Consider the following 287,512-nt stretch of genomic DNA (forward strand, 5'->3'; position numbering starts at 1 on the left):
GGCTCATTGCATCAGAGAAACAAGTTCTCCATACTAAAAACAAAAACAATTATCATCTTCATTGTCACAAACCCACAGTTGAGGGTGACACTTTTGTAAAGATGTAAAATGGCTCAAAAATAATACAAAACAGAGAAAGAAAAATCCCCCCCCCCCAAAAAAAATTTAAAATGAATGTGCAATTAAAAAATTGCACATTAACTGTACCTAGAGATGGACTTTTAAAGGACACATTAATGTTATTTGGTTAATCACTCATCCTTGAAGTTATATTAAGAATCAAATAATAAATTGTCTGAAATATTAAACTGGTGTATCCTATTATCCCTGCTGTGTGAGAATAAGCTATTTAATGATTGGATTTTGTGTAATAATTTGGAGGCCAAAAGCTTTTCTCCGTTCCTCTAATGGACTGGATATATTGGAAAAATCCAAAATAACAAATTGGTACCAAAAGTGTAAATTTAACAATTTCTTTTGGAGTTTTTTACTTCTGAATGAAGCAATAGTAAAAACAAACAAACAGACAAACAAACATCCAAGCCTCCTTATGGTCTCAATGCCAGTTGCAACCTGTAAGGATTCTGGCCTTTCCCAGATGGCTTTCCGACTCCCAAACACTCTTATCTCCCTCCTTTCATCCTGTGCACTTACAAAAACGTTCTATTCCCACTTCTCTTCCCCTATTTTCTTTGCCACTCAAGTTTTACATTCTATTATCCATCTCAGAGCAAGATATTACTGAATTGAAACATCTCACTCCTATAGATCTTTCTTATTCCTAAACATAGCTTTATCTTTCTCGTCCTTAGTTCATCTCTCAAATCTTCAGTCAACATTCTTTTACTTTCTTTGGCAAATCCTTTGCCCTCACATCCATACATACAACATACATCAAATGGCAGGCGTATATCGCCTCTAGTCTAGTTTTTGTATTATTTTTGTCTTTCCTCTGTCAGTCAATCGGTTTTCTTTCAGTCTCAGTCAGTTTTTTCTGTGTCTCAGTCAGTCGTTTCCCTCTCTGTCTCAGTCAGCAAGCTGACCTTGACTCTTTTTCCTCTCCTCCTCTCTCGTTTTCACAGACACACTTTTTCATTCACACTAGTTCTTTCAGAAAGAACTCCCTATATTATATAATCAATATTAATTTATAATTATTATATTAGTAATTCTTTCCCTTTTAGTACCGACAGCCTATGTGTTATTGGGGGAATTGTGTGTTGTTTTTTTTTTAAATGACTGGGATCATCCATCCCTGTTTAATCCACCTGTGTAATTTTCTCTGTTCCTCTTTTCTGGCTTTGTCACGATCCACAGAGTGTTCTATGGCTTTTAAAATGACCGCCTCTATTTTATTACGGCAGGTCGACATTTTATTTTCTTTCAAAAGGGCCAAATGAATCACCTCCTGGAATGTTGCATTAGTAGTCGTCATTTTGTTTGTTTCTTTAACTACTTTTTTCACAATTTTTATCAAATACTGTTGGCAGAACTTAGATGTGGAGGACGCATTGCCATGTATACTTGGTCAGAACAGGAAGCTTCTACTACAGAAATATTTTCAGTAGCGCCCGTTCTCTGGGTGTTTAACACAACCAAAATACACACTTTTCCACAATCTATTAATATTCAGCCAATATCTATTCCAACCCTCAATACCCTTTCAGAACTGTGACTCAAAACACTCTTTGTGTTCGTAATTACCTTGATGTCACAGGAAACCACCCCACACTTTTCCCCTTTAGTCCCAGACTAGGAAATCCCTGATTCCCTTTTTCACTTCATATCCGACTCCGGACACAGATATGAGTGTGGCCCCAGGCCGTAGGATCCCAGATCCTTTAATGGTTCCAAACCATAGGGTCCCAGACCCTTTAAATTATAGTGCGTGCTCCAAGCACCACTTTTTCAGTGTTCCAAACACTTCTCAGTCCCAGACTGTAAAATGATTTATAGTGCGTGCTCCAAGCACCACTTTTCAGTGTTCCAAACACTTCTTAGTCCCAGACTCTAAAATTATCTGTATCTATAGTGCGTGCTCCAAGCACCACTTTTTCAGTGTTCCAAACACTTCTTAGTCCCAGACTCTTACAATTTCCTTCACTTCACTCTTATATACTTACATCTCGTATTTCTCTTTGTTCACAGTTAATTTAGTTATTTTTCCAATCACAGCCGTTTTAGTTATAAGAAGGTCGCTGCTCGCCTGTTTTAGGTTGACCGGTCTTTTCACTGTGAACAACGAGATCCTCGAGATGTAATTTTATCGTCAATACGATCTGTCCTTTTTTCCTTCACTGGATCACGTCGGGGTCACCAATTTTGTCGTCGCCAGGCACTAAACTTGACCTCGCCTCCGGCGATTTGACAAACGTGTTTGTTGATCCAGGATTTGAGAAGGAATAATTAGACACTTATACATGAAGTTCTGGAAATTGAACATTTATTGTAAAATAATGAAATACTTAAAGAGAGTCTCTGGGGTTCTGCCGGACACGTCACCAGATTCACTGGATCATGTTGAGAAGAAGCCCCGTTCAATCCTAAGTCCACAGTATATATAATCAGACACAGGGTGGGCACAGAGGCGGTTCAAAATGTTCATAGGATATAGGTAAAATATAATCACAAGATACAGAGAAACATAAATATCTCAACAATATCAATGTTTTCCCAGACTTAAAAGTCTTGCACATTTGCTTTTGTTATTCTGCCGAAGTCAAGTGAGGACAAATTGTTCAACTGTGTTTATTTATAGGAGTGGTATTAGCATATTGTAGAGAGAGATCTGAGAAGCTCTCCAACTACAACTTTATCAGCTTGAGTTAAAACATATGCAGTCCAGAATCTAAACATCGAAAGAGATAAAGTACAGTAGATGTCCTAAATTTGAATGGGATCAGGGAGGACAAAATACTGAAGATAGTAACAAATAAAACTTTCCAACTTATCCTCAAATGAACCGTAAAAAAAAAAGAGAAAATCCAGTTGTGAAAACAATCATTTCTGTCACTTCTGGTTCTTCAGGCTCCACAACAGTGTACAAGAGGATTCAAAGGGGGGGAAAAGCCTTTCTGGCAAAAGGGGGCAATTAACTGACAGAAAAAGCGCCTCAAGGAATTTCAGACATCTTTTCAGAAACCTTTGAAAAAGCCAGATGTGGAAAATGTGGAAAATGTTCACCTATAATGTTATCAGCTGTTTGTATATCGCATACAAATATGCTAGGAATTTGTCTCCTGCTTCAATGTTGTTTGCAACACTGAGTTAGGGTTGTGTTGAAAGCTTTCAACCACTATCATCTGTGTTTTTTTGTTGGTTTTTATTTTAAATAAGTGACTTTAAAATTGATATATAAAGCAATCCTTATCACTCCAACCATTTTTCAACCCAAAACCTTTATTCTTTACTTAAACATCACAGAAGGTCTGTGGCCATGCAGCAGCTTTGTGAGGCTGGGATCAAGGCTCAGCTGTGTTTTGACAAAAGAATGTATATGGTTTCAGCTCAGGCAAATCCGACTCCGACATCTGGTGGACAGCCCAAGGCGAACCACAGCCACCCCTGACATCACAACTGCAGCCATTAAGGAAGCTCAGTCAGACAGAAGTGGATTTGACAGAAGGAAAGTCAATGCCATTCATGGTAGAATATGTGAGCAGGCGTATTGTATATCAAGCAGTCTTGTTGTGATCACTTGTTGTGATCGGCTTCCTCCATGATCAAGATCCACTATCACAATCTCCCGTATTCAGTGTTAGGATCAAACTTGGTCCGACCATGTGAAGAGTGTTGCAGTTGTTACTGAGAAAACTTTAATTTTAATGAGTTGAGCTATAGAGAGCGAATTGGTTAACAATCTGACACCTCGAAGAAAGCTGGCAACATTCAGGAAATAAGACAAGACGTCAGGACAAGAGGAAACCAGCTGCGACATCACCCACGTGTTTGTGAGCTGCTGCTGCTTCTAAGACTTGAGTTTGGAAGTTAATCAGCAGCATCTTGGCTTTTTAAACAAGAAATAACCATATTGTTGGAGCCTGACTGAGAACTCCAGGTCACTGCACACCCACCCACACCTGCAAACTACCTGAAACTTGAGATTCTAAAGTCCCAGGGAACCTTTTTACTTTGTATTAAAGTTTTCATATAGACTTCAATACAAATTTACTTATTTTTCCAACCAAAGGAGTCGCCCTCTGCTGGTCTATTGAGATAATACAGGTCTCAGGCACTCCCGTATTGGCATCACTTTCTAAACAGGCTATGATTCCAAAGTATCAGCTATAGGGTTTATATTGTCCTTACATCCAGATTGACCCTCTCAATAACAGAACCTCCTGCTGTCTTGACACCTGCAGGGTTTTCCAAAGATATCATCAAATGCATGGAATCAGATTTTCAAGCAAATATTTGACACTTATCAAAGCTTTTTACCACTTACCCTGAAGCAGCAATTATTAAACATCTATGGTGTCCTTCATAAGGTTGTTTGTCAACAGCCTAACATCTTCTAGCCCCTAAACATCTGTTTTTGATGTTTTCTAGACAAGATTTCAACCACGTCACAGAACAAGTCTTTACTGTAGATTAAGTCTTGAATGACATTCCACCTCCACAGTGGAAAAGTTCTGCAGTGAACGATTGTATGAACATGTTAACACAATTACAAAACCAAGCTTTACCTCAATGAACACAATAGGAATCGGAGAACTGGAATGATGTCTCTATTATGACATCATTCCAGTTCTCCGATTTTTAAACTGGCTTCCTGTGTGTTTAAATACATTTTCTTGTCATGATGTTTCCATTCCTCTCAGACCATCTGGGACACGTCTGCTTCCTGTTCCGAAGCTACAGTAAACATGGAGAAGCAGCACTCAATTTGTATCTATCATATATCTGGGACGAATTCCAAGAAAACTTTTGCTCCTCTACAAATCCCATTTTGTTTTAATCAAAGTGTAAAACATCACAATCAATTCACTTTATAGCTACTCACAAGGTGCTTCTGAATGTCAAATGATGTTTGATCATAAACAAAAGTATTAGAGAAATTAAAAATAAGATTTGAAAGTTTTTTAATCTATATTTGGTGGCTTAATCCCACAAACAGAGTTCGCTCTCCCTGCTGGAAACACATGACCCAGATGTCAGCGTATCTTGTCGACTCAATTTACCGGAGAAAAACTCCTCTGCGAGAACATGACTAACGCACTTGTCATAACGATACATATCCTGTTTTATACCTTGTTTGCTTTAGTTATGCTCAGAGGCTGTTGGGAAAATTAAGAAGGGCTGTAACTCTTTTTGTAAATATAAAAGCAAACTATTAATAACCAGGCTAGGGGTCATCAAAAGTGAATATCATCAGGTGACTACATGATGAAAACAAGTGGAAAAGTAGTGGATATAGATATTTCAGTTCGGGCAAAATCATATAGTAACATAAGGAATATCTGAATATAGAACTCAGTAGTCAGGGAGGACGTTCAGCTTCAGCACATGTGAGTGGAGATGAGAACATGTGTACAACAGACCTGCTTCCTGTTTGAAGTCGCTCCAACTCCCTGAGCAGCGTTTGACCAGAGAGAGGAAACATAATCAAAGTGTGAGTTATTATCCGAGTCTGACATCACCGACGTTAATATCTCATCAATATACTCTGTCAAAAACTGTACTTGCTCCCATTTGAACTCTTAACACCCACATATTATCTTTTACTTCTGATCAGTCTTCTTTCATTTGAATACAGCAGGAGGGAAAGTTGTTGGTTGGGACTAATACAAATGAGTTCTAAATCCTATTTGTATGTTCAGCTCTTATGTAATGTGTTAAACCTATGCACATGAAATCATTGGCGACATTGACAACCTGTTATAAGAGGGAACATCCAATTGTGAAAAGAGACATCAATAGAAATGAATCACTTGAGTTGAGTGTGTATTTGTGTGAGAAGAGAGAGTCGGAGCTGCTGAAGTTTAAACTGGTGCAACTGAAACAACAAATAGAAAGGAAGGTTTGTTTGTCCCAGATCGAGCAAATGTTTTTTTTAAGTGAACACTGGGAACACTTGCATTTTGCCTCACTTGGTATTTGTAATGAAACACTTAATTAAACACAATCATTTTAAAGATTTTACTGTTTTCTTGAAGAATGCTTTTATTCTCTACGTAACAGGGGATCATATCAATTATATTTTAGTTCATCAACGTGGAAGAGGGTAAAGGCAAAGACTTTGAAAAGCAAAGTGAAATGATAAAATGTTTAATTAAATATTTATAGATATCAAGAATATTTAATATGTGGAAAAATCTTTTGCAGTCTGTGACTGTTTGAAGTGTTGGACCCTCAGACATCAGCAGACTCTCCTTGAATGTTCCCTGGTGATTATCTTCCACTAGAGCCTCATTCAGCTCTTCACATTGTTCTGCTCTCCACCAACTCCAACACAAAGCTGCATAGAGATCAGGTGAGTGATTCGGCCAATGGAAGATGACGCCAGCCCATAGTGCTGCCAGGTCCAGACAGTACAGTTATCGAACCCTTTAAAATCTCTACCACCACATCTGTATCTCTGTCACATGATAAAAAGGGAGGACTTGTGTAAAACATGACAAACCTGCAGGGCACACACACTCTGAGACACTAAGGCCATGTGAATAGAGAAGTGAGAGCTAAGTTTCAGTTGGAAATCCTGCAAAGTGGCTATTGATACCTCACCTGAGAGATGGTTCTCTGGAATAACATGTCATGGGTGGAAATAAATGTACTAAGAGGCACAAGTCATCCTGAGGAACTTTTTTTTCCTTATGCACAGATCATCGGAGGTTATTAAAGGTGACTGGATGTTTTCCACTCTTTGGTGCCTCCCAGGAAACTGAGTGGGGTTAGTGCTACTGGTTTCCTGCCAAGTCACAGAGCTACAGGCAGTGTCCTCTTCAGATCATCTCACCCTGAGCCTGCGTGTCAGTGGTGATTTGCCTGTGCTCTGTTAGACTTATGTTGAGTGTTTATTCACACACATTCACACGTGGATCTGAATGGTTTGTGTTCAAATGTAGCTGTTAAAAGAAGTTTAAAAAGTGGATTCAAGCAAACATTGTGACCTCTGGTTTAAGTTTCCCCTGAACACCTGTCTGGAATCAGAGATTAGAGGAGCAGACGATCAAAGAGATCAGTGACAATCTTGGAAAGCAAGTGTGGAGATGTCTGAGAATGATTCTCCACCGAGACTCTTCTGGAGCAGAAGAAGCAAGATCCGTCTCAGCTCTGTCACCACAACACAGAGAAATTCTCCTCAAAGACTCATCTAGGATCATTTAATAAAAGTCTTGTAGAGAAAAATATTTAAAGGTTCACAGCTTTTCTAAAATTAAGACCAAATATTGGAAAATGTAAAAAGAAGGAATCGTGGGATCTTCTCGAGGAACAGAATGTTGGCTTCTTGAAATTGTTGTCACATCAAGCAGCTGAAGACGTTCTTATACTTCCATGTTTGCTTTTCTTTCACCTTCTGTCCATTTCACCTCAAACCAGCTTCATCAGGTTTAAGTTCGTAGACCAGGGGTGTCCAAACTACGGCCCGCGGGCCATCTGCGGCCCCCCATCCATTTTAAATTGGCCCGCCTTAAAAAAAAAAAAATAAATAATAATAATAAATTAAAAAAATTAAAAAATTAAATTTTTTTTTTTAAACTAGCAATTTAGTAACACTTAAATGAAACTTAATTATAGCACTATGTAGTTTTGCTTCATTTTTGAAGAAATTGTACTTTCTTGATTCTTGTTGTTCGGGGTTTGTTCCCTCGGGTACCCTTGAATGCATTGATTGTGAATCGCTTTGGATTAAAGCGTCAGCTAAATGAATTGTAATGTAATGGACTATTGCCCACTGTATTGTACTTCTCAGTTTAGACACTAGGTGGCGCGCATCTCACCCCTGACCTGCCAGCTGTCCCTCAGAACACCGCCACGCCCCCCGCACTGAGCGATGCAATTGAGGGGCACTGTCAACGGTCCGCTCCAGGGCATGGGGGCGGGGCGGCGTAAGTGGCCAGAAAGGTAATTGGCTATCACCAATACCACTCGTAGACACTCGGTCTGCGTGGCATGGCTCCCTCATGCTCCAGCTCCTCCCGGGCTGGACTCTCCAGCAGCTCCTTCGAACTGGTTCCCCAGGTCAACGGATCAGGCTGAGACAAAGCAGGCGCATTGTGCAGCAGATTGTAGAGGCGATTCCTACGGTTCCTGTTCTTATTGCCTCTCCTGCGTGGGGGACGAATAAACAAAGAGTCAGGAAGGATGGCAGTGTAAATGAGAAACTCTGAATATCAAGCTTTTCCACCAATTTGGAACCTACTACAAAATTATTATCACTGACCTAAACAGAAGCAAAACTTAAATGTATTTTTAAATTAATGGATTCTAGTTAATCAAAGTTCAAAATATCCTGCTAGCAGAAAAGATTAATATCAAAATCACAGAGACACTCTTCTCAACTTTCTGAGAGACCTAACACCAACAGGATCCTTCAAATCAGACAGCGTTGTCATCTCATACCTTCCGTCGAAGTCTGCCTTCTCTTGAGGAGGGGTGGAGGGTTGTGGTGAGGGGCTGGACTGCAGCGCTGAGAAGCAGTTGAGCCCTGCAGAGATGAAACGTTAAAAGAGAGAAAAGTGAAAAATAACGATTGTGGGTGATCAGAGTCAAGGTCCAGTCATTAAGAGGAAGATGCTTCACCTGACTCTGTGTACAGGATATGCTGTAAGTTACTGTTTTATATCAGGGTTTCATCTAGTTCAATTTAAAACCTTTTTAAGAACATAATGAAGGAAATTCTGGTAAAATGTAATAGATATGAAAGACTATCAGACTCCCAGATTTCTAACAAGCTTCATATCTTAGATGAATCAGTGACAACTACAGCTAAACAGAGCGGAGCAGCCGAAACATTGTGAAGTGAGTGACACCCTTCCATCGTTAAGTGTTGTAGTATGAACTCCAAACAGGGACACGACTCCTGATCAGCAGGTCATGAAGTGTGAACTGCACAGTGATCTGATAGGTTTGAAAGTCATGTGGTGTGACCTCACCTGAGTCACCGGCCTTGGCTCCTCCACCACTGCCCTTCACCAATGGGACTTGAGCCCAGGGGCCCTGCTGGATCTTCTCGTCCACTTTTCTCTGATCCTCCTTCTCTTTAATTGCCTCCTTGTGGACAATGGTTAGCGGACCCTGCTCGGGTCCTCTGGACACCCAGTTGTTCTGAAAAAAAATAAATGTACATTTTCAAAGTAATTTAAATGTTTGAAGTCTGTAGCCAATCCTCCAAATTTTACCCGGCCGTCACGTCTGACACCGATTTAAGTTTCCATGGAACATGACCAGTTACCACATGGTAATTGTTTGTCATTGTTTTTGTGATTCCAATGTAGAAATATGAGCAAATCAACTATTAGGGACAGAGAGTAAATAGCAGCTTCACGTCTCCTGTATGCAGTGCATTTGTACAATCCTCACAGTAGAAGGTTTGAAAAACGTAGAATGGTAAGATCTGTGTCAAAGCCTCAGACAGCTCATCTCACCTTGGAGACCTTTGGGATATTCTTGGAGTCTCTGGTCCTTCTTTTGGTCCTATTAGGCACAGTGGTCCAGGGCTCCTCCTTCTTCACAAGCTGATCTCTCTGCTCACTTGGATCTGTGGAGACACACCCACACACAAAACAAAAAAAACGAACAGGGAAATATAGGTTTAAGATTAGTTCACAGGAAATACAGTGCAGTCAGACGGCTATGAAAGTGGCAGACAGAGTGACATTTCTGACAGTTTCTGTGGCATGCTGCGTTACAAGATGAAATATTATAGCTCAGCTAGCAGATGGGAGGGAGTGAGGGGGCTTCCTGTCTGCTGTTGGGCCTGAAAGCATCTCTGCAGGTTATATGGACAGGAAGTCTACAGACTGGTTTCCTGAGTCACTATAGCTGTGTCGATGTGATTCTAAACCTTAAAGAGGATTTAGACTGCAGGACTGACCTGGCTGTCTCTTGGTGTCATTGGAGAGCAGTTGTTGTTGCACTTTCGGACCCTGCTCGGGTCCTCTGGACACCCAGTTGTGCTGAAGAAAAAAAAATGTTCAGAACCACAATGACTTCAAACCTGAATCAGTGTTAAACAGATTTCATTGCTCTTTATCTTTGACAGATCAGAGAATTTAGGAGCATGTGTGGGTTTTATCACACAGTCCTAGATACATTTTGGCATAAACAGAGGACTCACCAATCTCAGGTCTATAATAGCCTGCAACATTAATCGTATTTGAGATGAAGTTTTCCCCTCTTCGACGATCTTTTCAATCTGGATAAAATACTCATCCATCTGAGGCTGGTGAGAAACAGAGGGAGAGTGGTTAATTTGAGACATGAAGTTCATGTTCAGCATGTCTCCATTCAATCTACCAGACACTGCTGACAAAAAGTTCACATCACATCTTCATCCCTGCAAACAACGCATTTCTCTTAATATTTAGTTTTGGAAAGGGAAACCAGCCGCATATTATCCTCTAGATTATATTCGAAGCTTTCAATCTGTAGCCCTTCAGACCTTTTCTAAGACCGTAATAAAATAAATTTAGGATTTATGTCAAATGTACTACTTCCAGCTCACCTTGGCCTCCTCTAAGTCAAGGACCTTGCCCATGGTGGTGAGCAGGTCACACAGACACTCTACAGACTCTTTGTCTCGGTGGTTCAGCAGCCTGACCACGCAGTCATGAATGATGGCCGCCGTTTGCATCTTGAGCTTGAAGATTTCGCTGTCCTCGGCCTTCTGCAGATTTATCACAAGTCGGTGACGATCCGTCTAATGGGACCAAGGAAACAAACATATGGAAAGAGTTGAAACCAAAACTAAAAGACGTTTCGGGAAAGATCCGGCGTCACACTTAAGTCAGGTAAATCAGGCTTGAAACAATCATTGAAACATTTAGTGTAACCAATGACACTGACACGATATGCAGATCAAGTTGCATTCAGTCATATGAGAACTGAAATGTCTGTGTCAGTTGCTACGGACACTGTCTGGAACTTTTCCAACCGGTTCCTGATGAAAATGTGCAGAAATGTTGATAACATGAAAAACATATACACAAGTCAGGATGCAAAAGAGATGTAATAGACGTGGCAGACGCCATTAAAGGCATCAGGGCCAAAGCCTGTGCTGTGTCCTTTCTTGATGTATCACTCAGCCCTTGGACTTAAGTGGACAAAGATCATAGCCAAAGTTTGCAAATAGAACAGGGAGCTAGGCAATAAAACGATATCAATAAGTATCGTTATATAATTCTCATCAATAGCTGAATAAATAAAGTCAGTCTCTTATATCTTTATCTTCTAACACTGGGAAAATGTACGGTTACACAGACAAAGGGGTGGATCCAGGGAGTTTTTTTGTCACTGTCTTTTGACATTGTGGGATAGGATTTTTTTTAAAGTTTTACCAATAACCAGGGAATAATTCGTGAATCAGGGCTTCAAATCAGAGACTTTAGGCCCCTGGTGAAGCCTTTTTTGCAAGCAGGTACCAGCAAACTATTATGATGATGATGGTGGAAGAGGAGAAGCAGGAGGGACATACAGTTTGGTAAATTACCTGATGATGCGTCTGTCTCGGCTCCGTAGCAAACTTGTGGGTTTTGAGGAGATGTCCAGCAAGGTAAGAGAGGAGGGATGACAACTAAAGGTCAAGAACTTCAAAGCACATTATAGGAACGGAGCATCACTCATTTTGATAAAGGCATTAAATCTGCCTTTAAACGATTGGGCAACATCCTGTGAAAAACTGCAGTTCACTGGATGGCCACTAGTGGCCAGCTCCATGTTAAAAAGCCTGAATTAATATTCAAGGTGATAATCTCCCACAGAGCTGTTGATAACAGTCCACATCATGTCTCTTCACTTCTCTGTGAAAACATAATTATATAATGAATAATAATAATAATGATAAATACACCTGTGTATTGATTTTTGTGAAGATTGGTCAATGTGAACACGTTCCGGGGTGTAGACAGTGCTGCTCCTCCATCAGTTGGAGTCTCTGCCTGGTTCCGTTCTGTTCTACTTTTTTTGAGGGTTCTCTAAAACCTTTTCACCAATTGTGTACAACATGGCAAAAGTGCATTACATTGGGTAATATATGTTTATTATGAAAATGTATGAGCTGGTGAATGCTATATTGTGACGTTCCAAGCACCAGTGGCAATAATCATAGACTTGTCATCACTTTTGATCAAATACCACACTCTAGTGGTATTGTCTGTGTACTTCAACAATTCCCTGATGCAATTCAAACATGCTCTGTGAATGTGAGCGTCAGCACCATGAGCGGAGAGCGAGCAGAGGTTAAAAATACTGAAGAGTGCGTGCTGCTTATTTCTAAGGAATCAGTATATAGTATCAGGGATAGGTCACCCTCCTTCTCTACTCACCATTATGCCGATGGAGGAGTGGGTGTAGTGTTTCAGTCCACAAATCACTTCTGGAGTTTCAGGGGTAAACTTTGTTGCAGCAGAATTCAATCCAATAGAAGTCAAAGGTGAGTCATTATTCAGACGTAATCAAACAACAGAAAAAACACAACATGCCTCCATGTGTCCGGAAGCCCCGACATTCATATTCAACTCAAACAGGGTCATGTACATTGTGTTTTGTTTGTTTGAATGTTTACAATTCCATTCAGGTTGTCTGACTAGTAGACTGAAATGTTGAAATACAATTTTTTTGTAAAGTATCAAGAGATATTAATAATATTCAACATTGTGTGTAGTCAGTGAAAGGTGTTTGACCCACAGCTATCAGCCAACTCTTTGAATGTCCCCTGGTGATCCAGCTTCACTGCAGCTTCCCTCAGCTCCTCCGCTTGCTGCCTCTCAGCCGCCAGTCTGCTCTTCATCAGGTGGAACGTGGCTCAGTCGAGTTGAGAACATGTGACTGATAGCTGCGGACGCACAACTTGCTGGCACAGTGTAGAGAAATACGGAGGAAAACAAACTCGTCCACTCAGAACACCATTATCAGTCAAGTGGAGTCAGGCAATGAGACAGAAGGCTTAATGCCTCCACTCTGCCAGTTTCTAATGTGTGTCTGTCTCCAGCAGAAGAATCCCACTATGAGGCCCATCACCTCTATCATTGAAATCTTAATTACTGCTGATAAAATCAAATGAAGATTCGACGCAAAATCAGTATTGTGGAGGAGTCAGGGCAAATAAAACTACAGTGGTCTGCAAATAAAGAGAATATACGTCTCTGAGATTATGTAAAGTGGATGAAGGCCACATGAAAAACTGACCAACAAAATGAACATAGACAGTGAAAGCAGAGACAATAAACACATGGAGTCTTGATTCGAATGTCACCCTCTAGTGGTATTTTATAAAACAACCTCACACATAGATTTACTGTGTCCACGACATTGCTGGCCGGTGTTGAAAGTGTGAGAGGTGTCGGACTCAGGCCTCCTCTGGTTTACAGGCCAGCAGGTAGTAATACTTCACAGCCACCACCACCTCTGCCTCTGCTGAGGTCACCTGCATCACAGACTTCAGCCTGGACAGAGAGGAGCATGGGAAATAAAGTGTTATCAGTCATTCAGAGAGTAAAGTCAGGGGCAACATCCTGTCCCTGTGGCAGATCTTATCTCTCAGCGTGTCATATAACAACTAGAATGGTGCAAACCTCCGCCTAAGTCTCAACAGTCTCCTTAAATTCAATGAAGCTGCACCAGATGTCACACACTCATAGATATGTGTCCTTTAAATATTCATTTCTCCCTGAGTAAAAACTAAATTCGAGATTCGGATCATCACTTAAATTCAATAGGTTCTTCAATGACAAATCTCTCCAGCAAGTTTCTTTCTCACAAACAAATAAAGATACAAACCAACAAACCAACAAACAACCAGACAGGGCAGAAATATGAAATCCTTGGCACAGGTAATTTCCTAATAATACTAATAATATCATCATATGAGTCATTTTTCTTCATTTTCACGGACATGTGTGTTATTTGCATGCGTGTGCATAGTGTGGTGCATCAGTATTTACTTTTGACAGATGTCCTGGGAGAGTTGCTCGGCCTTCTGCGGGTCGGCTCTCAGCAGAATCTGATAGCTGGAGAAAGACTCCACCATCCCCATGTAGCCGGACAGAGGCATGGCCTTTCTCACTCTCACACACTCTTGCCTTTATGAACACACACACACACACACACACACACACACACACAAAAATCATACTACTGTACTGACCGAAGTGACAAAGATTGGAAATTAATATTTAGAATTGAGAGAGAGGAATGTGTTCACTCACCACTCCTTGTCTGGGTAAGGGATGGATTCATACGCCGCCCGGTACAACTCAATAGTGCTGGGACCAATGTGAGGGTCGCGGTAGAGTTTTAAAGCTGCATAAAACTGATCAAATCATCAGAAGAGTCCGTCAACTCACTGATGTCATTACACACAACATGAGTCAGGTGTTTTACCCACTGATGGGCTTTGCACAATAATAACCACTAGATGGCGATGTTGTGCGATGTGATTTGCTTGTGTTGTTTGTATTTGCTCTGATGATATTTGCCTGTTTAGTTTGTGTCAGTGGGATGAATCCTGTCTGAACACGTGCAATCTTACATATTAAAGGTAACATGCTGTCCTCATACTCACAGCCCACTGATTTCTAGTCTCCTCAAGGTAAATGGACACATTTGCTTGTGATTGGATTTTGATCTTTCAATATGCAGATATATGAACAGGTCATGATTATGAATGGTTCCCTGAAGTACCCGTGTAAGCAGGATTGATCCCTATTATTATTATTATGCTGCTACATATGCTTTTCATTTACTATGTGTCCTGACATGTTAGTATATCTATAACAGGAAAAGCATTTGAAATCTGTATTCATGTGCACATTCACAGTAACCTCTCTCACTCTGCGTGTACCTCTGTGCAGACTTGGTTGAGTGCTTGCGAGCAGCAGCCGTCGTAGCTGAGCTCCATGTCCATGGTGTAGCTGAGCAGAGCCAGGCAGCCGCGGGGCTTCAGGACTCTGTGGGCCTCCAGGAGAAAGCGTGGCCTGTCGAACCAGTGGAACGCAGTCATAACCGTCAGCAGGTCCACTGAGCTGTCAGCCAACGGCAGCTCCTCAGCCGCACACTCTCTGAAGATGGGAAGGTAGCAGGAACTGAATCAAACTCCACACACACACACACACCAGGTGAAACCACGTTTGGGCCTTTCCACATTCTACAACTAATGAATCCTTACATACAAAAATCAAGTCAGATTAAACAATTAATTTCTGAGTTTTAATGGTGCACCAAATGCAATACATGATTAACTCCACCTTGTATCCATCCAGGTTTTACTGATATTAATGTAGATATTTTAAAATATCTCAAATACTGGGAATAAATACTCCATTGATACTGGGTTTATTAAATCAATGTGCTCCATGCTTTGCATATTAATTTTGTTAACTATTTGTGTTGTATATATTATATTTCAAACAATACATAGGGGATTATTATTCAGTTGACTGTATGTTGGTTCTGCAGTGTGGGCCTCACAGCATGACCGACTTTCACCAGACAAGGTTCCCATTGTTCTCTCTTGTCGCCAAGTTGCTCAACAGAGCAGTAAATAAAAACATGTTGGTGTTATCTTGATATCTTGCCATGCATTTTTTGAATGGTTGGCTTGATTCCTCCCTCTGTAGCCAGGTAAACATGGAACAGACAAACTAAAAAGAGACCCATGAAGCTTGAATTAGCCTTTGACCTACGGTCTCATGTAAAAACCTAAAAATATGAATCCTGACTGCAGGTTAGTCCATGCTCACCTATATGTGATGTTTGCCTCCAGGGCATACTGGACAGCCAAATCCAGCTGGGCAGGACTCACATCTGTCCCCACCACGGAAGCAAAGTGTTGGGCCAGCAGCTGAGTGCCCTGTCCCGAGCCACAACCCACATCCACTGCCAGCTCAAAGGGACGAGCTTTCTGTCAAAATAACATCGCTGTGCAGTTAGTTTCAACATTTCTCCTCCAGTACTTAATATTCCAGAGGCTGCCATCCTCTTTCTACTAGCACTTACCCGTTTTTCCAGGAATCCAAGGACCTGTTGTATTAGATGTTCTGATGGGGAGACCCTGTACTTTAAGTAAGAAGCTGCATGCTTCTTGCCCTCAAACAGACGGTGAGCCATTGTTAACTGATGCCTCCGTGAACAGCTGATTTATCATAAGCTTCATAAAGAGCCTAAAGCAATCGATGTAACCTTCTATTTCGTCTGCAGGCAGGCAGTCAGAACCACACACACACACACACACACACACACACACACACACACAAAAAACACTTGCATGGACACACACACACAAGAGGGAAACAACGGGGTGCAAGGGAACTGGGAGGCTCCATTATCTCTGCTGGTATGTGGTGTGTTTCATAATGAGGGTGTTTAAAGGGACAGCTCCCTCTCTGTGTGCAACAATGCTGAGTGACCTGAATGTAATAATAAAAATAACACATTTAGGCAAAGCTCACAGGCATGTGTCGGTTCAAGGGTCATGTCAGAACAAGCTGGTGAGGACGATGTGGCCGAGGTCCGATTTGTATGTGTGTAATTATAATATTGCAAAGACGTGTTGTGTGCAGCTGTGTGTGCGTCTGTTGGCTTCTAAATGTCATGGTACTCTTTAACTAAGGTTGTTAATTATTAACAGTCACTGCTTATACACCTCTACAGCTGCTGGTCAGCAGACTTTAGTTCAGTCCATTTCCTGCAAGGGCTGTGAGGACATGTCAACTCTGACTTCATAGGATTAATAATAAACTGCTCATATAATAATTATTGGTATTTTAAACTTGACTCTGCAATGTATCAGTTATATCTGGTTGTCAATTAAATATAAGAAGTACTTAGTCTTTTTTGTTGTATTATTGGCGTCTTCAGAAAGTACTTTTAATGGCAATGCAGTATGATGTCACTAGTGTCATTACACTACACATATTTTCATGTTGCACAAAGTAGAAGTGACAAGTTACCTTCAACAGAATGAAAAATAGCACAAAATAAAGAAGTCACACTGAAGCAGTTACAACAAATAAGTCTGTGAAGGTTCAGCTGCTTTTGGAAATGTTTTGAATTGTAGTTTTTGTGCCAAAACACAGTGTGTTAAGGATTAGATTGGAAAGCTTTTCATACAGAGTTTACATTACATACAAAAGGTCAGTAAGAGTTTGACTGGGGAAAAACACAGAAATGTCCAAATTCAATATGCACACTCTTTAATACATCAGAGGCTTTAACATCCCAGAATCAGTTTATTCTTTTTCTTTTTCTGTATTGTTGATCATTTTGGTTTAGATGCCAGGACACAGAAATATTCCATCGTCCACTCTGTTTCAGTGTCCGGAGACGTGACTCCCATTTCATCCAGAAACCTGTGAAGCAGTGAGAAACAGACTCTGATTATATAACTTGTAGAGCACCAAGAAGACATTCAGTAAATTATTTAAAAAAACATCAAAAAATGGATACCTGGAGAAATGCTGGTGTGTGTGTGTGTGTGTGTGTTTTACCTCTTCTCAGTGTTGAGCAGCAGGTCGTTAGCCGCCTGAGGGTCTTTCTCCTTGTAGGTTTGGAACATGGACAGGGTCTCAATAAATCCCACCAGGTTTTTCAAAGTGATGAAAGATTTCACTTCTGTTTCGATCCTGTTGTTTCAATAAAGTAGATCAATTTTTTTTATTCAAGACAAAAATGAGAAATAGAAATAATAAATTTATCTGAGTCGTAACTTTGTTTATAACTTGTCTTTTAATTCATTTTATTGAGCATTTTATATGGCACTTGTATTTGTATACTAATTTATTTTACCTGTTTCTTCTAAACCTGATGATTTAATAAAGATTATTGTTATTTTATTAAAACCACATTTGAATTTACTTTATCGAGTCTTTTATTTTGGTCTTGCACAAACTCATGAATAACGTTCCCCTAAATAGGACACAGATGTTCTTTAAAGGACCAAAACTTATTCTCTGAGAAACCAAACAAAATGTTTAAACACTTTTGTTATCCGTATTTTAAAGGCTAGGATATATAATGAGGCCTATTTTGTCAGCCGACAGTTAATTCTAGGTATTACAGAGGTGTACTTGGCATTGGTCAGTTAAGTGTCTGTGTTGTAATTACCGTTCTTTGTCTGGAAAAGGGATGGCAGAGTATAACTCCTCCAGTTTACTGTTACACTGAGCTTCTGGGATGTTGCTGGTGTATGGCATCAGCAGCTGTTTCACCTGGAAGTGAATAAAGATAAAAACATGAATCCCTTACTCTATGCACTGACTTTTGTTGTGTGTCTGTATGTATGTTTAAATAATATATAATGTAAGTAATATAAACTAACATTGAAAACAAATTTAACAGTAAAAACTGCAGTTTTATAAATCTGTATGTTTGCTGTTGTTATTAATGATGGTAGTGGCAGGAGCTAGAGAGCAGCTCCAGGAGAACCTGGGGGAGTTGATTGGCTGATTAGTTGGACAATTAACTCTCCCTTGATTCAAAAGAGCGGCCACAGGGGAAGAGACACAAAAGAGACACGAAAGAGACACGAAGGAGACACATGAGGAGAAACTCATGAGAGTCACAGAGACAGACAAAGAGACAGATGACGGAGCTGAGCTGCTACGTCGTGAGAAACTGCTTGTCAATGTATGTTTAGTGATTTGGAATCTATGTTTGGTGCAGTTTAATTAATTAAAAAAGAGGCTTAAAAGCAACAGGTTCACCTCTGGCAGTGGTGGGGGAGACCCCGGTGGCATCGACATGAGTCACAGTAGCATTATCTCCACTTTACTGGATACCTTTGGAAGTTGTGGTGTTCTCTTATTTTCACATTTGACTAAAACAAGGATTTTAGTTATTACACCCACCTCTTCATAGAGGCTGTTAAGTTGTTCTCCACAGTTCTGGTAGGAAAGACTGTTGTTCTGATTGGTGTAACTCAGCAGAGCAATGCAGCCCCGGGGCTTCAGAACCCGATTGGCCTCAGCCAGGAACCTGGAGTGGTCAAACCAGTGGGCTGCTGCTGATGCCGTCACCAAGTCTACAGAGCCGTCAGAGAATGGAAGCTCCTCTGCTCTCCCTTTCCTGCAGGTGCAACGGACAGAACATCCTGTGAGTCCAGATAAATAGCACAGAGAGAGACAACTGGACACTGTTCACTAACACAACCATTACCACTGGTTATATGAACGCTTCTCTTGGAAGTGATTTTGCCCAAGAATAAACCACTACAGGTAGGTATCTGGGTACCATAGAAACATAACTCAACCTCACAGTTAAGTCTCCTTCAGGGGCTTATCTAGAAGGATTTCACACTTCATACATGAGAATAGCCTCACTGACACCTCAGAAAAGGTGCCTAGTATTTCTGGGATTCCCGGGTGCCTGTAACACATTGGAGTTGTCGCCAAGCTGATCAGAGAGGTACACTAAGGGAAGGGGGGCCTAGTTGTGTATTGACATGACCCCATGAAGGCATTTGGCTCAATACCCAATGGTTGAGATTACTCTTACATAGGAAATTGAAGGCAGAGGCCCTCAGTCCAAGTGCTAGAGCCGTTTTGGACAAATTCGCTGTCACCAAATCATCACTGTCTAGAGATAGGGGTGGATCCTAGTAAAGCTAATTTCTGCAGCCTAGGCAGAGCACTTTATGAGAGGAACAATAAACTCCATATCACAATCAGGAGCCTCGAAGAATATTTATACAAATTAACAAACACTATTTTACACTATTTAGGTTGTTTCCAGGTTAGCGTAACACCGCCTCCAGATGTCTTACCTGTACTCGATGTTGGAGAACCCGGGCACAGCTCTGGCCTCCTCCAGCTGACACTCACTGATGTCAATTCCCACGACTTCTTTAAAGTGCGGCGCCAACAGACGAGTGGTCTGGCCTGTCCCACATCCCAGATCTACTGCCAGCACATGTGGCTGTCCCTTCTGAGGATGTCAACATTGATGTTGTTGTTGTTGTTGTTGGTGGTGGTGGTGGTGCTGGTTTTGTTGATGTTGTTATTGTTATTATTATTATTATTATTATTATTATTATTATTATTAGGTTGCTAGAATCGCTCTAACATAACAGTTAGGAAGAAGTACCACATGCACACTCGCATTTGTACACACACACACACACACACACACAAACACACTTACTATGGTTATTTTTGGATAAATTCATCTAATTCATTTCCAGGAGACTTATCATAACTAAGCATATTCATAACCACTACTTGCTTACAATAACCCTAACCCAACATTGACCTTGACGCTAACTTTAACCTCAACCACTGACCCACAAATTTAAAGGATGGTTGGCTGGCAGACACACACACAAACACACACACACACTCTCTCTCTCTCTCTCCTTCTCTCTCTCTCTCTCTCTTTGGATTTGATTTGATTTGATCTCATCAACCAGACCTGTGTGCTTTGCTGTGACTATAAATGACTGGAACCTCAGATAAAGAAAGTTATTTTCTGACTTCCATAACTGAGGCATTCTCTACAGAATGTAATGTGCCCATTCTACTTCAGATCCATTGGATCATTGTTTGTTTATGTTGCTTAAAGAAGAGCATTCACTGCTTTAATGTAATCAGCATCTTATCTGCCAATATCATGGTGTAGAAGTGCAAGGAAATACCATTATGTTATGATCAATGTCATTTATTGTGCACAAACATTATATTAAGGCATCTGCTGGAAATGATATGATCAACAATTCTCATGCAAAAAATACTTTAAAAACTACACAAATAGTGTTTTGGAGAGGGGGGTTTCAGAGGGAGGGGGCAGCTCTGGAGAAAGGTCTGTCACTCCAGGTCTGCTGCTTGGTGTGATGGAGACATGAGGTTAGCATCAGGAGCGGAGGCTGCAGGAGGGACCGTGGAGCTGAGGCACACCTGTACTGCTTCTCTTGAGAAGAACTGAAGGACACAAACAAACCATAGTGTTAAATTATGAAGATGGTTCCCTCTGATTTTTTTTTAACATAAACGTCAGACAGGCCACTAAAAACTAAAAATGCTGAAGCTAACAGCTACCACACAGCAAGCTAATGCCTTCCTAAGGCTGCCAGGGAGTAGCATGAGTAGCATTGTAGCAAGAGAGTGTAGCTAATCACAGCCCTCACAGTTCTTCATCAGTGGAGAAGTACCTCGCCATGTTTTCATCTTCAGAGGAGTCATCCAAAGACTGTGCTGCTGTTCCAGAATATGTCAGGCCCGCTGCAGCCTGCTGGGCTTGAACTCTGAGCACGCAGAGTAGGCCCTCACGTCCCCTCTCAGTAAATGCATCAGTACTGCCTGAGAATATATGATAAAAGACAAAAACGTCTCAATTGTGCATTTGTGAGTATGTATACATACACACATACAAGGCTTTCTTTTCTACAGAAATATTTTTCCTGAGTTGATGACTCTGCTTATTGCCATCTAGAATGTGAAACCAAATATATTTTTTGGTGTACCCATACAAGATGTCCAATGTAACACCAATAAAATCCAATCTACTACACTACGGTTTTAATGCCTCTGCAATAGCGAGTCGCCGGAGGCATAACTGCATGTTTTCGGATTGTTTAACTTTGTATTTGTCTTAAAGTAAAAAGGTCAAGGCCACACTGACCTCATCTTATGGTTTCAGTTGTCAAGAGATACAGTGTCATTTTATATGAGAGAAAATATGTAGAAATATGTAGACGGACACTGCTCTGGTTAGCGGAGTCATACAACGCAGTGTGGTAATTCTAGTGTAGTTTTTTTGTAATAAATGGGTTATCTATTTTTACAATCTACAAAAAGTTATCTATACATTTGGTCACAGAATGTTACACAAATAAATTGGCATTAAAGTTGGCATCTTGCTGTCTGGCCAGTCTGACGATGCAGCTGAAGCGTCCATCAAGGGTGTTCTGCAGGTAATTTTGATTGTTTGTTTCTTTTGACGAGGAGAATAACATGAATTCGTACCGATATCAGTTTACAATCAAACCTTTTTGTGTTGACCTTGTTTAAACAGAGTCAAAGGACATTGTACAACAATGACACACATATTTTCCCACAGTACCTGTCGTTCACTACTGAACTTCTGACACCCATTACTGGACTGTGTCTTCCTGTAGAGTGGTGATGTTCTCAACGTTCTTTTCACAGTCTGTCAAAACAAAATTAGAGTTACAAATGTTAATGCCCCACAACCCATTGCAGATACGGTTGTATTTGCACACCACATCGGATCAAAACAAAACTGCAGTCTGTGAAACAAGCAGTTTTGGTAGATATAAGGGAAATGCTAATATTTCTACATGAAACATATTCAGTCCCTTAAGCAAAATAACAATGATGGCAGGCCGCAACCTCGATGCCTTCGTCTACTTTGCTTACAGACTAGTTTGCGGAGTTTCGTGCTGCCGCCCACTGACCGATACATCATCGCTCTTTTCTGAAACTAATGAAGGCAAATTCACACATGTAGACAGAAATAATCAGTATAAATTAAAAGGTGTAAAGATTGCTAACATTATGTTTGATGGGGGTCATCATTATACATAACAGAGGAAAACTTTGCACATGTATTCCTTAAATTTACTTGCCTTCCTGTGGAAAAAGTTGTTTTCCTAGTTAAACAATCACAGCAGGGAAGCATGATTGATCAAAATTCTTTCAGTGTGATATTAACTTGTATTTCAGCAAGTGTACTTTGGGGATTTAATAAAAATGTATATTTGGCAAAGTATATAAAATGTTTTTTCTGGTATGTAACTTAAAAGTACCTCTTTAATGGTAGGATCATTTCTCTCCCTCATCTTCCTCGTGGTACATGGATGATGGTAGTGGGCTCAACCCGGCTTCTCTTTCTCTCCAGGCTGCCCTTCCTGCTCTTCATCAAGCAAAACAAACCGTTCGGTCCAAGTTGTTGACGTTAATGAAACTCCTGTAGCTTCACTTTGATCCTCCTTGATTAAAAAACAGAACATAGCAATTGTTTCATAAAATGAATCGCAACTCCATAACATGGAAACATTATTGTCATATTGCATACTATACATTAAACCAAATAGACCTGATATTGTGGAGTAATGGTAGACAAATACACTCCTTATTAATCTAAAGCATTCATAAATCAAATTCATGTTTATATTTATATTGTAGCGTCCCTCAATGATGAGCTAAGCGTCTTGAACTGCTTTCAACAACCATGTATTCACCTCCCAGGTAGCACAGGCTACCGTGGGCTGAAGCATGTGGCTAACAATGGCGTATAAGCTGATGAACAGCGTCCATAGTGTGGATTGACGGACTCTCTCCGCACTCGGACTGTAAACCTAGATCGTAACGATCTTTAAAAACAATAAACTACTTACCTGACAGAAGGAAGATGACATCGTGGTCTTCCAAGCGCTCCGTGTTTATAACGCAGCCCCGAGTTAAAGGGCTGGTTGTTTACAAATAGGGTTTTTACGACAGCCACACGTCATGTCCGCTCGCGCACTCGGTCCGGTCGCGCACTCGGGCCGGCCTCGGTATGAACAGACTCGCAGGTACCTTCTCATTAGAGATGTAATCTAGCCTCAAATATTACTATTATATAACATGAATAACCTTCACGATCACTGAAGGACACCACGCAGGGACTGTGATTTAAACACCAAGCTGCGCCGTGGTGGCATGGCAACCGTCATAGCAACGATAAAAACATGCGTGATAACTATTAAAATATTTATCATAAGCACAAACTGGCTGAAGACTGTGGAAGCAAAGAGCCCATTTCTCGCTAGAAATGGTGTCAGAATGTATTTTTATGCCCAAACTAAGTTACAAAATTATATTTTTATCTGAAAAAACAGGGAATCTCCGCAATGTTTTCCTCTCCGCAGACGGGAGCTTGAGAGTCACGTGACGTGAGAACACGCCAATGCAAAACAAAGGGAGGACTAAATGTTACCATCTCACAATCTGGCCTCTCAGATTGTGAGATGGTAACGTCGTTCCAAATGGACCAACGTTGCCATTGAACGTTTTCTGATGAGACTGGGTTGGTGTATAAGAGGATTCAAAGGGGGGAAAAAGCCTTTCTGGCAAAAGGGGGCAATTAACTGACAGAAAAAGCGCCTCAAGGAATTTCAGACATCTTTTCAGAAACCTTTGAAAAAGCCCGATGTGGAAAATGTGGAAAATGTTCACCTATAATGTTATCTGCTGTTTGTATATCGCATACAAATATGCTAGGAATTTGTCTCCTGCTTCAATGTTGTTTGCAACACTGAGTTAGGGTTGTGTTGAAAGCTTTCAACCACTATCATCTGTGTTTTTTTGTTGGTTTTTATTTTAAATAAGTGACTTTAAAATTGATATATAAAGCAATCCTTATCACTCCAACCATTTTTCAACCCAAAACCTTTATTCTTTACTTAAACATCACAGAAGGTCTGTGGCCATGCAGCAGCTTTGTGAGGCTGGGATCAAGGCTCAGCTGTGTTTTGACAAAAGAATGTATATGGTTTCAGCTCAGGCAAATCCGACACCGGACATCTGGTGGACAGCCCAAGGCAAACCACAGCCACCCCTGACATCATAACTGCAGCCATTAAGGAAGCTCAGTCAGACAGAAGTGGATTTGACAGAAGGAAAGTCAATGCCATTCATGGTAGAATATGTGAGCAGGCGTATTGTATATCAAGCAGTCTTGTTGTGATCACTTGTTGTGATCGGCTTCCTCCATGATCAAGATCCACTATCACAATCTCCCGTATTCAGTGTTAGGATCAAACTTGGTCCGACCGTGTGGAGAGTGTTGCAGTTGTTACTGAGAAAACTTTAATTTTAATGAGTTGAGCTATAGAGAGCGAATTGGTTAACAATCTGACACCTCGAAGAAAGCTGGCAACATTCAGGAAATAAGACAAGACGTCAGGACAAGAGGAAACCAGCTGCGACATCACCCACGTGTTTGTGAGCTGCTGCTGCTTCTAAGACTTGAGTTTGGAATTTTAATCAGCAGCATCTTGGCTTTCTTTAAATAAGAAATAACCATATTATTGGAGCCTGACAGAGAACTCCAGGGCACTGCACACCCACCCACACCTGCAAACTACCGGAAACTTGAGATTCTAAAGTCCCAGGGAACCTTTTTACTTTGTATTGAAGTTTTCATATAGACTTCAATACAAATTTAATTATTTTTCCAACCAAAGGAGTCGCCCTCTGCTGGTCTATTGAGATAATACAGGTCTCAGGCACTCCCGTATTGGCATCACTTTCTAAACAGGCTATGATTCCAACGTATCAGCTATAGGGTTTATATTGTCCTTACATCCAGATTGATCCTCTCAATAACAGAACCTCCTGCTGTCTTGACACCTGCAGGGTTCTCCAAAGATATCATCAAATGCATGGAATCAGATTTTCAAGCAAATATTTGACACTTATCAAAGCTTTTTACCACTTAGCCTGAAGCAGCAATTATTAAACCTCTATGGTGTCCTTCATAAGGTTGTTTGTCAACAGCCTAACATCTTATAGCCCCTAAACATCTGTTTTTGATGTTTTCTAGACAAGATTTCAACCACGTCACAGAACAAGTCTTTACTGTAGATTAAGTCTTGAATGACATTCCACCTCCACAGTGGAAAAGTTCTGCAGTGAACGATTGTATGAACATGTTAACACAATTACAAAACCAAGCTTTACCTCAATGAACACAATAGGAATCGGAGAACTGGAATGATGTCTCTATTATGACATCATTCCAGTTCTCCGATTTTTAAACTGGCTTCCTGTCTGTTTAAATACATTTTCTTGTTATGATGTTTCCATTCCTCTCAGACCATCTGGGACACGTCTGCTTCCTGTTCCGAAGCTACAGTAAACATGGAGAAGCAGCACTCAATTTGTATCTATCATATATCTGGGACGAATTCCAAGAAAACTTTTGTTCCTCTACAAATCCCATTTTGTTTTAATCAAAGTGTAAAACATCACAATCAATTCACTTTATAGCTACTCACAAGGTGCTTCTGAATGTCAAATGATGTTTGATCATAAACAAAAGTATTAGAGAAATTTAAAATAAGATTTGAAAGTTTTTTAATCTATATTTGGTGGCTTAATCCCACAAACAATTGGAGAATCGTGTCTTTCACTTACAACACTTACACCACTACTTACTGTGTGTGTCACATGTGGCTGTCAGTTCACATCCAGCTGTGACTGTGACAGCAGCAGTGACATCAGCCCCACCGGACTTGAGTCTTAATCTTGCAGAAAGCGAGCCTGACACCGGGGGGGGGGGGGGGGGGTTCGCTCTCCCTGCTGGAAACACATGACCCAGATGTCAGCGTATCTTGTCGACTCAATTTACCGGAGAAAAACTCCTCTGCGAGAACATGACTAACGCACTTGTCATAACGATACATATCCTGTTTTATACCTTGTTTGCTTTAGTTATGCTCAGAGGCTGTTGGGAAAATTAAGAAGGGCTGTAACTCTTTTTGTAAATATAAAAGCAAACTATTAATAACCAGGCTAGGGGTCATCGAAAGAGAATATCATCAGGTGACTACATGATGAAAACAAGTGGAAAAGTAGTGGATATAGATATTTCAGCTCTGGCAAAATCATATAGTAACATAAGGAATATCTGAATATAGAACTCAGTAGTCAGGGAGGACGTTCAGCTTCAGCACATGTGAGTGGAGATGAGAACATGTGTACAGCAGACCTGCTTCCTGTTTGAAGTCGCTCCAACTCCCTGAGCAGCGTTTGACCAGAGACAGGAAACATAATCAAAGTGTGAGTTATTATCCGAGTCTGACATCACCGACGTTAATATCTCATCAATATACTCTGTCAAAAACCGTACTTGCTCCCATTTGAACTCTTAACACCCACATATTATCTTTTACTTCTGATCAGTCTTCTTTCATTTGAATACAGCAGGAGGGAAAGTTGTTGGTTGGGACTAATACAAATGAGTTCTAAATCCTATTTGTATGTTCAGCTCTTATGTAATGTGTTAAATCTATGCACATGAAATCATTGGCGACATTGACAACCTGTTATAAGAGGGAACATCCAATTGTGAAAAGAGACATCAATAGAAATGAATCACTTGAGTTGAGTGTGTATTTTTGTGAGAAGAGAGAGTCTGAGCTGCTGAAGTTTAAACTGGTGCAACTGAAACAACAAATAGAAAGGAAGGTTTGTTTGGCCCAGATCGAGCAAATGTTTTTTTTAAGTGAACACTGGGAACACTTGCATTTTGCCTCACTTGGTATTTGTAATGAAACACTTAATTAAACACAATCATTTTAAAGATTTTACTGTTTTCTTGAAGAATGCTTTTATTCTCTACGTAACAGGGGATTATATCAATTATATTTTAGTTCATCAACGTGGAAGAGGGTAAAGGCAAAGACTTTGAAAAGCAAAGTGAAATGATAAAATGTTTAATTAAATATTTATAGATATCAAGAATATTTAATATGTGGAAAAATCTTTTGCAGTCTGTGACTGTTTGAAGTGTTGGACCCTCAGACATCAGCAGACTCTCCTTGAATGTTCCCTGGTGATTATCTTCCACTAGAGCCTCATTCAGCTCTTCACATTGTTCTGCTCTCCACCAACTCCAACACAAAGCTGCACTGAGATCAGGTGAGTGATTCGGCCAATGGAAGATGACGCCAGCCCATAGTGCTGCCAGGTCCAGACAGTACAGTTATGGAACCCTCTAAAATCTCTACCACCACATCTGTATCTCTGTCACATGATAAAAAGGGAGGACTTGTGTAAAACATGACAAACCTGCAGGGCACACACACTCTGAGACACTAAGGCCATGTGAATAGAGAAGTGAGAGCTAAGTTTTAGTTGGAAATCCTGCAAAGTGGCTATTGATACCTCACCTGAGAGATGGTTCTCTGGAATAACATGTCATGGGTGGAAATAAATGTACCAAGAGGCACAAGTCATCCTGAGGAACATTTTTTTCCTTATGCACAGATCATCGGAGGTTATTAAAGGTGACTGGATGTTTTCCACTCTTTGGTGCCTCCCAGGAAACTGAGTGGGGTTAGTGCTACTGGTTTCCTGCCAAGTCACAGAGCTACAGGCAGTGTCCTCTTCAGATCATCTCACCCTGAGCCTGCGTGTCAGTGGTGATTTGCCTGTGCTCTGTTAGACTTATGTTGAGTGTTTATTCACACACATTCACACGTGGATCTGAATGGTTTGTGTTCAAATGTAGCTGTTAAAAGAAGTTTAAAAAGTGGATTCAAGCAAACATTGTGACCTCTGGTTTAAGTTTCCCCTGAACACCTGTCTGGAATCAGAGATTAGAGGAGCAGACGATCAAAGAGATCAGTGACAATCTTGGAAAGCAAGTGTGGAGATGTCTGAGAATGATTCTCCACCGAGACTCTTCTGGAGCAGAAGAAGCAAGATCCGTCTCAGCTCTGTCACCACAACACAGAGAAATTCTCCTCAAAGACTCATCTAGGATCATTTAATAAAAGTCTTGTAGAGAAAAATATTTAAAGGTTCACAGCTTTTCTAAAATTAAGACCAAATATTGGAAAATGTAAAAAGAAGGAATCGTGGGATCTTCTCGAGGAACAGAATGTTGGCTTCTTGAAATTGTTGTCACATCAAGCAGCTGAAGACGTTCTTATACTTCCATGTTTGCTTTTCTTTCACCTTCTGTCCATTTCACCTCAAACCAGCTTCATCAGGTTTAAGTTCGTAGACCAGGGGTGTCCAAACTACGGCCCGCGGGCCATCTGCGGCCCCCCATCCATTTTAAATTGGCCCGCCTCAAAAAAAATAAAATAATAATAAATTAAAAAAATTAAAAAATTAAATATATTTTTTTAAACTAGCAATTTAGTAACACTTAAATGAAACTTAATTATAGCACTATGTAGTTTTGCTCCATTTTTGAAGAAATTGTACTTTCTTGATTCTTGTTGTTCGGGGTTTGTTCCCTCGGGTACCCTTGAATGCATTGATTGTAAATCACTTTGGATTAAAGCGTCAGCTAAATGAATTGTAATGTAATGGATTATTGCCCACTGTATTGTACTTCTCAGTTTAGACACTAGGTGGCGCCCATCTCACCCCTGACCTGCCAGCTGTCCCTCAGAACACCGCCACGCCCCCCGCCCTGAGCGATGCAATTGAGGGGCATTGTCAACGGTCCGCTCCAGGGCATGGGGGCGGGGCGGCGTAAGTGGCCAGAAAGGTAATTGGCTATCACCAATACCACTCGTAGACACTCGGTCTGCGTGGCATGGCTCCCTCATGCTCCAGCTCCTCCCGGGCTGGACTCTCCAGCAGCTCCTTCGAACTGGTTCCCCTGGTCAACGGATCAGGCTGAGACAAAGCAGGCGCATTGTGCAGCAGATTGTAGAGGCGATTCCTACGGTTCCTGTTCTTATTGCCTCTTCTGCGTGGGGGACGAATAAACAAAGAGTCAGGAAGGATGGCAGTGTAAATGAGAAACTCTGAATATCAAGCTTTTCCACCAATTTGGAACCTACTACAAAATTATTATCACTGACCTAAACAGAAGCAAAACAAAACCCTAATAACTGATTTATTTTTAAATTAATGGATTCTAGTTAATCAAAGTTAAAAATATCCTGCTAGCAGAAAAGATAAATATCAAAATCACAGAGACACTCTCCTCAAGTTTCAGAGAAACCTAACACCAACAGGATCCTTCAAATCAGACAGCGTTGTCATCTCATACCTTCCGTCGAAGTCTGCCTTCTCTTGAGGAGGGGTGGAGGGTTGTGGTGAGGGGCTGGACTGCAGCGCTGAGAAGCAGTTGAGCCCTGCAGAGATGAAACGTTAAAAGAGAGAAAAGTGAAAAATAACGATTGTGGGTGATCAGAGTCAAGGTCCAGTCATTAAGAGGAAGATGCTTCACCTGACTCCATGTACAGGATATGCTGTAAGTTACTGTTTTATATCAGGGTTTCATCAAGTTCAATTTAAAACCTTTTTAAGAACATAATGAAGGAAATTCTGGTAAAATGTAATAGATATGAAAGACTATCAGACCCCCAGATTTCTAACAAGCTTCATATCTTAGATGAATCAGTGACAACTACAGCTAAACAGAGCGGAGCAGCCGAAACATTGTGAAGTGAGTGACACCCTTCCATCGTTAAGTGTTGTAGTATGAACTCCAAACAGGGACACGACTCCTGATCAGCACTTTCAAACCTATCAGTGATCTGATAGGTTTGAAAGTCATGTGGTGTGACCTCACCTGAGTCACCGGCCTTGGCTCCTCCACCACTCCCCTTCACCAATGGGACTTGAGCCCAGGGGCCCTGCTGGATCTTCTCGTCCACTTTTCTCGGTTCCTCCTTCTCTTTAATTGCCTCCTTGTGGACAATGGTTAGCGGACCCTGCTCGGGTCCTCTGGACACCCAGTTGTTCTGAAAAAAAATAAATGTACATTTTCAAAGTAATTTAAATGTTTGAAGTCTGTAGCCAATCCTCCAGATTTTACCCGGCCGTCACGTCTGACACTGATTTAAGTTTCCATGGAACATGACCAGTTACCACATGGTAATTGTTTGTCATTGTTTTTGTGATTCCAATGTAGAAATATGAGCAAATCAACTATTAGGGACAGAGAGTAAATAGCAGCTTCACGTCTCCTGTATGCAGTGCATTTGTACAATCCTCACAGTAGAAGGTTTGAAAAACGTAGAATGGTAAGATCTGTGTCAAAGCCTCGGACAGCTCATCTCACCTTGGAGACCTTTGGGATATTCCTGGAGTCTCTGGTCCTTTTTTTGGTCCTATTAGGCACAGTGGTCCAGGGCTCCTCGTTCTTCACAAGCTGATCTCTCTGCTCACTTGGATCTGTGGAGACACACCCACACAAAAAACAAAAAAAACGAACAGGGAAATATAGGTTTAAGATTAGTTCACAGGAAATACAGTGCAGTCAGACGGCTGTGAAAGTGGCAGACAGAGTGACATTTCTGACAGTTTCTGTGGCATGCTGCGTTACAAGATGAAATATTATAGCTCAGCTAGCAGATGGGAGGGAGTGAGGGGGCTTCCTGTCTGCTGTTGGGCCTGAAAGCATCTCTGCAGGTTATATGGACAGGAAGTCTACAGACTGGTTTCCTGAGTCACTATAGCTGTGTCGATGTGATTCTAAACCTTAAAGAGGATTTAGACTGCAGGACTGACCTGGCTGTCTCTTGGTGTCATTGGAGAGCAGTTGTTGTTGCACTTCTCTTGGCTCCTCCTGCTCGTCAATGGTGTTCAGACCCTGCTCGGGTCCTCCGGACACCCAGTTGTGCTGAAGAAAAAAAAATGTTCAGAACCACAATGACTTCAAACCTGAATCAGTGTTAAACAGATTTCATTGCTCTTTATCTTTGACAGATCAGATAATTTAGGAGCATGTGTGGGTTTTATCACACAGTCCTAGATACATTTTGGCATAAACAGAGGACTCACCAATCTCAGGTCTATAATAGCCTGCAACATTAATCGTATTTGAGATGGAGTTTTCCCCTCTTCGACGATCTTTTCAATCTGGATAAAATACTCATCCATCTGAGGCTGGTGAGACACAGAGGGAGAGTGGTTAATTTGAGACATGAAGTTCATGTTCAGCATGTCTCCATTCAATCTACCAGACACTGCTGACAAAAAGTTCACATCACATCTTCATCCCTGCAAACAACGCATTTCTCTTAATATTTAGTTTTGGAAAGGGAAACCAGCCGCATATTATCCTCTAGATTATATTCGAAGCTTTCAATCTGTAGCCCTTCAGACCTTTTCTAAGACCGTAATAAAATAAATTTAGGATTTATGTCAAATGTACTACTTCCAGCTCACCTTGGCCTCCTCTAAGTCAAGGACCTTGCCCATGGTGGTGAGCAGGTCACACAGACACTCTACAGACTCTTTGTCTCGGTGGTTCAGCAGCCTGACCACGCAGTCATGAATGATGGCCGCCGTTTGCATCTTGAGCTTGAAGATTTCGCTGTCCTCGGCCTTCTGCAGATTTATCACAAGTCGGTGACGATCCGTCTAATGGGACCAAGGAAACAAACATATGGAAAGAGTTGAAACCAAAACTAAAAGACGTTTCGGGAAAGATCCGGCGTCACACTTAAGTCAGGTAAATCAGGCTTGAAACAATCATTGAAACATTTAGTGTAACCAATGACACTGACACGATATGCAGATCTAGTTGCTTTCAGACATATGAGAACTGAAATGTCTGTGTCAGTTGCTACAGACACTGTCTGGAACTTTTCCAACCGGTTCCTGAGGGAAATGTGCAGAAATGTTCATAACATGAAAAACATATATACAAGTCAGGATGCAAAAGAGATGTAATAGACGTGGCAGACGCCATTAAAGACATCAGGGCCAAAGCCTGTGCTGTGTCCTTTCTTGATGTATCACTCAGCCCTTGGACTTAAGTGGACAAAGATCATAGCCAAAGTTTGCAAATAGAACAGGGAGCTAGGCAATAAAACGATATCAATAAGTATCGTTATATAATTCTCATCAATAGCTGAATAAATAAAGTCAGTCCCTTATATCTTTATCTTCTAACACTGGGAAATTGTACGGTTACACAGACAAAGGGGTGAATCCAGGGAGTTATTTTGTCACTGTCTTTTGACATTGTGGGATAGGATTTTTTTTAAGTTTTACCAATAACCAGGGAATAATTCGTGGATCAGGGCTTCAAATCAGAGACTTTAGGCCCCTGGTGAAGCCTTTTTTGCAAGCAGGTACCAGCAAACTATTATGATGATGATGGTGGAAGAAGAGAAGCATGAGGGAACATACAGTTGGGTAAATTACCTGATGATGCGTCTGTCTCGGCTCCGTAGCAAACTTATGGGTTTTGAGGAGATGTCCAGCAAGGTAAGAGAGGAGGGATGACAACTAAAGGTCAAGAACTTCAAAGCACATTATAGGACCGGAGCATCACTCATTTTGATAAAGGCATTAAATCTGCCTTTAAACGATTGGGCAACATCCTGTGAAAAACTGCAGTTCACTGGATGGCCACTAGTGGCCAGCTCCATGTTAAAAAGCCTGAATTAATATTCAAGGTGATAATCTCCCACAGAGCTGTTGATAACAGTCTACATCATGTCTCTTCACTTCTCTGTGAAAACATAATTATATAATGAATAATAATAATTATAATAAATACACCTGTGTATTGATTTTTGTGAAGATCGGTCAATGTGAACACGTTCCGGGGTGTAGACAGTGCTGCTCCTCCATCAGTTGGAGTCTCTGCCTGGTTCCGTTCTGTTCTACTTTTTTTGAGGGTTCTCTAAAACCTTTTCACCAATTGTGTACAACATGGCAAAAGTGCATTACATTGGGTCATATATGTTTATTATGAAAATGTATGAGCTGGTGAATGCTATATTGTGACGTTCCAAGCACCAGTGGCAATAATCATAGACTTGTCATCACTTTTGATCAAATACCACCCTCTAGTGGTATTGTCTGTGTACTTCAACAAATCCCTGATGCAATTCAAACATGCTCTGTGAATGTGAGCGTCAGCACCATGAGCGGAGAGCGAGCAGAGGTTAAAAATACTGAAGAGTGCGTGCTGCTTATTTCTAAGGAATCAGTATATAGTATCAGGGATAGGTCACCCTCCTTCTCTACTCACCATTATGCCGATGGAGGAGTGGGTGTAGTGTTTGAGTCCACAAATCACTTCTGGAGTTTCAGGGGTAAACTTTGTTGCAGCAGAATTCAATCCAATAGAAGTCAAAGGTGAGTCATTATTCAGACGTAATCAAACAACAGAAAAAACACAACATGCCTCCATGTGTCCGGAAGCCCCGACATTCATATTCAACTCAAACAGGGTCATGTACATTGTGTTTTGTTTGTTTGAATGTTTAAAATTCCATTCAGGTTGTCTGACTAGTAGACTGAAATGTTGAAATACAATTTTTTTGTAAAGTATCAAGAGATATTAATAATATTCAACATTGTGTGTAGTCAGTGAAAGGTGTTTGACCCACAGCTATCAGCCGACTCTTTGCCAGTTTCTAATGTGTGTCTGTCTCCAGCAGAAGAATCCCACTATGAGGCCCATCACCTCTATCATTGAAATCTTAATTACTGCTGATAAAATCAAATGAAGATTCGACGCAAAATCAGTATTGTGGAGGAGTCAGGGCAAATAAAACTACAGTGGTCTGCAAATAAAGAGAATATACATCTCTGAGATTATGTAAAGTGGATGAATGCCACATGAAAAACTGCCCAACAAAATGAACATAGACAGTGAAAGCAGAGACAATAAACACATGGAGTCTTGATTCAAGTGTCACCCTCTAGTGGTATTTTATAAAACAACCTCACACATAGATCTCCTGTGTCCACGACATTGCTGGCCGGTGTTGAAAGTGTGAGAGGTGTCGGACTCAGGCCTCCTCTGGTTTACAGGCCAGCAGGTAGTAATACTTCACAGCCACCACCACCTCTGCGTCTGCTGAGGTCACCTGCATCACGGACTTCAGCCTGGACAGAGAGGAGCATGGGAAATAAAGTGTTATGAGTCATTCAGAGAGTAAAGTCAGGGACAATATCCTGTTCCTGTGGCAGATCTTATCTCTCAGCGTGTCATATAACAACTAGAATGGTGCAAACCTCCCCCTAAGTCTCAACAGTCTCCTTAAATTCAATGAAGCTGCACCAGATGTCACACACTCATAGATATGTGTCCCTTAAATATTCATTTCTCCCTGAGTAAAAACTAAATTCGAGATTCGGATCATCACTTAAATTCAATAGGTTCTTCAATGACAAATCTCTCCAGCAAGTTTCTTTCTCACAAACAAATAAAGATACAAACCAACAAACCAACAAACAACCAGACAGGGGAGAAATGTTAAATCCTTGGTAGAGATAATGTCATCAGATCAGTACTTTTTTACATTTTCACAAACACATGTGTGATGTGCATGCGTGTGTATAGTGTGGTGAATAAGTATTTACTTTTGACAGATGTCCCGGGAGAGTTGCTCGGCCTTCTGCGGGTCGGCTCTCAGCAGAATCTGATAGCTGGAGAAAGACTCCATCATCCCCATGTAGCCGGACAGAGGCATGGCCTTTCTCACTCTCACACACTCTTGCCTTTAGGAACACACACAAACACACACATCTGACTACTGTACTGCCCGAAGTGATAAAATATTGGAAAACTAATATTTAGAATTTGGCAGAGAGGAATGTGTTCACTCACCACTCCTTGTCTGGGTAAGGGATGGATTCATACGCCGCCCGGTACAACTCAATAGTGCTGGGACCAATGTGAGGGTAGCGGTAGAGTTTTAAAGCTGCATGAAACTGATCAAATCATCAGAAGAGTCCGTCAACTCACTGATGTCATTATACACAACTTGAGTCAGGTGTTTTACCCACTGATGGGCTTTGCACAATAATAACCACTAGATGACGATGTTGTGCAATGTGATTTGCTTGTGTTGTTTGTATTTGCCCTGATGATATTTGCCTGTTTGGTTTGTGTCAGTGGGATGAATCCTGTCTGAACACGTGCAATCTTAAATCTTAAAGGAAAAATGCTGTCCTCATACTCACAGACCACAGTCCTCATGGTAAATAAACACAATTGCTTGTGGTGGGACTCTGATCTTTCAATATGCAGATATACATGAACAGTTCATGACTATTAATGGATCCCTACTATTATTATTATGCTGCTACAGATGCTTTTCATTTACTTTATCATGTGTCCTGACACGTAAGTATTTCTATAACAAGAAAAGCATTTGAAAACTGTATTCATGTGCACATTCACAGTAACCTCTCTCACTCTGCGTGTACCTCTTTGCAGACTTGGTTGAGTGCTTGCGAGCAGCAGCCGTCGTAGCTGAGCTCCATGTCCATGGTGTAGCTGAGCAGAGCCAAGCAGCCGCGGGGCTTCAGGACTCTGTGGGCCTCCAGGAGAAAGCGTGGCCTGTCGAACCAGTGGAACGCAGTCATAACCGTCAGCAGGTCCACTGAGCTGTCAGCCAACGGCAGCTCCTCAGCCGCACACTCTCTGAAGATGGGAAGGTAGCAGGAACTGAATCAAACTCCACACACACACACACACACCAGGTGAAACCACGTTTGGGCCTTTCCACATTCTACAACTAATGAATCCTTACATACAAAAATCAAGTCAGATTAAACAATTAATTTCTGAGTTTTAATGGTGCACCAAATGCAATACATGATTAACTCCACCTTGTATCCATCCAGGTTTTACTGATATTAATGTAGATATTCTAAAATATCTCAAATACTGGGAGTAAATACTCCATTGATACTGGGTTTATTAAATCAATGTGCTCCATGCTTTGCATATTAATTTTGTTAACTATTTGTGTTGTATATATTATATTTCAAACAATACATAGGGGATTATTATTCAGTTGACTCAGGGCCGGGTCTAGACAGGCATGTATGAGGGGGCAGCCACAAATCTTGAGGGGGCATTGTGCCTAACCCTAACCCTAACCCTGTTTAGTTTGAGGGGGCACAACATTTATTTGAGGGGGCCAGGCCCCCTCTTGCCCCTGCCTAGACCCGGCCCTGGTTGACTGTATGTTGGTTCTGCAGTGTGGGCCTCACAGCATGACCGACTTTAACCAGACAAGGTTCCCATTGTTCTCTCTTGTCGCCAAGTTGCTCAACAGAGCAGTAAATAAAAACATGTTGGTGTTATCTTGATATCTGCTATGCATTTTTTGAATGGTTGGCTTGATTCCTCCCTCTGTAGCCAGGCAAACATGGAACAAACAAACTAAAAAGAGACCCATGAAGCTTGAATTAGCCTTTGACCTACAGTCTCATGTAAAAACCTAAAAATATGAATCCTGACTGCAGGTTGGTCCATGCTCACCTATATGTGATGTTTGCCTCCAGGGCATACTGGACAGCCAAATCCAGCTGGGCAGGACTCACATCTGTACCAACCACGGAAGCAAAGTGTTGGGCCAGCAGCCGAGTGCCCTGTCCCGAGCCACAACCCACATCCACTGCCAGCTCAAAGGGACGAGCTTTCTGTCAAAATAACATCGCTGTGCAGTTAGTTTTAACATTTCTCCTCCAGTAGTTATATTTCAGAGGCTGTCATCCTCTTCCTACTTGCACTTACCCGTTTTTCCAGGAATCCAAGGACCTGTTGTATAAGATGTTCTGATGGAGAGACCCTGTACTTTAAGTAAGAAGCTGCATGCTTCTTGCCCTCAAACAGACGGTGAGCCATTGTTAACTGATGCCTCCGTGAACAGCTGATTTATCATAAGCTTCATAAAGAGCTAAAAAAAAATTGACTTTACCTTCTATTTCGTCTGCAGGCAGGCATTCAGAACCACACACACACACATACACACATGCATAGACACACACACACAAGAGGGAAACAACGGGGTGCAAGGGAAATGGGAGGCTCCTTTATCTCTGCTGGTATGTGGTGTGTTTCATAATGAGGGTGTTTAAAGGGACAGCTCCCTCTCTGTGTGCAACAATGCTGAGTGACCTGAATGTAATAATAAAAATAACACATTTAGGCAAAGCTCACAGGTCTGGGTCGGTTCATGGGTGATGTCAGAACAAGCTGGTGAGGATTGATGTGGCTGAGGTATGATACGTAAGTGTGTAACTATAGTATTGCAATGACGTGTTGTGTGCAACTAAGTATGTGCGTCTGTTGGCTTCTAAATCTCATGGTACTCTTTAACTAAGGTTGTTAATTATTAACAGTCACTGCTTATATACCTCTACAGCTGCTGGTCAGCAGAATTTAGTTCAGTCCATTTCCTGGGCTGTGAGGAAATTAATAATAAACTGCTCATATAATAATCATTGGAATTTTAATCTTGATTCTGCAATTTATCAGTTATATCTGGTTGTCAATTAAATATAAGAAGTACTTAGTCTTTTTTGTTGTATTATTGGCGTCTTCAGAAAGTACTTTTAATGGCAATGCAGTATGATGTCACTAGTGTCATTACACTACACATATTTTCATGTTGCACAAAGTAGAAGTGACAAGTTACCTTCAACAGAATGAAAAATAGCACAAAATAAAGAAGTCACACTGAAGCAGTTACAACAAATAAGTCTGTGAAGGTTCAGCTGCTTTTGGAAATGTTTTGAATTGTAGTTTTTGTGCCAAAACACAGTGTGTTAAGGATTAGATTGGAAAGCTTTTCATACAGAGTTTACATTACATACAAAAGGTCAGTAAGAGTTTGACTGGGGAAAAACACAGAAATGTCCAAATTCAATATGCACACTCTTTAATACATCAGAGGCTTTAACATCCCAGAATCAGTTTATTCTTTTTCTTTTTCTGTATTGTTGATCATTTTGGTTTAGATGCCAGGACACAGAAATATTCCATCGTCCACTCTATTTCAGTGTCCGGAGACGTGACTCCCATTTCATCCAGAAACCTGTGAAGCAGTGAGAAACAGAGTCTGATTATATAACTTGTAGAGCACCAAGAAGACATTCAGTAAATTATTTAAAAAAAATCAAAAAATGGATACCTGGAGAAATGCTGGTGTGTGTGTGTGTGTGTGTGTGTGTGTGTGTGTGTGTGTGTGTGTGTGTGTGTGTGTGTGTGTGTGTGTGTGTGTGTGTGTGTGCGTGTGTGTGTGTGTGTGTTTTACCTCTTCTCAGTGTTGAGCAGCAGGTCGTTAGCCGCCTGAGGGTCTTTCTCCTTGTAGGTTTGGAACATGGACAGGGTCTCAATAAATCCCACCAGGTTTTTCAAAGTGATGAAAGATTTCACTTCTGTTTCGATCCTGTGGTTTCAATAAAGTAGATCAATTTTTTTTATTCAAGACAAAAATGAGAAATAGAAATAATAAATTTATCTGAGTCGTAACTTTCTTTATAACTTGTCTTTTAATTTATTTTATTGAGCATTTTATATGGCACTTGTATTTGTATACTAATTTATTTTACCTGTTTCTTCTAAACCTGATGATTTAATAAAGATTATTGTTATTTTATTAAAACCACATTTGAATTTACTTTATCGAGTCTTTTATTTTGGTCTTGCACAAACTCATGAATAACGTTCCCCTGAATAGGACACAGATGTTCTTTAAAGGACCAAAACTTATTCTCTGAGAAACCAAACAAAATGTTTAAACAATTTTGTTATCCGTATTTTAAAGGCTAGGATATATAATGAGGCCTAATTTGTCAGCCGACAGTTAATTCTAGGTATTACAGAGGTGTACTTGGCATTGGTCAGTTAAGTTTCTGTGTTGTAATTACCGTTCTTTGTCTGGAAAAGGGATGGCAGAGTATAACTCCTCCAGTTTACTGTTACACTGAGCTTCTGGGATGTTGCTGGTGTATGGCATCAGCAGCTGTTTCACCTGGAAGTGAATAAAGATAAAAACATGAATCCTTTACTCTATGCACTGACTTTTGTTGTGTGTCTGTATGTATGTTTAAATAATATATAATGTAAGTAATATAAACTAACATTGAAAACAAATTTAACAGTAAAAACTGCAGTTTTATAAATCTGTATGTTTGCTGTTGTTATTAATGATGGTAGTGGCAGGAGCTAGAGAGCAGCTCCAGGAGAACCTGGGGGAGTTGATTGGCTGATTAGTTGGACAATTAACTCTCCCTTGATTCAAAAGAGCGGCCACAGGGGAAGAGACACAAAAGAGACACGAAAGAGACACGAAGGAGACACATGAGGAGAAACTCATGAGAGTCACAGAGACAGACAAAGAGACAGATGACGGAGCTGAGCTGCTACGTCGTGAGAAACTGCTTGTCAATGTATGTTTAGTGATTTGGAATCTATGTTTGGTGCAGTTTAATTAATAAAAAAGAGGCTTAAAAGCAACAGGTTCACCTCTGGCAGTGGTGGGGGAGACCCCGGTGGCATCGACATGAGTCACAGTAGCATTATCTCCACTTTACTGGATACCTTTGGAAGTTGTGGTGTTCTCTTATTTTCACATTTGACTAAAACAAGGATTTTAGTTATTACACCCACCTCTTCATAGAGGCTGTTAAGTTGTTCTCCACAGTTCTGGTAGGAAAGACTGTTTTTCTGATTGGTGTAACTCAGCAGAGCAATGCAGCCCCGGGGCTTCAGAACCCGATTGGCCTCAGCCAGGAACCTGGAGTGGTCAAACCAGTGGGCTGCTGCTGATGCCGTCACCAAGTCTACAGAGCCGTCAGAGAATGGAAGCTCCTCTGCTCTCCCTTTCCTACAGGTGCAATGGACAGAACATCCTGTGAGTCCAGATAAATAGCACAGAGAGAGACAACTGGACACTGTTCACTAACACAACCATTACCACTGGTTATATGAACGCTTCTCTTGGAAGTGATTTTGCCCAAGAATAAACCACTACAGGTAGGTATCTGGGTACCATAGAAACATAACTCAACCTCACAGTTAAGTCTCCTTCAGGGGCTTATCTAGAAGGATTTCACACTTCATACATGAGAATACCCTCACTGACACCTCAGAAAAGGTGCGTAGTATTTCTGGGATTCCCGGGTGCCTGTAACACATTGGAGTTGTCGCCAAGCTGATCAGAGAGGTACACTAAGGGAAGGGGGGCCTTGTGTATTGACATGACCCCATTAAGGCATTTGGCTCAATACCCAATGGTTGAGATTACTCTTACATAGGAAATTGAAGGCAGAGGCCCTCAGTCCAAGTGCTAAGGCGTTTTGGACAAATTCGCTGTCACCAAATCATCACTGTCTAGAGATAGGGGTGGATCCTAGTAAAGCTAATTTCTGCAGCCTAGGCAGAGCACTTTATGAGAGGAACAATAAACTCCATATCACAATCAGGAGCCTCGAAGAATATTTGTACAAATTAACAAACACTATTTTACACTATTTAGGTTGTTTCCAGGTTAGCGTAACACCGCCTCCAGATGTCTTACCTGTACTCGATGTTGGAGAACCCGGGCACAGCTCTGGCCTCCTCCAGCTGACACTCACTGATGTCAATTCCCACGACTTCTTTAAAGTGCGGCGCCAACAGACGAGTGGTCTGGCCTGTCCCACATCCCAGATTTACTGCCAGCACATGTGGCTGTACCTTCTGAGGATGTCAACATTGATGTTGTTGTTGTTGTTGGTGGTGGTGGTGGTGGTGGTGCTGGTTTTGTTGATGTTGTTATTGTTATTATTATTATTATTATTATTATTATTATTATTATTATTATTATTAGGTTGCTAGAATCGCTCTAACATAACAGTTAGGAAGAAGTACCACATGCACACTCGCATTTGTACACACACACACACACACACACACACAAACACACTTACTATGGTTATTTTTGGATAAATTCATCTAATTTATTTCCAGGAGACTTATCATAACTAAGCATAATCATAACCACTACTTGCTTACAATAACCCTAACCCAACATTGACCTTGACGCTAACTTTAACCTCAACCACTGACCCACAAATTTAAAGGATGGTTGGCTGGCAGACACACACACAAACACACACACACACTCTCTCTCTCTCTCTCCTTCTCTCTCTCTCTCTCTCTCTCTCTTTGGATTTGATTTGATTTGATCTCATCTGTTTGGACAGGTGTTGGCCATAAGGCTTCCTGCGATGCTGATACACCAAAGGATTTGCCCCCGTGATAATGGTATGTATGTTCACTCCTCCTCTCAGGGTGCGCTTCACAGTTTGCTTTTGTTATTCTGCCGAAGTCAAGTGAGGACAAATTGTTCAACTGTGTTTATTTATAGGATTGGTATTAGCATGTTGTAGAGAGAGATCGGAGAAGCTCTCCAACTACAACTTCATCAGCTTGAGTTAAAACATATGCAGTCCAGAATCTAAACATCGAAAGAGATAAAGTACAGTAGATGTCCTAAATTTGAATGGGATCAGGGAGGACAATATACTGAAGATAGTAACAAATAATACTTTCCAACTTATCCTCAAATGAACCGTAAAAAAAAAAGAGAAAATCCAGTTGTGAAAACAGTCATTTCTGTCACTTCTGGTTTTTCAGGCTCCACAACAGTGTATAAGAGGATTCAAAGGGGGGAAAAAGCCTTTCTGGCAAAAGGGGGCAATTAACTGACAGAAAAAGCGCCTCAAGGAATTTCAGACATCTTTTCAGAAACCTTTGAAAAAGCCCGATATGGAAAATGTGGAAAATGTTCACCTATAATGTTATCTGCTGTTTGTATATCGCATACAAATATGCTAGGAATTTGTCTCCTGCTTCAATGTTGTTTGCAACACTGAGTTAGGGTTGTGTTGAAAGCTTTCAACCACTATCATCTGTGTTTTTTTGTTGGTTTTTATTTTAAATAAGTGACTTTAAAATTGATATATAAAGCAATCCTTATCACTCCAACCATTTTTCAACCCAAAACCTTTATTCTTTACTTAAACATCACAGAAGGTATGTGGCCATGCAGCAGCTTTGTGAGGCTGGGATCAAGGCTCAGCTGTGTTTTGACAAAAGAATGTATATGGTTTCAGCTCAGGCAAATCCGACACCGGACATCTGGTGGACAGCCCAAGGCGAACCACAGCCACCCCTGACATCACAACTGCAGCCATTAAGGAAGCTCAGTCAGACAGAAGTGGATTTGACAGAAGGAAAGTCAATGCCATTCGTGGTAGAATATGTGAGCAGGCGTATTGTATATCAAACAGTCTTGTTGTGATCACTTGTTGTGATCGGCTTCCTCCATGATCAAGATCCACTATCACAATCTCCCGTATTCAGTGTTAGGATCAAACTTGGTCCGACCGTGTGAAGAGTGTTGCAGTTGTTACTGAGAAAACTTTAATTTTAATGAGTTGAGCTATAGAGAGCGAATTGGTTAACAATCTGACACCTCGAAGAAAGCTGGCAACATTCAGGAAATAAGACAAGACGTCAGGACAAGAGGAAACCAGCTGCGACATCACCCACGTGTTTGTGAGCTGCTGCTGCTTTTAAGACTTGAGTTTGGAATTTTAATCAGCAGCATCTTGGCTTTTTAAACAAGAAATAACCATATTGTTGGAGCCTGACTGAGAACTCCAGGTCACTGCACACCCACCCACACCTGCAAACTACCGGAAACTTGAGATTCTAAAGTCCCAGGGAACCTTTTTACTTTGTATTGAAGTTTTCATATAGACTTCAATACAAATTTACTTATTTTTCCAACCAAAGGAGTCGCCCTCTGCTGGTCTATTGAGATAATACAGGTCTCAGGCACTCCCGTATTGGCATCACTTTTTAAACAGGCTATGATTCCAACGTATCAGCTATAGGGTTTATATTGTCCTTACATCCAGATTGACCCTCTCAATAACAGAACCTCCTGCTGTCTTGACACCTGCAGGGTTTTCCAAAGATATCATCAAATGCATGGAATCAGATTTTCAAGCAAATATTTGACACTTATCAAAGCTTTTTACCACTTACCCTGAAGCAGCAATTATTAAACCTCTATGGTGTCCTTCATAAGGTTGTTTGTCAACAGCCTAACATCTTATAGCCCCTAAACATCTGTTTTTGATGTTTTCTAGACAAGATTTCAACCACGTCACAGAACAAGTCTTTACTGTAGATTAAGTCTTGAATGACATTCCACCTCCACAGTGGAAAAGTTCTGCAGTGAACGATTGTATGAACATGTTAACACAATTACAAAACCAAGCTTTACCTCAATGAACACAATAGGAATCGGAGAACTGGAATGATGTCTCTATTATGACATCATTCCAGTTCTCCGATTTTTAAACTGACTTCCTGTGTGTTTAAATACATTTTCTTGTTATGATGTTTCCATTCCTCTCAGACCATCTGGGACACGTCTGCTTCCTGTTCCGAAGCTACAGTAAACATGGAGAAGCAGCACTCAATTTGTATCTATCATATATCTGGGACGAATTCCAAGAAAACTTTTGCTCCTCTACAAATCCCATTTTGTTTTAATCAAAGTGTAAAACATCACAATCAATTCACTTTATAGCTACTCACAAGGTGCTTCTGAATGTCAAATGATGTTTGATCATAAACAAAAGTATTAGAGAAATTAAAAATAAGATTTGAAAGTTTTTTAATCTATATTTGATGGCTTAATCCCACAAACAATTGGAGAATCGTGTCTTTCACTTACAACACTTACACCACTACTTACTGTGTGTGTCACATGTGGCTGTCAGTTCACATCCAGCTGTGACTGTGACAGCAGCAGTGACATCAGCCCCACCGGCCTTGAGTCTTAATCTTGCAGAAAGCGAGTCTGACACTGGGGGGGGGGGGGAGTTCGCTCTCCCTGCTGGAAACACATGACCCAGATGTCAGCGTATCTTGTCAACTCAATTTACCGGAGAAAAACACCTCTGCGAGAACATGACTAACGCACTTGTCACAACGATACATATCCTGTTTTATACCTTGTTTGCTTTAGTTATGCTCAGAGGCTGTTGGGAAAATTAAGAAGGGCTATGCTATTTTTGTAAATATAAAAGCAAACTATTAATAAGCAGGGTAGGGGTCATCAAAAGTGAATATCATCAGGTGACTACATGATGAAAACAAGTGGAAAAGTAGTGGATATAGATATTTCAGTTCGGGCAAAATCATATAGTAACATAAGGAATATCTGAATATAGAACTCAGTAGTCAGGGAGGACGTTCAGCTTCAGCACATGTGAGTGGAGATGAGAACATGTGTACAGCAGATCTGCTTCTTGTTTGAAGTCGCTCCAACTCCCTGAGCAGTGTTTGACCAGAGACAGGAAACATAATCAAAGTGTGAGTTATTATCCGAGTCTGACATCACCGACGTTAATATCTCGTCAATATACTCTGTCAAAAACTGTACTTGCTCCCATTTGAACTCTTAACACCCACATATTATCTTTTACTTCTGATCAGTCTTCTTTCATTTGAATACAGCAGGAGGGAAAGTTGTTGGTTGGGACTAATACAAATGAGTTCTAAATCCTATTTGTATGTTCAGCTCTTATGTAATGTGTTAAATCTATGCACATGAAATCATTGGCGACATTGACAACCTGTTATAAGAGGGAACATCCAATTGTGAAAAGAGACATCAATAGAAATGAATCACTTGAGTTGAGTGTGTATTTGTGTGAGAAGAGAGAGTCGGAGCTGCTGAAGTTTAAACTGGTGCAACTGAAACAACAAATAGAAAGGAAGGTTTGTTTGTCCCAGATCGAGCAAATGTTTTTTTTAAGTGAACACTGGGAACACTTGCATTTTGCCTCACTTGGTATTTGTAATGAAACACTTAATTAAACACAATCATTTTAAAGATTTTACTGTTTTCTTGGAGAATGCTTTTATTCTCTACGTAACAGGGGATCATATCAATTATATTTTAGTTCATCAACGTGGAAGAGGGTAAAGGCAAAGACTTTGAAAAGCAAAGTGAAATGATAAAATGTTTAATTAAATATTTATAGATATCAAGAATATTTAATGTGTGGAAAAATCTTTTGCAGTCTGTGACTGTTTGAAGTGTTGGACCCTCAGACATCAGCAGACTCTCCTTGAATGTTCCCTGGTGATTATCTTCCACTAGAGCCTCATTCAGCTCTTCACATTGTTCTGCTCTCCACCAACTCCAACACAAAGCTGCACTGAGATCAGGTGAGTGATTCGGCCAATGGAAGATGTCGCCAGCCCATAGTGCTGCCAGGTCCAGACAGTACAGTTATCGAACCCTTTAAAATCTCTACCACCACATCTGTATCTCTGTCACATGATAAAAAGGGAGGACTTGTGTAAAACATGACAAACCTGCAGGGCACACACACTCTGAGACACTAAGGCCATGTGAATAGAGAAGTGAGAGCTAAGTTTCAGTTGGAAATCCTGCAAAGTGGCTATTGATACCTCACCTGAGAGATGGTTCTCTGGAATAACATGTCATGGGTGGAAATAAATGTATTAAGAGGCACAAGTCATCCTGAGGAACTTTTTTTCCCTTATGCACAGATCATCGGAGGTTATTAAAGGTGACTGGATGTTTTCCACTCTTTGGTGCCTCCCAGGAAACTGAGTGGGGTTAGTGCTACTGGTTTCCTGCCAAGTCACAGAGCTACAGGCAGTGTCCTCTTCAGATCATCTCACCCTGAGCCTGCGTGTCAGTGGTGATTTGCCTGTGCTCTGTTAGACTTATGTTGAGTGTTTATTCGCACACATTCACACGTGGATCTGAATGGTTTGTGTTCAAATGTAGCTGTTAAAAGAAGTTTAAAAAGTGGATTCAAGCAAACATTGTGACCTCTGGTTTAACTTTCCCCTGAACACCTGTCTGGAATCAGAGATTAGAGGAGCAGACGATCAAAGAGATCAGTGACAATCTTGGAAAGCAAGTGTGGAGATGTCTGAGAATGATTCTCCACCGAGACTCTTCTGGAGCAGAAGAAGCAAGATCCGTCTCAGCTCTGTCACCACAACACAGAGAAATTCTCCTCAAAGACACATCTAGGATCATTTAATAAAAGTCTTGTAGAGAAAAATATTTAAAGGTTCACAGCTTTTCTAAAATTAAGACCAGATATTGGAAAATGTAAAAAGAAGGAATCGTGGGATCTTCTCGAGGAACAGAATGTTGGCTTCTTGAAATTGTTGTCACATCAAGCAGCTGAAGACGTTCTTATACTTCCATGTTTGCTTTTCTTTCACCTTCTGTCCATTTCACCTCAAACCAGCTTCATCAGGTTTAAGTTCGTAGACCAGGGGTGTCCAAACTACGGCCCGCGGGCCATCTGCGGCCCCCCATCCATTTTAAATTGGCCCGCCTCAAAAAAAATAAAATAATAATAAATTAAAAAAATTAAAAAATTAAATATTTTTTTTTAAACTAGCAATTTAGTAACACTTAAATGAAACTTAATTATAGCACTATGTAGTTTTGCTCCATTTTTGAAGAAATTGTACTTTCTTGATTCTTGTTGTTCGGGGTTTGTTCCCTCGGGTACCCTTGAATGCATTGATTGTGAATCGCTTTGGATTAAAGCGTCAGCTAAATGAATTGTAATGTAATGGACTATTGCCCACTGTATTGTACTTCTCAGTTTAGACACTAGGTGGCGCCCATCTCACCCCTGACCTGCCAGCTGTCCCTCAGAACACCGCCACGCCCCCCGCCCTGAGCGATGCAATTGAGGGGCATTGTCAACGGTCCGCTCCAGGGCATGGGGGCGGGGCGGCGTAAGTGGCCAGAAAGGTAATTGGCTATCACCAATACCACTCGTAGACACTCGGTCTGCGTGGCATGGCTCCCTCATGCTCCAGCTCCTCCCGGGCTGGACTCTCCAGCAGCTCCTTCGAACTGGTTCCCCAGGTCAACGGATCAGGCTGAGACAAAGCAGGCGCATTGTGCAGCAGATTGTAGAGGCGATTCCTACGGTTCCTGTTCTTATTGCCTCTTCTGCGTGGGGGACGAATAAACAAAGAGTCAGGAAGGATGGCAGTGTAAATGAGAAACTCTGAATATCAAGCTTTTCCACCAATTTGGAACCTACTACAAAATTATTATCACTGACCTAAACAGAAGCAAAACAAAACCCTAATAACTGATTTATTTTTAAATTAATGGATTCTAGTTAATCAAAGTTAAAAATATCCTGCTAGCAGAAAAGATAAATATCAAAATCACAGAGACACTCTCCTCAAGTTTCAGAGAAACCTAACACCAACAGGATCCTTCAAATCAGACAGCGTTGTCATCTCATACCTTCCGTCGAAGTCTGCCTTCTCTTGAGGAGGGGTGGAGGGTTGTGGTGAGGGGCTGGACTGCAGCGCTGAGAAGCAGTTGAGCCCTGCAGAGATGAAACGTTAAAAGAGAGAAAAGTGAAAAATAACGATTGTGGGTGATCAGAGTCAAGGTCCAGTCATTAAGAGGAAGATGCTTCACCTGACTCCATGTACAGGATATGCTGTAAGTTACTGTTTTATATCAGGGTTTCATCAAGTTCAATTTAAAACCTTTTTAAGAACATAATGAAGGAAATTCTGGTAAAATGTAATAGATATGAAAGACTATCAGACTCCCAGATTTCTAACAAGCTTCATATCTTAGATGAATCAGTGACAACTACAGCTAAACAGAGCGGAGCAGCCGAAACATTGTGAAGTGAGTGACACCCTTCCATCGTTAAGTGTTGTAGTATGAACTCCAAACAGGGACACGACTCCTGATCAGCAGGTCATGAAGTGTGAACTGCACAGTGATCTGATAGGTTTGAAAGTCATGTGGTGTGACCTCACCTGAGTCACCGGCCTTGGCTCCTCCACCACTGCCCTTCACCAATGGGACTTGAGCCCAGGGGCCCTGCTGGATCTTCTCGTCCACTTTTCTTGGTTCCTCCTTCTCTTTAATTGCCTCCTTGTGGACAATGGTTAGCGGACCCTGCCTGGGTCCTCTGGACACCCAGTTGTTCTGAAAAAAAATAAATGTACATTTTCAAAGTAATTTAAATGTTTGAAGTCTGTAGCCAATCCTCCAGATTTTACCCGGCCGTCACGTCTGACACCGATTTAAGTTTCCATGGAACATGACCAGTTACCACATGGTAATTGTTTGTCATTGTTTTTGTGATTCCAATGTAGAAATATGAGCAAATCAACTATTAGGGACAGAGAGTAAATAGCAGCTTCACGTCTCCTGTATGCAGTGCATTTGTACAATCCTCACAGTAGAAGGTTTGAAAAACGTAGAATGGTAAGATCTGTGTCAAAGCCTCAGACAGCTCATCTCACCTTGGAGACCTTTGGGATATTCTTGGAGTCTCTGGTCCTTCTTTTGGTCCTATTAGGCACAGTGGTCCAGGGCTCCTCCTTCTTCACAAGCTGATCTCTCTGCTCACTTGGATCTGTGGAGACACACCCACACACAAAACAAAAAAAACGAACAGGGAAATATAGGTTTAAGATTAGTTCACAGGAAATACAGTGCAGTCAGACGGCTGTGAAAGTGGCAGACAGAGTGACATTTCTGACAGTTTCTGTGGCATGCTGCGTTACAAGATGAAATATTATAGCTCAGCTAGCAGATGGGAGGGAGTGAGGGGGCTTCCTGTCTGCTGTTGGGCCTGAAAGCATCTCTGCAGGTTATATGGACAGGAAGTCTACAGACTGGTTTCCTGAGTCACTATAGCTGTGTCGATGTGATTCTAAACCTTAAAGAGGATTTAGACTGCAGGACTGACCTGGCTGTCTCTTGGTGTCATTGGAGAGCAGTTGTTGTTGCACTTTCGGACCCTGCTCGGGTCCTCTGGACACCCAGTTGTGCTGAAGAAAAAAAAATGTTCAGAACCACAATGACTTCAAACCTGAATCAGTGTTAAACAGATTTCATTGCTCTTTATCTTTGACAGATCAGAGAATTTAGGAGCATGTGTGGGTTTTATCACACAGTCCTAGATACATTTTGGCATAAACAGAGGACTCACCAATCTCAGGTCTATAATAGCCTGCAACATTAATCGTATTTGAGATGAAGTTTTCCCCTCTTCGACGATCTTTTCAATCTGGATAAAATACTCATCCATCTGAGGCTGGTGAGAAACAGAGGGAGAGTGGTTAATTTGAGACATGAAGTTCATGTTCAGCATGTCTCCATTCAATCTACCAGACACTGCTGACAAAAAGTTCACATCACATCTTCATCCCTGCAAACAACGCATTTCTCTTAATATTTAGTTTTGGAAAGGGAAACCAGCCGCATATTATCCTCTAGATTATATTCGAAGCTTTCAATCTGTAGCCCTTCAGACCTTTTCTAAGACCGTAATAAAATAAATTTAGGATTTATGTCAAATGTACTACTTCCAGCTCACCTTGGCCTCCTCTAAGTCAAGGACCTTGCCCATGGTGGTGAGCAGGTCACACAGACACTCTACAGACTCTTTGTCTCGGTGGTTCAGCAGCCTGACCACGCAGTCATGAATGATGGCCGCCGTTTGCATCTTGAGCTTGAAGATTTCGCTGTCCTCGGCCTTCTGCAGATTTATCACAAGTCGGTGACGATCCGTCTAATGGGACCAAGGAAACAAACATATGGAAAGAGTTGAAACCAAAACTAAAAGATGTTTCGGGAAAGATCCGGCGTCACACTTAAGTCAGGTAAATCAGGCTTGAAACAATCATTGAAACATTTAGTGTAACCAATGACACTGACACGATATGCAGATCTAGTTGCATTCAGACATATGAGAACTGAAATGTCTGTGTCAGTTGCTACAGACACTGTCTGGAACTTTTCCAACCGGTTCCTGATGAAAATGTGCAGAAATGTTGATAACATGAAAAACATATATACAAGTCAGGATGCAAAAGAGATGTAATAGACGTGGCAGACGCCATTAAAGGCATCAGGGCCAAAGCCTGTGCTGTGTCCTTTCTTGATGTATCACTCAGCCCTTGGACTTAAGTGGACAAAGATCATAGCCAAAGTTTGCAAATAGAACAGGGAGCTAGGCAATAAAACGATATCAATAAGTATCGTTATATAATTCTCATCAATAGCTGAATAAATAAAGTCAGTCTCTTATATCTTTATCTTCTAACACTGGGAAATTGTACGGTTACACAGACAAAGGGGTGAATCCAGGGAGTTATTTTGTCACTGTCTTTTGACATTGTGGGATAGGATTTTTTTAAAAGTTTTACCAATAACCAGGGAATAATTTGTGGATCAGGGCTTCAAATCAGAGACTTTAGGCCCCTGGTGAAGCCTTTTTTGCAAGCAGGTACCAGCAAACTATTATGATGATGATGGTGGAAGAAGAGAAGCAGGAGGGAACATACAGTTGGGTAAATTACCTGATGATGCGTCTGTCTCGGCTCCGTAGCAAACTTATGGGTTTTGAGGAGATGTCCAGCAAGGTAAGAGAGGAGGGATGACAACTAAAGGTCAAGAACTTCAAAGCACATTATAGGACCGGAGCATCACTCATTTTGATAAAGGCATTAAATCTGCCTTTAAACGATTGGGCAACATCCTGTGAAAAACTGCAGTTCACTGGATGGCCACTAGTGGCCAGCTCCATGTTAAAAAGCCTGAATTAATATTCAAGGTGATAATCTCCCACAGAGCTGTTGATAACAGTCCACATCATGTCTCTTCACTTCTCTGTGAAAACATAATTATATAATGAATAATAATAATAATAATAAATACACCTGTGTATTGATTTTTGTGAAGATCGGTCAATGTGAACACGTTCCGGGGTGTAGACAGTGCTGCTCCTCCATCAGTTGGAGTCTCTGCCTGGTTCCGTTCTGTTCTACTTTTTTTGAGGGTTCTCTAAAACCTTTTCACCAATTGTGTACAACATGGCAAAAGTGCATTACATTGGGTCATATATGTTTATTATGAAAATGTATGAGCTGGTGAATGCTATATTGTGACGTTCCAAGCACCAGTGGCAATAATCATAGACTTGTCATCACTTTTGATCAAATACCACCCTCTAGTGGTATTGTCTGTGTACTTCAACAAATCCCTGATGCAATTCAAACATGCTCTGTGAATGTGAGCGTCAGCACCATGAGCGGAGAGCGAGCAGAGGTTAAAAATACTGAAGAGTGCGTGCTGCTTATTTCTAAGGAATCAGTATATAGTATCAGGGATAGGTCACCCTCCTTCTCTACTCACCATTATGCCGATGGAGGAGTGGGTGAAGTGTTTGAGTCCACAAATCACTTCTGGAGTTTCAGGGGTAAACTTTGTTGCAGCAGAATTCAATCCAATAGAAGTCAAAGGTGAGTCATTATTCAGACGTAATCAAACAACAGAAAAAACACAACATGCCTCCATGTGTCCGGAAGCCCCGACATTCATATTCAACTCAAACAGGGTCATGTACATTGTGTTTTGTTTGTTTGAATGTTTAAAATTCCATTCAGGTTGTCTGACTAGTAGACTGAAATGTTGAAATACAATTTTTTTGTAAAGTATCAAGAGATATTAATAATATTCAACATTGTGTGTAGTCAGTGAAAGGTGTTTGACCCACAGCTATCAGCCGACTCTTTGCCAGTTTCTAATGTGTGTCTGTCTCCAGCAGAAGAATCCCACTATGAGGCCCATCACCTCTATCATTGAAATCTTAATTACTGCTGATAAAATCAAATGAAGATTCGACGCAAAATCAGTATTGTGGAGGAGTCAGGGCAAATAAAACTACAGTGGTCTGCAAATAAAGAGAATATACGTCTCTGAGATTATGTAAAGTGGATGAAGGCCACATGAAAAACTGCCCAACAAAATGAACATAGACAGTGAAAGCAGAGACAATAAACACATGGAGTCTTGATTCAAGTGTCACCCTCTAGTGGTATTTTATAAAACAACCTCACACATAGATCTCCTGTGTCCACGACATTGCTGGCCGGTGTTGAAAGTGTGAGAGGTGGTCGGACTCAGGCCTCCTCTGGTTTACAGGCCAGCAGGTAGTAATACTTCACAGCCACCACCACCTCTGCCTCTGCTGAGGTCACCTGCATCACGGACATCAGCCTGGACAGAGAGGAGCATGGGAAATAAAGTGTTATGAGTCATTCAGAGAGTAAAGTCAGGGGCAACATCCTGTCCCTGTGGCAGATCTTATCTCTCAGCGTGTCATATAACAACTAGAATGGTGCAAACCTCCGCCTAAGTCTCAACAGTCTCCTTAAATTCAATGAAGCTGCACCAGATGTCACACACTCATAGATATCTGTCCCTTAAATATTCATTTCTCCCTGAGTAAAAACTAAATTCGAGATTCGGATCATCACTTAAATTTAATAGGTTCTTCAATGAATCTCTCCAGAAAGTTTCTATCTCACAAACAAATAAAGATACAAACCAACAAACCAACAAACAACCAGACAGGGGAGAAATATGAAATCCTTGGCACAGGTAATTTCCTAATAATACTAATAATATCATCATATGAGTCATTTTTCTTCATTTTCACGGACATGTGTGTTATTTGCATGCGTGTGCATAGTGTGGTGCATCAGTATTTACTTTTGACAGATGTCCTGGGAGAGTTGCTCGGCCTTCTGCGGGTCGGCTCTCAGCAGAATCTGATAGCTGGAGAAAGACTCCACCATCCCCATGTAGCCGGACAGAGGCATGGCCTTTCTCACTCTCACACACTCTTGCCTTTATGAACACACACACACACACACACACACACACACACACACACACACACACACACACACACACACACAATCATACTACTGTACTGACCGAAGTGACAAAGATTGGAAATTAATATTTAGAATTGAGAGAGAGGAATGTGTTCACTCACCACTCCTTGTCTGGGTAAGGGATGGATTCATACGCCGCCCGGTACAACTCAATAGTGCTGGGACCAATGTGAGGGTCGCGGTAGAGTTTTAAAGCTGCATAAAACTGATCAAATCATCAGAAGAGTCCATCAACTCACTGATGTCATTATACACAACTTGAGTCAGGTGTTTTACCCACTGATGGGCTTAACACAATAATAACCACTAGATGGCGATGTTGTGCGATGTGATTTGCTTGTGTTGTTTGTATTTGCTCTGATGATATTTGCCTGTTTGGTTTGTGTCAGTGGGATGAATCCTGTCTGAACACGTGCAATCTTACATATTAAAGGAAAAATGCTGTCCTCAAACTCACAGACCACAGTCCTCATGGGACTCTGGTCTTTCAATATGCAGATATACGAACAGGTCATGACTATGAATGGTTCCCTGAAGCAGGATTGATCCCTGCTATCTTTATTATTCGGGTACACATGCTTTTCATTTACCTTATCATGTGTCCTGACATGTAAGTATTTCTATAACAGGAAAAAACATTTGAAATCTGTATTCATGTGCACATTCACAGTAACCTCTCTCACTCTGCGTGTACCTCTGTGCAGACTTGGTTGAGTGCTTGCGAGCAGCAGCCGTCGTAGCTGAGCTCCATGTCCATGGTGTAGCTGAGCAGAGCCAGGCAGCCGCGGGGCTTCAGGACTCTGTGGGCCTCCAGGAGAAAGCGTGGCCTGTCGAACCAGTGGAACGCAGTCATAACCGTCAGCAGGTCCACTGAGCTGTCAGCCAACGGCAGCTCCTCAGCCGCACACTCTCTGAAGATGGGAAGGTAGCAGGAACTGAATCAAACTCCACACACACACCAGGTGAAATGCAATATGGGCCTTTCCACATTGTACAACTAATGGATTTTTAAGTACAAAAATCACTAAATCAGATTAAACTATTCATTTCTGAGTTTTAATGTTGCACCAATGCAATACATGATTAAGTCCACCATGTAACCATCTAGGTTTTACTGATACTAATATAGATATTCTAAAATATCTCAAACATTGGGAATAAATACTCCATTGATACTGGGTTTATTAAATCAATGTTCTCCATGCTTTGCGTATTCATTTTTTAAATATTTGTGTTCTTTATATTATATTGCCAAACAATACATAGGGGATTATTATTCAGTTGACTGTATGTTGGTTCTGCAGTGTGGGCCTCACAGCATGACCGACTTTCACCAGACAAGGTTCCCATTGTTCTCTCTTGTCGCCAAGTGGCTCAACAGAGCAGTAAATATAAAATATTGGTGTTATCTTGATATCTCGCCATGCATTTTTGGAATGGTTGGCTTGATTTCTCCCTCTGTAGCCAGGCAAACATGGAACAAACAAACTAACAACTGTTAAGTTCAAGAATAAAAATATGAATCCTGACTGCAGGTTGGTCCATGCTCACCTATATGTGATGTTTGCCTCCAGGGCATACTGGACAGCCAAATCCAGCTGGGCAGGACTCACATCTGTCCCCACCACGGAAGCAAAGTGTTGGGCCAGCAGCCGAGTGCCCTGTCCCGAGCCACAACCCACATCCACTGCCAGCTCAAAGGGACGAGCTTTCTGTCAAAATAACATCGCTGTGCAGTTAGTTTCAACATTTGTCCTCCAGTACTTAATATTCCAGAGGCTGCCATCCTCTTCCTACTTGCACTTACCCGTTTTTCCAGGAATCCAAGGACCTGTTGTATAAGATGTTCTGATGGAGAGACCCTGTACTTTAAGTAAGAAGATGCATGCTTCTTGCCCTCAAACAGACGGTGAGCCATTGTTAACTGATGCCTCCGTGAACAGCTGATTTATCATAAGCTTCATAAAGAGCCTAAAGCAATCGATGTAACCTTCTATTTCGTCTGCAGGCAGGCAGTCAGAACCACACACACACACACACACACACACACACACACAAAAAACACTTGCATGGACGCACACACACAAGAGGGAAACAACGGGGTGCAAGGGAACTGGGAGGCTCCATTATCTCTGCTGGTATGTGGTGTGTTTCATAATGAGGGTGTTTAAAGGGACAGCTCCCTCTCTGTGTGCAACAATGCTGAGTGACCTGAATTTAATAATAAAAATAACAAATTTAGGCAAAGCTCACAGGCATGTGTCGGTTCAAGGGTCATGTCAGAACAAGCTGGTGAGGATTGATGTGGCTGAGGTATGATACGTAAGTGTGTAACTATAGTATTGCAAAGACGTGTTGTGTGCAACTAAGTGTGTGCGTCTGTTGGCTTCTAAATCTCATGGTACTCTTTAACTAAGGTTGTTAATTATTAACAGTCACTGCTTATACACCTCTACAGCTGCTGGTCAGCAGAGTTTAGTTCAGTCCATTTCCTGCAAGGGCTGTGAGGACATGTCAACTCTGACTTCATAGGATTAATAATAAACTGCTCATATAATAATTATTGGTATTTTAAACTTGACTCTGCAATGTATCAGTTATATCTGGTTGTCAATTAAATATAAGAAGTACTTAGTCTTTTTTGTTGTATTATTGGCGTCTTCAGAAAGTACTTTTAATGGCAATGCAGTATGATGTCACTAGTGTCATTACACTACACATATTTTCATGTTGCACAAAGTAGAAGTGACAAGTTACCTTCAACAGAATGAAAAATAGCACAAAATAAAGAAGTCACACTGAAGCAGTTACAACAAATAAGTCTGTGAAGGTTCAGCTGCTTTTGGAAATGTTTTGAATTGTAGTTTTTGTGCCAAAACACAGTGTGTTAAGGATTAGATTGTAAAGCTTTTCATACAGAGTTTACATTACATACAAAAGGTCAGTAAGAGTTTGACTGGGGAAAAACACAGAAATGTCCAAATTCAATATGCACACTCTTTAATACATCAGAGGCTTTAACATCCCAGAATCAGTTTATTCTTTTTCTTTTTCTGTATTGTTGATCATTTTGGTTTAGATGCCAGGACACAGAAATATTCCATCGTCCACTCTATTTCAGTGTCCGGAGACGTGACTCCCATTTCATCCAGAAACCTGTGAAGCAGTGAGAAACAGAGTCTGATTATATAACTTGTAGAGCGCCAGGAAGACATTCAGTAAATTATTTAAAAAAAAATCAAAAAATGGATACCTGGAGAAATGCTGGTGTGTGTGTGTGTGTGTGTGTGTGTGTGTGTGTGTGTGTGTGTGTGTGTGTGTGTGTGTGTGTGTGTGTGTGTGTGTGTGTTTTACCTCTTCTCAGTGTTGAGCAGCAGGTCGTTAGCCGCCTGAGGGTCTTTCTCCTTGTAGGTTTGGAACATGGACAGGGTCTCAATAAATCCCACCAGGTTTTTCAAAGTGATGAAAGATTTCACTTCTGTTTCGATCCTGTGGTTTCAATAAAGTAGATCAATTTTTTTTATTCAAGACAAAAATGAGAAATAGAAATAATAAATTTATCTGAGTCGTAACTTTCTTTATAACTTGTCTTTTAATTTATTTTATTGAGCATTTTATATGGCACTTGTATTTGTATACTAATTTATTTTACCTGTTTCTTCTAAACCTGATGATTTAATAAAGATTATTGTTATTTTATTAAAACCACATTTGAATTTACTTTATCGAGTCTTTTATTTTGGTCTTGCACAAACTCATGAATAACGTTCCCCTAAATAGGACACAGATGTTCTTTAAAGGACCAAAACTTATTCTCTGAGAAACCAAACAAAATGTTTAAACACTTTTGTTATCCGTATTTTAAAGGCTAGGATATATAATGAGGCCTAATATGTCAGCCGACTGTTAATTCTAGGTATTACAGAGGTGTACTTGGCATTGGTCAGTTAAGTGTCTGTGTTGTAATTACCGTTCTTTTTCTGGAAAAGGGATGGCAGTGTATAACTCCTCCAGTTTACTGTTACACTGAGCTTGGATGTTGCTGGTGTATGGCATCAGCAGCTGTTTCACCTGGAAGTGAATAAAGATAAAAACATGAATCCTTTACTCTATGCACTGACTTTTGTTGTGTGTCTGTATGTATGTTTAAATAATATATAATGTAAGTAATATAAACTAACATTGAAAACAAATTTAACAGTAAAAACTGCAGTTTTATAAATCTGTATGTTTGCTGTTGTTATTAATGATGGTAGTGGCAGGAGCTAGAGAGCAGCTCCAGGAGAACCTGGGGGAGTTGATTGGCTGATTAGTTGGACAATTAACTCTCCCTTGATTCAAAAGAGCGGCCACAGGGGAAGAGACACGAAAGAGACACGAAAGAGACACGAAGGAGACACATGAGGAGAAACTCATGAGAGTCACAGAGACAGACAAAGAGACAGATGACGGAGCTGAGCTGCTACGTCGTGAGAAACTGCTTGTCAATGTATGTTTAGTGATTTGGAATCTATGATTGGTGCAGTTTAATTAATAAAAAAGAGGCTTAAAAGCAACAGGTTCACCTCTGGCAGTGGTGGGGGGGACCCCGGTGGCATCGACATGAGTCACAGTAGCATTATCTCCACTTTACTGGATACCTTTGGAAGTTGTGGTGTTCTCTTATTTTCACATTTGACTAAAACAATGATTTTAGTTATTACACCCACCTCTTCATAGAGGCTGTTAAGTTGTTCTCCACAGTTCTGGTAGGAAAGACTGTTGTTCTGATTGGTGTAACTCAGCAGAGCAATGCAGCCCCGGGGCTTCAGAACCCGATTGGCCTCAGCCAGGAACCTGGAGTGGTCAAACCAGTGGGCTGCTGCTGATGCCGTCACCAAGTCTACAGAGCCGTCAGAGAATGGAAGCTCCTCTGCTCTCCCTTTCCTGCAGGTGCAACGGACAGAACATCCTGTGAGTCCAGATAAATAGCACAGAGAGAGACAACTGGACACTGTTCACTAACACAACCATTACCACTGGTTATATGAACGCTTCTCTTGGAAGTGATTTTGCCCAAGAATAAACCACTACAGGTAGGTATCTGGGTACCATAGAAACATAACTCAACCTCACAGTTAAGTCTCCTTCAGGGGCTTATCTAGAAGGATTTCACACTTCATACATGAGAATACCCTCACTGACACCTCAGAAAAGGTGCCTAGTATTTCTGGGATTCCCGGGTGCCTGTAACACATTGGAGTTGTCGCCAAGCTGATCAGAGAGGTACACTAAGGGAAGGGGGGCCTAGTTGTGTATTGACATGACCCCATTAAGGCATTTGGCTCAATACCCAATGGTTGAGATTACTCTTACATAGGAAATTGAAGGCAGAGGCCCTCTGTCCAAGTGCTAGAGCCGTTTTGGACAAATTCGCTGTCACCAAATCATCACTGTCTAGAGATAGGGGTGGATCCTAGTAAAGCTAATTTCTGCAGCCTAGGCAGAGCACTTTATGAGAGGAACAATAAACTCCATATCACAATCAGGCGCCTCGAAGAATATTTGTACAAATTAACAAAAACTATTTTACACAATTTAGGTTGTTTCCAGGTTAGCGTAACACCGCCTCCAGATGTCTTACCTGTACTCGATGTTGGAGAACCCGGGCACAGCTCTGGCCTCCTCCAGCTGACACTCACTGATGTCAATTCCCACGACTTCTTTAAAGTGCGGCGCCAACAGACGAGTGGTCTGGCCTGTCCCACATCCCAGATCTACTGCCAGCACATGTGGCTGTACCTTCTGAGGATGTCAACATTGATGTAGTATTTGCTGTCAATATGATGAATGTTGCAGGTTCACCAACAACTCTCAGTTTTTACAACAAATAAGCAGAAGACCCTATTCCAGAGCTCGTCATGCACTTTGCTAAGTGAGTGCATTGTATCTTCATAGCACTGACCACCTCTTACCTTTTCATCTAAGTATCGCAGAAGAATATCTTTGACTTCATCTGGAGGCGCAAAGCGATACTTTTGGTAGATGGAGGCATGATCCTTCCCCTCAAAGAACCGGTGTGTCATGGTGGTGTTTCTTTTAGTCTTGTCTATCTGATCGGTTGTCAGCTGTGCCTTCTCTGTCGTTTGTTCCAGAAATCCACCTTTTTAAGAAAAGCTCCTCCTTATTTTGTTTTTCAGTCTCTTCTCAGCATTTGTTATGTACCCTTTAGATTAAGCCGTTTCCAGGACAATCTTCACACTTCACCCAATTCCAACAGGGTAGTTAAGTCTTCTTTTTAATACCTAACGCGCTGGAAAATAATCACTGTGTTCAACAGAGTTAAGTTACTAAGTAAATCCAGCTGCAGTGTCAAACAATGGAGAACGCAGACATTTAACGCCTTGCAGGAAGAGCTCTTTTGTGAATAGAATTTTTTTTCTACTTGTTTAATGTGAAATGAAGAAACTCAAGTTTACTGAGCTGCAGACATGTTGACAGTGAGTCACAGGGAAACTGCCTCTGGCTTCTCCCGTCATTGCCGAATCATTTTAGCAGAGGGTGTTTAACAACTGCATACTTACAAAAGAATGAATTAATCGTTTCGTGTCGAATATGGATGTATGGGGTTGTTGATACTTTGATGACACCACACGAGCAGTATGGAGACATGCTACCTTTTTTTACTGTTGTTTTTTTAACATCTGAAGATTAGTCCCTAATATCTAAAGACATATTGGATTCGGCTGCTACACTGTTTACCCCTGAAACTCCAGCAGTGTTTTGTGGACTCAAAACACTTCGCCCATTCCTCCATCGGCATAGTGGGGAGTAGATAATGAGTTAAATATTATTTTTGGGTGAACTATTTCCTGTTTTATACCAGATGTTTCTACCCCTACATAAATAAAGTAATTTGTCTTAATCATTGCGTTTCTGGCAGTCGTTTGCAATGAGTTTGTGGAATAAGTTCATATATGTGTAAACACAATCGCTATTAGTCAGATCTACCAGAGCTTTGAGATTGTTAATTCATTTTTGCTCACCTCTATCTTTGTCTCTTTCAACCCTCTCACTTGTCACCAGTGGACATCTGAACAGACGTTACTTTTTTCGAAAGTTGAAACCAGGACCGCCACCTACAAGTGCATGACCCATTCACATGTCAGAAGAGGCTGCTCCTTGAATCCAAAGATCATAGAGATTCACTATAACGGCAGCTGTAGTGAACTTGCAAGGGCCCCTTCAATTTTGCATGTTGCTTCAATCTAAGTTTATTGTTCATACTCTTGACCAACACTGAAAAACATCTTTGTTTTGTCTTGATTGCCGAGGATGGGCCTCCAGGGTGGCCAAGTGTGTTTAATTGCTCTTGAGGGATGAAGGAGATAATGACCTGTTGACCACTTCCAAATGAGTTACTTAGTATTTATAACCTTTGAAAAACAAAGCATGCCGTGTTCTGCCCCATGGGCTCTCATTAAAGTCTTGACATCATTAACCCTTATGTTGATGGAAACCAAACCCATATCTATCCTTTAAAGTAGCATTTCATGTTTATTTGTTTCTTTCAATGAAAAAACTAAGAAAAAGTAATACTAATTGCCCCGGTTCCTTAGCACCTGGTGAAATACTCAAGGGATCTCAGTGTTGGGCATTGAAGAGGGACCTGGGACTAACACAAGTCATTGCAGTTGCCTTACATCACTCTGGGAATATGGCCAGCTCTTTTGAAACTTTTGAAAATTGTATTAGGGTCATAAAGTTTTAGAGATTTACACAATCTTTAAACATAGAGTTGAGTAGCAAAAGTTGTTGTTGCGCACTTGGTACCAGCATCGTACTATAAAGTCTTTAGGTCTAAGCAGTTATCTCTGTATTGGACATCATGCCAAAAGGTTTTAGATTTGTGCTTTTGTTTCCTAAACACATTTATCTGGTGACTAGAGTATCATTCAATAAGAGTCAAAAGTCACATTCTACAGGTACAACCATACTGTATTGGACGATGAGGGTAGTGATATTTGATATATACCTTACTGCCAGTAAGTCCAATGAAAACGCTGTAACTAACAATAAACTGAAAAGTACTAACTAGTAATGTTTATGTACCCAAGACACATGCTGGGGTGTTGGGCTCGGTGTAGAGCCAATGTTCGGGTGACCAACGACTGAATGGAGCTACAAAAAAAAATCGACAGTAGCTCAGACTCTTCACAACTGCAGTGAGCAGAAAACAATCTAAGAATGAACAACAGGTCCAGTCTTGAGGTGGTTTGGCTATAACAGTAGAACAGACTCACCAACACTGGACAGTCAAAGGCTGGAAAGATGTAAATCTGAATTTCTGCTGAGGCTGCAGATGACAAGCTCAGAATCTGGCATCGATAGCACGTAAACCAACCTGCTTCGTGTCAACAGTCCAGGCTACTGGGGACCTTAATACCAATCAATCATGCTCTGAATTCAACAGTCTGTCTGAGTGTTATGCAGACCATGTTCATCCCTTGAAGGCCACGGTGTACTGTCTTCTACCAACTATTTTGAGCATGGTAATGCACTTTGTCACAAAGCATAAATCTTCTCTCTTGTTTCATTAACATGAACAATAAGAGACCAGCAGCATACGTGAATGCTGAGGGGATATAACGCCATGCCACGATTTCCCCCGCCATCAGAGGAAAATGTTTTATCGACCTCCTCATTTAGAAGTGAACAAGAGGCAAAGGTTCACAGCTGATGAATTTTGCATGTATGCCTGACAGTGCCCTGCATGTTCAACTGACAAATTACCTGATGCAGTCATGTCAACATGGAGCAGGAACTTTTCTAACATTGTGTCGAACAAATGCTGTTAATATTTGAGGTAATTTAGAGAACACAGGGAGGCCCCACCCAGGATTAGTATGGTGTTCCTAACAGAGGAGTTTTTGAGTGTATATACTGCCAGTGCTCAAAATCAGACATACTTGATCTATCCCTGATCTTTTGAAGTAGATTGTGCTGACACTATGTTTTAAGACACAACTCCACATTGAAGCTGAGGTGACAAGATACCATCACCGTCAGCTTTGTCTTGATATGCCAGTAAAGTTGGTTGGATATTTGTGCAGAGGTAGGCCCAAGAGTAATTTGTTTTCTACATGTTTATTATTATGAACAGTAAAAGGGTTTTAATCTTGAAGTGATTTTTACATGTTCATGACCAGTTTCCCAACGGAGTGATGCCTGTGATGATGTAATAACAGTGTGTGTGTGACAAGATAAAGAGACTCTCAGCTGCTTTGGTGAAACAAGTGGTAACCTTCCCTGCCACAGACCACACAGAGCCAGCTTGAGGATCATTCAGGATCAGAGGCACCTCAAAGACTTTATTCTGATTAACTTTCTTAATTATTGATGATATTTATTTCTGTATATTGACAAACGTGTATACCTCTAACTCATAATTGTATTGTATCATTTATCACAGTAACTGCCTCAGTTAGTGATTACACAGGTCAAAGGGAGGGACAGCTGCACTGTAGCTATTGAAGATGAGACTGTTGAGTTTTCTCATCACTGAACCACCTCTGTCTCTGTCTATGAGGTAAATGGAAAACCATACTGATCCCCCTTATTTTATCCTCACCATGTTTGTTAACTTAGGCAGCTACCGCTACCCGACATTCGTCTTGTGTTTCTTGCTGTATGCATTTATTGTCTCAGCTAATCTGGTCATAATACTGGCAATATCACAAGAGAAGAAATTACATGAGCCCATGTATATTTTCATCATGTGCCTCTCTATTAACTCTATGTACGGCTCTGCTGGCTTCTTCCTCAGATTTCTCAGAGACCTTTTGTCTGATACTCATATGATCTCACGGATGGCATGTTACATTCAGGTCTACATCATTTACTCCTATGCATCCTATGAGCTCACCATTTTAGGCATCATGGCATATGATCGATATGTCGCTGTGTGTCAGCCTTTGCACTACCACAACAAAATAACCTTGAAGGTGGTGTCTAAGCTGATTTTGGCATCCTGGGTTTTTCCGTCCATTGGTGTTGCAGTTTGTGCGTATCTGTCCTTCAGGCTTCCTTTGTGTGGCAATAAGATACCAAAGGTGTTTTGTGCAAACTGGCCTCTTGTAAAACTGTCATGTGTTGCTACTCTGATCAATAACCTTGTAGGAATGCTTTGGACTTCATGCACAATATTCCTTCCCCTGGCTTTTGTGCTGTTTACATATGTAAAAATATTTTTGGTTTGTAGAAAACGTGATCTAAAATTCAAGGGCAAAGTACTACAAAGCTGTGTGCCACACATTGTTACATTTGTCAGTTATTCCATCACTGTGTTTTGCGACATTTCCCTGAGCAGAATTAATGTTGAAGAGCTGAATCCATTTCTAGGTGTAATTCTGTCACTTGAGTTTGTTGTGATTCCTCCGATTCTGAATCCTCTTGTGTATGGCCTGAAGTTACCAGAAATTAGAAAAACGATATCCAGAATGCTCTCCTGCTCAAAACATGACGAAAAAGCTAAACCTTAGAAATAAGAGTGATATAATGTCCTTGTGCTGATGTGACCTTCTTTCATCATTATCTTACTAATTATTTGACTTAACTCATTAGTAGTAAGTCATATGAATGTTGTGAATACTAAGTATTTTTTCCTTTGAATCAATTAACCAAACAAAATACAAACATGTAAAAATGAATAAAACATGAATTGCTGATTGATGGACAAAGAGTCTGTGTATCATTTGTAAAAGAGGCACAGTCATACTGGAGTAAAGATGACCTGCAGTCAACTCAAATCATACTCCATAACTAGAATTTCATCAATAAATGTATTTTGGTTGTTTTGACAAGGAAGAAGATGAGGTCAAATTTCAAAATACACTGCACTTTTAAAATCTATCTTTGATGCTTGGTTGTCTTTGTTGATATTATACATTTTATGATTATTATTCATAGAACGAATTACTATAGGTTTATAATTATTTAGACAATAAATTCTTTAATGAGATGTGTTAACATAATGTGACTGAATAAAATAGATTGTTCAATCACTTGAATACAAATATGAATCTAGATGTGTAACGGAGCAAACTGACCAGGTGTATATGTAAAGTATATGATAACTTGTGTTTAATATGAATAGAGTAATTGCAAGTGAGGTTCCAATCCTGCAGTATCACATGCCCATTGTGATTATTGTGATGTATACGTATATTATATAATTAATAAGTAAATGAGTAGGTCTAATAGTAATAAGAAGGAGATAGATAAACAAGAAATAACCAGTTTTTGTAACATAAACCTTGTTATTAGGTAAAACCTGTTCATTGAGACATCGAGGCTCCTGCTGCATACAGGTGGATGGGTTCTCATTGTGCCTGGAAACCTAAAGCAAAGGCTCAGAGACCAGCTGCTACATCAGGTCCTCAATGGTTGACCTTCTGGAGAGTTACACCACCTGTTTGAGAAAGATATCTGAGGCTTGACCACAAAGTGTCTGAACCTCTCTGGCCTCCTGTGGCATTGACAAGATGGCCACTGCTGCATGAACAGAGAGTATTTTCACACTGTGGGGCGCAGATTAGATATGTGGCGGGGGGGGGGGGGGCACTGTTCCTCCGGTTTTAAAACAAGTCGGATGTTTACAATTGATTGCTGCCTTAAGCCAAGCAGGTCTCTCACATCTTGTCCTTGGTGACTTGTTGTTGACTCAGTAGTCCAAGAAATATAAAAAATATATAAAAAAAAGGTTGCTATAATATTTAGACGTTGAAATGACTGATGGCACAATTTAGGGGCCTCTCAGTATCTTATAAGGTCATTTTAAGTGACCTCAGTTCCAGACTGACAGGTTAAGGAGCAAAGTTAGACTCAAAAAGGTCACAAATGTGTAAAACATGATCTAGAAATAAAAGATAAGATGAAAATGAATAAGATAAGATAAGAAAATGCTTTATTCGTCCAAATACAGAGACATTTGCTGCAGATGAATATATGATAATATATGAAGATGAACCATCCTCACGGGTCCCCGAACAACAGAGGTGACAACAAACATTCTTTAAACCAATATAATTATAATAATAATAATAACTCAAATATAACCACATTAATGCTGTCACCCTATATTAGGAGTGCCGCATTAACATTCATTTGATTTCATGTTAAAATGGCACATGGTATGAATAATTATTAACAGCGATCTATCTTTAAAAAAAGTTTAATATGATCAGTAAATGCTTTTAATCTTAGACAGCAATCAGATTTTTACACGTTCATGTCCAGTTTCCCAACGGGGTGATGCCTGTGATGATGTAATAACAGTGTGTGTGTGACAAGATAAAGAGACTCTCAGCTGCTTTGGTGAAACCAGTGGTAACCTTCCCTGCCACAGACCACACAGAGCCAGCTTGAGGATCATTCAGGAGCAGAGGGACCTCAAAGACTTTATTCTGATTAACTTTCTTACTTATTGATGATATTTACCTCTTTTAAATGACAAACGTGTATACCTCTAACTCATAATTGTATTGTATCATTTATCACAGTAACTGCCTCAGTTAGTGATTACACAGGTCAAAGGGAGGGACAGCTGCACTGTAGCTATTGAAGATGAGACTGTAGAGTTTTCTCATCACTGAACCACCTCTGTCTCTGTCTATGAGGTAAATGGAAAACCATACTAATCCCCCTTATTTTATCCTCACCATGTTTGTGAACTTAGGCAGCTACCGCTACCCGACATTCGTCTTGTGTTTCTTGCTGTATGCGTTTATTGTCTCAGCTAATCTGGTCATAATACTGGCAATATCACAGGAGAAGAAATTACATGAGCCCATGTATATTTTCATCATGTGCCTCTCTATTAACTCTATGTACGGCTCTGCTGGCTTCTTCCTCAGATTTCTCAGAGATCTTTTGTCTGATACTCATATGATCTCACGGTCGGCATGTTTCACTCAGGTCTACATCATTTACTCCTATGCATCCTATGAGCTCACCATTTTAGGCATCATGGCATATGATCGATATGTCGCTGTATGTCAACCTTTGCACTACCACAACAAAATAACCTTGAAGGTGGTGTCTAAGCTGATTGTGGTAGCGTGGGTGATTCCTTCCATTTCAATTGCAGTTTGTGTTTTTCTGTCCTCCAAGCTTCCTTTGTGTGGAAATAAGATACCTAAGGTGTTTTGTGCAAACTGGCCTGTTGTAAAACTGTCATGTGTTGCTACTCTGATCAATAACCTTGTTGGAATGCTTGTTTCCACAAGCACAGTTTTTCTTCCCCTGGCTTTTGTCCTGTTTACATATGTACGAATCTTTTTGGTGTGTAGAAAACGCAGTTTAAAATTCAAGGGCAAAGTACTACAAAGCTGTGTGCCACACATTGTTACATTTGTCAATTATTCGATCACTGTGTTTTGTGACGTTGCCCTGAGCAGAATTAATGTTGAAGAGCTCAATCGATTTCTAGGTGTAATTCTGTCACTTGAGTTTGTTGTGATTCCTCCGATTCTGAATCCTCTTGTGTATGGCCTGAAGTTACCAGAAATTAGAAAAACGATATCCAGAATGCTCTCCTGCTCAAAACATGACGAAAAAGCTAAACCTTAGAAATAAGAGTGATATAATGTCCTTGTGCTAATGTGAACTTTTATCATCATTAACTTACTAATTATTTGACTTTAATAATTAGTAGTAAGTCATATGAATGTTAAGAATACTTGTCTTAATTTTTGTGGCGATTGATATATAGGTATTTTTCCCTTTTGATCAGTTAACCAAACAAAATACAAAAATGTAAATAATGAATAAAACATGAATTGCTGATTGATAAACAAAGAGTCTGTGTATCATTTGTAAAAGAGCCACAGTGATACTGGAGTAAAGATGACCTGCAGTAAACTCAAATAATACTTCTTAACAAGAATTTCATCAATATAAATGTATTTTTGTTATTGTGACAAGGAACAAGATGAAGTCACATTACAAAATACACTGCAATTTTAAAATCTATCTTTGATGCTTGGTTGTCTTTGCTGATATTATACATTTCATGATTATTATTTAAACAACGTTTTACTATAAGTTTATAAATATTTAGACAATAAATGATTCAATAAGATGTGTTTACATATTGTTACTGAATACAATTGATTGCTGCCTTAAGCCAAGCAGTTCTCCCACTTCCTGTCCTTGGTGACTTGTTGTTTTCCTCAGTTGACCAACAAATGTACAAAAATATAAAAGAGGTTCTACAATATTTAGAAGTTAAAATGACTGATGGCACAATTTAGGGGCCTCTCAGTATCTTATAAGGTCATTTTAAGTGACCTCCGTTCCAGACTGACAGGTTAAGGAGCAAAGTTAGACTCAAAAATGTCACAAATGTGTTAAACTTGATCTAGAAATGAAAGATAAGATGAAAATGAATAAGATAAGATGAGAAAATGGTTTATTTGTCCAAATATGGAGACATTTGCTGCAGATGAATATATGATAATATATGAAGATGAACCATCCTCACGGGTCCCCGGACAACTGAGGTGACCACAAACATTCTTTAAACCAATATAATTATAATAATAATAATAACTAAAATATAACCACATTAATGCTGTCACCCTATATTAGGCGTGCCGCATTAACATTCATTTGATTTCATGTTAAAATGGCACATAGTATGAATCATTATTAACAGCGATCTATCTTTAAAAAAAGTTTAATATGATCAGTAAATGCTTTTAATCTTAGACAGCAATCAGATTTTTACATGTTCATGTCCAGTTTCCCAATGGGGTGATGCCTGTGATGATGTAATAACAGTGTGTGTGTGACAAGATAAAGAGACTCTCAGCTGCTTTGGTGAAACCAGTGGTAACCTTCCCTGCCACAGACCACACAGAGCCAGCTTGAGGATCATTCAGGAGCAGAGGGACCTCAAAGACTTTATTCTGATTAACTTTCTTACTTATTGATGATATTCACTTCTGCATATTGACAAACGTGTATACCTCTAACTCATAATTGTATTGTATCATTTATCACAGTAACTGCCTCAGTTAGTGACTAAACAGGTCAAAGGGAGGGGCAGCTGCACTGTAGCTATTGAAGATGAGACTGTAGAGTTTTCTCATCACTGAACCACCTCTGTCTCAGTCTATGAGGTAAATGGAAAACCATACTGATCCCCCTTATTTTAACCTCACCATGTTTGTGAACTTAGGCAGCTACCGCTACCCGACATTCGTCTTGTGTTTCTTGCTGTATGCGTTTATTGTCTCAGCTAATCTGGTCATAATACTGGCAATATCACAGGAGAAGAAATTACATGAGCCCATGTATATTTTCATCATGTGCCTCTCTATTAACTCTATGTACGGCTCTGCTGGCTTCTTCCTCAGATTTCTCAGAGATCTTTTGTCTGATACTCATATGATCTCACGGTTGGCATGTTTCACTCAGGTCTACATCATTTACTCCTATGCATCCTATGAGCTCACCATTTTAGGCATCATGGCATATGATCGATATGTCGCTGTATGTCAACCTTTGCACTACCACAACAAAATAACCTTGAAGGTGGTGTCTAAGTTGATTGTGGTATCCTGGGTTTTTCCGTCCATTTCTGTTGCAGTTTGTGTTTTTCTGTCCTCCAAGCTTCCTTTGTGTGGCAATAAGATACCTAAGGTGTTTTGTGCAAACTGGCCTCTTGTAAAATTGTCATGTGTTGCTACTCTGATCAATAACTTTGTTGGAATGCTTTTGTCTTCAAGCACAGTTTTTGTTCCCCTGGCTTTTGTCCTGTTTACATATGTACGAATCTTTTTGGTGTGTAGAAAACGCAGTCTAAAATTCAAGGGCAAAGTACTACAAAGCTGTGTGCCACACATTGTTACATTTGTCAGTTATTCCATCACTGTGTTTTGTGACGTTGCCCTGAGCAGAATTAATGTTGAAGAGCTCAATCGATTTCTAGGTGTAATTCTGTCACTTGAGTTTGTTGTGATTCCTCCGATTCTGAATCCTCTTGTGTATGGCCTGAAGTTACCAGAAATTAGAAAAACGATATCCAGAATGCTCTCCTGCTCAAAACATGACGAAAAAGCTAGACCTTAGAAATAAGAGTGATATAATGTCCTTGTGCTGATGTGAACTTCTATCATCATTAACTTACTAATTATTTGACTTTAATAATTAGTAGTAAGTCTTATGAATGTAAAGAATACTTGTCTTAATTTTTGTGGCGATTGATATATAGGTATTTTTCCCTTTTGATCAGTTAACCAAACAAAATACAAAAATGTAAATAATGAATAAAACATGAATTGCTGATTGATGAACAAAGAGTCTGTGTATCATTTGTAAAAGAGCCACAGTGATACTGGAGTAAAGATGACCTGCAGTAAACTCAAATAATACTTCTTAACAAGAATTTCATCAATATAAATGTATTTTTGTTATTGTGACAAGGAACAAGATGAAGTCACATTACAAAATACACTGCAATTTTAAAATCTATCTTTGATGCCTTGTTGTCTTTGCTGATATTATACATTTCATGATTATTATTTAAACAACGTTTTACTATAAGTTTATAAGTATTTAGACAATAAATGATTCAATAAGATGTGTTTACATATTGTTACTGAATACAATTGATTGCTGCCTTAAGCCAAGCAGGTCTCCCACTTCCTGTCCTTGGTGACTTGTGGTTTTCCTCAGTTGACCAACAAATGTACAAAAATATAAAAGAGGTTCTACAATATTTAGAAGTTAAAATGACTGATGGCACAATTTAGGGGCCTCTCAGTATCTTATAAGGTCATTTTAAGTGTACTCCGTTCCAGACTGACAGGTTAAGGAGCAAAGTTAGACTCAAAAAGGTCACAAATGTGTAAAACGTGATCTAGAAACGAAAGATAAGATGAAAATGAATAAGATATGATGAGAAAATGGTTTATTTGTCCAAATATGGAGACATTTGCTGCAGATGAATATATGATAATATATGAAGATGAACCATCCTCACGGGTCCCCGGACAACTGAGGTGATCACAAACATTCTTTAAACCAATATAATTATAATAATAATAATAACTCAAATATAACCACATTAATGTTGTCAACCTAAATTAGGGGTTCCACGTTAACATTTATTTGATTTCATGTTAAAATAGCACATGGTATGAATAATTTTTAACAGCGATCTATCTTTAAATTTTTTTTAATATGATCAGTAAATGCTTTAAATCTCAGACAGCAAACAGATTTTTACACGTTCATGTCCAGTTTCCCAATGGGGTGATGCCTGTGATGATGTAATAACAGTGTGTGTGTGACAAGATAAAGAGACTCTCAGCTGCTTTGGTGAAACAAGTGGTAACCTTCCCTGCCACAGACCACACAGAGCCAGCTTGAGGATCATTCAGGAGCAGAGGGACCTCAAAGACTTTATTCTGATTAACTTTCTTACTTATTGATGATATTTACTTCTTTTAAATGACAAACGTGTATACCTATAACTCATAATTGTATTGTATCATTTATCACAGTAACTGCCTCAGTTAGTGATTACACAGGTCAAAGGGAGGGGCAGCTGCACTGTAGCTATTGAAGATGAGACTGTAGAGTTTTCTCATCACTGAACCACCTCTGTCTCTGTCTATGAGGTAAATGGAAAACCATACTAATCCCCCTTATTTTATCCTCACCATGTTTGTGAACTTAGGCAGCTACCGCTACCCGACATTCGTCTTGTGTTTCTTGCTGTATGCGTTTATTGTCTCAGCTAATCTGGTCATAATACTGGCAATATCACAGGAGAAGAAATTACATGAGCCCATGTATATTTTCATCATGTGCCTCTCTATTAACTCTATGTACGGCTCTGCTGGCTTCTTCCTCAGATTTCTCAGAGATCTTTTGTCTGATACTCATATGATCTCACGGTCGGCATGTTTCACTCAGGTCTACATCATTTACTCCTATGCATCCTATGAGCTCACCATTTTAGGCATCATGGCATATGATCGATATGTCGCTGTGTGTCAACCTTTGCACTATCACAACAAAATAACATTGAAGGTGGTGTCTAAGCTGATTGTGGTAGCGTGGGTGATTCCTTCCATTTCAGTTGCAGTTTGTGTTTTTCTGTCCTCCAAGCTTCCTTTGTGTGGCAATAAGATACCTAAGGTGTTTTGTGCAAACTGGCCTATCGTAAAACTGTCATGTGTTGCTACTCTGATCAATAACCTTGTTGGAATGCTTGTTTCCACAAGCACAGTTTTTCTTCCCCTGGCTTTTGTCCTGTTTACATATGTACGAATCTTTTTGGTGTGTAGAAAACGCAGTTTAAAATTCAAGGGCAAAGTACTACAAAGCTGTGTGCCACACATTGTTACATTTGTCAGTTATTCCATCACTGTGTTTTGTGACGTTGCCCTGAGCAGAATTAATGTTGAAGAGCTCAATCGATTTCTGGGTGTAATTCTGTCACTTGAGTTTGTTGTGATTCCTCCGATTCTGAATCCTCTTGTGTATGGCCTGAAGTTACCAGAAATTAGAAAAACGATATCCAGAATGCTCTCCTGCTCAAAACATGACGAAAAAGCTAAACCTTAGAAATAAGAGTGATATAATGTCCTTGTGCTGATGTGAACTTCTATCATCATTAACTTACTAATTATTTGACTTTAATAATTAGTAGTAAGTCTTATGAATGTTAAGAATACTTGTCTTAATTTTTGTGACGATTGATATATAGGTATTTTTCCCTTTTGATCAGTTAACCAAACAAAATACAAATATATAAATAATGAATAAAACATGAATTGCTGATTGATGGACAAAGAGTCTGACGAAAAAGCTAAACCTTAGAAATAAGAGTGACATAATGTCCTTGTGCTGATGTGAACTTCTATCATCATTAACTTACTAATTATTTGACTTAACTAATTAGTAGTAAGTCATATGAATGTTGTGAATACTAAGTATTTTTTCCTTTGGATCAATTAACCAAACAAAATATAAACATGTAAAAATGAATAAAACATGAATTGCTGATTGATGGACAAAGAGTCTGTGTATCATTTGTAAAATAGGCACAGTCATACTGGAGTAAAGATGACCTGCAGTCAACTCAAATCATACTCCATAACTAGAATTTCATCAATAAATGTATTTTGGTTGTTTTGACAAGGAAGAAGATGAGGTCAAATTTCAAAAATACACTGCACTTTTAAAATCTATCTTTGATACTTGGTTGTCTTTGTTGATATTATACATTTTATGATTATTATTCATAGAACCTATTACTATAGGTTTATAATTATTTAGACAATAAATTCTTTAATGAGATGTGTTAACATAATGTGACTGAATAAAATAGATTGTTCAATCACTTGAATACAAATATGAATCTAGATGTGTAACGGAGCAAACTGACCAGGTGTATATGTAAAGTATATGATAAATATACTAATAGTAATAAATATTCTCTTATTCTGTCTTCACGTGTTACAATATGGTGCATGTTTCAAAAAATGTCTGTCAAGCATTTAAACTGTTCTGATATTGAGTAAATATTTGTAATTGTCCAATGATCATAGATAGCTATAAACTAAAATAACTGCATGTTAAAGAAATCACGTTCTATCCAATAAATGATCCACAACTAAATCTTTGTTTACATTTATCATGTTTGGCTGTTTCACTGTCAACAGGTCTGATACTCCATATGTCAACATAACACATACAGTCAGATGTGTTGACATGCCAATGCTTTTTTTATCTCCATATTTTTTATGCAGTTCTTAAATGAGATGTGTTAACATAATGTGACTGAATAAAATAGATTGTTCAATCACTTGAATACAAATATGAATCTAGATGTGTAACGGAGCAAACTGACCAGGTGTATATGTAAAGTATATGATAACTTGTGTTTAATATGAATAGAGTAATTGCAAGTGAGGTTCCAATTCCGCAGTATCACATGCCCATTGTGATTATTGTGATGTATACGTATATTGTATAATTAATAAGTAAATGAGTAGGTCTAATAGTAATAAGAAGGAGATAGATAAACAAGAAATAACCAGTTTTTGTAACATAAACCTTGTTATAAGGTAAAACCTGTTCATTGAGACATCGGGGCTCCTGCTGCATACAGGTGGATGGGTTCTCATTGTGCCTGGAAACCTAAAGCAAAGGCTCAGAGACCAGCTGCTACATCAGGTCCTCAATGGTTGACCTTCTGGAGAGTTACACCACCTGTTTGAGAAAGATATCTGAGGCTTGACCACAAAGTGTCTGAACCTCTCTGGCCTCCTGTGGCATTGACAAGATGGCCACTGCTGCATGAACAGAGAGTATTTTCACACTGTGGGGCGCAGATTAGATATGTGGGGGGGGCACTGTTCCTCCGGTTTTAAAACAAGTCGGATGTTTACAATTGATTGCTGCCTTAAGCCAAGCAGGTCTCTCACATCTTGTCCTTGGTGACTTGTTGTTGACTCAGTAGTCCAAAAAATTAAAAAAATATATAAAAAAGGTTGCTATAATATTTAGACGTTAAAATGACTGATGGCACAATTTAGGGGCCTCTCAGTATCTTATAAGGTCATTTTAAGTGACCTCAGTTCCAGACTGACAGGTTAAGGAGCAAAGTTAGACTCAAAAAGGTCACAAATGTGTAAAACATGATCTAGAAATAAAAGATAAGATGAAAATTAATAAGATAAGATAAGAAAATGGTTTATTTGTCCAAATACAGAGACATTTGCTGCAGATGAATATATGATAATATATGAAGATGAACCATCCTCACGGGTCCCCGAACAACTGAGGTGACCACAAACATTCTTTAAACCAATATAATTATAATAATAATAATAACTCAAATATAACCACATTAATGCTGTCACCCTATATTAGGAGTGCCGCATTAACATTCATTTGATTTCATGTTAAAATAGCACATGGTATGAATCATTTTTAACAGCGATCTATCTTTAAAAAAAGTTTAATATGATCAGTAAATGCTTTTAATCTTAGACAGCAATCAGATTTTTACACGTTCATGTCCAGTTTCCCAACGGGGTGATGCCTGTGATGATGCAATAACAGTGTGTGTGTGACAAGATAAAGAGACTCTCAGCTGCTTTGGTGAAACCAGTGGTAACCTTCCCTGCCACAGACCACACAGAGCCAGCTTGAGGATCATTCAGGAGCAGAGGGACCTCAAAGACTTTATTCTGATTAACTTTCTTACTTATTGATGATATTTACCTCTTTTAAATGACAAACGTGTATACCTCTAACTCATAATTGTATTGTATCATTTATCACAGTAACTGCCTCAGTTAGTGATTACACAGGTCAAAGGGAGGGGCAGCTGCACTGTAGCTATTGAAGATGAGACTGTAGAGTTTTCTCATCACTGAACCACCTCTGTCTCTGTCTATGAGGTAAATGGAAAACCATACTAATCCCCCTTATTTCAACCTCACCATGTTTGTTAACTTAGGCAGCTACCGCTACCCGACATTCGTCTTGTGTTTCTTGCTGTATGCGTTTATTGTCTCAGCTAATCTGGTCATAATACTGGCAATATCACAGGAGAAGAAATTACATGAGCCCATGTATATTTTCATCATGTGCCTCTCTATTAACTCTATGTACGGCTCTGCTGGCTTCTTCCTCAGATTTCTCAGAGACCTTTTGTCTGATACTCATATGATCTCACGGTTGGCATGTTTCACTCAGGTCTACATCATTTACTCCTATGCATCCTATGAGCTCACCATTTTAGGCATCATGGCATATGATCGATATGTCGCTGTATGTCAACCTTTGCACTACCACAACAAAATAACCTTGAAGGTGGTGTCTAAGCTGATTGTGGTAGCGTGGATCTATCCGTCCATTGCTGTTGCAGTTTGTCTTTATCTGTCCTTCAGGCTTCCTTTGTGTGGCATTAAGATACCAAAGGTGTTTTGTGCAAACTGGCCTATCGTAAAACTGTCATGTGTTGCTACTCTGATCAATAACCTTATTGGAATGCTTTTGACTACATGCACAATATTCCTTCCCCTGGCTTTTGTCCTGTTTACATATGTACGGATCTTTTTGGTGTGTAGAAAACGTAGTTTAAAATTCAAGGGCAAAGTACTACAAAGCTGTGTGCCACACATTGTTACATTTGTCAGTTATTCCATCACTATGTTTTGTGACATTTCCCTGAGCAGAATTAATGTTGAAGAGCTGAATCCATTTCTAGGTGTAATTCTGTCACTTGAGGTTGTTGTGGTTCCTCCGATTCTGAATCCTCTTGTGTATGGCCTGAAGTTACCAGAAATTAGAAAAACGATATCCAGAATGCTCTCCTGCTCAAAACATGACAAAAAAGCTAAACCTTCGAAATAAGAGTGATATAATGTCCTTGTGCTGATGTGACCTTCTTTCATCATTAACATACTAATTATTTGACATTACTAAACAGTAGTAAGTAATATGAATGTAATGAATACTTGTCTTAATTTTTGTGGAGATTGATACAGAGGTATTTTTCCTTATGATCAATTAACCAAACAAAATACAAATATATAAATAATGAATAAAACATGAATTGCTGATTGATGGACAAAGAGTCTGTGTATCATTTGTAAAAGAGCCACAGTGATACTTGAGTAAAGATGACCTGCAGTAAACTCAACAAGAAATTCATCAATATATGTTTGATTGTTATTGAGACAAGGAACAAGATGAAGTCAAATTTCAAAATACACTGCAATTTTAAAATATATCTTAGATGCTTGGTTGTCTTTGTTGATATTATACATTTTATGATTATTATTCATACAACGTATTACTATACGTTCATACGTATTTAGACAATAAATTATTTAATGAGATGGGTTTACATAATGCTACTGTATAAATCACATTGTTCCATCTCTTGCATGCAAACATGAATCTAGATGTATAACAGAGCAAACTGACCAGGTGTATATGTAAAGTATATGAAAACCTCTATTTAATATGAATAGAGTAATTTCAATTCTGCACTATTGTGATTATTGGATATATAAGTAAATTATATGATTCATAAGAAAATGAGTAGTTCTAATAGTAATAGGAAGGAGAGAGATAAATAGGAAATAACCAGATTTTTGTAACATAAACCTTGTTATTACATAAAACCATTGAGCCATCGGGGCTCCTGCTGCATACAGGTGGATGGGTTCTCACCGTGTCTGGAAACCTAAAGCAAAAGGCTCAGAGACCAGATGCTACATCAGTATCTCAATGTTTGATCTTCTGGAGAGTTCCACCACCTGTATGAGAAAGGTATCTAAGGCTCGACCACAAAGTGTCTGAGCCTCTCTGGCCTCCTGTGGCATTGACAAGACGGCCACAGACCACTGCTGCATGAACAGAGAGTATTTTAAACTGGTTCCTCCGGTTTAAAAAAAAGTCGGATGTTTACAATTGATTGCTGCCTTAAGCCAAGCAGGTCTCCCGCTTCCTGTCCTTGGTGACATTTCGTTGACTAGTCCAACAAATATAAAACAGGCTTTACAATATTTGGACATTAAATTGAATGATGGCACAATTTAGAGGTCTATCAATATCTTATACGGTCATTTTAAGTGACCGTCGTTCATGACTGACACGTTAAAATGTTAGTTTTAACAAAAAATGAAAATGGAGTCATTATCTACTCCCCACTGTGCTGATGGAGGGCTGGGTGAAGGGTTTTAGTCCACATAACACGTTTGAAGTCTCAGGGGTAAACGGTGTTGCATCCAAATCCAATTCAAGTCAACTAACAGGTGTTATTATTATCTAATGTAAAAAAAACAAAAGAAAAGCAACATAAACTTCCTCCTTATTTTTAGATTCTGACTTCGGGATAAAGAGAAGAGGAAATGTTACAACGACAGGTAAGAAACCTTAAGCCAAAGTTCACTCGGTGATGGCGTTTCACTTCCAGGGTCTTATATTTAGAGGTTATTGGCTGAGACTGAGATTTTACATAAATTCTAAGAGTCTGCATCTTCTACTTGGGAGCTAACGCTAGCTAGCACCAGGCTAATGCTAACTAACGCTAGCTTGGAGCAGAAGAGGAAGTGTATTATTTATGTCAATGTGACGAAAAGAGTGAGTGGGAGTTACGTCAGAATGGTTTATAGTATCTCTACTGTAATGTAGGTTCATTTAAATAGGTTGTACAAATGTTTGTCAGCCAGGAAACCTGGGGGGGGGGGGGGGGGGAAGCTAGCTAAGAAAGCTAGCTAGATTATCCTGACAATGATGAGTCAGCAGTGTCATTTAGTTCATTGTTCTGCTGATGCTAATAAATGTGTGTAAGTCTCAACAGATGAGAGGGAAGTGACAAAGCCCACTTGTTAGTTAAATTCATTATTATCAATGTATTTGATCCATAATGTTATTATACTATTTGTTTGTGCCTTTTGAATGCAGTCTGATGGGTTGTATAACATGAAGGGTCAAAGTCGCTCGCCAAAGGTGTGTGTGTGTGTGTGTGAGCAGATTAAGGTGAAGAATTAAGTAAAATTTTATCAGAATAGGTATCACATTATTTGAACCATATTAATTAAATATTACTATTGACCAGCATTTTGTAGAGAGCCGTTTTCAGCAAGCTCTTGGGAAATTGGCAAGGCCCCTACACCACCACCCGACAGATGGGACCTGTCACATGGAAGTTCACCACCTAGAAAAAAAGATTAAACTCTTGTATCGTTTGAACCTACTCAAGTAGAAGTAGAAGGCTCCAGGGAAAGTTCTGTTGGTAATAGAGATGGACATAGAGGAGGAAGAGGAGACACGACCAGAAGTCCAAACTGGTACTACCACGCTGGCACATCTTTCAGGAGAGCAGGCTTCACAGCCCCCTCCAGGGTTTCAAGGAAGCTGCCCTTTCTGCTGCTAGTCAAGGAAGAACCACCCTGGTCGAGCATGTCATTCGCCCAAAGGATGGACGACAAATATTGAAAATGAATGCAACCTATCTGACATTTTGGAGATTGAAAGTTTTGCAAATTGGTGAGAACAACCACTTTGTTTTGAAAATCAAGACACAGGAGGGACATGGTGTTTGTCCCTCCTACCATGGCTTCAACAGTCCACTGATTGGTCTGGTTGATTCCCAAATCGCTGTTGTTGTTCTCAGATAACGTGTTAAATGTGAGAGGCAGTCACTGGACTCACTCACTTCACATGGTTACGCAGAGAGGTTCTCCACGCTGGTACTTAGGTAACATGTTCTGTTTGGTCAAAGGGATTCTGCATGTTTTAAAATGACGGAAAATGCTTCAGTTGTCACACTGTTAACTCTTACAGGTTTAGATTTTGCATTGAAGTATAAAATTACTCTCTTCTTGTTAACTTTACTGTGGTACTTCATTATTCTGTTGGGAAACATTAGTATCATTGTTGCCATTGTTGTGGATAAAAACCTCCATGAGCCGATGTATATCTTTTTGTGTAATAACTGCATCAATGCTTTGTACGGGACGCTTGGTTTTTACCCCAAATTCCTTTTGGATCTTTTGTCATCTCATGTCATTTCTTATGCTGGATGCATGCTGCAGGGTTTTGTGATACATTCATCGATTTGCTGTGATTTTTCTATCTTGACCCTGATGGCATATGACAGATATTTGGCCATATGTCAACCTTTAACCTACCACTCATTCATGACAAAACAGAGAGTCACAGTGTTTGTGTTTTTCTCGTGGCTCATACCTCTTTTTTGTATGTTTATGAACACAGTAACATTATTAGGATTGAGTTTATGTGGCTCACACGTGAAGAAGATCTACTGTGTGAACTGGATGATATTTACTCTTACCTGCTCGCCACCCGCAGCAAACATTGGAGTCACATATTTTAATCTTCTGTTTTATTTAGCGCATTTTTGGTTTATTATCTGGACTTATGTGTATTTGATAAGAACATGCTTAAGATCCACAGAAAACTGGGGGAGGTTTATGCAAACATGTTTGCCGCATTTGATCTCTCTTGCCACTTTTACCATATCTGTCCTTTTAGATATACTGTACATGAGATTTGGGTCACCGAGTTTATCTCAGGATCTCAGTAATTTTATGGCAATGGAGTTTCTTCTTATTCCTCCAGCTTTGAATCCATTTGTGTATGGATTCAAACTTACCAAGATTCGCAACAAATTTGTGAATTTAGTTTATATTAAAAGGAAAGTTTCAAAGTGTCAACCCATGGATTTTCACATTAAAAGTGAGCTCTCTGAAACTGTGACATAAACATGGAAAAGAAGTCACTGCCTTTATGTCAAAAAAGGGCAATTATGTGGAAAATAGATTTAATCCTGAACTTTTTTTTTTCTTCTATTCTTTTTTTTGTTAGTTGATAGTGTTTAACAGAATGTTGGTGATGTCGAATATATCAGTGATTCTGGGACAGTCTGTTCCTTTTAAAACTGTACAAATATTCTCAGCAGTAATAAATGTTCTCTTATTCTGTCTTCACGTGTTACAATATGGTGCATGTTTCAAAAAATTTCTGTCAAGCATTTAAACTGTTCTGATATTGAGTAAATATTTGTAATTGTCCAATGATCATAGATAGCTATAAACTAAAATAACTGCATGTTAAAGAAATCACGTTCTATCCAATAAATGATCCACAACTAAATCTTTGTTTGCATTTATCATGTTTATCAACAGGTCTGATACTCCATATGTCAACATAACACATACAGTCAGATGTGTTGACATGCCAATGCTTTTTTTATCTCCATATTTTTTATGCAGTTCTTAAATTTCAGATATAGGAAGTTTAAATATGTAACATATTCAAAACATGGAAAGTGAAGGTGAAGGTGAATGATCATTTTCATTCTCTTATTTTGTTGTGAACCATGCCCAGCACAGAGAAAATAGACCGGACTCCTGCTCTCTACAGCTGCTTTCAGACATGCAATGACATGCCCCATGAGGCCTTGAGCCATCACCTGTAATCTGTCAAAGTATGAAATGTTCTCTCTAGCTCCTGTCACTCAGCTGTGTCACTTTTATGCAGGTTAGACCGATCAAGCAGACACAGACTTGACTGAAACCACAAAGTCCGGCTTGCGTAAGCTGCTGGCGGGCTCGAGACTTTGCAAGGCAGGCAGACTGGTAAACTGCACAGACAGAAATGATGTTTTAAACAAGATTCAGAATTAGCTGGCTTAGATGAGTTGGTCGGACAAGACGAGATTTCACTGTTACAACAAACAGTTATACAGAGAGTTGATCCGGCAGGGGCTGAAGATCAGTGAAGAGCAGATATACTGGAAACCATGGGAGCTTGATCCCTGAGGTCGAGCAGGCAGAATAGACGGAGCTGACAGAATGGAGGGGTGTCAGGAAACACAGACAGTCTGACAGGCTCTCACAGATGGCATTGAGACAAGCTGTCAGAAATGTCCTGGGATCAATGGGTGACAGCCCTATACCACTTCCACTTTAGATATACTTGTTCATCTCCCATCCACCATCCAACCAGAAGCCCTATATAGACTTTGCACTCCAACCCTCATCAACACCATAGCGTCCTCTCTGGGGATAAGTCCCCTAATTCATAGGACTGCTCCCATTGTGTTCTCCCTCCAATGGGAGTCAAACGACAAAGACTATTCCGCTTGTTTAAAAATAAATGTGATTTCCTTCATTCATTCTCATTTTGCAAGCTGGGCCCCCCCAAAACTGGTAAGGGGTTGTTGGGCCCCCCCCCCCGCGCCGCCCGCCACCACCGCCCTCAACTACACCACAATATATAGATAGAAAGCTTGGAGACAGTGCTATGCTTGGAGATGGTGGATTGTTGTTGCTGGAGGCCATCACGTTTACCTTTTAAAGAAGTCAACTGGCTTCTCTTTCAAGTCGGGGTGTTTGGTGTCGAGGTGCCTTTTTAATTTGCATGGCTTCATGCTGTCAATCGCCAGCACCTCAGCACACAAAACACTGAGGACGTTGCTCAGTCGTGCCAGTGAGGGTGAAAACAAACTGCAAATAGCTCTCCTCATATTTGCGAAGCTTTGGCTTCTTCGCAACTGCCGCATCGGTTGCCTGACTTTTACGAATCAGAAACTTGTCCATAGTTGTGTTTGTTTGCTGATACAGTGTGTGATGTTAATAAAGTTCTAATTGCAACGTCGTGGTCTTGTGAGTGTGTTTGTATGTGTGGCTTTGAGCGACTTGCACACGAATAATGAATAAGTCAAAACGAACAGTACACAATGTAGACAGGGACAGCACAGAATATTATTCAAGTGCTGGTGTTTTATTTGTTGCAACACGGTGGATGGTTGAAGATGTAAAGGTAGGTGTAAAGGAGAAAAGGGCTAGCTGCAGTTAGAAGACGTTAGCTAGCTAGAAGGCTAGCTCTTGGGGCTATGAGCTTTCTAAAAAAGACTGGAGCAAATTACTCCTTAGATTAGGCTACGAATAGGCCTGCTGCAAGTGCAGGAAGGTATTACTAAGGAAGGATTGAATCTTTAAAAAGACTGTTTATAAAGCAATGAATATCTGAATTATAGAGGAAACAAGAGCAATCGCACAAACTCTGCAGGGTTTCGTCTCAGTGAGGGTGAGTGCTGACCATGCCTGCAGTTACTTTTAAACTCAGAAGCGTACGTGCAACTCACGTTCAAATTATAACACTCCTCTTTTGATTGGTGGATCAGGAACGAAACAGTATTTGATTTGTTTGTGTCAGTCCAGCCCCTAGAATTTCGCCACTGAGGGAGCTTCTTTTTTTTTTTTTTGGTCTGTGACATTGCGCCCCCCCTGGAGAGTGTCCGCGCCCCCCACTTTGAGAACCACTGATCTATGCGTCTCTCCTGATTGAAAAAACTTTCAGGAAGGATTGCTTTAGTCTTTAGTGTCCTGTCGCGATCAGTTGTAAATCTGGATACTGACCAATCATCATAGGGCAAGGAGATGGGGAAAATCAGCCCCCAGTAGGAAAACCTTAAAAAAGATACGGACCTCTTTGTCTAGAGACAAGTGTCAAAGGTTTTTCGCTTGTTAAACTCCATTCGCTCCAGTTAATTGAGAACTACCTCGCAACTGCACTCTAGGTGATTTGCAGCTATTTTTGGTGAAACGGGATAAACAGGAAGTGGACAGCAGGCTCTCCATAGAGGCTCTCCATAGATGGCCTCTGGTATTACCTTGGTAATTGCTGTGTTCACAGATTGATGATTAGTGATGAAGGGTTTCCAGACCATTGATTGGTTGGTTTTAATTCCCAGTTTGTACGCGACTGACTTCAGAGAAGACACAAAGTGAGACGACTGGACAGACTCTGTGTTAATCTTGCAGATATACTACAAAAGGAGCAAAGTCAAGTTTTCTTTCTATCTATGATGGCTAATGTCTCTGTGATAACAATATTCTATCTTTCAGGTTTAAATGACAAAGCCAACAGCAGGTTTATTCTCTTCTTTCTCAGTTTGTTATGTTACTGTTTCATTTTGCTTGTAAATATAACTCTTATTGTGACCATCATCTTGGATAAAAACCTCCATGAACCAATGTATATTCTGCTGTGTGCATTTTGCATGAATGGACTTTATGGAACAACAGGTTTCTTCCCCAAGTTTCTGTGGGATCTGCTCGCTCCTGTTCATGTCATCTCTTACTCTGGATGTCTTCTTCAGGCTCAAGTACTGTACTCGTTTGCCTGCAGTGATCTCTTCATTCTTGCAGTAATGGCCTATGACAGATATGTGGCTATATGTCGACCACTGCAGTATCACTCTATCATGTCAAAGCAAAGACTCATGAAGTTAGTGTGTTTCTCGTGGTTTACACCTTTCTGCATTATAGGCGCGAATATTTGTTTAACGTCAAGACTGAAGTTATGCAGCCCGTATATTGCCAGACTGTTCTGCGTGAATTGGCTCATTGTTGCACTTGCTTGTTTCCAAGCTGAAACTATGGTTAACAGCATAGTTGCATATATTACAATACTCATTTATGTATTTCATGGTGTATTTATAGTTTGGTCGTATATATATATTATTAGAACATGTGTAAATTCTATAGAAAACAGGGCAAAGTTCATGCAAACATGTGTGCCACATTTATTCTCTTTGATCACTTTTGTTTTCGCAATACTTTTTGATATTATGAATATCCGATTTGATTTGAAAAAATTACCTCAACCCTTTAAAAACTTTATTGCAATAGAATTTCTTGTCATACCTCCACTCATGAATCCTCTCATTTATGGTTTCAAATTGACCAAAATTCGGAATAGACTTCGCGAAATTGTTACTTTAAAAAACAAGTTAAGTCTTGGTGTACATTAAGGAAACTTAAAACTAGTTTTTATTGCACATATTTTAAATATGCACTGCCGAACCAGCTGTTATTTTGAAGTTAGTTATATATCTACCTTTTTATTTTCAGTTGAAATTGGTATTGATGTGTTAGAATATTCTTTATGCTCAAGGTTTACGTGGATGAATCCTCTGCCTGTTTTATTTAGTACTCTTATAATATAATTTTCTATTACCATTTTGTATTTTTGTATTTTCAAAATTACCATTAATTTGAATATGTATTTAAATGTACTAAAGTTCTTTGTTGAGAAATGATGTGAATTTTTCAGTAAATAATAATTGATCTGTTCATTTTGTGGTGGGGGATTAAGATATTTTTGCACAAAAAATGTATTATTGAAGAAACCAGATTTGCTAAAGGAGAGAGATGGAAGTAGTCAATGTTCAATGAGTATTCAGGCCTAATATACAGTAACACAATGGTAAAAAAAAGCTGTCACAATATCAGTAACAGACAAAACCAACGTTTTTACTCCCCACGTTGATTATTCCCTGAGATTTAAACAAGGGGATGGAAATAAAACGTAATTTGAAAGCCAGATAAAGTGAGATGTGTTATTTCATTGCAGCTTATATTCACTGTTCAATTCTACCAAGTCGTTGTGATTGTTAAAATGGAAAACCATGGTGATGTTTGTATAATTCCATTTCAATCATTTTAATAATCTGAATAATCTCAGAAATCTGTTGAATAAAGCACATGTTGCCTCTTTGAATACATCCTATAATAACATACATATTCTGTATGAAAGACAGATTACATATACAGTGAAGATCAATAAGCTTTGATTATAGTTTTCAAGCCGTTAGAGCCAGAATAATGTCAACATGAACATGTGTAAATCATTGTTAATCAGGAAATCAAATGCTTCAACCATCACATTTAAATTATCAACACTATGTCTGACACTGAAAAGGACAGTAGACAAATGATAAAGATGCATATGAAACTACATTAACTGGGTTTAACTTTGTTACCAGCAGGACAATATATCAAAGCTGACTTTGTTTGTTCTCAGCATATAAAAAAAATAAAGTCAACTCAGATGTTATTGAATTAAAAGAAAAACATAGATAAAGGGGCTTTCAGATACAATTTAAAATTGTATTTAAAAGCCAGGAACAGACCAACACTATTTCCCTACAGCTTGACACTTCCTTCCCTCTGTTAAATCACATGGAATAAATCTTGGTCTTGGTTTTGGAGTTGATTTAAGACTGAAGATTGGCAAACATATTAATAAGATACTATATTTACAACCCTTGCAGAGAGTTCGCAGACCAGTCTCTCTTGCATCAAGGTGGCTGGATCAGGAGAGGTGAGCCGCGGGTGGGGTTAGCGCTACCTGGACACAAGCCAGGGCTTGGGTGAGGGTGTCTGATCGTTGAAAGACCCGAAACACCAAATTATCTCAGGTAACATCACTGACGATGTGTCCAGGTGTATCACAAGGTGATGTATTTCAAAAGCTTTTGTCTGTAACAACCAGTGACTACTAATAACAGACTGCTGAAAGATGGAGAGACAGTGAACAGCCTGGAGAGATGGCCAGGGGCATTTAGGTTTAGCAGGCCGACCTGCATCTTCTGAGAGGGAGAACCCACAGCAAGCTACAGATCAAACTAGGGACAAATATCCAAAGGGATGCCCGGAGGGGGGGGGGGGGGGGGGGTCATATGGACCAATGGACACAGACAGATGGCAAAGGAAATACAACGTCGAGTACGGACTGTATTTGCAGTAAGGTGTATAAGAACCTGCATGACCTGAAGATCCATCAAGCCAGGATGAAATGTGTGCAGATGGTGCAAGTGGCACAGTGCTCAGGAATTACCCCTGGTGAGACACAGGAGGAGCTAATTCTGGAGTCAACCCACAGTGCCCAGAGCCTCCAGGTGTCACTAACCCTAGATCCACGCAGAGTAATAGAACATCAGCGGGTCAAGTAGACCCAAGCTAACAGGGAGAAGGAGTGGCTCCAGTTCGACGAATACGCAGATTCCATCCTAGAAGCAACGGCCAACTGTGAAGCAGACCGGTGCATCCAGTCAATGAGAACCATCATTGTCAGCCTAGCAGCTGAGAGGTCTGGGCTGGAGGAGAAGAGAGCAGCGAAACTCCCATACACCATAAACAACAGAGCGAATAAGATCCACCAGCTCAGGCAGGAGCTGAAGAGTTTAGGGTGGCCGTTCAAGGAGGCAAAGGAGGAGGAGAAGGGACCTCTCACCGAGCTGTGTGGCATCCTCCACAAGAAGCTCACAACCTTGAGGAGGGCCGAGTGGCATAGATGGGGGAGGAAAGAGAGGGCCAGGAAGCGAACTGCCTTTCTAGCAAAACCATTTGAGTTTACAAAACAGCTGCTCGGGTAGAACCTGCTCCAAAGCTGAGATCGACCTCCACCCCAGAGATACCTTCAGTGATGAATCTAGGGAGCAAGATCTGGGCCACTTTAAGTCCTTGATTAATCCACCTGCACCAACTATGGACATCGACGGGAAGGAGCCCAGCTGGAAGGGGGTCAAGAAGGCAAGAGCAAGCTCAGCTCCAGGACAGAGTGGGGTACTTTACAAGGTATACAAGAACTACCCAAGGTTACTCTTCAGGCTCTGAAGGATCCTAAAGGTGATCTGGAGGAGAGGCAAGGTAGCTCATCAGTGGAGGCATACAGACGGCATGTGGATTCCAAAGGAGGCAGAGTCGAAGATCCTTATCCTTCGACCAGCTTGTGGGATCCATATCCCACAAGCAAGACTGAAGATTGGCAAACATATTTATAAGATACTATATTTACAATAAACACTGCTATGCATACGTTCCAAGCTCAAATAAATTCTCTCTATTTCGGTCACTCAGGAAAGAATTTCCTGTTTTCATATCCTCCCACGTTGATCACTGCAATTTGTTTGGTAGGCACTCGTTCTTGGTCATTTAACTCCAACTTGTAATAGATGTGAAAACTCCCATTCTTGCCTTCAGCCTCATACACATGTAATATTGTCTCTAGAGAAGAAATAGTAAGAAAATAAACGTCCGTCTCAAGTTGGGTTCAAAATTGACAATATTAGGAAGGTTTAGTTTATACTGGGCATGAAAGGTTCAGGTATGAGTTGGTGGACAAATATTTAGAAAAATAAGGTGGGGGTGAATCTCCAGGTGCTTTCAGGTATTACCTTGTTTATTTTGTATCCAGTGGTGATTAAACACATTAATGTTTGATGATGAAAGCTCTCTTCCAGTCCACTGATTGGTTGGTTTAAATCCCCAGCTCATGCACTGCCGTTTCCAGTCAAGATACTAATAACAGTGAGATGAGGGTTCACTGAACAGAAAACAGACGAAATAACTATATATCATTTAAAGCTTCTATTCATAATGGATAATGTCTCTGTGATAACAATATTCTATCTTTCAGGTTTAACTGAATCAAAGAACAACAGGTATATTCTCTTCTCTCTCAGTTTGCTATGTTACTGTCTCATTTTGCTGGCGAATATAACTCTTATTGTGACCATCATCTTGGATAAAAACCTCCAGGAACCAATGTATATTCTGCTGTGTGCATTTTGCATGAATGGACTTTATGGAACAACAGGTTTCTTCCCCAAGTTTCTGTGGGATCTGCTCTCTCCTGTTCATGTCATCTCTTACTCTGGATGTCTTCTTCAGGCTCAAGTACTGTACTCGTTTGCCTGCAGTGATGTCTCCATTCTTGCAGTAATGGCCTATGACAGATATTTGGCTATATGTCGACCACTGCAGTATCACTCTATCATGTCAAAGCAAAGTGTCATGAAGTTAGTGTGTTTCTCCTGGTTTACACCTTTCTGCATTCAAGGTGTGAATATTTGTCTAACATCAAGACTGAAGTTATGCAGCCCTTATATTGCCAGACTGTTTTGTGTGAATTGGATTATTGTTGCACTTGCTTGTTTCCCAGTTGAAACTATGGTTAACAGCATAGTTGCATATATAACAATTCTCATTTATGTATTTCATGGTGTATTTATAGTTTGGTCGTACATATATATCATTAGAACATGTGTAAATTCTATAGAAAACAGGGCAAAGTTCATGCAAACATGTGTGCCACATTTATTCTCTTTGATCACTTTTCTTTTCGCAATACTTTTTGATATCATGAATATACGTTTTGGTTTGAAAAAATTACCTCAACCCTTTAAAAACTTTGTTGCAATAGAATTTCTTGTCATACCTCCACTCATGAATCCTCTCATTTATGGTTTCAAATTGACAAAAATTCGGAACAGACTTCGAGAAATTGTTACTTTAAAAAAAATTAAGTCTTGATGTACGTTAAGAAAACTTAAAACCTTGTTTGTATTGCACATACTTTAAATATGCACCGCTGAACCATCTGTTAGTTTGAAGTTAGTTATATTTCTACCTTTTTATTTTCAGTTGAAATGGTATTGATGCTTGTATAATATTCTTTATCCTGAAGGTTTACGGTGATGAATCTTGTGCCTGTTTTATTAAGTACTATTATTAAATCATTTTGAATTCCCATTTTCTGTATGTGTATTTTAATGATTCACATTCATTTATATATGAATATAAATGTACCAAAGTTCTTCGTTGAGAAATGATGTTCCCTTTTCAGTAAATTTGTTATAAGGTAATTTTCTGTTCTTTTTTTTTGTTGAGAGAGATGAAAGTAGTCAATGTTCAAACTTTTCATTTAACACAGAGGTACCTGGTTAACCTTTCCGGTGAAAATGTTTGGATTGTGGGCAAAAAGCTCCATTCTTGAGTTTGTCCTGGCCTTCACCACGATACAGACAATTACAATAGAGTATTCATGCCTAATATACAGTAACACAATGGTAATAAAAGCTGTAACAATATCAGTTACATACAAATCCAAAGATTTTACTCCCAACGTTGATTATTCCCTGGGATTTAAAAACGGGGATGGAAATAAATCATAATTTGAAAGCCAGATGAAGTAAGATGTGATATTTCATTGCAACTTAAATTCACTGTTCACTGTTCTGTTCTCCTAAGTCATTGTGATGGCTGCTAAGCATAACCATGGTGATGTTTATATAATTCCATTTTAATGACTTTAATAATCTGAATAATCAGAGAAATCTGTTGAATAAAGCACATGTTGCTCTTTGAATACATCCTATAACATTATACATATTCTGTATGAAAAACAGAATACATGTTCAGTGAAGATCATAAACTTTATTTATAGTTTTCATGCCGTTAGAGCCAGAATAATTTCAACAATAACATGTGTAAAACATTGTTGATCAGGAAATCAGATGCATTCACCATCATATTTAAATAAACACTATGGGGCTATAATCTCAGTTATTGAAGCTATCTGTCTGACACTGTAAAGGAGGGTAGACAAAGGATAAAGATGCATATTAAACTACATTAACTGGATTATCTCTGCTCTTTTGTTAATAACAGGACATTTTATCAAAGCTGACTTAGTTTTTTGTCATCATATCAATAAAATAAAGTCAACTTAGATGTTATTGAATTAAAAGTCAGCATATATAAAGGGGCATTCAGGTACAATTTACATTTTTATTTAAAACCCAGGAACAGACCAACACTTTTTCCTGCAGCTTGACACTTTTGCCCTTTGTTAAATCACATGGAATCTATCTTGGTCTTGGTCTTGGCGTTGATTTAAGTCTGAAGATTGGCAAACATATTTATAAGATACTATATTTACAATAAACACTGCTATGCATACGTTCCAAGCTCAAATAAATTCTCTCTATTTCGGTCATTCGGGAAAGAATTTCCTGTTTTCATATCCTCCCACGTTGATCACTGCAATTTGTTTGGTAGGCACTCGTTCTTGGTCATTTAACTCCAACTTGTAATAGATGTGAAAACTCCCATTCTTGCCTTCAGCCTCATACACATATAATATTGTCTCTACAGAAGAAATAGCAAAAAAATAAACGTCCGTCTCAAGTTGGGTTAAAAATTGACAATATTAGGAAGGTTTAGTTTATACTGGGCATGAAAGGTTCAGGTATGAGTTGGTGGACAAATATTTAGAAAAATAAGGTGGGGGTGAATCTCCAGGTGCTTTCAGGTGTTACCTTGTCTATTTTGTATCCAGTGGTGCTTACAGATTGACCACTGATTGGTTGGATTTAATTCCCAGCTTTAACCACAGATTTTTTTCCTTTCTCACTCACTTGACTGTGTTATTGTTTCATTAAGCCGACAAATATTTCTCTTATTCTTTTATCATCTTGGATAAAAATCTCCATGAACCAATGTATATTTTGTTGTGTGCATTTTGCATGATTGAAAAATACATTTCCTTTCACAGTTATCTGGGTGATACAGGGATATGTCTCCCCCTGGAGGTGTATAAATACAGCACACTCACTAACCTCGAGATCTATTTTCCAGACGTCAAATCTTGAATGACTGCAAACTGAAATCCAGGTTTTCTTTGGAGCAGAGGAACAGACCAACATTATTTCTGACAATCCTTGGCCCTCACGGTCTGCTGTGTTGAAGTACATGCAGAAACTTGTGTCATCAGTGTATTCATATTTAAAGATTTGCAACATTTTGTTCAGAAACTTCAGTTTAGCTATACTCAGCTGTGTTTAATTCACCAAAAAGAACATCATTTTTCTCTAAATATTTTCACAACCAACAACAAGGACAAAGTGGAGAAGGCCACACATGGGATTAACCTGAAAATAAGTTTATTTAAGAAAAGTTAGTTTCAAGTCTCAAAGGTGTCATTTAGATGTGTATGACACCAGTGGCACAACATAAGGAAAATAAGGTATCCATGCTTTGGGCTTAACTATCCAATAGGATGTGAACACCTACATGTAACAGAGAGAGTGATATGTAATTCTAGCCAATCATGGATATCCTGTTGGAATAGGTGACGCAAGTAGAGGGAGATAAATGTTGATGCTGTGGGAGACATCTTCAGACTTGGGGGGGGCTGACAATTGCTCATGATACACTGTTTGTATATTGTTTCATCCTCTGGTCTCCTCGATGCATCAAGTCTACATTAGAGTCTTCTGCGTGTCAGCTGCTGCCTGAGTTCTCCTTTCACCAGCTTCCAGAAAACTTCCATCACAGTGCACTGCTGACTTCAGACAAGTTCTAATAACAGTGAGATAAGGGGACAGATCCTGTGTTAATGATGCAGGTATACAACCTGAGGATAAAAATAAATATTGCACTTCTACTCATGATGGATAATGTCTCTGTGATAAAAGTGTTCTATCTTTCAGGTTTAAGTGAATCAATGAACTACAGGTTTGTTCTCTTCTCTCTCACTTTGCTATGTTACTGTCTCATTTTGCTGGCGAATATAACTCTTATTGTGACCATCATCTTGGATAAAAACCTCCATGAACCAATGTATATTCTGCTTTGTTCATTTTGCATGAATGGACTTTATGGATCAACAGGTTTCTTCCCCAAGTTTCTGTGGGATCTGCTCTCTTCTGTTCATGTCATCTCTTACTCTGGATGTCTTCTTCAGGTTCAAGTACTGTACTCGTTTGCAGGCAGTGATCTCTCCATTCTTGCAGTAATGGCCTATGACAGATATGTGGCTATATGTCGACCACTGCAGTATCACTCTATCATGTCAAAAAAGAACATCATGAAGTTAATGTGTTTCTCCTGGTTTACACCTTTCTGCCTCATGGCCATAAATAATAGTCTAACATCAAGACTGAAGTTATGCAGCCCGTATATTGCCAGACTCTTTTGTGTGAATTGGATTATTGTTACACTTGCATGTTTCCCAGCTGAAACTATGGTTAACAGCATATTTGCAAATATTACTATAATCGTATATATATCTCATGGTGTATTTATTGTTTGGTCGTACATATATATCATTAGAACATGTGTAAATCATATAGAAAAAAGACCAAAGTTCATGCAAACATGTGTGCCACATTTACTCTCTTTGATTACTTTACTATTGACTTTATTTTTTGACTTTATAAATTTGCGATTTGGTTCAAAATATTTACCCCAGCACCTTAAAAACTTTGCTGAAATTGAATTTCTTGTCATACCTCCCCTTATGAATCCTATCATTTATGGTTTCAAATTGACCAAAATTCGAAAGAGATTTCTGGATGTTTTTACTTTTAAAACAAGTTAACTTTAGGTTTTGTGCTGCTGAACCAGTAGTTTTTCTGAGGTTAGTTACCTGTCATATCCTCAGACTTACAAATTGAGGTTTTGCTGTTACTTCAAATGTACGTGTGATAAGATTGGATTGTCTTTTTAGAAGAAAGTTTACACTTTTTGAATTAAAAATTGTGTGTACATAATGTTCTTTATTCTTTAGATGATTAACTGTGTGTCTCAGTTTTATCTAGTGGTACTATAAAAGATGATAGAAAACACTGAATTTAACATTTGTCTTTTGTATTTACGACATTTCCATTCATCCGATGGTCCGTAGTTATTCACTTTGTTTAAAAAAGATTTATGTACATGTTAATTCATATAAATGTATTTTGGACTGTCATAAATTACTTATCTTTCCTGATATCTGTGCCACTGAGCTAAGTGACATGAAGATGTAACAAAAACACTCCAAATATGACTTGCAAAAAGGCTAAGAACTAATTCATTAAAAACTAAATGTTAAAACGTTACAGTTTCTGTTACTTAAGAGATACCCAGATGTTCCGGAAACTGATTAAGTATAGACCTTTATTGACTTTATAATAGAAGTGATTTGCTGAGACTGTAGCTAAATACTTGTTAGTATTAGTCTGTTATTTGCATTTGATCATTTCATAGAATAAATATTGAACTGACTTTATTCCAAATCTGTCTGAGCATCTTCATTATCTGCACTTGTCTGCAATCTCCTTTTATTTTGTCCTTATCATTTTAAAGACAGATTGTGTCAGTACTGCCTTATTAATGCAGCTGTGTAATTTTGCTGGTAAATATAACTCTTATTGTGACCATCATCCTGGATAAAAACCTCCATGAACCAATGTATATTCTGCTGTGTGCATTTTGTATGAATGGACTTTATGGATCAACAGGGGATGGAAATAAATAATTAAATCAACAAATTGATCAGGAACTATATTAAAGCTAAACTAAGCTCTGTTTAATTTTCCAGAAAGAACACTAATTCTCTCTATATATCTGAGGTCACAACTCGACTCAAGTACAAAGGGGGGAAGGCCACATATGAGATTAACCTGATATTAAGTTTATTTAAAAAAAAAAAATGAAAAGGAAATGTAAGTGTAGAAATCAAAGTGGTCACGGATTGCAATTCTTTCCATTTTCAAAACAGTTATTCTTGTTTATCTGAATTCATTAATAAGAATGGCAACGGCAAGAGCAAAAAGAGGAAGAACCCATTACTGCCTCCACTATCATAAAAAAGCTTTCTCAAAAGTAGAAATAGCAAATATGTATCTTGTGTCTAAAGTTGGGTTCAAGTCTCAAAGGTGTAATTTAGATGTGTATGACACCAGTGGCACAACATAAGGAAAATAAGGTATCCATGCTTTAGGCTAAACTATCCAATAGGATGTGAACACCTACATGTAACATAGAGAGTGACAGCAATTCTAGCCAATCATGGATTTGCTGTTGGAATGGGTGACGCAAGTAGAGGGAGATAAATTGTGATGCTGTGGGAGACATCTTCAGACTTGGTGGGGGGGGGGGGGGGGGGGGGCTGACAATTGCTCATGATACTCTGTTTGTATATTGTTTCATCCTCTGGTCTCCTTGATGCATCAAGTCTACATTAGAGTCTTCTGCGTGTCAGCTGCTGCTTGAGTTCTCCTTTCACCAGCTTCCAGAAAACTTCCATCACAGTGCACTGCTGACTTCAGACAAGTTCTAATAACAGTGAGATAATGGGACAGATCCTGTGTTAATTATGCAGGTATACAACCCGAGGATAAAAATTGCATTTGTACTCACAATGGATAATGTCTCTGTGATAACAATATTCTATCTTTCCGGTTTAACTGAATCAAAGAACAACAGGTATATTCTCTTCTTTCTCAGTTTGTTATGTTACTGTCTCATTTTGCTGGCGAATATAACTCTTATTGTGACCATCATGTTGGATAAAAACCTCCATGAACCAATGTATATTCTTCTGTGTGCATTTTGCATGAATGGACTTTATGGAACAACAGGTTTCTTCCCCAAGTTTCTGTGGGATCTGCTCTCTCCTGTTCATGTCATCTCTTATTCTGGATGTCTTGTTCAGGGTTTAGTAATTCACTCTTTTGTCAGCAGTGACCTCTCTTTTCTTGCAGTAATGGCATATGACAGATATGTGGCTATATGTCGACCACTGCAGTATCACTCTATCATGTCAAAGCAAAGACTCATGAAGTTAGTGTGTTTCTCCTGGTTAACACCTTTCTGCATTGTAGGCACAAATATTTGTCTAACATCAAGACTGAAGTTATGCAACCCTTATATTGCCAGACTGTTCTGTGTGAATTGGATTATTGTTACACTTGCTTGTTTCCCAGATGAAACTATGGTTAACAACATTGTTGCATATATTTCAATACTCTTTTATGTATTTCATGGTGTATTCATAGTTTGGTCATACATATATATCATTAGAAAATGTGTAAATTCTATAGAAAACAGGGCAAAGTTCATGCAAACATGTGTGCCACATTTATTCTCTTTGATCACTTTTCTTTTCACAGTACTTTTTGATATCATGAATATACGATTTGGTTCAAAGAGATTACCTCAAACCTTTAAAAACTTTATTGCAGTAGAATTTCTTGTCATACCTCCACTCATGAATCCTCTCATTTATGGTTTCAAAATGACAAAAATTCGGAACAGACTTCACAAACTGTTACTTTAAAAACAGGTTGAAATTGGTCTTGTGTGTAGAATATTTTTTATGCCACTTTTAATTTACTACTATTATTAAATCATAAATTGTCTGCATGTATATTAACATGACTCCCATTCATTTTAATATGTATGTTAATGTACTATAGTTCTTTGTTGAGAATTGATGTACTCATTTCAGTAAATAATAACTGTTCTGTTAATTTTGTGGGGGGGTTTTAAGATATCTTTGCACAAAAAATGAAACAGTGAGACAAACTAGACTTGATAAAGGAGAATAATGAAATCATTCAATGTTCAACCTTTTCATTTAACACAGAGGTACCTGTTAAACATTTCTGCTGGAGACATTCTTGAGTTTGTCCTTGCCTTCACCACGATACAGACAATTACAATAGAGTATTTAGGCCTTATATACAGTAACACAATGTCAATAAAAGCTGTCACTGTATCAGTTCCAGACAAAACCAAAGTTTTTACTCCCCACACCGATTATTCCCTGAGATTTGAACAGGATCATTAAATTAAATCAACAAATTGATCAGAAACTATATTAAAGCTAAACTAAGCGCTGTTTAATTTTCCAGAAAGAACAATAATTATCTCTATATATCTGAGGTCACAGCCCAACTCAAGGACAAAGTGGGATAGGCCACACATGAGATTAACCTGGAAATAAGTTTATTTAAAAAAAAAAATCTCTCCATTCTTGCAGTAATGGCATATGACAGATATGTGGCTTTATGTCGACCACTGCAGTATCATTCTATCATGTCAAAGCAAAGACTCATGAAGTTAGTGTGTTACTGCTGGTTTACACCCTTATGCATTTTAGGCACAAATATTTTTCTAACATCAAGACTGAAGTTATGCAGCCCGTATATTTCCAGACTGTTCTGTGTGAATTGGATTATTGTTACACTTGCTTGTTTCCCAGCTAAAACTATGCTTAACAACATTGTTGCTTATATTACAACCATCTTTTATATATTTCATGGTATATTTATAGTTTGGTCGTACATATATATCATTAGAACATGTGTAAATTCTATAGAAAACAGGGCAAAGTTCATGCAAACATGGGTGCCACATTTATTCTCTTTGATTACTTTCATTTTCACAATACTTTTTGACATTATGAATAAACAATTTGGTTCAAAGACATTACCTCAAACCTTTAAAAATGTTGTTGCCCTAAAAAATCTTGTCATACCTCCACTCATGAATCCTCTCATTTACGGTTTCAAATTGACCAAAATTCGGAACAGACTTCGCGAAATTACTATGCCGAACCCAAGTGTTTCTTTATTTGCTCTTTGAACATACATTTACGTTTCACGTTAATAATTTCTGTTGGTAGTAGGTTCCATGACTTCATGGCTCTGTATCCCACAGTGCGTTTAAGAAAATTGGTATTATCTCATGGGAGTTTAAACCTACCTTCTATTGCTCGTCTAGTGGCATAGTTATGTGAGGCTATATTTTCATTTAGTTGCCTATACTGATCTGCTGGTGTTTTAGACTGCAAGAGGCGCCATGTTGATAAAAGAGGTGCAGCAGCCATCCTGTCTTCAACTTTTAGCCAGTGGAGACTGGCATGCATACTCTGTATGCTGGTTCTGTAAGGACACTGTCGAGCAAAGCGTGCAGCCTTGTTCTGTACCAGCTGTAATCTATTCAGGTCTTTCTTGGTGGCATTTGCCCATACTATCTGGCAATAATCCAGCTGTGACAGAACAAGAGAGTTAATTACCAGTATTTTTAAATCAGGTGTAAGATGATTTCTGCATCGTCTGATTACAGCAAGTGCTTTGCCCATTTTATTGACGATAGTGTCAATATGCTTTGTCCAGGACAGTTTATCATCTAGGGTGACTCCTAATAGCTTGGTTACATTTACTTGTGTGATGGATGTTCTATCTATGCACAGTCTAAGCTCTGGCTCTGCTCTGAGAGAATGATTAGACCCGAAGATCATGCTTTTTGTTTTAGCTAAGTTGAGAACCATCTTGTTTTCAAGGACCCACTTTCCAATGGAACTTAGCTCCCTGTTTAGGATGACTGTCAGTTCTTCTGGTGTTTTTGCTGATGCATATACAGTAGTGTCGTCCTCGTACATACTTAAATTTGCACTTCTTAATACTCGAGGTAAATCATTAGTGAAGATAGAGTACATTAATGGGCCTAGACAGCTTCCCTGTGGTATTCCACTTTCCACCAGCACACTGTCCGAGTGACTTCCATTAAAGAAGACTCTTTGTGATCTATTTAATAGATAACTTCCCATCCAGGAAGCTGCAGATGGTTTAAAGCCATAGCACACCAGTTTTTCCAGAAGAAGCTTATGTTCAAGGAGATCAAATGCTGCTGTAAAATCCAGAAGGACTGCTCCACATAGCATTTTGTTGTCAAGTTCTCTGTACCAGTCATCTGACATTTGCGTCAGTGCTGTGCATGTGGAATGTCCCTTTCTGTAAGCATGCTGGTACTTTGTTGACAGATTATTTACTGAGAAGTATTCCTGTATTTGATCAAATACAGCCTTCTCAAGAATCTTACTCAGTGCTGGTAACAGGCTTATTGGACGACAATTCGGGCCACTAAATGATGTTTTCTTATCTTTCGGCAGGGGAATAATTTTTGCTTCTTTCCAGGCTTGAGGAAAGATTTATAGTTTCAGACTGGTGTTTAGTATATGACAGATTGGCTGTGCAACAAAATCTACAGCCATTCCAATCAGTTTACCATCTATCCCATCCATCCCTGGTTGTTTGTCACCACATGCCACTTTCACTAGCCGAGCCACTGATTCCCCTGTTAGTTTACTAAACTCAAACTGGCAGAGTTTGTCCTTCATAGAGTCTTGGATGTTGACCATGGTTGTACTGTTGTTAGCCTTCTGTGATATTCTTTCCTTAATGTATTTACCTTGCTTCTGAACAAATTATTCAAGTGATCTGCAATTTCTTTGGGTTTTGTGATAAAGGTACCCCCACTTTCAATGAATGTAGGTTGTGGAGAGGTACTTCTTCCCATTATAAAATTAAGCACACTCCAAAGTTTTTTGGGGTCATTCTTTAGCCTAATTAATTGCAAAGCATAATGTTGTTTCTTTTTCCTTTGATTGAGTTTTGTAACTTGATTTCTCAGTTTACAGTAGTTCTCTCTGTCCTTAGTACAGCCACTGTTCTGTGCTTTTTTCTTGGCCTGATTACGCTGAGACATATAGCCCTTTAGTTCCTCATCAACCCATGGCGCCCTACAAGTCCTCACTGTCACTTTTCTAACAGGTGCATGTTTATCAATGACTGGTACAAACTTTGCAAGAAAAAGATCTAGTGCATCATCTGGCTCTTTTGCATTGTAGACCTGAGACCAACATATATTTCTGACCTCTTCCAGGAAGGCTACCTCAGAAAAACCTCTGTAGGACCTTTTATGGATGACTCTAGGTCTAGCTTTGGGAACCTTCATTTTCCTTGCTACCACTACAATATTGTGGTCACTACATCCTATTTGGACTGATACAGCCTTGGTATATAAATCATCTGCACTCAAATAAATGTGATCAATACAAGATGCTGTGTTGATGCCCTTGTTGTTTGTGCTTAGTCGTGTTGGTTGTGTAACCACTTGTTTCAAACAGCATGCATCAGTTATGGTGGCCAGTTGGTTCTTTAAGGAACAGTTAGGCGATAGCCAGTCAATATTTATATCTCCAGTGAAAACATTTTCCATATTCAATTCACACACCTTATCCAGCATCTCACCCATGGCTTCTAAGTAGTGTTGATCTGAACTTGGTGGCCTGTAGCAGCAGCCCACTAAGATAGGTTGAATATGGGGCAGGTTCACTTGAAGCCATAGCACCTCCATTTCGTCGTACATAATATCCTCCCTAACTTTCACTGGAAGATGGTTTTGAACATAAAAAGTAACACCTCCCCCATATCTGTTTCTGTCCTTTCTATATAGATTATATCCTTGTATGCCCAAAGCCTCATCCTCAAAAGTGTCATCCAGATGGGTTTCTGATATTGCAAGTATGTTAATTGAGTTTAACACCAACAAGTCAATAATTTCATGCACTTTGTTCCGTAAGCTACAGATATTCAGTTGAGCAATCTCCAAACTTTTCTTTGGGAGTAAAGCAGCAATAGACATGAATTATGAGTGTCAACTGTTTAAGTGTCACTTCTCCTTCCATTCGCCTCCTGTTTGTGGACAATCAGCATACCTTAAGACAGCAAAGTCCCCTCTTTCTCTTGCAGCTTTCATCTGAGGAAGCAGCTCCCTCCTCTTCTGGCGAACAGCATCAGGGTAGTCTTCATTGATGAAGATTCTGGATCCTTTAAGTTGTTTAGCGTTGCTTAGGACTCTGTCTCTGTCCTTTATCCTCAGCAGCTTCACCAGTAGAGGACGGGGGCGAGGCCTAGGTCTTAGTCTAAGTCTCCCTCTGCTTTAGGTGCCTTTCCAGTCTGTTGGATTCGTTCTATCCCTATGGTGTGGTGATCTAGCTGGTCTTTGAAAAGTGTCAGCACCTTCTCCTCCACATGCACACACACGACATGCAAATGGGGGGGAAATTTGTTCTCTGCCTTCAACCCATCTGGTGAACACAGGAGGACACACAGAGCAGTGGGCATCCATGCACGGCGCCCGAGGAGCAGGTGTTGGGGGAGTAAGGTGCCTTGCTCAGGGGAACTTAGACAGTGGGGTGGGGTAGGCACTTAGACAGAGGGGAACAGATTCAGGTGTTTTCTATCCAGGTATATTTTTTTTTGTCACTCCGTGGAGTCGAACCAGAGACCACCGTCGGATTTTCTGCCCATAGTCCAACTTTCTGCCACTAGTCCACCGCCTCTCCAAGGGGCCAAGAGACAGAGCCTGTTTATCTGTGTGTCGCTGGTGAGCGAAAAAGATGAGTTGGGGCACGAGATACCAAATTCTATCAATCCGGCCTTGCTCCCTTGTGATGACAATCTCTCCCCGGCCCAGAGAACAGAGATCGCCATGTTGCAGCAGCATTTGGCTGAATTGTTTTCCCCCTTGCCAGGACGCACAAAACTCATACATCATCACGTTGAGACTTCCCATGGGGTGACTGTAAGTTCACAACCCTATCGGCTTCCTGAACATAAAAGAAAAGTTGATCAGGAAGAATTGGCAGCTATGCTCAAAATGGGGGTAATAGAAGAGTCTAACAGCGCCTGGTACAGCCCCATCGTTCTTGTCGCCAAGAAGGAGGGGTCTGTATGGTTCAATGGCTCAACGGTTTGATGCATATCCAATGCCCCGGGTCGACAAGCTCCTGGATCGGCGAGACACTGCACGTTTTTTTTTCAACGCTGGATTTGACCAAGGGCTACTGGCAAATTCACCTGTCTCCAGAGTCCAAGGAGAAAGTTGCCTTTTCGACACCGTACGGGTTGTACCAATTCGTCACACTTCCGTTCGGGTTGTTCGGGGCTCTGGCCACTTTTAAACGCCTCATGGATGAGGTGAGACGGTTCTTGGGTCTGGCGGGGTACTACAGGCGGTTCATCCCTGTGTTCGCTGACCTGACCAGCCCACTGACCAATCTGACCCGAAAAGGTGCCTCAGATCCGGTCCAGTGGTCGGAGCAGTGCCAGCAGGCATTTGAGAGGGTAAAACAAGTTCACTGCGGGGAACCACTTCTCCATACACCTAACTTTTCTCTCCCCTTTCTCTTGCAGACTTACGCGTCAAACTGGGGGCGGTTTTGGCTCAGGGGCGTTGAAAAGTGTCCGGAGCCCCTAACAACCCGAACGGAAATGTGACGAATTGGTACAACCCGTACAACGTCAAACTGGGGGCGGTTTTGGCTCAGGGGTGTTGAGGGGTGTTGACCGCCCGGTGCTGTACATCAGCCGTAAACTTTCAGAGAGAGAGGCCAGGTACAGCTAGGGATGGGTATCGTTTGGTTTTAATCTTACACCGGTGCTTAACCGATACTTTTAAAACGATACCGGTGCCTAAACGGTGCCTGAACCGATACTTAAAAAAAGAAATCCTACGATATTACCTTCTGAGACACTCTTTCACCTTCTGTTCAGACCAAGCTCCGCTCCAGTGGCTCCACCGCATGTCTGAAAGATGCCAATGTGCGGATCACTCGTTGGTATTTTGCCTTTTAGCCCTTCAATTCAAGGTGATCTATAGGCCGGGGGCACAGATGGTTGTGGCCAACTTCCTCTCCCGTTCAGAGGGGGGGGAGTAGGTTAGGCCTGACAGCTCCCCAGCCTAAATTGGGCGGTGGAGGTATGTGATAGTGGGGGATGGTCAGCGTCGGCTGCAGGAGGGAGGGAGTGGGTATGGGGTTCTGGGATCGGTGCCAGGGAGAGAGTCTAATTGTACAAAAGTGTTCCAGTTCAAGTAATGACTCTCTCCCCTTTATCAGCAGTAGTGCGCTGGGAGCGGGAGGAGGATCGCCAGGAGCCAGATCACTCATGGACTCACGTCACACTAGGCTGACAAGCTGGTAGATATATGTTTGTGCAAAGTTTCTGTTTGTGAAAGGTGCATGTGTGAGCGAATAAAGAACGCTATTGAGAAACACCTACCTGTTTCCCTTCTCCCTGACGAAGAACGCACGGTAAAACAGAGACGTTGTTACAGGAAGATATTCTTCAGCATTGTTGCTGGGCGCCTGACAGACTACATCCTGAGTAACGCCTACATTGATACCTCGATCCAGAAAGGAGGGATCCCGAAAGTATCGGGGTGTCTGGAACACGCAGGCCTGGTCACCGAGTTGATCAGGAAAGCCCAGGACAACAAGAAGGACCTGGTGGTGTTGTGGCTGGACCTTATCAACGCTTATTGATCCAAATCCCACGAGCTGGTCGAAGTGGGACTAAACCAGCACCATCTACCAGGCAAGTTCCGGGACCTCATTCTGGACTAGTACAACAGCTTCAGTCTGAGATTCTCTGCTGGGTCTGTAACCTCTGAGTGGCACAAGCTTGAGAAGGTAATCATCACTTGATGTACCATTTCAGTGATCCTTTTCACGCTCGCCATGAACATGATGGTAAAGTCGGCTGAGGTTCAGTGCAGATAGCCCGTCACCAAATCCACATTCATGGATGACCTGACTGTTACAACAAAATCTGTCCCAGGGAGAAGGTTGATCCTGAAGGGCCTCGAGGAGTTGGTCACCTGGGCTTGTATAAGCATCAAGCCCAACTAGTAATACAGCTGAGAACTCCCATTCTTGCCTTCAGCTTCATACCCATATAATATTGTCTCTAAAGAAGAAATGCTAAAGAAAATAAACGTTCATCTCAAGTTGGGTTCAAAATTCTAAATTGACAATATAAAGAAGGTTTAATTAATATTGGGCATCAAAGGTTCTGGTATGAGTTGGTGGACAATTATTTTAAAACAATAAGGTGGGGGTGAATCTCCAGGTGCTTTCAGGTATTACCTTTTTTATTTTGTATCCAGTGGTGCTTTAACACATTAATGTTTAATTATGAAAGCTCTTCCAGTCCACTGATTGGTTGGTTTAAATCCCCAGCTTATGCACTGCCGTCTCCAGTCAAGATACTAATAACAGTGAGATGAGGGGATGAGAGAGTTTTCATGAAGGAACACTGAACAGAAAAAAGTCAAAATAACTATATATCATTTAAAGCTTCTATTCATAATGGCTAATGTCTCTGTGATAACAATATTCTATCTTTCAGGTTTAACTGAATCAAAGAACAACAGGTATATTCTCTTCTCTCTCAGTTTGCTGTGTTACTGTGTCATTTTGCTGGTGAATATAACTCTTATTGTGACCATCATCTTGGATAAAAACCTCCATGAACCAATGTATATTCTTCTGTGTGCATTTTGCATGAATGGACTTTATGGAACAACAGGTTTCTTCCCCAAGTTTCTGTGGGATCTGCTCTCTCCTGTTCATGTCATCTCTTATTCTGGATGTCTTCTTCAGGTTCAAGTACTGTACTCGTTTGCCTGTAGTGACCTCTCCATTCTTGCACTTATGGCATATGACAGATATTTGGCTATATGTCGACCACTGCAGTATCACTCTATCATGTCAAAGCAAAGACTCATGAAGTTGGTGTGTTTCTCCTGGTTAACACCTTTCTGCCTTATAGGTGCAAATATTTGTTTAACATCAAGACTGAAGTTATGCAGCCCTTATATTGCCAGACTCTACTGTGTGAATTGGCTCATTGTTGCACTTGCTTGTTTTCCAGCTGAAACTATGGTTAACAACATAGCTGCATATATTTTAATAATCTTTTATGTATTTCATGGTATATTTATAGTTTGGTCGTACATATATATCATTAGAACATGTGTCAATTCTATAGAAAACAGGGCAAAGTTCATGCAAACATGTGTGCCACATTTATTCTCTTTGATCACTTTTCTCTTCACGTTACTTTTTGATATTATGAATATACGATTTGAGTTGAAAAACTTACCTCAACCCTTTAAAAACTTTATTGCAGTAGAATATCTGGTCATACCTCCACTCATGAATCCTCTCATTTATGGTTTCAAATTGACCAAAATTCGGAACAGACTTCGCGAAATTGTTACTTTAAAAAGAAGTTGAGTCTTGGCTTACATTAAGGAAACTTAAAACCTTGCCTGTATTGCACATACTTTAAATATGAACCGCTGACCCAGCTGTTATTTTGAAGTTAGTTATACATCTAACTTTATATTTCGGTTGAAATTGGTATTGATGTGTGTAGAAAATGTTTATGCTCAAGGTTTACGTTGATAAATCTTCTGCCTGTTTTATTAAGTACTATTATTAAATCATTTTGAATTCCCATTTTATTTTTGTGTATTTTCATAATTCTCATTCATTTAAATATGTATGTAAATGTACTAAAGTTCCTTGTTGAGAAATAATGTGCAAATTTCAGTAAATTTGTTGTTAGTTAACTTTCTGTTCTTTATTTTTTGGTATTAAGATATCTTAGCACAAAAAATAAAACATTGAGAAAAAACAGACTTGCTAAGGGAGAGAGATGAAAGTATTCAATGTTCAACCTTGTCAGTTAACACAGAGGGATGTGGTAAACATTTCTGCTGTAAACATTTTGATTGTGTCAAAAAGCTCCATTCTTGAGTTTGTCCTGGCCTTCACCAAAATACAGACAATTACAATAGAGTATTCAGGCCTAATATACAGTAACACAATGTCATTAAAAGCTGTAACAATATCAGTTACACACAAAACCAAGTTTTTACTCCCAACGTTGATTATTCCCTGAGATTTAAACAGGGAGATTAACTTAAATCATCATTAAAAAGCCAGATTAAGTGAGATGTGTTATTTCATTGAACCTTAAAATCACTGTTCACTGTTCAATTCTCCCAAGTCGTTGTGATGGTTGCTAACTTTATTTATAGTTATAAAGCCTCTAGAGCCAGAATAATGTCAACATGAACATGTGTAAAACAATGTGATCAGGAAATCAAATGCTTGAACCATCACATTTAAATCATCAAGACTATGTCTGACACTGCAAAGGAGGGTAGACAAAGGATAAAGATGCATATGAAACTACATTAACTGGATTATCTCTGCTCTTTTGTTACTAACAGGAAAATATATCAAAGCTGACTTTGTTTGTTCTCATCACATAAATAAAATAAAGTCAACTTAGATGTTGCTGAATATAGTGTTAACATATATAAAGGGGCATTCAGGTACAATTTAAATTGTTATTTAAAACCCAGGAACACACCAACATTATTTCCCTGCAGCTTGACACTTCCGCCCCTCTGTTAAATCACATGGAGTAAATCTTGGTCTTGGTCTTGGAGTTGATTTAAGACTGAAGATTGGCAAACATATGAATCAGTTACTATATTTACAATACACACTGCTCTGCATAATTTCCAAGTTCAAATGAATTCTCTCTATTTCTGTCATCGGGAAAGAATTTCCCTTTTTTCATATCCTCCCACCTTGATCACTGCAATTCTTTGGTAGGCACTCGTTCTTGGTCATTTAACTCCAACTTGTAATAAATGCGAAAACTCCCATTCTTGCCTTCAGCCTCACACACATGTAATTTTCTCTCTAAAGAAGAAATGTCAAAAAAATAAACGGTCATCTCAACTTGGGTTCAAAATTCAAAATTGACAATATAAAGAAGGTTTCATTAATTCTGGGCATCAAAGGTTCAAGTTTGAGTTGGTTGTCAAATATTTAAAAACAATAAGATGGGGGTGAATCTCCAGGTGCTTTCAGGTATTACCTTGTTTATTTTGTATCCAGTGGTGCTTTAACACATTAATGTTTAATGATGAAGGCTCTCCCTTTCCACTGATTGGTTGGTTTAAATCCCCAGCTCATGCACTGCCATCTCCAGTCAAGATACTAATAACAGTGAGATGAGGGGATGAGAGTGTTTTCATGAAGGAACACTGAACAGAAAACAGACTAAATAACTATATATCATTTAAAGCTTCTATTCATAATGGATAATGTCTCTGTGATAACAATATTCTATCTTTCAGGTTTAACTGAATCAAAGAACAACAGGTATATTCTCTTCTCTCTCAGTTTGCTGTGTTACTGTGTCATTGTGCTGGCGAATATAACTCTTGTTGTGACCATCATCTTGGATAAAAACCTCCATGAACCAATGTATATTCTGCTGTGTGCATTTTGCATGAATGGACTTTATGGAACAACAGGTTTCTTCCCCAAGTTTCTGTGGGATCTGCTCTCTCCTGTTCATGTCATCTCTTATTCTGGATGTCTTGTTCAGGGTTTAGTAATTCACTCTTTTGCCTGCAGTGATCTCTCCATTCTTGCAGTAATGGCCTATGACAGATATGTGGCTATATGTCGACCACTGCAGTATCACTCTATCATGTCAAAGCAAAGACTCATGAAGTTAGTGTGTTTTTCCTGGTTAACACCTTTCTGCCTTATAGGCATAAATATTGGTCTAACATCAAGACTGAAGTTATGCAGCCCGTATATTGCCAGACTGTTCTGTGTGAATTGGATTATTGTTACACTTGCTTGTTTCCCAGCTGAAACTATGGTTAACAACATCGTTGCATATATTTTTATAATCTTTTATGTATTTCATGGTGTATTTATAGTTTGGTCGTACATATATCTCATAAAAAAATGTGTAAATTCTATAGAAAACAGGGCAAAGTTTATGCAAACATGTGTGCCACATTTATTCTCTTTGATCACTTTTGTTTTCACCCTTCTATTTGATGTTATGAATATACGTTATGGTTCAAAGACATTACCTCAACCCTTTAAAAACTTTGTTGCAATAGAATTTCTTGTCATACCTCCACTCATGAATCCTCTCATTTATGGTTTCAAATTGACAAAAATTCGGAACAGACTTCGCGAAATTGTTACTTTAAAAACAAGTTAAGTCTCGGTGTACATTAAGGCAACTTAAAACCCTGTTTGTCTTGCACAAGTTTAAATATGCACCGCTGAACCAGCTGTTATTTTGAATTTAGTTGCATATCTAACTTTTTGTTTTCAGTTGAAATTGGTATTGATTTGTGTAGAATATTCTTTATGCTCAAGGTTTAAGTTGATGAAACCTCTGCCTGTTTTATTAAGTACTATTATCAAATCATTTTGAATTCCTACTTTCTGTATGTGTATTTTAATGATTCCCATTCATTTAGATATGTATGTAATGTACCAAAGTTTTTCGTTGAGAAATGATGTGCACATTTCAGCAAATTTGTTATAAGGTAACTTTCTGTTCTTTATTTTTTGAGAGAGATGAAAGTAGTCAATGTTCAAGCTTTTCATTGAACACAGAGGTACCTGGTTAACATTTCTGCTGAACATTTTTGGATTGTGGCAAAAAGCTCCATTCTTGAGTTTGTCCTGGCCTTCACCACGATACAGACAATTACAATAGAGTATTCAGGCCTAATATACAGTAGCACAATGTCAATAAACGCTGTAACAATATCAGTTACAGACAAAACCAAAGTTTTTACTCCCCGAGTTGATTATTCCCTGAGATTTAAAAACTGTGAAATTAAGTCTTCATTAAAAAGCCAGATAAAGTGATCTGTGTTATTTCATTGCAGCTTATATTCACTGTTCACTGTTCTATTCTCCCAAGTCGTTGGGTTTGTTGTTATGGAAAACCATGGTGTTGTTTATATAATTCCATTTTAATGATTTTAATAATCTGAATAATTTGAGAAATCGGTTGAATAAAGCACATGCTGCCTCTTTGAATAACCTCTAACATTAAACATACTCTGTATGAAAGACAGAACAAATATACGGTGAATGTCAATATAGTTTATATAAGGTTAAGCCGTTAGAGCCAGAATAATGTCAACATGAACATGTGTAATACTTTGTTGATCAGGAAGTCAGATGCGTTCACCTTCACATTTAAATAAACACTATGGGGGGGGGGGGGGGGGGTATCTCAGTTATTAAAGCTAAGATCTATCTGACACTGTAAAGGAGCGTAGACAAAGGATAAAGATGCATATGAAACTACATTAACTGGATTATCTCTGCTCTTTTGTTAATAACGGGACAATATATAAAAGCTGACTGTTTGATCTCATCACATAAATAAAATAAAGTCAACTTAGATGTTACTGAATATAAAGTCAGCATATATAAACGGGCATTCAGGTACAATTTACATTATTATTTAAAAGCCAAGAACAGACCAACACTTATCTAAATATAAATCTTGGTCTTGGTCTGGAGTTGATTTAAGACTGAAGATTGGTAAACAAATTTATAAGATACTATATTTACAATAAACACTGCTCTGCATAATTTCCAAGCTCATATAAATTCTCTCATTCGATCATCAGGAAAGAATTTCCTGTTTTCATATCCTCCCACGTTGATCACTGCAATTTTTTTGGTAGGCAATCGTTCTTGGTCATTTAACTTGTTGTGCAATAGTAGTAGTAGATTTGACGTTTGCTAATTACTAATAATCATGAAATATGATTATTAAAATAAAAATTATTTATTAAAAATTATTAAAAATTATAAAGCTATTAATTCTAATAGGCAAAATTCAAAGCAGTTCTTTAAAGGCAGACTAGAGATATCATGTCAAAAGGTCCCAAACATGTTTTGTGTGGCCTCTGTCACATTGACTGTTCATTACTCAAATCTTATCAGTTGATCCATGAATCTAAATGAACATCTGTGCCAAATGTGAAGAAATCCTCTGAAGGTGTCTCTGAGATGCACTCACAAGATCAAAAACCTGTTTTGTAAGATCAGTGACCCTGATCCTTGACAAACAAATACATATCTGTTCATCAACTAAGTTGAAATTTTTTTTTTTTTTATGCAATTTGATGGAATTCCCTGAAGTTGTCGTTGAGATATGTTTGTTATATGACTCCCACATGTGTCTGCATTCAGAAACCTGTGACTTCGAGGCTGTCACACAATGTGCTGATTCCCACCAGGGCACAGAACGGCTGAAACGGATTTGAATCAGTTGGTGCAGTTAAGATGAGGACATCTACTGGCCAACACTCTGTACTGCATTTCTATGGAAATTTCATTTTGTTTCATGAATCAGAGCAAAGATGTGTAAAATGAATGTTAAATTATATTGTTGACTTGTTGTGGTAATTAATAATTTGATTTGTTTAATACTGTGTTTATATCAGCAGGTAGGAGGTTATGATTTCACTTGCTGTCGGTTTCAAACTCCTGACAATGTTTAACTGTAAAGGTTTATACAGCAGGTCCGAAGCATAATATAGAAACTTTGTGTTTTTCAATTAAACAGTGAGTACTCATAACTGATAAGTCTTTGGCTTTGGTGATTATAAGCTAAACATACAATTGTATATTTCCCTTTTTGGTAGAATTCAGTAAATATTGTAATTCTTATAATTGCTCATGCTCATAAATTGTCACATGATGAAAGACTTTTTACTGAACGTTGATTGGCTAGTTTCAAATCTTGCCTCCCTCCCTGTTGTAAACCGAGATACTATAAGGAGTGTGACCAGAGAGCAGACACTGTCAGGGACTGAAGAACCTTGCACACATTAATAACAAGGTTTCAAAATATGATGGAAAATGTCTTTGTGATAAAAATATTCTACCTTTCAGGTTTAAGTAAAACAATGAACTACAGGTCTGTTCTCTTCTTTCTCAGTTTGTTATGTTACTGTGTAATTTTTGCTGGTAAATATAACTCTTATTGTGACCATCATCTTGGATAAAAACCTCCATGAGACAATGTTTATTCTGCTGTGTGCATTTTGTATGAATGGACTTTATGGATCAACAGGGGATGGAAATAAATAATTGAATCAACAAATTGATCAGGAACTATATTAAAGCTAAACTAAGCTCTGTTTAATTTTCCAGAAAGAACACTAATTCTCTCTATATATCTGAGGTCACAACTCGACTCAAGGATAAAGTGGGGTAGGCCACATATGAGATTAACCTGATATTAAGTTTATTTAAAAAAAAAAAATGAAAAGGAAATGTAAGTGTAGAAATCAAAGTGGTCACGGATTGCAATTCTTTCCAGTTTCAAAACAGTTATTCCTGTTTATCTGAATTCATTAATAAGAAACGCAACGGCAAGAGCAAAAAGAGGAAGAACCCATTATTGCCTCCACTATCATAAAAAAGCTTTCTCAAAAGTAGAAATAGCAAATATGTAACTTGTGTCTAAAGTTGGGTTCAAGTCTCAAAGGTGTAATTTAGATGTGTATGACACCAGTGGCAAAACATAAGGAAAATAAGCTATCCATGCTTTAGGCTAAACTATCCAATAGGATGTGAACACCTACATGTAACATAGAGAGTGACAGCAATTCTAGCCAATCATGGATTTGCTGTTGGAATGGGTGCCGCAAGTAGAGGGAGATAAATTGTGATGCTGTGGGAGACATCTTCAGACTTGGGGGGGGGGGGGGCTGACAATTGCTCATGATACTCTGTTTGTATATTGTTTCATCCTCTGGTCTCCTTGATGCATCAAGTCTACATTAGAGTCTTCTGCGTGTCAGCTGCTGCTTGAGTTCTCCTTTCACCAGCTTCCAGAAAACTTCCATCACAGTGCACTGCTGACTTCAGACAAGTTCTAATAACAGTGAGATAAGGGGACAGATCCTGTGTTAATTATGCAGGTATACAACCCGAGGATAAAAATTGCATTTGTACTCACAATGGATAATGTCTCTGTGATAACAATATTCTATCTTTCAGGTTTAAGTGAATCAATGAACAACAGGTATATTCTCTTCTTTCTCAGTTTATTGTGTTACTGTCTCATTTTGCTGGCGAATATAACTCTTATTGTGACCATCATGTTGGATAAAAACCTCCATGAACCAATGTATATTCTGCTGTGTGCATTTTGCATGAATGGACTTTATGGAACAACAGGTTTCTTCCCCAAGTTTCTGTGGGATCTGCTCTTTCCTGCACATGTCATCTCTTATTCTGGATGTCTTCTTCAGGTTCAAGTACTGTACTCGTTTGGAGGCAGTGATGTCTCCATTCTTGCAGTAATGGCCTATGACAGATATGTGGCTATATGTCGACCACTGCAGTATCACTCTATCATGTCAAAGCAAAGACTCATAAAGTTAGTGTGTTACTGCTGGTTTACACCTTTCTGCCTTATAGGTGTGAATATTTGTCTAACATCAAGACTGAAGTTATGCAGCCCGTATATTGCCAGACTGTTCTGTGTGAATTGGCTCATTGTTGCACTTGCTTGTTTCCCAGATGAAACTATGGTTAACAACATAGTTGCATATATTACATTACTCTTTTATGTATTTCATGGTGTATTTATAGTTTGGTCGTACATTTATATCATTAGAACATGTGTAAATTCTATAGAAAACAGGGCAAAGTTCATGCAAACATGTGTACCACATTTATTCTCTTTGATCACTGTTCTTTTCACTTTTCTTTTTGATATCATGAATATACGATTTGAGTTGAAAAACTTACCTCAACCCTTTAAAAACTTTATTGCAATAGAATTCCTTGTCATACCTCCACTCATGAATCCTCTCATTTATGGTTTCAAATTGACCAAAATTCGGAAGAGACTTCAAGAAATTGTTACTTTAAAAACAAATTAAGTCTCGTTGAACATTTAGGAAACTTAAAACTAGCTTGTATTGCACATACTTTAAATACGCACAGCTGAACCAGCTGTTATTTTGAAGTTAGTTGCATATCTAACTTTTTATTCTCGGTTGAAATTGGTATTGATGTGTAAATTCTATAGAAAACAGGGCAAAGGTTATCCTCAAGGTTTACGTTGATGAATCCTCTGCCTCCTTTTATTTAGTATTATTATTATATAATTTTGTATAACTGTTTTTCTGTTTGTGTCTTTTCATGATTCCCATTCATTTAAATATGTATTTAAATGTACTAAAGTTCTTTGTTGAGAAATTATGTGCATTTTCCAGTAAATAATAACAGTTCTGTTCATTTTGTGGGGTGGATTAAGATATTTTTGCACAAAAAATAAATTATTGAAGAAACCAGACTTGCTAAAGGAGAGAGATGTAAGTAGTCAATGTTCAACATTTTCATTTAACACAGAGGTACCTGGTCAACATTTCTACTGGAAACATTTTGATTGTGGCAAAAAGCTCCGTTCTTGCGTTTGTCCTGGCCTTCGCCACGATACAGACAATTACAATAGAGTATTCAGGCCTAATATACAGTAACACAATGTAATGAAAGCTGTCACAATATCAGTAACAGAAAAAGACAACGTTTTTACTCCCCACGTTGATTATTCCCTGAGATTTGAACAGGTTCATTAATTTAAATCAACAAATTGATCAGGAGCTATATTAAAGCTAAACTAAGCTCTGTTTAATTTTCCAGAAAGAACAATAATTCTCTCTATATATCTGAGGTCACAACTCGACTCAAGTACAAAGGGGGGAAGGCCACACATGAGATTAACCTGAAAATAAGTTTATTTAAAAAAAAAAAAATGAAAATGAAATGTAAGTGTAGAAATCAAAGTGGTCACAGATTGCAATTCTTTCCATTTTCAAAACAGTTATTCTTGTTTATCTGAATTCATTAAATTACCTCAACCCTTTATAAAACTTTGTTGCAGTAGAATTTCTTGTTATACCTCCCCTCATGAATCCTCTCATTTATGGTTTTAAGTTGACAAAAATTCGAAATAGATTTCTGGGTTATATGACTTTTAGAATGAAATGACTGTTTTACATACTTCGGAAACTCAAAGTCCTTTAATAATACAAGAGTCTTACAAAAGCTTACACTAGATTTCAAATTAGCAGTTTCTATTGCAGTTTAATCTGTATCAATAAGATTCAAGGTGTTTTGTTTTATTTGTTGTGTTTAGAATCTGGTAATTTGAAATAATTTAGCTTATTTTACAGTATCTACTTGTAGCTGATGGTGTAGATTTAGTTTGTAATTATATCTGTGGACATCTAGGCTGATTTTTATGAACAGATTTGTTAAATAATCGCTTCATATCTTTGGTTTTTAGATGCATCATCAGTTTTCACAGTAAACTCCTTTATGTTTCAGACGGAGAGGGAACTTGAGACTGTAACAAAAGATGCTGAGAGGAAAACTTCTGTTAGCCATTTAGCACACAGTGAGAAAATGTTTTTACAGTTTCCATATAAATTTTAAGCTTTAAAAAATTTGCTATCATTAATCATTATTTCACAAGCCAAATTCTGGACTACATGTCACCTCAATAATATAGATAAACTTTCCCTAAAAATGTTCTAGTGATGCTGTTTTTTACCAAGGACCTCATAATAAGTAAAACTACTGGCCAGAATTATCCACTTATGAGATTGGAAATTTTATACAAACATTAAAAAAAAAAAATATTGGAGACCAATTCATTTATTAGGCTTAGGTTGAGATAGATTTAGGATGTTGTTAAACGTCCTTAAGTTTATCTGTTTATCTGCAAATTTCTACGTAATAGTCGGAGGTAAGAGTGTTCGCTGTCAGTTTTTACACTACCTTGAATCTCTCAGCTTCTTTTTCTTGCTGAAATTCAAGCTTTGCAGAATCACTAGAAAAACACTTTCACTTACAATATTGCATTTGACGTCTGACATTTGCTAGAAAAATGGTGGAGATGCTACATGAGTGCACAGACCCTAATGTCCTCTTGCACAGCCAACTGAACCGGACCGGAAAAAAATATTATTTGTGTTGTTGGCTGTCATACAGATGCTTAATAAATTGGAGATTGTTAATTTCAATATATCATATACAATAGATATTAAATTAAAGTATGAGGCAAATTAGCGACATTAGGCATAATGGGGCATAACCTTAATTTAACACATTTTCCAGCTTCTGGTATGTAGATTGATGCTGCTTTTGCTTGAAATTGAATAACAACATATGTTTCTGTACAATCATTGCTGTTCCATCGTCACAGTATTTCAAATACAGCTTAATACCTCAAAATAACTTTGCTGCACAGTCCCAAGGGGCTTGTATATATTTTCCACTCCGACCACTAGATGGCGGCAGAGTGCTTCCAATACCTTCCTTGGTGTATGTAGTATTTGCACCATCAGGCACAATCGTCACCTCGGCGGCCTTAAGACCGGAATGGGGTTTGAGGCGAATTCGCGACTTTCTTCCACAAGGTGTTAACATCTTTCACCAAGCTGCAATTTTTGTGAGAGTCCAGCGACTCTCTACAGTTTGCTGATGGTCAACCCCAGCAGATTCAGCGGACTGATTCAGATGGCGGGCTCAGTCCTGAGGGTGAAGCTGGACCCTCTGCATGTCGTCACTGAGAGGAGGAAGTTGTCAAATCTCTTCTTCATCATGGCCCACCCTCAAAGTAATGTTCTGGTGAGCCAGATGAGCAAGAGGCCCGGAAAGACTAAGTGCTCCTCGGGACGCTAATTTTGTCTGTGTGATTATCTTACTCAATGTGATTAATAATCTCCTCACATTTCAATGTATTTGTGATGCAAACTGGTGGATGGAAATGAATCAGTTGATGTGGATTTTTCAGTAATTTCAGTGCAAAATCTCTCAACCCAGCTATAAATCTGACCACAAAGACAACCAGAAGTCACGTCCTGTCCCTGGTTAAACAGAGTAAATGTATAAAGGCCCAAGCCAAATATTCCCTTTTTTGGTGGTATGGACTCAATTAAATTTACCTGGCATGCAACAAATACAGCACTTGAATGTCAACTAGTGCAGTTTCTGTCAGCATACTTTTTTTTTAGGACTCATATGAGGTCATCATGATTTTAGACCACTCCAATGGAATCAGTTATTCTTTGAGTCCACTTGATAACTGGGCAAGATTTTAAGCAGTTCCTTAAAGGAAGACTAGAGATCGACAAAAGGTCCCAAACCTGATTTGTGAGGCCTCTGTGACATTGAATGTTCATTACCCAAATCTTATCAGCTGATCCATGAGTCTAAATTAACATCTGTGCCAAATGTGAAGAAATCCCCTGAAGGTGTCTCTGAGATGCACTAACAAGATAAAAACGTGTTTTGTAAGGTCAGTGAACCTGATTCTTCACCAACAAATCAATATCTGTTCATCCCTAAATTCATTTATTTTTTACCAATTTGATGGAATTCCCTGAAGTTGTTGTTGAGATATGTTTGTTATATGACTCCCACATGTGTCTGCATTCAGAAACCTGTGACTTCGAGGCTGTCACACAATGTGCTGATTCCCACCAGTGCACAGAACGGCTGAAAAGGATTTGAATCAGTTTGTGCAGTTAAGATGAGGACATCTACTGGACAACACTCTGTACTGCATTTCTATGGAATTGATAAAGGCAAAATATCATTGAATTGTGAGGGACGACACATTTAAACTCACGGCTGTATTCCTGTACATTTTGTTTCATGAAATCATTGTCAGTGCAAAGATGTGCAAAATACATGTTAAATGATATTGTTGTCTTTTTTTAGTAATAAAGAATTTGACATGTATAATACTGTGTTTATATCGGCAGGTAGGAGGTTATGATTTAATTTGCAGTTGGTTTCAAACTCCTGACAATGTTTAACTGTAAAGGTTTATACAGCAGGTCTGAAGCATAATATAGAAACTTTGTGATTTTCAACTAAACAGGAAGTACTCATAGCTGATAAGTCTTTGGCTTTGTTGATTACAAGCTAAACAAACAATTGGTTATTTCCCTTTTTGGTAGAATTCAGTAAATATTGTAATTCTTATAATTGCTCATGCTCATAAATTGTCACATTCTGAAAGACTTTTTACGTTGATTGGTTGGTTCCATATCCTGCCTCCCTCCCTGCTGTAGACCGAGATACTATAAGCAGTGTTACCAGAGAGCAGACACTGTCAGGGACTGAAGAATCTTGCACACATTAAAAACAAGGTTTTAAAATATGATGGAAAATAGTTCTGTAATAACAATGTTTTTTCTTTCAGGTTTAACTGAATCAAAGAACAACAGGTATATTCTCTTCTCTCTCAGTTTGTTATGTTACTGTGTCATTGTGCTGGTAAATATAACTCTTATTGTGACCATCATCTTGGATAAAAACCTCCATGAACCAATGTATATTCTGCTGTGTGCTTTTTGCATGAATGGACTTTATGGATCAACAGGTTTCTTCCCCAAGTTTCTGTGGGATCTGCTCTCTCCTGTTCATGTCATCTCTTATTCTGGATGTCTTCTTCAGGTTCAAGTACTATACTCGTCTGCAGGCAGTGATCTCTCCATTCTTGCAGTAATGGCCTATGACAGATATGTGGCTATATGTCGATCACTGCAGTATCACTCTATCATGTCAAAGCAAAGAGTCATGAAGTTAGTGTGTTTCTCCTGGTTAACACCTTTCTGCATTATAGGCATAAATATTTGTCTAACATCAAGACTGAAGTTATGCAGTCCTTATATTGCCAGACTGTTCTGTGTGAATTGGATTATTGTTGCACTTGCTTGTTTCCCAGCTGAAACTATGGTTAACAGCATAGTTGCATATATTACAATACTCTTTTATGTATTTCATGGTGTATTCATAGTTTGGTCGTACATTTATATCATTAGAACATGTGTAAATTCTATAGAAAACAGGGCAAAGTTCATGCAAACATGTGTGCCACATTTATTCTCTTTGATTACTTTTATTTTCACGATACTTTTTGATCTTATGAATACACGATTTGATTCAGAGAAATTACCTCAATCACTTAAAAACTTTGTAGCAGTAGAATTTCTTGTCATACCTCCACTCATGAATCCTCTTATTTATGGTTTTAAGTTGACTAAAATTAGAAATAGATTTCTGGGTTATATGACTTTTAGAATGAAATGACTGTTTTGCTGACATACTTCGGAAACTCAGAGTCCTTTAATAATACAAGAGTCTAACAAAAGCTTACCTTCGAATTCAAATTAGCAGTTTCTATTGCAGATTTACTCTGTATCAATAGGATTCAAGGTGTTTTGTTGTATTTGCTGTGTTAAGACTCTGGTACTGTGAAATAATTTAGAATATTTTACATTATCTACTTTAACTGATGGTGTAGATTTAGTTTGTAATTATATCGGTGGACATCTTGGCTGATTTTTATGAACTGATTTGTTAAATTCTCGTTTCATATATTTGCATTGTGCACTAAATGCATTGTGTGTATGTTATCCGTAGTTTTTTATTCAGGATTTAATTGAATGCAACTTTTACGAAATGTGAATAAATCCTCTGAAGGTGTCTCTGAGATGCACTCACAACATCAAAACCTGTTTTGAAAGGTCAGTGAACCTGATCCTTGACCAACAAATCCATATCTGTTCATCCCTAAGTTGAAGTAAAAAAATGTTGTTGCAATTTGATGGAATTCCCTGAAGTTGTTGTTGAGATATGTTTGTTATATGACTCCCACATGTATGCATTCAGAAACCTGTGACCTCGAGGCTGTCACACAATGTGCTGATTCCCACCAGTGCACAGAACGGCTGAAAAGGATTTGTATCAGTTGGTGGAGTTAAGATGAGGACATCTATTGGCCAACACTCTGTACTGCATTTCTATGGAATTGATAAAGGCAAAATATCATGATGATATATAGATAGATAGATGGATACCCTATTAATCCCGTGGGAAATTCAGAAATGTGTCGTCCCTCATTGAATTGTGAGGGACGACACATTTAAACTCACGGCTGTATTCCTGTACATTTTGTTTCATGAAATCATTGTCAGTGCAAAGATGTGCAAAATACATGTTAAATGATATTGTTGTATTTGTGTAGTAATAAAGAATTTGATATGTATAATACTGTGTTTATATCGGCAGGTAGGAGGTTATGATTTCACTTGCAGTCAGTTTCAAACTCCTGACAATGTTTAACTGTAAAGGTTTATACAGCAGGTCTGAAGCATAATATAGAAACTTTGTGATATTCAATTAAACAGGAAGTACTCATAGCTGATAAGTCTTTGGCTTTGTTGATTACAAGCTAAACAAACAATTGGTTATTTCCCTTTTTGGTAGAATTCAGTAAATCTTGTAATTCTTATTATTGCTCATGCTCATAAATTGTCACATGCTGAAAGACTTTTTACGTTGATTGGTTGGTTCCATATCCCGCCTCCCTCCCTGCTGTAGACCGAGAGACTATAAGCAGTGTTACCAGAGAGCAGACACTGTCAGGGACTGAAGAATCTTGCACACATTAAAAACAAGGTTTTAAAATATGATGGAAAATAGTTCTGTAATAACAATGTTTTTTCTTTCAGGTTTAACTGAATCAAAGAACAACAGGTATATTCTCTTCTCTCTCAGTTTGTTATGTTACTGTGTCATTGTGCTGGTAAATATAACTCTTATTGTGACCATCATCTTGGATAAAAACCTCCATGAACCAATGTATATTCTGCTGTGTGCATTTTGCATGAATGGACTTTATGGATCAACAGGTTTCTTCCCCAAGTTTCTGTGGGATCTGCTCTCTCCTGTTCATGTCATGTCTTATTCCGGATGTTTTCTCCAGGCTTTAGTAATGTACTCATTTGCCTGCAGTGACCTCTCTTATCTTGCAGTAATGGCCTATGACAGATATGTGGCTATATGTCGACCACTGCAGTATCACTCTATCATGTCAAAGCAAAGAGTCATGAAGTTAGTGTGTTTCTCCTGGTTAACACCTTTCTGCATTATAGGCATAAATATTTGTCTAACATCAAGACTGAAGTTATGCAGCCCGTATATTGCCAGTCTCTTCTGTGTGAATTGGGTCATTGTTGCACTTGCTTGTTTCCCAGCTGAAACTATGGTTAACAACATTGTTGCTTATATCACAATACTCATTTATGTATTTCATGGTGTATTTATAGTTTGGTCGTACATATATCTCATTAGAAAATGTTTTAGCTCTCTAGAAAACAGGGCAAAGTTCATGCAAACATGTGTGCCACATTTATTCTCTCTGATCACTTTTCTTTTCACGGTACTTTTTGATATTATGAATATACGATATGGTTCAAAGAAATTGCCTCAATCACTTAAAAACTTTATTGCTATGGAGGTTCTCGTTATACCTCCGCTCATGAACCCTCTCATTTATGGTTTTAAGTTGACTAAAATTCGAAATAAATTTCTGGGAAATATGACTTTTAGAAATAAATGAAAGTCAAAGTCCTTCAATAATACAAGAGTCTAACAAAAAGCTTACATTTGATTTCAATTAAGCCGGTTCTATTGCACGTTTATTCTCTATAAATAAGATTTAAGCTGTTTTGTGTATTTTTTGTGTAAATACTCGGGCACTGTGAAATAATTTAGCATATTTACAGTATCTACTCTTAGCTGATGCTGTAGATTTAGTGTGTAATTATATCCTTGCACATCTCGGCTGATTTTTATAAGCATTATCTTTACATTGTGCACTAAATGCATTGTGTGTATTTTATCCTCAGTTATTTTTCATGATTTAATTGAATGCAATTTCAAATTTACTTCTGTTTTACAATAATTGAAATAGATAAATGTTCAAAGATTAACAATGAGAAGTATAACATTTCAAATAAAACACAGCCTAAGTGTCTACATTGGCCGGGGCATCACAGCTGGCCAACGGTCAACACCGGCAGATTCAGACGGCTGGCTCAGTCCTGAGGGTGGAGCCGGACCCTCTGCATGTAGTCACTGAGTGGAGGATGTTGTCAAGACTCTTCTTCATCATGGCCCACCCTCACAGTAATGTTCTGGTGAGCCAGAGGAGCACGAGACTCGGAATGACTAAGTGCTCCTCGGAACGCCACCAGAGGTCATTCCTTCCTGAGGCAATCCAGTTATACAACTCCTTCATCAGTAGTCTACTAGACTACTCCTGACGATCTACTGTTTCACTCATGTCCATGTTGAGATTCTGCCACACGCTTTATTTATTTTTCTACACATTTGCATTGATAATTTCTATTACTTATTGTTATTGTGACTTTTGTATCATAGTTTTCCTCTTCCCGACTAAGTGTTGAGCAGTCGTTAAAAAGCAATTTCCTTGTGGGTATAAATCAAGTTTTTCTGAATGTAGATTTGTAATGTAGATTTGTCATTGCAGAGGTAATAACCAAGCTGCATCCACCCACTAGGTGGTGACCAAGAGACGTTGGCTTCACTTTTAAGGAGCTGTCATCCATCCTTACAGTCTATGGGCGGTTCTAAGCAATCAGATATAAATAAACTTGTTATTCTATTTTTTATTGTTGCTTCACTTTGCATCCTTTACAAGACTTATTTGTATACACAGTGTGATTCTCAGTGTCAGGTTTATAAAGACCCGATCTCAGACCGTTTCAAACGGGTCTCAATTGTTCAAGCTTTATTTCCGCTTTGTTTTCATTTCGGTTTTGTTTTGAAAATCTCGTGCGGAAACAAAGAAACACAACTTTCCTGAGCGAGAGCGAGAGCGCGCGAGAGAGAGAGTCCTGAGCTGACCGAGCTGTGCCGCCTCCACGCCACACGGCGGCGGTAGCGCACCGTTCCCCGGGCCGTGGTGGAGAAGAAGCGGGGGGCCGACTCTCGGACAGTGAACACTGCGGTACATGCGACAGCCGCTCAGCCCATGAACGCGTTTCTCCCGACAGCGGCGACGACACGGAGGAAAACAGTCGTGTGTCCGTGGACGAGTCAAGCGGCGGAGACGAGCCCGACGCACCCGGAGAACCGTGACTTCTTCTCGGCGCCGCACCAACCGTGAGTGGCCTCTTCCCCCCCCCCTCTGGCGGTGTTATTTAGCTGGGCAGCGGAGGATGAGCGGGGCTGCGAACAAGATTCGGGTTCCGCTCGTGTTTTATGTAATATCGGTGCTGGTGATGCTCCCGGAGCTGCGCAGGCGGGCGCTGGGACTCGCCGGTTGACACGACGCCGCTCGTTTGACGCGACCCTACCGCGGGATTAACCCTCGTGTGTGGGTGCGCAGCGCCGCGGTCGGGTTTGTGGCTCCATCTCGCCTCCGTGGTTCACCCTGTCAGAGTGGCCCGGTGGTGGAGCTCTGCCCCGGGGACCGCAGCGCGTACGACCCGCACTCACACCGTCTCACAGGCACTATGCTAGCTGCTGATGCTGATGCGGCTGCGGCAGCAGGTCCGTGTTGTGCAGGTTGAACTGAGCACGAGTCAAATCCACTCCGGCATTTAAATCCACAGCAGAAAGAAAGAGAGAGTGAGACGGGAAACAACTGGATTATTCAGAAGTCAATTCATCTGAATCCACCGATTTAAAGGGAATCAACTGGAACCAGAGATGACATTTTGCTGTAATTGCTACAAATTATGGCATTTCCCACATTTCCCCCTATAATAAAAAATAGACCTGCTCTGGTAACACTGAGCATGCGGGGAGAGCAGCCAGTTTTCTTTTTACTCCCTGACACAAGTATTTACCTCTGACTCAGATTGACCCATCAGTTTTCTTGTCCTGCAAAAACCTTCCAATTCTCAAATGTATCCATCATGGATTTACACAATTTATTATGTTATAATTATGTTATAACGTGCAAAACACTAACCAACTGTGTTGCTGCAAAAAAATGACATTTATACCTAGAAGGAGGGACGCCAGTATCTGTTCCTGCTCTTCCCAGATTGCACTGAAGCCACGTTTTATTTAAAAACTTCAAAATTCTCTTAGAATAACTTCTAAATCCATTATAACGATCATCGCTATAACACGTGTATCCAGTGGCCACAAGAATGCACTCGTCCATTTGTTATTCAGCTGCTTTTAAAGTGAAAAAACTCAGTTCTTCATGTTATGCAATGTACTAAATTGTGTTTGATCCAGCAAATAGACAGACCGGGACGGAGCAGAACTGTACCCCGACCAACACTGATGTTTTTAGATGGATAACAATATCAGAATATGAATCATGTAAAGACGTCTGATCGTGACGAATGTGACTTTGTGCAAACTTAAATCTATTTCCCTATATCTTGGCATTTCTGTGCTGACTTTTAACTACAGCGACACCAGTATCTATTTGAAATAATGAGCTGATATCAGTGAAACATCTGAGCCTCTGGTGTTGTATTAGGCTCCTGTAACCTGAGGGGGGGCAATCAACTTAAAGAAAAAATGTGATTTAAATATATGTAGCATTAAACCTAACCTTTATTAACTAGGTTGAATTTTGATGCTTTTTGGATGAAGTTTTGGATATTCTTCTCCTGATGAAGGGAAATGCTTTACAGTGCAGTAACAACATCTTATTAAGGTTAATGCTGATAAATAAATGAATGACAATCAAATTCATCCACTGGCTTTTTTAGTAGGCAACTGGTGTGCTCAAACTGGGCCATTTCCCACAACAGGCACATGCTGGCAGCTACGACAAAGCTCCAAGTGTTTCATCTCCAAGGGACAGATGCCTGTTAGCCACAGTGCAAAAAGGCTTTCACATACCACACAAGTCCCACTGTTAATTCTTATGTTTATACTGGCAACTTAACATTCATTTCCCAAATCCCTGTTTCACTGTGTGTCGTCAGTGCTGGGAGCTAGGGTAGAGTAAGGCTAGATCCCTGGAACTTGACAGGTTTCAAATCCTCTGGGAAGAGGGCAAGTGCTTGTTTTAATCTTATCAGACTCTTAGACTTACATGGAGAAGGCACTTCATTAGGAACACCTTGCTGAAACTAATGCAATCTAACACGACAGTCCAGCAGTAAATCCCACCTCTCACTGACTATAATGCTCGGTTAGTGTTTGAGGGGGGGGGGGGGATCAACCTTATGGTCATTTTCCAGGGGTTGCTGAGTTGCGTTGCACTGAAATGTGAATATGTTATTTTTGTCCACCCCCTTTAATGTCACTGATGGTGGGCTGACGAACAGAAAAATCACCTCATTTGTACTGGTAGCAATTACCCTTGAATCAAGTGCAATTTCCTTGTGAGGGTTCTCCATTCTTTAAGAGAAGTCAGCGGTGAGACTTGGCGCCGACGAGTAGAACAGACTCATATTTTCCTTCAAACAACACAATTGGTTATTTCTGCAGAACAACAATCCAGGTGAAGCATCAATTACTTGTTTTCACTTAAATAAATTATGCGTAATGATTGAATCTATTTGCAGCTGTGTGGGGGGTGGGGGGGGGGGGAGAGGAAGCAATTTGGCTGATTTGCTGAGTTAAAGGGAGTAATTGAGGTATTTGCAAAATCCGAATGCTGTAGTCAGCTAAAACAAAGCAGTGTCAGGGCCAAACCAATCAAACACTGCGCAAAGCTGCGTTAAAGGGCCGCCTCCGCTGGACCTCACTGTATAAAACTGCGGCATCACTGTTCCACCTGCTGAGGGGACAAGTTTAAAGTGTCGAGAACGGCTTAGACCAGGGGCTGAGGAAACCATATTGGATTTTACTTGTGTGAGTGTGTGTGTGACAGAGAGAGCGAAGTTCACTCAGCTTTGCTGCATTGTGCCTGCATGCAGCTGAGATGCTGCACTGGTTCTACGTTAGTGGACTCGTGTGGCTGTAGAGACGCTGCTACTGCTGCTACTGCTGCTCCTGCTACGGAGTTAAAGAAAGGGGACCCTGCTGTCCTAGAACAGAGGCAACTAAAACCGTAACCATCTCTAGGGGCGTGCACAATCGTCCAAATAATTAAACCTTGCTTCCCTCGCTGGTCGGTATCAGAGAGACTCCTTTGCTAAACTCATTTTTTTTTTTTTTGGTGATGTTGAGATATGTTGCAGCCACCCGTGTCGAGTCATGGCTGCAGTCCTGGCAGACAGCAGCTCCCTCCTCTCCCTGTGTGGATGTAAACAAGCAAGGTGGAAAGTGTGACATCCTTTAAAATACAGTTTGGTATTTTAATGTGGAAATTAAAACATGGTTGTGTGCAGTCAGAATAAACTGGCATTAAAGAGCTCTATCCGAGCAATGCGTAACTATCTTCATTACAGGAATATGGGCGTTAACCCTGGAAGAAAAGAAGGCGGCTGGTGCTAGCATTGTTAACATTTAGCCACACTAGAAAAACCATAAATTACATTATTTACCCCTAGATGCTATGATCCAGATTACACTCTGCTCAATCTTTACTGCTTTCTACGTGGTTTCTCACTTTTCGATGAGTCGACAAGTATAAATTACAAAATAAAAGGGAAATTAGTCATTAGGATCCTCCCTTTGCCCTTCACACAGCCCCATGTTGACAAAAGCAGCATCTGTCATAGATCTATATATTCCCTGCCCAGAGGACATTGTTGTTTGAGCCGTGATGCATACATCATGGGGATAAGGCTCTATAAAAAGACAGTGCAATTCTCCAGGATTTGCAGGCCGATGGGTGCTGATTTGAATGCGTATATGCATAAACCACACAGGCTCAGTATCAGTCCTTATTGTGGTAAGCTGCAGGATAGATATCCAATTACTCCGTTGCCATGATGTAAGTGTTGTCACCTTCTGTAGAAATAGGCCCACAAAAAATATGACCTGATCCTCTATACCTGATAGTGAACCTTCTTGATTGGACACCTTTACCCCCGTATTCGTGTCTCTAAGCTGGTTGGCTGATTTCATGACTGACACACCTTCAGGAATTCTGCTATTTGCTGAAATGATCACCCGCCAAGCACCGAATTTTGTGCAAATGGTTCCCTTGGCGAGAGGAGAACCTCCTAGATTGCCCAGTACATGTTTGCAAGCAAAATATTTGAATGCAGAGGTTAAATGATGGGTCAATCACTCTGGCTGCCTACGCTCTGGATGTCCTGAATCTATTTGCTTTCCTCTGTAGGACAGTGTTAATCCTGCAAAAAAACGATGTAAGCCTGGTCTTATCATTAGTGCAGTAGGCCTACGTGTAGCTCATTTGTCTTCCTGTAGCTAAAGAGTGATTATTCAGTGTGTCAGGAACAGTAGCATAAACAGAAATGTGAAGGGGAACAAGCCGTCTGTCTGCAGGTAACAAATGGTTCTTCGGTTAATGGCGTTCCAATTACAAGTGAGAACGTTGTGTCACTAGCACAAGCACTTTGGAAATATTTGAAATGAATACACGGATAACAATAGAGACATACTCTTGACTTCCCTTGTTCAGCTTATCAGTGGCCATTTGTGGCTAACGACCATTCATCCTTTGTCCTGGGGACTTTTCCTGAAACACACCAGGCTTCCTGTTTTCCCCCCTCTCACTTAGTTATTGATTTAAGTCAACATCAGCTTGTATTTCATGGTGTTGCATCAACTGATCAGGCCTGTGTGACACTTGGCAGTCTCCCCACCTTCCTGTCTCTGCTGCTTTTGAGTTGCCCAAAACCAAATATACGAAAAAGCTCTTGTTGTCGTCAGACTCTGTGTTAAGAGGAAAAGATGTACGTGTGGGGTTTCTCCTAACCTGTAATCGGTTTAGAGTATAAAATGCCTTCAGCTCTAAATGACAGGCATGGTAATACTAGCCAGTATGCAGTATTTGTAGTGGTCCCAGTCCTTAAGAGAAGATCTCTCATGGCTGTTGTGGTGATATAAACCGGGGGAATTGTTAACCACAATTGTACGTCCTGAAAGAGCCGGCAGTTCTACCTGTTTCCAAAAGAACACAAGGATTTGAGACCTCATTGATTATGAAATATCTCATTTACTTTACCTCAATAACCTGTTAGTGTTTTGGCCCAGGTTTAGCTATATTCATATCTTATCCATTGGCATTTTTCAGAGTCCAACCTCTCAAGGCAAACAAAACCCTTTTAATGGGCAATCAGGGCCAATGGTGCCCCTCTCTTAACTTTCATACCCAACAATTACACAAAATCACTATGTTCGGAAGTACTCTGATCATGCAGTCACCATGTTTCTGTTCAGTGACTCTGAACTGCACCAACGTGGTGTGAACACGGGGGTTAGTTGAAGTGATAATAATGCTCTTCAGTTTAACACAAAGAAAACAGAGGAGATTGTATTTGGTTGCTCTTGTGACTCTCTCATAAAGTTCCTTCTTATTGAAAGTCAGACTGGAAGATGTTATTCAGGTTATTTATCAACATTTGGGTGCAGTGTTGGAAGATCATACTGAATGTGTCTGCAGAAGGACAAGGCAAAGATTGAAAAAGTCTTTTGAGGCAAGCTGATCGACTTTTCTGTTTTTTTTTTTATACGTCTGTGCTCGTGAGAGATCTACAGTATCATAATATCATACGGTGGAAGTGTTAATCCACTACTTAAATGTCAAAACTGATTCACCAACTAAGACTCTGCTCAAAGATAGTAGGTCAACATCCTGCGAAACTATGAATCATCCTATCACTATGATATACTGAGGCTGGCCAACAACATAGTCCTGAACAGTACAGAGAAACTGCTTCCATTAAATAAAAATACACAGGGTTAGACGATTTGATAAGCACAGACTGAAGCATTTTCTGTCATGCACCAGTCAGTCTTAACATTAAATATGGCACCCAATCAAATGTGTGTTGACTTGAATATGTTTTTGTGCTGCAGCAATATTAAGTTAAAAGCACCTGTCTTTGTCTGTTGTCCTAATTTAATGTGGAGTTAAACATGTAGCTGCTATAATGCAATAAAAGTTGCATACACACAGATTTACCTCTGTACTTTTGAAATAACTGGTTTAAGGCTAAATAAATAATCACAGTCAACCTCGTACTGTGAGCAACGGGATCCTCTCTGCCACAGATTTGTCGTAATATTGGAACCTGAAAGGGACCCATGGCAAATGCACTTGAACCAAACATGCATTCATTCATTTTCATAAAGACAGACCTGATATGAGGGGGAACCAGAGAGAGACCTCACCAGCATGATGTGCTATAATTCAATTAAGACAATTAACAAGTTGTGACGGAAGAGAGCAACAATATGATAATAATATTACTTTTATTTCTACTAACATATGGAATAATGTCTTAATTAAACAGCAGTAGTAACTGAGAGTGACAAATATAAAAAACATATTAAAGTATAATATTTAAACCAGACAATTAAAAACTACAAAAAAATTGGCAGAATAAATATGGGAATTGAATCAACTTTGATTGAGAAAACAGGAGAAAGAGGATGAGAACACATTTGTTCTTTTCATATGAATTCTTAAGTGGTTGGGATGACTTGAATGAGCGACTTTGTAAAGCACTTTTTCGTGCTCTGCTTGAGAAGCTCAATTTGATTACAGTGTGTGTGTCATGCAGTCATGTCACTTTCACGAAATACTGAGGCTACAGATGACCTTGCTGTGACAGGGACAGTCAAAATTCGTGCTACCCTGTTGTTGTTCTCCACCCACTTCTCATTAGAATTGAAATAGACTTTTGTTACCCGCTTAATTTTGCATGAGTGGCCAGTTTCAATCAATTAATCAGTCTGTGCAAAACAAACTGAAATAGATCAAGTTTGCTCTAGGCTACTATTGTTAACTACGAGCTACTGTTCAGTTTGGAAGAGGCATGAAGTAGGTGTTGTTAGATAGTGTGTTTGTATAAAAGTCATATTGTCACACTTGTGTACACAATGTATAAAACAAGCCAATTATGATGCTTTTAGATTGTTGTTAGTCTTCCGCAGCAGTTGTGTTTGTCCCTAGTAATTTGAATTGCAAACTGTCTAGCTGAACCACCGGAAAGTAAAGGGTCAAAAGGGTGTAAATTTATCCATGGTGTATTGCACAGATATAATGATGGTGTGAGCCAGGCTTCTTCAAGGCTTAGTGCTCCCTTCACGACGTAGAACCCCGAGTGTTGGCTCTTTCACAACTGGACATTAACTCACACTCGTGCAAATGTGAATCAAAACAACCCCATCAACCCTGTCACTAAATTGTGGCGAGCAGGAAGCCGCAGGTTGAGACCATTACTGAGCTGTATATGTTACGATTTGACACAGATAAAAGTGTAGATGCTAATGGGGGATAGAGCTAGTGAGTTCCAAGTGAGTGAAAGGACAGACTGTGTTATTTTATTTTTTTTAAAAGACATTTTGTAAGTTCTTTTTAAAGACACTAGAGATGAGTTCTCAGTGAAAACGGAAGAAAGGGCTAATGCACATGCCAGACAAGGTTAGCATCAGAGCGTGAATGTGACATTACGGTCAATGCCGTACACACACACACACACACAAACTCACACACACACACATGCATGGACACACTCGCATGTTGGCACAACAAAAGGTAGGGCAAGGCCCTCATGCAACCACCAGGAATACACTTGACCATAGTTGACAGGACCACTCACTGGCAGATATGCTATAACTGATGTTACTCTCTGTACATAAAGTAATGTTTGTGTACATTTTCCATGAGGTGCTAAAAGCAAATGGACAGTTACATTGAAAACAAAAAATGCAATATTTAAGCTATAAAAACACAACTATTAAACACTGCCAGATCCCTTCCTCAAATATGTTTGTTTCTATTAATTGTTTATATCCATTTCTGTTTTTCTTTCATTGTAGACTTAATGTCTACAGGATCATCCAAGGCATAGGTCACCAATAGTTGGATTTGGATCTGGACCTGACCCAGACGCCGTTCTGTACAGACCCAGACATACTATTAGAATTTGATGCACCATTACTACTGAACCTGCGCAGCTTTTCTTATCTTTATGGTAGTAAATCCTGGCAGCAGATGGTAGAGTTCAATTTTCTCACTGAACGAGAGAAAGTGGGAACAAAGAGAAATGTTGTTGCATTTTTTTATTTTATTTTATTTTGGAGAGATTAATCGATAGGTGCAGCCCTAGTGAACAGCTCTCTGTGCAGCAGGGTGAGGGGGACTCCTGGGCTCTGTCCTCACCACGTCTGCAACCACAGGTCAAACTGTGTAGATTGTAGATGGGGCAGAATGTTTATCTATGTACTTTATACTTCGGTAGTCTGAGTGCATGATGGAAGGAACCTCCATTTTCATTCTCTCTCTCTCTCTCTCTCTCTCTCTCTCTCTCTCTCTCTCTCTCTCTCTCGCTAGCTACTCTTCTTCATATTTAAATACAATGTTAAGCTATCTCATTGGCACTTAGTTACTGTAGGTAGGAGATATTATTAGTCATGGTAACAGTTAATGTTGTTGTACTATCTGAACTAACAGCCTTACTCAGCTAATATGCGTTAAGTGTTATGCCAGGACCAAATATAGTTATTAGTCAAAGTCATTAGGGAAATAGAAAACCTAAATAGCCCCACAGAGATCTCAGATTATTGTTGCTCTCTTTTCCCGAATTGATCATTTCCTCTCCACATCCTCTGTCCAAGTTAAGATTAATTTGAAATTAGCAAGTTTGAAATAACTAAAGCCAATAACTCAACCCATGAGAAATTACTAAATGAAGGAGGAGAAACAGTTTCTGCTCAGCAGTGTGAAACTTAATATGAATGTGAAATAACGAATAACAGCCCATTCTTCAAAATACAAATTCATACGCCTAGATTTGACTTTACACGCAGAACAACAACATTCCATTGCATAGCATTCACACAATCCAAAAATGCAGGTACAATACCCCTGCTCTTTCATTCACATGCCTGTACTTGAGACAGAAGTGTATCTGTCATTGCCTTTTTACACAAGCTCGCTGTAGATCTCTAGGAAACTGGAGAAAAAGCCACATGGCCCTAGGGCATGGCTATAGTGGGCCGTCGTGTCTGTCAGTAGAGCCACTATGAGCTTGTTTTAAAAGGCATTCTTTGTGAACATATGTGCAGAAACAAACATCCACACAAATGTTCACGTCATAGCAGTTTACTGTGTGCGTATCACCCCCGAAAACATGGATTGTGTCATGATGTGGCTGAACATGTATTCATAGTAGATTAGGCTAAGCCCATCAATAATGCAGGCCACACGGAGTAGCTGTGAAAACACTCCTCTCTTATTTTATAAGCTCTACTCTACAGTTTGGCTTTTAAAGAACGCACGGTCGGACAGTAAATCCTCTGCCCTGGAACAACAGATTGTTCTCCAAACGTCTCAGGATAGTTTGAAGCACAATACTGGGAATGAGTGAAGTTATCCTCCCTTGTGCTCGCTTGTCTTTTTCTGTAATCATCAGCCCTCTCGGTCGCCGTCTTGTCCTCCATATTCTATGGAGCTCTGCACAGAGCCCTTGGTGATATGGCTATATATGGAATGAAAAGGAGGAGCAAGATTAAGAAAAATAAAGAAGAGCCCGTTTAGTGTGTTGTCCCAGGGAGTTAGCCCCGACGCTCCTGACTGAAAAGGGTTAACAACGCTCCGATTTGGCCAGTAGACTGTTTTCGTCTGTGATGGACTGACTCAGGGTGAAGAGGTCTGGCCTCAGCAGTCTGAGATAGACTTCCTCAATTAACCACAATAACTTCTGGCTAAATGCCCTTTGTGAAAGAACAATCCTCCCAGCACCTACCTCCCTTTGCTGTCATAGCTATGACGGACTGCAATTGACAAAACTGTTTTGTTGCTGATGGGTATCGATAAGGTGACAATTTTATTTGTTTTAGAATTCTCCCTCGAGGGGCTTTTGAGGTCCCTGTGCACCACCAGGGAAATACCTGCACAGTGTTTATCAGTAGCAACAGTTGACTTTTTTTAATAACTTTTCATATCAAGTCAGACCATCAATGTTCCTGGCTGAAAACGTTTTTTGACAGAATTAAGATAATGTGACCAGTATAAAGTATGACGTGTCTCAGCTTCCTCTTACATGAAGGTATTATATCCTGTATATAGGCGCGGCCATCTTGTGCTGCTAAATGATTCACATTTAGAGCCAGAGTCTGCGCAGCATTTGAGCCGCGCTACTGAGGTTGCATCGATACGCCCAGTCAATCTGCACTGTCAATCATCATGTCTCTTACTTTGTCTGATAAATTATGAGATTTTCAACATATTCTTTGATTTCTCAGAGAACAATGGATAGATCTGGTTGAAATAAATTATCTATAGGTGATTGATATTTATGATATCCCAAAAATAGTGTTGATCCAGTGAATTTAAATACAGTTGTATAAGGGGGCTGCATTGGCGGAGGTATGTGTTCTTAGACAACTCAATTCGTGTGCTCAGCTCTTCACGTAAATCCAGTCAACAGTCTGCCAGAGCCGATAATATCAGGGCAGGCCTCCACACTGAGTGGATGAAGAACTTAGTTCCTCCCTGGTGTTCTGTGAACTGATAGAGATGCTCCATTGGGACTCAACATGGTTGGGGGGGTTGCTGAGCACAGAGCGTAGCAGGTGTTATCAGCCCATGGGGGCATATTTGTGTACTCATGCCCACTCAGTAGGAACATTTTAATTTGATCCCTTTGTTTCTATAAAACAGGTCAGGATTCGTTCTCCCCCTGGGCATTTTGTGTCAGAACTCTGTGGTGTTGCAGGAGAGTTGCAGCTTCATGTATTTTACTTTGTCAAAACATATAATCAGCTTTTGGTGTTCCTTAAGTTCTCTGTGTAATTGGTTTGATCAACTAGGAGGTCTTCAATTTTTCATTTAGGCCACATGCTTGCAGGATCACACTCTATCGCAGGCAGCGTCGGGATCCGTCCAAAAGAAAAACAAAAACATGACGCCATGCAAAATAAATCTTGCTCTGCTGGCTGTGGCATTACACTAATGCACCCTCATTCATTCTGAGGATAATTGGGACAAGTGCTTCAGCTGATAGAATGTTTTTACTTATCTTTGGCATGCAGTCTGCGTTTGCCACGCATAATGACAGTATGTTTTTTTTTGAGTGTCGGAAAATCCATGTGCGTCAGAGTGGAATGTGCTCTGGTTTCTGTCTCGGCGTGTCCAAAGTCGCAGGTCATTTTCTCAGCAAAAGCAAAACATCACAACAAAATACGAGACGTTATTCCTCAGTACCCCTGTATGTGTCGATGTTTGATAAAGAAAAAATGAAAATACGTGTTTGTGATGCTAGATTTATATCTGTTCCTTTAGACATGTATTGCCATATATGGTTTATGCACTCAGATCCGTGATTTGTGTTATTGTTATTATCACAGTCCCGGTGAATAATCTTTTCCCAAATAGACCATAGTTAGTTGGATATAGTTTCTTGGTTGAAATGTCTTTGCAACCAGTTGATAATTCACTAAGAACCGATGAGTCCTCATTGAATACTTAAAGGATCCTGCTAATTCTTCTGGTATTTTTCAACATATTAGTATTAATATTAGTTTTCCTCACACTAAAAATATCTGGTTTCATTGCAGTTACGTCTTCTTTTTGATATTGAAGGAGACCTATTAGGCTTTTTCAGTCTTTGTGAATGTATACGTTGTGCATGGCTCAAAATCCCAAAGTCCTCAGCAGATGGAGCTCTTCTCTCCTGCAGTAAACAAACCGTTTTCCCTACACATTTTAAATTAATTACACCTGTATAATTAAAAATAATTGTCAGTGTTGTGTTTCATTGCCGCGTCGTCTGTACACAGCTTCCTTTCGTCTTGACGTAATGGAACTCATCACCAGATGGCCAATCAGAGCAGACCGGGCTTTCTAGCGAGTGGGGGCGGGAGCTGAATCCGGCTGCGAGAGTCTCTGCTGCTGCGGCAATGAATAGAATAAAGCTGCTAAAGCGTTTTCTGAACACATATTCAAGTAGTGCCCCAAATTAAAAATATGAACCCCAAAACAAGCATAATAGTTCTCCTTTTAATGTTGCCCTATGCATGCGTCCTAGATACGTCCTCGTCCCTGTCGAAGCTCTCTGAATAATCATGGCACCCTGAAAGTACATCAGTATCAGGATTAAAACATGACAAAAAAATAATCTAGCTGTACACGTTTGTCTGAATGTTCCTTTGGACATACTCTGTTTCCAGTCTGCAGTGAGTGTGTGTGTGTGAATCTGTTTTAGTTTTTCCCAGTTACTGCAGTTTTGGCCCCTGCCCGCTGTGCTGTAGGACCACTGTCCTGGCTCTCTGTCATTCTTTCAGTGTGGTGTACATCTTGCAACAGCAGCACTCACAGCATCACATTCACAAATGTACAGTGTTCATCAATATAAGAAAAGTCTATCCCGATATATTTATAGATGTGTTAGTTCACAGAATCTCTCCTTTCATGGCCGTTTGAAGATAATGTGTGATGCTACTGGATCCCCCCCCCCAACTCATGATGAAAGAGGACTCTTAATAAAGATGTAAGTCCAGTGTTAGACTCCCAGGGTGGCCTCGCCGTTGAGCAGCTTTGGGTGAGCCCCTGCTACGTTGTCAGTTCAGCTCCGGCTCTCGGCCTTGGCCTGTTCATCTGTGTCTGAAGTGGCAGGGTTCACCACTCTCAGTCAAATCAGACTCTTTCACATTGGCGCTGTTATTTCCTGTCTGAGCTCCTCCAGCTCAGTTGTTAGTGTTGTTATGTTATTTGTGAGTCACACAACGCAACGGTGTTTTATTTCTTTGTCAGGAGGCTCCCCTAGTGTCACCTTGGCTGTTTCCCTCTGTCAGTTTTTGTATGCCTACGAGACATCTCTCCATGGACGTACCCACGCTCACACACACTCCTTGTTATTTCCTGCGCTGATGTTTTTGTCTTCAGGCAACACACACACACACACACACACACTCTCTCTCACTCACTCAGACAAAGTGGTGCTGAGAGATGTGCCTAAATTAGGATGTTCTTCTGCACTAAAGGCAGGTGTGGGGCTTTAGCACCTCTCGCAAATCTTACATTTCTCAAACGTGCACGGTGCAGACGTCTTCCTCAGCGAGACGCTTCCATTTCCATCAATGCTTCGAGTTGCAGGACAGAATTAAACCTGTGAGTACTTTTCTGTGTGTTTGCACATAGCTTTTGGTTTTCTCAAGTGAAAAGCAGATTATCGGTGGATTTTAAATTTAGCTCATTCCTTAGGATGAAGGCACAGTGTCGGTCGTTTGCTTTTTGATATCACAAAGTGGAAAGACAGAAGTCGTAAGAAATGAAGTATGTGGATATCTACAATTACAGCTTTGATGTAAAAATGATTCCAGATAAGCAAGCCGGTGCAAAACATGACAAAAATACTTTCTGTGAATTCTCATTTAACTCAATGACTTCTTCTCCATGTGAACCTGTCGTTTTATAACCATCTCCACAGCAGTTAATCCATTAGCACAGCAACAGAAAAGCCCTTTTCATTCACTTATGAATTGCAGTGTATTTTCCCGCTGTGCTGATTGACATTAAGTTAGCAGCAATAAAGTTAAAATAACTTTGTTCAAACCTTTAACTTTAAAACCGTCTTCTTGTCATGGATATTGTTTGATTTGAAAAATGGAGCTTAACTTAGAGCAATAAAAAGTGGATGAGCAAAAAGGGAAATTATAAAAACAGAGTTACCCCTGTAATACCTGGGTTTTACAATGAAAACAACAGAAGCAACAACCCACAGCATCTAATATCTCAAACATTGTTTGTGTTGCAGAGACTAAATAATATTGTGCAATGGATGTTGTGCTAAGATGAGTAGCCGCTGCTGACAAAATACATTTACCGGGATGATTGTCTTTTAATTAGGCGGAACCATTTAGCTGCGTCGTAGCCCAACCTGATGACCTACAAAGACTAAGTGGAGAGGGAGTCCTGTCGGGCTAACAGGATCTAAACAATGGCCCCCCCGACACACACACACACACACACACACACACACACACACACACACACACAGACACACAGCCTTTAAATGGCAGTGCAACAGCGAGGGGCAATTGCAAGTCTGGGAACAACACAATCAGTCACACTTTGTCTGGGATTAGCCGGGCAGATGGCTGCTTCTCTGTACACTTCCATTTTAAATACATTTTTGGCAGTTTGCTGATCCACTTGTCTGAAGACACTTAACAACGAGTACACTATTAAAATAAACAGCCATAACTTAAGCAGGCAGGGGTCAAAGACATAGCAGAGGATCGCTGTCAGGAATGTTTCTCTGTCACTTGAAGGATTTTGTGGAAAAGAACGAGCGCCATGGACAAAAAAAACACACATCCACACTTCTGACTAAGCAAAGGAATGTGAGCCACTTGCTCTTTCAGTCTAGTTTTTTGTTGTTGCACTGAGATTAGCTTTTAGTTGCAACTTCCCCTTGGTGAGCACAAAGCTCTGTGTTTAGATTTGATGGCCGGCGACTGTTTAGATCCCATCCTGAGCTTTGTGAGCTTGTCTCTTGACCTCTTATGGTCCAAAGGTCATTGTTCACTCATCAGATTTCCTTATTTACAGCTAAACCATGTGGCCACAGAGAGCCCTCACTCAATACAAGAGGAAACTACACTGTATTCCAGATTTCTGTGAATCAGAATTGCAATATTTAGTTAAATAATTGCTTATCAACCAACTGAAAATTTATTTGACATATCTCTTGATAATTGATAATTATTATTAAGTCATTATTTAGACATACCAAACAGTGCAGTTACAGCTTATCAGATTTGATTATTTGATTATTTCTGAATATAGTTTCACTCAAGGCAATACAAGAATTGACAGTGGGATTTTCCGTTGTCTTTTTTACCCTTTCCAATATATATGCAAAACATTGAAATTGCTTGCTACAGGCAAAAATACCCAAAACTAGTTCCAGCTTTTAAAATATAAATATGTGCTGGTTTCCTTCCTCTTCTATGAAAGTTAAGTGAATTTATTTTTGGACTGTTTTCTGACTGTAAGAAATCTTGACTATTTTTCATTCATTTTATAGAAAAGGAATTATTAATGATTCTTGATTATCAAGAGAATCTTTATTAACTGATGTGTAGGGGAAAGTCAAAATTGAGATCAAACACCAGAGAAGCTGGTGTTTGACACCAGAGGTCTCAAGTGGGTGTAGACATAAAGAAAGATGGTCTTCTTCTAAATTGGCCCTTCCAGATTTCAAATGACACCCGATCGACTTCTAATGTAAAACTTTATCCGTTGATGTAATAGTCACACGACAGGTTTTACTTTCTGTCACTGTTGAATGTGGTGCCCAGCCCATAACACCCAAACCGATGGTACACCCACAGTGTGTGTGCGGTAAATAGACCTCTTAATATTCATCAAACACGTGTCACATCAAGGCCGCCTGCTGCATTCAGCCCTATATGAACGGGCTGTTCGTATCCCACAGGGGAGCTCCTCCGACTGAGAGTGGAGCGGACTCTGCTGGAATGCGTCAGCGGGCAGCCAGGTACTGCGAGGGGCTTTTGGAAGGAAGATGTAGCAGCCCCATTACTCACCTCTGTAGCAGGGATAGTGCTGTGTTGTGCCTCCCAGGGGTTCTGTTCAATCATTGGCGCACATTTTATTACCTTGTTTTGTGTGTGTGTGTGTGTGTGTGTGTGTGTGTGTGTGTGTGTGTGTGTGTGTGTGCATTCTTGTTGCAGAGCCCTCTCATCTTAACTTGTGTATAGTGCAGGGATTTGTTTTCTGTATTTACAGTAGCGTTTGTGCTACTTGAGGTGCATTTCTGGTGCCTAGTAACTTTTAATAATGCTCCTGCGTGTCTTAAATGAATAGCTGTGCAAGCCGCCGGTCATACGTGCACGCCAGGCTTCATCCTTCACCTCACCTCCTCCGACACCAGTGCTGTGACGATACCGCTGCAGCTTTCTTGCTGCATTCACCACAGATGTTGCCACGACCCCAGTGGACAAACAGTTTTTCCCCTAAATATTTAAAAAAAAACATCTGGGCACAAGGCAGAGAGGAGGTGGAGGAGGACCTTCGTCCTGGAGGGTGGTCGGCCGTAATCGAACCGTAAATAAGACATGGCTACGGGGATGTTGGAGGCTTGTGCGAGCAAGCGTGGGTTTGTGTGTGGGAGAGAGGCCATTTCAATAGAGTGTGCAGCAGGGCAAGGGGGAGGGGAAGAGCTGGAATCTGCCATATGGATGAGAAGGAAAGACAAAGGGAGAAATGGAAGGGAGGAGAGGAGGAGAAAAGGGGGAGACTCAGCGGCCCATGTCAACTCACTTAATGCTCCCTGCTGGCCCCGGGGATGCTGACAGCATAGTTTTGTTGATTCATCCCCCCTCTCTGGCTAGTCCCCCCCCCCGTCTTTTACAGTCAGTCTCTATTCCTGTTGCCCTTGCTCTTTTTGTAATGCTGCCCGATCTGTCTTCTTGTCCTCTAGCATGACCTTGTGAGTCTGGACTCGACCCTGTCATGCTGTCAGGTCTGCTGATGCATATGCCTAATGCCACAGAGTGTCTCATTTAAAAGTATGGGCCTTATATAATCTTTTTCATAGAGTAGGAGGTTAAGGGTAAATCCAGTGTGCACCAGGAATGGCTTTTGAAAACCTGATGGATGGATAAATTCATTGTAGATAAAAAGTGTCCCTGCTGACATCCCACATTTGGCACCGTAACTGCCTGGATTACATATTTCTGCCTCCTGTTCATTTTCAACTCAATCAACTGAATTCAATTTTTTTCATTGAGTGATGCACATTGAAACTACAAAATATATGTAAGTGGAACCTTATAGACTGATGATAATATGTGTCTTATCTGTAATATGGTAAAAAAAAAACTGATGCTAAAGGGTCTGAGCTTGTGATATCTGATTTTTGGAAAGGTGTCCGTGTGTAGTTCGTAGCATTTATTTAAAGGCTATTGGATATTTGTACACAAGAACAGGAGTCTGTTTTCTCTATGTAATTTCCCAGTTGGTGTAAAATCAAATTGTTAATTAAGTTTATATTTACATATCACCTATTTAAAACAGTTGGCAACACAAAGATTTTTTTTTCATGACCTACTTCATATTTACAACCAGTTACTGCATTTAGAGCTGTTATTTAACCCTATATTTAACCAACTGACAAAGTTTAAGTATAACCTGAAAAAATAGAGGTAATATAAAATCATGGATGATAATTCAGACTTATATTTCTTTCAGATTTCTTATATTTACCAGAAGTATCACAGCATACCTAAAATTACTAAATGCTATACAAAGCATGTTAGCCTAAATGACCTTATAACATTTATATCATTATTCTGCCGTATGACCTAAATAACCTCATTGGAATAAAGGCTGAAACATGTATTTCTCTGTGGGTTTGAGCTGTGTGGGGATGGGCTACCAATACATTATGTGTGGAAGTATTCATATGGCTGAAACACAAATTTTCTAATGAAAAAATGAAAAAGGGCTTTTGATCCAGATTTCAATTGTAGAGGGATAATAGCGTCACCAGTGTTTTGATTAAATCGTACTTATCTTTCCAACCTGTCCCTTTATTTCAGTTTTTGCTTCTTTCTTTTTTTTTTTATGATATTATTTTTGTCTAATTATAAAAAGAGATGGAGGATCTGCAGATTAAATGCGCTTCTTGAAAATCAAGCTCACAAAGGATCGATCACAGAGGTTTTCTCATGTTTCTAAAAGAATCAAAGTGCAGACCAATTAACAGCCGAGCCCCTTTTAGAGCTCATATCGCAGGAGGCATTAAGTCAAGGTGACACTGAGAAAAAGGTGTTTTATTACGGGCTCTTCCGACCAATTGTCAGGCTGGGTCAGCTAATCTGGAGGTGAAATGCTCGCTTTGACATTTTTCTTCTGAAGCCATTAGTTGGAGATAATGTACACCTCAACACCAGAACAGGGCTACACTCGAGAATTAGATAAATCACTGGGTAACGCATAAAAGATGCAGATTATTTCCAATACTCACTGGTTTAAAAAATCTGAAATGTATCTGTGTGTGTTTTTCCTTTACCCGATATGAAAATCACAGCTTCAGCCTTAAACCTTATAGGTTAAACAGGGTTATAAATTTAAACTACACAACCAACCAAGCAAGAAAGAAGAACAGGTGAATTTTTTATGTGAAAAAAAACACAGATTTTCATTTAGCAATACAATTAAGCACCAGCCTCTGATGTTTATTGACTACAGTATTCTAACTCTTTATCTAAGACTGAATAAGACAGAATAGAATTTCCCATCCAATCCTGTTTGCGTGTTACAACATATGCGTTACGTCCCACTACTTGTTTACTCTCAAACCCAGCACGTGCCTCATCAAGCAGTTGGTCACTGGTATATAATTAAGTGTTTGTGCTACGTTCAGTTATTGCCGCCGCTGCTTCAGGATCACGACAGACACACACACACACATTATAGACCTGGTATCCTTGCACTGTGCTGTGTTGCCTGCTGCATGTCCTCCCTCCTCTCTCCCCTGCTGACCTGCGCTCACTTTACACTTTAACAATAAACACCAGCACTAATCCAAAGTTATTATGACTTGTGCAGTACTGAGGTTTGGTTTGTTTGTTTGATTCACTCAAGAGTTTATGAGACATGTATTTAAACACGTTGGGGGGCGGGGGGAGCAGAGTCTCTAGTGGACCAGCGCTGCGTAAAGTGCCTCGGTGCAGTAGCGCTGCCAAGAAGGGGGCTGCCAGAGGGGCCACCTGGACACAGTGAAGGTATAATCAGAGTTTTCCATCACACAAGCCTGAGTGTGTTGATATGAAATAGCCAAAATAATTACATCACTATTTATTTTAATATTTATTTATTAGTTTTTAGTTTTTTTGGGAGAGGGGTTTGGCTGCACCATCCCTGCAGCAAAAAAAGAATCCTGGAGGAAACACTGTAGTGATATTTAAAAATGCAGTGCAAACTCCAATGGAACGTTTAATGCGATTAAGACGTTTACATGTCTACATCATACGACTAAGACTGGATTCTCTACATCTTAATTTGATTATTACTTACCCTATTCAGGTTAGGATAATCAGAAAATGCTGCTTGCATGGCAGTGTCTTATTCCGTCCGTTGGGACCATCAGGGTATTGGTGTCCATATAAGTGTCTATTGACTGAAGGCCACTGGTTGACTTATGGATCCAGATTTCTAGCTCACCCACTGTGTAGTAGGGAGTTTCCCCCTTCACTGCCTGAAATCATGCAATGTAAGTAAAATAGCTCAGGATCATTTGCTTTTTGTAATTAGGCTTTTACACAAGAACAAGTCGTTTTTTTGGGGGGTTGTCAGTAAATAAAGCCCTCTAATGCTGCTGAAGAAAAGAGTAGGGGTCTGTATGAGGAGATTCTTAATATTTCCTTAACGCAGCAATAACTCATTAAAAATTGTCCTTATAACCTATCTCCATCATTTATTCACAAATTTGCAGTTCTCTGTCCAGTTTTCTGATGAAAGACATGACCTGATGGATATGTATCCATCCATCAAATGGGCTTTGTAATGTCAGATACAGGTAATGTGAGGCTGTCCTGCAACTGATGTTGTGCGACAGCAAGCTCAGAAATGTCTTCTCTGTTCTGAAATACCTCCTAGGTTCAAGAAAGTGAGTTACATAGTAATAGCTTTGCTAAAGGTTTATTCTGCAGTCCTAATCCCAAACTGTGCATTCTTCTCGATCTATGCCTGATTTCTAAGATCTGTTATTCTCATATTAAGGGGAAAACCTTGGTTTTGCCCAGCTAGCCCAAGCGGTCTCTACCCCACCCACTAAATTAGCTTTACTGGAGTTTTCATTGGCATTTATCAGATTCAGTGACTCATTGTACTGTACAAGCATTTGGAAACACAGTCATCAACCTTGAGGGCTTTGCTGTCTCTTTGAGAATGGCACGCTCTAATTCCAATGCTTGTGTCTAGAATTCAGTCTCTCTGCAGTTTTAACTAAAGACTGCTGCAAACTAGAGAATAATCGGGCTGGTTTTAGACCCAATTTGACGTTCTTGACTGGAGGTCAGTCGATTCAGAGTCAAAGCGATCTCGAATCGTAATTTTAAATATGTTTGAATTGTCCAGTGTGTGCCTTCTAAAGATCATAAGATTAAAAATCGGTCATGTCTGTGGTCTATCACGTTTTTAATATTGGTCAAGAGTTCAAAATGTCTTGTGTGCAGCAGCCCTAAGGTTTTACAGTTGAACTGAAGCCCTCATTCTCCATTTGACCCTACCTTCATTGCTCTGTAGTTAAACCATCTGAGGAGAACCATCTGAATCCTCTGAGACCTTGTTTCACGTGGACGATGACTCCTAACGACAAGGGCACAGCGTTCTAGCTCAACCTGCGCCTCTGGCCGGCCTTAATCATCTGGTTCTTCCCATGTCTTCCATGTGTCACCGCTTCAATAGTTCAACATCGTGACTTCATGCTGTTAAGAGGATGGCAGACCTCGCTGTTTAGTACCACACCCACAGATTGGTAATTATGTTTTAATCAGATGATGAGGATTTAGTGCCAAACATTAAGAGAGCTTTCCCGCTTAGATGTAAGCCAGTCCACATTTGTTGAATTCTTCTTGCGTTTTAAGACACAATCTGCTCATTACTGCTCTTAAAGGAGGATGAACATCTATTGATCTGCCTGGTTTAGATATAGGAGCAGACAGATTATTAAATATAGGACCACAAAATCAATGCATTTGAGAGTATATGTATGGTATCAGGTTGATTTTGCCTTGAGTAATATGAAGTATCATTCTCATTTTTTAAATGGAGAAGACAACTGATGGATATTGCAATAGAATTTTTGTTAATAATTTTTTCTGAAACTTTGTGAATCAGGACTATACATAGCACATATTCTGTCCCGCCTATGATCAGCATACGGATATATGCCCAGGTTATCCTATTTAATTCAAGTCAATCCTTCAGAACTTGACTCGTGCGTAAAGTGCATTCAGTGATGACATCACTCAGATCTCCCCGGGAGCGCTGGGGAAAGTTTCAAGTTGAAAAGGTCACGTTGGCTGCTCAGCCTCTGTGTGACCCTGGTAAAGAAGAATCACTGTTCATCCTTCCAAGGTTCTTTTTATTTTTCGTATTTTTATGTAGGTGATAGTTTGACAATCAACCCAGAGAACCGTTAAGTCTGCACTCTCGTTCAGTGTCAAACAAATAAAGCTTGTTGGTTAATCATTGTATTAATTAGCCAGTACAATGCCCTTGCCGTAACATTTTTCAAAACACTGGATGTTACTGGATCAATAAACATGGATTTTTTTCCCCTCCCCACAAAGTCAATACTTGGACTTTTTGACCTTTGACGTGTTCACAGTTTTTCCAGACCTCTGACACATCTGCCTGCCGTATCATCTGAAACACCACAGACAATGAAATATTTATCTCAGTGACTATGGCCGCCGTCTGACTCGTGTCCACAGCTCGGTGATGACTCTTATAATATTAGTTTTCCATCCACTTGTTTGTAGTCTGGAACGCTAACCGGCGAACAGACAATGATGACAGCTTGTGTGATTTATGAGGCCAATGTTTGATCGCTCAGTGGCAGAGATAAATTGGATTGTGGTTTATCAGCCAATGACTCTGGCTTTTGTTCTTCTGTGTGTGTGTGTTTGTGTATGTGTTTGTGTATCTGAATCAAATCAAATGCATCCCCTGCCCCATCCGTACAGTCAAATCTGAAGCCGCCATAAACCCGAAGACGAAAGCTTTCTGATTGATCGCTCGGTGACAGTTATATGTGCTCCGTCCTCGGTGAGCACTTTTATGTCCACTCAGAGAGGTGTGGCCGAGCGTCTCCGTGCACGATATTGGCTCCAATTTCTACGACTTTGAGGCAACTTTCAGAGAGTTCAATTGAAAGCTGGCTTCGGTACCATTGCAGTGAGAGCAGCCGTTCCACCAGATGTACCATCAGAAACTATAACTCATGTAATGTATTATTCCATTAAGGGTATTTTTAAACCTGTAGTTAGTTTGTTCTGAATCAATAGATGAGTTAAGAAGCTCGGCGCATTCCCTCCCTTGGCTCAGTTACTTTTCACTTTAAATTTAAGTAGTAATGCATCACTAAGGCCACATGTGGACATTACTTGGGTAAATGAGCTGAGGACGGGATTGTGGAAAGTAGGGACATGGTCTTTATATACTCAAATGTCAAGAAGGGGATATATTTAGTCTGTCAGACCTTGAATCTTTCCCTAACAAGATCGACAGGAAACTGCACTCAGCTGGGCTGTGGGACAGATAATAGATATACTGTCTCGGCCTGTAGATTGTGATATATCGTGGGATATCAAGGTTTATTCTCTTCTAAGCTACTTCACCTTGACTTCAAATATGGGGAAGTTTAAAAGTAGCACGTTGTAACCACTCTTTTGAAAGGTGCTATACAAATAAAGTTATTATTACTATTTCAATGATTTCTTAGAGGCTTTGGGGATTTTTTTTTTGTGAAAGACTAAATAGAAATGATGATAACCTCAAAATGTGTGAGTCACACAAAATGCAAAAATGTGTCTATAATGTTTGTGGGTTGTCACACAGCGAAGTTAGGAGAACACAAAGGAGTGAGAACTTGACAATAATTGCGGCAGTGGGGTGCTAATGGTTTTGACGCACCTCGCTTGCCTCCGTGATCTGTGTGTCACAGCAGCTGCTTCAACTGCCAACTATGTTGATACATGCAATCAGGCCACATACCCCTGAACCTTCCTCTGTGAAGCAAGGAACCTGTCGTGCCTGTACGAAGACACGAGCTGGGCAGATTCAGCAGTCGTAAAATCCCCATCACAGGCACGGCTGCAATATTGTATGCCTACGCATGTTTGAAACTCAGCGTGATGTTTACATAACTAGAGCTGAAGATGGAAATAGGCACAGCCACAGTTCTGTTCATTTGCATGCAGTGCTGCTATGACCTAATACCGGGCTGTTTTTAAATGTGTCTGCAGAAGCATGTGAGCTGGAAGAAACCGTTAAGAACAGAACATGTGGATGCGGCTGTCGTGTCACGATTAACCAGACCAGCTGTAAGCTACAATTTGTCAGAGCAACACAAGTGGAACACGGCTGAGGATCAGTGGTGAGATCACGTGAAGAAGAAAGAAAAAACCTGTTTGACTGTATCTTGGCTCGATTCTGATGTTGCACCGCTGAACGGATTCCAGAGCACAGCACAGCATCTTCTCTTAATTCGCCACAGTTTTAATCATCATTCAAAGTAGTCTAAATTGTTCAAGTAGAATTTAGTACAGAGACGACAAGAAGGTCCAGTGTATTTGCTCCATCCCCTGTGTGAGCCCAATGAAGCAGAATTCAACCGAGGGGCAATGTTTTCACCTGATTCTCCCAGATGTTGACTCACAGAAGCAGTTTTCTCTGCCGCAGTGATCAATTGTGTAATTAGAAATCAGGTTTAGTGTTCATTTGTTGAACGTTTTTATTCCATCTATTGCAAACAACCTACCCACACAATTACTTTGCTCATTATTGCTTTTTAGTGGGCGGCATGATGGTTGGAACATTACCCACGGCCCGGTTTGAATCCCTTTTCGGTCGGGTGCCTCCGTGTGGAGTTTGGCTGTTCTCCCAGTGTCTGTGTGGGTTTTCTCCAGGTTCACCAGCTTCCACCTCCAGTCCAAAGACATGCAGGTTATCTGACACTGTAAATTGTCCATTGGTCTGAATGTGAGCCTGAATGGTTGGTTGTCTATTTGTGCTGGCTCTGCGGTATGCAAAAGATATGCAGCACAGAAAATGGATTGATGGATTTTGGCTTTTTGGTGTCTTTCCCTTTTTGATTATCAGCAAAGTGAACGCTGCTATGGGAAGGTGCAATAAAACATAACAAGCTAGCCTTTATCTTTTAATAACTTAATTCAAATGGAGGCATTTGCGTTGGTCGGCTCCTGGAGCTCAATTTATTATTCTGTTTATGAAAACCCTCTTAACTTGCCACTTGTCATGGCTGAGTAGGAAACAATGGACAGCTGAGTGCAGCCTCATTTGACATGTCCTCTGAGAATCTAGTCCATGCCGATACAGCCTATAGACTTGGCTCATAAGTCCCTGCAGCTCATACAAACAGCGACACTTTATTGATACTGTTCACAGGCTTGTTAATCATGTTCTCCTTTTGCAGCTAAGAGCAGAAACTGCTTTGAGGCACAACTGGAAGTTCTGTGTGTGATTGGCTCCTGGCTGAGGCAGCACAGTGCAATTCACTAATTGATATTAATTGATTTAATTGTCATCTATGTGTTTACACGTTGTCGGCCTGTAATTACAATGGGATGGTTGTCCCAGTGTCACAACCCCACAGCTGGGGAGCCTGCCTTGATCATGGTTGCTGGACATAAAAGATTTATAGAGCTTTGCACCATGGTGTGTTTTTATTTCCTCCGAGGGTTTGGTCACTTGCGGTTTCACGTTGTTGACGTGTCACTGAATTTGTTTTTTTCCCTCTCCTCCTGATTTTCACGATTAAAAATATAGCCTATTCCCATGTTTTTATCTTATTGATTCTCATTTGATTAATCCTGTGGATATTGATAGCTGTTTTTATTTTTTTTTATGTGTCCTGGCATTTTCACAATTACTCCAATTTGCCCAGGGGTGTTCTCCATTGTTTGTCCATGTGTCACAAGTGATAACTCAGACACAGCTGACTGGACTTTGAAAGCACTTGGGGGAATGATGCATTTTATCATCGCATGTTGGGATTTAAAAAAAAAAGAAGAAAAAAGCCTGTGGCCATAATAGGAGAAGTGGTTGAGCATTTTTTTATACCATGTGTATACTCTTTCTCAGCAGCTCCCTCCAATCAGATATATATGCTCTTTAAATTTATAGAACCTCTTCATAAAAAATAATTATTTAAATGCTCCTCTGTAGTGGTGAGTGTGAAATGTTTAACTCAAGCGGCAGCGAAGCATTTCTGATTGACCCCTCTGATCCGCAGTTTGCCTGCTGGTCTCCACACGTTGACCATTTTATTCCTCTTTTCTTTTTTTCCCCCCTCTTAGCTTTGAAGAGCATTGTTACTGTTGGGAAGATGATTGTCTTTTTTCGTTTTAAGCCAGATGACTGTTCAGCGACAGCTTCTTTAGTGTCACAAACAGCCACCTCGTTTTTTCATCTGCTTTTAGCTAAACCTTACTGAAGGGGCTGAGAATAAGAGCACATATGGTACATCAACCACGACGATGACAACAAACAGAAATATGGCAGCGAGGGAATGACTGGATGCTCAGGACGCAGGCAGAAGGGGCTCTGTTTCACAGACTTCACACACTAAAGGATGCAAAATTTGGGGTAAACAGTCTAAAAATAAACGCTGCGATGGCAGAAGATGCATGTTTATCTCTGCAGATGCAGGGTAACAGGGAAGTAATTGCTAAACTTCGGATGCAGTTGCTTTTATTCCATGTGCAAAACAAAGCTGCGCAGCTCTGCAAAACAAGGTCTCATTTTTCGTTCATATTTTTTTTATTTTATTATTGATCTTATGCTGCACTCCAGCATGAGCATTCAAGGTCTTGACTCAGTGACAGGGGGTGACATCCCCCCTTTTAGGCAATTGAATCATCAACACTGCTGAATCACTGAGTTCCCATTCATGGGTTGCAAAATATCCCCACCACAATGGATTGTAGAAAATCGTCCCTCTGCAGCTGGTGACTCTGATATCACCCAGCAAACGATAGTGTTAAAAATGCACGCGTACACACATGCAGACAGAGGCAAACACTTAAGCACACTGAACAAGGAAAGCTTTCTCCGCTATGTGAATGAGTAGCTGCGGCTGAATGGCTGAGTGTGTCCTCTGTCTCTGTGAGGTCGACAGCCCAGACAAGATTAGGAGGAAGCACATCAAATGAATGTGAAAAGAAGAAAAAAAGAGGATAATAAGAAAAACTGATGGCTCAGGAAAAACCTGCAGTATGACACTTGCTTTCAGGGAATTATCTCTGTCGGGGACGGGGCGTGGACATGGAGACACATACATAAAATATCCCCAGGCCTGAATATCTAATTCAATCTACCATTCTGTCCACTGATTTGGAGTAACTGGTGGTTGCTGTTTTTGTTTCTATTCCTCTGCCCTTCTAAGGCCATGATCCCTTTTCGTTCCAGAAAGTAGTTTGAGCTGTTGGGATCAATTGCATCAAATAAATTTGTTTTCTTTTTTTTTATGTGCAGTGTTGATGCTGGTAACAAATAATACTGGACCATTTACTTGCTGAAACGGATTTGGAAGTTATCAGGATCATTTCAGAAGATTCCTGATTCTCAAGATGGGATGGACCCAATGTTTGATTTTTCTGTTTTGAAGAAGTGAGAGGACCTCAATATTATCCTCATCTCGTATTTTTGGAAAGAAAAGAACAATAAAACGCATTGGTCTCAGTGTTCAAGGTTTCTGTGCGTGATGATTTTTATTGCAAACCCCACCGCAAATGCAGTCTTGGTTTTTAAAGTATTTTTCTGTTTTGTGCCTTGACACATTCATGGCCGTTGTGAAATCCCTGTAAAGCTCTTAATAATGACAAAGGGCCTGTTGTTGTCTGAATGCGGGACCCTACTCAAGAAAGCCTGTGTCACTGACTGGCGGCTCCTCGGCAAGAAACACCAGGGTGGGGTTGAGTTGTAAAAGGAAGCTGTTAAGGAGACCAAAAATAGTAAAAAGTCTCCCAGACATGCGTCACTACAGCCAGGCCACAGCACGGCCCCCTGCTCCTTCTCCCTTACTGGTTTCCATATGTTCAGCTGGCACCGTGTTCCACAGCGTCACAGAGCTCCCATGTAGATGATCACATCTCCCTCTCAAGGTCTGGACTGTCTGAAGCACGTAGTCAGAATAATCAATCGTTTGATTTTCCACAGTCACTTCTTCCTCAATCGCACAACGAGTTCTTTATCCAATAAAAGTTTTATCTTATTGACCTTAAAGCAGCTGCTTCATGTATTAATAATGGAGAATTTATCACCGGACACTCTAGCTTTGTCTTTCCTTTTTTGTTCAGCCCCGCAATTGTGCTGTGATGACGTCAGCGCTGTGTTAGAGGGTTTACCCACGTTCAACAAACCAGCGTATACCTGCTAATTAAGAGGTATAAGCGTCAAACTTTCAAGTCAAGAAAGTAAAACCTGTCAATGCTCAAGAGTTTAAATAGACAGAAGATACAAATCTCTCAAGTTATAAATGACAAACTTAATAATCAAATATCTGTGCGTCCTGTACATGCTGTTCCGTCTGAATACAGCCTCACCAACCTTAATCTCGATCGCCTTGAAAGCATCAGAGCTCACTTTTGTGGTTATTGTTTCCAGCAAGGTCCCCCCCCCCCACTCCTCTACTTAGGAACCACTAACCTACACCAACTGTCTTGTGAGAGTATGCTACCCGGCTGTTGTTGGTTGTTGAATGATGCAGTTTGGGGATAGGATTGATATAATGATAGGATTGGTATGTGGTTGTTTAATATCAAAGGATGTGGTTTGCATTAGCTTTACTTCCTTCCCAGTAAAATCTCCATATCTGTGTCCGCATCTACTCCGCAGGATGGACTGCATCATGAAGAGGGGAAGATATGATTTGTAATTTTCCTTGTTTGTTCAGTGAAATGTACGTTTACCGACTTTTCAGGCAGTGTCGAATCGTTCCTCTGGGGAGAATCTAAAAACAACCACACAGCTCCAAACTCTGCCCTCGACTCTGACATCTGTGCTGACCTATCACTTTAGTAAACCGTTCAATCCAAATTGATGCTCCTGGCAGTTGGCAGCAATCCCAAAGTTTAGCTTTTAGAAAAGACAATATAAGTAACAATTGTGCCCATGAAAGGCAACTCCTGCCTCGTGCAATGGAAGTTAAGTAAGAATCCGACTCCTGCTGGGGTCATCTGTCATACTGAACGGCTGCATATTCTTACACAAAACATATTCATTAAGTTTGAATTGCATATAGTTGTGCAAATATAGACACACTTAAAAGGAGAGAAGATAAAGCGAGAGCAAAGGGGAGAGAAGTGTCCTCTAATTAGTTTTTCAGCTTGAATGCGTTATCATGCAAGTATTATTTGTCTCAGGCGACTGCACAGACCTCTGTACGCTCACAGCTGGTGGTGTACCTCTCTCCTCCTGCTCCTGTCTGTGCTCTCTGGAAAGCCTCTTTGTTTTTAACTCTCTCTCCGAGGTCAGGTTACCTGTTCCGCGCAAACTGTAAAAAATATCCAGCCCGAGGTGCTGGGTTTTCTGCTGTCACACATCATTTTGAATGCAGTTTGATGGGCTGTCATAGGGACATGAGTAATGGACAGGGGGTTGTGTCATTTGTGATGACTCTGAAGGAAATGTGTCCAAATGAGGGATTTCAGCCCTTCAGCATTTGATGTGTTTTTAAGTGCACGTGACGAGATGATGGTAAACCATCATGCACCAAGGGGTTTCAAACCTTTCCTGTTTCCTTTATTTAAGGACGTTCATTTTCACAGTCATTTCTTAATTATGGAGTTAACTTTTGTTTAAGCCCATGTTTGAACCGGATTGCTCTGTTTTACCTCCAGTTCAGGTCAGGACCTCATTTGTCTGTGTTTACTTGTGGTACCAGTGCAGGAAGAGGGACTGATAAACCCTCCAGGCCACAGAGGATGCCGGCTAACCGAACCCATCTGTTGTACTTGCCCCCATGCACAGAAACTCAACATTGAATCAGAACCAGGTTCAGTGTTGAAACAACCAGTTTAAATTTCTACTGCTTCGAATTTTACCTGTCATGCTAGCAGCGTGGCTCTACACGGTCTCTCTGCTTGTTTTTCTAGTGCCACTGGAGTGTAGGTCAAACGTTTACATATCAATTGAGATAAACGATTATAAGGTGGATCGCCATAAAATGTTGGACAGACATTCAACCTAGGGCTGTCAATTGTTCCTAAAATCAAGTTTGAACATATTTGACATGACATGGAATTCGTTAGCATGTATTTGAATAACCAATTTAAGTCACGCGTGGCGTCTCTTCTGCTGACTCACATCGGTGGACAGCTAACAGGTGAGCCACCTGATTGGTCTGTTAGCCAGCTGCTCTGTACAAAGTGGACAAACAACGTTACCTTTGTTAGTTACTTTCCTTTTTACAGTGAAGAACCAAACTATTTTCACACGTAACTCATCAGATGCTCTGGTGTCGTGCGACCTTCAGCTCAGGACGGCAAACTAAAGGCAAATTACAACAGATTTTGTGTAACTGAGTTGAGCTGCAATGAACTTTTGCAAAAACACACTGAACAGCTTCTTTTTGCAGCAGCGGGGGCCCAGCTTCACCCTTATGATGAATACTTTTAATGTTCTTTTATATAATTTGTCCAATATTTCTATGACCAAATACCCTAAAATTGAATGGCTTTCACATCAGACTCATATACTCATCAGATGTACTTTGTGTTTAGAGGTAACTAGATAATGCTAGCATGCTAATACACTACCTTAAGATGGTGAACAAGTTTCTTTCATTTAACAATGTCCCCTTCACATGGACACGACTGGAGTGACTGCAGCACCTGACACGACAGTACAACAGCAACTCAAGCTCAATGCTGTGTTTTGTATATCTAAAGATTAACATGAACCTATTGCATAATGTGAGAGAGCAGATTTCACTCAGTTTTCTGGAGAGGAGTTGCATGTGGGTGTCTACATAGTGTGATATGCTGTTACTGCTCAAACAAATTAAACGTGCAAAGCCTGCAGACTCTGCAGTGAGCACATAGGGTAAATGTAAAGCACCTACCCAACTGCTGACATCCAAATCTTTTTATTAAAAGTTTATGGTCTGGGCTGAGAGCCTAACTCTTAAGTGTTTTTGATACCATCAAACATTAAATAACACGTATAGGCACAGTTGTCCCCCATGGTGACACCTCGGGGGTCACGATGTATGTGACAGTCAGTCAAACGAGCGTGACCTCTTTGAATGCAGCCGCTCTGTTTAGTCCTCTTGTAATGAGTGGTTGTGACTTATAATCTATACCGTGTACTAAAGCCTGAGGGTTAATCAGCCTGATGGCGTGTCTGGGAATATGTGTGTGTGTGTGTGTACATGTGTGTGTTTGATATGTGTGTAGACTGTGTCACACTGAGTGATGCAAAGTGGCTCTCAGACATTATTTCTCTTCATGAGGGTGACAATAATTTATGAAGTGTGCGTGTGTGTTTCTCTCTGGTGACCGGCTTTTAGACTTTTGTAGTAAAGTCAAGAGTTGCTCTTAAATATCACGAGTGCACACAATGTTGATTCAGCCAATCAGCACCAGGTAAATCTCTCTGTAGTTTGTGATACATTGGAGTTTAAAATCTGGTGCCTCCAAGGACATTGCCCTTTTTGGTTCTAATGCGTTTTAGGTCAACTAACAGTGATTGGTTTGTCAGAGCTGAATGGGAGAGTGACTGCAGTGATGGAGACAGCCTCTAGCAGAATGGTTAGAAAACCTAGGAACCCTCCGAGAAATGTTTCTGATGCTGCAGATAAAATAGTAATTCTGTGTTTAGAAGAGTTTACAGTCTAAAGAGAAAGCGATTGATGGGGAGGACAAACACAAATTATCATTGATGGCTTTTGCTTTTTGAAGGCAGCAGTTTCTGTTATTAGCTTCACTAACTGAAGAGAGACACAAAATTGTAGTTTGAAATTAAAACTTATTATTCTATACTATAATAGAACAGACTTCTAAATTATAAATGTAAGTGTTTTCCCATCAAAGTATCTTAAATTTGACATTTTTATGTTTTCCAACCATTTAAAACATATATATAGATCTCTGCTGAACACCTGCCTCTGTGGCCTTAAGTGGTGTTGCAGGATAACGGTAAAGGTTAAAATGTAATGGAATATGAGTAAAGAATGTTTATAAAGTCAATAAAATAACACAGCAACTAACATACACAAACTTTCGCTGGAGTTGGTGTGAACTCTTGGTCACACCAGACTAAGTCAGCAACAGCAAAACTACAATGAATGTCGGGAAGAGTAAATGTGGTTTCTATTGATTTCGAGTTTTCTTTATTTTTAAAAGAATGATTTCTAACTTATTAATACATTAAAATAAAAATGAAAATCTTCTTTTGTATGATGAATACAAAACCATACACAATGCATATACAATGGTTGTGATTGATTAGTGTTGGCAGAGCACACGTTCAAACCCAGTGACCTCTAAGGTAATTAAATCAGGCTATATTATGTTCCTCTGCTAGATTAGTTAATAATGGGACATTTTCACCTCCTCCTTAAACAATACAATGATCTCTATAGTATTACTGTGTTCACCTTGTATGCAGTGGTTTAACATGAATAATTTATTCCTCACACGTAGAGTACTTTTGACTTTACTGGCCTGAAATATTGTTTATGGCTTCTCCTTGCTGTTACTTAAGTATCTGCTGAATCTGAACCTCGTGGGTGTTGGGCTGAGATGTTTCTTTTGCAGCCCTGTTCTCTGGCAAGATGCACCCGGCTGTCAACAGAGGTGTCAAAGGAGAAAGACAGTTCAGAGCAGGCAAGGAAAAACAAGACGGGTCAGGGGAAAAGGATGTGGGTAGGCTGTCAGAAAGGAGGGCGAAATAGGATAGGCATTGGAGAGTTAACTGCATTGGTTTCCGATACACACACAGATAATGTGTTTTCAAAAAGACATGCATTAGTGATTTTAATCTGCTGTTACTCTAGCCTCAGAATGGCTTAGGTCTCTGTTGCTCTTAAAGTATTTCATTATACAATAGATCGCGTTTGACACGTCAAATTTCAAACCAGGGTTGCGGCAGTATTGCATTCTTGAGACATTTTTGACATTTATACAGCAGCTTTGATCACCTTTTAATTCAAAGGATGAGGGGATTTTTTTGCTGCCACATATCTTAAGAAAAAAGAAATGTAATGAACCATGAAAGGTTTGCTGACCCTGCTTGTCCGGGTTCACATTCAGCATAGTCCTCTGCTGTTGACCACGGAGCAGCTTCATTGGACCGACTGAGTGTTAATTCCTCAAAGACACCTTTGCAACAGCATTCGGAGCAAGCGGGAATGAGTCATCCCCTCCGTCTTTCTTGCAAACATCCCCAACTATGTGACTTCCATCCTAATCCCCGACTTCGGTTTCCAAAAGTTAAGCGTATTTGGCAGCCAGCGGGCTGAGAAAGCCATCAGCTGTCACACCATCTGCATAATGATGCTTGTTGCTGTCATCTATCAGCGTCACAGCATCATCTGGCCTGTCACTTTCACCTGAGATTATATGCACGGGGAATTTTAAGATCAGTGACTCTGAATTTCAAGAAATATATTGTTGTGGTTTATTTAATGACTGACTAATAAAATGATTCTGTGGCAGTTGTTTTTTCAGTGGGATTTGAAGGAAGAACAAACTAAAGCTGATAATCACAGCTAGAGCGGGGCAATTAACCTAAAAAGGAATAGAAGCCAGAATTTATAACCTACGTTCCATGCTGTGTTACCCTGTTGTTTGTCCTCCCTCCTCACTCCCACGCTCACTTTAAAATAATCGTTCATTAATCGTAATCGAGGGAAAAGTTAGAAATAATCGTTGTATTGATTTGAAGTCATATCGCCCTAACAAACAGCAAACAAATCAAAGATTGGTAAGATAACTCTGGAAGGTGAATAGTAACTGTTGATGGTGTTGGAAAGAGTTAAAGTCACATTTAAAGAATGTTTACACCTGCAAACTCACAGTCATTCATCATTAACTGTGACTGAAGGCTGCTGTCTGTTTACACATGCCTCCATCGACTCACGTCTGATAACACTCAGATCGAGTTGCAGCTCTTTTTTATGGAAGGCCACTGGGGTGTGTTCTGTTTCTCGAGAGCAGGATGGGATGTCACAAACATAAGATCACAGAAATGATTATTTTATTTAGACACGATAGCAAGTCGTAATAATGCTCGTGTTGTAACAGCAGAATGTTACTGGATGAAAACTGAGAATTGTGACTCTTGTCTTTTAATCAGATTTGATTTACATTTAGTTCAATGTGGCTTCTCCGTAGAAATGAGAGGATGGTTTGAACATAGAGAGAAGTTCTGTTGTCCTTATATCACCTCTCCATTTCATCATTTAACAGCGCTTTAGCCCAGTGTCAGAAATGCACGTTTCTCCACTTGGAAAGAGGATTAAATGAACTGTATTGGGGTTATTTTTGGCCAAACTCTATTACCAGCAGGTGTCATTTGATAAGTGTTTTCTCTTCAGGTTTCACCAGAAGCTATATGATGCACTAAATTCATTTATAAACCAGCAGCCTCAGCTTTCCCCCCCTGATTAATTAACTTTTAATTTCTTCCTTTAGTTGTTTATTTATTTATTTATCACAATTGACATCTGCCACATTGTCCGGGTGCTCATGTGGAACTGCAGCGGATGTTACTGAGAAGAAAAAAACAAAACAGGAGCTGTTTCCAATAAGATTTGCAGCTGCTGTGAGTTTCTAACAGACTTGGCATCACAGTGAGGATGTCTGTCAAGATGAGCCAAATAACACAGATTTGTTGCTGTTGTTGATGGGGCTGAAGAATGGGTTCCGTAAAGGGGACAGAAATGATCCCCTACGTTTCAGCGAAACAGTGCATCCTGGGTCACGTTTATTTATAATGAAAATGCATTTTGCTGTTATTCAGTGTGACCTGGTGTCGCCTTAGCCCCTCAGATATTGTTTCTGTTCTTTTGCTCTTTGCTTGTTGGATGAGGCTAGACAGAATACCCCCAGAGCTGATCATGGTGTCGGTTGAATGTCCTTAAACTCGAAACTGATGCATTTACTTTTGCTAAATTAGCAGTAGCGCACACTTCACAGACTGCGTGCACCCTAGAGACTCTGCAGCAGAAGTACCAGGGTAGTCTGTCCTCCTCCTCCTCCTCTTCTGTTGCATTACTTGGTCACACGACACAAAGGGAGAAAAAAAAACACACAAGGTGAGTCACAGCAACTCCCAACTGACTTATGTAACAAATCTCACACTTTATTAAAACAATGAATAATACAGCGCAGGCTCTCGTATGTTCAGTACGTGGATGCTCCACTTGTATTGCTGACTCCTTCTTATTCTCCACATTGCTGCTTCCTGCATTCAGGTCACAAAAAGTCATCCAGCACGAAACCGGATTTAAAGCATGAATTCCTATCAAAGGAGATCCAAGTTGCTTGGGATTACTGGATGTAAGACTGTGTCGAGGACATGTTTCATTTGTTGGTATAGTTGGTGTGGAGAATGACCGTGCCACGGGGCTCTCACCACACAGCCAGAGACGGACCATTCGGTTTAACAGCATACTTTTATTGTCTTTTAACACACGTCAGCAAACATGTAGTAAAGTTAACTTGAAGAGGTCCAGCAGTTTCTGCTTTGCTCTCCCACATGTCTCTGTCCATGTGGCTCAGTCCTCTGTTTTCCTCCTCCTGCCTTTTGTACCAGAGGATCAATGAGCTAACAGCTCTCACCTGCGCTGACTGATCCTCTGGTCCACGTGAAGATGCTCTCCCTGCCTCCTCCACAGTTTGATTCTCTGAGGATCATTTATTTGTGTTGTATCAGTACATCATTGCTGAGATCAGATTAGGGTTGTGTGTTAGGCACCGGTGGCCCCACAGCCGCTACCTACAGGACCCTATTACACCTAAAAGGCACTGAACTGCAGCAAATGTCTGAGCAATAGGGCTGCAGAGCAAAATATAAGCCGCTCTTATTGTGTTGTGCTTTTTTTAAGAAAAGGTTTATGGTTCTGGCACCAATTTATAACTGGAACGGATTTAAAAGTATTGCTTTATCACCGATATGAGGAGAGAAAAAAAAAAAACGATATCCTACCAGATATAGATCAGATAAATTGGTGTAAATCTGAAAGTCAAAAATAACATGAAGCAGGTGGCGATTAAATGCATGGGGCTTTAAGAACGTAGGGAACATTAATTTCGCTGTACGTGCCTTCGGTCATGGTTTCTGACGCCATGATTCTACAGTCAGATGCACAGGTTTGGATGTAAATATATGTAAATGAAAGGGGAATGTGACTCCTGTGCAGAAGTCCTTGTGGCAGCACAGAGAGGTGTGGAGCACCTTGGTGGATGTTATGAATATAGATGACGGACACACACACACACACACACACACACACACACACACACACACACACACACACACACACACACACACACACACACACATATATAGCCACAGGAGTTAGGAGGGTGCAGTAGATTGACCATATTTCTTTTCAAACCCAAATGCCCGAATTTGACACAATGTGGCTGCAACACTTAACCCACAGCATTTTTCAGAATCTAATTTGTTTACAGAATTCTGCCGTTTTACAATTTATTCAGAGGCTTCTCTATTATAAAATTTATTTATGTGATCCTCAATCCCCCTGTCAGCATTAAACGTGCCACTGATGCCTGACCTTGAATCTTTTTTGTCAATGTCGAGGGGGAAGGTTGCTTGGGCAGGACACGATAAGTAACTTGATCCTAATTCGTTTGGAAGCCTGCTGCTCAATGTCTCCCAGCGTCACCTCCGTTTTCTGTTTTCAAAATATCTGTCCTTGTGCCTGTAACAGTGGAATAGCGGGCACTGATGTGATTGGACGATAGGGCCAGCATCTGTTCCCTGCTCCCGTGCCTTTTGTGGATGTCTCGCCTGTTTGATGCCACCCTCTTATGTTGTGGTGTTTCTGTGGTCGGTGCCGGGCAGAGTGGAGCTGCCCAGGGACAGGGTGGCCAGGGTGTTGGGCCAGTTTGTTTTTTTATTTTATGTTGTGTAGATCCATGTTGTTGCTGTTGACTGCCTGCAGAGATTCTTGGCCTTATTTATTTTCAGTTCTGCTCGGGGTTAAATGCACAGTGTCTCCTCCTCAGAAAATCTGTCTTGTTTAACAAGTCATACACTGTGTGAATCATCAAGAAAAGCCTAATATCACAACAGTTAAAATCAAGGCCTTTCTTTTGACTGTTTTGAGGAATCCTCCCTGAAATCTCTCTTCCCAGACTCGCCCAAAGATCAATGAAAAGAAAGAAACCCAATCAACTCAAATATTTATGATTGAATTACTCATTCTTTTAAATATATTTTTAAGACAATAACGTAGTGACCTTACCCTGAACTATAGAATGCATAATGCACGGGGTCACAGATTCATTAACGATTCATCTTTTTTCCTGCAGGAGCTGTGTTTGGCATTTGTGGACTGCAAAGGATCAGCACATGAACCGGCTCTCCCTGTGATTACTCTGTGGAACGGTGAGTCCACGACTGTGACATTTAAGACTTTTTGCTGGAACTTGTACAGAATGTGACTTACAGGTTCCAACGCGGGGAAACCTATGTGACCCTCATTCCTAACAAATCAATAAGTGGGTTAATTCTAATAGAAAATACTGATTTTTGAGACTATGATCGAAGGAGGAATGAAAAAAAGAATGAAATTCATAAAACAATCAAAAGGTGTTTTGAGGTGACATTGTTACAGATGCACTGTGAAAACTTGGCACCTGAACCTCCCATTCCTGTTTTTTCCTCTTTGATCAACAGAATAAAGTCATGTCAACAGAAAGGCACCGATATCTGTGACAGAATCTGCACTGTACCTACAAAGTTTCCCTCTGCTGACTGCAGGGCTCTATCATCGTTTTTCAAAGTGGCTGATGGCCAAATGACGGCTAACATTACCGGTCACTCATAAGTGAAGATGTCATAAACATAAACATATACATGTGCCAGATGCCAGCTCGCATCACCTTAACTGCTCAGCTCCCAGGCGGAGTGGATATATGCATGTTTTTCTTTCCTCTTTGAGGTCTTTGAGGAGTACAACTCATATCTCAGCTCCAGCGTGGCTATTTTTAGACGAGCTCAAATATCAGGGGATCCTCGATGCTTCCTCCATCCCTGTTTGTCTCCCTCTGCCTGTCTCCTCCCTTTACCCCCAGCTCGATTGAATCTGAAAACCTTTGCTCTGCTGCGTGGGAGTGATTAATTATACTGCATGGAAATGCGTTCATTTATATACAGTACATACAGTATGTTCCCATGTTCCTCTCCCCCGTCATTGACACAAGATGTAAGTGGGTTTACTCATCACCGGGAGTAACGACGTGTGGCTCCGATTTTAAGGGTTTAGATTTTATCTATTTTACTCTGCCAGGGAGGTTGTTTTCATCCCTGTCCATTTGTTCATTGGTTTGTTTGTTAACAAGATAACACGAATAATTCATGATGTCTATGAGTGTGTAAAATTTGGTGCATTGATTTGGTGTATTTAATTTAAGAGGGGTTTAGGGCCCTGGCGGAGGTATGCGCTCTACTTCTTCTAGTTTTAACTGAAAACCTTTGATTCAAATCGTAGAATTCAAAAGATGTGTGTGTTAAACCACCAGGTGAAATCTATGCTAAAAAAGATACTATCGAGCGGCGTCATGGGAAGTGTTGGACTCAGTGTTTCTTTTGGAGCTTGACTTATTTTAAAAGCAAAAAGGTAGCAAGTCCTTTCCTTTGCTGCATCCAATTTTGACCATTATTTCAGCAATGAGAACCCTTTTCTGTTTGTTTTTTTATTATTCGTCAAACATATTAAACAAGCAGCAGCTCCTCTCACCGTGCAGAGCCAGGGAAAGCTCAGACAAAGCTGGTATTATTAACAAGAGGAGACATTTACTGCCCTCCTTGCACTCCTCTTAAATAGTCCTCATTTTCCTGCTCAGCGCCAGAGGGAAACAACTGTCAGGTAGAGAAGGAGGGCTGCCTTGGATTCTCATCACCACGGGTGGGGGCTGTGCCCTGTGGCACTCAGGTGATGGCACCAGGCTGCATTCATGAGGAGCATTCATTTTTCCCAGGGTAAAGCTCGGGGAAAAATACAGAAAGGCATTGAATGGTATTGTCAGCTCTAGCTTACAGTAAAGATCAGCCCCACATTTTCTAATTTGTATCTTTCAATGTATACATATTTCCTTCGATTGTCAACCGTAATAGCTGCATATTGCATCTAGACAAATGAGCCACAACTGCTGTTAATTACAATTACTGTAGTACCGTCCTTTGAGCTACTGTCTTGTCCCCTGTATCTCTGTGTGTGTGCTGATTTGTGTGTGTTTATGGATGTAGCCCATGTGGCCTGTTTGAAAGATGTGCATATTTATCAAGTTGGACGGGGTCTACGAAAAAAAACATTATCGAGTGGCATTGGCATCGTGCCTTCATGCTTCTGCCTCACCTCTATTATTGTAATTAATATTTGGTGCAGCGTAGGCAAGACAACCGGTGCTCATCCAGCTCCGGTGCGCTGTGCAGCTGCAGAGCAGTGGAGTAAGACATTTAACAAGCTCGTGGCTTCTTTTTTTTTTTATGCACATGTCGCTGAGTTGCTGACTCATGATGCTCATGTTGATTTGATTAGTCTTTTTTTGCTGTGGAAAAACAACATCAAGTGGTGTTTAGATGGAAAGGTAGATTAATTCAATGTTATGTTGTGGAGAGAATTCAGCTAAATTGTGACCAAAACGAGACAAATCACTTTGGAAAAATTGCTATTGCCTCAATAATGTCTGTGGTGCTTTAATGCATTTCGAGCCCAAGTACATTTTGTCTCGTTGGCATTGTTGCAGATGTATTGATGTCAATGATACATGGCATTAATACAGTGTCAGGTCGTAGTGGAAGATGAGAGCTGCATGTGCATTAATAACAGACCTTATTTAACCCATTTTCTGCAAAGGTGGCTGCCTCCAATGATTTAATCATTATACCTCCAGGAAATACGCCAGCCATATTTCATCTTTGTAGTGAGCACATGTTTTTTTTGCACATCTAAGCACTAAGGCAATGAAATAGGAACTGCTGGAAAAACTGACCCCTGGTCCCACAGCTGGGACCGGGGGTCAGCAGATTCAGCATCGGGTGTTGTGTTGTGTCACAAATTTCAAGCACAAGACGATTACAAATATTGCACCAGAGAAATTAATAATAATAATGATTGCTTCATTTATATAGCACCTTTTAAAACAGCTGTTACAAAATGTTTCACAAAGAGGACAAATACAAAACATGCAAGGCAAAAAGTAAATTTGTAAACTAAAGACAATATACTTTTAAATCTAATGGCAAGAAAAAGGATAGAAGAAACAAAAGTAACATTAAAAGAACTGATATTAGGGGCACTGTCGCTTTTGCGCTTTAGTCTTGACTATTGAGGAATATCTAACAGAGCCTCATCAGAAGATCTGAGGCTACGAGCTGATTTAGAAGCTCAGTCAAGTAGCTTTGTGCCAAACCATGCAGTGCCTTGAAAGTTAACAGCAATATTCTGAAATCAATTCTAAAACACAGGCAGCCAATCAAGTGAAGCTTATACGGGGGAGATATGATCATGCTTATGTGATTGGGTTAAGAGTCTGGCAGATGCATTTTGAACACGATCATGTTTTACAATGATCTGCCTTTATATTCGATTTCTGTGCTAACCCTCTGCTCGGTAATATGCAGGTTCTGTAGCAAAACTACTGAGCTGACCCCTATTAGCAAAGGGCCGTTAACTCTGCTCCCCAGATTGTTCAGGATCCTATTGTTAAACTTACATTTATTGAGCCCCAGCCCCATGGTTTTATTGCAGGTTTAATTCTGCTGTGTGCTGCAGTACCAGCTGCAGACCACGCTGATACCAGATCAGCACCCGTCCTTTTCATGTGACCCTGTGTCCTGTCTTCTGACCCCTGCCTCATGTCCCCTCCCTCCCTGTCACAGCCTGAATACCTTGGTACAACACCGGTCCAAAGGGGCCAGGGCCCCTTTGGACCGGTGTTGGCCACATGGAACAGATGGTCGTGCACTTCTTGGTTCCCAGATCACATGCAGGAAGCGAGGGGGCTGTCCATTTTCCAGCTGGCATAGAAAAAGTTATCAGCTCTTAAAAAGTTTTCCCTCAGTAGTCCAAGTGCAAAGACAAAGGTAGAAAAGAGCAGAAGATAACGTTACTCACCCAGAGCATCTTGTGCTGAGAAATGAGAAAACCTAAACGCCAGGTAAACAAAAGGGAACATGTTAAAGGTGAAACAAAGATGTTACAGCATTAGTTTAATCATTTTAAAAGAGATTAGATTACTTTAATTTGGCTTCATTTTAAAGATCAATCCTAACATCTATCCTCCCTTCTCATATTCTGATCCTCATAAATCATCCGCCTGTTTTGAAAAGCTGCTGATTATGACTCTTCTCCTCTCAGCGCATGTGGTGGGATCCAGTGTGAAAATCAACATCAGCGTTCTGAGATACCCTTAAACAAATGTTATGTTGCCGTATAATTTAATGTTTTGGCTCATCTTTCTTCAGATATTCTTGGAGCATATGTTGTGTATGATCCAGCAGTGAGACGTGTTCACATCACACTGATGAGTATGTATTTATATGTGAAGAATCCATCTGGAGAGTACCTGCGTGTTTTCACACTCGGCTCCCACCCTCTGTTGATCTGTTTCTCACTTTCACAGCTCTGTGGGGTTTTTTTTTCCAATCCTTGCTCTCTGTCATACAAAAGTATCCTCTATGTGTATATATAGACTAGAATCCCACCATCTGTCCCTGCGACCAGACAGGAGACGAATAGATCCCCTATCACAAGCCCACGTTTGTTTTTGGAACCTGAAAAAGGGAGCGGTGACCAAATGCAGGCGGAGCTGCACTGCTATCAGTGCTGGTGCAGGGTGAGTCTGCTTACTGTCCCAGTGACATCTGCTTTACACTGTGCACACTGCAGATGAGACTTGTTGCATATTGAGCAGTGATTAAACTACAGCGGCCGGGTGGTGTTTACGTATTTTTACTGCAACATCAGTTCTGTGTATGTCTGGCATAAGTACTGATCCCACGTGTTATTATTCAACTTGACATATTGTGTATATATAGTCAGTGGTGATGTTATTATACACTCGTGGCATTTTGATTATGGTTGAAGCAGAATGTCTAATAGAGCCTGATTTATGCTGTTTTTTTGTAGGTCTATATACAGATGCCATGTATTGCATATAAGTAGAAAGTGAACTCAACTAACATTATTGAGTTTGAAGTTGAACTCCTCCATCCGACTCTTTTTCTCTACATCGTGGATTCCTCCACACACTGAAGTTTGGTGCTTTGTGCTCTGGAGAGAAAGCCACTGGTTATATAAATGGTTTAGAGGGTGGTGTCTATTTTGTATCATCTTTCCAAAACCGCAAGTGCAGCAAAAACACTTTGAAATGACAGAGCTGTGTGTTTGAACTCTGCAAAGTGTTACTACAGCTGTGGTGCTAACATAACACTTACAAGATCCAATAGTGTATAATTTGTCTTTGTAGGGTTACAAGTTAAAAATACAGTTTGTGACCTGTTTTATATTATTGTAAATAGACTTAGGTCTTGTTCCCAGTTGGAAAAAGCTCAACTTCTTTTACTTTTGTCAGGAGCACAAAGCTTTACCTTCAATCTTTCAGCTTGAAATCATGTATTTCCTATAGGTTCTTGTTTGAGATGATTTGTTTTCAACCAAATGTCATATCTAGCAAAAAAAAACTGCTTGCATCAGTTGTTATTTCAGCCGGCGTAATCAATCGTCACTGGCGAGAAATTAGAAACTGCTTGTGTCTTATCAATCTGAAATCGAGATGAAGATAAAAATGTTGCTTTGAGTAGTAAATCTGCCGATGTCACTGTAAGCACCTCGACAGCAACAGTGAGGGTATAACACGGGAATAGGGCTCATCAAACTAACACTGGAAGAACTGTAAAACAGTTTTGAATTGTGTTGGCACGACAATGCAGTGGTCAGCAGCCTACGTCTCTTTATGAGAGGAGATCACATGTTCTGCCTGAGCCTGAGTGGGTTTTCTCTTGGCGCTCCATCTCTCTCTCACTGCACAAAGACGTGCAGGTTGGGTTAACTGGGAGTCTGATTGCCTGTCGCTGTGAGGGTGAGCGGGAATGGTTGTTATTTTTCTTTATGTCAGTCCTGAGATGCGCTGACGACTTGTCGAAGTCGCACATCACCTCTGTCAGCCCTACACACAGTATCTCCAATGTACTCCAGTGTATTTGAGGCAGATGTACAGAATACACTGATGCTAATAAACCCATCTCATCATAGACTTCGACAAGCTTGTTAAAGACGGATGTATCATTGTGTTGTCTTAGTAGCTCAGTAAGTAACATGATTTCTAACATATTCTGCATATTCTTTCACTAGCAGGGTCATAAAGTCAGCCCAGGGCATTTCAAAATAGCGCGAGGTGTTGTTTCATCGGTGTTGTAGAACTAGTTTAGTCTCTTCAGGCATCTTATATCATGGTTACATTTAAGGTTAAGGCTCAACTGATGTGAGGGGTTTAAATTGCTTTGAGAGGAACTAGCTTTTCCTCTCCACACCACTGGAAAAACCACTCCAAGAATCTAAATAAAACTCCTGACCATTTGTGTAGCACAAATTTGACAAAGTGTTATATTCTTAACGTATAAGAATGCAGCTTACTTGGTTTTCTTCTCTGTATCGGGTGTAGACGTGAGCTGCACGATGCAATGATAAACATACATCGTCAAACACACACATGCACATTCAGGTCCCGGCTTTCTACAAAGAAACAGTTAACACGAGCTTGGCATGATGATTACAGACGGCTCTGCTTCAGATCAGCCCGTCTGATCTGACATCCAGTACACACAATAATTACAGACAGGCCCAAATATAAACAGCACAGTGCTGTTTATGAGAGCACCTCACAGTGATAAAAATCCATCATGCATGTCTGTGTTGTTGTGTTGTGGTTATCTATCGTTCTGAGCATTTCATTTCAAGTCTTCACAAAAGGAGCTGCCAGCCGCACACACCCTCCACCGATAGATTGTGTGTGTGTGTGTGTGTATGTGTGCACAGAGCTACACTGAAATTCAGATATGATCTTTGCACAAAGGCGTCTCGACTGACACAGACCACAGAACAGACTGTGGAATATTGTGTTACTTCGGCTCAGAATAAACAGTGTGGTGGTCAGCTCTCTGTGAAAAATATCAGCACCCGACCGCCGTCATGTCGAGTTTGGACGAATTTTCAATAACCAAACATTATTCAAGTTTGTGTTTGTCTTCACTTGACACCTTGGCTTTAAATCTAAACCCTGAAAAACAGAAAACCTCACTGGAAAAACACGTGAAGTTCTTTTATCCCTGAGAAAAACTTCTTCTGCTGCTGTTTGATTCAGTGTTGTTTCTCCGTATTTGAAATATGTGGTTACATTTTTTTTTTAATAAGTCAAGCAGAGTGAACTTTGTCTGAAATCTGTTAAATATGCCTCAAATGCAGTTTATTTCTTTATGAAACACTTGAGACTCGAGGGCGTTGAGGTGAAAATACACTGACAGTAAAAAGACACTCAAAACCCCGACCAAACATTGTTGACGATGCACAGTTGCAACAGTTTGACTGTAAGTAGCCAACCGTACCCTATTGCTAATTTAATAAAAGCTATTTAGCGGCCGTAATGGTTTACAGACGCGAGCGATTGTCCCTCTAATCAGCCACCGCACCGAGTCAGTGTTGTGGGTCTAAAACCTTTTTTCTTTTACAACCTCTCTGCCGTCGCCACCATCGCTGAAACCCCCTTAAAGCCTCGCGGGAGAGAGAGACTGTGATTTGATCTCGCTCACCTTGATCAGATTACACACTGGAATTAGTATAATTACAGCTCTTGCTGATTAATGGGCAAACTATAATTAGCACTGTGGATACGGGAAGACTGTGAAAGAGAGAGTGTGTATGTTGAAGAAAGAATGGTTGTGCATTTGTTAAGATCTTTGTGTGTGTGTGTGAACATCTGAAGACAGAATGATGTACACCACGGAGATAAGGGCCTGGAAAACCCACCTTCAATCAACTAAAATATCATTTTTCTTAATACCTTTTATTGAAATAAGCACAGAGGAGAGAAACGCCAAAGCTTTCATCAGTGTGCAGCCACTTGAAGCGGACCTATTATTCTTCTCCTTAATATTTTAGTCATATATACTGTTATGTTATGGGGTGTTAATTTTAAACGTGGTTTCAAATAATGAGGTAAACATATGCAGAAGTGTAATCCCCGTGCGACAGAAACTCCAGCATCAGACGGCTGTGAACATGAGGGATTTCCTTAAATGGTCCTTCGCTCCGAGCACAGCTCATTCTCCCAAAACAGTACTTGAGTAGTATTAAAGGCATTTAATAAACTCCAGCGTACAAATAACCAAAGGTGCAGGTTTACACTGCAGTTTACTCACACGTGCCGGGTGCTCTGCTGCTGGACAAGCTTCATGATGATCGGCCAATCAGAATAAAGCAAAGATTGCCTCAACTTAGCGACTTCATACCAGGATCCACTTGACCTCTGGATCATACAAAGCTATTACAGTGAGGTCCCAGAATTATGATCCCAAAACTAAATGGTGCTTCATATTTATTTTGGATTCTGGAAAGAGTGAGTCCAAAGCTACTAGATCCCAAATTCCCCTCAGGATCAACAGAGTCTTTCATCTAATCTACTCTGATCTAACATGAGCTGAGAGGTCAGGAGGTTTTATTCAACAAAACATGACTACTGTTTAAACTTTCACCTGGAACACATTCACTTACTTTGTACGTTGTTTCTTAATGTCATGTTTGGACATGATTGTTGCTTTTCAAATACTTGATTAGTCATTGCTGAAAGGATATCTGGAATTCTATTGTGGCAAAAAAGAGGGTTAATAAAAACGTGTGCTATCTCCATTGTTGCAAGTGGAGAATAAAAGAATTGCCAGTTTCAACTTTGATGAGAAAACAGTGTTGAGAACTTTAATAACCGCATTTCAAAACTGGTCACACAGAAATACAACTGCAGTATAACAAAAGTGAATCTGAGGAACACACGCATAGAGTTCCTGTGGTCTCAAATGTCTGCATTGGGTTGTTTGATGGATGTGAGCTTGTCAGTTGAGTTTGACAGCCTGCTGTTCCTCGTAGACTTGGTGTTTGATTGACTCTGCGATGGGAATAAGTGTATCCACTGCTAAGCGCCACTCTCTGCATGCAACTTTTACACACTGTCCCACAGATTTGCTTGTTGTCACTTGTCGTTTGCTAAAGTCAACTTTTTAGCAAAGTGGCAGAAGTTACATTCTCTGGATTTGTCCACTCAGTTTGCATCTTTTTATCCATCTCTAACCAAAGGAGGAGCCGTCTTGTTAAACTTCCTTTCATCATTTCAAATCAGCTTGGCTAAAATCTTACCTCCCACCACCTCCCTGGAATATCCTATAAATTCAGCTTCAGAAGGCATTTTGCAAACACTGATGAGGACACATTCTGAGGTTTTCACTTTACACTTCAATGAGTCACTGAGTCCCCCCCCCCTGCCTTGCTGAGGCAGCAGTCAATACAAACACGATGGATCGTATGGAGCAGCTCTCACAGTGGCAGAGGGAGGGCAGAAGGCGAGCAATGAGAGATTGAGCTGTAGGGTTTCAAATATTAATTGAGATGGAGTGTATATCAGACATTTTGCATGCATGAGCTGTTTTCTGTGCGCTCCAGATTTTTTACAAGCCAAGCATCCCCTACCACCACACGGCAAACCTTTCAGTGAGCAGGGGGGTAGCCGAGCAGAATGGAAGTGCAGGCACATGGGTAGGAGGGCAAAGATAGATTCGCAGGTGCTACAGTTTTCTCTGTGTCCGGGCTATAGAGGTTAACCTGTCTTCACAAGGAGCCATTAGACGGAATGTTAAATATGATGATTGATTTAAAGTGAAGCTTGTATTAAAGCTGTATTAGTGCTTTTGACATATAGAATGAGGTCTAAGAACTAATGATCTTAGATGTTATTCTCACACATGGGGGAAATTCTACTAAAGTCAGCCACATTATGTTTTCAGTGAAATAAGTTGTTGCAGCCTTAAGGCTAGTATTGGTAGTCCTGGAAAAGCTAGCAAGAGTAGGCTACACTTGGAAAATATGCAACCGACACATCCCAGCCCCTCCCACCAGTCCATCTGTCAAAGCTAGGCCCGAAACCCATTCAATCAACTCTAAACGAGTTGTCATGTGCGTTTCACTCAAATGGCTCCCTCGTAGCCACCGTACCTGACTTGTCTGATTGATAGAGGGCTGCTGAGATGATCGTCCTCACAGCAGCTTCTTAGATCTCTGCAGGGAACTTCTGAAGGTCTTGGCCACCTCCCTGAAAAAAGCAAGGCCCATTTTCATAGTATGGGTTAACAGTATAGATCCATATGTAAATGCATTTTACAGTTCTACTAGTGTAATGATTCTGAATGCTTTTTTTAAACCACCAGAATGTAATCCACTTCCTGATTTATTCTCTGAAAGAGTGTGGTTTGGGGTTTTCAAGAAAAGTGCCAGGAAGTTTGCTTTACCCACAAACCAAGATGACCTCAAGCTGACAGGATAGTCCTTCAGTGACCTGCCCTCTGATTACAGCCGTCAGTAATTGTCTGGTCTGGATTATACAGAATGTAATTTATATTTTGTTAAGGGAAGAAAAACCGGCAGCAGCACAACTGTCGAGCATTTTTTGCAGTCGCTCTTTGTTGTTGTTTTTTTGCTTTACTTGTCAGATGGTGCTTAAGAATAATGATTACACTACTGTTGAAGTCTTGGGCATCTTGGATTTAGATTGGCTGTGCAATCCCAAGGCTAACGCCAAGGCAGATTGCTCTCCATAGGTGATGTTGAAACATACAGTGCCTCAAAACACTTGATCCATTGTCCTCCTCCCTTGCTCTCTCTCTATCTTGCAGACAAACACCTACTCCAGTAACACTTGCATTGGAAAAACAGGTTTCTAAAGCAATCTGGCTGCGCCACAATTCAAACTGAATGCTTGAACAAAAGCAAGCACAGATGTATAACAAGTAAGAAAACCTTCTACGAGTGCAACAGATCCATCTGCAGACAGGTTTTCAAAGATTCATTTGTAGTTCAGCGGTGTGTGTTTGGACTGCCACAAGTGTACGCTTGTGTGTGTATTTTATTGGCTCCATTGAGTGAATAACATTTGTGATCTGTAGTGATGTTGTTCTCTCCCTCAGGCATCGGGGCCCTTTCACCGTTACTGCGTCATGGCTTGCTGTTAGATTTTTCTGGAATGATCTCCTTTATATAAGAACTGGAGTAAGTGGAATGGTCTATGCCAAATCGACATACTGTGACACACATGCATGCTCAGCCACATGCACAAATTTCCAAGTGCTCCAGCTGGTGGCTGGCCCTGCGCTGAGAGCCACGCTGCTGGGGCAAGATCGTTACCAAGGGTTTTAATAGCATAGTTCATTATTTCAGGATTAACGTGGAAAGCAGAAAGAGAAGGTGCGCTCAGCGGTAATGAGAGATTGGACATGTTGTACTGGGATTGCTGTTGAAGCAATAGTCTGAGTGGAAGTAATTTATCCCATTTACAGAGATATATTGATTGGTTGGGTGGCAATAACAGAAATATGTGTGTACTGTATTTTAAAGGGCATTGATGTAGCAGCACACACACACATTCGACCTGGCAGTTCTTTGACGGTGTGACCATGTTGATATCAGCTTCATGCTGTTCATCCATTCTGCCTTAGCAAGGTTTCTCCAGGCCTGTGAAGTTTGCTGATAAAATAAGCTCAGTAAATTAGCACTGATGACTCACTCATTAGCAGCTTTTTGTATGTTGGCAAAAGAGCGGGTTGTTGTGGGCTGCTTGGCTTGTTCAGGTCTTCTATTTACTGCAAGTTAAATTCTGTTAACAATTAATATACAGTATTGTTATGAATGTACAGTATATAAACTCAATCATTTGTTTCCTTGATGAGCGCAAGGTTTGGGGTTGAGCTTGTTTTTCCACAGCTATTGAGATCCAGTTGGATTCAGGGAGAATGTAGTGTTGACAAACAAAGTCGTCCCACCCTTGTTGCAAAATCCGGAAAAAAAGTACTGAGTTCTTCTAGAGAAGTTTGATGAATTTGAACAGCTACTACTAAGTTTCTTTTCTTTTAGTTTTTGTATTTCTACTATTATGTTTTACGGCAATGTTTTGCTTTGTGTCCATGGAGAGTTGTTCCATGAAGGTTGAGATGGAACCTGGACAGGCTCTTACGTCTAGATGCTGTTCCTAAACAGCAGCAGCACTTTAGAGGCTTTCTGCATCACTTTGCCAACAGTCTCAGAAATAGAGGTAGGACAACGACTCTGTTACTCACAGCAGCTCTGCTCACTTTGCTGGCTGTGGTTATCATTAATTGAAACTGCCTCCTGCAGTTTATTTATTTGTCTCTCTCTCTCTCTCTCTCTCTCTCTCTCTCTCTCTCTCTCTCTCTCTCTCTCTCTCTCTCTCTCTCTCTCTCTCTCTCTCTCTCTTTTCTTTTTTTTTTTTTTTTTTTAACTGAGCAAAGATTTGACAGCTATTTTCCCATATAGTTTAGTAAGTGCGTGGATGTGGTTGAATGCCGGCCCATTTGTGACTCAGTCAATATATGAAAAATTGATGTGATAGAACGACAAATGGCTTCTTCTTAAATGTTGCATGCACAAAATGACAGAAATTTGCAGGCATGTTTTAGTGCACTCATAAACAGTCAGATTTCATTACGCACTCTTGGCTGACTGATGATATAACTATTTACATTACACACAAATTTAGGATAAGGTTGATTTTCTGCCTCTGCTGTTTCCTGACTATGTATATGACTATATTAAGGATCAAATAGATATCAGATATCAATTAACCACATTAAAGTTCCTGAAGGTTAGTTACCGTGTGAAATTTAAATTATAATTTATCCACGGTTGATAACCACTGTATAAAGCTCACGGTAAAAAACGTCCAGCATCAACCACCGTGAGCAACGGTGTCCCACACACAGGTGCATGCTGGCGCACCATGTGATGTGGGTTTGTGATGTGTGCGTGTGTGAAGTTTACTTTGACACTTTCCAGAACCCACCAAAGTCAGCAAGTTTCTAGGATGCAGGTGCAGCAAGCGCAGCATTTAATTTGCATTATAAAAACATGGTAGAACAACAGCAGGCGGGGGGGGGATGTTTAACAGCAAGAAAACTGTTGGTAACCTCTGACCTTAGCTAACACATGCTAATTTCTACTGTCGCATCCATTTAACAAAACCAAAGCTGATATTTTATCCCGACATTTTGGGGTTGACATCTGCACTTAACGTAACAAGTTGTCGACCTTTGATAAATAATGAAAATACTCTATTCTAATACTATCTAATACTATTTTTATATGTTATGTCATAACATCTAACATTCACAGCACATTGCCCCCCCTAAGTGTTTCTTTAAGTTTTAGAGAAATGGATAGCGAGACGCCGAAAGACAATCGGTTGGTGTCAAATGAGCCCTGCCATATGTTCTGGGGTTAATCAATTATCAATAAGGGCAAGGCTGTGCTCCAAGGCCCTGGATGAGCAGTAACAAGATCCACCACAGACAACAGCCATGGCAGCCCGTGACCTCATTGTCTATTCATGTCAAAAAATACTGCTGCCTCCGGTCTGGCTGCCTCCGGCCGTCCCCGCCACGTTCCACCTTTTTTTAATGTTAGTTTGTCCCATTATGTCATTTCACTTCAACTCTCCCTCGCTCCGTTGTAATTGCAAGCACCGTCCGTGTGCGGTGATGTTAACCGTGCATCCTGCCAACCCTCGAACATTTGTGCCATAAATCATACCTTGTTCAGCTTGTCAGCATGGAGGCATTTCAACTTCACTTTGTCCCCCGTGTGTGTCGGTGTCTCTTTTTCTATTGTACCGTCATTGCAGCGTGACCCATACCCATGTTCGGAAACTAGTTACATAACCACGGCCTGCAGCATTGCACCACGCGAGTGCCAGCCTGAGACACAGAGTACAGCGTGTGCATGCAGTGCAGCCTCTGGATCCCTTTTCATTCAGAATTTGGGATTCAGAGTGAAACTTAATGAATGGGTGCTCAACGAAGTGAACTAAGTGAATGTAAGAGTGGGGACTGTGAAGCTTGTGTAACTGATTTAATTCAGAATGACCCTGTAAAGGTGAATCTGACCATCATGCAAAGATGTGAGCCAGAAGATAAAGGCTAGCTAAAAAAGTGTGTGTGTGTGTGTGTGGGCGCACGCCGGGAGGAAACAGAACATGGTGTCATTGAAGTCCATTCAAGTTCAGTGACAAATCTACCCATAATGCTTTGTAATATATCAGAGTGTCTCAGGAGGATCCAAATTATCTCTCACATCTGCTGCTGCTCTGTCCCACCATTACCCCACAAACACACACACACCAACCAACACACACACACCAACACACACCCACGGGCACCAAAAGCCAAGAGAGGGCCTATTTGAAATGATTAGACTGTCATAAGCAAAGTGATGATGTGCTTAAACAGATATGATGGAGAACGGTTCTCTAATTGATTGCTCTGTCAGTGCAGTGACTCTGGCTTGTGTTTAATTATTTTCAGAATCAGTAGGCTGGCATGTTTGTGCAAAGTGAATCATCAGCACAATAAACAGTGTAAGATGAAAATGGACAGGATATTCAAAACCAATATTGATACCGTATTATTTCACTGTATTGAAACTTATAGAAACGTTACCAAAGAAAGAAGGAAGCTAAAGATCTTAGGAGAGTCCGGCATCTCACTTCAGGAGGTTTTGAGTTTTTCTCTGTAGTTCTAATGTGTTGTAGTGAAGCGTCCATGCCTGACAAAGAGAATTTAAAGTCAATGAAGTGACTCTCCAGGGACACTGTTCAGAGGGATTCTCCAATGTAGCTCTTCAGGCACAATTTGCACATTTCCAAGCATTCATTAGCCATTTGCACTGAGCTAAATAGCACACTAAATAAAATTATGGTTTTAGTCCAAGTCATATCAGGAAATGCATCAGTAAAGTTTAAAACTTTATAACAGTTCCATGTCCATTACTTTGCCACATCAGTCAAACTTGTATACACTGTATATACATAGACTGTAAATAAAGATGGACGATGTGTTTCCACCTCCTCACATTATCCACAAATTAAGCCAACACCATTCTTATGAACGCTGCCATCTTTGAAACCAGGATGGAGGATGCAGCCTGGTCCCCTGATAGATGTGTATAACCGGTGTCAGCTGTCAATCATTAAAACACATATGCACATCAGTGTGATAAGAACTAACTACAAATAAACAAATTGACTGTTACGTTTCAGTTTGTCTCATCCACTGACAAGGAGGAGGATGGGTTTGTGACCTTTGCTCTATCCAGCCACCAGTTGACGATCAAGATGCTTTGGCGCTGTCATGTAATCCATCTTAATGCAGCCTATGGCTCAGACATTTAATGAGATATGTCAGGTTCCTCTGTGGCTGTTACAAATATATATAATCTCTTCTGTGACGCACGAGTAGTAAAAAAAAATAAGCCTTTTCTGCATTTTAGTCCACATGTTGGTGTTTGTTTTAAAGAGCAGTTCTCAGCTACAATCAAAAACTTTATTGTCGTGGCTTTTGGCTGCGCCTCAATAAAGAGCAACCCACTCGCCTTGAGGAACATATTTCATGAGAGATTGACCTTCAGGGAGAAGATGCAGCCCCTGTACCACACAGATGAGTCACCATCTGTCTGTTTCCGCTCACTGGTTGACAGAGATTAATCGATGGATCATAATCTGTTATATTGTAAAGTCCCGAGAAAAAAAAGTTAGTTTGATAATCACCAGCTTAATACATAGTTTGGCCCAGAGGAGACTTAGACACTGATGTGTTGCATGATGTTTTACTGGTTGGACAGGCACCAGCTGATATAAAGAATAAATAAATAAATTAGTAAGTATGAAACTCCACTTTTCTCCTCCGTGCAGCAGCAAAGTCATATCAGGGACTAGCAGGGTTGGGTCACATGATGAGAGGGGAATTGACTTTGGTGTCAAAGCAAAAGCACCTTTTATAGAAAAGTTTCAGATTTCACCTGATGCCAAAAGATCTCATTAATGAGGCAACCGGCTAATTTATGTCTGATGAAGCATCTGGACCCCCCCTCTCACATGCACCTGAAATATGAGGCGCATTGGAGAGCAGGTGTTAGGGCGAGTCCTGCCTGTCGGCTGTGGGCAGTAAAAACTTTATAGATTTTCTGATGCTCCACTGGCCCCACTGGGACTGTGGGGTTTCAACCATTGCTGCTGATGGCCAGTTCAACTATGACGGAAGTGACAGTGTGTTTGTGTGTACGAGCGACTGCAGGGCAAAGGGCAACGCCACAAAACACAAGAGAGATCTTTATAAGATCTCGTCTTTATAAGAATAAGACGTTCACTTTGAAGCTGGGGCTTCTATAGCTGGACAGATTAGACCAGGCACTGGCTTGTAGTCTGTCGTGGTTTAATCAACGTAGGAGCAGAGTGGCATGTCCTGTGAAATCACTTGTAAGAGCAGCCTTTGACAACATGCTTTTTTTTTTAAAGTGTCTTTTACATCAATGGCCACTTTGTCTGGTCATCAAACCCCGACTGTAGTTAACGTTGTAGGACTGGATGTTAAGCGTTTCAGGGATAATGACCCTCAGCTTTCAAGTTCCATTCGTTCATCGTGAACAAACAAGCGAAGGACTTATAAGGCATCGGTGGCAGTGAATTGTTTTTCAGTTGCTTCACCCTGCATCCAAAAAGCACTCAGCCTCACATTTACATTTGCTCGTAGTGGCATTTCCACTCGATCATAAGCTCTCTGGCTCTCGCGCTGTCTCCGCTGTGCCTCTGCCCCCTCGTTCTCTATTTCGGTCTGTTTTACCTTGGATGACCAAATGTTCAAATGACATTGAAACCCTCCCGGTCAGCAAGTTAGGGTAGTGTAGAGTCACGAGTCCTTTAGATGACGATGTTTTCCAGTAATTCATTAAAAAGCGAAGCGTTTAAAGTGTCAGAATAAAAAACAAAATATGTACTTATTCCAGAAATCCCTGTCTGTGTGTGTGTGATTCTATCAGCTTCACCAGAGCATGTGTATCGCTAATGACCGCAGGAAGTGCAGTGTCGAATTTGGTGCAATTTGGACACGTGACACGCTCGATATTAATAACATCATTACTTGCAGCGGCTCAATTACTGCAGGTCACATTTACAGTTCCAGTAAGAAGGCTGCAATCAGTGTTTCCACAGGCGGAGCAAACAGCCCATTCCACACACACATGTTTAGAACAGGCACCTCACTGGAACTGTTAATGAAATAATATCACAGGCCAAATCAGTAAGAATAAAAGTGATATATGGACAATACAACTTGACTGTTGTTTCTCAGCAGTGACAACAAATAGGGCTAGTGATGCAGTTCTGCCTGAAATCTGTTACCAAACAGAGGCTGTAACCCTTATGTAACAATTGTCTGGTGAAGGGAGATGTCAAATGATGCGCTGCAGTACAACGTCTTTGAATCTTTCTCTGAGTGCAACAACTAAACAAACTGGGAGCAGCAAATGAGAGCCCAAGGATGTTTCTTTGTTGGCTGTTGTCTTTTCGTATTTATAAAAAATATCACAAACACAGAGTGACTGGATCTGACAAGTTGAAGTGGCGTCACATTAAGCTCGATTCCAAGAACTGACCTCCCCTTTGCATAATTTGGATCATTAGATGAGGATGGCACTGCGCTGACATCATGACACTGATTCATGAGAACATCATGTATTCTGTTACCATTTATTGTCAGAAGGCCCTTTTACCTCAAAGAGAAACCATGCAGCCCCTTGTGCTTGTTTTGGAAATCAGTGTCATAAACATCAGAAGTATTTGGAATCGCCAACGCAACAGACGTTCTCATGGGCAGCAAACAGAGATTTCCACAGACATGCAGACCGATAGAAAGGAGCCAGCGAGCGAATCAGACCAGCTTTGTTCACTGGTCCATGGTAGAGCAGGCCCGAGGCAGCCGTGGCCAGATGGCAATCCCAGAAAGATGTTCCACCATCCTATCTTATTGATACTGACTCACTGCGCACAGCTCATGTGTGTGTTTGAAAGGGGGACCGCGTACGTCACCTCCTTTGTGTTCTTTTCCCATTCCTTCTGACATGCATTTATCAGCGGAGGACTAAGCGTACGCACACTCACACCTGAGAGGTGCCCCAGAGCAGCCGTACTCTTCTGCTGTCGGCCGCTGGGAGCAAAGCATTCAATCATTTAAGGCCTACAACACACAGCTCTAAAAGGAAACAACTAAGTTTGTGTTGGCGTGTGTCAGGCAGACGGGAGGAGAGGGAAAAATAAAACAAAGAGTGGAAAGCAGAGGGAGTGGGCCGGTGGGGGGAAGGGAGGCCTGGCAGGGGGATTGAGGCTTGGGCGCCACATCTGCCCATGCCTCACTTCCTGCTCTGTGGTTTCTGGCCGGACACACTGACACCATCAACGAAGCAGCAGGAGGCTTTGACTTTGCTTTATCTACAGTAGCATTGTTCATAAACTCTATTCCAGATCGCTCGTTCAGGAGGGTGATAATCATTTGCCTCTCAGGCCAAAGGGGTATATTTCAGTGTGGCTGTTTTTTTGTTTTGTTTGTTTGTTTGTTTGTTTTCTTGCTCCGATTCACATTAACTCAAGGGAAGCCATCTGATGCCTAAATCATCAGCACGGAGCATACACACTGCAGCGGTTTGGGTTAAATAAACCGTCCTCTGTGAAATCTCAGTGGTAATCGTAATCCAGGGAGAGAGGCTGTTACTGAGCTGTCGGTGAGCTGACCTCACAACACAGAACTGGTAGCTTCGCCGCATCGCCACAGATCTCGCTTCATTAACTCCCCAGAGTGTAAGACAGAGAACTGTTGAGGCTTTATTAATATGAATGAGAGGAGAGGGGGTCGCCGGCTCGCAGCTTTTATGAAACACAGTCCCTCTCCAGGAACCTCTAGCTGCCAGTTACAAGCAGCACCTAAAAGAAACTAAATATACATCTTTCCACTGCTCTCAGTTCTTTGGAGCTACGTTTCCCTGAGGCAATTTGTCAGCGATTACCTGATGAAGGCCATGATTGTAATAAAAATACATTTTGTTTGAATCCATTTTTGCCTTTTGTGCTGCAGGTTCACTTTCATCCTGCAACTGGCCTTTGGCTGCACTTCAGCTACAAGGCTTTTCCAGTCAACTGTCCCAGTCTCATGTAGAAACGCTGCTTTCATCCCTTTAATTGATTTTATAGACAAACTTGTTATATTACAGGATGAAGCCCTCGAAGGATGGTTAAATGTCTTAATGCAATTAATTGCCTTTGTAAAATAGGAATGGAGCACAGTGTGTGGGTGTGTGTGTGTGCACTAGTGTACACGTGTGTATTTGCTGGTCCTGCAGGAATAGGTCCTATTGATAAAGGCTTCCCACAAATGGTTCTCATTTTACCAGGTGTAAGCTTTAGTCTGCTTTACTGGATACCCTGATTTAATGTTGTATCATCTCATACACCCACACTCAAACACACACGCACACGCACGCGCACACAAATGTGAGCACAACATGCCGTGGCCTACTTTTCCAATACCCCTGTTGTAATCCTATCTGCAACCACTGAATAGGAGCGCTGTGGGAAAGCCTGAGCCACCATTGTGGGACAGAAAGGCTGAAAGAAAGAAAGAGGCTGGAGAGGCTGTGCCGGCTGGATTTAGTCTCCGTCTCCAAAGTGGTTAATTAGCTTGAACTCCACATTCCTATCACCAATTAGAATGAATCCCAGTGTCAGAGGAATATGTCTGTAAACATCCATGAACACTGAACATTAACACATTCCAACATCATTACAGTCAGGATAGTGGTCCAGCATTTTGGACGACTATCCTCGGCTCCCAACGTTACGAGAGCTCAGGTGGCGGCGCTGGATGCTCTGGGCGGTGGCAATGCAGATGTTACCTGGTGGCTCTACGCTTTCCCGTGTGTGTGTCTGTGTGTGACTGTGTGTGTGAGCCAGCTGTGATGGCCAGCTGCCCACTTCACCAAGGCCCTGGCAGCTCCCAAGGGGGTTGCCCCAGATAAAAAATCCAACAGAGGAGAGCATCACATACATACATGCACACGCACATGCACACGCATACGCACACACACTCTCCTTCTCTCAGAGGTACACCTGCATGGAGAGCTGCTTGCCTCGTCCCACAAGGAGAGGTTCGTGCTCATTTCCGACGTGACCTCAAATTGTCCTGGCGCAGCAAAGTTTCCTCACAGCTCTGTTTGTTGTTGTTAGAAGGTGATGGCACACAGCAGTAATCTGACATTGAGTTATTTCAGTCGGGTCCTGCACGCGCAGCCGTTTTTTAAGAAAAATAAATTCCTTCCCGCTGGAGTACTCGATGAAATGATGCAGAGCCATAAGATCTCCCCAGATTATTAAGGCAGACCCCTTTGAGTCGATAAATAAGAGAAAATAATATCCTGGATGGGTCCCAAGTATGAAAAAGCCAGCGTATTTTTTTCCATGAACTAAACATTTGTCAGATTAAATGTTTTAGTTTTTACTTTGATGTTTTTCTAACGTCGGTCAAGTCATTTAAAGTGTTTACAATTTAACTAAAAATACAATGAGCTACACAATCGATCTAATTAGATGTGTAGGGATTGTGTATCAGGATAAAACCTGCTTGTGCTAATGACGTCCACATCATTAGTCATTATCATAACTCACCCAGCACCAACAACAGACATACCAGGTTAGTGAGCAGCTGGTTAACACAGCAGATGACGAGGTGGTGGAGACCAAAGCAGAGCTAAAAGGAGAGTGAGTATTCGTATTAGTATTAGTATAGGTAGCTTGACTGAATGGAGGCTGTTGTTGCTGCCTGTCCTCTGAATTGTTCAATAGGTGCAGATTATAAATGGGTGCAGATCACAAATGGTCCAAAGGGTCAACAACGATAGTAACAATAGTGTTTTGGCTTCAGTTACGAGAGATTGTCGTTATCGGGCTGTGCTGTGATAGTGTTATTGCCAACAGTCAACCCAGAGCACGTCCCTGCTGTTCCTCCATGTAGTCATAACAAATGACTGGTTTCAACTACAAATTCCTTTTAAACTGTGGGTGACCATGTTACCCTGTGTATTCAGAGGTGTTTTTCTGCAGTAACGTGTGTGTGTGTGTGCATGTGACTCTGTCTGTCTGTGTGAGTGCGGTCATTATCCTCAATGTCACACCGCATTGCAGTGCAGTAAAAAACCTTTTGAGTATGTGTCTGTGTGTGTGTGTGTGTGTTTATATAGTTGATCCAACGGTTCTAAGGAAGGCTTCTAAATGTGTATATCTACTAGTGAAATTCAGATTGAGTTCATTATAGAGAAACGATATTTGTTCATTTTTAGGTTTTGTCATTTTTTGCCTCTCAAAGGTCGACTGATGCCAACGTTATAGAGCTGAGCAGTCGGTGGCTGATACATTATACCAATCCAATATTGCTGTTAAATAACAAGTATATAATCCCATTATTCCATGTCCATTACAATATGAAGGCTTTATATGATGGGATTGTTGTCCATTAATATATTGCTTTTGTAATGTTATTAATGTAATATATATGTAAAAATATATTGAGTTAAGCTGTAGAGCTTAGAGCATGACTGGTGTTCGAGGGATTGCCGGGTACAGTGTGTCAGAGTATCATTCCAAAGTGATATTCTATACATTATAAAATCATATATATATTTGAGGCTAGTAACGGGTTTGGATTAGATTTACTGTCATTGAGGACGGCAGAAACGTGTTCAGATTCACAAAAGGTGGTGGGGACAGTTCTTGGGTGCAGGAGAGTTGTTCAGGACCCGAGACTCACTTTTTCATCGCCTTCCCAAAACTGTACCGTAACATATTTTCAGCCAAATAGCTTGTTAATAATCATACGGCCTAAAATAATAACTGGCATTGCAAAGCGCAGTCACGCACAGGGAGATAGACACCCACACAAGTGCAGAAATATTATAATGCCTAGAAGTCCATGAGCATGGCTCTTTTTTCAATTTGTCATCGAACAGATTTTTTATTTGATCTCCATTCAGGACTTAGTGTTTTGTTCGCCCTCTCTATCCACGTTTTAAGCTTTTAAATCTCCATCGTCTTTATCTTTTTGGCTGACTGACCTGTTTTGATGAACTATGTTATGATTTCTGGTTTCTGGTAGTTAAGACCAAAGATATATCATCTTATGGATATCAAAACTTAAAATACCAGGACGTGGGATCTTATAGGAGTTGCTGATTGAATATAATGATCGAGGTAAAGCTAGTCTTTTGTTAATCAGCCTCCTGAACAGCCAGATGTCACCCTGATTGCTTAGTCGACCACTCCACCTGATTTAGCTTTTGATGATAAATACCCGTTTCTCTTTTGTCCTTTCCCCCTCTGTGACCAGATCCATGTCCGTGTGACCTCAAACCCCCCACCCCCCCATCTCGTATGCACAGGAAATGGAAGGTTTTGCCGCTAACCAGGACACAGCTGTGTAGAAAGATAAATTGCCTGAGAACCGAGGGTCATTTGTCACAGGAGAAAATGCTGATGTCTGTGTTGTAATGTATAGTAAGACGGGGGAGGGTCTATTAAAAATGAGGAGGAATTTATTTGGGTTCATGATGGAGGGCTAGACAGAAATCCTGCTGTAGGTTATGAGCAGCTTGTGCGTGCGTGTGTGTGTCAGCCAAGCGTTTGTGTACAGTATGTGTATCTCAGCCACGCACTTTTTCATCAATCGATTTCCTCTTGATGGAAAACAATGCCCATTACGAACGTGTCACACGTAATCACATGAATTGTGTTGATATTTTCTGTGCATGGCATTTAAAACTTAAAAGATATTCCCCTTCCCCTTGCTCAATTGATTTGAATGTTCCAAAATTACCCACAGTATACCACGCAGCCGACCTGCTACTGGAACCTGAACGGCCAACTTGGATTTTCGGCTGTGTTGCCATGACAATGTGCTTTTCTTTTTTCTTCATTTAGGATTTCCCTGAGATTGTTGTCAAAACGTTGCTCGCAGCAGCTCAGCTGAGCCGGAGTTGACACGAGAAGCAGCACGACAACTGTGGGACATAATCAAAATAGCTCAGTTTGATTGGTATTCAGCAGAGCGCCTCGGCTTGTTAGTCACATCTCAAAGGGAACTCAAAAGCCACCTGAGAATACGGGGATCTATGCCTTTTGTGTGTGTGTGTTTGTATGTAATGGCATCCCTGTTGATTTATCTAGGTATGAAGTATTGGTTAAACCCTGTAAAATACAGTAAATCACTTCATTAACAGTGTTAAAAACCTGCAGTGTGAACGTACCCTGTGAGGCTTGAAGTCTGCTGCCTCCTCTACTCCCACATTCTCTCACCTCCAGCTTGTTGGCTTTGCCCTCCAGGAGTATACTGTATCATGCCAGAGGTCCTAGCACAGAGCCACCCATTGTGTTCCCCGTGCCCACACTGAGCACACAAACAAAATAATGTACGTACACAGATGCTATCGCTGGTCAAGCCGAAAAACACCAAAGCCAACAAGCAGCTGTGTGTGGATCAAGTCCCGGAGCTGCAGGGTTCGTTAAGGAGGGGACCACACCCAGCAGCGGGGGCTTATGGTCGTCTTGGGAACCCGAAGGGAACACCCATGGGAAGAATGAAGTCATTCCTATTTACAGGTCGGCTAATTTAGAACAGAGGCAAGCTCCTGTTTAGAATGTCACAGCGGATAAATAAGGAATATATAAAATTAACTAGAATGTGACTTAGCAGAGCACATTTCTAATTGGGGAAAATATCAAAAATCCACAATGTTAAAGAAAGACGTCCCTGGATCTCCCCCTTTGTGGCTTCCCTCTAAAATTTGATGAGCTTTTTCCCCTGTCTTGTCTTAGTTTTGTGGAAAACTGTTGAGTAGTTTAGTTTATGATCCTTTGGAAAAAACAGACAAATGGACGTTAAGTCGATAATCAGATTTTTGGAAGCTACTAAAAACCACATCCTCTTTGTTTATAGACTCTCGGACGGTTGTCTGTATCTTCGGGTGTTTTGCTTTGTGTATATTCTGTCACATTAGACTAACACTGTTTTGGTCCAGATTAACGTTGCAGCTTGCAGAATACAGCTCATTTAAGCTCGGTTCTGTCTGAGAAGTGTCCCAGTCAAAGTCAGGCAGAAAAATGTCATTGCCATTTTCCCGCTGATTTTCCCCCTGATCTCAGAACAGCCGTTCCCCATGCAGTGCAGTTTGCACTAACTCTCTCCCAGTCGGTGAGTGTGTTGAGTCCAGGTGGTTCCTCTGATACGTGCGGGGCCACCATCTGCCTCCTCACCTGCCATAGTGGGGCTTCATCACTGGGCCGTGGCAATCTAACCAATAGGTATCATCGGTGTAGTATCAAGGATAATCCATCACTGGCCTCCCAGAGTGCTAATCCAAACTGTCAGGGGCTAAACACAGCCCTCTGTAATACTGATCATTGAAATGCAGAATTTTTTTTTAAAAACCATATTGAGGTGACGACATGCTGTGATTTTTGGCAACACAAAAATCCTCTGAGCACTGCACTGTGACAGATAGGGAGGGAATACATAGCCACATCTCTTGCATTGTGAATTCTACCCAGCACCTACAGTAAACGCTAACAGCACTGAAATAGTCATTCTCACATTGTCTGCCGAGCCCGATTCCTCACTTCAGTCATCGCAGAATCCTTTTTCCTCATAATGGCGTCAGAATGTGAATACAGAACTGTACTGCTGGGAAACCCCAAACCCGTACAGCCACAAGCCTTTGAGCATCCAAAGTACAAATCACTTTTTATTAGATTCCTCGCTGGGGACCCTGTTATGAAACGTCTTTCAAGTCAAGTGGCACAGAGACAACAGAGGAAATGTCCCCAAACAAGTGACTTTCATTGAGCTTGTGGGCTCGTTGATGTTTTCTTGTTCTTTTATCGCCCGTGCAGTCGCTCTAGAACCACTTGACCTCGTCTCACCTTCATACACTGACACCTGGGAGCTGGACCGTCCAATAAATGACCACAACTGTCAATCTAAGAAAAGGCAAAGTGCATCTCATCCACTTTGAGATTTGACCTTCCTCACAACCACAACATGCAGAAAATCTGATTCAAACATGCATGCAGATGAAAACATCCATCCTGTTATTCCATGTGTCCATATACTGCACAATATGAATCATCCTGTAGCATTACTGCCCTCTGCTGGACGAGTGTCAGTAAGACAAAAACATTGCCAGACACTCACGATGGAGAGAGACAGTGCAGGGTGATCCCGCTCCTATCTCCCTTGAATTATTATACATACAGACACACATATAGACACACAAAATCAGTCACAATATAAGTACACATACACACATAATTAAGTGATGCATAAATCAAAACAGTTTCCCTTTTATGTATGCGAGAGGGAAAAGCTAGGTCAGAGGGAGGGGTAGCATTTAATGGCTTATCAGGACCCTGGCTACTGTGTGTAAGTGCGTGTCTGTGTCTTCTGTGTGTGTGTGTGTGTGTGTGTCGTGTGTGTATGTATGTATGTCTGTTGACAGTGGTTACCAAGCCATTGGCCTGATTTTTTGGCTGCAGAGCGGCAGTCGAGGTTTACAGTCACGCATTCACTCTCTTCCTCTTATCATACGCGGTTGACTGGCCTCTCTGTCTCTCTTTCATAAGCAGCCCTCTCAGTCTCGGTTTCCTTCCAGGCCCCCGGGCTCCAACGTCTTTGTACTCCTCTGCCGTCGACTTCTAATCACCTCTCTCAAGTTGATCGAAGCTCCCATATCATTTCCCATCCACCCACTGCCCTTTGACCAGGTCTACAGAGAGCCGGAAGGAGGTTCGCACCTATTAAACCCTAATATGACCACAGCTGAGACACACACACACACACACTACCTCTCAGTTCTGAAAGCTCTCAAAGGCTCTCCCCTCCTGTCTCTGCTAATCTATCACACACACAACCTCATGCTCTCGCCAAACTCCGTGCACAAAATGAGGATCAGTGAGGAACACACACTTCCACACAAGGCAATGAAACTCCGTTCCTGCCTGGACGTTATTCATCTGCCTTCACACTCCGGTATTCAGCCACCGCGGGACATGCTCACAGACCTACATGTCCGGTTTGGAGCCGGGTCTCCACACAGCGACTTGGGAAAGCTGCTTCAGCATGCAGCGAAAAACATGAGTGCGTTTTTGTCTATGAGGAAGAAACGAAAAGTATTTTATCAGAAACAAAGAGAAGACGCTGAAGTTTAATTTTTTTCTGCACGTTGCTTGTTAGCGTGTTTTTTGCTTTCTTCAAACGATCTTGTTAGCCTGATGGCTTTTTCTTTGTAGTCCCTCATTTTTAACGAGGAAAGCTTATAAATGCTAACGAGCAGACCGGATTTTGGTGAAGCTGAAGGTTCCTGTTCACTCATTGCAAATGTTATTCTGTCCACATGTCACTTTAATGATGCTGCACTATTTGACCCTGGTTTGACACCACTTATATCTTCATGGGTATTTCTTTGTTTATTCGTTAGGAGGATTACGCAAAAACTTGCGTAATGAAATTTTGTGGCGGGATGGGACATGAGCCATTGAAGAACCAAGGAAATTCATATTGATTAAATGTTTTTTTTTTAAAATAAAATCACACATTTTTGTGTGTGAAATTTGGTGCAGATCTGATACAAAATCTGTATCAAGTAAATCTAAATGTGGCTTCATAAGAGGACTGTTTGTGGACATAAGCAATCTACTGAGGGTGATTCCCTTATAGGTTAACACAAGGAAGCTCCAAAACTATTCATGAACCATAATTCAAAGGTAAGATTGGTAATCCTATAAAAATTAGCAAATGCAATCTACACTATAAAAAATGCAATCGATCAATACAACTGCTAAAGTGATTGGTTGTCTTTATTAGCATCCTGCAGCGGCCACAGACCTTGTGGCTCTTTGTCTTTCTTGTTTTTTTTAAGAAACAACTTCCCAACCGTACCTTTGCTATTCATCTACCAGCTTCTACAATTGTGCTGAGCTTTGAAATTTCTGCATCCCTGAAACTGCCCCTAAACTCAGCTAAACTGGCTTGAGAGAAAGATAACCACACAAAAAAACCTGTTTACCGTGTCTATTTTTAGAGCTTTGTGCTTGTTAGTGGACTGTACATGTATGAACCAACAGATGGGCTCACCACAGTAGTCTGGATTTCCTCCCTGTGAAACGCTCTAAGAGTTTGTCTTTGTCAATAGTTGTGTTCTGCTGTCAAACCACTGCAAAAGGCCACCAGGACTGGAGATGTTATTTGAGTCTGGAACTCTGTTCAGTCTGGATCACACACCACAGAGAATTGCCTTCACAACCACAGCCTCTTTTCCTCTTGTCCATTCAGTTTGTGATAGGAAGCAGAGAGAGAGAGAGAGAGAATGATGGAGAAAGAGAGAGAATGAGCGGAGGGTAAAGTCTCTGCCAGTGGAACAACACAGGCCTCTGTGGAGCACGCACTGACTCCATTCTCCCATGTCTGCTGCTTTTGCTCTGTCTCTATAAATTAAAACATGAAGGGAAGTGGAGTAGCGGCTCTCCTTCACAGGCAACAAATCAAAACAAAAGATTTAAAAAATAACACAGCCGCCCAGCCAAGGCAGCTGTGGTGAGACTTGGCCTGCCCTGGTTGTGGTTGGCTTGGACACCGAAGTATGAATGAATTTGCGCCTGGAGTATATTTAAGTTTCCCAATCTCCTTTCTGGTCCTGACTTCTGTGTCCCACAACTCGTATCACAAATCTGTTTTCCCTTTTCTATCTTTCTAACCATTTTCCACAAATCCTTCTCCCCGTTGGACTCTCTCTCAGCCGCAGTCTCACTTTCGCTTTCTCCCTCTTTCTGCTCGGTTTAACTTCATGTGCTTAATTGGCAAGCCCTTACACAAAAAGCCTCTAATTTGGTTTTTAGGAGCATTTTATATCAAGCTGTGGGAGCCGGGCTGTGGGGGAGTGGGCCGGCAATTAAAACAGCTTCATTGACCTTAAATGATCCTGCGGGCTACAGACCACACTTTGGAAACGTTCTCCTTCACCTTATGTTACCTTCTCCTCACTTCACCTCCCTCTTTTCGATTCCACATCTCGATCTTGCTTTGCCTCATTTCTTTATCTTACAATTCCCAACTCAAAGATTGTTTAAATATCTATAGATCCTCCTCTTTACTATTCTCAAGCTTGTTGTCTGTATTTCTCCTTTCCCTTCATGTCTCTTATTCCTTTACTGTCATCTCTACCCTCAGCTGCTCTATAAAGGCTTTTGAGCTTTAAGGCTTTTTTTTTCTCCCACACTCATCCTTTGATTTTCCGTTATTGTTATCATTCTGTTTGATTCCCATAATGTTTCTCAAACCACATCTTGCATTTTTGATTCTCCCCGTGCTAGTGTTTAAGTTAAGTAACTTGTTAAAAAGTTAATCTTTGTTACTCTGCTAAACGAAGTCCTGCATGGGGCTTTTCCAAAAGCCTCCTGCAAACCTCAATACGGGACCCAAACCGTTTTCCGCAATTATCTCCAATTCAAATCCGGAGCTACACGGACCCGAGTTGTGTTCTGGGGAAAGTATCTGTCAGAGGCCGTAGCACCTGTGCTCCTGCAGCTGTCAGTGTTTCCTCCATGACAAAGTGTCGAGCTTGCTGCTATCAAAAGCTAACACACCAATAACAAGCATTAAAGCCAATGAGACCGTGTTCACCACTGGCTCTTTGTCTTCATATGATCCAAATTGATGCACTAGCTAGTTTGGTATTGTATAATATAGTTATTTGAGCAGAAGTGAAGGGGTCAAAGGTCGCGTCATATCGGCTGAAATCCTTGTGACTAGATTTCATATTTGCAGATTTTTTTTTAATGATTTCTCCACACATTTAATCTATAATATAATGATTTACCTGCATTAATACGCAGTGGCGCTATTGTAGGACGCTATAAAAGATGTGTCTGTCTCAGACTGGCCACCAAAGTTTTAAGTTAAACAACTCGTTCAGCTTCTGTACAACAAATAAGTGTTCATGGATTTTAAATGAGTTAAGCCTCAGAAGGTTCCGTGTCCATGTTGCAGGTGCATGACACAGAAAACCTGGATTTACGGAGCTCAGTAAAAACAGTTTGCTGCCTGGTTTCTCCTCTGGACTGGAACATGGGAGATGTACAGTAGCCTCACGGGGGAACTACATATTTTCCACATCACATTAACCATGTTATCGCTCCCTGTTTCATGTGCATCCATTCAGTCTGCAACAGACCGCCGTGCCATTAATCTAAACTTAATGTAAATATTTATCTGGTCTAAACTTCCAGCTGGATGATGAATTGGTTTCAGAATAGTAGAAAAAATACCCATGTTTTCTGCTCTGTCGCTTGAAACGCTGAAAGGTCTTCTTGTTAATTTAAAGACCAGTAATCCTCAAGGAAGACATTTTATTAATCTGATTATTTATCATTTAGAAATTCTACAGATTTAGATCAGCGTTTTGGCCACATATGTAAAAAAAAAACTGCCACAATGGGTTTCTCAGTAAAGGCCTCGTTTCTGCCAACTGCCGTGCCTTCAGACAGGAAAGCATTTAATGGGTTATTTTGCAGAGAATTAATTGGAAGCACGTTTTTCCAGCTAAGATAAATAGATTCAGTCACTTCACCTGGAAAAACGTACATTCCATTGCTCCAAACAATAGCTGTGGTCGTCCAGGAACACAAGCGAGTTGTTGCCGGGGAAAGTCCATCTTATGTGGAAACCTGGCGGAATAACCAACTTTTAATGGGACTGTTCTCCCGACCTGTGTACTTGTCTTTGCCCCTCTGATTCTACCACGAATAATTTACCCTGAACTGTTCATAATCCAGGTTTCTGACAGTAACTCTGCAATCGGCCAAACTCTCTCCCTGCTGTTTACTTACTTGGAACATCTTGTCTTCCTCTCCTTCAGGTTTTTTTTACGATCGCAGACGTCACACACCAGAGCCAAAGGTGAGTGGAGCTTCTCTCTCTCTCTCTCTTTACTTTTTCCGCTTCTGTTTTTCAAGTCATACTCATTTTCTCTCTTCCACAACAAAATTCCTTGACAATGGCCTCATATAGAGAGTTTGTAAAGTGTTTATAAATCAACCACAGTCGCATCATTTCAACATCGGTGGGCCCTCGGCCAAACCCCAAATCGCCTCCATGTGTCCGGTGTGTGTTAGTGAACCACTGAATGAACGTGGATGAGCAAATGAGCTGCAGTGTGAAGTATAATAAGACGAGTGTTGTTTATCAAATGCAGACAATTTACCATTTAACTTTTTACCTCCATGGTTTAATAATGTGGCGCTTTGGTGCCATCACAGATGTAATTACACAAACCAACCACTAGAGAGAGGCAGAGTATTGTTTTCTGTTACCTCTCATGCTGGTGAGTCTGAGAGGAAGGGGGGGGTGTATGAGCACACAAAATCTTAATGTTTAAGATATAAAAGGAAACAAAGGTGAAAATCATTGCAATGGTAAAACACATTCATATAAGGTTTTATGATGTGTCTTTAAATATTACGTATTCTTTTGTATTTCTGCAACCAGATGATCACAACAGCGCAGTGTGTGTGTGTGTGATGAGCTGTAAGGCAGATGGAATAGGGGAGAAGGTGAAGTTGTTTTCTCTCTGTGACTGTGTTGGGATGTCAGTTACTGTGAGAGGGGATTAGACAGGTAAGCAGCCCGATTCCGCTCGCTGGGTTAATTCACCTCCATCCGAAAACATGAGTCTCTCTCTCTCCATCGACAGTCCCCTCCTTCTTTCTCCTCGCTCACCCCCTTCGCCTCCCCTCCCTGACTAGTGATAGGGCAGACATGGAGTCAACGGAGAATAGAGGCGGCGAGAGGAGGAGGAGGAGGAAAGGGAGGGAGGAAAAGAGAGTTGGGATGCGAGAGGAAGACTAAAGTAGAAACAAAGGGACGCTGCAGGTGTGTGGAGTTGGTCATCCTGAATATCATTAGCCAGCTGTGGCTGTGAGAGTTGAGGGAACAGGTAGACAAGTTCTAAAGAAGCAGTTTAGTTCATTTCCTAAAAGTGAAAGTGCAGCCAGAGACATGGCCCTTCTCACCAGCGGCACTCAGAATCTGGACTCGTACTACTGCCTGATCCGACGCAGGTTCAAGAGGCGGCGCAAGAAACGCTCCGAACGCAAAGGTAACCCCCCCCCCCCCCCCCCCCCCCCCCCCCTGACGGCAGCGGTTCATACGCAGAGAGTGATGCTGAGCTGAGCTGGTTGTAGAATGTGTAGTAACAGGTGGGGGAGCAGAGCTGTGCACTCACTGGAGTAAAACTGTTTGTTTCACTTGTTGGGTCAAGTCTCAAACATCAGGAGGCTGCTGGGAAATCTGTTCATGTTTCTCTGTGTAACAGCAAATTTCATTGATTTGTAAAGTTGTCTGAATTTCACAAGAACCTCCTCTTTTCTTTATCGTGTCATTTTCACAAATTTGTCTCTTGTTATGTTTTTTTTTCTTGCATATTTAAGAATATGGATCCATTTATTAGTTACTTTTAGCCCAGCCATTATATAAGTCTGCACATATAATCCAAACTAAGCATTTCATGATCATGAGGTATATTATAGACCTGTTTTAAAAAAGTGAAGTGTCAGTAGAGAAACACAGGAAGCATGGACAGAGAGCGCTGGGTCCCTGATCTGATTAAATTATTACAACTACCCAAAGCATATGTATACAAACTAGCAGGAAATTGGGGTTTGTGTTCTGATGAGTATTTAAAAGACCTGTAAGTCAATTCAAGAGACATGATGTTGTTGATGCACTGTCCTTTATTTAACATGTCAGCCACACATCTCTGCTCTGTCGTTTTTCTGTAATCGATGGACTTTAACAGACTTAAGTTCAGGAAACTGCTGTGTTTAGATTGAACATGTTTTTATGTCTTTTTTTTAATTAATTAGTGACTGATTGGTATTCTCTCTCATCTTTTACACACACACACTCACTCTCTCTCTCTCTCTCTCTCTCTCTCTCTCTCTCTCTCTTCTCCTGTACATGCACTCTCTCTATCTCTCTCTCTCTCTTTCTCTCTTTTTCTCCCTCCCTCCCTCTTTCTCATCCTTTAAACTCTCTCTTGCTCATTCTTTACATGCTCTCTCTCTCTCTCTCTCTCTCTCTCTCTCTCTCTCTCTCTCTCTATCTCTATCTCTCTCCCTCTCTCCCCCACACACACACACTGACAGGTGTGTGTCTCTGTGTAATTGAAGTCAAGTGTCGGGAGCCCCACGGAGGCTCGGAGCTCTACTCTCCTGAGTTTGCTGCTCTGCTCTGAGGATTAGCCTAACAGCAGCGGTAGTAATTACTTAGGTGGCCACAGCTCACTGGAAGCATTAGCCATGTCTCAGCCACTTGCTTTGACACCCAACCGCCTCCAAACTCCCCCCCCCCCCCCCCCCCCCCCCCCCCCCGCCCCTCGTCGAGCCGAGTCCATTCATCCAAGTAAATCCAACCACTGCTGATGCTGCATTTTTCGCCCCCGTTTGCACACTCCAGCCCCGCTCAGGCAGAGGCTGCCTACGTCCATCAGCATTACACAGGTCCGTTTCCCGCCTTTTCACTCGCCCTTATCACCAGGGGAATGAAAGTGGCACTTTTTCACCACTCCCAGAGAAGCGATGACTAAGCAGGACTTTGGACCAGCGTTGCTCTGTTTGCTCTCTCAGGCAGCTTAATGCCTCGTGCTGGAAGCCCCCTGATAAGTTGCTTAGTGCTTGAGCTCCTCAGCGTGCCCCGGTGGGCTGGGCGGCTAGCTCTGGCTGAGATGATGAGGTCACACACTTATTTAAGACAATCATCAGTTGAATAATGTGACACCGACTCAAGGAAATCTCTGTTCCCTTGAACACTGAGGGCAGAGTCCGTGCTGCACCCGTGCTGCACCACTGGACCGGACAGTCCATTAAGTGTGGATTAGTGTCTTCCACAAGGACACTCAACGTGTCGATACAGGGGTGACCAGGGTCACTGTTTTGAGGGAGCCATCCTTTCATAAGCACTAATCCACAGCACAGCCCTAAGCAGAATTTATATTCAGTTCAACCTTTCACCTCATGTTAGTGCTTCAAACTTATTTCATCCCATTTGAGAAAAAATCACGTTAATGAAGCTTAATTGGAGAATTTATGTTTGAAGAGTTTTTGAGTTTGTAACACAGGAGTTTTCCCTTAAGGTGTAATGACAGAGTATAAGAAGAGGAAAAAATATGAGAAACTGTATGATAGAAGTATGAAATAGTATAATATTGTATTCTAATACATTGAAATACCGTATAGTTGGTAGGTAATATATATATGAATACCTTCAATGTTGCATCTCCAAACCAGATTTTTTTTAAACCTCACCTTGAAATTGATTTTCTCAAACAACAAGACTTTTTCAGACAAGGCTTCCCCCCATGCCAGAAATCAAAATAATATAAATGTTTGAATTTCAGGGTTCTGGTGACTCACTGTCACACTGGTATGACACACAGGTGCCTCTCAAATAGAACAGAACCATTGTTAATGTTATTAGTAACACCTCTGCTTATGACCGGTCATAATGTCTACTGTGAAAAAAGGCCCATGGATGACTGTTTGCTATTTGTTACCTCATTAACATTAAATATAATCTCACGTTGCTATTTAACCCATATGTTAGTCAATCATAGTTGCTTTTATTTGCTTTGTGCCATGTGAATAAAATGTATTATTACTGCAGTATAACCTGCCACTCGGTCATGCTCTACTGGAGGATGAGTGGTGGGACCAGTTACCATGTAGATGATCTTCATTTACCTTTGCTTTATAAGTGAAATCACCATCCGGTGCACAGTGACTTTCAAAATGCTCAACTTAAGCATATCTTCCAAGTGATAGGTTCTTCAAGGCATCCCTCATAAATGTGCCACGCCATGACACTCGCAGGCGATGCTTTCCAATGGGCCGTATATGAAATATGGAAAATGGGGAACACAGGCCTGTTTTCTTCTATGTCAGCAGAATCTCCAAAATGAGCTTTTGCTACTTGAATGGGGGGGGGGGGGGGGGGCAGCGAGGGGGCTTTGCTCCGGCTTATGCTCACAGTCATCACTATGAAAAATACTTTTTTCTGTAGAACAAGGCTCTCTTTTAAAATGTTCTCTTCTCTCGGTATAATAACCTATATATTAATTTACTACTTATCTGAAAAGTATTTAGAAATTGTGCTTTTTGCCGTTTTCCTTTCCTTAGAATAATTGTAGCTGTTCTGTGTTGACTAAGAAAATTGATGTACAGCCTCTGAAAAAGCTCAGACAAACCTATTAACATTTAACAGCAGTAGCAATGGGAATCAAATTGAGAACAACAACAAAAAACCTGTTAATTATGAGCCGTGCCTCATTCAGTGGCAGAACATTCTCAGGCACCGCAAACACAGCGGCACTCTGTCACGATAAGAAATGAGTTGTGTCTGCCTGTCTCAATGTAATTAGCCTCGATTAGCATGCTGCTAATGACTGTAACAGACTGACAGAGGAGGGGAGGGGAAGAAAACCATTGTGGCGCGACAGCACCGAACCACCGAGGTGTGTTTAGCTGGCGGAGAGACACTTCACAGCCCTGGGGATGTATGCAGGGATTCATCACCACAGTGATAAACTTCATTAGGGTAGATTCAATGTAAATGTGGATTCAAATAGATATGGAAATGTTATTTTTTCTTCTGTAGCTGGTTATTTCTGAGGGGATTTTTTAGATGAATGAAACAGGACGTATGCGGATGAAAATCCGATTTTCCCAAACAAACGTGTTGTGTACAAACCCTTGTCAGCGATTCACAGGAAGCTTAATTTTAAAGCAGGTGGTCATGACATGCAGTGAAGGGCTCTGACTGTGTATCTGTCTCCAGTGTCTTTCCTCCCACCTCTGACATCACTCCTCTTTGGTAGTATGAACATTTTCACCCTCCCTATGTCACCTTTCACAATCTTCCTCATCCTTTCCCAGCCTGTGCTCTCCCTGCCTCCCATCAGCACCACCTGTCTGTCTGACATTAGCGGAGGCACAAGGTGTGAAATTCAACTCCCAGATGACAGTGTCAAAGACGCTGGCGGGCGCGTATCTGCGTTACTGCATCTGTGTCCTTGCACCGCATTTATTGTCAGGCCCCCCCACCCCCCACCCCTCACCCCTCAGCACATACACACTAAAATGTTTGAGTATACACACATATCCATCTCCTTGGGGGGAACAGGATCCCGGTGTGTCTAACCTGGCCTTGAACGTGGCCATCAGTGTTAACTGTGAGCCTGCTGGGCATTTGGTGAGGAGAGGACAGGAGGTGTGTTGGGGTGTGTGTTTGTGTACGTGTATGAAAAGATGTTTTTTGGAGGTCAGTGGTTCAGGTTCGACTTGGGTTAGGTTGATTCAGAAGTTGTGTTGGGGGTAAATCTGCAGAAAATCTATGCAAAGTCCGCAGAAGACCGAAAGAGAGAGCATACCTTACATCACATTACATTACATTACATTACATACCTCTGCAGACAGCCCCTTTTAAATTCAATCAAGCCAAACCAAAGTAAACACACTCATTGATATCAATCTCCTTAACATGCCTGATTTCTTACATCAAGACCTCTGTGTAATTTTTGTGTAAGTTCTTCCGGAAATTCCTTTATCTTGCAATGTTTAAGAAAGTGGCAGAAAAAGTTCCCGTGCAAGTTTTTGCGCAATCCTGCTCAATATGTCTCGGTTAAAACTCAAAAGAAAACACTTGAACCTGAAATAGTTTAATGCACAATGTTAGGGTTTTAACATTGGAAATATTGTAAATGTTGGATCGTGGATCCTCAATAAAGTAACACTGTTAAATCCTTTGGGAAAATGTTTACTGACTAGGAAGAAAATCAGTTTCTGTCAAATTTAAGTCAAACATAAAAATGTAACACAATGGTTTAAGGCTGGTTTGGATCGTATTGGTTTTACCCTGTCGTGTCTATTATCGTGATGATGGTGTCTTTGCATGAAACCATAGTTGTGCACTATGACAACCTGGATATATGCATGGTAATATTTGTAGGTTTCCAGCAGCTGTTAGGTACTTGAACATTGAGCACAGCAGTGGTGAGCCAGGCATGCTCGCACACACATTCACACACTTCCAAACACACTCAAACATACACTCCTTTTCCCCCCCACAGGCACTCGGTGCCTATGCTGTGTCATAAATCAGAGCTGTCAAATAGATTTTACAGCTCCTAGTGAAAAGAGGAGAGGCAGCCACCCAACAACCTTGAAAAGATGGAAGAAAGCAAAAGTAGAGGAGTTTTGTTATTATTAAAGCTGATACCTGGACCTGCGGAATCTATAAAGAATAATGGGACAGCTTTGCACCCTACAGTGGGGTCAGTACAATATGTACTATAACTGCACACTCCATGTGTATTTCGCCTTTTACTCAAAACTCATTTATTTTCTTTCTTTTTATTTTTTTTTTCATTTGAACACTTTAAATGCAACATCTATCCTAAAAATGTCTGAATCATGAGTGAGTACAATATTTGGGTTTCAGTTCTCAACATGTGGTTAGTTTAAAGGGGCCACACATACGCTTTTGCTAGTGCTACACTGTCTGAGCAGCCATGGGTGCTGCGTGCGTTGTTATTTGAACGATGAGTGGTCAACAAAAACACAAAACACACAAATGATTAAGAAACTAAGTACAACTCTTTTGAACTGCACATTTAACGATGTGTTAAAGCAGTAAGCAGTATGGGATTTGGACACGACAACAATTTGTGCCATGAACTTTAAACCGTGCAATGAGATTGTTAAGGTAGAACCACATGTTGTTCTGTGGCACCACGCTGATGTAGAAGTTATCAGATGGATGGTTGTTATCTTAAACCACTGGGATGTGACCCGACTGATTGACATTAAACTTCATGCTAGTCTCTCTGCATCACCCTGTGACTCCAATTGATTGGTTTTAAGGTTTCAAATTAAAAGCCCTTGTGTAATTGCAGCCTTGTGACATTGCAGATATCACATATTGCAAAATGTATAAAGTGGAAATACTCTCTAGGCCGTTTGTCCTCAGAGAACCGAGAGGATTCAAAATACTTCTAAAACTTGGTACATCTACCCCCAGTTTTATGAAATGTGCGTTGTCTCAGATGCCTTCCTAATCCCAGCTCATCTGGTCGTGTTCACTGGTCGGAGGAGGCTCATTGGACGGCAGCGTCTGAATGGCTGCTTCTTAATATGCAGAGTGGAGGAAAGCATGTACCACCAGAAGTAAGGCAAATCACTTCTGGCAGCCTAATTCACTGGTCATTAGAAGGGCCAAATTGAATAATGGACTCTGAGGTAAGTGTGTGTAAGTGCTTGTGCGTGCGTGTTCACTTGAATGTCTGTTTGATGAGACAGGGCCGTGTTGGGTGGCCGTACTCTGTGGCCCCTATACCTTGGCCCATCAGTTTCAATCAGGCAGCACGACAAGCACTCCACAACCCCTCTCCATTAGGCCCCCGGTGCCCACACGTGTACTCTATTACACAGCATTACCTGGGCAGGGCCTGGAGCCATCACCTGTGGAAGCGACGGATGGAGAGAGTGAAAGAGAGAGAGGGAGGGAGGGAGAGGGATTGGCTCTCAAAAAATAAAACTGATCCCATTTCTATTAAGCTTCTTCATCGTTCTCATGTTCTTGAGGTAATCACTGGACTGCCAGTGCTTTATTGGGGAAAGTAATGGGATTGCGGGTGGTGACAGTCGCACTCACTTATCTAACTGCATACGCAGACAGCTAACAATGATCCCACGTTCCTACTTGTATCCCTACCTGTCCCTGTTCCTAAGTCTCGCTGCTGCTTCGGCGATATTTACACATCGACTCAATGTTTGTCTCTTAAAGGGCAATTACTGCATCCTTGGAGCTATAACCAACATGAATACAGTATTTAGAATTATCTGGACCGCCTTCTCACACGCTGGATTATCAACTGCATACATCAAGATATAAGGGAAGGTGTGAACATTTATAAGTTTCAGCACTCATATTTTATCTTCTCCAACCAACAGAGAAAGCTTCTGAGTTGGATAAAAGCCTAATCTGAAGAATATAAATCAAAATAGTGAGTGAATCCAGCAGAGTGGAAAGAAGAGATGCAGTGAATATGACCCAAAACGAAAAGTACAACTTCTAACTAAGCCAAAGAAAATAAGAGTTTGCCCATAAAAGCAAGAAGTCCTTGTTGTCCTATAATATGTCTCCCACATATCGACACCACGCTACACATTGGGAGAACAAACTGTTTCGCCCAGCAGCGAAATTTATAATGGTGACAAGATGAAACATTTCGTATTTAACTACAAACTATAACACCAAACTACTATTACAAGCGGTAACTCAACATTGTTCTAATACACATTCTGGTAAGTCAGGTGGGCTTAATAGGGCTTGAAATGTGATTTTTATATATTTTTTTTTAGAGAATAAGGGAGAAATCAGACAGCAGTGGAATGGATTGGAGTGGCCGCGCTGCCCGGTGGGCCTATCAGTCAGAGTTAGGGCCGCTGAGAGGGTTGTCTCATAGGCGGGCTCTCCTGCACTGGCCATTTCCCGTGGCCATTTGTCTCTGTCCAGTTTCTTTCCCTGTCCTTGCTCCCTCGTTTTTTCCCCGTCATCTCCTCCTCCCCCTCATCTTCGATTCTTCATTTTAGACTCTTAGTCTGTTTCTTCCCTCTTTACTCTGCGCCGCGCACTCCCCTCTGTTTTTGTTATTTTTCCAACTTTTCCCTTCTGGACAGTAAATTGTTTTTTTCCCATCGGCAGTGGAGCGAAGAAACATTCATATAGTTTTGAAGAGGCACTTTTTAACAGCTGTCGTTGTTTGAGATTTTTTGTTAATCACAGTGCTCTGTTAAATACTCAGTTGTGATTGTTTACTTTGCCTTTTGTCATTTCTCAACTCTCTTTATTTTGGTGGCTGGCGATAGTACTTCGAGGGAACAATTCGGGCTTCACAATAATCCAAATTAATTATATTACAACAATCTAAGTTGTAATTTTATAAATTGACATCAAAAACAAAGAGTTATTTGCAATTAAAGCCAAATATTCTTGCCGTTTTTCATGGATGTAGCTTTTTAACAGGCTGCTCATATTCAATTATAGACTCACCGTGTATATATTTATTTCACAGTAAGTGACAAAATGATTGCAATAGATCATAGAAAAAACCTTTTTTATGCCAAAAAAAATGTCAAATTGCAACCCATAATGCAATTAGACCATTTGCTCGACAAAGCTTAAATTGTTCGGTTGTTTGTTCGAGTGATGGAAACAATTGTTTGCTGCGATTTGAAATTAAAGCACCAGGTCGTCATGAACAACCTCATAATCACCCACTCTAATAGGAAAAAGGCTAGAATTGATTAATTTCTATTTACATGTAACACGTTGGGGGCAAATGCAGGAACATTGCATTGATCTTTGGAGTCAATATAAATACAAACTGTGAGCCGGGCTCAGTCAGTCAGTATCACATAACACAACCAGGAGATCCAGAGTAAACCCAGCTCTGATAAATAAGTTGCTGTTATTAGATTCTCTCTGCTCTACCTGAAAGGCCATGAAATGCACTAATATGACCTCAATATCAGAACCGGGAATGAAAATGTCAAGGCTCAGGTCTGAATCAAAGAAAAACAAAAACCTTGCAAAATAACTTCTAGCATTTTTCTTGTTGTTCTGAAAGCTCTGACTAAATTTTTAGATTTAAGGACAATTCACCTGGTTTAAATTATGATTTACCTGACTAACTTTCAAATATTTTCCCGTCACATGTTCATGCCAGACATCACCACAGATATCTTATCTTTCTGGCCGTCATTTTACCACCGCTCAAGCTAACACACCATATAAGGGCTTCATGAGCAGATGTTTACCTCTGGTTTCCTTGGAGGTTGTTGGTACCTGCCTGAACATCAACCTCATCGTGTGGCGGTTCGCCCTGTAAATACATGTGTGCTTTGAGATAAGAGGTGAGGGAGGTATGTTAAGTACTCACATCTCACATTGTTGATAAATACAGTGGGTTATGAACAAAATATTTGGTCCTCAAATGCTTTTGTATGATAGGACTTAATGATATTACAAAAATTGCTAATATTTAACAAATATTGCAATATAAGTCAAGTTGTCATTTCTTAATTCTATATATAAACAGTTTTTAAAAGAAAATTAGACTAAAAAACTGAGAAATTTAACAAAAAAATCTATATTATTCATGAAAAATCATGAACTCATATTTTTTTATACAGAACCCTAACTTAAAAAGAGAAATTATCAAATTCATTTAAAACATTCTATTTAAAGTGAATCACATTCAAAAAATTAAACTTGAACAGCAAGCAAATATAACAATAACTGAATATTATTATTGGTGATTTGTGCAGCAGGCAGAAGAAGTACATAAGTTCTGCGGTGGAGATCAGGTGTTTTTGTTTAAATCACATCGACACCACGGTCGACTCTCATCACCAGAAGCTCTGTTGACATCTCCGTGCGTGTTAAACACGTCATCATCACACCCACTTGCCTGCGGTGAGTCAGAGGATCCCCTGCTGTGTTCTCACGTTGGCTCCTTCAGATACTCCGCAGATACTTTACAAGGGGACTGGCCAGAGAAAGTCTGCAGTAAGTCCAGAGGCTCTCAGTCGGACGTTGGTGTTCACACTCACTGCCCCTGCTAAGAATGTCCAGAGGATCTGTTCAGTGCATGTCTGAAAGCAGCTTATGTGAAGGGGAGAGCTCCTGTGATTGATTTGACAGGAAGACTCAACAGTTTGTGCACAAAACTACATCAACATTAAATAACATCTGAATTATTTTAAATATTATTTCCTCATTTCTAATTTGTCCAATCAACCACAAAACTATAAAACAAAAATCCAATCTATGGAATACAATTTGTGGAACATTTTGTGTGTGTGTGCGTGTTGAGTGTGTGTATGCATGTCCATTTAAAAGTGTTTATGCAGGCTGGTGCTGTCACTGGTGTCGGCCGTGTGTCGCACCCACAGGCTGAGCGGTGGCTTGTTCTGGCTTTGATGGACACAGGAAGTGAGGGCAGCCATTTAGCTGCAGCCTCATCTCTGGCCTACCAACCTCTGTAACCCGCCAACCACCCACCTGCCACCACACACACACACAGACAAACACACACACACCTCCCTCTCCCCGGCTCTAAGGGAGCTTGGGGGAAACACAGCCACTCACTCTGATGATTTATGACCACACCTGAAGCCTAAAGAGAGTGTGGGTGTGTGTGTGTGTATGTTTGCAGGATAAAAAAGAAAAAGAGTCGAGAACGAGTCTTGACTGTATATATATGTGTGTATGTGTGTGTGTGTGTGTATTAGGGGGAAATAAGGGTGTGACACTGGTGTGTGTGGGGTTAAAGGGAGTTTTCACCTTCAAACACAATGGTCCATTTGAGATTCTCCAATTTAGTTTTTGTGCATATACAAAAAGTGTGTTGTGTGCTGCAAACAAATGTGTTGGTGTGTCTTCTTCTTATGCAAGGACACCATTATCGCTAACCTTTACGTCTCGGCCTTCAGAATATCTCTCTCCCTCCTCTCACTCCACAATGAACCTTGACTCTGCAATCTCCAATAAAACCCATCATATAAAAAATTAATATTGATACACTCTGCCCCTGCTTCCTCCCCCTCTCCCCACTTCCACCTCCAGAGCTCCGTGGTGATAAACAACCCACTGTCAGATATTAAAGTCTAGAATATAATAAAAAGACAGATTTTCTGTTCTTCCACATATCTCCTGCAGCTCAGTTTACCCGAGATAAATTTTTCATATTTTGGGGGAAATATATTGTGATTTCATTGAGTTTCCATACGATGCATTCAGCGAAGCTACTTATCCAATCTGAGGCTCCGAGAAAGTAAAGAAAAGAAACATTGAATAAGGCTGCAAATTGAACTGATTCCATTTTAAATGACCAATCTGTAATTCTCAGGGTTTATGCAATTCGTTTTTTAACCAATTAGTAAGAGTGATAATAATTTAGTCTTGTCAGATCCTTACTGATTTAAGGCAATTGGTTGGACCACAGTAGTCTTCTCTATGTTGTTTTACATCCTGTATACAAGTGAATTGTTTCTTCTAGTAAAGGTGTGGTTTTGGAGTTATGTGGTACAGTTACCTTTGTGCTGTTTGATTAGTTGTTTGAACATCTTATGATTCAAATATTTTTACACTCACGGTTATTGTCAGTGGAATGTGACAATCTGAGTAATATGTCTCGCTGGGAGTCATTAGATGCTCGATGTGTCAGAATGTTCTCAAGCTGCAGGACGACACCCTGCAACAAATACAAATCCACACAGTCGAAAATGAGGCATAACTTCTGAGTGTAGTCTTGAATATTCTTATGAATGTTAAAAGCTTTTATGGAATAATGCTTAATGCAAAATAAAGAATATCGCTGAGATCAGATGTATTTAGTCTGTTTTGAATGTTCTGAAAGACAAATTCTTGTCATTCTTCTTGTCTCACCTTTATTATTTAAATTCTTCACACTCCTGAAGTCCTTACTTTCCACTTTAGACGTATTTCCTCTTGTTTTTCTCAAGACTGATGCGTTTGCACTTTGTATCATTTGTTTTTAAAGGTGCTATATAAATATTTCTATACTTATTTATGGTACACACCTTTGTATATGCACTATGGGACATGTTGCGAAAGGTAAATCACAGACAACAACGGTGAATCTGAGCACTTCAGAATCAGCTGTGCCGTAGGGGCTGAAGTGACAGTGGGTGTGCCGAGGCAGTGCCCATTTTTCCTTCTTATCCCCCAGCAGAGCCTCTGCGTTGGTCCATTACCCAGCGAGCTCTGGCATTGTACTGCAAACGGTACCACCCCAGAGAGCCTGTCAGACCGAGGCGGTCAGTTAAACACACCGTCGGCCATGCAAGTCGTCTGCTGCAAATGACCGAGGATGAGTTGATGCCGTGGATGTGCCGACGACTGAAACTTGGCACCTTCTGCTGTTGTGTTTCCACTTTTAACACAATAATACAGTGGCTTACTTAATCCTGTACAGCAGCCTGGATTCTAAAAGTTTTAACATTACACTCTACGAGGTCTATTAGGTTTAGTCACTGTAGCAATTTCACGTAATAGGTTTCAATTTACAATGAATTTCAACAGTTATTAATAATAATGGAAGTCATGAATTACCACCCTACAAGCAAGTTCATGCATGCTCACAACATGCATTAATGTGAAATGCAGTAGTAGCACGTAATTAAATCCTCTATCATTCATAAGCTGTATATTAAATGGTTTCCAACAATATAATGTAATTCTACACAGCTGTAGTTACAATCAAGAGTTTGTTAATAATTATAAACTCCAATATTAAGACAAACAAACTGTACATGATTAAGGCAAAAGCACGAAACAGGCCACAGATGTCCCTGAATGAATTGCTTGCTCAGTTCAGGGACACTCCACAGTTAAGGAATTGGAAATTCGGCACATTCCATTCCAGCAAAGTGAATAGACTGCATTATGTCCCGTAAATTGACGATTGAATATGAATTAAAAATATATTTCCTGCAATAATAGCAGCTATTCAAAGTATGGGTTGTAAAGGTCAGTGCCTCGTCAGATTAAGCTGTCCACGGTTTTTCAATTTTCAATTTGTATTTTAACTTACATCCTGACCATGAAAGAGAAAAGAAAGCTTTTCTCTCCTCAGGGGATTACTCCTTGAATTCTTCATTGATTATTCATTCACAAGAACTAATTTTACATTTCTCTTATTAGGAAATTTCTGTATTTTTTGAGAAAACATATCTGAACAGTAAGTTTCTCGGGTGGTTTGTCAAAAGTCTGGTCACAACTCTAAAAGCTGTGAGCATAATTTAGCAATCTAGCAGTTTTTTTCTTCAACCACTGTAAAGTTTACAACCACATGATATATGTTCTGACTTTTAAAAGATGTCAACACAGGTTTCTGCTCAGGGACGACTGTGAAACAAATCCCATCAGAAAACGAGCGCATTTCGCTTTTTGTCTTCTGTAAACCAGTCCTGTAACAGATATCATTATGACTGTGATAAAAATCTGAGAAAGCAACACATTTATCTTCGCTTTTTTCAGAGCAAACTATTTAGGCTTGGACACTTCAATTACTGTGCATTCAGGCGACACAGTATTCAGCCATGTTTTAACAAAAAAAAAAAGAAAGAAGGGGAATTGGGGTAGTGGTGGTGGGGGGGTAGTTCTATTAAAATACATACTCCAGCACACAGGCATCAAAGGATCCTGAATTACTCCGGGTTGTAACGTGCCTGTTTGGATGAAGGGATGTATTTGTCGAAGCATTCAGATCCCGGAGATAAGAATGTGCGGTACATTGGCTGTATTTGTGCAGCGCTGCATTTTTGTCCTTCTCTGTGTGCTGGTGACAGCAGCTAAGCTAAGCGGGGGTTGTTCTCGAGCTTGTCTACGTCAGGCTGCTCAAAGTTTGTTTGTGTGTGTGTGTGTGTGTGTGTGTTTGTTAATATGCTGTTAATGTGGTCTGGGTGACAGTAGATTTCCTCATGCGCTGGCTCACTGGGCCCTAGCATGAGCCGATGCCAAAGATGCTGCCAACACTGCAGACTGAAAAATCATGGGACGCACGAAGCATCAAATGGATTGCTTCAGTTAGTAGGCAAGTCATTCCATCCATTCAATGAGAGAAGGAGAAATACAAGTTTATTCTTCGTCGCTGAGTTGACTTAAATGGCTCTGCCTGCTTTTAAAAGCTGTGACTTTATATAAACAGTCAAACATTTCTGAAAATCAGTTTTTTGAAGCCTGTCAAAGGCTACGATTCAGCGCCAGACGTGCACTGTCTTTGTGGCCTTTTCTTAAAACCCAGTTTGTTTTCAAACACCGAGGACCCAGCGTAGAGTGAGTGAAAGGTTAAAGACGAAAGTAAAAAGCAAAGGAGATAAATGCTTTCAAAGGCAAAGTGCTTTTTCCATGTGTCTGTATAATAGCACGAAAAGAGCAAACCTTTTCCGTGAGATGACACTGTACACTCGAGTTTGGCGTTGGACCAGTCAGAGGCTATCATCTTTTGGAGGGACCAATTAGAAGCCATCATTCCATCTGTGGGTGAGCTGCCATGTTGCCATTGATACTGATTACAACAGTTTCACCTTCTATCCCCTTTTGGAGCTGTTGCTTGTGTGTGACCACAATAAAATGTTTCTTCTACATGTTTGCACTGAAGTGGTCATTGATCTTGTGTTTGCATGAAGTAGATAAATCAGCCGTGTTAGGTAAGACAGTGATGCAGTTTACAGCCACACTGCAGATAATATAACACCATCTAGGAATCAGGTGGAGGACTCAATGATGCTCTTCAAACTTCTTCAATTATCATGAGAAATAGAATCCGACTTGTTAGAAAAATATGCTGGAAATATCAATATAATGGTGTCTGGGGAAAGAATAAGCTCCGATGCAACAGATGTATAGATGTCAAAGGACGAGTGAGACACTAAGTATATTAACAATATCATCGGGGGAAGGAAACCTACCACAGTTGAGAAACATAACACTTATAAGAGCATGTCAGAGTGAAAATCAAAACATACAAAGTGGTCGAATCTGAAAACATGTAGAGGGAGTTTAAATGGATTTGAATATGTAAAAGCCAAAATTCAAAGCTACCACTGATAGTAGCAGGTGGTGGTGCATCAGCATCTCAGAGATGGAACTGGCTTTACAAATGTAGGCGGTCTGGCTGCCTAATAAAAAGGCTGAGAGCTGAGAGTGTAAAGAATATAGGATAGTGAAGAGAGGCACAAAGTCATTCAGAGTTAAGGGATGCTACCCTTGTGAAAAGCTACCCTCCTAGTAAAGGCTGATCCATGTCCCAAGTATTTTAAGAGCCGTCCCTTACAGTTTGCAGTGAAAGCTCAGTTAGATGAGGTGATACACAGACTAGAATAAAGCAGGTTGTAGCTTAATCAATGCAGCATCCTAAATAATCACATTTAGAAAGAACATGAAGATTCTGGACTGATTGACTGATATTCCCCAACAAATACAACAGCCACCACTGAGAACATGGTGTTAGCAGAGGTTCTTCTTCAAGCTGTTGCCATTTGACACCAGCTCGCACCACACATCGCCAAACATGTATTGAAAATATGATTTAAAGATCTTCATGTTGTTTGCATTGAGCATTTGGCTGAATGGAACAGGAGCACTTAGAAAATACGCCGTTCAAGCTGCCTCCAGTGTTAATGCATTGTATTTTTGGGGCTTTGTTGCCCTTTTATCATAACAGGTTTCCTTCCACATCTTTGCTTAGAGCTTGTGAAGCTCCACTTGCAGAGGCTCCTACTAATCTGATTTTTGTTTCTTTTTTTTAATGATTATTATTAAAGGTTAACTCTTCATGCAAGCAAGATTATTTATTCAATTATTTTTTTTAATTGGTCTGAAATAATATTGATAGAAAATCTGAGTTCCTACAGTAGCCTCGATATAGGCACTTTGTTTTAGACGGTTTGATCCCCGCAGCCGGCCAAGGGCAGACCCTTCCATCGCCTTCTGTTTTAGAGAAGATAATGATTCTCTTTTACCTGGAATAGGATTGCGTTTTCTATCTCTCTCGGTCTCTATTCTTCCCTCACCTTTACCTTTCCATCGCTCGCTCCACCTCCCCCCCATTCCACCTCCTCGTCAGTCTGCCGCTGCTGGTGCTCCCTCCACGGTGGCGATGCTCTATCGCTCTGTCACAGCGCAAGCGAGGGATGAGAGACAAATCAAAACCACCTTATTTCCCCTCAGTCCCCCTAACCATGCCAGATTGAATTTGAGGTTTTTCATCTCATTTCTCATCTTTCTCTTTTCCCTGCCTCCCTTGGCGTCCACTCAAAATTACCTGGAACCAAGCCGTCTCACAACTTGATGACGCAGAATCATTTATGCATGTGAAAGGGAGATAGTCGGCAGCCCTCACTGTTTATTCTTTGGACTCACTTTGAAATCCTCGGCTTCAGTTGTGTGTGCTCCAAAGCCTGCCTTGTCTTTACCAATGTCTAAAATCATCATACATGCAATTGTCTAAATTAGATTAATGTCCAAAATTGAAAATGACCCTTAAGGAAGCTGCTAAATCACCAAAAAATATATATTTTTGATATTCTGTACCTTACATCCATTTCTTTGCCAATTTTATGCGGATCACAGTCTAAAAGTCTATTTATATGCTCTTATTCCCAATCGTTGACCATCTCTAAAACATATATCCTCTGTAGCAGTATCAGTGATTCCCATTCCTCTAGAACTACAGAAGTAGAATACAAACTGTTTTCTGTTGTATTTGAATACATTTTGTCAAATACGAATACGACTGTATTTGCAAATGTTAAATACCGACGGTAAAACCAGTCTCTGGACCATATTAAAGAAAAGGTTGCTGCCTTCTAAGCTCATGCTTAGTGCTAAGTGCTAAGTATCAGACAACTTGATATGTTTTCTTTTTTATTTAGCTTAAAAACAGAAGCAGTCCATAAATATGTAAAACACATACACACAGCGCACTGCTCTGCCTGAGTAACCTTACATCATGATTAGGTTCTGCTTTTCTCATAGACTGGTGTTTTTGAAACATTAAAAGAATGTTTTATTTAATACGGATCATGACTCTTACTCAACCCAAAAGTATCAGCTTCCATTAAATGCATGGTACAAAGGTCCTGCTGCATAAAGCACTGCAGAGGCAACAACTTGTAACTGGTCTTGTGTGTGGCTGTGGTTGTTGTAGCTGCTGGATGAGTGTGTGCGAGCTCGGGGCATCTGGCTCCTGCAGCCGGAGAAAAATTACTCTCATCTTCCACTTTGTTGGACCTACTCCCACCCAGCCTCCCTTCACCCCACCTTTTCATCTTCAATTATGGGTTGGAATATGAATCTTTAATAGGGTGATAATTGTGCTAGCATATTTGCTGTCACCCACCATTAGCCCAGATTAATTAGCCCATTTAGTTTAGCTTAAGAAAGTGTCTGGCTGAGGAATGGGGGCACTGATGGAAGGCGGGTGGAGAGAGAGAGAAGAATCAGCACAATCTGTTCTATATCATAATGCTATCGTTCTCCTGCTTTCTCTCTGTCTCTTTGTGTCATGTGCCTCTCTGTCTATTCCCTCTTTGCTGCTTTCACTCTCTCTTTCTCTCGTACCAACTTCCTAGGTTAGTGTGTTTCTTCAGTGAGCTCTCATCTGCCCAGCTCCGAGCTGTATTTTCTATCATGCTGTGGTTGGGGGGGAGACTTATGGGGGAAGTCATGCAGTTTAAACATGCATCCAACTATTGATTCTGTAATTAGCAGTTTATTGTGAAACCATTGCTGTAACTTTCCCAAGGACGCCGCTTTTCTGAAAGGAGATTTCATGAAATCATGAAACTTATGTCCCGTAGACTCACATGATTATCAGAAGTGAATTTTACGAATTCAACAAATGATCAATGACATTTTAGATTTGAACAGTTTGTTAATAGTCCTCTGTGACTGCTTCACATCTCTGTTTGAACCAAACGTTCAGTTGGAGGCTATATTCGCAGATAATGGCTTAGCAGACCTGCATCTCCAACTGCACATGTTGGTGTTTGAGTTGCATTATAGTTAATGAAAAAAGAAGAATTTGTGACATTTAAAAAACTAAATTTAGTGTAAACTACTTATTGTCAGTCTGTCTATTAGAGGGGCAGAATATTAAAGAGGTGAAACACTCTTTATTGGGTTTTCAGCAAAAAGTAATTAAAGCTGTGCTGATCATTATTTCATATTATCAACTATTCAATTGACTGCCTCAATGTGCTCACACATTGTCAAACTCCCAGAGAATTATCACAGAAAATGTGCAGCTCCCGTCAGCTCTATGGAGCATCTTAGCATCCTTCAGCTCATTGCTGCTGGTTCACAGCTGTTTTGGTTCCCTCTCCTCGAGCCCATAAACCTGATAAGCCCTGATAAGCTGATGTTAGGTGACCAGCTCAACACCAAAGGGACAAAGTTACTTTAACTTATATTTCACCAGTGTTTCAAGACAGAAAAAGGCAAAACAGAGCCAACTGAATGTAACGCAGGCCTGAATTTTTTTTTTAAACATAACCTGAGGGTTGATTGTTAACTGTTAGTGTAATTTGCAGCATTAGCAAACATTTCAGATTACTGGAAATCATTTCATTCAATGTTAGTGTGAGAGTTATTGCCTAATGGGGCCTTAATCGCTCACTCCACCTTGGGATAAGTCGAGCTGGTAGGTGTGTGCGGCGGTGGAGGGACCTGGCCATGTCACTGGCTGTATATCTCTCAGCAGGCGATGGGAAATGAGGTCTAATCGGAGGGATATTAAAGTCACAATAGACTGCTCCTGCTATTAAGGCCTGTCAGCCCTGGCCTCCTCTCTCACCTTGATATTTCTCACTCGCTGAATATTTATATGCCTGCATCACATGCTACTTACACAGAGGAGTGCGTGCATGTTTCTTTTTTTGCGTGCGTGCAGGGGCATCGAGCAAGAAATTTATCATCGCTGTTGCCTTTCAAGGTCGCCTGAATGAGTTCATGTGCACGTGTATAACTTACGCAGTCCACCCCTCTGTCCTCTGATCTCCAGGTGCAGCGGGGGCGAGGCTGCTCTCGGGTCAGAACAAACCTGTCGCCATGGATGTGGATGAGGAGGAGAATATGAGTGAGTCAAATCGGGCTTCTCTCCTTTTTTTTTCTTTCTTTCTTCCTCGTCTCTACTTTTACATGTCTGCTTATTCTTTTATTCCCCTCCTGTTGTCTTCCTGCATGCGTTACCTTGTCTGCCCTGTCCTTTGCTAACGTGTAATCAGTGTAAACACTTGTACCGCTCAAGCATTAGTCGAGCAGCCAGCCCACAATTTATTGAATATTGTAACATAACGTAAAACTAATCAAGCTGAATACAAATCTCACTCGTACATATGAAAAACACTCTTATGTGTGTTGTGTTGCTTATCGTACTCATATTAGTTGCCCCCTCAATGAGCATAATCTTATCTGAAATTTGTCCTGATTTGACCCGAACCAAGACACAAAATAGTCCATATACACAAAAAACACAACGCTGATGTAACCAGAACTTTGTGGCGAGAATGAATCATCACATCTGAGACGCTTCAGGTCACATTAGATTCCCTCTATCTCCATTTCTCTCCTCGGAAAATCCTCTCAACTCCAGCATAGTGAACTTTAATTAGACAATTTGGGGTTTGAACTGGGTGTGCAAGCCTCAGAAGGCGCGGAGAGACGAGAGTGAATGTGTTTTCACTTCACCTTAACAATCTTCAGCACTCATTCAAAGGAAGCTATCATCCCAGCAGCGCCGCAACCTGCAATTAAAATGAATACTTCTCATTGTAGTGTCACACTCGGTGTCTATGCTCTGAGGAGAGGCATGTTGTTTTGTGTTGTGTCAAATAAGTAGAGTTGCCAGAAGAAAGTCTTTGTAGTGCTTATGCAGGCGGCCTCTTACTAGCATGTTTGACTGGCAATCAAAAGATACACTTGAAGATGAGACGCAGTCCGAACTCACACGAGCTTATTCCTTTAATACCGAGGGAAGACCCGAGGAAAACATTAAAGAACTTTTAACTTTGCTGTAACAACCTTAGCAGCTCGTGAAATTCTTTAATCACATGAATCCTCACAACTCAAAAGCCCAACAGACAAGTTACGCTGAAATAAAGTGGCCATTCAAGCTTGTTTTTTTGTCTGTATCATTTGGTTCTTGCAACCCCCACATAGATTTGTAGCTCTTACAGATTCAAACATAATTTTCCTATCTTTGTGTTACTAATGGATGCTGATTACACAAATGCTGTCATGATAATGACCACAACTGCATGTGTGCCCCACGATTCAGTGCATGGTGTCTTGGCTGTTGCTCGAAGGCTTTTGTCCTCAGATCTATTCTTAGGCTCTTGAGAAGCAGACAGTCATCATAATATTAAAAAAATATTACGATGATGCATTATTGAATGAACTAACGAAGATAGACTTTTATTTCTTTGTGCAATTATATTCACTGTTTGTGCAGCATGGTAGAGTTTTATGAATGTACCTCTCCTTTGTTTTTGATTGGCTAATTGGTCACTATATTCCAAAGATGCAGACTGTGAATTTTATCCATTACACAAAATTTACTGTAGCTAATTGTTGTTTGCATTTTATCATTTATACTTTGAGCTGTATTTCAGGTCCGAATTTAACTTTTCAACAAAACCATATCCCACCACAGCTCAAATCCCCCAGTTAACAATGTATAAGTGGTGATTGAAGGTTGTCGGCTGAGATCACATCCTTGTCCAATCTACAAATTTCACCTATCACCATTCTGGCTTTAGTTCCTCTTATAGCTACTGTTGTGCACAGTTACACTGCACCCCCCCCCCTCCCCTGTCATTATTTTAATTTGCAGAAACCCCCTGTGCATGAACACACCAAAAGTATTGCATGTTTTCAGAATTCTTGAATTGAACGATGCATCTTGTGCTCTTGATTGTAGGGACAAGTTTGTTTTTGTTCTGCCTTGAGACATGTCAGTTGTAGTCAGCAGATGGTAACAGCTTGTCGGGACAGATTGCAGTTTAAAACACTGTTCTCTCTGACAAGCTCCATGGGGGGGGGGGATCTCAGAGGCACAGGGTCTTATGAACGGCACCTCATTAGAAACAGTTCACGATTTCACATTTTCCTCACTTTGAGTTATGACACTTGTTCTTTCTCAAAACTGGCCAAACAGCAATTTAACCTCCCACCGTGTCACCGGTCAAGCCTGTAGGATCCTGCAGTAGGTGGAGTCTCCTCCTCCTGCCTCTTTGATGTGTTCTCCTGTTTGCCTGGTCCTCAGCTCCTTCCCCTGCACTCCTCCCCTGCACTCCCTCAACCCAACCTACAATCCCACTCATGCACACTGCGGCCTCTCTTTCTCCTGAGTACCGCAAGGAGTAACCTATCAAGCCTTTGCTGAAGGATGTTATAAATGAAAATTTTTGCCAATATTCCATCCACTTTGCTAACTGGATTTAGTGATATGTGTTCCCCCCTGTACAGTATATTTCAGAAACCACAGATGAAAACTGAACACTTCGAATGTTCCCAATTTCTTTATAGGCACTCGAGAGATTAAAAATTGTGGATAGATGATGAAAGTGCACGTGTGTGTGCGTGTATAGGTGTGTTCTGTGCATTTATGTTTGAGACCCATTACACTGTGAAGCCTGTACCAGTACGGCATAATTCTCAGACTATTGCGTGACCATGAGTATATCATTTTAATAAATATATATAAAAAGTTTAATTTCAAAATTAAAAACATACACCATCTGTATAGAAACAATATATCGATTGAAGATGTTTTACTATTTTCAGTAATATCAGTTAACTATAGGTTAAGATGTTCAATTAAATTAAAAAGCCAATTTCTCTTGCTGTGATAGAGGAACACAAATCATTGGTTCAGTTCCAAAGAGTGATAAAGGAATCTATAAATTTTGCATTTACAAGATCCTGCAACGAAGGCGTTGTAAGTTACTCTTTCTGGGCACCGCAGGTTCAAGCAGCACCGATGTTAAGGAAAACCGAAACCTGGACAACCTGTCCTGCAAAGATGGGCAAGGCGTGGCTGAACAGCTGCCTAATGGAAGCGGGCTGAGCAGTCGAAAGCGCCCCCTAGAGGAGGGCAACAATGGGCACACACACTCAAAGTTCCGGGCCAAGAAACGCAAGAAAACACCGGGGCCGGTCCTACCCAAGAATGCACTGATGCAGCTGAACGAAATCAAACCGGGTCTCCAGTACAAACTGCTGTCTCAGACAGGACCGGTCCATGCACCAGTTTTTGTAATGACTGTGGAGGTCAATGGACAGATGTTTGAGGGCATGGGCCCCACAAAGAAGAAGGCTAAACTGAATGCAGCCGAGAAGGCGCTGCGTTCCTTCGTCCAGTTCCCCAATGCTTCTGAGGCCCACCTGGCTATGGGTCGAACCCTGACCGTGAACACAGACTTTACATCTGACCAAGCGGACTTCCCAGACATGCTCTTCAATGGCTTTGAGACCCCTGCTGCGCCTGAAGAATCCTTCTATCTAGGCTCCAATGGTACCAGCTCCATAAACTCACTAGGGGAGTATCCACTGCCCACACCACCTGGCAGCAACCTTGCCCAGGCCCCATTGCCCCCTCCATCAGTGTTCAGCTCGCCCTCCAGTGGCAAAAACCCAGTCATGATTCTCAATGAGCTCAGGCCAGGCCTCAAATATGACTTTGTCTCAGAGAGCGGGGAGAGTCACGCCAAGAATTTTGTGATGTCAGTAACAGTGGATGCACAGACGTTTGAAGGCTCAGGGCGCAACAAGAAGCTGGCTAAAGCCCGGGCAGCGCAAGCCGCCCTGTCAGCTCTCTTCAACATGCAGCTAGACCAGACACCGTCCCGGCAACCCATACCCAGCGAGGGATTGCAGCTTCACCTACCGCAGGTAAGATATCACTTTTCATGGAGAACTTCTGAACCATAATACAAACTGTTTAATAAATTGTTTCAGAAGACGATCAGTAATTTGGAGTGCAGGATGTTATGCTTACCTCAGTTAGTGCATTCAAAAACGATTTGCGTCAGTTTTCTTCAGTAAAGTCATTGAGTTTCCATATTGACTGAACAGGTCAAGGTGTAGCAGACCTTAAATATGAATATTTTGGACCACACTGTTCCCTGAATTGAATGAACCAAGGAAACCTTTTTTCTAAAGGCTTGTTGTCATGTGAATGAATCCAGAGTCAAGCTGACTCACGCACATAAGATGCTGTTGGTATTCGTTGACAAATATGATAATTTAAACATGCTTTGGTTGAAGCTAAGATTTAAAAGAACTTTCCTGAGCACCTCAATGTCCATCAATAGGTGTCATTCTTTCTTTCTCAGGGATTAATAGTACAACCAATGCGTAGACATGATACCCAATTCTTTCATTACATGACCTTGAAACACTTATTAAAATTTAAAAGAGTCAGGAGTGACAAATGATGAAAACACAAAGACTGATTGAAGTGACAGATTTAATCACAGTACAGATTAGATGCAGATATAATATTTGTAATGATGATAATCAGAATTATAGTTCCAATTCCATATCTATATGCTTGCTGTAGTTTTTATTCGTGTTACGGCTCAAACAGTTATCGCTGATGGAATATCTCTCCAGAACTAAACTCAAAAGTGTTCCTGGTAAACCTGAGATGGACAACGAATCCCCACTTCCTCCCACTGTCCGAAAATAAAGCAAAGATATCTCAGATACGAGCGCTGCCATCTTGTGCCGATGACATTTGGAGTCTAGAGTCTGTGCAGTAGCAACTGGGGGATGGCGAATTTATTTTAAGTGCTTTATGACTTTTTAATTTGCTCCAAGTTCTATTTACTATCATGGAGGAGACTAATGATTAATGACCTATACTTCCGCCAGCCACCAGGGGAGCAATTTAGACACAGTCTTCAGGTTTGGGGAGCTGCCATGTCGTCCATCTTTATATACAGTCAGTCCAAACTACTCCATCTGTCATCTTCTCTTAGGTTATCATTATAACCTCAGTCACATCACGTTTGCTGGGACTTAAGCCCGATGGTCACTTTAGTGGTGACTGTCGGAGCCATGTCAGTGTGTGAGGTGAGATAACAACGTCAGCAAACCTAATCAGCACGACACCGCTGTCCACAGTCCCCTCCTCAAACCCGTTTTATCTTTCTTTACTCACTCTATCCACTTGTCAACTGATTTATTTGACATCCCCCCCCCCCCCCCCCCCCCCCACACACACTTTAATGATAGCACCCCCACTAACTGCAGCATTAATATTCTCTCAGGTTGTTTTTAATTTCTACAGCCTGTTTCAATCTGGAACGTCACTAATAGGGACTAATGGTTGGATTCCATTGCAATTGTAGTAAACTTTGCTTGTCATTGATAAAAACATCAAATCCATCAAAGACCTTTCAGAAATATCATGACAAGAAATGAGGGAAATTCTTGAAAGGAAAAATGTTCGCACATATATGTTTTTTGTCCCAAAATTAAAACTCTGTACTATCACTCCTTTGGCTCCTCAAGAGATTAACATTCATTTCCACCCCATAAAAGACCTCCGCATTCAAAATTCAAATGATCTGGCTCCGAGTGGGTGCCTCCAAAGTAGCAGGGAAGTATACTGGACTAATCTCTTTAATTTGTGGTCACCCAGCCGTCATCTATCCTCTCGGTTATCGTCATTTGCCAGCACATTAGCAATGGATAAGGAGCCGGCGAGAGGAGCTGGCTTTCCAAGGCAAAATATGTATTAAGTTCAGCCATGTGAAGTTCTTACGTGTCTACTTTTTTTTTTTGCCTTTTGTGATTCACTTCCAGAAGGCAGATGGTAAATTATATCTGTCAGCCTGAAACAGCGCTGCTTGAAAGACAGTTAGGTATACCTCAGGGGGTCAACCTAGTTTTGCTTGTTGCCGTTTCAACACTCTGACTCTTGTTTGGAGCTGAATGCGAACGCTGTGACAGGTACATGGTGCTCCAGGGGAGGATAACATCAGACGCGCTTTGTAAGCTGACACATCTGACACAAGCTCCTGTGTGTGTGTGTGTGTTGGTGTGTGTGTGTGGATGCGTGTGTTTGTCTGGCTGTTTGTGTGTCTGTGTGTATGTGTGTGTTTCCAGGTTCTGGCTGATGCCGTCTCTCGCCTGGTGGTGGATAAGTTCAGTGAGCTGACAGAAAACTTCACTTCCCCTCATGCGAGACGGAAAGTCCTAGCGGGAGTCGTCATGACAACAGGTACATTTCAGGGGAGGAGACAGTCGGTGCTTTTTGTTATGCTCCGACTCAACACTGACAGTTAATGTGTTGAGTGTTTCATGTTGTGTAACGTCTAATATTCTCGCTTCAGTGATGCATAAATACATATTACCGTCATATTTGGGTTGAAATACAAGTACATTTACTCATAACAAGATACTTTTTTTACCTTTGCAGAACATAAGATTGATGAAATCATCTCCACCTGGACTAAATAAATAGCAAAATGCCACTTAACAGTAATACGTCTTCTATGAAATATCAAGGAATAAAACATAAAAGTCTGTAACACTCACAGATCATTATTCTGCATTTAGATCTTTAACCTTTATTATCTTAAAAGATTGTGATGATAATAATGTTTTATTGGTTCAGTATCATTGATGATGCAGAATAGAATTATAGTTATTCTTACGGTGGATAGTTATTCAACTACTCTCAATCATGTAATAGCATCTTAATCCACTTTAGAACAGGCTTTTATGTGATGAAATTGTTTTACATTAATAATACATACATAGTGTAATATAATATAATATATGAAACCCGGCCAACCCAGCCCATTGAATCATCCTTCCCCACTCAAGTATCAAGACTAGCTTGGTCATAACCATTGAGTGTGAACTTTTCAAAACTGTCTCCATTATGAAACTCTCCACTTGCTCCCCTGACGCTTTTCCAGCTGAGCTTTAAGAGAGTACTTTTCAGAAACCATCCTTAAAATCACTTTTCATTGTAAGTTCCTCCTGAGAACCTGGCATCTTCCTAAAGCACAAGCACTTTTACTACTGAACCTGTAAAAACCAAACTCAAAAGGCTTCATTTCGGCTCCTCCTTATCTGTCCATGAGGAGAGATAACCCCAAAGCGTTAGCTACAGCAGGGGACTTAGCTTTCAGGCTGTCAAACACGGTACTCATCAGTTTTGAGATATGTGTTATGTTTGTTGCCTTGGCCAGCTTTGAATTTTGCTTTACACATATTGCATCAAGCATTGTCTGCGTCAATTATCGTAAAGTGTAACCACACTTGAGATCACTTTCGACTGTGTGCACTGATCAGAGATGAGCTTGGCTTGAACCCGTTCCAGGGGCAAGTCACATGGTCTCGCTCTCTCTCTCTCTTTATCTAACATATGCTCTTTCTTTTACTCTCAGTCACGTTAACATCACTCTTTCATCAAGATGTGCTCACAAGTACTGGAACTTCACACCGATTTGATTTAACGTTAACAGAATTTTGTTGGTACCTTTAAAAGTACTGATTTCGGCCCAACCCTAATCATATGTCTCTTGTTTTTTACGCAACCTACACTGTCTCTCTGTATCATTTATCATCATTTTAAAGAACTTTGATTTTTAAGCACTAAACTGCTTCACCCTTATATCAAAAACTCCCTATTGCTCTATAATTTTTCTACAAACTTTCACGATCCTCAAGCTCAAATTGTAACTATTCCCAATGTTCCCACAAAACCCACTGGGGATATTACTTTTAGCTACTCTGCCCTCAAAATGTGTCTTTAGACATCAGACTTCTTCCCTCAGATGACAGTTTTAAGTACTTAAAACATATTAACATATCGCCTACAACTAACAATTGTTATACATGTGTTAATGATATTTAGATAATATCTAATATTTTTGTAATTATATGAATGGTTCCAGACACATATACAAAAATTTTATACAAAAGTCTGTGTTTGTATATTTGCCTTAAAATTATAACCTTTAAAGCAATTCTCGATATTTATTTAAACAGAAATATCCAAGCTAGAGGTTAGCTCTAATACATTTTTCTACTTATTTATTCTTAACTTTCTTTTTCCAGAATTAACCACATTACTATGTGATGTTAATTTCATAAAATAACATGCATTGATAATGTTCCTGTAGAGGAAACCCATCCAAACCCAATTTAATGTTAACATCTCTGTGAGGGAGTGGTCTTTGAGATTGACGGGACAGTTACAGGTTTTCTTTTCGCAGTGTATGAGAATCATGAATGAGTCAGTCGTACTTCACTGTCACTCACTGTGAGAGCCTGTAGTTCTAATCATTGAGTTGTCGTTATCAGTTAAGCATAATAACTCTGATGTGTGAGCTTTACCAACAGGTGGGTGATTGTGTTTGTTTTTAACGAGATAGGACTGAGCCCCCTCCTCCTTAGTAAATAAATACAAAACAGCAGTCGGCATATTTCAGCAGCAACAACACACTGTTGTTACAGAGGAAACAGTGGAAACACTTCCCACCTCTCAAGGGGCGTTAAAGTACAATTTAGGCAGCAGGTACTTTGGGTGTTTGCGTTCATTGACCGATTCCTCTCTGTCCTCTTTCCCCTCAACAGGGACAGATGTGAAGGAAGCGCAGGTCATTTGTGTCTCCACAGGAACTAAATGCATCAACGGTGAGTACATGAGTGACCGCGGCCTGGCGCTCAATGACTGCCACGCCGAGATCATCGCCCGACGCTCGCTCATCAGATACCTCTACTCTCAGCTGGAGTTCTTCCTCAGGTCAGTAAACAATGGGACATGTTTGCTCTATAATCACAGGACAGCTTTAGGGTTGTTGTGTTATGTCGTTGTATATGTTGGAAGTTTTCTTGTTTAGATGTCTGTCTTTAATCCACCAATGAAACCAGTACAGGTTTAGTGGTGGTTCGTCAGCCCTGATTGAATCCGCCATGTTTTTCTCTTCATCACAGCAACACCAAGGAGGACCACCACAATTCCATATTCCTGCACTGTGACAAGGAAGGCTACAGGTTAAAGGACAATGTTCAGTTCCACCTCTACATCAGCACCTCGCCCTGCGGAGACGCCAGGATCTTCTCTCCGCACGAGGCCGCCGTAGAAGGTTTGCAAACCACCGCAGCACATCCACACACGTCCAGCCTCGTTCCTCCTCTTCCTCGGCTCTGCCGGCCTGTTTATAATTTGTTCTTGTCTTGGTTTCAGAAAAAATTCAGTTTGAGCAGCAGTTTATTTCGTTTTAATTAGATTTGCAGGTTTTCCTCTTATGGTTGGTTTCATTTAATTATAATTTTGCTCCGATGTCCAAATACACATTACAGACCCGTTTAAACAAGGCTCGAGTAATTAGAGCTTTTTGTCATTCTCTGTCTGTCTCTATCAGTCTTTCCTCCGCCCAGCCAGCCCACTCTGTCTGTCTGATTAACCTCCCTCTTACTCTTGTCAGAGTGTTTTCTGTTACACATGGCAGACTGAATAGAAAACAGCCACATTCAATTAGTCACCGAATGGATGGCGCCTGCTTGTGAAAGAGCACAAAACATTGATAACATAATAAAAATAATAGGTCATGCTTGTATGGAAGCAATGTTTTTGTTTTCATTTGCTAAAATCTATGTTTTCTGAAACACGACAGGAGGAGATCAATTGTAGATATTTGCATATTAATATGTCCATAATCCAATCGTTAGTCTGACTGGTTTATCTTGTCTCAAGGAGCTGGTTCCCTCTAAAGTTTAGCATATTAATGTGAGTCCCCGTCTTTATTCCCTGTCTCTGTGTTGTCTCGCTCAGACCAAGGAGACAGACATCCTAACCGGAAAGCGCGGGGACAGCTAAGGACCAAAATCGAGTCGGGGGAAGGAACCATCCCAGTGAGGTCGAGCAACACCATCCAGACCTGGGACGGCGTGCTGCAAGGGGAGCGGCTACTCACGATGTCATGCAGTGACAAAATCGCAAGGTAATTTATTATTATTGACAGATTACTACTCTCACTTGTAATGATGCCGCTGATCAACTACCTAATTACTATTTAGTTAGAACAAGAAGGAGTTTTGTTCATTTGTTGTTTTTATTGTTTCTTATACACGACTCTATGAATATACTCTTTCTGTCCTACAAAGAATTTGTTTAATAAAAGATGGATACTGTTGTCTTTAGAAATATATATATATATAAATGAGCTTGGTTGTAGTTGGCGGTTGCCTCTGGGTGCAGGTAATGTTAACTGATCCAATATATTTCTAGCAATGTACTGGTATGACCATGAAAAATGCATTTAATCACATTCTGTGCTGGTTTAGAAAGGTCCTAAAACAGTAGTTATTTAGTGAACACTGCAGAAACCCTGAACCTTCATAGTGAAACCATAAAAAACTTAATGTTTCATGATTCTTCACGTGTTTTATTTACTCGTACTGCGATGAAGTGCATTATTTCCTCGCTCTGTCATCTCAGGTCTATCGTTTTCCCCTCGGGGAGTGACGGGTGGAGCTGGATTGATGGTCCCTCTGTCCCCGGGGCCGCTTTTAGCAGGCAGATCATAGCGTCTTTAGTCTCTGTCCATGTTCAAGGCAACAGTGTGCCGCCACTGTGATGAACGATAAAACTTCTCCATAACTCTTCCCACCAGCCCGCTCCCTTCTCCTCTTCCTCCCCGATCGCAATACCTTGCCTGAACGCACAGAGTGATTGAATGCCGAGCGTGTATTTGATGAGGGAGATGTCTACTGTGTAGCGGATGCTGTTTGCACTGTGTGAGAGGGTTTTTGCCATTTCAGCGGTGTCAGTAATGGTAGCAGTGATTCAGATTTTTTTTTTTCGGGGGGCTGTTTGGAGCGGAGGGATCCAAGTCAGTAGAGGGTAAAATGGGTTGGGAGAGCGTTCATGTAGTCATGGGGGCTGTTTTCAGGCCTGATAACAAGCAAAAACGTGAACTATTTTAAAATTGCTGTACAGAAATAGAAATTAACCCTTTTGCCGTTTGGCAAATGACGTTGACGAATCAAAGACAGAGCTTTTACGAATCTTTAGCCCACCTGCCTCTGTTCCTGTGTCACTTTGACCCACGTCACCAATGTTCCCTCCTCAACCTTTGTTTCCTCTCGTCTCGTTTTCTTTTGATCACCCGCTCAGCCCTTCATCTTTAACGGGAACAAGCGCTTCTCGGCCTCGTGTCTGTTTGTTCCCAGTTATCTGAAAGAGCTCATTGACAAACAGGCTCTTACGGGTCATGTTCGTGTGTGTGTGCGTGCCTGTGCGTCCTCCAGATTGTAACTCTGTTGTGATGGAAACATTTTTTGCGTGTGTGTTTCGTGTGGCCCGAAATACTACTGTTTTACAGCTTGCAGTTATAAATTCAGATTTCTGCCTCAGTTTGACACACAACGTCACGCTCTTCCTTACACACACAGACAGACACACACACAGACGCAGAGAGCATATTGCATTTGGAAACAATGGACCCTCTGTGTAGCCAGAGGTCTTATGCTTATTGCATATTCCTTATTGTTCTAGGTCCATGTTGGTAATTTCACACACTCTCAAACAGCCTGAAGCGACAGAGGGAACGAGAGGAGCTCACGGTCATCATCTCACTCTCCGTGTCTTGTGTTGTCGATCTTTTCTCTTATTATCTCTGGATTTATATAGCGTTCTAGTCCTGATGACCTCATTCACCTATTCACACACACAGTCTTACTGTGCGTCTATGTGCGGCTGTTCGACCCTCTGGTTAGTGGACCACCCGCTGTACCTCCTGAGCCACAGCAGCCTCCAAAAGATATCGATCCTTTGTCGGTTGGTTTGTTAGATTGTGAGCGAGATTTTCAGAAACACCACTGGATGGATTTACCACAAAGGTTGGTGCAGGGAGGAATGCGATACATTTTGGTGCAGATGCAGGAATTTTCTTTTCACTTTCTTTGAAACATCTTGAAACAACTGATTTCTCAGAGAATAATTCATGCATCTTGCTGCAAGAATTCGGAAAACATCAGGGGAATGATATTGAGTCTCTGCAATCTTCTGCAGATCCAGTTAAAATGTGGTTTTCTATAAGGGAACTGTTTGTGCTTGGTGGAGGCATGCACTCTACTGAGGGCCATGGTCCCAATTATTATTATTATTATTATTATTATAATACATATGTAAAACCTGTTTTTAAAGATTTACACTAGTACCTTTTCCTTCTGCCAACTGCGTGCTCAATCCTCTCTTTACTCTCACACTTCCACTTTCACCGTTTCTCTCTCTCTTTCTCTCTCTTTCTCTTTCTCTCCCTCTCTCCCCCCTCTCTCTCTCTCTTCCCCCTTTCTCCGCCCTCTCTCTCTCTACCCCCTCCATGACCATGAGGTTGGCAGGCAACGCTTCACAGAGCATGTCAATGGGAAAAGGACTGGAGAGAGATGGCTAATGACACATCATAGAAATACACAGACGTTTGTAGAAAATGAAATTGGATACCTTACAGTGTACACAACTGTAGGATTGTGTGCGGTAGATTACGTAAACTGGCTGCATGCTCATATACTTTGCTCGTGCTGCCTTGATGGTTGTGTGTTCCCACTTTGCAATGTGCACATACCACATTACCATATTTCTTTGTATAATCCCTGAACTTTTTCATTGCTTTAAGAAAAGCCCCCTTTTTCAGGTCCAGATGACATTTGGTTAATCTCTATTAACAGCAATCTGCATATGAATGCCGATGAATTAAAAAGCCGATAGCTGATGCATTTCGTTCAGTGTGTTCTTTTGCTTTCCACACAAACTAGAGACCTGCGAGCAACCACAGTCTGATGAACATGAAAAATGTTGAAGAGATTAGATGTTAACTGTACTGGAAGTTTTCTGATACTATGAACACAAACTATGTCCACAGAAAGGTCATTTGGTGAACTCAAAATCCTGCAAGCAAATTCTTGAATAATCCCCACAAAAAAAACAATGATATTCCCACTTTCATGTAATCTAAATTGTGGTTTGTTTTTCCTGCTGCAGATGGAATGTGATGGGCCTCCAGGGCTCCTTGATGAGCTACTTCTCAGAGCCAATCTACTTCTCCAGCATCATCCTCGGCAGCCTTTACCACGCTGACCACCTCTCCCGGGCCATGTACCAGCGCATCGCAGAAATCGAGGACCTGCCCCAGCAGTTCAGTCTCAACAAGCCTTTACTCAGCGGTAAACACTCCTCTCTGATCTGGAATTTCTGCTCTAATGTGGTGAAATTTAACTTGAGAGATGTTCTCATTTGCATGTTGTGAGGGGATCAGGGCTCGCCTTGTTGATCTTTGCTAGTCAAACTCCTGATTCTCTAAATAGCGAGAGAGGACGACAGTAATCCTCAGCAGTGAACCTGGTTATCCCCGTTGCTGGTCAGTCTGTGGCAAGAAGACACTTATTGCTTTTCTTGTGTTTGATCTGAGCTGACATTTACCTTGTTCCTGCCATATTTAAATAGCTTCATCATTTTGTAAATTATCAGCATTGGCTTGACCTTTTAAAAATGGTCACAAAGACCATGAATCTGGCTTTTTTCTAGCTTGTGCCTCTGCACCGGTGACGGTCGTGGTCGTAGGTTTCATTTTTGTTCAGGTCCATCTCATTAACTGAATATCTCAGGAAGAACCCCAGGGAATTTCTTTAAATGTTTACTTAAATTCAAGAATTAACAGATTGAAAGGTCAAAAAAGTTCAAATGTAAACCTCACTGTGTTATCATAATCAAAAACACAGGAATCAACAACATAACTCAGGAACAGAGGGGTAGACCATAATTCCTGCAACTTGACAGATTTCTTACAAGATATTCTGGTTAATTATAGCATTTATGTCCCAGTTTTTTACCGACAACCATAACCATAACACTTAATGATATGACACATTAGAAAAATGCCAGGAAATAACATCTAAACCCCAGTGGAGATATGGTTTGAATGTGGTCGTTGAGTTTGAGAGCAGGACGTTCAGATGATGTGCTCTTCCACAAATCTTGTGCTCCAGCTGTGGGCTTGTTCTCGCATGTTTTGTTGCTTGGACAAATTGTCTGTGCCTGAGGTTAAGCTCTTCTCTCTCTCGCTCTGTGTTGAAACGTCTGCGCTTGGATCGTTTGTGCAACCAGTCTGTCAAAATGACCCGGCCAATATAAGCCAGGTGTAGTGATGACGAATGAGGGGCTATTGGAGTGTAATGCAATGCAAAATCTAATCATAAAATCAATAAACCCTGCTCTCACACTGAAAAACCTCAGTCTCGAGGGGAAACAACTAAGTAGGCAACTGATGGACCATTTCTATTGCAGATTTCAAAGGGTCAAGAGCAGAAAGGCTCTAATCGACTTAAGGACCGGCTTCAGCTCAGGTCGAACAATAAGCAGTGGGGGTATTAGTCAACGATGTTTATATTCATGACCAAAACTGTATAAAACATGTTATAACATGAACATCTATTTCCATCTGTCAGAATCCGACTGCAAAAGGGAAACTGTGGTCATTTGATTAGATCCGAAGCGATGACATGTCAAAGAGGCTGGATGTACGTGCAGCCCTCCCTGCTCCTCCTCCCTGCTCCTCCTCCCTGCTCCTCCTCCCGGTTCCTCCTCCCTGTTCCTCCTGCCTGTTCCTCCTGCCTGCTCCCCCTCCCTGTTCCTCCTCCCTGTTCCTCCTCCCTGTTCCTCCTCCCTGTTCCTCCTGCCTGTTCCTCCTCCCTGCTCCTCCTGCCTGCTCCCCCTCCCTGTTCCTCCTCTCTGTTCCTCCTCCCTGTTCCTCCTCCCTGTTCCTCCTCCCTGCTCCTCCTGCCTGCTCCTCCTGCCTGCTCCTCCTCCCTGCTCCTCCTCCCTGCTCCTCCTCCCTGCTCCTCCTGCCTGCTCCTCCTCCCTGCTCTTCCTCCCTGCTCTTCCTGCCTGCTCCTCCTCCCTGCTCGCTCTCTCAATGGTCGAGGGGGAAAGGATATAATAGTAGGGGGGTTATTAACCTTTTCCGCTTTAGAGAGTTTTTAGCGGTGAAGGGCTGTGGCTCTAGATCACTGAGGGTTTCATCCCCTTTAAATCATCCTCTGCCACAAGGGCTGCCAAATGGAACCAAGGCGCTTAATACATACACACACACACACACACACACACACACACACACAGACACACACAGACACACTCAGCAAAACTCAGGGATTTATGGCATCCATATATCTTCCATTTATGCTTGAGATACAGTAGAGGCCGAGGCCCCATAATGTGCTGGAGGAGAGTGGGCTCCGTCCTCCTGGGTGGATGATGCTGTTTGTCTCCACCGAGTAACGCAAACTTAAAGAGAGAAAATGCTGTTTGAAGACAGTGGAGCCGTGGGAGCAACTCTCATTTGAAGAAATAAGCTCCAGTGTTTGGATACCTCATCCATTGTTTAATGCATCCATGCAGCGGAGTAGCGGGGGGGTTCCGCTGCTGTGGGTCTCACAGAAAGTTTGGAGGAAGGGGAAATAAGATCTGAACAATCAGTTTAATGTTTTTCATGTTGGGACAAAATAATCGTTTGTTTTCATGTTTTGTCTTGTTCACTCATTGACCATGTCTGTTTCTGGTTTGAAGGAATAAGCAACGCGGAGGCCAGGCAGCCAGGCAAGGCGCCAAACTTCAGCGTGAACTGGACGGTGGGAGACCAGGCCTTGGAGGTGATCAACGCCACCACGGGCAAGGACGACATGGGCCGCGCTTCACGTCTCTGCAAGCACGTCCTCTACAGCCGCTGGGTGCGTCTACACTCCAAGGTAATTGTACTGAAGCATTTCTGGTCGCCAGCTGCTTTTCCTGGTTCCCTCCTCTCGTCCTCACGTTTCTGAAAGCGTACAGCAGACTGTAGTAGAATGATAATGTAAACTTATAACTCCACGGTAGCATCATTTCCGACATAATGTATGTATTGGTTGTTTGAATAAAAATACAATAATCACATTTGCATATTCATTTTCACATCGCGGTGTTTCACAACCATGAAAATGAAAATGGAAAAAGCTGTTTGACATTTTACTCGAACTCTTCTGTACAGATGACAGCATTCTAATGTTAATTCCTAGTTGCAAATTAAAATGCAATTTTAAACAATGTAACTTTGGTTTCCCATTTATGCAACAGTATTACAATTTGATAATAACAACAAGGCATTTGACATTTCATTTCCTGAGAAGTAACCTGCTCTATTGTGTGAGCAGTGTTCAAATGCAATACGTGGAACTGCAAAACACCGGGTTGCATTTATGTCATCAAACTCTTTTAGTTTAAATCATTCTCTGTGAATGGGGCACTAGACCAGAGGGTTTCAATTTTTTCGTAGCCGAGGACCCACCACATATGTCCCTTGAATCATTTGACATATTATTTTATTTTTCTACTTAGTAATGTCAGAGAGAAATACTTTTAAAAGATATCATACATGTATAAACAATATTTTCACCATATTTTCAACACAGAATACCTGTATGATACATATCATATTAATTTTAATGGTTGAATCTGGAAACTCCCCCTGGCCAACTGGAATCTGTCCCTCGTGCTGGATGAGTGATGATGATGATGATGAGGAGGAGGAGGAGGAGGAGGAGGAGGAGGAGGCTGTCTGAGACATTGCCCCTCAATGAGGCTGAAGGAGCAGACTGCATTTTCATTTTGATACCAAAAGAGCGTGGCGTAGAGGCCGAACAGCTCTATGAATTCCAGTAGAAGCATAACATTTGGTTCCCAGAGCCCCTGCTGGGACCTTATTTGTCCGATATGAACTGAAAGACACTGTGGGGTCGATCGAACACCTGATAAAACCAACCTTAAAATTAGATTGAGGAGAATCCGTCTTGAATTCATACATAATTCCTTTCTTGTCTTGCCTTGAACATTTTCAAACACAGACCTAGAAACAGAGAGAAGCTGCTTTTCAGAAAATGCTCTGAGCTGCAGAATCTCCTGAGAAGAAGTTTTAGTGATAAGAGCCGACGCTGGAGACGATGTGCTGTAAACAGAGACATGTGATCTCCACAGTGGAATTAGGACGTTAGGCCCTGAGTGGAGAATCTCCTGCTGCAATGTTCACGTGTGAAAGACCACCTCCGGAGAAAGTCTGTGCACGTTCATGTCTGAAAACCTCTAGAGAGAGAGAGAGAACTGAGCTGCAGCCGCTGTTATGACCTCTGTATGACCTGTGTAATTTTTTATTCATGACATTTCCTACTCTCTGTCTCTGCCCCCCCCCCCCCCCGCAGCTGTCCTCCATGCTGCGGATCAAGGTGCTCAAGCCCAGCTCGTACCACGAAGCCAAGCAGGCGGCCACAGAGTACCACTCTGCCAAGCAGGCTCTCATCAAGGCCTTCCACAAGGCCGGCCTGGGGGCGTGGGTCAAAAAGCCCATCGAGCAAGACCAGTTCAGCCTCTGCTCCTGAGGGAGTCAAGGGACCAAGGGATTCCTAACACCCGCTCCCCGATCTCTGCCCCCCCCCAACCTGACCCAGGCCTGAAAGCAAGAGAGCCCCCTTATTAACAGCCAGCCCACACAGACACTTACCTCCGTCCCACGTGTCAGCGCACGTGCACTTTGTACTTGTGGAAATCGACGGGCGTAGTTTCTCAAGTCATCCATAGCTACTCATCTCTCATTCCTCCGGGGACTCGAGCCTCCACCACGTCTTCTCCTTTTTATTTGTACGATTTTTAACCGATGGTGTTTTTTCATCTGCTCATTTTATGTTTTTAAAACTGGAAATCATGGTTTTTACTCCGCTCAGTCGTTTTTTTATGTTTCCCACAGAAGTCGTGTTTTACAAGTTGAAAATTATAAAGTCTTATGTCTATTTTCTTGATCAGTGATTGTAGCCAGCTTAGGGTGAAATGTAGCCTAGAGACACAGGGTCTTTGTCAAGTAAAACCAACGTTTATGGACCTGAAAAAATAAATCGCTCTATATATATATACTTGCTAAAAATTAACTAACTTTAATTTAAAGATGCGTAAAATCTTCAGGATGTAAATCTAGTGCTGAAAAGAAAGAGAAGTTAAAAATAGTTAAACAAAACTTTTAATGTGTGTTATTTGGGTCCGTTGCTTAGATGAGACTACATGTTGTGGGCCCCTGTATTAAAGAAACTAATGTTGAAAAGCTGTGGCCCTGTTTGACTCACTGACTGGAAGAGGAAACTCAGCACAGGGCAGATAAGTGAACACATGATGATTCCTGTCTCCATTCATCCATCCCTTCCATTCATAAGTTATTTTATCTCATCTCTCATTTCATTCTTGAACACTTCGGTGTGGGGGGCTCATGTGGACCCCCCCCCCCCTCTTGCCTGGGTCTCGGGACAAGCTTCGGGAGGTGCTGCACGTTGTATTTGACTTTCTTTTTTTGTTTTTCTTTCTTGATCTAAGCCATGGCTTTGCATGGGAACTGAACTGGGAGCAGAACACGCGCGGTGGAGGCGCCGCGTGCATCCATCAGTGAATGATTTTTTTTGAATGAATGCCAGCATCTTCCTCCACAGGCAGCTTTGAATCTTTGTCTCTGTTTTCTAGATTTTCGTGTGTTTTGTCTGTTTCTTTTCCCGGGGGGGGGACAGGGAACAGGGACCGTGTTGTTGTTGTTGTTGTTGTTGTTGTTGTTGTTTCTTAGGAATGGGGCATTTGAGGACAGGAGATATTACTGCAGTAGAGATAGTGATAGAATAAACAGACCTCTCATCTTGTAACTACTTTGTGGATGGGACCCCCGGTGGCTGTCAGCTGAACTGCAGGCGGCCTGGTCCACTGTATGTGCCACGTACAGTTCTGTATATGAAGTTACATTCACATTGGGCCAGTCTGTAGTGATGCAAACACACTGTAACCCCTTCACCTGGAGGAGCAGTGGAGCACCACGCTGTCCCAGGTCCCCCCCCCCCCCTCTGCCTAAACAACCAAATGTCTCGCGGTGTGATGTCATCTCCGTCCTCCTTCTCTTCTTCTCCACAAACACGTTCGTTTGGAGCGGAGCCCCTTTTGTGATTTTTGACGCCTGCACGAGTGCACAAAGCTCCAAGTAGTGAATTCCTATTCAGACCTGTAGGGAAATGTATGTTTGTGTGTGTGTGTGTGTGTGTGTGTGTGTGTCTGTGCAGAATCTGTACGTGTGTGCTCAGGCGTACTCTGTGGAATCTTCACCAAAGATGCTGATGTCCATGTGGGTTTCTATCCCGGTGTGTTTTCCTTTCCAAGATGTGCATGTTCTGTTTCTTCTTCGGGACTCAAACCCTCTGCTGTTTGTAAATCCACCAAACAAATGTATTTTTTTTAATTTGTACAGAAACAGTGTATTTAATTCAAAGTGTGTGGGGGGGGGGGGCGGACTGAAATGTCAGGGGTCTTTAGTGCACCTGTTGCCAACGTGTGTATATTATTGTGACCTGCGACCATTATTGCTGCAGTATCGCAGTTTTGTGTATATAAGGAACAACAATGACAAAATCTTCCTCCTGTACAATCCCCCCCCCCCCCCACTCTTTCTTTTTTCCCCCTCAAACTCTTTTCTGACGATGATCATTCTCCTGCGTACGTGTTAGCGATTCTGTGTGACTCACTGAGCACCCTTGAGCAAGGCACTAACACTGCCGTGCTTTCATCCCAAATTGTAGCCACCCATGTTTTGAAGAAAAAACAAAAACAAAAAATATCTACATATATATATATATATATATATATGCATTGTAAGGTGCCTCAGCTAAAAGTGGCATCCACCAGCCGGCACGTGTGATGTCATTTCTGTACCTTGTTCTCTCACCTCCTATGTATTTGGTCGTGGTATGAATCTGTGTTAGTGAGGAAGAGGAAGAGGAAGATGAAGAAGAAGAAAAAGAAAAGGGGAATCTGATGTGATTGAAAAACAAAACCCTGAGCGCAGTGGGACCCCGGTGCCCCCTGACAAATAGACCCAGACCAAAGTCACAAGCAATACTCCTGATGTCTCCCGTCATGTCAGCCCATCGCAAACAGGAGTCTGAACTCAGTCCACCCCCCCCCCCCCCCCCCCCAGTCTCTGTCTCCTGTTCTATTCTTCTCCACAAAGCTGTCTGAGGTATTTTTATACATATATATATATATATATATATATATATATATGTGTACATTTCCCTCCTGAAAGGACTGCCTGCTTCCAAGTTTTCTTTTACTTTTGACTGCACTAAAGATGTCAACTGATGATGTCATGATGAAAAAGCCGTCCCTGTTTCCGGACCGGATGGCAACTATCACAGCAAGAACTGAACTGCTTATGCTTAACCCCCCCCCCACCCCCCCACCCCCTTCGTGACCCCTCGCTGATCAGTGACCCCTCCCCTCTCCGGCCCCGGCAGCCGTCGTCTGCACGGGGTTTTATTACTTTTGTTGGTTTTTCATTTTTGTGATGACTCCAGAGACGCTCGGGCAGCGTTCAGAGCCGCCGGCTCTCCCCCCCGATCCCCCCCTCTCCAGTTGTCCGATGTGTGAAAAACTCGACACCAACGAAAAACCACAACCTTGCATGTATTACCGACACTGAAGCTGCACCTAGCATGATGACAAACTTTTAAAGGACTCGTGTAGAAAAAAAAAAAAGATTAAAACAGCTAAAGATAGATATATAAAATGAACAAAAAAGAATAAAAGAGTTCTTAGTTTACCTTTGCACGTGGCTGGGATTCTTTCTTATCCAGGCTTGAATGTTTCTGTCTTTGTGTTTGTTTGATGTTTCCACGTTCAGTATATTTTAATGTGTGCGCACTAAATTAAGAACATACAGGAGCTCCACTGATTTTGGATTATCCTACATTAAATGTGGTTAGATTTAAATTTTTACTTCTATACGATGTAAAAGAAAATGAGGAGCATCATCATCAGAATGCTTTCATTTGCATTACCATAAGAACCAAAGCTATGATGACAAGGAAAACTATTAATATATTTACTGAAGTACTAATAAAATAATAAGGAAACATCTGGTTACAACTGAACGGACCTGCATTTTAAATTATACTTCAGCAAAAGTGCACATGTCGTACTACAACATCAAACTACATGTCCTAGTTCTACCTCTGCCAGTAATAATGGATAGCAATAATAATAATAACGACTTTATAGCTCTTCTGAAAACAAAGTGCATCATAAATTTAAAATAAAGTAAACAAAAATATAGAACAACATAAAAAAGCAGTCATAAGAGAATAAATAAATAAAGATAAATAGATAAAGTAAACGGTTTATTGGATGGTCTGTTGAAATGTGTGGATTTAATTGGTACTGCTTTGAATTGAATCGAATCAATCATGTCCAATAAGAATCATAACTCTGGAGAAATGCAAGAAGGACTGTTCCCCCCCACTGGATGTCCTTATAAACCGAATGGACCCAAAGGGAGACACACCGGGGCTCTGTGTGGGAGGTACGTAAACATGCATGTTGCACCCCCCACTGTTCATACGAGACATAACTGAAAGTCTCAGGTATAAAATTAACAATTTCCTCTAGGGACTGTTCAGCTCCAATCAAATCCATCCTCGACCTGTTTGCCTGAAGGTCTCCATCATCCTCACTCAACTACATAATAATGGATATCATCGTCTTCAGAGACACGTGCATCTTTTGAATAAAACACTTGCTTGTTAATCAATTATACGAGTGATCCTCCTGAAATAGATATTTATATATTATGTATATACATTATGAATACATTTGTAGTAGTTTTCATTTTCCAGGTTCAGTACAGAGTCGCTTGTTTTGTTTGCTGAGAGGAAAAAATTCCCGCAGACACAAATAGCAAAAGTGTCAATCAGACTCAAGGTGAAGCTGGATTAGTCCGACAGGAGCGTCTCATGCATTCTACTGCCGCTTTTAATCTGGAGCTCACACGGGAGGGAAGTCAGGTCATCAACTTTTCTGTGTGTGTGTGTGTGTTTGTTGTGGTGTGTGTACAGTAAGTTGTGTTTGTTTCCACACTTCACTTTTGAAGTTTGGTCAAGAAGGAGAAACTTCACAAACACAAAGATCTTCTAATTGTTTAATAATCTGAGAGAACATTTGTTCAGCTAAACAAGGCTTCATGTTTTAATAATGTTAACTCAGCCACCTATCACAGCCAAGCATCCAGCCCCCCCACTGTGCGTTAATCTTTAAGAGATCCTCACTGAGTCCCGACTTCTGAGACACGTCTGGAAGTTTGAACGGAAGCTTCCGGTCAACAGGGAATTCTTTGTCAAACGTGTGTGTGTGTGTGTGTGTGTGTGTGTGTGTGTGTGTGTGTGTGTGTGTGTGTGTGTGTGTGTGTGTGTGTGTGTGTGTGTGTGTGTGTGTGTGTGTGTGTGTGTGTGTGTGTGTGTGTGTGTGTGTGTGTGTGTGTACATCAGATCAATAATAAATCACACATCACTCGTTGCTTTAAACACTGGCGCTCAGAGCTGCACTCACATGATGAAAGCTCATGAAGAAGACGTGTGAGGAACTCTGTGCTCCTCAATAATTCATCAGGCAGCTGCTGAGCTTTAACAGCCCGGCTGATGTTTACATAAGCAGTCAAAGAACAAAAAAGATCACATCTATTAGAACACAACCGCCACAGTTCAGACCTGGACACACTCTCGACCACTTTGGCCACATACACACGTCCGAGATGCTTTGTGTAAAGTGTCAGATGTTTCAGCAGCTTGAGCTTTATGTCGGGTTATTCCTGCACAGCGGCTGAATTATTATTCAAATCCAATAAAACAGCAGAAATAAAACGTCTGCGATTGAATCATCTATTATTTGACCCTGATCTGATTGACAGAGTGTGAGTTACCGGTACGTCAGGCTGTATTTACAACTTAACACAGAAGCCCAACAGTTTCCTCCATGTCTGCATCAGTTTCTGAAGTTGTGTTGTGCAGCCTTCACCTTGAGTCCAGCTCTGTAACCTTCTGTTCTCCTGCTCTGTGTCGATGCTCTGGAGATACTTCAGATTTCTCCTGCTACAATACACTGTCTCTGCTGCTTCTCCACCGATGTTTCTTGTGCCCACATTATTATGACGATCAAATAATGTTCTATAAAGTTGTAAAAACCTTTTAGACTTTCTAAACACTGGTAAGTTCTCCTCTTTGCCTGCTGTGAGGTGACCAACATGGCTGCTATGCTGTGGGATGAGATAAGGATCTGTGTTTCAGAACATGTTCAGTCTACAGGGCTGCTTGGAAACTGATGGCGCCGTCGTTATCATCCACTGGTATGTATGGAGGTCTGCAGGTAGCCGGATGAAAAAACAAACTTCAGCTGCAGTGGACGTTACATTCCCAGATTTCTATCAGACACATTTTCAAAAGAACGATTTGTCATCCTGCAAAGAATCGCCCTTTGTGCCATAAAGTCGATTTTATCCAACGGTTTTGATTTTGATCTACTCTCAACATGTTTAACTTTTATCTTGGTTTAATCGTTGATTCTTTGTATTAAAAAGTTTCCTGCACACGGAGCTCCTGCCATAAAAGTTAATAAACTGCTCTCATAAATAAAGGTTAATGCAATGAATGGGGTGAGAACAAACAAAATTCCAATTTGATAGCAAGCACTGCCAGCGCCACAATTATCAATAAACAGTTAATATATTATTTTTATTATTATTATATGTAGTAGTAGTAGAAATAGAAGTAGTAGTTGTAGTAGTAGGTAATAAAGTAGGTAAATACAGGACTTGATATGTTAACTAACTGTCAGTATCACAAGTATAAATCCTTTAGGTAACAATCAGTCCATTCCCGTGAAGTTCTTAATGACGGGTGAGAAACCTGTTTGACAAACATATTTAATTAATATATGAATATTTACATTATTAATACATCTTATTCGAATATGAGAGATTATAGAAAAGCTCAGCTTCACTGTAAACAACCCTCTGATGAGTTAGACAACAACATACAGGACTCTGTGTATGAACTGGAGCTGGAACATGACCACATACAGTAGAAGATGGCGGCCGAGCTGCCCGGCCCTCCACTGCAGTGCGAGTGTGACAGCGAGGGCAGCGGCTCGTGCCCCTGAGAGAAATGACAAATCATTAGCTCTGGTCCAGAGGTAAATGGGAGCCGCACTCTTTCAAGGCCCACATTTCCATTTCAATTTTCTGCTCAGCAGAGTTGATGTATGTGGCGAAGTCACACGGCAAGACCGGACTCCACCTCGGCCCGGTCGAGCCTCCTGCTACCTGCTGGTGAGAGCTCTGTGACCTTGTGTCTCTGTCTCTGTGTCTGTCTCTCTCTTGTGTGTGTGTATGTGTGAGAAAGAGAGAGAGAAAGAGAGAATCATCTCAAACCCATTGTCGCTGAATCCAAGGTAAAGAGACGAAGTTAGGATCATCTTTGGAGACGTTATTATAAACAGTGTAATTAAATCAATGTGTCCTCTGGGGGGGGGGGGGGGACATGTTGATTCTGAAGAATTGAACAACATGTCCATCTGCTCATTTTATAACTACACAGTAACCAGTGTTCACCTGGAGGAAGAAGGTAAACAATGAGCTATTACACAACATGAGGATGTATCATGTACTTATACTTATACCTATGAATCATTTGTACATTGACACAAACCTCGTGTGTGTGTGTGTGTGTGTGTGTGTGTGTGTGTGTGTGTGTGTGTGTGTGTGTGTGTGTGTGTGTGTGTGTGTGTGTGTGTGTGTGTGTGTGTGTGTGTGTGTGTGTGTGTGTGTGTGTGTGTGTGCGTGTGTGCGTGATAATGATGAATTTTATAAAAAAACACACGATCTCGAAACTGTTCTCATTTTTATATTCACAAGGAAAGTGAAGACAAGTTGAAGAGAGGATTCAAGTGGTGAAAGAAAAACCCAAATGTGGAAAAAGATGTCTCGGTCTTTCAACACGAACATTCCCACGGCTCCATTCATATTTGATGCTGTTGCCGGTCGCAGTGATTTATTTTTCTTATCTTCACGTATCCAACCAATATCTCATCTTCTCCTGTAAGAGCCAATCAGCGGACACCGTCCACTGCAGGGCCCCCGTCCCCCTTCTGTCTCTGTCCTTTTATCTTAATTAAATGTCTCTGTATGATCACATTGGAGTTGTCCCTTCACTTATTGGCAGTGACTGACTCAGACCAACAGAACTGGACTCTAATCTTGTATTGACTGAGTTGTTTTTTAAAACCAGCTAACAAGATGACACTCCACTGTGGAAATGAATTGACTCAACATCCCTGGTCGGCTGGTAATTGCCGACTCGTCTCTTTGGAATCGTGGTCGTGGGGATACGTTGTAAATCGACTTTGTGGGTTAAAGTGTCGCTGTGTGTGTGTGTGTGTCTGTGTGTGAGAGAGAGAGGAGTGTGTGTAGGCTACGTATTGAGAAGACAGTGTCAAGAGGAGACGCTGATTGAGCTTATCTGTGAGCTCAGGCCTTCCTTTGTCGGAGGGGGGGGGGGGGGGGGGGGGGCTCCTTTCTGATGACGACTCTTTGAACCTGACAGAATAATTAAAAAAGGAAAAGGAAGGAAAAGCTGACATTTGCGTTTTGACCTTTTCGATTTGCGTGGCCAAAATTGCTCTCACTTTCCACCACAGCACATTATAATATAATCCTGTGTGTGTGTCTTTGTGTGTGTGTGTGTGTGTGTGTGTGTGTGTGTGTGTGTTAAACTGTGCCTTTAAGAGTGCCTAGCGTGCGTGCACATGATGGTTCTATATGCAAACAGGCGGTGTGTGTTTATGAGTGCGTGGCAGAGAATAAAAGAATAGATTTATGGCACATTACCAGGCCGTCTCTTCATTAAGGAGCTGCTTCCCGGCGAGCAGCCTCTATTTGAATAGCTAAATTGTCCGAGCAGTGTGCAAACGACGACTAATAGCTGAGTGTCCTTGTCACAGACGGCCCCGCGGCCAAAGTCAAAGTGGAGACGTTGGTTGTGTGTGTCTGTGTGTGTGTGTGTGTGTGTCTGTGTGTGTTATATTGCCACCAGTGACATTACTGCCAAACTTCTCTTGGTTTGTTGACATGTTTCCCCCCCATATTTAATCACTTGTAATCTTCTTTTTTTTGTTGTTGTGTAATCCTTTGCATACTTTATATTCACAAAGACTCCATGACAGTGTTTTTGGAGGCTTGAAATGTTTTTGGAAAGTATTTTGGAGGCAGACTTTTCTGAAACAGCACCACAGGGAGACAGACGGCGTATTGTGAGGCCCAAGGATTTAGGAAATTCTGAGTAGAAAGCACATTAGTTATAAACCCTGGAGTATAAGCCTATGAAACACATTTCTCGAGGAAAGAGAAGGGTGGGGGGGGGGGGGGGGGGGTGTAAGTGGGGATGGGAGGTAGTTGGTAAACCTCAAGGGTTCCTGAGGAATCGTGTTGGGTCCAACTGAAAGACAGATAACTGAAAGAAAGCACGCAGACAATGTATGAAGGGAGGAAAATGCAACAGAGGAAATTAATAATTTAGTCACTTCACAAAGATCAATTTCTTCAGTAGTAGGGAAAATAATATTGAGCCATGAAAACTTGCTGACCCATTTAAAATTGGTTCTGTTTTTCCGAGTTTCTCCCAGTTCAAAGAAATGCAAAGTGAGTGTGTTTCCAGGATGCATCTTATTATTAGTGATAATTAGTTGTTCCCCTGATTTATGTCTTTACCTTTCCACGTGTTTGTCTTTCAGGAGGTGAAGGCACGAGAGCCGTGGAGCCGCAACAATTAAAAACAAGCTCATTAATCCTGAACATGAGAAACAACTGCATGGGAGCTATTTGTGGAATCTGCTGCTGAATCTGGTTCCATTCTGTCTCGAGTTGTTTTCAGATTGTGTTTTCTGTAGTTGTCAGGGAGGAGGAGCGATAAAGAGAAAAACAGAGAAGCTGCAGAATTACCCAAAAGTCAAATTCTACAATATGACGTCTGTCAAACTTCAGGAGGAAACACTCAGCAGCAGATTGATGATCACCCAGTGAAATGATGTGGTACCGAGGTCACAGTGCAGATTGAATATAGAAATGTCATTATATAGTATACCTGTGCAATGAATGTGATTAACCTACATGTTAGTTTTTAATGGGTTTTCTGTGAAAAAGTCAGACGGAATAAGACTTTGAACATCTGTGCTACACTGCCATCTAGTGGCAGAGACATCCTAATTTCTGTCAGACACTAACCATTTAAAATTTCCAGCTACAATCCAATGGGATTAAATTATGTCCCTGTTGTTATCACATGGTGGACCAAATCACCATCATCACTACACAGCATTTTTAATGAAGTCCATCTGAAGCTGCACCAAAAACTGAATATGAAAATACAGACCATCATGAAAATATATTCTGCCATTGAACCGGTTTGTTATGTTTTTATGTTCCAGCCTTTAGATGTAATGGAGAATGTTGTTTCATTTGTTTTCAAACTATTCTTTTGAAAGCTTTGAGACAATACAATCATAAAAACAAGAGTCTTAATGTGTTATATGTGAAGCATCTTAATTCTTAAAAAGACTAAATAATATGTTTGCTTTTCTTGTTTCTGAATTATAACGTAAATTGAAGTGAACCAAAAGTTGTGCCGCCCTCAATACCCACACAATCCTCTTGGTACAATTACTTAAGTGTAAATAAAAAGGACGCAATCCTTGCTTATTGTTTACTGACATTGTTTATTGAGCTCTGAGCAGCTGGTAAACACTTGACCAGTGAGCAGCTCCCAGTATGACTGGAGGCTGCAGAGGCTACAGCTCAGTGTGCAGCAGGACTTTGGCTTTCTTCATGTTCTGGGCCACTGTTGAAAAATAGAGAACAAATAAGAATAAAGGCCACGGCTGTCGTTCTGTAATGGAACGACTTATAAGTAAAGGCTACACAAGCTGTTGTTTTCACTCCGGGCGCTCACATCAGCTTTCTGACGGCTGCTGCACAGAGAATGAAAAGGTTTTGCTTTTATGATTTTGTGTCGGATCAAACTGAATAATGGGACCAGTCCTACAGACACATGCTGGAAGCAGAGCTGCAGTTATTCTTAGGCACAGAGGACGAAAGGCATACATGCACACACATGAGTCAAAATGTTACATATGAGATTAATGCTTAATTTATTTAATCTATGTTTCTAGAGCAATGTTGATTAATGGTGCTTTGATTCCTGTCTGTTTGTTTGAAAGATTTAACGGATTTAACAGATCCCCTCAAGTATGTTTGTGATTCTGATCAGATCACTTTCAGTTTCTTTATCAATGAGAGTTGTTGAGATGTTAGGGGACTAATTGTTATATGTGTTTATGACTTGGCACAGATCTAAGAGAAGAATCTGGATTTACTGAATTTAAATGTGGTTTCATAAGTGAACTATTGAACCTTGTGCTGCACTGAGAAACTTGTGGTTTCATGAGATTCTAGGATCTTGTTGATTGAAATGAACTGTTGAAAAAAACAGGCTCTTTATTTTGAGTTGAACTTAACTCTTCTCTTAAATTGGACAAATGGATGTGTTGAAAAATGCCGTTGTATTTCATCAAAGTATTTTCAAATATTTTATTTAAGTAGATAGAGAACTGTAGCTTCAGCTTGTCCCACCGGCTGAAACCTAAAACCTGTTAAAGTCTCTCGCTACGTAAATAAAATCCACCGTTCTCTTCTTTTCAGAACCGTGATATGAATAGAGTTTGTACTTTCTGTCAAAATATGGAGGAAGTTAGTTTCAGCCGGTCATCACATTGATGATGGTTAGGATAAGTAACCCCCCCCCCCAAAAGTGTCATTGGATGCTCACTCACATATTTCCATGTCATCAGGCTCGTACGCGTAGAGTCGGTTATTGTACTTTCCTACAATGTTTATGCGCACCCTCATTGACGGATCTGCACAAAGACATGTCAAACACACACACAAACACACACATACACACACACACAAGTGGTGGAGGAGAGCGGTTAATGAGTGTCAGAGCTGTTTTGGCTGTTGCCTGTTCTTCAGTTTAGTTGACTGCTCTTGTTTCTGTCTTTAAAAGCGTTATGAAATTATTAAACTGACGGACAGGAAGAGGAAACCGTGTGGACATGTTAAAGAAAGAGAAACAGCTGGTTACATGGCTGTAGGTCTCACAGCTCAAACAGAACTTCAGGTACCAGTCCTCCCACAGCCTCATTCAGAACCCTGCACATGCTGAGTCCGTCAGCAGGTATTGATTTCACCATGTGATGAAACATGCTTGAATCCCTATTCTGCTTAAAGAAGAGAAGAAACTAACTGTGCCAAAGAAAATACTCAAAATCAGTCTTGGACCAAAACCCTGCAAACTTTTAAATATGCACTTATTTAGCTTGAGCCCAGAGGGTACCAGAACAATACCAGACATTTAAAATATTCAGAGGATATACCAGCACTAAAAAAAATCTCATTAAAACTTAAAGGATTATAAGAGGGGGAATATACTGTCAACTAACTCAAAAGCTTTGTAATAATATAAATATTTTACCAACGAAGAGTATTCTAGGAACATAGAAGCCATCGGGGGACATGTTCTCATCCTCAGGCTCCTCCTGTAAAAAGCACATCATATAAACAGCAGGACTATAAAGTGCATAGGAAGAATGAAGCAGATAATTATAGACACTATTCTTCTTTGCACATTGTTTAACCATTAAGTATGTCTGTTGTTGTTGGTGTCTGTAGCTTCTCTATCAGCTGTTTACTGTATTCCACTGTAGAAGAGCTGCTCCGTGTGTAATAGATCTTTATTTACCACCAAGTTGAGCATGATGAAGTTCAGTTTGGCCATTTTCTGGATGTTCTTCTCGGCCACGAACGCCTTCTTCAGCGCTGCCGAGAGAATTCTGTTTAGTTTCATTACAACATTAAAGCAAAGTAAAGTAGTTATGATCATATGTTCTAAAGAAACTGTGCCCCGAAGCCAAATTCAAACAGGAATCAGTGTGGCAGCAGGTAGTGTGAACACAGCAGGGGATTGTGGGGGTTCACAGGTTGTGTTCATAAACAAAACAGGATGTCAGTGTGAGTTCTCGTGTCAGTTTAAATTCCTCTGAGTTGTGAACCAAACTCAGAAATGCTCAGACGCTCAACGACAGGCTGTCCTGCTCTTTTACTCAAACCTGTCTGATGCCAAACATGAAAACCTGGCTCTCCTCTGTGGGTGGGCGGGTTGAGGTGTGTTTTCAGATCTTACAGGTGGAGACTTCCTCTGAGGAAAACCAGCTGAGTGATTTATGAATAGAATTCGGGACAATTTCAGTTCCCGCTCGGCAGGTAATGAAGAATGTGTCTGTTGTGTTCCCTGTGAAGACCGAGCCCAGGTGCGGATTAGCCGGCCGGGCCTATTCTATTACACCCAGGCCCTTTTTAATGAGGCAGAGTCACTGCAGGGTACCTTCGCTGTGCGGGCAGTCCTCTCGATGATGGATGACCATCAGCGGCTTCTTACTGTGAGAACAAAACCACAGAGTCACAACGACCACACATTCCTCTACACAATGCAACAGTGGGTGTGACAACACAAACCCTGAAGTGAGCAGGACGACGACAAAAACAGAAAAGATCATTCGCTGTACGGGACAGGAACTGGGTTTTATTCCATTAGAGCAGTGTTACTGTAGATCAACTCAGTGTGAACCTGTGAGGCGTCTGATCCTCCTCGTGGATACATGGGTAGAATTATTATGGTGAAAATATACCCAAGTACACGGAATACATATCAATATGTAGTTTACGACATTATTTACATATAGGAAATCTAAGAGTGTTAATTTCAGGCTCAGAAATCTATCAATGAATCTTCAAAAGTATCTTTAATTAGAGAGCAGTGTTTCCATCTCTTTCTGTGGGGGGGGGGGGGGGGGGGATATTAATTCATATGCATTTCCATCTGTTCGACCCGAGCATTGGAGATTTCTGCTAAAATGAGAAATTAAAGGAGGAGCACGGCAGTTTCTCATTTACATTCTGCTCTCACACATCAGAGGAACACTGGTGTGGAGGTGGAAGTCTTACTTGACGGCCGAATTCAACAGGCCCTCTTCATAATCCTTCACCCAGGTAATATTTCTCCCCCATCCTGCAAGGGGGGGGAAAGAAATTGTGATGTGGTGAATTTTGTGAGGTAATAATTCTTGAGAAGGACTTGAACCAACGAGCATCGCCCCCACCTCTTGACAGGGCCTTGGCTTTCACCGCTTTCACCGCTTTCCTCCTGGTTTGCTCCCCGGCACCGGCACAGATGCCGATGAGCAAAGCGAGCAGGACCAAGCGGAGCATCACTTCCTTTCCTCTGAGAGCCCTGCAGGGTGACAGTCGGACAGAGAGATGAGGCAGGAGTGGAATTCTGTGACACGTTCATTTGGAAAGGCATTTTTTTGATTTGTTGTGTTTAACCGCTGCGATCAGCCGACTGGCTAAGAGCACACCTCACTCACCAAACAAGCTCGACAGGGCTCAGATACAGAGGACTGTACAGAAGGCAAAATGGAGAGAGAAGCATTGTCTTCATGTGAAATCTTCACTATTAATTATTATCAAGGCTTTAGCTGGTAGCATGTTGTACTTCGATAAATCATTTTTATCTAGTAGCACTTAAATGGCACTTACTTATAGCACTTTGTAGTTTAGCTTTTTTGAAGAAATTGTACTTTCTTGATTTGTGTTGTTCTGGGTTTGTTCTCTCATGGTTGAATGCACTTATTGTAAATTGCTTTGGATAAAAGTGTCGGCTAAATTAAATGTAATTTAATGTACTAATATTGTTGTGAGCTGGAATTCCTTGTATGTTAATCATGTGTTTTTTTGTATGAAAGTAAATCTATTTGTATTTTATTATGAGCAACTGACACAAGAAATCATTGATCCAATAACTTTAAAAAGCAAATCAGAGTCGAAAAGTCTGTTTAAAACAATCACCAATAATCTCTGGAACTCATAATAACACACAGCATGTTCGATAACAACTTTTTTAACTCAATACCACACACAATATAAAGTTTTTCATTCAAAAAGTATTTCATTCCAGTATCTCTGTTTGCAGATAGAAGAGTAGAAGTCTTACCTCGACAGCGAGAAGCAACAGGCGTCTGCACTGATCCTCGCCCGTGTTTCCTCTTTTGTCAGTTGAACTCACCAAACAGGTCAATCAAAGTGTTCTATGAATACACACGACGAGTCACTCTCTGACACACACACACACACACACACGCAGTTACACAAACTGCCGGAGATCATCAAACAGCAGATATCAAAATCACAGTGTTCCTCTGTGACACTTAAAAATCCACTCAAGCCATTTTCCTCTCGTGAACAACAATCAGACTCTTGTACGTTTAGAGGGAATGTGAAAATAATATTTCCTATATTTGTGTGTATCCGTCACACACAAAAACATGAACTCTACTTTCTGTAACCTCCACAAATGGATCACTGATATTCCTCTGAGGAGTTCAGAGGAATATCAGCACTGTGCTAAAGTTATATCCACTAAAGCTTATGTGAGGATACAAAACAATGCTACAAGTACACATGTTATGCTGATACACCTCTGTTTACATGCCCTAATGTTAATGTTAATTGTACTTGTATAATTGTTCGTGTTATGGATGAAATATCGTTGTCTTTTCGACAGTAGCATACAGGACAGTTATCTATGCTGAACAAAGTGAGCCCATCTACTGAAAGGGTTAAATTAAATGAAGGGGTAATTTATTTGTGCTCTTGTTAAGGTTTTCTGTTTCTTCCTTCCTGCTGCCTTACAAACACCCACATGTTCCTCACAGTCACCCATTGAGATGGAGGATTATCCCTTGAATTGATGGAACTCATGTTCATAAAACATATTGATATTTAACAGTTTCATCACAATTAAGCACCTTGCAAAATAAAGCATGGATATACTATATAAGTCGACCAAGGTGTACCTATCCCTGTATCTATCTCTCTATCTCTCTCTCTCTATCCCTCTATTCCTGTATCTATCTCTCACTCTATCTATCCTACTATCCCTCTATCCCCCCTCTCTCTCTCTAACCATCTATTCCTGTGTCTAGCTCTCCATCCCTCTATCTATCTCTCTATCCCTCTATCCATCTTTATATCTCTCTATCTATCTACCCTTCTATATACCCTTCTATCCATCTATCCCTCTGCCTCTGCCTCTCTCTCTCTCTCTCTCTCTCTCTCTCTCTCTCTCTCTCTCTCTCTCTCTCTCTCTCTCTCTCTCTCTCTCTCTCTCTCTCTCTCTCTCTCTCTCTCTCTCTCTCTCTCACTATCCATCTATTCCTGTATCTTCTAACCCTAAAACCCTCTCTCTATCTCTCTATCCATCTATCTACCCTTCTATCCTTCTATCCATATATCCCTCTGTCTCTCTCTGTCTGTCTGTTGATCTATTCCTGTATCTATCTATCTATCTATCAATCCCTCTATCCCTCTCTCTATCTCTCTATCCATCTCTCTATTCCTCTCTCTATCCCTCTCTCTATCCCTCTCTCTCTCTCTCTCTCTCTCTCTCTCTCTCTCTCTCTCTCTCTCTCTCTCTCTCTCTCTCTCTCTCTATCTATCTCTCTCTCCCTCTATCCATCTATTCGTGTATCTATCCCTCTATCTCTCCCTCTCTCTATCCACCTATTCCTGTATCTATCCCTCTCTCTCTATATACATATCTCTCTGTCACTTTATCTCTCTATCTCTCTATCCCTCTCTCTCTCTCTCTCTCTCTCTGTATATATATATATATATATATCCCTCTCTCTCTCTCTCTCTCTCTCTCTCTCCCTCTCTCTCTCTCTCTCTCACTCTCTCTCTCTCCCTCCCTCTCTCTCTCTCTCTCCATCTCTCCATCTCTCCATCCCTCTCTCTCTCTCCATCTCTCCATGTCTCTCTCTCTCTCTCTCTCTCCATCTCTCCATCCCTCTCTCTCTCTCTCTCTCTCTCTCTCTCCATCTCTCCATCCCTCTATCTCTATATCCTTGTTAGCCGTTGCTGTGGTCACAGGGCGGCTCTTAGCAACCAAGCGCCCCCTGCGCACGCGCACTCTGGAGCCCCGGTGCATTGTGGGCCGTCAGAGTATTGACATAGCAACCGGGCGCCAGACGGAGTGTCTCCTCCCGGATGAGCGTCCTCTGTCCCCGCGTCCCCCCGACGGTCCGGCGCTGTTTGCCCGCGGAGCGATGAACGCGGCGGTGGTGAAGAAGACCCAGGACACGCTGGGCAAGGTCCTGAAGAAACCGCCTCTCACGGAGAAGCTGCTGAGCAAACCTCCGTTCCGCTACCTGCACGACATCCTCAGCGAGGTGAGGCTAATCCCTCCGGGCTGCGACCCAGCTAGCCGAACGAGCTCCGTGTGCTAACCCCCGGGAGAACATGTTGGTTATATGTTCACATCCCTTTTTATAGACGCGTTCTCCAGCGGGACGTGTGCGCAGAGAGCACGGACCCACGAGCCACTTAGCGCGGTGATAGCCACGTTAGCATGAACTAAGCTAACCGAGGAGGCTCCGTTTAACTTCGCTGCAATGGTACCTCCTCCGCTGACCAGATAAGTTAAAACCAGTACGACCAACCAGACAAGGAGCTACTGGGGTTAACCAGCAACACACTGGGAGGTGGTCTGTTCGGTTAATGGTTGTGGGGTTAGCCAGTTAGCTCGTCATCTCACAGGCGTCGTCCAGTTGCTAGGTACGACTGGTGCCCCCGCATGGGTGTCAACAAACCAGTTCTAATCCACTGTGGTTGGCACAGGAGGAACTACGGTGGCTGCTACGTTGGCTTAATGTGTCTTTTTATCGAACCTATCTATCTATTTATCTATTTATCTATCTATCTATCTATATTTATATCTATCTATCTATATTAATATCTATCTATCTATATTTATATCTATTGATCTATCTATCTATCTATCTATCTGTATATATCTATCTATCTATCTATCATTTCTCTATCTCTCTATCTATCTATCTATCTGTCTTTTTATCGATATATCTCTGACTTGATATCTCTATATCTCTCTCTCTATCTATCTATCTATCAATCTATTTATCCATCTCTCTGTCTTTCTATCGTTCTTTCTGTATCTCTCTCTAACTCTCTCTCTAACCTTTATTTCTCAACACAGGTCATCAGGGCCACAGGTTTTTTGAAAGGCCTGTATGGAGAGAATGACATGAAGTCAGACAATGTGAAGGTAAGTCGACAACACTCACTTGGTTTGGGCCGCCTGCCACACAAAATTGTTATCACTATTAGGTCACAGTGTTCTTCTCGTATTCTTTTGTCTCACTTTAATGTCCCTAAGCAGCAGCCTTGTGTAGGAGATCACTTGTGCATTACATGGGACACTCTAAAGGTGTCTGGGTGTGTGTTTGTAACCCTACACACGGGCTGCGTAACACACTCTGAGCGAGAGGAACTGGCAGGACACGAGTGTGACGGCCTGTAAAGGTGTTAGAACTCAGGTCTGTCAATACTAGATACGAAGGTGCTTGGTTTCAAGATTCAGATTCAAGATTTTTATTATAAAATGCACAACAATAACATTAAGCAGTCGCTGGCAGTGAAATGCTTGAGTCACAGAGAGAAAAGTCTGAGATAAATGTTAGTGTTCAAAACTAGAAGCCTTGCTAGTGACATTACCTGTAATTAAATTGAACTTGTCATTGCCGTTATTTCAATTTAAAGTTGTTTCTTCATTTCTGCCAGGTTTATAGAGTACAGTACACCCAATATTAACCAGTAGACTTGATTCACAATAATATTTAATGTTAATTATTCATTGTATTTATTATCCATGCCCCTGTGTAAGAGTCTGATGGATAGAAATGCCATAAAGGGAACAGTGCAAAGACTTATCACCTATTATAAGTGACAGGTCAGGTGGCTGCATCAGCTGCTAGTCCTTATGTTACATAGTTGGCAGGCTCTTCAGATACAGGAGCTTAGCTGGGTCATTTGTCTGGAGTAGTGTCTGTTCTGTTTACATGTCGAATGTTAATGTTAGGAGCTTAGTTGTCTGTGTGGTGGAAGAAATAGTGTTGTCTCTTCCACAGTAGAATACAGGGCAGTTATCTCTACAGATCAGAGCGAGCCCAACTTTAAAACATAAACTAAGTACCTGTCTCCTGAAAGGGTCAAATTAACCAGGTTTTCTGTTTCCTCCTTCCTGCTGCCTTACAAAAACCCACATGTTCCTCATTGTCACCCATTGAGATTAAGGATTATCCCTTGAATGGCTGGATCTCATGTTCATAAATCTTAAACAATCAGACACCTTGCTAAATATAGCATGTTTATAACATATAAGTAGCCTCAAGTGTTCCCACGGATTGTGATTGGTGGGTCAGTTATGGTAGGAAACTTGGTGTGAGGACAGATTGGACTAAGCTGCACCAATTTAGCTGTCTAGCAACTATACACAACTATGACTGATGTGTAGACTTGGAGAGAAAAGCTTGTTTGAGTAAATTGTGTTGTTCTCTGCAGGCGTGCATCTATCTCAAGGGTTTTAATTACTCTGAGCTGTGTTGGAAAATGACTCCCATTGGAGATCTTACACTTTCACTGCCATATCCCCTCTGTCTCGTGTCTCTCCTGTGCATCTCCTGTTTATCACAACCTCTTTTCTATCTTTCTAGGATAAAGACTCCAAGATAGCCTTCCTCCAGAAAGCCATTGATGTCGTGATGCTGGTGAGTGGCGAGGCCCTGGCAGCAAAGCCAGCGCGCATTGTGGCTGGTCACGAGCCCGAGAAAACCAATGAGCTGCTGCAGGCCATCGCCAAGTGCTGCCTCAACAAGGTCTGTCTTCTTATTTAATCAGACACACGCACACGCAAACAAGCTGACAATTAAATTAAAAAGTCTCTCCAGTTCGTCAAACCCCAAAAGAAAATTCAGTGTTTATAATTTTTCACATCAAAATATTATCCTCCTGGCAAAAAGTTGGAGCCTCCTCAGTGAGAACTTTGAAATATTTAAATTGCACCCTGGAGATTGAGTGTAAACAGATGAGCTGGTGCCTGGGGGGTTGATGAATTTTGATAGCATCTAATGTCCTAGGAGTGTCAATGTGTTTCTGTGATGTGCAAATAGCTCTGAAAGCTCATGAATGTGCTCATGTAACATGTAAACAGAGTCAGATGAGGCAGCTTTTGATGAACACGCTTCATGCCTGCTGATAAATAATTTTTTGTTGTTAAATCAGGTATCCCTCTTCTCTGAAAAACACTAAATGCTCGTAGTATATATATTTATTTCTAATTGCTGCAGAGTCATACAGTGATAAACTATTTAACCCTATTGTTGGGCGACTTATACATTCATCTGCATGCTACATGACTGTTTTGTTACATTGTAAGTCAACCAACATTGTAACACTTTAATATTGTGGCTGTATTAAATGGAATTGCTCTTCTGCAATTAGTTGCCAAGTGATGATGCAGTGAAGCGAGTACTTGGTGGAGAGAAGGTGGACTTGAAGACTAAAGCCAGCACCTCCAGGTCCCAGGACAAGGAGAACCGGGAAGAACGTGAACGTCACCTAGATAGAGAGGTGAGAGTCATCAGCTCCACTCAAACGCTGCTTTCAGACATGCACTCAACTGTGAGAATATAGAGTCACTTGCTGTGGATATTCTCCAGTGTTTCTCCTTCCAGCCCCCGGTATTCTCACATGGGCTCATTAATGAGCCCATGTGAGAATACAAGAGATTCTCCAGAGGATTCACTGTGAACGAGTGGGCGTTTTGATGACACTTTGACAGATGCAAAACGGGGGAAAAAACTAAAAGTATACAAAGATACCAGGATAAAAGATCTGCCATAAATGTAGATACAAAGATACAAAGATGTAAACCTCAGAAGTCTATGAGATTCGGGAGGTTTTGGCATTAAGTGTTGCCAAATGTGTTGTTGTGAACACATCTGAGCAGAGAATTTGGCATTTTACACATACGGCTCAGTCATACATATGGCCTGATATGTACTTTCAATGTTAACCTTTAGCTTTGCTAGCTGCAGGCTTGTTTTAACCACAAACTTGTAGAGTCTGTTCAAATAACAGGTCTTTCAGCATGTGCCTTTGACTCACAATAAATGCTCACCCAATGTTTTGATACCATTTTATTTCAGGAAAAGAAAAAGATTTCAAAGCACAAGGGTGGAGGGGACCATAAGGACCCAGACCAGCCCAAAGAGCAGGAGAGTCAACAGAGAGACAGGGAAAAGGAGCACCACGCAGACAGACAGGAACACGGCAAAGAACGTGACAAAGACAAGAGCCGGGACCGCGAGCGAGACAAGGACAGAGACAAAGGACGAGTTAAAGACAGGGACAAGGCGAAGGACAGAGAGAGGGATCGAGAAAGGGACAAGGAGAGGGGTAAAGAGCGAGAAAAGACAAAGGAGAGGGATTCCAATAGGGACTTGGAAAAAGACAAGGAAAAACGAAGAGACAAAGAGCGGGAGAAAGAGAGAGGACGACACAAAGAGAAGGAAGAGAGCAACAAAACTGTGAATGGAGATAACAAGGTATGAATCTTAAATCCACACATATTTTATATGTTGGCAATAAGAGACATTATTTACATTTAATGTGATGTTTGTGCTTAGTCCAGAGAATCAGAGGAAACAACGAGCCCAGAAGAGCCCAGCAAAGCAGCCAAACCTGTACCAGCTGTAAGTTCTAACCTCTGCCCCCAAGTACACACCTTTACATTTAAACTTCACATTTGTTTTTTCATCTCAAATCATGCTATGATTCCTGTGTGTGAATTAAGAATCAGAGTCAGTCTCAGGATTTATGTATACATAGTTGAAAAATATACTTGACATTTTATGCAGGCTATTAAAAAAAACCATTTCTTTTTTTAATGCTGTGCCTCTCGGTCATCCAAGGAGCCAGCTCCTGCTGAAGAGGTATTTAACCCTGCAGAAACAATCAATAGAAAATTAGACTTGTATACTTGTAGCCACTTAGCGTTAAAATGCCTTGGGCTGGCTGGTTGCTTGGTCTAGTGCTAATATGGGCTTTAGTACATAGCACACGAGGTGTTGTTCAGTCTTACTAGCAGTGTAATTAATAAATGTCACATATCGTAACGCTGTGTTCTCTTCTGTGTACAGCCTGCAGAAGCAGTTGAAAACCAGGTAAGAGCTTAACACTATTTCAATGGTTCAATAACCCCTCTCTTTTCAGGACGTGATGCATGAAGTGTCATGTGAATTCATAAGCAACTTGTAAGCCTCTGGCTTGATTTAGTAAATTTGCTCTTTATCGTGCATTTTCCCATCTGTGCTGCTGCCACCAGGGGGAATCCCTGAGTGTGAGCCATGCAGGCTCACATTTAAAAATGCTTAACAGAAATCCAGCCAGTGCTCTGACAGACTTTTTACTAACTACTAATGATATGAAGCGTCCTGTGTGTTTTTATAATATTGATTGATAAAATATAGCCTTTCTATATATATATATTTTCTGACAGTTGTGTGGGGGTTTATTGTTCTGTTTATTTCTGTTTATTGTTCTACAATATTATATTGTGTTGCTCTGGAGCACCCGTCTTCCCAACTCTGTTTCGGTGTTGTTTTTTCTTGAGGTCTCTGCAGACAGTTTAATTTCAGATGTTAAGCTTTCAGTGCTTCAAGTCCATTTTCTGTGCCTCACTCCAGCTACATTCTGTCATTTTCTTTTCTTGTTTTGTTTTCCCTGCTAGAATCTTGCTACGTGCTGCAACCACACTTTGCTTTCCTTCTTTACAACTTTTTTATCTTTGCAATTTGCACAGAGATTTGTTCTTAATAGCTCTGTGGCATACTTCAGTGTGCCTTCACTAGAACTAGAAAATGATTAGTGATCATGTTCAGGGTGATAGAGAAGACATATGTCCTTTCACTTCTTCTTATTCTCAAGTTGTATCTTTGTCCTGCTTGTCTTTTGTCCTCTTAGTCCGACAGTCCAGCTAGAATACCCCGGCCTTCGTCTGCTAAGGGGCAGAGGCGGAGACCTAAAACCGGAGATCAAGGTAACCTCTATAGCAACAAGTCACATCTCATTTAGTAAATAGAGATGTTTGATATAATGACTGCTATTTAACTGCTGACAGAATGGAATTGTAGTATAAAGGTTTTTGGTGCAAATTGAAAGTAAATAGATAATAAAATAAACATTTTACATTTAAACATTTTCCTAAAGAGATAATAGTGATATACAACCTTTTAATCCACCAGTATTTCACAGGGGCACTCTAACTTTCATTGTTGTATTATGATGGACTCCTTGTTTTTCTTTTTGCTGTCAACAGATGGATCTGACAGCGAGGGAGGTAAGAGTTCTGTCTGTCTCATCCAGCTGCATGCAAACATGATTTTTAACATCTACTCAAGAATGTGTTCGCTTTAACTCTGTGCACTTGATCTAAATTATATTCAGAAGATTGTCATGGTTAACTGCAACAACTGAGAAGGAGACCACTGACACTGATCTCTCTTATAATTAAGCAAATAACCCACAAAACGTTTAGTACTGATTTCTAATCAACTGACCACAGTTACAGTATGACTTTCAATGCCCCATCAGCTTTGTTAGCTCCCTAATCTGATCTCATATAATCTGAAACCCATCAAAGAAATGTTTTTTCCTTAAAAACTCCCTTCGGGTTCATGCTCAACATTGAGTCAGAGAGTGAGAGAGAGACTCACCCAGTGATTAAGGGGGATAGTGAGCAAGTCATTCAAGTTTGTTTGTAAAGCCCAATATCAGATTTGGTGTCTGCAGTCCCTCACGCAGCCTGCCCTCTCGTGTGTAGAGCCGGAGAAGTATGTGGGAAAAGACCGTTCACAAATAAACACAAAGGTTATAATGGTTTGTAGAAATTCCATAAAATTCAGCATTAAGCCCAAGTGGATCAAATCTTTTAACAAGTCCATTAATCAGACTTCATCTCATTCAGAATCCAAGAGAAAAATAAGCAAATTTTGCCAACTTCACAAAAGCAAGAGGAGCCAGTGGGTTCACATCAGGGCGCACGACAGAAACAAGGGAAGGTCAGGGTACGACTTCAGGGAGCAGCTGTACCTCAGAGCGACTCCTCTAAGAGCCACTGGAAGTTAATGAAAACATAACCGAAGCTGCATGAGAAACTTTAAGGTTATTTATTCATGACCTGCTCAGATCTTAGAGTTGCATAAAACCTGTTTCACCTCTGATGTAGTCAGAAGTGAATGCTCCCTTTTCACCACACCCAACAGTTTTTTCAACGGATGCTAAGAACAGCTGTACATCACTCCATTCAGATGAAAGAATGCAGGGAATTTTGGATGAGAGCATGAGTTGAGCGTCAGTGCAAAGAGGTGAAGGAGTCTGCGTGTAGGTGTTTGTTGGTGAAGCTTTTTTAGAGCATTTCAGACAAAGAAAAGAAAACTGTTTTACGAATGTGTGCCCTTGAGTCTCACTATTCACAGTGCCATGATTACATTTAATCCCTGCTATATTATACTGAGCCATGACTGTTTCCTTTCACAGACACAGATGCTAAATTAACCCAGAGACCTGTTCCTCAGGAAAATGGAGACACGGCCGGCTCCTCGGTGCCACTTGACACAGCTTCCAGGTCTGTACAGTCGTCAACACCCCCCCCCCCCCCCCCCCCCCCCACTTAGCAAACTGTTCGCTCAGGTCGTTGCAGTTGTTGTACGGCGCAGATGTAGTGAGGACACAAATACAGACGTGCAGGCAGGTGGTTTAAAGTAAGGTTATTAGAAGATAAGGTGATAACCCAAGTTTGCAGATAGGTTCAGATAGAACACAGAGAACTGGACCATTTGGCACGGGACTCTGGGAAGATGGCTCGTATATATGCAGGAGAGGTAATGAGGGGAATGGGAATACCTGTGAGTTTGAAAAGAGATAGAGAATATGAGACATGTGATTGGAACAGAAAGGAAAGATAAGGCCATCTAGTGGCCGGATGGAAAGTGGCGGGAGACCAGAGCAGATATGAAATAAACAGGGCTCAGACAGGAAGCATGACAGAGGCACTGCGAAGGATACTAACCAATGATAATGCTCCATTGATCAAACCACCACTCCCCATTCAATACCACAGACTTCCATTGCTCTCATAAGCTGCTCTCCCATTAATCTGTCAAACACAGCATATATGTGAACAAACTTTGACCAGTGCCTGGACAATATTCAGTGTAATGCATCACTGCACAGAATAAATGTGTAGTTTATAAAGGTCAGGATCAGTCATGTTGTTTCAACTAATTATAATCAAGTAAATTAAGAGGGTTTAATTTGAGTATTATCACATTTAATTGTGGTAGATTGCTTTATTCATTTAATTGTTTATTTAAAATTGTTTGCGCTTTGGTTCTGAAACCGATCCAGTATCGATTCCAGTAGATTTTACAGTTGAATAATTTACCTTAATTTGGATAATTGTGAATGTTCTGTTCTGTTGTTTTTTGGGGGGGCAGCTGTGTTTTTCCAGTTTCACTGTTTTAATACTGTGAACGTTTATTGTTGTAGGTAATTTTCCAAAGATTGTTATCCCCCAAATCAGAAGGACTCAGTGTAGCTGTCACAAAGTAGACGTGTGGCAAATCTCACAGAGAAATGGTCTTGTAAAAGGAGACAAGAAAAAACAAACCACCTTGTTAGACGAAACAAAAACTACTTGTTTATATACTAAACACCTTTACTTTGAAAATGTGTTAGTTTAACAGCTTATTTGAATAATCTGTACGAACCTTTAATCCTGCAGCAACAGACGAATAGCTCGGCCCGGCAGTGCTCGCCCAGCACCTCCTCGAGTCAGGAGACAGGAAAGTCACCCTGATGTGACCTCGGCTGAGAGGTGACTTTACCACACACACACTCACTAATATCACAATTCTATTATTTTACTGGCAAAGACGAATGCCTCCTCTTCTTTGTGCAAACATTCACAGTTTGAAAACAGGTCTTGCTCCTGCCAGTGGGACAGATTAATCACTGAAGCAGCTTTCTACACTTTCTCCAAAGGAGGTGCATGTGCATACCTCACACTTTTTCAGTAAGCATTAAGTGAAGCTCTTTGCCCCCCCCCCCCCCCAGACTATCCAGTGCCAAGCCTTCAGCACCTGTCATCATGGATGGGAAGAAGCTGTCTGAGGATGAGGAGGATGAAGATGACCAATTTGTCGTTGAGGAGGTGGTCCCTCGACTCTCGGACGCTCCTGAGCTGAACGTGGTGAGTAACTTGAAAAGGGGATTTCTTTCAACATCTAGGAGAAATGTACGTCTAGGAGATATCAACCCTTTTATTCTCTGTTACAGGATCCTGCGCAGGAACTCCACAGTGAAGAGAAACACGGTACAGTCAAATTACCTTTTACTTTGAAAGGAGCATTGATGCCCTCTGATTTCTCTCCCACCTGTGGCTTGAGGAAATACGTCTTTCACTTCTCCTCTCATTGATTCTGTCCGTCTAGGTGGTCTTGTGAAAAAGATAATCGAGACCAAGAAAGACTATGAATTGTCACCATCTTCCCCCAAATCCAAAGAGCAGGTATGTACCGTTATTGTAGTAGTTTTACTCCATCTCCACAAGAGGGCAGTGTCAGTCTAGTTTTTGTTTTGTTAAACCTTCCCATCAGTTCCTCAAACTATTCCTTCCAGAAAGTTACGTGCCCACTGCAGCGCTGGTTATCACAAACAGAAAAATACAAACAAATGGAGTGTAGAGGTGTAATTGCATTGACTTAAAATAACAAAAAAAACATATTCCCCTTCAGTGAAGCTGAAGGGCTGATAACCAGCCAAGCAGGCATGGCCCCTCACAGACCACACACACAATCAACACGCACATCAAGATGTCTGGCCCAAAATGAGCTTGTTTTCTGGGGTTGCTCCTATCACAGGTATGCTGTGTTGTGTGAGAGTTTTTCTTCCCGGCTGTGTACACTGTGAGGAAATCTGCCATCTGAGCAGGGAACTTAAGAACGTTCCTGGAGCCTGTTGTGGACAAATGAGAACAGTTGCTGCACAAACATCCTCTTCTGTCTTTCATATTTTCCTTCTTGCCATAAATGTGTTTGATAAAAGGGAGTGAGGCGTTTTAGAAAGACTTTCCTTCTCGTCTCCTCTCACTTCATATTAGACACGATACACAGGCGTTTTCTCAGGTGACACATTGCCGATGCTCTTGTGTTTCCCTTTGTCAGCTTATTTATTAGCCAGAAAGCCGGTGCTCCGTCATCGTTATTTAGAGTGTGAATCGGTGTGAAAGTTCCAGTTTGGTCTGTCGTCCATGGTGTGAGGTGGCGTACACTGTCTGCTTTGGGTGGTCCTCTCCACTGAAGCATACTCTGCCTGCATCCCTTCCTCGCTGACCACCCTGACTCTAATGGATGCACTGTTTTGGACTGTCACTCATGCACAAAGGCCCCTGATCCATCCCCTCCCGACTGCGGCCTCAGACATCATCCCTCATAACTCACACCTGACGTTGTTTCAGTCTGGCAGCCAGTTAGCTAAAATAGCCTGGCAAGAGTGGGATTTTACCAGCTGTGTTAAATATAGTTTTTAACATACGGCATACAAACATGCATACGTCGACACACACCAGCAAAGTACCCAGGTCTTTGTGTAACGTGAGCGTAGCCTTGTAGAGTCTATCCTCATTTTCCTAATGCAGCCTCCTCAGCTTTCAGCGGTTCCAAACCTTCATTCCAGGGTATCCTGTCCGGTCTGCAGGGGCAGCTTAGAGCAGGTACATCTGCACACAGGACCAGCTCCAGTCCACCCCTCCGTCATTACTGGCCTTGCCTCGTCAGCTGTATAAAGAACTATAATGACTTCCTTCCTGACATGAAAGGGTGGAGAGGTCAGCTTAATGGAGTCGGGTTTTTTTCTCTTCATAATTACGGTAAAACACGCAGGGACAAAAAATGTAAATATTGAGCTTCCTCATTCTGTGTGGTATGGCAGGTTTGAAATTTCAGCTGGCGCGATTCACTTTGAGAAGCTCTGATATTTGTCATAACTCTAATATTCAACTTCACGGTCATGGCCAGGCTCTAGTCATTTCTGAGCTTTGGTATTTCTATCCTGCACTGATGCAAAAAGAGGGAATACTTACACTATCAAATGACCGTGTTTTGCTCTCTCCATCCACTGTGTGTGTGCGACCCAGCACTTTGCTGTATATTTATGGGGACGACCTTTCTTGCGACCCTTCAGCGGCAGTGTATATTATTCCAAGATACTTCTCTTCTTATTTAGACAGAATCTGCCCCCTTGCAGCAGCTGCGTTTTCATAAGAATTTTTGTGTACTCTTTCCCCCCCTTTTCTTTACCCTCATCAAATTAGCCTTGATGAAGGTCTGTAATGTATAAATAAACCCTGTGGCATACAAATGGACGGCTGTTGAGTGAGAGGCACGGAGGAGAAGGGCCAGAATGCTCTCTGCAGAATTGTCAGGAAAATAAATACTCCCCTCTCCAGACCTCTGCCTCTTCATAAACATCCAGCGTTTTTTTGTGGAAACATAAGGAAATGACCTTGTGCCTTTCCATTAGTCGTTTTACTTTTGTAGAGGTCATATTGACTTGTCAGGAATTGGGCCAGGTTCATGATGAGTACCTACCTGAAGCAGCCACGGTCGGTCATCAGGACAGACCTCCAACGTCAGAAGGCATTTAAAATTAGCCGTTCACCCTCCCTGAGAAGGTTTGAATGGTAAACCGTTTTATTTCAACATAGTTTTCGATTGTCTGTTATTAAAGCCATTGGTCCCTGTGGAATCCCCCCCCCCTCCCACTTCACCCCAGCAGCCCAGGGGGTGGTGATCTCAGTCGTCTCCCCACGGGGCTACAGTGACCTTGCAACAACATCCTGTAACCCCGCTGGCTGTAGGTTCTCCTCCTCACCTCACTGACTGCAAGTTATTTTTATGATGTAGCTCGACTCCTATGAAAAAATGGCGAGGAAGCCCATAAACAAACGGCGGGAGCAGATCCTCGTCCCCATGCTCAGCTCGCTGGCTCTCATCTCAGATCCGCCTGAAGAACACACCGTTAGAACCATCAAGGTGTGTGTCAGTGTCTCCAAATGAGCATCATGGAGCCAAGAGGATTGTTCCCAGAAAACTGCAGAGCTGTTATATGTGCTCTTCAGTGATCCGTCACATAGTTGCAGGCGGTGATGTGAGATTAATTTGCTCATGTTAAAGATTAAGATCAATGGATTCTGCAGCTTGTTTTTCTTGTGCCATCAAACCACCATAACTTCAACTTCACCTTATGTTGATTAATCTTTACTTGTAGTCGAAGCAGCTCTAATCAGAGTTTATATATGTATAATGTCTGTCATCCAGTCGGCCCAACCGAAGTGCAGCTGAGAGACGAACAGCCGATGTGTGAGTCTCGTAGCCTCTTAGTGGAAGCTGATTTCTGATTATTAGTTATACAGCGAGTGTGTACATTTTTGTTTTCCCAGTTAATGATACCCCAGAGGTTGCTCCATCACACTGACAGGTCCTGTGCTTTCAAACCGTTTTTCTTGTCAGGGGGAACTTTGAAGAATGTTTATTCTCTTGTGCCAGAAAATCCCTCTAAGTCACCCTTAAAGCACACTTTTGCACGTATTTCTATTTGGCTGATTAGACCTGTGATGACATTGTAGTTTGCCTGTCAGTGTTACGGTATGTCCATGTTGTCCCTCCTTTGAAGCAGCAGAGTTTTTAATTATTGTTAAAGATTGAACTCAAACATTTTGCCTTCCAACCACAATAATGAAATCAAGATTGAATGATTAATTCATGAACTTTCACAATGTACGAGATGATACTGAAGGAATGTAGCTAGTCCACCTGCCCGTTCGAACATCAGACAGAGGCTCTGTCTTCTCCATTGCCTGGAGCTTTCACCATGTCTGAGATAATGGGAAAACCTGCTCCCCTTCCTCCCCTCTCACCTCCTGCTCCTCTGCGGTCACCACATCTAAATATTGTTCTGTGATCTGGGTGAGAAAAAGGAAAACTAGGAGCACCCGGGTCTCGTAGCCCCCGACAGGGACCTCCATAAAGCAGTGATTTATATCCACCCGAACAGAGTGCACACGAACCAGGGGTCATGTTTTCACGCCAAGTTTTTTTATTTTCCAACAGAGAAGGAGAAGGGGGGGGGGGGGGGCGAGGCAGCGAGAGGACGGCAAATAGAATGAAGCCGCGGGTCCTGTCTGGGCTGTGCAGAGCAAACCGCAGCCAGGCAGGCCGAATGAGCCGTAGAGTGTTTGTGTAGCTGCAGGGTTCACGGCGCCCAGTGGAAGCCACCCACCTTGTAGGGGGACCGCCAAGGCATTTCAACCCTCACACTCTTGGGCCACCACAAGTGGGTAACAGAGAGAGTGCGGCTGTCAGAAATTTGTACTCGCTCACTGAGAAGAAACGATACCACACAATGTCGTTTCAGTGCCATTACTGCAGCGTGGCCTGGTGGAGTGAAGCTGCCTTTTAACATTGTAATCACTCGGTTTGTTTTAAGAGATGGCTCGATAAGGAAAATCCCATATGCACCTCTCCGTGTATAGGCTGCGTGACAGGGTGTGTGTTTTGAAGAGGAAGCTGTCATTAGTTCACACACTGTCGCCGGTCGGATTCCTGCTGCCTCGTGAAGGAAGGGTCTCCCGTCTGTGGAGCCAGGAGAGTTGAACTTGAAAGGAGGAATAAGTGTAGAAGTTGTTACTCAATACTGTAGTAAAATAACCTCACTGCCACAGCCTGTTACTAAAATAAACAAGACTTTAAGACCAAGAGTGCGGGCGGGGATGTGTGTGTGTGTGTGTCTCCATCCACTGTGTGCTTCACCTGATCCTTGGCTTGGTGTTTGTGTGTGTGTGGCTTTATGGTTGCAATACTGAGTGCTTTCGCTTTGCGCGCACACACACACACACACACACACACGCAAACACAGACACACACATATACACTCAGAGGCCTTGCCAAACCCAGCTGAGCAAACATCATTGGGTTTGCTCCTTGCCAAGGGAGGTCCTCCCCGATACCTTCCTCTCCTTTTCGCCATCAAGGGGCCGAGTGTAATTGGGCTATAGCAGCCCCCCCACTCACACACACACACACACACACACACACTAGACTGCACACCATACACTGGAAGCCTTCACCAGCCAGCCAACCAGTCCCCCCCCCGACTTCGGCCAACACAATTCCGGCACGTGTTTGATCTTTATATATACAGCTAGGTTGGTAGAATTCCTGCCTAACATTTTTAGACTTGAAATCCTAAACCACTAAATACAGCCCCTTGCTTCAGTCGCTGGCAAAGGTGGGATTCCTAAAGAGGGTTTATTATGTTTTGGTCTAGAGACACACAAGGGATTTGTGTGTGTGTGTTCTTACGGCTGTTTGATACAGAGCGTGAGTGAGATTCTATCAAATCTTTTGAGTTTCGTACTTTGCCTCGTAAAATGAAATGAGGGTTTCCTCGTCCTCGAACACCAACATGCACGCTCCGAGAATTGTATTTGATGTTTACAGGCTTTGTAAGTTGGACGTATTCTCACATTGCACTCATCATTCCACCCTCACTTCCAGAACTGGGTCTCCGAAGCGTCGCGGAAGAAAGAGCGGGACGTGGTGACGAAGGAGATCGAGCGGCTGCGCTCATCCATCCAGACGGTGTGCCGCAGCTCGCTGCCTCTGGGGAAGATCATGGACTACATCCAGGAGGACATGGACGCCATGCAGGCTGAACTGGGCACCTGGCGCCTGGAGAACAAGGAGCACGCACAGGCCTTGGTGCAGGAGCAGAAGTGGGTTGACAAATGCACAACATGTAATGTGTTGTTGAAAGAATATTTTTTTTTATTTCCAGGACCTGTTTGTATACAGATTCTCATGCAAGGGTCATGTTTACTGATTCCTGTACTTCCTCTTCAGTGCTGCCTTCCAAAAACAATACTAATACTGTCTTGCAGAGAAGAGAAAATCACTGTCACATATTAAGGGACATGTTTAATCAGTCAATGAGACTTTATCTACACAACACTTTTGATACAAACAAAATGTAACACATTGCTTCACATAATCACATAACATCCTTTTCAGGTAATTCATTTAGGCGTTTAACGTTTTTGTGTGTGTGTGTTTGTGTGTGTTTGTGCTGCAGAGCGACAGACCGCGCCGTGGAGCCTCTCAAAGCCGAACTAGTCGAGCTGGAGCAGCTGATCAAGGACCAGCAGGACAAGATTTGTGCTGTAAAGTCCAACATACTGAAGAACGAGGAGAAGATTCAGAAGATGGTGACGGGAATGAATTCCTCTTCCAGAGCCTGAATGTCACTAACTTCTTTAAATGCACTGACGACTTGTATAGGTACGAACACTTCACCCTTCAGAATCATGGCCAGGACATTTTTCTTGGAGGTTAATGTTGGACGGGACCAGACACAGCACTTTTATGACCTTTTTTTGAGGAAGGACCCAAACACATACCTACACAACCAGTTTGGGAAAGAAGCTTCATTCGTTGGTAAATACAAAAACGTCACGTGTTGGTTTAGAGGTCAGACACTTTTCTAAGATGTGATTAAATGGAACAAGCTGGTGATAAAGTTAGAAGTTCACTAGCTGCTTATCGTTGAATTAATAGATAAATAAAACGATCTTCCTGCTCCACACCCCAACTTTTCCCCCCCTCGCTCTGAGACGGTGCCTTTCTGGATTGAGCCAGTGCACAGCTTATGACAGTTAGAATAGATAGTTGTGTTTAATGCTTGATTTTACCACACGTTCAAATATCATTAGATTAAAAAATATATTTCCTTCTTCTTCTTTCAGTGCTGAGTAAATATATAGAGCACAGGAGGAACATTCAAATGAATTATCTCTTTCTTTCATATAGAAATCATATTTGTTTTATGTGGAGGGTATCTCAGTTGACTGAATTGATTGTATCATGACTGTGGTACCGTCCTTGTTTTGAATTTGTCCAGCGGTCGTTCCCATCTCCCTTTGTTTACCACAACCTCTCAAACTTTCACGTTGTTAAAAACTCATAGTTCACTTGTTATTTCATTCACTCTTCCACTTTTTACGCACCGTGGCACTTTGATGAGGAGGGGGATCAGGTTAAAAAAAACATTTTGGCAGCACAGCAGTGTTAAATTCCTTTCCTCTCACATTCTCTTATAAATATCTCATAACTCACAACACAGGCAAGACATGGGACAAAAAGAAAGTATAGATCCATCTTTGCAGTGAGGATACAGGATAGCCACCACCATGGATAGCCCTCCGCTTTATTCGTATCATAGAATTTGCCAAACTCATACATTTTTTGAGATGGAAACAATGTTTGGTTGGCTGGCAGATTCTTATGTGAACATTGAAACCCTTATAAATAGAAAACAATCTTATTTTACCAGCTCCTTCTTTAAGAGATGTGCTTTACACTTGTAGCTAACATAGACATATATATATATGAAGCAATACTCGGCTGATGACAGCAATGACAGATTAGAGTGTAGAGACGTCAGACTGAAAGTAACCACCGTCCACAGTTCTCCTCAAATACCCAGTAATAGAAACCTGTCATTGTTCCATGTGTGAATGAAATATAGACGTCTCCGTACATTGTGGCCTATCTCACCCTGAATGAAAATGCAGTTATCATATTTAAGTAATAGTACAAATGTAATTTTACATCGTTGATACTTCCTTATATGCAGTTGCTGCCTCTGTAAGTTCTGCTACAGAATTGCCTCCCAGAGGATTTAGAATGCCGGTGTTTTTAGAAAACAGTTGCTCTGATGAATGTAATTGTTCCCTCTCCCATAATGACCAGCAAAGGCCATAATAACCAGCGACAGCTACATGTTTTATATATTTTTTTTAGCCATGAAGTGATGATCTGACACATCTGGGGCTTCAATTTCCGATGTCTCAGCATTTAAACATTCAACACATCCGTGCTAAGAACATGAATTTGTTCTGTGATGTCTCTGATCTCATGGTTTACTATGAAACTAAAAACTATTCGTAAATGGAAAGTAAAACAAACCTTGAAAAAAAACAATAAAGCCATAAATGGTGTATAGAACAGACTCGTTTGAAAATTAAACAACTTCGAAATAGCAAATTGTCATAGCTTGTTTTTGCTTAGTAGTTTTTACAATAAGACCAAAAAAATAAAGCTAAACTAATATTTTTCGAAAAGGGAAAATGTGGATTCTTCAGTGAGGAAATATCTTGATCAATGCTATTTATTTAAAAGCTCGTCAACATTTAAAATTTACAAACATGTAGTCAGATTTTTACTCTATTTTCCTACCAGTATTATATTTAGTCCAGCAAATATAAATGAGAACATTTACCTCCTAGAAAATTTAATTGAATAATCCTAAAACCCCTGAAGAAGTGAGAATCTGCTTGTCCGTGCTTTATGAAAGGACCATTTTCACTCGACACCTTTTGTATCATATCCTTGGTTTCTCTTTAAACTGTACATTATGTATATGTGGAGACTGTATCATAGTTCAGATAAATATATAATTTTGTAGTGGAGTGAAATAAATGGTTACATTGCAACATGTTGTTTTTGTCTTCTTTTGTTTTCCAGTTGAAAGCGGTGACCGTTTCTGAGTAAGAAAAGCTTTTCAGACTCTAGGTTAAGTTCACTTTATAATAGAAACTTAATGTGAGGTCTGGATTTGCTTGAGTTACAATATGAGCGAAATGATGCATGGTCCCGCTTTTATTTAGACAAGTTCCTGTAATATCCTCGTGGCGTCTGGTACGTCCCACTGTCAAGGAGTTTCTTTTGAAGCCCGCTCTCCACCGCTGACAGAAGTAAAACAATTCACTTCCTTTTTTCGGGACCTCAAGCAACTTTAGCAGCAACTTTTTTTTTTTTTGTCTGACCAACAACGAAACAGCTGCGACACACACAAAACGTATCAGGAGTCCACTTCTAACAGCTATTGAGCAAAGACTTGGACGGAGCGTTTGTGATGCAGGCTGGGAGATTTAGCTGAAGGCCCCGGGGGAACAGGTGTGGACACCTGCTTCACAGCAAAGACTCTGGCCTCGGCCTCAGCAGGTGAAGTGACTTAAGACCCCGCGGCCTCTTCACTGGTCCAAACGCTGCTGTGGGTTTTGAATCTGACAATAGTTGGGGCTGCTAATGATGAGTGACTACACCTTTTACTCGGCAGTTAACCCCTAATCCTCACATGAGGCCGAGCTGAAAGGTTTTAATCCTGAAAATGAACTGCACTTAAGGAGCAGTCAAATAGTAATCTGACTGCATTCTGTATTCACTGAAGGGTTTAATCTTAGCATTGCAGTCTGGTGGCTGAACTGCATATCCTCAGGTCTTAAAATGAGTTGTAGTCTGGCTGCAAACTTACAGCAATTACCTCCAACACTGTCTTTAACATTGTGAGATAATATTTTGCTGAATTTCTCATAGAATCATGTGTAAACCTTGATAAAACAAAAAGCTTTGGTGTCGATGACTAAGAGCAATTTTGTGCGGATCAAAATAAAAAAAAAACCTATAAATATCCCCAATATGTAGCTGAGAAACGTAATATGGTTTTAGGTAAAACTCTTGGTTTAATTTAAGGGGATTGTTGGCCGATATGCTCTACTTAGTGCAATGGAAGATAATATTGTGTCTCTCAAAACTGTACTGGACTACTGCAAAGTCTTTTATCAATACTTCAAATTCCTGCTCCGGTATATGAAACGATCTGTGAGTAGCCTGTTCTCGACCGGGGACACGTGGGACTGTCGACCAGTCCATTGGTTTTCAGAGCCCCGTCCGGGCCTCAGTGTCTGTGGACCGCAGCGTGAAGCCACGGCTGCATGCCTCTCTGGTGTGTGACATGACTCACCACAAATTAACATGGTTACACCACATTTTGCTGCTCCCCTGACTACATGCACGCAGCTTAGCATAAGGCCCATACACACAAACATGGATATCCAGTATGTGCAGTGTGTGTTTGAAGCAGGGGCCCTTCGGATCCTTCACTTTGAGCTTTACAGTCAAAACAGTTCCACATATAAACTACATATAAACACACTACTCATGTCCAAATCATGCAAAACGTCCTATTCTCAGCAGTATTTAATGTCTGTGTTTATCCTAGTTGAATTTCATATGATCTGTTGGGGCTGGACGATATGGCCAGAAATTATATCAAGATAAAAAGGTTCGTCACAGGTGATATCGATAATTATCGGGATAAATGTCACATTATTATTTAACTTTAATGACTCATTTGTTGCTCCTAAGTGAAGGTTGTGGTTTTAGATTATTATTTATGAGCAGAGAAGGTTAAACGCTTTGTAAACAGCAAAAATAATTAACATCTGAAGTGAATTTATTGTGTTATACCCCCTCATTGTGCTCACGAGTAATAATTATATCAATATATAGAGAAAAACGATATTCTGATAAATATTGATAGTGTTTTATTATTTCCCAGCCCTTTGACTTAAGTCCTCTTACTTTGTTATTATTACACAACTAAAATAAAATGTTCTATGAAGGACAAGTATAGAGGAGAATGAGGTAATGTTTGGGATTTAATATTATTATTATTAGTAGTAGTAGTAGTACTAGTAAACAACAAAATAAAGTATACAACAAGACTAATATAGATAAACGATCATATGGTTCTAGTAAATAACACTAACAGTGATCTATTCAGTGTAAAAGGACGTTTCCCTCTTTAACTACGTCCAGCTGAACGTAGACCGGAAGCGAGCGGCAGCAGCGTGCGTGCGTGCGTGCGAAGCGGATGACGTCATGCACTCGGTCCCGTTTGTTTACTTCTACTTGAGGCGTTGTCAACAAAGAGGACGGACGCGTGTGTTCCGTGTTTTCGGTGCTCGGGACACATCGGGACCAGGACCATGGCGGACCCCGGTCCAGAGGCACCGGCGGACGGGGCCGACCCGCCCAGTACCAACCCCCCACCGCTCATCACAGTGTCTGGTCTGCCCAGTGCCACCAGTGCAGGTACCACAGAGGACATGAGTCATCGGTCCTCACGCGACATCTGCATCATCTGCACATCTGTACCGTGTGTGTGTGTGTGTGTCTGTTTGTTGACTCGTTTTTTACCTCATCGTTACCTTTTTCACTGACCTTGTCGGGACCAGTAGACCTCATAGGGACTGTAGCACCTAATAAGACTGTGTGTGTGTTTGTGGTCCAGGTATTACTCATGTTGTGAGGACCGGTATCTGTTTACACACTCACATTACGGGGACTTGTTTTCCTTCATGGGGACAAAAAGTAAGTCCCCGTAATGTAAATCATAGGAATTTAAGGGAGACATCTTTTAGGTTAGGGTTAGGCATGTAGTTAGCATGGTTACTGGTAGAGTAAGTCTCCTGGAAATCAAGTGAAGTGGATGTGATGTCCTCTGAAGTCATGGAGACACGACTGTGTGTTTGTGTGTGTGTTTGTGTAATGAGGTGTGGTCCTATAGATCCAGTAAACATCTAAATTTCCAGCAGTGTAATATGGTTACCGTACCATCTTCCCCATTAATTACACTGTTATGATTGATTGATTTAACAAGACGAGCTGTGTGTATGTTTATTTTTAAACTCAGTAATAGGACACACACGTAAAACAGTAATGATAATGTTAAAAACACTTTATCTGTGCATTGGAAGCTGCTTGTTTACTGTGCACACCCCGAGTCTGTGAGTGAGTCTGCTGAGGCCGCTGAGATATGTTTGAAAGCATCCAATGGAACACATCAATTATTTAGCCTGCATCCGCTTCTGTGTGCCTGATATCTGATTATTGGATTATTATGATCAGGCGTTGGGTTCTGACGCCTCGATGTGTGTCCTCATCAGGACGGAACCTGAAGGACTGGCTCCAGGAGCAGTTCTGTGACAAACCTCTGGAGCAGGACGACATGCGGCTGCACAACGCCGCCTACGTGGGAGACTTGGACACGCTGAGGAACCTGCTGCAGGAGGACGACTTCAGAGGGTGAGGCCGAGTTGTGCGTACGGAGGAGAACACACACACACACACACACATCTGCTGTGTTTGTCCCGGGGGGGGGGGGGGGGGGGCTCGGTGTGTGAGCGACTCCAGCAGAAGTCGTAAACAAACACACCTTGCAGTGGTCTTCCCACTTTTAACCTCATCCCCACAGTGGTTGTGTGCAGCAATCATACTTGCTTTCTATCTCCACACACAGCCAACCCATTATTACTGGTGAAGACTAAAGTCCATGTCTCTTACACAAGGTTTACACCTAGCAGGTTTTACCTCAATGGGTTTTCCCTGAACCGCCTATCTCATGTTGGCCGAAGTTCTTGAAAGCCATTTATTTGATCACAGAATTTTTTAGTAAATAAACAATTCTAGTTTTAAAGCACATTTCTCACTCAGTGGTTAATTCAAGGTGATATACAGGGACATGGAAATCCACACAGAGACAAAAATTGAAAGAAATCAATTAAATTTCAGGAAACACAGTTTAAAACACTTTCCAGGTAAAATAAAAGAGATTAAATCAAGAGTAGAATAAAAGAGGTACAAGGCAGAAATAGGATGAATCTATATATTAAATAATTTGAAGGAGACAAATAAAACAAGTAAAATGAAAATAGAATAAAATACAATGATGGTTTCATCTTGTAAAATAGTTCAGTCGAATGCACAAAGTTTTTCAATCTGGATTTCAGAGCTGCTACCATCCTAAAACCATCAGGTAGTTGGTTCTAGTGTCGGTGACTCAAAGCTGCGTCTCTATGTTTAGACCAAACACCAGTGATCTCAAAGGTCTCACAGGGTTATATTGCAGTTATGCACTTAGCATATATGTTGTGTATTTGTTGCAACTGCTTGAAAAGATTTGATTGCAGCAGTAAAACTTAAAACTTTGAAATCAACCCTGTGGAATCCAGTGTAGGAATTTAAGAACAGATTTTGGAGCTGGTTTTTTTGTGTGGTTTTAAATGTGTAAGTGATTTTTCTCTATATATTGATCTAGTGCTCCAGCTAATAACCACTCCCGTCTGTCCCTGCCAGGCGCATCAATGAGAAGTCTGTGTGGTGCTGTGGCTGTCTGCCCTGCACTCCTCTGCGGATCGCTGCCACAGCCGGACACGCCGCCTGCGTGGCCTACCTGATCGCCCAGGGGGCCGAGGTGGACCTGGTGGACGTCAAAGGCCAAACGGCGCTCTACGTAGGCGTGATCAACGGTCACCTGGAGTGCGTCCGGATCCTCCTCGAGGCCGGAGCGGATCCCAACGGAAGCCGGCACCACCGCAGCACCCCCCTGTACCACGCTGCGCGGGTGGGAAGGCTGGACATTCTGCAGGAGCTCATCCGGTGAGGACTGGTGAATTTAATCGAAAACAGGACATATAGATGTAATTTTCTTAACTCACATAAACAGGTTGAATGAGAAGAGTTAACAGATAATACTAGTAAATTAAATATGGCTGATCTCAGTGAGTCTTGTGTTATCGTGTGTCTCACTCATTGAAAACTGGTGACAGGGAGGGGTGGTCCTCTCCTCTCATTCTCTGGAGGTTTAACAACAACAACACAGAAATCTCCAGAGCACTCAGGTGAGGGGGGGAGGGGGGGGGTGCAGCAGCAGGCAGATGAAAAGTGTTATTTCCACTTATCTGGATTCTAGATGCCTTCCTCAATATCTAATTTCTTGGCTCAAAATGGATCCACATATTTATAGTAAAAGACACCCTCTCAGGTGTTAAGTCAAGGTTGTGTCTTTTCTATTAACCAATATATTTTCCATGAGGTTTAAAAACAATTTGTGAAACTATATCCATGCTTCTCCCACTGTCCAGGTTCAATGCTGATGTGGACATGGACCACCAGCTGGGCCCCCGGCTCCTCTTAAGCGCCCGCACCCTCAACACCTTGGTGGTGTGTCCCCTCTACATCAGCGCTGCCTACCACCACCTCCACTGTTTCCAGCTGCTGCTCCAGGCCGGCGCGCAGCCCGACTTCAACTACAACGGGCCGGTCTGCCACGAGGCGCTGACCCGCGGCCTGGCCTCCTGCCTGCTGGACGCCGTGCTGCGGCACAGCTGCGAGGTGGCCTTCATCCACCTGCTGCTGGACCACGGGGCCAACCCGGCCCTGGTGCCCTGGGATGAGTCAGCGCTGGAGGCTCCTAACCGAAGGAAGGTGGATCCTGAGGCCCTCGGGATCTTCCTGGAGGCGAGGAGTGAGTAGAAACAATGTGTGGGGGGGAGGGAATTGTTCAAGGAAGGTTTTCAAGGAGGAGGTTAGTCAGATTGTGATGCAAGAGTCATCTCACTGATCTTTGTGATTTTTATGAACTTTGAAATAGATTTTCAATTGTCAGAGCAGTACAGGGCATTTGCAATTTATTGTCTGTCACCAGAAGGACCTCCCACTATTGACAACAAGACTGACAAATGAAAATCAAAAAACATCTTCACACTGAGATAATGACATGATAATAAGGAAAGAAGCAATACGCTGTTATCACGGTGCAGCTGCTAAGGAGCTCCGCCCCTTTGCCTCCTCTCTTGTCAGGACGCCCTCGCCGGCTGACGCACTTGTGTCGGATCAGGATCCGGAGAGCGATGGGCAAGAGTCGCCTCACCCACATACCTTCGTTACCTCTGCCAGGGCCCATCCAGAACTTCCTGCTTCACAGAGACTGACCCCCGAGCAGCTTCTCGTCGTCCACATCCAACAAGATACAAGAAAAACTTCAGTCAATCTCAACGGCAAGACACACACGGCTGTGAAACCCTGAAATATTCTCCAATAATAAACTGCTCTCAGTATTATTTCTATAACACCTCTTCCTGATCCTGTGATAATTTAATGAAATGCATCGTAACTTATCGACGAAGCCTCTCTGTGTCCTGTATTGTGGGAAATGTGTGTGTATCCTAAATGTTTACCAGGGAACTGTCATGGTCGTGCTTTGGTGTGTTTCAGCTCATTTACCACAGAGAGAATGTCATTTGTTCTGCTGTTTAAAACCTGCAGTGTAATAGATATCCAGTAAAGAGGCAGAGAAACAAGGATCCAGCTCATTTATCTGCAGTAAATGTACAATTTAAACCTTTTACCAACTCTCAGCCCGAGTGCAACCCATCAATTAACTGCACATCCTTAGCCGGCTTTATCATTTAGCTTCTTTTGATGCATTAACCACATGGATCGGTTTGACAACATAAGGGCTGGAGCGTGCAAACTTCTAACTGTATAAACTGAGTTTACATTAAGTGCAGGGGGGGTGGTGATGGAGTATTTTAAATGTTTTGCCGTATGCCTTAAGCTTGAGTTTTGGAACATTGACTTCAAGATTGAACAAACCAGAACTACTAATGACAAACCAGAGAAATAATATATATGTACTTAAGGAAAAACCCATTTATGAACCTTAAATGAGCTGTTTGAGGTCCTGGAACCCGACCGAAACTAAAGAAGCAAGTTTACAGTCTGGGTCTGAACGTTAATGTGCGTGTTACCATCAAAAGCTTTCTAGAAAACTAGTGTTAAAGCACTTTTCAGGAAACTTCCTCTGTTGACGTTCACAATCTGTTTGAAAAGTGAAATGTATTTCTAATGAAGAGAATAGGTTTGTATTAATGAAGAGTACGTTTCACCTGTAATCTGTTATCTGAGTTATTTTTGGTCCATCCATTTTGCTTTGTATATCCCGTGTTTGTTTCCATATGAAATGTGAATACTTCTACATTCTCTCCTGTGTGTTAATTGTTTAAAACCATGTGGGTGGGCTAATGAGCCACTGGAGAGTCACTTTTCATGCTTCCTGTTCTGTTGGCCATATCCTGAAATCCACATGAGCTCCTCCTTTACTCACAAACCGGTCCAAGATCTGCTCTAGTCCATAATATCCCTGTTAATGTCCTGAAGAGTATCTAGAGAGTTTAGGTTCGGTAGAGAGAAGATCCCCTACATCAATATCAGGTCATTAAGAACTGAACCATAACAGAAGCCCTTATCAGAGTCACACGACACCAACTCGTCCTTCTCACCTGAGGGTCCCTCTGGAACACTGTCCGAGTTTCTCAATCTTGTAGGGGGGGGGGAAGAGGACTTTAATCTTTGTAGACCTGGACCAAAACTTTGCTGCATCATTATTTACCACTTTTAAATGATGCTAGAATGTCTTGTTAGTACAGGTTAAAATTTGTGAGTCAGTCTAGAGGGAATTAAACACTGTGTTTGTTGGTCTGGAGTGTAATCAACATTTCACTTGTGTGTTTTTTAGCCACACAAACAGAGTGACTACAAATACTGCAACTATATGCCGCATCAGGATGAATTGATGAACTAGGTGTAGTAACGTGACTCGATGCTGCACTATGCTTTGCCGCATGCACTTTTCGTTGTGTTACATCTATCATCCTGATATCGGAGTTCAGTTCAACTCACAATCATCCGAACCCCGTCCCATGAAACACACAACTGTGCGACACAAAACAGTACACATCATATAACTATAATAATAATAGCAACGATAACAATCCAGTAAATCCCATAAACATGAAACGTTGACTGTCAGTTCAGAGCCGGGCTCCTAGTGGCCCCCGCTCTTATTCAGTGCTGCCATGGCTGCAGACCGTGTAGCACCTGTCCTGATGACATCATGTCACAGTTGAATCAGTGAATGACATCACGTGTTGTTGAGGTTGGGATGCATGTGATGGCCTTCAGAGTTGAGCTGGGTTGGGTTCGTGAAGAACTAATGGCTGTAGATTTGAGTTTGAATCCAGCTGGAGGCTTATCACCCACTCAACATGTTTTGCAAACTGAACTGATCATTAAACCGGTTGACAGAGCAAACATATCTACTTCCTCTCTTGTGCCTGAAGCCTTGTGCTTTGTCTGATTCTCCCTCTTTATCCCAGAACTTGTGACGGGGTGCTCCAGAGGAAGTAATAAAATCAAACACAATAATGATGAAGCTCTCGATGGGGGCATTTATTATTGTTGTTTCACTGATAATGAAGCCAAGATAATGATGGTTGAGAAAACCACAATTTGGTGAAGACCCAACTGGCCCAGTGGAAAAAGCGGAGCCTGGGAACCCTGAGTGGAAGCAGCAGGGAGCACGGCACCAGGGGCAGATGAGGACTCTCGGTTCAGAAGAGCTCTGGCAGAGACCTGAGAAGATGCACTGGGGTTTCTGCAAACGCCTGGGGCAGAATTAAAAAAGGATTTCTATCAGGACAGTAAAACAGAAACTGTCACGCAAGGGCTCTAGATGGCACTGTCCTCCTTTCAAGCATGGCGGACATGACAGTGTCCTCCAGTATCCTCTCCTTCCCTTTCTCTATCTTGCGTTTTTAATTCTCATTTTCGTCATCTGGCCTTTGTCGTCCCATTTCTTTTCTTTCCTCCCGTCTCCCTGCCAGCCTCTCCTCAGTTTGGTTACAGAGGATTCAGCTGTGGACCTCAGCGTGTGTCCTCAAGAGCCTCATCCCTTCACATGTCATTAAAGCCACTCTCTCATTAGCAGAGCACACAGAGGAGCACAGAGGGAGCATCTTTTGTGACGTCTCCTGAGTGAAGCGGAGGTTTGGACAGGTCGGTGAACCGCTATCTTCCTGTGGGGAGTTTCCACTGCCACAGGCCTCTCTTTCAAGTCAAACTTATATTATGTTACAGTGCATTTAGAAAAAAGGAACCTCCTGTTTGTTGTGGACAGATTTTCATGAAGATATTGCAAAGAGAATGTGCATAGAGAATTTTTATTTCAAAGTGAAAACTCCTGATTTAAAGTCACTTTTCCTTTTTCAGAGCACATGCACTTCACTGTCCCTGTCTGGGCCCTCAACATGAGGATGTGATGTTTTATTGGTGAATGCTTTGCAGCTGGAGATTCAAACATTAACATAATTCAAACACTAAGGCTGTTTTCTCTGCTCGTGAGGAGAAAGCGGTTTTGTTTCCTCAGAGGAGCAGTGCGACCCCTGGAAAAAAAGCTGAATGGTGTTTCCTCATTCCTCAGTTTATTTGGACCACAAACTGCAATCAAAGGTCTGAGCAGCCTCTGCTAATCCCACCGCAGTGTTCCGCCTCAACTGGGGACCAGCGAGCAGGAGGGACTGTAAACCCAGCTCCTCTCGCTTCACAAGGGCCACCGCAGCTCTCAGACCAGGATGAGGCTTGTTTCCATGGATGTGGTGTTTTCGTATAAACTCCTCTCGGTGTGTGTGTGTGTGTGTGTGTGTGTGTGTGTGTGTGCGTGTGCTTGTGAGTCTCTCACGAAGGTGTTAGCGGTGTTTGTTTGATGGATGTTAAAACCCCATGTCAGTAAAAGACATCATGTGTTTGTTTAGATGAAAACTCACCTGTAAGTTGTTATAGCTTCACCACAATCACTGGTGTCTCTACCTCTTCATCAGACCGCCTGCTCTCCTGCACTTGTGCTGGCAAGTAGCCTGTTTGGTAATTGCCACGCACTTTAATTTGAATGAGCTCATTCCTGAGTCCTTCAGGAACTACATCACTGTGTGTTTACCACTGCTGCAAACACACACACACACACACACACACACACACACACACACACACACACACACTCAGGTATTGTGCTTCTGACCCAGTGCAATCTTGGCTTGATCCGCCTCAAGCTTCATTCTGTTGTATTGTTTGCCGCACAGCGAGGGTGAAATTAGTCCAAACCCAGAGCGGCTCACTGAGATCACACGAGCGGTTGTCGTCCAGCGTTCCAAGAAAAGCATTGAGCTCATGAAATATCGACAGCACAGGAAAGCTTCGGTGTTGGTGAACGAGCGCGTAAATATTGATCACCCCCCCCCCACCCCCCTCTCTCGTGTCACTCTGGTTCTCCAGCACATGTGGATTACAACTGCACGTCCGGAAGCACTTTTCCTCCATCGAGGTCGCGTTGCTCTATAAAACGACTCAATCAGCGGTCCGGTGCACCGGCAGGGAATTCCTCCAACTTTATTGATATAATTAAGGAGTGCATGGTTTTGGGAAATATTGGAAGAATCTTTGCTTTTTTTTTAAACGTGCGTTTTAATTAAAAGCCTCAGAGGGAAGTAATGAGTCTTAATTTGACTGTTTTCCAAAAGAGCCGGTAGTCGTGAAATGTGGCAGCGGCAGGAAGGATGTGAAGTGATTGCTTCTGTAATTACTGTCACAGTCTGTAACTTTGACTCTTATACTTAATGAGTTCCCTCTCATTGGAGGGATGTTCTGGGGTATTACGTGCGTAGCCCACTGCGCCTTTACTCGTATGGTTTGTTTTTGAAGAACAATGAGGCCGAAAGCAGCTGTTGCTCAGTGTGAACGTTTGAACACACAGAAAAATGACATATTGCTTTATCCATATACACTCGTTAGTGGTGATGATCGGGAAATGAGCAGTGGAGATATATGTGTGGAGAGCAGACCCAGTATGATCGAGGAGAGGAAGGACCGTGAGGAACAGCGGGTGACCAGGTATCAAACCCTGGAGACAAACCTGAACCAGGAGAAGACACAGAAAGAGGAATCCAGCACAGAGACACTTTCTCGCTTGTGGAGAAATTCAAGTGAAAAGTGACACTTCAAAGAAGACCTCACAAATAATGACATGTAAAACACACAGCAAGACAACTACACTTAACAACAAATAATCAATAATAATAATAATCAATAATTATTATTCATTTATAGACAAACATATGTGTCTAGATGTCAAAAAAAAATGTCCACACAATAGCTTCATTCTCCTCCTAATTCACAAATACTTATATTTGTACTTTTTTTAAGAAATGTAGACATATTTTTACTTTTCTTAAGTCTCACACTAAATTTATCAGTTACGTGTGTGTGTGTGTGTGTGTATGTGTGTGTGTAATGTCCATGAGAATGAAGATTAAAGAAAAACACGAAAATAAGACAGACAATCCGAAGCCAAAAGAAGATTAAACTAATTAAATGGGCACAAAGCTACAATCAGACCGAGGACATTCTTTGTTGTGTCTAATCAGTGTCTACAATTAAAACAATTTACTTGTTTAAACATGATATGTGCATCACAGTAATATGCTGTATAGAACATTAAACATCCAGTCACTGTTTCTCTGCTACAAATCACAGCTGAAAGTTTAGGGACAGAGCCGTTGTTTTGTTTGTGCTCTGTGGATCTGTGGATCTGAGTTGAGGAGCTTGGGGATCATTTAATGGCAGCATGACAATGTCCATTAGGCCAAACTACCCATGTTGAATTGCTTCCGCAGAGCCCGAGTGCTCATGGGAAGGTTTTCCCCCACTGAGGAGTGGGGGGGGGGGGGGGGTGTCTTGGATGGGGAACAAAGCCGTGGAGCTGTCGTGGACGGGGACTGTGGGTTGGAAGTAGGGGTGGGTGGGTTGCTTGAGGGGTGTCCTCCCCCCTCTTCCTCCTCATCTTCCTTCTCTTTTTCTCTCCCCCCCCTCTCAAAATGAACCAGCAACTATTGGGCAACTTCCCAAACCGCCGTCTGACAACAACACGGGTGAGAAGAAACCCCCAGTTAAACAGCAGAGAGGAGGAGAGTCATTCGATGGCCACCACTGTGGGAATGTTGGAAACTGTGCTTTCCTGAGGCCTTGAGAATCCCACACCAGAGCTGGAACCTGCGGGCATGGAAAACGGGGCCGGCCTCTCACGAGAGCGGAGATGTCAGATGGAGAACAACATCATTTGATCACTTGGAGTGCGGGAGCTGGCAGTGACGCACTTTCTCTACTGTGCACAGTGTGTGTGTGTGTGCGGGGGGGTGGGGGGGGGGGGGGAACCACTGAACTGATTCAAAACTACAGATCAAAGGATTTGTTTTGCATGTGCGGTCCAGAGGTGCTCTCCATCAAATTAGCTGCAGAAGACAGATTCCCGAGATTCAAGGTGTTCACCACAGCTGTGGAGGTGATGAGGGTCTTTACCTGGGACCTGATCCTGAGGAACACAGGTTCTAAAGTTCTGTGATTAAACAAATTAACACAAATCTCTGGGCAAACGTAACTCATGAGCAATGTGTTGTATTTAATGTGCACTATACTTACTCAAGCCCCTTTTCCACTGGTCAAAAAACCCACTATCATCCACTAACATCTGGCTTGTGTCTGCAGTGGGAACGGATACAATCAGGATTTGATCCTGGGTCAAATGACTCTGCCGTCGACTCAAGTCTTTATCAGCTCTGCCTCTGATTGGCCGTGATGGAAACATGGAACCAGGGTAAACATGCCAATTTCTTCATCTTTGTTCTGGGAGTGTAGATGCTGGTGCTGCAGCTTTTCTGTTGAGACTTATGATGAGCATTAAACTATTTTTTTTGTTATTGTGCAAGATGCAAAACAGCGAGTTGAGGGATCCTCCCAATTCTCCAACTCCTCTTCTGACAAATAGCAAGGAATCAATCGCCTTTTTTTAGTGAGTTTAACCAAAACCTGCTTATATTAGCTATTTATGCTTTGAAAGAAGCATAATAGAAAAAAAAATGCTTTACTCTGCTGGCCTGAGATCAGATTCCATCTTTTATTCTCCATTGTCTCAGGGCCATGTGCACCTGTCTCTTTCTCATTCACCCTCTTTGCCCATTGAGATCCTGTGACTGGAGCGTTTCACATCTACAACTGACTTGACCGTGTACTAATAGTACAGAGATAAAGCTGAGAAAACATCATTATGGTATTTGGGAAATAATATCTGCCCATCAAAATATGATTACATTTTTTTTCTTATATTTTCAACACATTTTTATAGCAACCAACAACTAAATAATGATCCAACAAATGGACTAATAAAACTGTATTTGAAGGGAAAGAGAGTTTTCAATCTCAAAATCCTGCTTGAAAACCAACCAGTGAAAACCAAATATTGGAAACCATTTGAAAAATGTACAAATGGTAATGTAATGCTGAAGCTTGGACACAAGCCTGCGTGTGTGCATGTGTGCCTCAGTGTCCAGGTTCAGCTGCGAGGCCTCAGTGCAACACCACATCAAATCAACCATTTCCTCCATGGAGGCTCAGATCCCAGATCTGCTGGAAAGAGCAGGAAGAGTTAAAAAAGACGTTTAGGGAAAATAGTTCAAAGTAAGAAATAAAAACAGACAGTCTGGATTTACTTAAATATGTGAAATAGTCTTTATGTGATATGAGACGTCTTATCTGGTGTGAATGAGTATGTGTGTGTGTGTGTTTGTGTGTATGTGTGTGTGTGTGTGTGTGTGTGTGTGTGTGTGTGTGTGTGTGTGTGTGTGTGTGTGTGTGTGTGTGTGTGTGTGTGTGTGTACTGTAATGTCCAAAACAATGAAACAGCATTTTAAAATTCACAGACTCACACACATTCAGTAACTTTAGATTCTCTGCCAACTTTCATCAAACTTTCAATGCATTTCTAATTGACTCTGCTACTTATTGAACAGAATCAGTTGTTAGTACCAGGTTTTAACTCTGCACACACACACACACAGGGCTGCACGACCCACACCCATCATTGCAGATCCCAGTAACAAGGTCTTGATCCATTCCGGCCGTATTTAGCTCTTGATATAGATACACAATGATTTAATGTGCACTGGGAATAAGGAGTGTAGGGATGAGTGCAGCATTGCGTGACCGTGAAGCCAACATCCTGTCCTCAGTAAATTCCATGGAGGAGCGTGCGGCTCTTTTGGTTTCCGATGCTTTTTCTAGAGTCCCAGCAGCGAGTGATGAGTGTTGTGTGAGTGTGTGTATGTGTGTGTGTGTGTGTGTGTGTGTGTGTGTGTAAGAGTGCAGAAAAGAGCCAGTTGATTTATGTTTTTTAGAGACTCTCTTTTGTACTGTGACATTCCGCTGAGACTAAAAGTAAGAAGCTCTTTGAGAGTTTGGCATTAAGGTGAAGGCAGGGGAGGTGTTTTCACTGATACACAGGGACTGATGGAATCTATCCAAGCTGCTGTTAAACCAGGGTTTGTCTGCACTGTTACTCAGATCTGATGATACTCAGCTTGGATGTTTCTATAAAGGTGGACGTGTGGAAGCATTGCGACACATCACATGCATCTGAATTAGACTTAAAAACATCCTCTAAAATCAAATTTCCACCGAAACACTTAAGAAATATTTCACTTCAACTCCAAAGCTGCTAGAAATCAATCATGTAGATATCAAGTATCTAGCCCACCGCTCATTAATGTATAGTGTTATTCATACTATTGATCAATTAGTGTGTATCAGATTAAATAAGAAAAACACGTCGGCTACAGGTGTAAATTAATTATTTTATGATGGTGGGACTTTTCAGTCTTGCAATGTTAAGGAACACATCAACATCTCTTCCAGTGATAACATATGTGATGAGAATGCAACTAGTAAACTAGGTAAATGATGAGACACTAAAAGTTTTTGAATCCTCAGTTCCTCTAAAGAAAGATTGACACAATAGCAGATACAATTTTCTCTCTGATTAGTGGCTCCGACAAGCAGAACGGCTCCTGCTCTGCTCCTCTCTGCAGTTATCTGTGTCCTCTCCTGTGGTCGGAGAGCCAGGCACCCATTAGCACAAGCCGTCTCTTTAATCAATCCACCGGAGGAGGAACCGAAGGACGCTCTGCTGACCGCAGGACGCCTGCCCTCTTATTTTCTCACCCACTGGCACGCCCGCTCTGTGGAGGAGTCGTGAGGTCGGTGAAAGCCTCAGAGTCAGTGACAGGTGGACAGGTGTTACTTCAAGAGCACAAGTGGCAGCTGGGGGACATGTGGCGGCTGTGGCAGCTAAAAATATGAAGGGAAACATCTCCAGCACAAACAAAAAAATATAGAATATATAGATATATGTGCTGTGGTCATGAGAGTAAGCAACACTTGCGTTTGTGATCTTTACATTACAATGTTTTTGCATTAACTTGTACCCTGTGCTTTTTTTGGGTGGACATCTGGTGTCAGCCCTTCTGGGAAATCCCTGGTTGTGGATGCATTCTCTTGTGAAACATTAAATAGCATTTCAGGCTTATTGCACAACAACAAGTTGACAAAGAAGCCAAAGAGGATAACTAGAAAATTAAAATAATAAAATAAAAACCTGAGTGCATAATGAAAATTGCAGAATGCATGAGAGGAACTAATCAAATAAACGTTCTTATGAAGCCAATGGACCTAAAAAGGAACATAACACATGACGCATTGGTTCAGAAGTCCCAACACTATGGACCTGTTTCAGTCACAATTAAATAACTCGACTGTCTTCCTCATAGACCCTCGCCTCAGTGCCAGAGGTTAAAATATCCACAGCAAATGAGTGAAAAGTGAACAAAGATAAAGAGCCGTGCAAACTCTGCTGTGTCCTGATGCTCCTAAGACTACATGAGGTTTTCATCCCTGGCTTAATATAAAAAGAATCCAGAAAATACCAGTTAAATGACTTGCCATTTAAAATATCTTATTTCATATCTTTATTTGTTATCTTTGCCTATTAACTATGGACTTAATAGTGGAGAAATATGTGTCTGACATTGACAAAACAAACTTCACATGTCAAGTTTACTTTGATAAATGATCAAGTGTGCGTCTTTGTCGGCCGAGGGAGGAAGGAAACAGTCCTTATAAACATTTCAGATTCAGATCCTGTTTTTATTTGTTACAGCTCACGTCCACATTCTGTGGCAACAGCCGCCAAATGTGTGGGATGAAACGCTCCGATGAGTTTGCACCGGGAAGCTGCTGAGAGAGTGTGTGTGTGTGTGTGTGTGTGTGTGTGTACAGTCTGTGTGTACGTCTATGCACATTGTTTGTCGGAGCCTGACTATGTGATTTGTTTGTGCATGTGTGTGTATTTGTGTGCATGCAACGTGGCAAGCTCTTTTTCTTCCTGCCACTGTGTTTGATGGACAGTCATGTGTGCATGCACTGTATATGTGAGTGCGTGTGGGTACTTGTGTGTGTGTGTGTGTGTTTACTCCGTCAAATGTGTCCCACATGTGGATGCAGGTCGAAGCCCATACACACTTCCTCTCCTCCACTAATCTCCCCCACCACACTCGAGGGAAACGCTGTTGTGCTTGTGTTTGGCATTTGAAAATGACTGCCGTTCCAGATGGATGATATTTTTCACACAGATATAATCACACAAAGTTATTTGATCACAGCACCGAGGACGTGATGAAAGCCCTGCGTGAGTTTCTGCTCGTACTAATGAGTTGCAGTGGATTCTCATTAACTTTTTTATTTCAAAAGTTAATCACACTTCTGCACATCTGCACTTGTATTAGAGTAATTTGCACAAGTCCATAAAATGGATGTAATTTTGTAGGCCCCTGTAATCCTGATTGGAGATGTTTGGCAGCGAATATGAACTGTAATATGAATGTTATAATAACTATCTCAGTCTTTGTGAGTAATGTTAAGTAATAAATTAGTAATGCACAATAAATATATGCAATAAAAAACTGTGAAAAACCTGCATAGACAAAATATAATTGTGACAAAATAGATAAAACTTAAATGGATAAAATGTCACATGCAGAAGAGAAACCATTTATTTTATGATTTGGAACAAATTCAAATACAAAACACATCCACATGTAGTAAATATATAATAGTAAAGTCCTCACAAATAAAACGAAAAGACAAACAAAAACAAAATGTTCTTCCTCACAACACCAGAGAGGACGATTGCTTTTTTTGAGGGAGAAAAAACAAAAAAGGTCTAGACCGCAAAACATGGCAAAACAGCCATAATCACTCACCATGGCTGTAAAACCTCATCTAGCTGCGGCTTCATCTTTTATATTTACTGCCCTGTCTCCATGTATTCCAGTCTGCTTCACCAGAGAAGGAATCGAGCAACCACCTCAATGAAGCAGACATTGTTTGGGGTCTCTGTCGACAACACGCTAATCTTAATGTCCGCAGGGCCCCTCGGTGCGGAGAGAGTTTCTCAGAGTCACGGCCTCTCACATGTAGGAAGTGATTAAGGCTCTGAGTTGTTCTGGGTTTATACAGATTATCACTGGGATGCTTGTCACTGGAATCCCTTCCTGTGTTTGCACCAACAACAACAATAAACGTCAAACAAACTTTATGTATATCACAGCTTTCAAAACACAAGGTTCTATGGGTGTGGAAAAGGAAAAATCATATCGCGTCACTACAAGTTGGATGACTCATATCTCCTCTTTTTACCCATAGACCAGTGCAGACCCAAGCCCCATTTAAACCAGTGGACCATGGCACTGAAGGGTCCAGTGCTTCTGTGTCACATGAAAGGCTCAGAAAGCAGCAGATGAGTTATATATATATCCACTTATTTATATATGTCCCTAATCCTTCTCCTTAGACTCTCCTCCCTGTGTCCATAAAGAACATCTGATTCAACATCTGTAAGAGCTGTGTTCAAAGAGACACACACCAACTACATAGATGGTCTTGCGGAGACACATTAAAAATGTAATAGCCCCTCGGGAGAAGAAAAGCAGTGCCCCAATACACACAGGAAGAATAAAAAAAAACCCTTTCCTGGCTTCCATGCACATGAGAATAAATATACACGATATGTACATGCATGATGTGACCCTGCATGTCAGGACCTGCATACACACACACACACACACACACACACACACAGGACCCTCAAGTGGCTGCACTTAGTCAGGAGCATGTACTCGCATAAAAATGTCAACAAGGAAAGTTTAAAGCTCAAATAGGAGAAGGAACAGGTACACACACACACAAACACACACACACACACACACACACACACACACACACACATACACACACACTTAAAGGTTATTCCAATGAAATACTGGAGGAAGTGAACACAAAAGACAATAACATGATCACCAGTTCACAGACAGACGTCTTTGATCAGAACGATTCCGTCTCTGCAGTAAATAAAAAAAAATTTCTTTTGCTTACTTATTGGGGAAGATGATGAATTCATCAATCATAACATTAGTCCCGCCATTTGGATCTGAAAATGTGTTACGTTGGAAAGGTTTTTAATCGAATAAAGTTACACTCCAAATATATATCACATGAGTACATCAGTATATGTTATTCATGTATTCTGATACTTTGAGTTTAGTGCAGGAAAGACAAAGAGAACCAAAGAAGAGAGAGAAGGCAGAAAATGATTTTTCACTTTTGCCCTTCTACTGTATCTCTACAGGCCCCCCCCTGACCTCTTCCAGGGATCGAACTGAGCATCACCCACTCCTCCTCTCCTCTCCTCTCCTCTTCCTCTCCTCTCCTCTCCTCTCCTCTTCCTCTCCCCTCCTCTCCTCACATCCCACCCTCCGGCCTAATTCAAAGCATCTTGTGGGGCGACTGCATCGGAGAGAGAAGGATGTGGCTGAGGCAAATAAAAGAATCCTAACAACAGGATCAAAGCGGTCCTGCAAATCTGTTCCTTCTGGACATGGACGCGGCTCTTGCATGAGACAAAGGAAGTCAAAGACAAAGACAGACAGGGCGATGCGCGGGAAGGGAAGGAAGGGATCAAAGGGAAGAAGAAGAAGAAGAAGGGAACGAGGAGGGGAAGAAAGGCTGAGTCGTGAACTCGGTATCTCGTGGAGCGGGTCGTCGTCAGCGCCGTCGACGCCGTGTGATTGATGCCCTGCTCTGATACTCTCTCTCTCTTTTGAATGCGGATCACACCCACACGGTTCTCTGTGCTTTCCATCACACAGCTGCGTCAGGACTTCTCCATAACTCTGAGCGGCCCCGCTGCCTTTTATATCCTCAACTTAATACTTCACATGTCAGTTTACTGCTCTTCTGTTTGATGGAGAGCTGGAAACAAGAGAAAACAAAGGAAACCCGCTGGCCCCCTCGAACATTCAGAATATGCTGCGATGCCAAATCTCAAGCTTTTAATGTCACTGCAGTGAGTTTTATTTTCATGTTTGTATCTCAGATTCTGCACGTGACGGATGAGCTGTCTCACAATCACACATATTCCTGTTTCCCTCAGTTTTTTGTTAATTAGCACTTTGATTGAATTTGGATTCTTGTGATGTCTTTTTGCTTTTCGGACACATTCTTCTGTGCTGTATATGTTTGCATATATAAGCAAGAAGCTCCAGCACTGCACTGTTTAACCCTCTGGAGGCTTGGTGCACGTCACTGCTGACTTTCTTTGTGTCGATTAGTTGTCGTCCAGTACCCGCTTCTTCACATTTGTCGTGTTGTGTGTCAGTATGTTTTGATATTATGGACTTTTGCTCGATTCCCAAACATGTGTTTAATGGAATTTTGTGCCCTTCATGTGCTGCATGACTCTTTTTTCCATTTTTCATAGATCTCTCCCATTCTGCATGCCGAACTGTCCTTGGGGATTAGTAACTTGCCTAAACTGGTCTTGACGGCTGTGTGTGATGTGTGACAGAGAAAGTGATGCACACAGATGCACGGTGAGAATGTGTGTGTACAATTCTCCATTCTCTGTATTTACATGAAGCTTTTCTAGTCTTGATGGCCACACAAAGCTCTTTACACTACAGTTTTACCATTTACACATGTGCTCACACAACTCATCTACATGCAGGACTTTCTCTACACACTGCCAGCACGGCAGCTGTGCGTCTGAGGGGTAGAGCGAGTGTCCTCCAACTAGGCCGGCAGTTCGATCCCAGTCTTCCCCATCTGCATGCCGAAGTGTCCTTGGGCAAGATGCTGAACCCTGAATTGCCCCTCATCAACAAAAAAGTGCTGCTAAAAGATAGCAAACTGCTCTGTAAAGCACTTTGAGTTGTCATCAAGACTAGTCAAATCTATGAGCACTGACTTGAGGTCAGTGCTCATAGGCACCTGTTGTGTTGTAGTTTGTCAAAGTGCACACATCTGGCTCTGAAGTATAGGATTCAGTATTTGCGAAGGCAGGAAGTTAATCATCACCCTCTTTTTTTTTTATTATCCACCTCATCTTTTACTTTACACTTCACGTGTCTTAGCCGCTCAGAAAGTCTTTGGTCTGGATGTAAAGTCAAATCAAAGATACTGAATACAAGTGAGATGTTTGACTCTGTGTGTAGAGTCAGTGTCTCATCACAGGCGGTTTCTGCTCTGAATCAGTTTGAATTGGTCACACTGATCATCTCACGGAGCAAAGATCAGACGTTCACCACTCCAGCGCTGCCGTTTCACATCCCTCCGCCTGGAGCAGAGATTTCAACATCAACGAGCCAAAATCTGCACTTTGCACGAACTGCATATTTGGACCATGAGGCATCGATCCTCACGATCCACACGGTGCTGCTGTCATTTTACACTCAATTTACCATGTATGCTACAGCTCGGGAATCTTACATGAAAGAAGAAAGACAATCATGGACAGGCAGAGGGCAAAATTTATTTAAAAAAGCCAGCCTCACTGCTCACACTGGGCACTGTCGCCTGCACTGCTCGCTCTCGCTTAAAAAAAAAAAAGAAACATGAAAGAAAATCAGGATTTTGCTTGAAAAACCACAACAAGACTAGTATCCCCACCCCACCCCCTGCTTCCCCGGCACTGCAGCTCCCGAGAGGAAAGGAAAAATGTGGATTCTCAGAAGTATTACCCCCAAAAAAATATACACACTGTGAAGTAGAGTGAGAAATACATATTCCAGATCTCTGAATCCAGGCCCTTTTTTTGTTTGACCCCGCTGAGCTGCCAGGGGGTCCGGAGGGATTGGCAGGTTTACAGTTATGAAGGGGGGGGGGGGATGGGGGTAAGCAGGGCTGTTGGGAGAGCGAGGGTGTTTGCTGTGTAAAGAACCACCTCCTGAAAGTCTCTCTGAAACAAAGAAAAGGCGCTTTGTGACAGTTCGGTGGAAGCTTCCCAGTCACTGTATGGCCCTTTGTAATCACCACAAAAGAACATACCAGCAGACTCAGTCCATAACTCATCCGCACAAACAAACTCTGATGTTGGTAAATGAGGCCGAACTCCAGCCCCTGAAGGGTGAGACTCGGCTTTTTTTGCGGTGGAGCTTGATGAAGGCAAACAATGCAGCTGTGTGCCGGCAAGAGGAACCGGGTGGGAGACGGAGAAGTGGCACGACGAGTCATCCAGGACCGGCTTGAAAACCTCCAGTCGATGCACTGGGGACGGGGAAATGATACTGGTCATATCCCATCTGGGCCGCTGGGTATTTGTGTGATCACTCGAGGGTGATGTCAAAACACTGGGCTGACTTCTTCGATAGAAAGCTGCTGGATGTTATTTTCGATCACTCGACTGATCGTAATCTGTTAACAATTATGACGCACGATCTCTATTTAAAAATCTGTCTGTTTCTACATAAATTAATATGAAAATTTAGCACAATTGCTACAGAGACAGAAGGAGGCTCTTTCCTGTAATTGTGTCATTAATCGTTCAGTGCTCTCACGCTGACACCAGAGTCTGGGTGGCCGACGTCGGGCCGCACTATGAATCTTTGCACTGGTGTTGTGAGGAGCCCTGCGCGGTGAGACCCTCTAAACTTATCAGTGGATGGTTTGACGCGGCTGCCAGAGACCTCACAGACCGAACTCATAAGACGTGAGAAACACGGCGGCCGGAGGAAAAAGAGCCTCGGCCAAGGCCATCCGTGACAGCTGGCATGCCACACGGCCTAAAACAATACACAAGCTGTCCCTCCTGACAGCCATCAGTACACACCCGTACAGTCACGGCAGGGGGAAGCACACACACGCTCGCCCTGACATCTCCAGACAGCGAAAAATAAACGGACAGATGGAAAAAGAAGATACATAACGAATACCAGTGGTCGGGGGGAAAGGAAAGCTGAGCTTCTTCTCCATCACACACAACAGCCATGTCTCCTGGGCCGGTGTCACTGTGTAAGATCCCAGCTCGCGTGTGCACGCTCCGCGGGTGTCACTGGAGAGTGAGCGGCGGGGCCATGAAAGCACTCGCCGCCGGTCATTAAAATACCTTTGAGAATATGGGATGCTTATCAAATAATATGAACCACATTGCTCCACTTTTCCCCCCGTGTGTAAATGGGGAGTGGATGTGGGGCTGGGGCAGATATCTCTACCTTCTCAAGTGCTCTTTGAAGTCTGGGGCCTTGAAACGAACGCCTGGGAAAGTGGAAAAGGTTTATACATAAGTACACTGGAGCGCTGGCTTCTGTAAGGGTCGTGACCTTAACTGTGTCTTACAGTTTTCCTCTCTGAAAAAAAAAGCCAAGCCTGCAGAGTAGCTGGTGTGGGGAGAAGTCAGCTAATGGAGGTAATGGATCTGTTCCTGTGTGAAAACAGCTGTGAACACCATTTGCAGCTAAAACAAAAAATCCTGACTGAATCTTCTTTCTTTTTCATTGTGCCTTATTTTTGATTTTAGTACAATATGGCCAACATTTGGAAAAGCCTGACCTTGAGGATCATCATCAGCTGCCCTGTTAAAATACCAAATCATGGCCTCCTCGTGAAACAAAGGGATGGACTCTCAGAAGAAGAGGGTTTTTCCATCGCAGCCTTTTTTCCATGCATCAAATGTCCAGTTGATTTAACGAGAGGAGAACACCGGAACCGAGCGTCAGCCGAGACGAAGGAAGCTGCCAAAGTCACTCTGTCAGATTTCTGCCATGGTGCTGCTGCAGAGGATAATAATTTGGGTATTTTCCTTTTGTGACTTCAATTTTTAAAATCCTTCAAAATCATGAACAGGGATTTATATCATATACAGCATCTAGTTTGGCACGCAGGATATGGAAGACTGAACTCAAACCGCTGAGTCAGTTAGTGACCTAATCCTTTTAAAACCACAAAATTCAACAGTTATTCTATCTTGAAATCCCAAAATGCTTGTTTTGCGATGATTGCTTCTTGACTCCAGCTCCTCCTGTGCAATAATCCCCTAGTTTCAGATCGAAATGTGGAAACTCTCTTTACATTTAGGAATCGGCTTCAGAAGCTGCAGCTATTGCGAGTTCTCACGAGCAGCAGTAACTGGGAGGAAGATATCAGAGGATATTTAGTCTAAAAACATAATGTAGCTGGAACGCTGTTTATCCCTGAAACTCCTAAATTTTGTGGAATCAAATACTTCACCCTCCACCTCCATCGGCACAGTGGTGAGTACATATGAGGGAATTGTCATTTATGGGTGAACTGTCCCTTTAAGAACTGGTTGAAATGGAGCACAGAGTTAGCTAGTTGGTTAGATCAGGTGAAGCACTGATGAGCTCCATGCTTCATTATCATTGGCTCAGTCATCAGCTAATTCACAACTACACTGACATGTTCACACAGTGTAAACCTGACACCTGCATGAAGTTCTGGATCACATCTGTAAGTGGAATCCTCAGGGATTTTCAAATGTTGTACTATTTTATCACCATTTGCAATAAGTTCTAAATACTATCACCTCACCCATAAACACACTGTCATAGAACTGTGCAGGTCACTGAGGAAACAGTGGATTCTGTCCATAACACTGTGAAATTAAGAAGTAAGTGCTGTTACACAATATATTCCAAAAGGTGGTTTTCCAATAAGACTGCCCCCCCCCCCCCTTTGACATTTCTGCTCTGCACATCAGTGACTCTCTGTCTGTTGTTTGACTCAGGCTCCACTCTGCATGGCTCAGTCCGTGCACTTTAATCAGGTTTAGAGTAAACAGGTCTGGGGCGCAGCAGCCCGACGCCGCTGTCTGTCTTTGACATTTCCCTCCTGACGCTCTCAGTCACCCCGCCTTGGAATTCCTCCTGCACAGCTCACACTCCTCGGCTTCGGGGCCAAGCCGGATTCCCCCCCCCCAGGGGCCCGTCTTCAGGAGGAAATCATTTTTCATTGCCCACAAAACGCTACGATCCTTTGCCAGCTTGGCCCAGTCGACCTCATGCGAGTCTCCAGGTTATACAGGCCGAGCTTCCTCCTGCCCATGAGGGGGCGGCTGTGGGCTCAGGCCTTCAGGAGGAGCCGTCCTCCAGGCCGTCCTCCAGGACAGTAGCAGCATCCAGCCTGTCGTCACTGCGTCCCTGCAGGATCTCCAGTGGAGCTCGATGTGAGATGTGTTTCAATCCCAACAGGAAACACTGGTCGTTCATTGTCAAACAAAGGGCTCATGTTTTATTGTTACACATCGTGGTTGGCGGTAGAGACTCGGAAACTCCAACCAAAAATGTTTCACTTCAAATAATGTGAAGTGACTGAAAATGCATTTTTCCCGTTGCTGTGGCGACCCGTATGAGCCACATTTAAAAAGTTTGTTTTGGAACATTTAGCCGTAAAGTGACTTGTAGTCTGTTTGATGTTACCCAATAACTGGGAGGTTCGGGTTCCCACTCTTTATTCACTCTGTGACTTTGGCCTGGAGAATGCAGTGACTCATCAAATTAGCTAGATGGCTCCAGCGTTTCAGGTGACTCAGCAGGAAATCCACTCACACCATTGATTACAGAGCTCATGTGTTTATGTTCAAAAATGTGTTTGCTTCATTTTCACCCAGAAACTCAGAATTGAATGTTTCCAAGAGGACAGAGGAGAGCAGAGCGAGGGGGGGGGGGGGGGACGAGGGGCTGAGAGGAGAATCAACACATTGTCATAAGTTTGAATACAACAATATTGTACAATATTTATCAAGTGCTTAGACTTGAAGAAAACATGCCCAGAAAAGGAAACTAGAGTTTTTCTGAATTTTGTGAAATATATGACATTCATTTGCATTATATCATATCAGAGAAAATCTTCAATCACACCCAGGGAACGTTGAAATTAGGCAGTTATGATTATAAATAGAAATACATATGAAAAAGAGGTGTGAAAAAATGTAAAATATGTATATTAATCGACAATGGGTTAAGCAAGAGACAGAAAAAGAACATGTAAGTTATTATAAAATAATAATAAAACAAACAAGCTTGAGCCAAACCACCTGTAGCTTTCACACTCAGAATATATTTCTCTTTTCCAGTTGCTTTGAAGAGTCAGACTGTGAATCCTCTGTGAGTGAGAGATTGAAGGACCGACTGTAAGAAGAGTTCACTAGGAAGTGAGGCTGGTTGAGCTTCCTCCTCCATCTCCACCGGAGAAGAAGCCTTGAATCCTCCTGTGTCTTTCTCCCTTTGCCGTTTGATTCCGCACTTTTGATTTCCACCGTCCTCGTCTTTTTCCTCTTTCCTCCCTGCCCCCCTTTTCCTCGGCCAACTGTGGCAGGCAGAAATACAATGAATCATTGATTCTCGCGGATGCATTTTCCAGCTCCTGGGAATCTAATTTCCTGTTTCTGCTCCTGTCAACTGATTGGTGTTTATGTTAAACAATCTGTTTCTTATAACCTTTTTCATTTTACGGTCTTTATTCCCTCTCTCCTCCGCATTCTCTGTGTCTTTTTCATGTTTGCTCGCCATTGTCTTTAGGAAATGGTCCAAAATTGGGCCGACTCAAGGATAAAAAGGGTTTTAGTCATTGGCAGCAGTTCCTAGCAACACCTACAGCATGAGCCATTCCATCTAGAAGCATTGGGAAACGCCTGTGTGGACGATGGTGTGTCAGACGTCTTGTTTACTGAAATGGAAAAAAAGCACATTACTCTCGGAGGGAGATAATCTCACACTCCTCACACTGGAGATTGCCACTAAAATCCCTATTGCCACAATTAAAAGCGATCCAACATTAATGGAGACAGGGGAAATCTGTTTGTTGAAAAATGCATTTTAATGAGACATGAAACAGAACGGTCTTCATGTCGTGATGTGCTGGTTCCTCCCATCCCACAAGCACCAAGAGGTCAGAGGTCAAACATGATCATCGTTTCTGAGGAGGAAAACTGAATCATCTCCGTGGAATCAGTTGAAACCTGCAAGAGTAACATTTTCTTTACTTAATTTTAGTTGCTGAGCTCCTATATATTTTTATACTTTTATATTTGCAAAGACTTTCAGAACTCGGAGCTGTAAGACTGCTGTAAGTCTGTACTTTAATTGAATAGATTCATTTTCAGGTTCTTTTCGCTTTTACTCCACTACATGAATATCTGTACTTTCTCCTCCACAACATCTAATAATGCATTGATAGTTCACACTGTTCTTTACATTTTTAAAAGTAATCCAGCAACGAGAGGGTACCGGTAACAATAGACTCCGCCTCCTGGAGCAGCAGCATCACTGGTGAAGAAGACGCATCTTCATCACTAGATGTTACTGAGTTCTACTCACTGAACCTTTAATGTGACAATGCAAAGTGTTTCAGTTGCATCAAAATATACATAAAATACAATATAGGTAGATTAAAGGATGTAGTCATCTGTTACATCAGGGAACAGGCTGCACTTGGCAAGTAGTATAACTCTTAATATTTTAAGTACAATTAAAAGAAAGTACTGAGTACATGTTAGTCTACTGATTTGTACTTTTACTTCTTAAACTTCTACTTTACTTGATTTCCACCACTGCTGCTTGTTCAGCTGACCCTGGCTGGTGGCTGTTCAGGGAAGTGAGGTGAATTTCAAAACTGCTTTTAAGTAAGCTTTAGTCGGAATTTTGAACCAGAACATTTTGAATACCTGATGACCCCCCGAGGGACACTGACGGTTAATACTGTATTACATCTTACTCTACAGGACGTGCGACAATAGAGACGCAACTGTTTAATCGGCAGTGAATGTAATGTCTGTACAGTAAGAAAATGATGCCAGCAGATGTTTAGTTTTGCAAACAGGAGGAAATCAACCTACCAGCACCTGAAACACTCACAAAACTGGCTTCGAGTTTCTATTCATGTTTAATGTTGCAGACTTTTTCTTGGCCCCTCCTGACAACACCCTGCAGTCCTGTCATCACTGAGAGGCACAAGGAGCCGCACTTCAAATGGATCTGCATATTTCCAGCGTTACTGCTCGTACCTTCGATGCTGTGTTCTTTGACTGTGTGATTCAAAATCGCTCAGGCCTCAGTGCTAATCTGTGCTGTCTGGTGGTGTGATTTGGTGCAGGCTGCGGGGCACTGGGTGGGGTGTGGGGGGGGGGGGTGAGTTCTCTCCCCTAACTCTGCAACTGTCAACTGGCAAAATCAGCCTCTCGTGGAAAACCAGACGTTTAATTGTTTTCAGATGCCGAAGCTTTTGGAGTGAGCCGCGACGTGTGACTCTGCTCGGTTTTCAGGTTGGATTAACTCACTGCTGTTGATTAGAAAATGCCTTTTTGTGCCTCATGGCCTCGAGCTCTGAATGAATGTGAGGCAGATCAGGCTGAGGTGAAAGGGTCACACGGAGGAATTATCAAGATGGTTGGTACCAAAAAAACAAACATCGGATTTACCTCTCTTGAGTGGCAGCGTTGTATAAGCTGTCAATCACACACAATCATGCTGACAAAGTAAAAATATTTGATTATGAGGCAAATGTCACTCATGTGTTGTCTGTGTTTGGAAAAATGAAACCATAAGTATAACACTGTTGTTTTCCTTTGAGCTGAGCCTCTGATTAGCTATTGATAATGACAAATTATCCTCTGGGGGCAGCAGTGAACATTTGGGGGCTTCTGTTGTAGACATGTGGATATTCTGGCCAACACTGCAGAGACAGATTCACAATGTAATGTATAATGTATAAAGAAATCCAATTGTTTTTGTTCAGCGCACATCAGAATTGGAGGCGACGCTTATCATCAAAAACTCTCTTGACATCTTCTTCAGTCTCTTTCTTTGTGTGTGATGAAGTCACCCTGAGAGATTTGTTTTTCCCTCTCTGCAGGATCTCCTGCTGTGTTCTCACATCGGCTCCAGAGTTTTTTTACTAACTGACATTTGAGTTCCCACATGCAAGCAGCCCCTCCGGAGAATGTCAGGAGCTTACCCAGAGTTCAGTGCATGTCTGGAAGCTTTAGAGACACGGACTCATAAACAGATGATTAGGTGATGATTTCGACAGAAAACCGACCTTCAGTGTTTTGGAAAAAGAGAACTTCTCATCTCAAGCTCTTGATATGATTATACATTTATAAAAAAAAAGAAAAAAGGAGGAAATACTCAGCATTCACCGCATCTCAAATTGCGAGCTGCTGGAGCCTCCTCAGCTGAGAGCAGCAGGATTTAGATGCACAGCAGATTGATTGTCATGAAAATCAATCATGAGCATCGCGTCTCTTTTTCTGCTATGACGGGAAACTCCATCACCACCTCTGCGTCCGCTCCAGCATTTGGTGGATGACTCAAGAATGCACTCCATCATTTTTCTGATTGTTCCCTATAGTCTGTTTCTAGCCTAACCTTTGAGATCACGCTGCCGCGGACGTCTAACGTTACAAACCCTGACCACTGAGTGACCACTTTCGTTCTCCGGAGCAGTGGCGACTCCTGTTCTTCTGTTCTGCAGGTTCGACTCCATCATGCCAGCGAAAATAATAGAGCCGTCATTACTCTTTCAGATGGGCCCGGTTTGAAAAAGCCCTCTGTGTGTTTAACAGCCTAACCTTTTACACAACCCACTTTCTTTCCTCTCTCCGTTTCCTCGGCCGGAGGCAGCGTTTCCCCCTGGTTTGTGTTTTTGTCATATGCCAGATAGTCTGTAGACTAACAACAAGCCCTCTGCCTCTGTCACACAATACGGTTTCATGGATTATATGTGTTTTTAATGCTATATCACTGTTGTTTTCTAATTTTCAGCAACAAATAAATGTTGTATAGTATGTGTAGTATATCGATAGATAGATAGATAGATAGATAGATAGATAGATAGATAGATAGATAGAGAGATAGAGAGATAGAGAGATAATTAAATAGATAGATAGATAGATAGATAGATAGATAGATAGATAGAGAGATAGAGAGATAGAGAGATAGAGAGATAATTAAATAGATAGATAGATAGATAGATAGATAGATAGATAGATAGATAGATAGATAGATAGATAGATAGATAGAACGATAGATAGAGATACAAATAAAGAGATAATTGGATTATCAGATAAACACCCAGCTAACTACACATTGTTATTAGAGATGTTTCCCATTTGCATTCTTTACTTTGTCTCTGTCTCTGTCACACAATAAGGTTTCATATATTATATGTGTTTTTAATGCTATATCACTGTTGTTTTCTAATTTTCAGCAACAAATAAATGTTGTATAGTATGTATAGTATATCGATAGATAATTAGATAGATAGATAGATAGATAGATAGATAGATAGATAGATAGATAGATAGATAGATAGATAGATAGAGATACAAATAAAGAGATAATTGGATTATCAGATAAACACCCAGTTAACTACACAGTGTTAGTAGAGATCTTTCCCTGTTTGCATTCTTTACTTTGTCTTTCAATGTCTCTGTGTGTTCAACTACTTATTCACCTTCTGGTTTTCACTGTTCTCTAACCTCAATTCAGCCACAGCTCTTCTAAATTCACGTCTGCTCCGGACATTATATCCTGTCCACCACTCGACCTGTGAATGCTGTCCCAGGATTGTCCCCAAGTGTGAATGTCCCAAGTGACGGAGAAGCTTTTCAGTGGCCCACTCAAACAGCGAGTAGAGAAAGCCTGAGCCGTCCTCTCCTAATGAAGATGGGAAAACGTGCGACACCTCGCTGACCTGAACAACAGAGTGGGGACAAAGAGACATGGAGACAACTGGTGTGAGGAACAAAGCCAGCAGCTGGTCCTCAGGGGCAGTGTGTCCACCGGCATGTCTCTGCAGTGACCTAAGACGCCCTCGAGCCTGTTAAGACCATCTCCTGAGTATCATCCGGGTGTGTGTGTGCATGTGTGTGTGTCTGTGTGTGTGTGTCTCTCCATGGAACTGATAGTGTTTTGTGCCGAGGAAGTGGAGTCGCAACAGGAGCATATTCACATCTGGTTTCAGCGAGAGTGTCTCCA

General features: G+C 41.2%; 22 protein-coding genes, 1 long non-coding RNA gene and 1 pseudogene across 25 annotated transcripts; 17 read left to right on the forward strand and 7 right to left on the reverse strand.

Moving 5' to 3' along the window:
- Positions 1–13,423: 13,423 nt before the first annotated feature.
- LOC128456120 (putative methyltransferase DDB_G0268948) lies at positions 13,424–16,437 on the reverse strand. Its single transcript, XM_053440181.1, has 6 exons — positions 16,156–16,437; positions 15,900–16,060; positions 15,002–15,218; positions 14,367–14,470; positions 14,103–14,240; positions 13,424–13,604 (listed from the first exon to the last, which is right to left on the reverse strand). Exons 1-6 carry the CDS (start codon positions 16,264–16,266, stop codon positions 13,508–13,510), a joined length of 828 nt encoding a protein of 275 aa, XP_053296156.1. The 5' UTR covers positions 16,267–16,437; the 3' UTR covers positions 13,424–13,507.
- A 979-nt stretch (positions 16,438–17,416) lies between these two features.
- LOC128455512 (uncharacterized) lies at positions 17,417–20,255 on the reverse strand. The gene is made up of 6 exons (XM_053439183.1): positions 20,250–20,255; positions 19,919–20,079; positions 18,999–19,221; positions 18,262–18,365; positions 17,646–17,780; positions 17,417–17,507 (listed from the first exon to the last, which is right to left on the reverse strand). Exons 1-6 carry the CDS (start codon positions 20,253–20,255, stop codon positions 17,417–17,419), a joined length of 720 nt encoding a protein of 239 aa, XP_053295158.1.
- An 11,992-nt stretch (positions 20,256–32,247) lies between these two features.
- Positions 32,248–37,610, reverse strand: LOC128456502 (putative methyltransferase DDB_G0268948). Its single transcript, XM_053440701.1, has 6 exons — positions 37,342–37,610; positions 37,087–37,247; positions 36,024–36,240; positions 35,422–35,525; positions 35,175–35,312; positions 32,248–34,697 (listed from the first exon to the last, which is right to left on the reverse strand). The coding sequence occupies exons 1-6, from the start codon at positions 37,450–37,452 to the stop codon at positions 34,601–34,603; spliced, it is 828 nt and encodes a 275-aa protein (XP_053296676.1). The 5' UTR covers positions 37,453–37,610; the 3' UTR covers positions 32,248–34,600.
- Positions 37,611–52,529: 14,919 nt separating this feature from the next.
- Positions 52,530–55,539, reverse strand: LOC128455937 (putative methyltransferase DDB_G0268948). Its single transcript, XM_053439907.1, has 6 exons — positions 55,223–55,539; positions 54,967–55,127; positions 54,110–54,326; positions 53,517–53,620; positions 53,228–53,365; positions 52,530–52,732 (listed from the first exon to the last, which is right to left on the reverse strand). The coding sequence occupies exons 1-6, from the start codon at positions 55,331–55,333 to the stop codon at positions 52,636–52,638; spliced, it is 828 nt and encodes a 275-aa protein (XP_053295882.1). The 5' UTR covers positions 55,334–55,539; the 3' UTR covers positions 52,530–52,635.
- A 941-nt stretch (positions 55,540–56,480) lies between these two features.
- Positions 56,481–59,480, reverse strand: LOC128456328 (uncharacterized). The gene is made up of 6 exons (XM_053440437.1): positions 59,370–59,480; positions 59,039–59,199; positions 58,125–58,341; positions 57,386–57,486; positions 56,770–56,904; positions 56,481–56,571 (listed from the first exon to the last, which is right to left on the reverse strand). The coding sequence occupies exons 1-6, from the start codon at positions 59,478–59,480 to the stop codon at positions 56,481–56,483; spliced, it is 816 nt and encodes a 271-aa protein (XP_053296412.1).
- A 3,507-nt stretch (positions 59,481–62,987) lies between these two features.
- LOC128455514 (olfactory receptor 6N1-like) lies at positions 62,988–63,935 on the forward strand. Its single transcript, XM_053439184.1, has one exon. The coding sequence runs from the start codon at positions 62,988–62,990 to the stop codon at positions 63,933–63,935; it is 948 nt and encodes a 315-aa protein (XP_053295159.1).
- A 2,140-nt stretch (positions 63,936–66,075) lies between these two features.
- LOC128455515 (olfactory receptor 6N1-like) lies at positions 66,076–67,023 on the forward strand. Its single transcript, XM_053439185.1, has one exon. The coding sequence runs from the start codon at positions 66,076–66,078 to the stop codon at positions 67,021–67,023; it is 948 nt and encodes a 315-aa protein (XP_053295160.1).
- A 1,557-nt stretch (positions 67,024–68,580) lies between these two features.
- Positions 68,581–69,528, forward strand: LOC128455516 (olfactory receptor 142-like). Its single transcript, XM_053439186.1, has one exon. It carries the CDS (start codon positions 68,581–68,583, stop codon positions 69,526–69,528), a length of 948 nt encoding a protein of 315 aa, XP_053295161.1.
- A 1,557-nt stretch (positions 69,529–71,085) lies between these two features.
- LOC128455517 (olfactory receptor 6N1-like) lies at positions 71,086–72,033 on the forward strand. The gene has a single exon (XM_053439188.1). It carries the CDS (start codon positions 71,086–71,088, stop codon positions 72,031–72,033), a length of 948 nt encoding a protein of 315 aa, XP_053295163.1.
- A 2,850-nt stretch (positions 72,034–74,883) lies between these two features.
- LOC128456289 (olfactory receptor 6N1-like) lies at positions 74,884–75,837 on the forward strand. The gene has a single exon (XM_053440382.1). It carries the CDS (start codon positions 74,884–74,886, stop codon positions 75,835–75,837), a length of 954 nt encoding a protein of 317 aa, XP_053296357.1.
- A 2,900-nt stretch (positions 75,838–78,737) lies between these two features.
- Positions 78,738–79,721, forward strand: LOC128455518 (olfactory receptor 49-like). Its single transcript, XM_053439189.1, has one exon. The coding sequence runs from the start codon at positions 78,738–78,740 to the stop codon at positions 79,719–79,721; it is 984 nt and encodes a 327-aa protein (XP_053295164.1).
- Positions 79,722–82,828: 3,107 nt separating this feature from the next.
- LOC128455519 (olfactory receptor 2AT4-like) lies at positions 82,829–83,779 on the forward strand. The gene has a single exon (XM_053439190.1). It carries the CDS (start codon positions 82,829–82,831, stop codon positions 83,777–83,779), a length of 951 nt encoding a protein of 316 aa, XP_053295165.1.
- A 1,971-nt stretch (positions 83,780–85,750) lies between these two features.
- On the forward strand, positions 85,751–101,901 carry LOC128455520 (uncharacterized; annotated as a pseudogene).
- On the forward strand, positions 93,781–94,698 carry LOC128455918 (olfactory receptor 142-like). The gene has a single exon (XM_053439879.1). The coding sequence runs from the start codon at positions 93,781–93,783 to the stop codon at positions 94,696–94,698; it is 918 nt and encodes a 305-aa protein (XP_053295854.1).
- Positions 101,902–102,360: 459 nt separating the features above from the next.
- Positions 102,361–103,290, forward strand: LOC128455521 (olfactory receptor 11H6-like). Its single transcript, XM_053439191.1, has one exon. It carries the CDS (start codon positions 102,361–102,363, stop codon positions 103,288–103,290), a length of 930 nt encoding a protein of 309 aa, XP_053295166.1.
- A 1,879-nt stretch (positions 103,291–105,169) lies between these two features.
- On the forward strand, positions 105,170–106,105 carry LOC128455522 (olfactory receptor 1019-like). The gene has a single exon (XM_053439192.1). It carries the CDS (start codon positions 105,176–105,178, stop codon positions 106,103–106,105), a length of 930 nt encoding a protein of 309 aa, XP_053295167.1. The 5' UTR covers positions 105,170–105,175.
- A 3,784-nt stretch (positions 106,106–109,889) lies between these two features.
- On the forward strand, positions 109,890–113,628 carry LOC128455523 (olfactory receptor 6N1-like). Its single transcript, XM_053439193.1, has 3 exons — positions 109,890–110,786; positions 112,476–112,512; positions 113,408–113,628. The coding sequence occupies exons 1-3, from the start codon at positions 109,890–109,892 to the stop codon at positions 113,626–113,628; spliced, it is 1,155 nt and encodes a 384-aa protein (XP_053295168.1).
- A 1,485-nt stretch (positions 113,629–115,113) lies between these two features.
- On the forward strand, positions 115,114–116,046 carry LOC128456124 (olfactory receptor 1019-like). Its single transcript, XM_053440186.1, has one exon. The coding sequence runs from the start codon at positions 115,114–115,116 to the stop codon at positions 116,044–116,046; it is 933 nt and encodes a 310-aa protein (XP_053296161.1).
- A 1,381-nt stretch (positions 116,047–117,427) lies between these two features.
- LOC128456121 (olfactory receptor 11H4-like) lies at positions 117,428–118,360 on the forward strand. Its single transcript, XM_053440183.1, has one exon. The coding sequence runs from the start codon at positions 117,428–117,430 to the stop codon at positions 118,358–118,360; it is 933 nt and encodes a 310-aa protein (XP_053296158.1).
- Positions 118,361–119,752: 1,392 nt separating this feature from the next.
- Positions 119,753–223,833, forward strand: adarb1b (adenosine deaminase RNA specific B1b). 2 transcript variants are annotated; one of them, XM_053439554.1, is made up of 12 exons: positions 119,753–119,928; positions 156,112–156,187; positions 185,907–185,947; positions 205,695–205,769; positions 208,659–209,584; positions 211,808–211,922; positions 214,292–214,460; positions 214,652–214,803; positions 215,493–215,661; positions 218,703–218,884; positions 221,283–221,461; positions 222,944–223,833. In XM_053439554.1, exons 4-12 carry the CDS (start codon positions 205,742–205,744, stop codon positions 223,118–223,120), a joined length of 2,097 nt encoding a protein of 698 aa, XP_053295529.1. In that variant the 5' UTR covers positions 119,753–119,928; positions 156,112–156,187; positions 185,907–185,947; positions 205,695–205,741; the 3' UTR covers positions 223,121–223,833. The 2 variants fall into 2 exon arrangements, with proteins under 2 accessions (XP_053295529.1, XP_053295528.1); XM_053439553.1 differs by lacking the exons at positions 119,753–119,928; positions 156,112–156,187; positions 185,907–185,947 and adding an exon at positions 186,817–187,145.
- Positions 159,747–179,437, reverse strand: LOC128455735 (uncharacterized). The gene is made up of 4 exons (XR_008341759.1): positions 179,247–179,437; positions 166,062–166,158; positions 159,921–159,952; positions 159,747–159,823 (listed from the first exon to the last, which is right to left on the reverse strand). It is a non-coding gene; the product is annotated as an uncharacterized LOC128455735 (long non-coding RNA).
- A 9,501-nt stretch (positions 223,834–233,334) lies between the features above and the next one.
- agr1 (anterior gradient 1) lies at positions 233,335–237,901 on the reverse strand. Of its 2 annotated transcripts, XM_053439557.1 has the most exons (9): positions 237,746–237,800; positions 237,120–237,152; positions 236,853–236,983; positions 236,698–236,761; positions 236,078–236,130; positions 235,436–235,512; positions 235,169–235,232; positions 234,468–234,551; positions 233,335–233,476 (listed from the first exon to the last, which is right to left on the reverse strand). In XM_053439557.1, exons 3-9 carry the CDS (start codon positions 236,959–236,961, stop codon positions 233,427–233,429), a joined length of 501 nt encoding a protein of 166 aa, XP_053295532.1. In that variant the 5' UTR covers positions 236,962–236,983; positions 237,120–237,152; positions 237,746–237,800; the 3' UTR covers positions 233,335–233,426. The 2 variants fall into 2 exon arrangements, with proteins under 2 accessions (XP_053295532.1, XP_053295531.1); XM_053439556.1 differs by lacking the exon at positions 237,120–237,152 and having other exon boundaries at positions 237,746–237,901.
- A 1,882-nt stretch (positions 237,902–239,783) lies between these two features.
- Positions 239,784–257,278, forward strand: traf3ip1 (TNF receptor-associated factor 3 interacting protein 1). Its single transcript, XM_053439558.1, has 16 exons — positions 239,784–239,981; positions 240,806–240,874; positions 242,322–242,483; positions 243,109–243,237; positions 243,816–244,214; positions 244,296–244,361; positions 244,809–244,832; positions 245,632–245,707; positions 245,987–246,007; positions 247,207–247,294; positions 248,453–248,545; positions 248,785–248,920; positions 249,007–249,043; positions 249,162–249,238; positions 254,286–254,503; positions 254,860–257,278. Exons 1-16 carry the CDS (start codon positions 239,859–239,861, stop codon positions 255,023–255,025), a joined length of 1,884 nt encoding a protein of 627 aa, XP_053295533.1. The 5' UTR covers positions 239,784–239,858; the 3' UTR covers positions 255,026–257,278.
- A 2,224-nt stretch (positions 257,279–259,502) lies between these two features.
- Positions 259,503–264,447, forward strand: asb1 (ankyrin repeat and SOCS box containing 1). Its single transcript, XM_053440558.1, has 5 exons — positions 259,503–259,721; positions 260,576–260,714; positions 261,765–262,067; positions 262,553–262,935; positions 263,271–264,447. The coding sequence occupies exons 1-5, from the start codon at positions 259,616–259,618 to the stop codon at positions 263,399–263,401; spliced, it is 1,062 nt and encodes a 353-aa protein (XP_053296533.1). The 5' UTR covers positions 259,503–259,615; the 3' UTR covers positions 263,402–264,447.
- Positions 264,448–287,512: the final 23,065 nt, after the last annotated feature.

Source organism: Pleuronectes platessa, chromosome 14 (genome assembly GCF_947347685.1).
Source record: "Pleuronectes platessa chromosome 14, fPlePla1.1, whole genome shotgun sequence".
NCBI lineage: Eukaryota > Metazoa > Chordata > Actinopteri > Pleuronectiformes > Pleuronectidae > Pleuronectes > Pleuronectes platessa.

What these genes read in the sequence shown, in the direction of transcription:
- LOC128456328 (XM_053440437.1), bottom strand. Translation starts at nt 59,480, where the DNA reads ATGACACACCGGTTCTTTGAGGGGAAGGATCATGCCTCCATCTACCAA. An exon ending in TGCGATACTTAGATGAAAAG is followed by an intron (nt 59,200 to 59,369) that starts GTAAGAGGTGGT and finishes TGACATCCTCAG; the next exon opens with AAGGTACAGCCACATGTGCT. An exon ending in TTCTCCAACATCGAGTACAG is followed by an intron (nt 58,342 to 59,038) that starts GTAAGACATCTG and finishes TTGCACCTGCAG; the next exon opens with GAAAGGGAGAGCAGAGGAGC.
- LOC128455518 (XM_053439189.1), top strand. Translation starts at nt 78,738, where the DNA reads ATGACGGAAAATGCTTCAGTTGTCACACTGTTAACTCTTACAGGTTTA.
- LOC128455521 (XM_053439191.1), top strand. Translation starts at nt 102,361, where the DNA reads ATGGCTAATGTCTCTGTGATAACAATATTCTATCTTTCAGGTTTAACT.
- LOC128456120 (XM_053440181.1), bottom strand. Translation starts at nt 16,266, where the DNA reads ATGGCTCACCGTCTGTTTGAGGGCAAGAAGCATGCAGCTTCTTACTTA. An exon ending in CCTTACCCAGACAAGGAGTG is followed by an intron (nt 14,241 to 14,366) that starts GTGAGTGAACAC and finishes GTGTTCATAAAG; the next exon opens with GCAAGAGTGTGTGAGAGTGA. An exon ending in TCCCAGGACATCTGTCAAAA is followed by an intron (nt 13,605 to 14,102) that starts GTAAATACTGAT and finishes CTCTCTGTCCAG; the next exon opens with GCTGAAGTCTGTGATGCAGG.
- LOC128455517 (XM_053439188.1), top strand. Translation starts at nt 71,086, where the DNA reads ATGGAAAACCATACTAATCCCCCTTATTTTATCCTCACCATGTTTGTG.
- LOC128455516 (XM_053439186.1), top strand. Translation starts at nt 68,581, where the DNA reads ATGGAAAACCATACTGATCCCCCTTATTTTAACCTCACCATGTTTGTG.
- LOC128455523 (XM_053439193.1), top strand. Translation starts at nt 109,890, where the DNA reads ATGGATAATGTCTCTGTGATAACAATATTCTATCTTTCAGGTTTAAGT. An exon ending in TGACCAAAATTCGGAAGAGA is followed by an intron (nt 110,787 to 112,475) that starts CTTCAAGAAATT and finishes CCTAAAAATGTT; the next exon opens with CTAGTGATGCTGTTTTTTAC. An exon ending in TACCAAGGACCTCATAATAA is followed by an intron (nt 112,513 to 113,407) that starts GTAAAACTACTG and finishes GTGAGAGTCCAG; the next exon opens with CGACTCTCTACAGTTTGCTG.
- LOC128455522 (XM_053439192.1), top strand. Translation starts at nt 105,176, where the DNA reads ATGGATAATGTCTCTGTGATAACAATATTCTATCTTTCAGGTTTAACT.
- LOC128456121 (XM_053440183.1), top strand. Translation starts at nt 117,428, where the DNA reads ATGATGGAAAATAGTTCTGTAATAACAATGTTTTTTCTTTCAGGTTTA.
- adarb1b (XM_053439553.1), top strand. Translation starts at nt 187,046, where the DNA reads ATGGCCCTTCTCACCAGCGGCACTCAGAATCTGGACTCGTACTACTGC. An exon ending in CAGCTGGAGTTCTTCCTCAG is followed by an intron (nt 214,461 to 214,651) that starts GTCAGTAAACAA and finishes TCTTCATCACAG; the next exon opens with CAACACCAAGGAGGACCACC. An exon ending in GGGTGCGTCTACACTCCAAG is followed by an intron (nt 221,462 to 222,943) that starts GTAATTGTACTG and finishes CCCCCCCCGCAG; the next exon opens with CTGTCCTCCATGCTGCGGAT.
- agr1 (XM_053439556.1), bottom strand. Translation starts at nt 236,961, where the DNA reads ATGCTCCGCTTGGTCCTGCTCGCTTTGCTCATCGGCATCTGTGCCGGT. An exon ending in CTGTTGAATTCGGCCGTCAA is followed by an intron (nt 236,131 to 236,697) that starts GTAAGACTTCCA and finishes TTGTTCTCACAG; the next exon opens with TAAGAAGCCGCTGATGGTCA. An exon ending in TCATCATGCTCAACTTGGTG is followed by an intron (nt 235,233 to 235,435) that starts GTAAATAAAGAT and finishes TGCTTTTTACAG; the next exon opens with GAGGAGCCTGAGGATGAGAA.
- LOC128456124 (XM_053440186.1), top strand. Translation starts at nt 115,114, where the DNA reads ATGATGGAAAATAGTTCTGTAATAACAATGTTTTTTCTTTCAGGTTTA.
- LOC128455519 (XM_053439190.1), top strand. Translation starts at nt 82,829, where the DNA reads ATGATGGCTAATGTCTCTGTGATAACAATATTCTATCTTTCAGGTTTA.
- LOC128455512 (XM_053439183.1), bottom strand. An exon ending in CCTTTTCCAGACAAAGAACG is followed by an intron (nt 17,781 to 18,261) that starts GTAATTACAACA and finishes TTGAAACAACAG; the next exon opens with GATCGAAACAGAAGTGAAAT. An exon ending in CTGCTCAACACTGAGAAGAG is followed by an intron (nt 17,508 to 17,645) that starts GTAAAACACACA and finishes ACTGCTTCACAG; the next exon opens with GTTTCTGGATGAAATGGGAG.
- LOC128455918 (XM_053439879.1), top strand. Translation starts at nt 93,781, where the DNA reads ATGGATAATGTCTCTGTGATAACAATATTCTATCTTTCCGGTTTAACT.
- traf3ip1 (XM_053439558.1), top strand. Translation starts at nt 239,859, where the DNA reads ATGAACGCGGCGGTGGTGAAGAAGACCCAGGACACGCTGGGCAAGGTC. An exon ending in CAGCCAAACCTGTACCAGCT is followed by an intron (nt 244,362 to 244,808) that starts GTAAGTTCTAAC and finishes TTCTGTGTACAG; the next exon opens with CCTGCAGAAGCAGTTGAAAA. An exon ending in GATGTGACCTCGGCTGAGAG is followed by an intron (nt 248,546 to 248,784) that starts GTGACTTTACCA and finishes CCCCCCCCCCAG; the next exon opens with ACTATCCAGTGCCAAGCCTT.
- LOC128455514 (XM_053439184.1), top strand. Translation starts at nt 62,988, where the DNA reads ATGGAAAACCATACTGATCCCCCTTATTTTATCCTCACCATGTTTGTT.
- LOC128456289 (XM_053440382.1), top strand. Translation starts at nt 74,884, where the DNA reads ATGGAAAACCATACTAATCCCCCTTATTTCAACCTCACCATGTTTGTT.
- LOC128455937 (XM_053439907.1), bottom strand. Translation starts at nt 55,333, where the DNA reads ATGGCTCACCGTCTGTTTGAGGGCAAGAAGCATGCATCTTCTTACTTA. An exon ending in GAGGCAAACATCACATATAG is followed by an intron (nt 54,327 to 54,966) that starts GTGAGCATGGAC and finishes TCCCATCTTCAG; the next exon opens with AGAGTGTGCGGCTGAGGAGC. An exon ending in TCCCAGGACATCTGTCAAAA is followed by an intron (nt 52,733 to 53,227) that starts GTAAATACTGAT and finishes CTCTCTGTCCAG; the next exon opens with GCTGATGTCCGTGATGCAGG.
- asb1 (XM_053440558.1), top strand. Translation starts at nt 259,616, where the DNA reads ATGGCGGACCCCGGTCCAGAGGCACCGGCGGACGGGGCCGACCCGCCC. An exon ending in ATTCTGCAGGAGCTCATCCG is followed by an intron (nt 262,068 to 262,552) that starts GTGAGGACTGGT and finishes CCCACTGTCCAG; the next exon opens with GTTCAATGCTGATGTGGACA. An exon ending in GATCTTCCTGGAGGCGAGGA is followed by an intron (nt 262,936 to 263,270) that starts GTGAGTAGAAAC and finishes CTCTCTTGTCAG; the next exon opens with GACGCCCTCGCCGGCTGACG.
- LOC128455515 (XM_053439185.1), top strand. Translation starts at nt 66,076, where the DNA reads ATGGAAAACCATACTAATCCCCCTTATTTTATCCTCACCATGTTTGTG.
- LOC128456502 (XM_053440701.1), bottom strand. Translation starts at nt 37,452, where the DNA reads ATGGCTCACCGTCTGTTTGAGGGCAAGAAGCATGCAGCTTCTTACTTA. An exon ending in TCAACCAAGTCTGCAAAGAG is followed by an intron (nt 35,526 to 36,023) that starts GTACACGCAGAG and finishes TGATTTGATCAG; the next exon opens with TTTCATGCAGCTTTAAAACT. An exon ending in CCTTACCCAGACAAGGAGTG is followed by an intron (nt 35,313 to 35,421) that starts GTGAGTGAACAC and finishes GTGTTCCTAAAG; the next exon opens with GCAAGAGTGTGTGAGAGTGA.